This window comes from Tauraco erythrolophus, chromosome 18, assembly GCF_009769465.1.
Source record: "Tauraco erythrolophus isolate bTauEry1 chromosome 18, bTauEry1.pri, whole genome shotgun sequence".
NCBI lineage: Eukaryota > Metazoa > Chordata > Aves > Musophagiformes > Musophagidae > Tauraco > Tauraco erythrolophus.
In genome coordinates, this window is record NC_141482.1 from 3086353 (window position 1) to 3363091 (window position 276739).

Consider the following 276739-nt stretch of genomic DNA (forward strand, 5'->3'; position numbering starts at 1 on the left):
CCTGCCTGGGACAAGGTCCTGCTATCCCCATCGGATGCTGTGGTTTACGTAGCCAGCCCCCATGGTTTGTACAGCAACGTGCTCCTCAGAAATCAGCGTGCCGTTTGTCCCCTATTATCAATGCCCGGGGAGAAAGGAGGCCAGTGACAAATACATTATATAGACCTGTGTGAGTGCCATCAGGCTTTTATTATTATCTCCTTGCTAGGTTATTATTCTGCTCCCTTGACGATTTCTTATATTCCCTTTCTGTCAGCAGCTGTGTTTGTCAGCCTGCTGCATAAATACATTAATACAGGTGCTTTCGCCTCCTTGCCCCTTGTTAGCTACGGAGCTTGAGAAGAGAAGGTGGGTTTGGTGGTTTCACATCATGTTCAAGAAGCATGCAGCTTCTCCGCATTGCAGCACCCCGGCGAGACGAGGGTTTGTTGGCTGACCCAAGTCTAAAGGAAGTATGTGGCTGTAACAGAGGCAACCTGCTGAGCCCCTTGTTGGCTCTGTACACATGCCACAGGCTGTTTTCTGTGTTGCTGAACACATATAAGTCAGAAACAAAAGCGACCTGGGGAGATGAGATGCCTGGGGAGGTCTGCTCTGCAGGAAGTGCCAGCAGAAAGTGTTTAAAGACTCACACTGTCAGTAATTAGTGCTCCTGATAGATGCCCCTCTTTTTTGAGGATCTTAAACTACTTAATTGTTGAGATCCAGGCACCGAATCAGTTCACAATCTGTTTATTCTGTTATCCAGCCTCTGCACAGGGTGATCAGATACTTCCAGGAAAGTTGATGTGGACACTAAAAATCCACAGTTGCTTCTCACTGTGCCTCTGCTTCTCCATGTGGAAGTGAAGTTGAGGATGCTCACCATTTTTCACCCAGGCAGGGTATTTTAACGCCAGCAGTGAAAAACAGAGCAAAATTCCTAAAGTCTTCAGGGATTTAGGAATCTGGCCAAGCAAAAGCCACTTACGGAGCCCTTCTCAGCACTGCCTGTGAGGAGGCAGTAGTTAGTATTTGCGGGATGTCTGTATCCCACTGGCCTTCTGCCTGCCAGCCGTTTGTTTGACAGAGTCACGTCTCATCCCACCGCCTGATGGACCAGCTCCCGTCCTTCCAGGGGCTGGGCTGTGCCATGGAAAAAGAGAGATTTGTATTCAAGCCCAGCCGTCGCTGTGCACCGTGATGCGGTGGCAGCCATAAAGCTCCTCGATAGAGTTGTTACAAGATTAATAACAACAGCAGCAGCTTCATAGATAAAGCCATTTCCTTTACCTGGGATCTGTTCTGGGACTCACTGCTGTAGAGCTTGAATGAACTGAACAAGGATGTTATTGCTAATTAGTGTGCGTGACCGCAGCCCAATACTGGAATCTGCTGCTGCTCAATGGCCCGTCTCCCCGAGTGCCTCTCCCTGGAGTTTCGTCCTCCCTGGGAGCCGGCGTCAAACAGAGCCAGGGCAGTTGCCATCAAAGCCAGCCAGGGGAAGGTGGTGTCAGAACCCTCCTCGTTGTAAAAATCCAAAAATATAAGGCTGTGCGAGCTAATCTGGTGTAATTTGCCCTACTGGAAAAAGATAAATCGTTCTTTCATGAGCACGATGCACACAAACAACATCTCTCTCTTGAAATATCCGTGAGCCTGTATTTTAATACCCATTTTACCTCCCTTCAAAGAAAGAACAACAAAGCGCATCAATGATACATCTCCAATAAATCCTGACCTGTTGTTCAGCAGTCCTCAGGTTGGTGCATGCTGCTGCTGAACTGATGGAAGTTATTCTGCCTCTATGAAGAGGTGAATCAAAACAACCCAATAACATCCTGAAGCTCTTCCTGAGAAGCCTGCTCAGGGAATAGGGGCACATGACACTTCTCTTACTTTGTGGCTCATGCCTCAAACCACTTTACAAAGGTAGAAGTCTCACTTGATTCCAAATTGAGGCAGGAGAGCAGAGAGCATCAGTGCTGGGAGGTGGTGGGTGCCTGCCTCTGCCAGAGCAGCTGCAGGTCCCAGCATTTCTCACGTAGTAAAGTTTGTAAATGTCCATCCCTAGCTCCAAATGCTACACTTTTGCCACCTGAAAGACCATGTCCTATTTCTGACGCCTTCCCATGAGTGCCAAAATTCAAATAATCAGTTGTGTGCTCTGCAAAGTAAGCAGAGCCTCACTGCCAGAGGGACTCACAACCTGAACGTGGGATGGAGCGTTTTCCTATCTGACTTTTTCTCCTGTCTCATAAAGCATTGTCCATGGCTGTGCATGTCCCTGGTTCCCCAGCTGTGGTCTGCAGATGACTGGTGGCCCAGGAGGCTCTCGGAAGTGGCCAGCAGCTGGTGCACAGGCTCGTCACACATACACGGTGTTCTCTGGGACAAGCCAGGTAAGACGAGGACATTGTGGTCCAGGACAATGCTGGCAGCCAGCAGCACCCTGAGGTCCAAACAATTTAGGGGGGGTGAATTTTGAAGGATTAGAAGCAGCCTCTGCCGCACAGGATTTGTCTTACCTCAATATAGACAGTGATACCTGTGTTGGGACAAGAGGAACAAACTCAGTGTCCCAGTCACTGTAGACAGAGACCAGGCAACTACCTGAGAAAAAGCTCAGCTATTTCTAGGACGGAGCATGAAACCAACAGTTGATTCAAACAAAGGGTTGGAGGAGATAGCACTATTGTCCCATTTTGCAGACGAATCTGGACTAAGATGTGGGGCACAGAGAAAATGAAGGTCTTTGCCGTGGGCACCTGGCACCACCACCGTGCTGGCTTGTGGCTGGACCACTCTCCCCGCCTTTATGGAGCAGATGTCACCGTACTGTCTCCTTCGGCAGCCGGCCACCCTTTCTCCCTGCTGGCCCTGCTGTGTGGGAGGGACAGTCGTCTCCCAGCAGCTCTGCTCTGGCAGACACCATTTCTGAAGCTTTCTCCTCATTTCCAAGCAGCGCTGAGATGCATTAACTTCCTCCCCCCTTCTGTTGGAGCCGCTTATTTGGCTCTTGTTGTTGGATTATTTATAGTAATTCCACAAAGTGTTTGGGAACCAGTCGAAGGGCACGGTGCTAAATACAACAGCATCACCTCGTGAGAACTGACATTTAAAAACAGGGGATCTAATTACCGAAACCAAGGGAGACAGCAAATGTCAGGAAAAGCCAGGGGCTGTTGGCTTGATACCCTGACTCCTGAACGGCTGCCTGTGTCTGCAGCAGGCAGAGGAGTCCTCTGCAGCCCGTGTTCTCCCGTGGATCGCAGCCCGGAGGGCTCCAGCACCTCTTCAAAGGATGCAACATGTGCCTCTTTTTCCAGCACTGTCTGAAAACAACATGAGGTTGTGCACCTTCTTGACTGATGGATAAGCCTGCTACCGCCATCATTCCCACACCCCGACCCTTCTACTCAAGTTGGGAGGGTCCAATACATTTCTAGATCTGACCCCAGGTCTGATTTCCAGCCAGACCCAGTCTAAAGCAAAGAGCATCTTTGCAGCCCACTTTCTTCTCGATGAGGAATTCCAGTGCAGAGCATGTCCAAGCTGTCTGAAGTTGCTCAGCTGCCTAAAAGCCCAAGTTAATATTCATGTATCATGCAGAATTTCAAACACATCCACCTCTCATCGGCAACGTCAAACTGTCTTGACAGTTAATGAGCTAGGCACAGACTCTGAACCAGCAAGTTGTAACTGAATAAATATGATAAACAACCTGTTTCCAGATGGCTTTTTATGTAAAACTATTTATGCAGTGTTGATAGATGGCAAATTTTATGCCAATAAATCCTCGTATTTTAAAACATTTGCCTTCTTAATTGCCCAGTTTACATGTAAAATATGTTTATGTGCATTGCTAAGTTGGGAAGTGACATGGGAACATCTCTGGACTGAGTAAGCACTATTCCTGCAGTGGCCCATCTGTCTGGGCTCACGAGAAGAACCGTGTCACAGGAATGTCACCTGCAAAGTCTTGTACATAGTAGGAGTCAGACTCTGATCAAGGCTGGTGTGAGAATTAAGTGTTGCTGTTAAGCTCCTGCCACTTGCTAGATAGTGTTTGAAGGGAACTTGAAGCCCTGATCCCACAGACTGGTGGGACCTTGAACACTGCCAGGGGGATGAAGGTGGTGCCGGGAATGAGGGTGGTGGTGCTGCCACAATCATCGGTCACAGGGCTTCTGCTTCACATCTCTAAAATGGGACATCTGGTTCTCTGTCTTCTGGGATTGGCTTTGGGGCAGGCCCACTGATGGCTCTCAGATTGCCTGACCCTGCAGGCATTGACATCTGGGGGAGAAGCCAGCTGTATCCCAGCCCTAGAGAGTCTCTTGCAGTCTCCCAGGATTTCTTCCTCTCTGAGGGGTTCCAGTAGATCAGAGAGAGGACATGATGCTAAAGAAATGACACCCCAAACCATATAGATGAAAAGACTGGAGTGAGTTTATGTCTCGTAGGCTCCCTAGTGCCTTTCCCAGCTGGGTCCTCCTGAACCACCAGTTTTGCTCCCTACTGTCCCTGCACCTGCATACAGCATGGGCAGAATCAGGACCACACACAAGCTGGCTTGTCCCTCTGGCCAGTTGTGCAGTCAGGCCTCATCTTTGCATTTTGGCAAGAGGTTGTCTTCTGAGCACTTTGCACTGTCCTCTAGAAGACAACCCATCCTGCTCCTCTGTGCTTTACCAAACTTTCTCCAGGGCCAGCCAGACCCCCCCTTCGCCATCCCCACCACCCACTGGAAATTGGAATTGCACAGAGACATGCAAAACACAGCAGGAGACAATGAGCATCCTGCAGCTCCAGTGTTGAGCCTTGATCCCTAACCACCAAAGCACTTGGTGACTGCAAGATCTTCCATGGGATGCTGGCTTCATCCCAAGGAGCTCAGTGGTGGCAAGTGCAGGAGAGACAGAGCCCTATTAGACGCACAGCCTTCTAATGTAATTAGTTCATGGTTTATCTGCTTTCTTTTCGTTGGCTATTTGCTCTATTAGATTCAATCATGGAAAATATTAACATAATTTGACACTGAGCAGATTTATCCCTTTGAAAATGTTTACTCATTTAGGATTCCTGATAGTCATTGGGCTCAGCTCTACAGTATATGGGGTGTTTTATTTAGCCTTTAACTCATTTATTGGGTATTTATAGAAGAGGGCTTCCCTGAGCAGTAAAACCAGAGGGCTTCGTGCACAGCAGCTACATCCTTCTGACAGTTTTATTTTGTTTTATTTCTTTAAGGGATAGCTTTGCCTCACTCTGTTTTCACCTGAGCATCGCCACTGAAGTCATTAAAACCAAGCCTGCCCCGTTATGTCTTTGGTGACGTTCAGGCACTGTGGTCCTGGCTGGTCCTTGCAAGGCCAGGGCTGCAGAGAGGCCAAGGCAGGCTTCAGGGCTCGACATGCTCTCCCATGCGTCTGCACCAGACGTGTGTCCAACGTACTGAGCAGCACAGGCAAATCTGACACCACTCAGACTCCTGGCAGAGCTTCAAAAATCATAGAATCACAGAATGGTTTGGGTTGGAAGGGACCTTCAAGGCCATCTAGTTCCAACCCCCCTGCCATGGGCAGGGACACCTTCCACTACACCACGTTGCTCAAAGCCTCATCCAACCTGGCCTTGAACACTTCCAGGGATGGGGCAGCCACAGCTTCTCTGGGCAACCTGTTCCAGTGCCTCATCACCCTCAGTGTAAAAAATTTCTTCCTTATGTCTAATCGAAATCTCCCCTTGCAACACCCCAAAATAAAGTATGCACCCAGCCAGCTCCCATTAATGTAGGTGCACTTATCCCATCAAGAGAGCTAGAGTTTGAAAACTCTGCAAGGTGTATGATACTGAACTAACTTCTAAAACAGTTGCCTAACGCCTCTTCTTTAAAAGCAGCCTTTTCTCCACGAGAGGTGATGGGGTGTTCTCACATGTCTGCATGCCATGAGGGTCACTTTCTGTGTCCTGTGAGCATCATTAGAGCCTGTCATGAATTTTTCACAGAGATACAGGTTCAGACCAAACAAACCATCATAAATGAAGATTCGTTTTGATGAGGCTCAAAAAAAAACCCCAGAAAAAATAACTTTGGAGAACACTTGTCAAAATTTTCCATTTTTATTTTCAGGCATTTTTGGTCTCTGGGTTGAGAAAGGCTTTAGTTTCAAACGTGATTAATCTTGGACTAACCAGCAGGCAAAGAAAGAAGAAGAAAAGTGAAATATCATATTCTGATATTTCTGGAGTATGTGAATATGGGACATACGACAGTCCATAACTGTACTTTGTTGTGCAAAAATGCATCGTTTTCAAAACAAAGTATGCTTGGCAAAAAAAAAAAGGGAAAACAAAAAGCCGACAGAGATCTTGACTTTTCATCCTAATTTGACATGGGGATACTTTTTTTTCCTTTTTTGAAATATGAAGAATTTTTACCAGATGAGAAAACCATTTACGCTCCAGTTATCATCACTGTGATGGGCATTTTTAGGTATGATTTTGATGGGAGAAGGGGGTAGAGAGCAGTCCAGGACCTTCTGTGTTACCTTGTACGTTCTGTGCAGCTATCGGCTGACACACTGCATTAAAAACCTCGAAACATGAGGATCGTGAGGACAGTCACATTTGCCTGGGCCAACGCCGGACATGAAGCTCATGAGGAAGCCCACGGAGCAGGGGGACAAGATGCTCACACAGCTCCCGCGTCCGTCAGGAACTCCTGATCAAACTGAGATTGACACAGCAAAGGAAACACAGCCTCGCTTCACCTCATGGCCCCCAGAAGTGGCACTGCTCCTTTAGCACCAAAACACCTCATCTCCCACCTCCATCACTGTTTTCGACTGGTCCCATAAAGCCTGGCCAAAGGAGAAGGGGTGTGGAAAGATGACCACCCAGCCACCACCGCAGGCACGAGCCCATAAAGCAGCAGCTCAGCTACAGGTTCTCCCATCTCCTTTTTTCATTCCACGTTTCAGTGGCATTTGAGAGTCCTCTCGGATTTTAAAACATATAGATTTTGACATTTTATTAGTTGCCTGTCTCTGTTTTATGGTTATTAGGATGGGTGAAAAATTAAGGTTCCTGGAGGCTGCCGTGGAAACCTCTATTCAAAGGGCATGTAAAAAATGGCTGCATCCCCTGTAGGCGACATAATGAGATTTAGGATCATTTCAGGCTCTCAATTGCTTTGCATAACGGGCATGGTACTTCCAGTGACAGAAGCTGAACCCCAAGTCCTTTCTGCCCACCCAGGAACTCTCAGAGACCAGGGCACCCACCTGGCAGGGGCACAAGGTGATGTCCAAATCCCTTTGTGTTTTGTCACAAGTGTCCATGGTGTTGTGATTTGAAGGCAGGGCGGGTGGCTGATGTATGTCACCCCAGACAGCACCATCCATATGTGAACGGTCTGATAGCTGAAGTCTGCGTGATGCTCAGACCAGCTTTCAGCTTAGACTTGCTGAAGGCAATGCAGATAACAAGCCTGTAAGAGATCGTGTTTCCATTCTAGTTTATTTGATGGTCCAGATGCAGATCGACATAAATGGCTTTCATCAAACTATTATTGAAGGGACCATATTTTGGATTCCCACAGTTCCACACCAACTCTGTGGAGGAGCCGCTCCAAGCTAGGAAGGGTGTCGTGGTTTTTGGACAGAGGGTCGAGACAAGAACCGAGAGGGAGCACCCACCAACCATGGTCCCGGGCAAAACATGACTCAGGCTTTTTTTCTTAAAACAAAACAATTTATTAACAGTTACTTAACAAGAGACACAAGGGAACGAAACCGGTTACTTGAGAAAGAGAAAACAAGGCCAGATCTTAAAACAACACCTCCCCACCCCCTATTTCCTTTCGTTCCCGGCTCTACTTCCCCCGGCGGCGCAGGGGGACAGGGAATGGGGGGTGCAGGTCAGTTCATCCATGCTGTTACTGCCGCTCCTTTCTCAAAGGAGGAGGAGTCCTTACACCATTTTCCCTTGCTTCAGTGGATCCCCTACTCACGAGGAAAAAAATCCCCAAACTTTTCCAGCGTAAGCCCTGCCCGCAGGATTGCCATCCTTCCCCATGGATCGCACCAGTTCGGGCTTTACCAGTCTCGGCCCCTCGTGCATCCCCTGCCCATTATTAACAGCACCTCGTCGCGCATCCCCTGCTCCACGGCCTCTCCCGGGCTCGGGCATCGCCTCCCCGACGTGGGTTTCTCCACGGGCCGCGAGTGGGTCTCTGCCCCGCCGAGCGCACCCTGGCTGCAGGGGGCCGCCCGCCATCTCACACCGATTGCAAGGGAAACCTCAGCTCCAGCACCCCTCCTCCTGCTCCATCCTGACTGACCTGGTCGCTGTGGCTGTTTTCTCTTAGATCTTAATCCCCTCCGGGGGAGCTCGGCCCGGCGGGCACCCCGGGCGCGGGGCGCTTCCCGAGCCCCCCGTGCGGCTCCCCGGCGCCATCTTGAGCACGTGGCGCCGGCCCGGGCCGAGCGGCCGGGAGCCGGGAGCGAGGGCAGCGCCCCCCGCCCCGCTCCTCGCCCCTGGGCAAAAGCCCCTTTCCCGCCCCTTTGTCCCAGCTTAAATAGGGCCATTCGCAGAGGCGCCGATTTGGCGCAACCCCCCGCGGGGGATGGGACTCAGATCTGGCGGCACAGGGAGCAAATCCCCTCCCCTGCCGCCAGAACACCCCCCCCCCCCATCAAACTGTCACAAAGGGGAAGCCAAAAGACACCAGGAGGTACCCGCTGGGTTTCCCGGTGCGATCTGCACCCTGGCACAGACGGGCATGAAGTGCCCCCAGCATCAGACAGGATTTGCACCCCGGATAGGGAGCGTGGAAATGATCAGACACAGTCGCAGACCAGCACACGGTGGTTCCAGAGGCAGCAGGAGGTGGTCCGATGCCAGAGCACATCTGCCGACTGGCTGGCAGAGCTGTGTCCGTCCCACGGTCCATCCATCTGCACCCCGGGCTCTCCCACCACCCCACTCTGGTCTGAGCACATCTCGGGGACCACAGGCATCCTCAGAGCCTCCCTTGATGGCTTTCAAACTTTTTCTGTGTATTTCTTACAAAATTGTCTTTTCTTTGGAAATAGCCACTAAGACCGAAAGCAAACAGAAGAGAAGCCAAAGCGAACAAATCCTTCCGTTTTTAAAACAATTGCCTGAAAAGGCAAAATGCTTCATTTTGGCTTGAACATATTTCTATTCTGTCTTTCCTGTGAAAGTAAGAAAAGCAATAAACAGCCAACCAACCAAAGCAAAGGATGGCTCCCCAGCAAGAGCCTGGTGCCGTACCGCGTGCATCAGTTTTCTTCTTCACCGTTTTCAGTTCAAAACACAAAGACACACAGTGAAAAATGGGTTTCCAGGTGTTATCTGCCTTTCTCAGGCTCAGGTGTGTGGCCAAAGAGCAGGACCCCCCCATGGCAGGGGGGACAAGGACAGACTGGCGGGCGCTGGCAACTGCAGTGCGGCATGGAGCGGCCAAAGGCGGCTGCCTCGAAGGTACAGACGAGCGAAGCTCATCCCTGGTGCTCCCTCCTCATCCCATTTCTCAGTGCTGTGTGATTCCAGAGGCTCTCCCTCATGCTCCCCCAGCTGCTGCCAGGTTTCCAGGCAAGCTTTACTGCCACGTGTGTTTCCTTCTTGCCTGAATTTTAACTCCTTTTAACGTCTTACACAGAAATTGCCCAGAGAAAACGTTAGCACTCAAGTGCTTTCTCCCCCTCAAAACACGATGCTCTTGCTTAGCCCAGCCGTGGAGTCCCTCGTGCTTTTTTGAAGGATGCCCAACACAATTGCCCCTTCTCCTCCGAGCCCTTCGCCGAGTTCACATATTGAACATAAGAGTCTCTTCCCCTTCAATCCCGCCAGAATCCTATTAGCTACGACACTTTTACAATCCACGAGCCACACCAGGGCTTTGCTGAACACCCGTTTGCTGCTCTTTCTAGCTCACTGGCAAGGTGTCCAATTAGTCTAAACAGCTCTTAGCTTTAGTAGAGTTAATTGTTTCACGTTGCACGGCAGCGGCTGGGGAATGCCCTAAATTTCCCAAAAGGATTTTTAATTATTGCTGCCACGCTGCTGGTACTCACTCTCCTTCCCCTCCCCGCAGTCTCCCATCACCTCTCGCACACGTTTTCTTCCGTCGCAGCGTGAGCGCACCACCAGCATGGCTCACCCACAATTAACGTGCAGCTCTCATAGCCGCTCGTGGGGGATGAATTGCAAAAATTGTTTTCCCTCCATTCCTCTGTTTGTCTTTTCCAAAGAACCACTTGTGGATTCTGGCAGAAACACGACCGGCTCGTATTCCCAGCCTCTGCGATTATGGGCATCGTTAGCGAGCGGAGAAATGGGCACCAAAAACTAGAAGCACTTGGAATTTGGCTTGTAATGTTTTACTGAGAGCCTGAAACCAAGTTATTCAAGGCATGTAAAAAAGGGCTGTAGGCATAGGCATAACTGCAAAGCAGGCTTCCCTACGGGTCATGGTTTAGGTAGAGATCTATATCTAAACCCCAAGGTGTTCAGGCTCCATTTCCCCATCCCAGGTGGGAGCTCTGAACACAGCATTATTGTGTAAAAGGTGCTTTTACATCGCTCACAGAAAGTTGCTGGGGGCTGGTTCCACCTGTCTGCAGGGGTTGGGGCTCTGCCTGGCCTTTGGTGGGGCGCAGCATCGTGCTCACACCATGTCCTGCAGCAATGCTGAGTTTCCCATTTTGTCAATTCCGGATGTTTTTCCAGCAAACTGGGGGCTCTTACCCCACCCTCCCCATATGCGCTTTGGACTATGGGCAAATAACAGACTTTTACTTTGATGAATAAAGTCAGAAACTGGACACTTCTCCAGTGCCACTGTCCCCCCACATTATCTTCTCTCTCAGGGTTGGAGAAAGAAAGCCTTTCAGTTTAATCCAATCTATTTCTCGAGGTCCATTTAAGCCTCTAACATCTTTTCCTTCAGTTAAGCTGATTCTTAAATTTAAAAACTCTCCAGAAATTTTTTTAAAAACCACACCCTCTTTAGACACAAAAGGCTTTGCTACGAAAGCCTGTTAATGAAACACACTGCTGTTTCCAAAGCATTTCATCTTGGAAATTCCCAGATTACATTTTTTAATCATTTTTTTTCTAATCCCCCCTACCTATTTATGGCTGAAATTGCCATGGCTGTTTCAAGGCATTCTTGAATATTTGCTGTTATATACTCCTTTTCCTCTGAAGTGAATTTTAAGCTTGTGCATGGTATGGAGCAGCACAATAAAACCATATGGCAGCAGCCCCTTGTCGTTAGGGATTTGGATGGAGATAAGGAGCTGGAAGGGGCAGAGAGAGACTCGAGGGGCATCTTGGCACCACTGCAGAGGTGTCTATGAGAAGCTGCCTTCGTCACTCAAAAATGACATGAAAAGTGGCCATATTCTGTACCGTGATCCACGGGTAGGAAAGCCCTGGTGAGATCCAGACCTCAGCTGGAAAACTGTTACAGACCCAGAAATGGGAAAAGACGGAGCACAGGTGGACAGGCAGCCCTGCGGAGGGTACACTGTCCCGCTGGCGGAGATCCCATCCTGGGAACAGGAACCAGCGCTGGCTGGCGAAGGACAGACAGGGTGAGCGGTGCAAAAGCACCTTTCCGAGGGGGACTGGGATTCGGACACGACCAGTTTCCTCCAGACTCCCAAAACAGCCCTTCCTCTCCCTGCCCGTTCTGCAGCTTATGAGCAATGCTCCGGCAACGCAGTTCTGTCTCCTGCTTCTTCCCCCACTTTTTACAGGCTCTTCCCTCCCTCCTTTCATTCTTCCACTCTTTTTCTTCTCCTTTTTCTTTTCATTTTCTTCCTTTCTGCTGCTTGGCTTTTATCTTTGACTTTTAAAAATGGAACCTGGCTGTAAAATTCACTGTATAGATTATCCATTTTTCAAGAGAGTGCTCTTGACATTATGTGGGGAGAGAATTCAGGAGGAATATATATAACAGCAATCGAGCAAACAGCAAGAAAAAAACACTTCCTCCAGAGAGTTCCTCACAGTTCAGTAAGAAAAAAACAAAGCCTAGACACTGAATCATAAACCTCCAGCTTAATTATAGACACACGGCGGCACGGCATCACAGCGCTGATCCGAGCGCCGCGCCGCCGCTGCCTGTGCGCCTGCCCGGTGGAGGAAGGAGTTGATGGAGCGCTGAGCTAAGTAATTCTTCAAAAATACTCCATTTAGGAAAAGAAGCAGCAAGAGCTATTAGTAATTTCAGTGTGTCAAGGAAGCGGGCATTTCATCTGGAGGAGGGAGGTGGGGAATCAGTCAAAGTGTTTTCATCAATGAGGGGAGAAAAATGGGATGAAGAGAAGAAAAATAGTAGGAACTCGGAGGCAGAGAGAAGCTGGGAGAAAAAAATCGAATGAAATCTTCCTTCCCATGAGAGGGGCAGGGCAGAGGTAGGGGGTAACGGGTGGCAGCAATTTGGTGGAAGTTGTGTGAACTGACTCACTTTTAGAATAACTGGTAAATAAATTTTAAAATAGATTTTATAATTTAAATACATCTTATGAACTTGGAAAGGTTTTGTTCAGCCATTGAGAATCATTTCTCATTTAGGAAAAATCCATCCCTGTGGTGTCCTCTGGCCTGGGCTTTGGGGAGGTCAGCACTGCCATGATCCTGGGTGGACCCTTGGAGATGGAAGTAGGGGCTGAGCTCGGACGTCCCCACCCTCATTTTGGCCAGGGGTTGCCAGCGTTCCTGGCAAGTGTGGGCATTGTACACTTGTGCCTCAACCTCAGGTGGTCATAATTTGGCATCTCAGTGAGAGTCCACCTTCCCTGGCAGTTCGGGATGGAAGAGAGGATCCAGGGGAGCCGGGGTGGGTACAGACACAGGCTGCATCCTGCCATCCACAGCGGGCAGCTGGGGACCCCCAGGGAGGGGTTGGTCAGGCAGGAGCAGGGGGCCTCCGAGTGCTCTCAGACAAAACCCAGAAGGTTGTATGGGACACATACATATATATGTATGTGTGTGTCTATGTATATATATATACACCCATGCCGATAAACAAATATCAGCCAGCTTCCCAGGGCAAGCCTGTACACTTCATACCAGAAGTCAAACACAGTATGTTTTACCTCTTCACCCTGTTTTTAAGAGCTGAAGAGCAGCGTTGTTCTTCCCACAGCCCTCTCTGACACCTGCGTGGGAAGCTGTCGCTTTGCAATGCACATTTATTTTTTTTACTTAGTTGTGTAACTGATACAAAAGACACAGCCCCTGGTCAAATTTAAGGCCCAACCAGATACCATGCAGACAAATGGTGAAGGCTGTCCCTGCTCCAAAACATTTACATTTGTAGGACAGGTTAGACACAAGTGAGGAGGGAAAGAGACACGGAGGGACTTGCATCGCTGCAATGACATCTCCACAGGGCAGCGTGTTTAATAGCATGGCATTAGCATCCCAGGGAACCACTTACCTCCCACCAAGAGACAGTAGCTTGTGAGCATCCCGGCAGCTTCTGTCACAGCTGTGCTGAGGACTGGTGGAGGCTCTTGAAGGTAAAGAAGAGAAACCAGGCACTCACTTACAGCCCTTCTCTTTGGCATGGCCTGGCTGCAGGTCCATCCTGCTCCATCCCTTGTAGCCATGTTATCCTAAGGAGAGGGTCCCCAGATGGGTCAGGTTCTGGGCTTGGTTCTGGGGAAAAAAATCAGGCAAGTAACATGAATTGAGGCCAGCTGCCTTGGAGGTACCACTGGGAACCTCCTTTTTCCCATCTCTGAGCTCAGCTGGGGCCATGTCCTGCACCCAGGCGGAGCAGCTGGTGCCTACCAGAGCATCCTCAGGACCCAGAGCTGCCACTGGCAGGAGGCTGGGAAAGCATAAAGAAAGGTCTTAGGAAATCCTTACGTATCAGGCAGATCTTCTGGGTTCTGCCTGTAGATCATCTGCTGGGCTCCAGTCCCCCTCTCTGTAACCTGGCATCAGTTTTCATACAGCAGAGACCTGAATTCTTTCCCCTGTCCTCTTCTACCCCTCAATTTGAAGAGCATTTCATCTTAAATCCCAAATCTATGATCTCTGTCCCTATTACCTCTTTGATCATGTTGGCCCACTGTTTCTTTTCCTAATAAAGGAGCAAATTTAGCAGCTCAGGAGGAGATAACGGGCAGGTTCCTCCATCATCCTCAGAACCATTAGTGCTCACATCTTCCCTCTCAGTACAGCACATTTGTATGTTTAATTTAAGAAGGTTATCTGTCAAAAGTGATATCTCAAGGTAGCACTGAGCTGGATAAATATGTCAGAAACAATAGCTCCTGCTGTGAGAAACAAATGTTCAGAAAATTCATCGTTTGGAGGATCTCAAGACTGAGAAAATCAGGCCAGACTGACATCTCTGTTTCAGAGCCGCTCACCACACTCTCTCCATCCCCCTCTACTACTATGGCCCTAACAGCAGTGAGGGGCAGACACCAGCCTGGTTGCTCCCTCAGCTCAAGGAGGGAACAGTCCCTTGGGGAGGGGAGCAAGGGGGTGATCCCATTTGGCATATTAATTCAGTTCTCAGCATGGATGGGAAGTGACCAGAGTAAGTGGGACTTATACCCAGAAAGGAGTTGTCGTTGACTTTAGTTCTCAGGGGCTTGAGTCCTTGTAGCAATGGTTTCCTATCAAAGGAGCCCAGAGGTGTTTTCCCTTTTAGATACAGATGCAGGTAGAGGTACTAACTTCACTTCTCAAGTAAATGCCATAAATAATGTAATAAAATAATAAAAATCTCAAGTAATAAAAATGGAGGTGTTCCGGTCCAGGTTTGTGCCTAGCCAAGACTATTGTCTACTTGTCCAATATCTGCTGAAGTATAAGAGGACAAACAATAAATCACATGGTCTCCTCCCAAAGTGAGAAACTGGAAATTATGGCTGCCCCATGGCCATATACAGGCTGGAGTCACATGAAGGAAAGGAGGCTCAAAGAGGGTCCACAACAAGCGGCCGGTGGGGAGAAGGGCATGACCCACTCGCCACATTAGTGAGGAGCAGAAGCTCTTGTTCATCCTCAGTTTCCCCCAGTATCTGACTGTGGCAGGACTGGTTCACAGTGGCACAAGCCTGTGCTTTCTAGTAACGTTCCCACCAGCTGTTTCACTTCAGGGGCTGGCTGAGTGATCCATCTGCTCCGGTTTGTCTCAGACCCTCAAGCTCTTTGGGCCCAACTTGCCATCTGCAGAGCACCCAGCATAAGGTGGGTGCAGGCTGCCTTGACTCCTCTGGATTTCCAGGTGTTGCTGCAAGGAGAAAAGCAAGCCCTGGATTACAGAGGGCACAACTGCAGCACAAAACCCGGCTCTTCTGAAATACAAAGCAGCAAGGATGGTATCTTCTGAAATACAAAACAGCAACTCGAGTCCCCGCTAAACACTGAAAAAAAGTCATCTCTAAAGCTGGCAAGAGAAGGGGACACGTCCTCCTCTTTAATCCCACACTGAGACCAGTGGAATTAAACACCTCCGTAGCAAATAAAGTGAGGGACGATGAGGCTGGGGGAGATGCAGCCTCTCCAGCCCCTCCTGGTTTCCAGGGCAGAGCGTGACTCCTGTTGGCCAGTGCTGAGAAATGAATCCCATGCTGGGAAAAGCAGTGGCAGCCCCAGCCCCGGCATAAACAAAGCTGGTTTGGCTTTTGAAGATGAATATCTTAATCCCAGATGTTGGTAGGTTAATGACAAGAAATATCAAAGTTAAAGGAGGCAATTGCTTCAATCAGGTAAGTGATTAAAATCAGTCTTTGAAGCGCCCGAAGGTCCCCGCTACTGCTGTCTAAAAGGGAAAGAAAAAAAGCCAGCCTTGGGTAAAGCTCAGCTCTTCAAAGCGTTTCCAGCTGCTGGGGAGCAGGGCAGCCCCACCTCGGAGCAAGCACACCACTGCCCAACGGATGCCCAAACAGCCCGGGTCCCCCCTGCCTCCCACACAACACGGGGGACCTGGGCACTCCCCTGGAGGTGCTCCTGGCTGGAGCAAACTCGGGGTGGGGCAAACTCCCCTTGTTTTTGCCTTGTTTTCCCTTCCCTGAGTGCGTGGACTTCAAAAGTCCACATTCAACTGGTGGCAAGAGCTGAATTTGGAGGACCTAGTGCCAGATGACAGATGCCGCGGCTGCGTGACGACAGACTCTGCAGGTGTTTCCTGCTGGATCAAACGTGCTCCAAGAGCCACATGGGTCAGCTTTGTGCTGGCTTTGTCCCGGGTCAGTTGCTCCTCTGCATCGCCCTCACTCCACCCCAGTGCGGTCACTCTCTGTCCTTCTGGTGCCAGCAGAAAGCCAGCACGAGGGCCTGTTTTATCTTCCAACTCTACAGAAAGGAGGTCAGATGCTGGTAACAGATCTGCATCAAGCTGGTGCGGCAGGATGGTGCTCAGGTTTGGCTTTAATGACTGTGGAGAGAGGCTTGTCTCACTGCGTCCGTTGCAAGGCTCAGGAGGGGAACAGCCTAGCCTAAGCCAGGACCAGCGGTGGAGAAGACGAAGATGTCCTCTAGTGATAGCAGAATTCTCTTTCACTCCAGTGGGAGCTGTGATGACTAGCTAGGACTACTTACCCAGCTCTGAGATGGTAGCCACAACAGCTGAAGCCAATCCCAGCTCCAGCCAGTCAGCAGTGTAGGGTCTTCCTCACCTCTGCATCTTCTGCAGGCTACCTACAGTAGCTGCCACCCAGCACCATGCCCAGTGTGTCACCACCACCTCCAGTAACTGCTTCAGGTTGTTCCTCCCCATGCAGAGGCGTTTCACAGTCCGTGAAGGACAGGAGCCCTTCCAAGTGCAGGATTGCTTAGCTCAGATTTTGGATGGTCAAGTTTTCCCCCAGGCCCCAGCCACTTGACCTGCCTGATCTTTCAAATCCTCCAACTCCATCGTTTTATCCTGCAGATGCTCTGAGCCACCTGCACCAGCAGGTGACAAATAACCCCAGAGGAGAGAAACGGGCTGAGGCAGTGGTCAGAGGGACCACCAACTGCCCCGTAAAGTACGAGGGAAGCCATTCTTTGTGGGGTTTTTGGGGAAGTGCCCATCAAAACTACCACCTGTATGAGCCAAGGCTTGCGTCTTTATTTTGCAAACGTGAAACAGCGCTGAAGTGGAAAAATTTTGTTATTCTGCCTCTCCATGTCCCTGTTTTCTCGCATTGCTCAGCCTAATTTGTGGGCTGATACGGAAATGTTTTGCTGGTTCCAGTGCGATGCAGCTGTGAAAAGGGTAGTTTGTTTACTGCTGCTGCTACCAATAGCACTGCTGCGGATTGCTGGCAGCTAACGGAAAATTCACAGAATATCACTTCTGGAGAGATATCTTGTAAATATATGGGTCTTATTACAAAACTTACATCTCCCAGGAATACACATCACAGGAGAGCAGTGGTAACAAACAGACAGAATTAAAGTTACGGAATAATCAGGGCTTCTAACAATGGTCTTCAAAGTAGAAGATGGATTGGGATCTGTTAAAGCCTATCGAATGCAACTGGATTAAAATAATTATGAACTGCATTTAATGTCATGGGGCTGACTCGGTTTGGGGGCATTGCAATAGGAATGACAAGGATAACCTGTGATGGGGGAAGTCCTGGGTCAGCCCAAACCTTCCTCCGTATTCTCAGCCTCTTGCAGCGTGCATCGGGGGGAAATTCTTCCACGATCCCAAACCAGGTGAACACTCTGTGCAGAAATAAAGACCATCAGCACTTCACTGGGAGGACCCCACGCAGTGATCCTGAGCGGTACTGGAGTGGGTACGGATTTACAACCGCGTGCGCTTGTACATACAGCTGCATACGTGCCCCCGGGTACTTCTGTTGCTTTAACTGCGTTTGTTAGTAACACGAAGATACTCAGAGTAGTAAAGAAAGGAGCTGGCTGCAAAGAACCGCAGAAAGACCTGGGAGGATGGGTGACCAGGCAACCAAATGATGGATTAAATCTAATATGGATAAATGTAAAGTGATGCACGTGGGCTAATAAGCAATTCTGTATTTCCAATATTAGGCTCTGAGCACGCAGGACAGGGATCTCGAGGCTATAATGGATTGCTCCGTGGAAGTTCAGAAATGGTCAAAAAAGCAAATGAAACCGTAGGAAGTATTAGAGAACAAAATAGAGAACATCTATTTTGGTGCTTTGTGCCACTGCATAAATTCATGGCTTGCCTGCATCTCGAAAGCTGGGCACAGTCTGGTCTTTCTGTTTTGAAAAGAATAAAGTGGAAATGAGAAAAGTCCAGGAGAAAGCAGCGAAAGTCATCAAAGGAATGAAACAGCTTCCAAATGAGAAACAGCTAAACAAATTAGGACCTTTCGGGATGGGAAACAAAATCAGAATAGAGGCATAGAAGATGGAACGCAGCACAAAGACGGTAGAAAATTACTCTTTGTGGTCTATTCTAATGCAAGAATTTGGGATTGTTAAGTGAAACCAGTAATTGAAAGGTTCAAAACAGGCAAAAAGAGGCACTTTTCGCACATCACACAACTCAGCTGTGCAACGTGTCACTGCAGGGGCCTGCGGATACAGAATTTTAGACAGGTTCAAAGAGCAGCTGGGCAGGTTCATAAAGGAATGAAGGCCTCTAAATTCAACAAAAACCCGAGCCTCTGGCTCAGGGAGTGCATGAGCTGCATGTTCCTGGCTCTTGGGACAGTGATCAAAGGAGGTATCATTATATCTGCTCCCTCTCGCTTACTGTCAAAGGCAGATACTGAGCTCGGTGGATTTTTGCTCCAGTCTCATACAGTTGACCTTAACGGAGTACAGTCAAGGAACACACTTTCTGATGTCTAAAAGCATTTTAATACAAATTCTTCTCCTTTTGCTCAGGCTTTATGCTTGCAAGCATCCTATCTTGTGCTCTCCGTGGTGTATTTGGGCATAAGCCAGGGTGGATGGTAGGGACGCAGGTCAGTGGGATGAGGTGGGGGCAGAGCCCTGGGCATGGGGCAGCATCTCCCCCGCTGCTACTTGCAGCTTCCCCAACGCACCTCCAGACACCACAGGAAGCATCTTACACATCCTCCAACCCACTGAGTACTAACTACAGCTCGTGGCTGGTGACAATGCGGTATATAGTCGGCACCAAAGTGTGGCAGCGTTTTATTGTGCCGGGTAATAGGCTCATCATTTCTGTTTGAAGAAATCTAGCCTCGATGTAATGTTTTACATCCTTAGGGGGGGCTGAGGACAGGGGGAGGAGAAGAGGAGAGATGGTAAATGATAGTTCATTTAAATATATGTTTTAATCAAACCCCGTAAATTACTCTAAGTAATGTTTTAACAAGATACAATTGCAAGAGCTAAGCAATGTTTCTATCATTATGCTGTTGTGGTTGGTTTTTTTTTTTTTACTTAACAACCAAAATACAGAATTCAATTTACAGGACTTTAGCCATGGTAGATGAATTTTTATGGGATAAATTCACACTCCAGTTTTGCGATCAGGTTGCACTACGAGGAGCTGGGCCCTTTTATTATTATTAGACCGGGCTGTCAAAGCCAGTTATATTGCTCTCCTAAAACTAGATGCAAAATCGCTTGCCTCTGTGCAGCATCAATAAAATGGGGCTTTACTTACTGCAAAAATTCCTTTTTTTAATTCATGCAGAGGGAGTGAGATCATAATCCTAGCTCCTTCTTTCACCCAAACGAAGTCACTCCTACAGAAGCTCTTCCAGGCAGACAAAACTGCCACTCACTTGTGCAAGAACCAGAGGAACTACAGAAATGTCAGCTGCAGGGCGTCTCTGGAGGTCTCTGGCCCAAAGTCCTCCTCAAAGTAGGACACTAGACCAGGTCAGTCATGACTTTATCCAGCTGAGTCTTGTAAACCTCCAAGGGCAGTGATCCAGTGACCTCTGGGATTCCTTCCAGTGCTGCACCATCCTCCCAGCAAAGAAATACGGTGAAAGTGTGGCACTGCTCCCTGTGGGAAAGAAATGGGGATAAAAATGTCAGTGTCTTCTAATTAATACTTCTGCTCTTCCTAATAACTTCCCTGGTGCAAACGCCAGCTCACAGATGATGAGGACATGGTTGTTGGCTCAAGCCGCGTGCAGAAGCGATGGATGAAGAACGTCACCTTATTGCATCAGCCAGCAGAGCCGAGATGTTTGCAGCAGCTCTTTCAAGAGGTCTGAGCCACTGTTCGCATTTGAATTGCTGGGCTGCACACTAACACCTGCCCCCACAAGTAGAGTTCCAGAAGAAACCCTACTCTTCACCTGGTCCAGAGAATGAACATCACATCCAACGCAAACGCTTCCACCTCCCAGCTTCCACGGACACCAGCATTTGTCTTCTGCCTTCACCCCAAAAGCATGGAAAGTGTCTTCAAATCAATCATCTAGTTCCTTAGGTATAAGGAAGAAATTTTTTACATTGAGGGTGGTGAGGCACTGGAACAGGTTTCCCAGAGAAGTTGTGGCTGCCTCATCCCTGGAAGTGTTCAAGGCCAGGTTGGATGAGGCTTTGAGAAACCCGGTCTAGTGGAGGGTGTCCCTGCCCATGGCAGGGGGGTTGGAACTAAATGATCTTTGAGGTCCCTTCCAACCCAAACCGTTCTGTGATTCTAAGAATGTTAAAGGCCAGTTCCCAGTGTTTGCATTCTCTCTAAAGAGAACAGCACCAAAACTGATAAATCTTGTTCTCTTACACAAGATTCGCTGTGACCCTGTCAAAGTCATTATCGTTAATCAAATTAAGTGTAAGAATCTAAATTAAAAATGTGCATAATGATTTATGCAGATTGCTGTGTAAGCTTCTAAAAATGCTGGGCTGAGGGAAAAAACGCAACAAGCACATACACAAAATAAAACCTGCAGCTTTCTTTCCTCTAATTAAATCCATCCTGCTCTGCCTGCAGGTGCAAAGACCCTTTTGCTCATCTCATTCTGTGATCATATTCTGCACAACATGACAAATTAATAACTTGAATAACAACAGTTCAACAGAAACAGCCTGATCACAAATTTTGATAGAAGAAGGTATTGTTGCAGGAGTGGTTTCCATTTAAAATGCAGTAAATCAGATGTTTCTGAAGGAAGAAAAGTGCAGTTTAAAAACTTATTTATATGAAGAAATGGTAAATAGGAGAGGCAGTGCCCATTTCTCTTATTATATGGGTATGATTCAGCTACAGAAAAACCTCAGCAGAGGAGCTGGTTCAATTTACTGTTATCAGAGAGGATTAGAGCTGAAGATCCCCGATAGCCACAAGAGCTTTCCTGTGTTATTAACTAGGCTTGGCGGCACTTTTCCTCCTTTAGAACACAAACGAAAAACCTCTTCATTTGCAACGCACGTTGGATACTTCCTGCTCTAATGCAGCATTTCTCCTCTGCAGTGTCACCACCAACTTCTGCTTTGATTACACCGCTCAAGACCATACTTTGGCAAGCCAAGTCCCACAGTGCTTACCTTATACCACATTTTGCCCAAAGCCCTAGAAGCTCCTGTGAGAAGGAGGCAACAGGCAATGGAGGGAGGAATGAGCTCTTCCTCTTGCTCAGCGACTGAATCAGGCCCCGAGGCCATGCGACATGGCCCCAGCTCTCCCAGATTCATACCAGGGGCTTCCCAGCATGGGGAAAGGGGAAGGGGTTTCTCTGTTCTTTGCTTTGTTCTCCATGATGGGGTTAGCAGTATAGAACAGAGTCTGCCTCCTTTACCTGGCCAATGCTTTAACTATAGGATGGCTATTTTTATCGCCAGAGGCAAATGTTTTAATGGACACCAGTCCAGCAGCAGGAAGGAGCTCTCCATGTCAGGAACTGTCTCAATCCTGCAGATAAACTGGTGCTAAACCCTCCCGTCCCAGTTCATCAGCAGCATGAGCTGGTGAGACTGATCGAGCAAAGTTTCTGTGCTGTCACCCGAGGGTCCAACACTGCCCACTGCTGCTTTCACTTACCCGTCAAGGAAAGAGAGCCCAGGGTCCTTTCTGCCAGGGCAGCCCTTTCCTCGAGCCCACAGGTCACCTCCAGGAATGTCTCAGGTGTATCTCGCCCTCGTATTTAATGACAACTCTTGTATGACTGGAGATGCACATCTCAGTTTTCCCGAGGAGCAATGCAAACCTGCAACAGGAATCACCTCCTCAGGAGCTGTCCATCATACCAGTCCATGTTTATTGCTTTTATTTCTCCTCTCCTCGCCTCTTAACATTAAGCAGAAAGCACTTTCCTTAACCATGTCTAAATCATTCCCTGTCTAGAAGAAGAGCAAGGGAAGAGACTGACAGAAGAGGCAGAATTTCATGTCTGCAAAAGTGAAAGCAGAGAAGGGGAAAGTCAGCAACTGTTTTGCACAGGAGAGGTGGTATTAACAACTAATCAGCTCCCGAAAGGATCAGGACGCAACTGCTGCCCATGCATCTGTGGTCTGGAAGAGTGCACACACGCAGAACCACCACCCAGAGAAATGTCCAGAGCCAGCCAGGACAGACAGGGATGGCCAAGGAGCTGGAAGGATCTCTCCTTGCATAACCCACCCCAGCAGAAGCCCTGGCATGGCCGGTGCTGTAGCTACCACATGCAGGTGAAGTAACTGTCCTGAGGTCCACGGGCTGGGAAGCCCAACATGAGTCTCAGAGAGGGGACAAGATGGGGCAGCATGGGTGGACAGGGCACCCCCTCCCCCCATCACACCAGGAACCATCCCAGGCACCACAGCAACAGGTCCCCCTTTTAGGGAACAACCCCACCTCAGTCTCATTCAAGCTTCTTTTAAATAGCTCCTTCTTAAGAGGCTTCCCCGTTGAACATCCTCCATGTCCTCAGAACAAACACCGTGTTTATAATTAAGTGCTGATCAGTAGTGCCTGCATGCAGGGAAGGGGAGACACACGTGTGCTAAACCAGCCACCAAGATGCAGCCACCCGAGGAGGCCACTCAGGGCTGGGAGGGTTTGGTTTACACACACCTTAATTTGGGAGCTGTGTAACAAAATAGGAACACAAACAATTAGCTGATTTTCATTACAGCAAAAAGCAACATATGTTTGTTTTTTTTTTTCCTTATATGTCTCCATCCCTGTTCCCACAGTGGCTCTGTTAAAAAGTGATGATTTACTGCAGAACATGGCATAAAAGTGTTGCAGTTTGCCGGAAAGCTCTCACTCTCTTCCCCACCCCTGCAACTGCTGCCTGGGATTTCAAGATGCTCCTGGATCTGCCTTGCACTCTGGCACACGGTACACATCAATAAGCTCAGTTTGTGGGACTTGTCTACCTCCCCATGCTGGACAGTCACACATGTGACAGGACACTACTCTGCCATTTCATTTCCATTATATTTTTCTCACTGTGGTGAAGAGAAGGGCTTTGTCCATAGGAGTGAATGGAGGTGCTGGTGAGACCGCCATACGCCCCACGTTCCTCCTCCTAGTTGACTTTCTCACTCAGAAGAGTGAGTTGCAGCAGTCTGTATTCATAAAATCCTCAGGTCCTGGAGTCACGGGGTTGCAAACTGTCTGAGCTTCATTTTTCTCATAGAATCATAGAATGGTTAGGGCTGGAAGGGACCTTCAAAGGTCATCTAGTCCAACCCTCCTGCAAGGAACAGGGATATTTCCAACTAGATCAGGTTGCTCAGGGCCTCATGTAACTAAAATTGTCATATTGGGGTTTATGAGGGAAAGCCAACTTTTCACAGGGAAGCCAATGCTTATGGGGGTGAACGACGGCAGAAGGGGACCCAGCAGCCAGACACCAGGTCTCTCAGAGCCCAACCAGCGCACAGCCATCCATGGAAGTGGTGACATGAACTGCAAGATGCCTGTCTGGTCTCCATCACTGCAACATTATTCTCGCAATGCTTCTCTCAGGTACGGGAACAAGCTGGACCCTGAAGCCCAGCGAGGCGAAGAAGTAAATCGTGCAGATGACTGGAGGTTTTAAGCTGTAGCATAAAAAATGTATGTCTCTCAGATTAATGTTCTCCTGCAGTCCAGTCCTGAAGATGTCCAGCCCCTTGAGCATCTCAATTCTCTACTTTAAAGGTCAATTTTATCCACAAGCAGGTCTGGAAGCAGGGTATGTGCAGAGAGCCTGATTAGAGACTGCTGTAGCTACAGACGAGGTGAGAAAGAAACCTCATGATATCACTGTCCTCTTGTCTCAGGGGCTCCCAACCATCTTCCAGCCGGTCTCTCTCATCCAAGGGATGAATGTGTGAGGTGCCTGGTATGTGGGGAGGGATCCTTTGGTTCCCCTTTGCTGCAGGGGCTCCCACTCCACCAGCTTTAAGGGAGGAACTTCTCAGAACTCCTGAGGGACCACATGTCTCTTTTTAAGTCAACAGCAGACCCATGTGAAAGCTACACGGATGTTTAGGAAGCACTGCCTACACATCCCCAGTGAGGTGCTGGACCCTGTCCCACTTGGGAGAGGCCAGACCAGCCCCATCCCACCTGTCACATCCCTGCCTCAGCTGAGTAGGAGCACAGCTTTTCACTCCATCAAAATTAAGATGTCCTTAGGATGCGTGTTTAAATCTCCAATCAGAAACAGAACATGACCCCAACCTCCTCGCAGACCTGATGCCAAAAGCCTGGGTGGAGGGTGGAAAATGTTGCTCTTGCCATGTCATGATTTATGATGAAAAACTATTGACTTGGAAAGCTACCCACCGCGTTTACCTGCTCGCAGCTGTGAACCACCCAGCGATGCCCTGCATAAGCCAGCGACGTTAGCAGAGCAACGTTTTCTAGCTGATTTTTCATGTGATAAATGGGTGGTAATAAGGACAAGCATGCAAACAAGCAGCAAACCCTGCCAACGCATCGCAAAAATCCAGCCTGGAAGCACTCCCCAACTCCTTTGCCTCTGGCTGTCCTTTCTCTCTCCCGTGGGACTCCTCCAAGCCCTGGCCAGCACTCATTCCTCCTGTACCCCCAGCTTAGCCTGGCCCACAGCAGGAGAGCAGACGGGCATTGAGCAGCACTGCACCAGAGGATAACAGCCACCAGAAGGGCACCAGTCAGCCAAGTCTGGGTAGGCACAGAGGGTTTGGGCACGGGCTGCCGCCTGCTGCCCAGCCCCAGCAGCAGCACAGCGCCCAAGGGCCCCCAGAGCTCTGCGCCAAGCTTTCTGCTTAACTTTTCACCTTTATTGTGCCCTTGTTCTTGAATTTAATCATGTATTTGCGTAGCCGTCAGATGCTATAAAACTAGCGTTCCGTCCTTTTGTTTTGTTTTGTTTTAGAAACCAGCCTGAAATCTAATACAAGAGGAAAAATAATATTATAGACCCACAAAACCATAAATTGAGCAAGGACAGAAAGTCTTTCATCCCAACCCTTCCCAAGCACAGGCTCCTTCATTTACCCCAGGCTTACAGCACGTAGAAACAAACTCACGAGAGGTAAATCACGTCAGGTATCACAGCAAGCCTTGGAGAAAGAGGACAGGGAGCTATCACGTTGACTTTTTGTTTGTCTTTGCGAGCGCGCTGCCATCCCGACGATTTGTATCACCAGGGACACAGCCCACTTGATCATGTCCCCACGTCTGGTCCCATGGTAGTCATCAACTTCTGGAAGGTGTTGGTTGGACACATGTCCCCACTGACCTTCTCCATGCTCTTCTGTCTCTGTGTCCTCTAGCTTTGGTGGGTTTTCCCCCACTTTTCTTTAGATAACGCTGGAAGTTGCACTGTGATGAGCAGGTCCCCAGGGGTTGGAGGGAGGAAAAGCAGCATCAAAATGCAGCTCAACTCCTCTGTGCCGTGGCCCCCCGACTCCTCCAAAGGCAGCTGCGGTCCAGGGGCCACTGTCTCTGGAGAGAGGCATGTCCACGTGTGTGCTCAGCGTGGAGGACAAAAATGCTGCAGAAATGGGAATATTAGTTTATAGCTGTGAACATGCAGATATTTGCTCACTGAGCTTTTTTTACTTAGGGTCCAGGCTTGGGGTTTGTGTTTGTATTCACTGAAACGAGCAGGGAAAATGGCAGATTTTAAAGGAATATTAGGGGATATCAAACCAGTTGATCCATTTTGGGGATGCAGTTCTGGGGTCTTGGTACAAGACAGACATGGGCATATGGGAGCGAGACCAGCAAAGGGCCACAGAGGTGATTAAAGGCTTGGAGAGTCAGATGTACGAGGAGAGGCTGAGAGACCTGGGATGTTCAGCCTGGAGAAGGCTCAGGGGGATCTTATCCATGTGCCTCAGTACCTGAAGGGAGTACAGAAGACAGAGCCAGGCCCTTCTCAGCGGTGCCTGGGAGAGGACAGGACAAGCTGAAACTTTGGTCAAACATAATAAAAAAATATTTTTTCTCCAATGGCAGACAAACACATTGCCCAGAGAGCCTATGGGTCTCCATCCTTGGAGATACTCAACACCCAGCTAGACACAGCCTGGCTCTGCTTTGAGCAGCGGGGTGGACTAGACCGTCTGCAGAGCCCAGTCCCACCTCAGCCATTCTGCAGTGCTGGGGAGGTCTCTCTCCTCTTTGTGCCACCAAAGCCTGTGACTCTCGTGGCTACTCAAAGCCAACATTCCAGCTCAGTCTTTCCTCCCAAGCACTTGGAACAAACTGCTCACAAACAATTCGCAGAGCAGGAAGGAGCATTAACAATCCCCTGAGAAGTACTTTTTGAATAACAAATAAGCACAAGACATTCATACACTGCTGCTAACAGTTTATGAGCAGGAGAAGCAGCCAAATTCATTAAATAAATTATACATTATATTTTATTCCCCTCTCAGCTCTATTAAAGATTATAAAACAATATATATGCATCCATAGATAAGGCTAAATTATAAATATCTGTCAAAAATAAGTGAAAGGATGTAAACATCCCACGAGCAGTAAAGCAGTGGAAGTCATCTGTAAACATAGTATTGTATTCTATAATTACAATTATAACTTATATAACTTATACTTAACACAACGGTCTAATAGCAAACGCTCACAAGGTACTTAAAAATAAGCCAAGGATCAATAACCATTCGTGGAGCTCAATTGACAAAATATTCCAATTATTATTGCTGCATTTATTTCTTGTTTATTCCCTAAACTATGTTAAACATTTCCTTCATCTTTCCTTAATGCATGTGTTTGAGACAAGCCACAGTGTTTGTTCCCAAACAGTTTGCCAGAGGAAAAGTGATGGAGATCGAGCAAGTGAACCCTCATCAAGCTTTTGTCCTCACCCCCCATCATTTCCTTCCCTCCAAGATGCCGAGATGTGTATTTTGCTCTCACACATGCCGATGCAAACTCAGCGTACTGGCATCAGCGCTGTGCCGATATCATGGAATTTTTCCTGTCCCTGGGGCAGAAGGCTGATGCCTCAGCGTAAACGTACAACACTCCACCTCCTCTCAGGGCTGCACAGAACGGGAGATGAACACCCATGTCCCAGAGCCAAGGGACACGAGGACAGGTTTGGTCTGATCCTATCTCCAGTCCTGTCACCTAAGGCATCAGGCCAATCACAAGCGAGTGCAGGGCAAGGACAGCACAGGATGTCCCCGTGCTTTCTTTGGCTGCCAGGCTGTGCATGGGCTGCTCGGTGTGGTCAAAGGATCAGTCTTGGGTGGACAGGGCTGTGGCACCCTGAGCCCCACCTCTGCAATTCCTTCTGGCCAGACAACAAGAGCCTGGGCTTGCTGACCTTTACTTCTTCCTTCCAATGCCATTCCAAATACCTACCTCAGGTAAAGAGGAGTTTAAGACCAGGCAGCTGGCTCCTCAGGGGACCAGGTGGACACTGAGATGGAAAGCAACACCCTGAACTTGTGTAAGAACAGTCCAGATGGTTTACACCTGAGGTTCACATAGCCCACCACCCTCGGATTGAGAGTGACCACAGGTAGTACAACAGCAAATTCAGGTATTTCCTTATTGTATTTTCCAACCCTCCAGAGATCTGCAGCTTTGAGACAGAGGCGGTATTTTATATTTAGCAGCCTCCACGGGTTCTTCTCTCCACAAATTGGCTTAATTTTTGAAGCAAAGTAAACTTTCTGCATCTGCTGCTTGTGCAGCAGGGATTTCCACAGCCTACCTGCGCACCGAGCTGAGTGGAGCTGCCTTCACTCGGTCTTGAGCCTGTCACCTGCAGGTTTCATCAAGGAGCAGGAGATGTTATCCTGGAAGAGAAAGTAAAATTTATTCCCTATTCACCCTCTACACATCAATCAGGATTTTACAGCCGTTTGTAGATTTTTGAGACATGAATTTTCTCAAAAACAGTCACTGCTAGCAGATCATACTTAACCATGTGGCTACTCATTACAGTCTTCGAAACAGCTTCCACCAAGTTAGCTGTTGCAGATGGCAGACTTTCACATATAACTCCACGGGTCTTTCCAAACCTTCTTAAAAACAACGTCAAATCTGTCACTTTTCTGTCCTCTGGTATTGGGGCAGTCGAGAGCAAAAAATTACACCCTACAGTGAACAGGTCCTTTACCTCCCTCTTGATCTTGAGAGCATGTGGACGATACCATCTGGCCCTGGCAATCTCCTGCTGTTCATCTCGTTATTTTTTCCTGTAACCTCCTCTAGCAGTGCTTCAGATTGTGACAAGTCTACTGTAAAGAGCATCTCTGAGGTGCAGACCTCTCTGAGCCTTGGTGGGCACAGATGCAAAACAAGCCGTGTGTTTTCCTGCTATGGCCTTCCCTTCTCTGAGCACTCTTTTTACACCTGGGTTGTCAAAGGCCCTATGGACTGTCAAGCAATTTTCCAGCTCCTCAGGGTTGAACAAACCCTGATTACAAGTTTTAAGGTTTTTGTAAAATGCTTCTCCAACTTTTCACCTTTTCTTCCTGCTGTCTATTGTGTTTTTCTGTGCAACTTGTCAATGTTTGCGTTCTGTTCTCAATTCATCATCTGGACATTACTTCTATTTTTCTGAAGATGTTTTCATGTTCTCATAGTCTTCTGACTTGATGTTTATCCATGCTCTTTCTTTTTTGCTCTTTCTGAAGACCTTTATGGAGTTGAAGGTTGAGTATCCCAGTGGGAGCGAAAGGGCTGTGGCTGCTGGAGGGGAGCTTCTCTTCTAGGAGAGCTTGTCAAGAAAAGAGCAGGACCTGGAGCCCTTGCCTTTGCTCCACCTCCTTCAATCCCACTCACCATTGGCATGGCCTGATTATGATTTGGGCATCTTGCACATGTAGCCAGAGCACATGGTTGCCCAGATAGTTGCCCATGCAGCCAGCAGACCTCTGCAATCAGATCCTTGGACGAGCAGGAGAGGCAAGACGCTGCACTTATATTTCAGTCACTAGAGAGGTCAACTGGTCTTGTCTTTTCAGAGCCTTAACATTTCACAGCCACCATGGAAAGCAATGTTATTCTCCAAAGATCAGCTATGGAAGGAAAAAACCAACATACTCTCTTCATTGCGCAGATAAAATATTTGATGACTAATTTTTTGTGACATGTAGATCCAGTTATGACTTCTGCCTCTATTCCTAAAGTCATGAAGGCAAATGTCATAACAGAGATCAGCCATCATATATTTTAATGTACTTGGAGGCTCATGTCTCTACTGAAGAGTGTACATCCCAAGAATGTCTCAATTCTGAGGGTGCTTTATGTCAAGTGTTATTTCAGATGATCTCTCTGCAGCTGGGTTGGATGCCCTGTTGTTCCTTAGCAAGTACAGGCTCCCCAGGTCTTACGGTCCCAATGCTGACAGGCAGTAGGATGCATGTGCAGAGAATCGGAAGTGGCAACTCAACCACTCAACCACCTCCTTAAAACCAGACCTTTTCTTTCCTGAGATGCCACAATAATCACTGTTCTCCCGTTTGGTGCTCAGGAGTTTCCTTCTCTCCACAAAACCAAGGGGACAGTAACACCCTGAGCCACACGCCAGCCTCGTCCCTGGGTGCCCGGAGGCAGGTGAGACAGGGCAGGGGAGGGGTGAATGTGGGACTTGTGTTTTGTTGAGGGTGCAGCATGAGAGAAATACGTGGGTTTAGAAGCTTTCAGCGTGTCTCAGTTTGGAGGAAGAGTCAGGCTGGTTCATGCATCGTGAATTATCACGTTGTGTATCCTCTGAACACGAGTCCTCCCGTGCTTTCATCACCTGTGTTTTCCTGTTAAGCCAACTTAGCTCCTGCCAGATCTAAGCTGGCTGACACACCTTTACAGCAGATTAAGAGCCTGAGACACAGCAGCAGCCCCAGCTGAAGGGAAGGACTAATCTACTCCTGAAGTCTCATCAGCCTCCTCCCGAAGGGAAAAATCCCTGAAGCCCTCACTGATGGAGCAGAGACCGCGCTGGGTTAACCTCTCAGCCTCGAGGGTGGCTGCGTTACTTACTCAGCCTCCGTCTTCTTCAGTATGAAACCAATGAATTTTACGAAAAGGAAAGTGTTATTTTATAAAAAAAAACAGCATTCCAGAATATCACACATCATGTGCTTCTAAACAAATGTACGGGGCTGGGTTATTAAACCTGACAGGTCGGTAGTAAAACACGGTTAATCCACTGAGAGAAATGGGGTTGCAGAAGTGCAACCAGTGTGCTCATCCCGAAACTGAGACAGTCCTTCCACACCACTCCCTGCTGTCCTTATCGAGCGCCCTGCCCCAGGAGCCCTCTGGTTTGCTTACCGCAACGATCTGCTGAGATCCCCTGACCCCGCGCTTGAGCAGCCGCTTGCATTTGCGATGAGGGTTTCTGAGCAGCATCTCTATTTCTGGTCGTCCTGGCCTCCTTGCTGGGAAACAATGCCATTTATGGTACGGGGCAGATGAAATCAGCATCAGAAGTTTGACACTGTTTTACATCCTGCTATAAAACAGGCTGCAGGAGAAGAGCAATAAATCATCGTGGTCATCACCTCCTTCAGACCGAATCTGAAAGGTTTGAAAGAGAAGTGTTTGCCCCGGGATCCCTGCAGAGAAATAGCTGCTGGCCAGGAGGGGTGGGGAGGGGACAATGTCTCATCCAGAGCAATTCATCTTCCAATGCTCAAAACCTCCTGACATCGTCCCCCGTGGGGTCTGCCAGGAAATTACCCATGTCCTCCCTCCACCATGCAAGGCAGAGCACCCTGAGGCTTCAAAACACGTCGGTGGCACAGTCTCCTGGCAAACCCCTTCCCTGCCTGCCTACCTCTCTTCTCCGCAGCTTTCGTCCCGCTCTCCTTCCTGCCCATCCCAACATGGACTAGGTGGCAACAGGAATGAGGGCAAAAACTGGCCAGGGAAGGTCTTACTACATCCTCCCTCGGCCTCACGTGGCTTTTTTCCTTCTGAAAAGGCTGGACACAGCCCTGGCTGACAGGGTGGGCAGGGAGCTGGGGTCTGAGTCATCCCTTCCCGCTCTCCCACAGTGGGATGGAGGGAGGCAGTGGGACCGGGCTGGCACCGCATCCACTCGCACGCTCCTGAGACGTCTCGGGAGAAATTCCGGGGTTGGTAAGGGACCCAAGCAGGGATCATTTGTCGTTCGGGATGTAATGAAAGTGCTTTGGTTAAAAAAATAAAGCCAGCTTTAAAAAGAAGCATGAGATGGATTCATTCCAGGATTATTCAAATACCTCGCTTTGGGGAATATACTTCACTTCTCTTTTAACTTTAATATCACATTAGAGACTGTTTTCTGGGATGGTGGATACTGTATTCTGAATACTTTATCGCCTGACTCTGAGAGCTAGGGAAGTGTTTTGGATAGTAGGAATGAATAATGTATCATGCATTCATTGCCTACCAGACTGATTTGTTTACTAATAATTTAGTTTAAAGTACATTATTGTTTTACTACTCACACGCTGATTTACTTCCAAACACTAACTGAACAGATATCATTAAATTAGAATAATTTTTAACTCTAAAAATATATTGTTTACAATTTGCTCCTTAGCAAGGCGTTTGGTCTGAGCTGCATATATTTGTCTCTAGGATTATGGGTCCAAAGTGATCTTCAGGCTGATTATTTCTAGGATATTTCAAGACTTTCTTTTGCATCCGAGGTCTGTTCCAGCTGTCTTGTAACTTAGCTCTTCAGCAAAGGACCTCAGTAAGGACAAGAAGAGTCCCTCCTTAGCAGACCCTCTGGAGATACTTTGGCAGAAGCCAAGCCTGAGGCTCCACGATGAACTTTTCCTCCAGACTGACTCTCTAAATCCTGTGAAGAGCAGCATGTGCACCACTCGATATTTCTGCATATAGCTTTGCAGTGCAAAGCTAGCTACAGGTGGATCCTGGAGCTTATTTTGCAACCTGCAAAATTTTTGTGCTCATGAAATTCAGAAGCAGAATAACTCAATCTTTGAAACCATTAGACTGTAGTGGAATGAAGTCCATACGCTACAGCTGAAGAACGGTAGTTCGGTTCAGGCCGTGCTGCTAATAACCGCTGCACCTACTTGCAGCAATTTTCACCGAAGCTCAGCTAACTTCGTGGTGATACCATGAAGGCAAATATCTATTACACACAAGTTTCATTTTCTGCAGGACCAAGGCTGCTGAAAGGTATTCCTATTATTTGCATGTCATTCAGCAGTTTAGATAATAGGACCTGTGAAGAAATATGAACAAACCGGGGCTTTTCGGCATAAAACAGGAGAGAGGGGAAGGGAAGGATGCAGCTACATTCTTTAAAGGTGGAAAGGGCTGCTACAAGGAGAGAGACTGATCGTGTTCCTTGTATGTGGAAGGTAGGAAATCATGCATTTAAAATAAAGAGTGAAATATTCGCTTTACTCATTTAGGAACTTTTAAAATTGTGTATGTAGTAGAGGACTGGAGTAGATTGTCTGGTGCAAACGCAGTCTCTCCTTCGTGAGAGGCTGTAAGAAGTGGCTGGTCCCGCATCCATGGGGTAAGATGGGGCTGACCCTGCTGGGCTGGTGGAAAGCTAGCTCAGCTCCAACCTCTTCCACAGCCTTTTTTCCAGCTTCTGCATTTATGGCAGGAGAGCAGTGCTGGAGCTATGGGATGCACTGTGTGTACGTGTCAACGCCTTCAGGAACCTGACTTTAAAAAGAAACAAATGTATTCTGAATTATTCATATTTTCTGTACTTACATGTGAGATGATACTTAGAATGATGCTGGAAGGGAGTTCTGGATGGATTTGCTGCTGGACATGCTCAGCCTCCATCTGCTTTTAATGGAGATCTGAGAGTGGTTTGGAGGAAGAGGAAGGGTCACCTCTGTGCAGTCTGGACCGCCTTCATGCAAGATAAATGGGGTCAAAAGATGTTGGTTCTGGAGGTAGGAAATCACCTCCCACTGGTGCTACATCTGCTAAGTTGCCACAAGAAGAAACTGAGATTTCACAAAACCTCAGAACTGGCTCCCCAGCAGGACTGCTTGTGAATGCTCTGAAGAGAAAATCAATGCAAGCTGTTGCGATACAAAAAGCCCAATACAGGCAACTTTTTTTTATTATTTTCCTTCCCCTTCAGACTTAGAGAAGTTAACAATGTCAGAGAAGAGGAAAGCATCCTGACATTGCTCTCAGGGATAAGAGCTGGGAAAAGATTGCACAGCTTACAGGATGAGAAGGAAATTAAACCGCAGCATACAAAACCCCAATATCCCAGCTGCAGGCTCATCCACTAGGTGAAACCAATCTAATTTCTTGGACTCTTTATTCCCAAAGCCTCCTGAGACCTTGGAGTAAAAGAAAGAAGCTACCTGGAGAGAAAAGAAAGTTTCCAGCCCGCAGGAGCAAAAGGGATGTCACGGTTATTTAAAAAGCTAGAGGGGACAGTGGAATAGAAGGCAATCTTGGGTGCCTCCAAGCACTGCCGGGCAGATCCTGGGAGATAAGTGCTAGTGTTGTCAGAGCTTGAATTTTTCTGAAACCGCTCTGATAACATTGATGGAGGAGCCCTGCACGATGGCAGTGGCTTGAAAGCCTCCGAGCTATTGTTGATGCAAATGTAGAGCAAGAGCTACAACAGCGGTTCCCAACCTATCACTTACAGCCAACACAGGTCCCCAAAGACCTTCCTGCTTTGCCTCAGGCAACCATGGAGGAGAAACCTTCAGCCTGTGATTCTCACAGAGCTGTAGAGGGTAAAGGAGAGCAAATACATCGGTCAGTGGGGATGAGGTGGGCAGGAGGGAGCAGCCTGAAGGAGGTGGAGAGGTCACCCAGTCACCAGGTACCCAAAAGGTGGTCTGTGGGCCAGCTGGTGTGGAAAAGCACGGAGATAAAAGTGGTCTAGGCTATGAAAATTATTTCCTTAACACATTGAGAAAACAGACTTTCCATACATCACAGAGAAAGAGGGCTGGTTAGGCATCTGCAGTTGGCAACTCTTCACAAACACTTCTGCTCCTGCGAGCTGTCATGAATATTCCCTCAGTGCAGAGGGAGGATTCATGGTCTGCCCTGCAAACACGTGCGATTTTGTCTGACAAAGTGCTGCAGCTTTCATAGAACGGTCAAAACCTCAACAAGATTATTCAAGAACTGAGTCACTGTCCTTTGACTCAGAACTGGACTTGCTGACGCGCTGCTGATCGAAGGCGAATCACAGCATCATGTGTGCTGGAGGTCCACAGCCTAACCTCCTGCTCAAACCAGGGCCAGCCACAGCAACCTGTTCCAAGCTTTACCTTGTCGTTTTGAATGTCTCACCGCCTCTCTGCACCCCTGGTCCAGTGTTCAATCATCCTCTAGATGATTTTTTTTTTCCTTCTACCTAATGAGGATTCCCTTGTTCCAACTTGTTGACTCTCACCCTTCTGCCACTTACCTTGGTGAAGAACCTTCTCAACACCCTCCCATCAGGCCGTTGCAGACAGTGATGAGGTCTCAGTTTCCCCTTCTCCAGGCCGAGCAGACCCAGCTCACTCAGCCTCTCTTTGTATGTCCTGTTCTCCAGCCCCAATCATTTTAGTGGCCTTTTCTGGACCCACTGGACTTTCACTGGGAGCCAGTACTTGCTGGCTGTACTCTTGCTAATGCAGCTTTTGCAGGGGCACAGTGTTGATTCATGCTTGACTTGTCCACCAGCAGCCTCAGGACCTTTTTCTGCAAAACTGCCAGTGTGTTCAGTGGTGTTGGTTATTGCCTCCCAGGACAGGATTTTGCTTTGCCTTTGTTGAACTTTGTAAGGTTCCAAACAGCTTGTTGAGGTCCCTGTAGATAGCAGCCCTGTCTTCCAGTGTGCCAACTGTTCCCCCCAAATTATGCTGAAGGCACTCCAAAGCCTGTGCTGTCAAGGAAGGATGTTTTATTCTGCAACAGCTACAAGAACCTTGGTATGTTTCCATGCAATCTAAAATATAAATTAATAAGATTATTTTTAATTGAACTGGAGTGAAGTCTACATTCTGTGCTCCAAACTCTGCACAAACTAAAATTTCTGATGCCTGACCTGCTCATATATCTAAATCTCTCTTTCCTCATTCATATTAGAGCTGGTAGAATTAATACATTATTCAGTGATTTAGTCCTTCCGTCCATGATCCAAACCCATTTTCTGCAAATGTATTCATTGCTTCCTCATCTTTGTTGACTTGTTATGTGAAGGACATTCAGCCTATATAGAGTATTTGAGAATATTTTGCTTTGTTTGCAAAACGTTATCTGCGGTGGGAGGTCATTCGAGTCTCAAAGTATTGCTCCCACCACTCAAACCTTTTTAAATGAAGGATTAGTGAATTACAAATGCAGGTACGTAATAGCTATGAAATATTGAATAATAAGTAGTCAGGTCTACTCCCAGTTCAAGAAATCCTACTTGCCACAAAAATACCCTTATTTACTTTTGTTCTGGGGTGACGAAGAGCTTGTTTGCCAAAGGCTGGTGGAGGTGTGTATCTTGAATTCCCCTTAACATCTGTGGGTAAGGGCTAAGAAGAGGGCTCTGTGGGATTGCCCAAAACCCAGTATCAGTTGGAAACATACCTTCATGAGTGTGTTTGTTGTTCAGGTGACATTTGCATTGTATCTGGTGGAAAAAGCTCTCAAATTATGTTTGCAGGTATTCTAGGGATACCTTACAGAGGCGTCTAAGGGATACTTGAGAGAAGAGGGACAGGGGCAGAATTGCAGCTACTTTACTCAGGGCATCACTGAGATATGCTGAGCTCAGTCCCACCCTGACACGAACCTGGCCATGCCACTACCAGGTGGGATTGAACCCTCAGGAGCAATGAACTTGGCCTCAGACCTTGTTGTTCGTGTGCCTACATGCAAGGACTATCAGCAGGACTGGTCTGGAGACCTTGCTGGGTCCTCTGGGACCTCTACAGACTGACCTTTCTGGTACCCCCGAGGGCAATAGGGCAGCCCCCCGTCCCACAGGCTGGTTGGAGCTGTTCTCCCAAAAAACAGACAGATCCCACCTCCAGGAAGAAGGAGCACTCAGGTGTCAGAGATCTGCAAGTCCACAGCCCAGTCCACCTCACTAAAGAAATCCCAATCAATATTCCCCATTAGAGAGCTACTGAAGTGGAAGCAATTTGGCCATGAGTAGTTGCTGGAGATCTGATCTTCTTCCTGCTTCAGGCTGAGAAGGCTCTTAGGGTGAAAGATTTACAGCATTTTGGAGAGACAGGGTTATCCTTCATGAGACAGGAACATTGGCAAGCTGGGCTTTTTCATCTTCATTCCACTCCTGAAATCCCTCTTGATTCATTACAGTTTGTCCTTCTCGTTGGTGTAATGAAATATAAATGTTTATGTTGATATATAAAGATAGCAACATTGATTTTCTTTTCTGCAGGAGATTTGATTACTATCAAGCTTCCAAAGCCTTCCCGAGGTCTTTTTTTATTTTATTGCAACACCTTTTCAAACTCATAGCTTTTTCCTAATTGTATTTTCTGCTGAGAGAAGCATGTGGAAGAATTTGAAGAGGATGCAGGTGAGGTCTCAGAGGGGCCATTTCGATGCATTACAATTTGAAATGCTCTGATTTTACAAAGGCGGCACTCCGCAAATTACATATTTGCAAAAACTCGAGATGAAATTATAAATATTACACTGCAAGCAAAGTTCTTTCACATTTATTATTACTTCCTCTGGATTTTCATCTCACACCAGATCCCTGGGGTTTTGGAGGTTTGCTGATAGTTTGACACTATTTGTATTCCTGTTTCAGAGTATGATACCTTCAATATGCTTATAGGAACCAGAGAGTCATAGAATAGTTTAAATTGGAAGGGACCTTTACAGGTCATCTAGTCCAAACCCCCTGCCATGGGCAGGGACATCTTCAACTAGATCAGGTTGCTCAGAGCCCCGTCAGACCTGACCTTGAATGTTTCCAGGGATGGGGCATCTACCACCTCTCTGGGCAACCTGCACCAGTGTTTCACTACCCTCACCATAAATTTCTTCCTTATATCTAGTCTGAATCTGCCCTCTTTGGCTTTAAAACCATTACTCTTTGTCTTATCTCTACAGGCCCTGCTGAAAGGTTTGTCTCCATCTTCCTTATAAGCCCCCTTTAGGTACTGAAAGGCAGTGATAAGGTCTCCCTGGAGTCTTCTCCAGGCTGAATAACCCCAACTCTCTCAGCCTGTCTCCGTAGCAGAGGTGCTCCAGCCCTCGGATCATCTTCGTGGCCTCCTCTGGACCCGCTCCAACAGCTCCATGTCCTTCTGATACTGGGGACCCCAGAGCTGAATGCAGAACTGCAGGGGGGTCTCACAAGAGCAGAGCAGAGGGGCAGAATCCCCTCCCTCGACCTGCTGCCCACGCTGCTTTGGATGCAGCCCAGGATACAGTTGGCTTTCTGGATGAGAAGATGTAGGTAAAACGTACAAATGTCTTAAATATGTTGAAAAACAGAAGCATCTTTAATGATTATACAATATATTCATCTCTGTGTTAAATCTACACTAGTCTCACACCTGGAGAAGAAACTCCAGACTGGAAACCTTTAAGAGAACTGAAACATTTGGTATCTACAGCTAAATCTAACACCTCAGTCTAACTGAGGCCCCTTTTACATGCCTGTTCTGGACTGTAGAGTGGGGAAAAACGCAGAGGCTGAGGCTGTGGTATTGCAATATTTCAAATCCACAAGATGTAAAAAGCACTAGAAACATTAGAAATGCTCGTGCTGTTGCAGACCAAGACACAGAAATCGCCCAGAGGCTGCTGGGACAATCTCTTGCACAGCTGGTCTGTTCCAGGTGCTAAGCTGGTCCTACGGCAAACACTCCCTTGTTAAGCTGCTTGGAGTTATTGACTTACTTAGACAGAATGTTAATTATTATAGAATCCATGAAAAGGCTTGTTTTCTTTTTTCTTAATGAACAGTGTTCTCCAGTTAATCTTGGCTTTGTATGAATGCAGGAAAGATTCTTCGTAACTACCAAATAAATTGATTTTGCAGGTTTCAGTGTGTTTTCAGAACTTCATCGTTTCCTTGTTTGCTAAAAAAAAAAAAAAGAAAAAAAAAAAAGGGCTATAGATAAAGTTGGAGCAAGCTTTTCCCTAGAGGTGCTCACTTAGTGGTTTAAACATCAGCTTCCCAACAGTGCCTGGAATGACATGTTTGAATAAGGCTCGATTCAAAATGTTTAAGCAAAGTGAATTAGATTCAACAGTTTATTCAACGAGCCTTCCCTATCCAGCAGTCCAAGGACAGTAAATATGTATAGTCGTGGAAATGAAGGCCAGACGTCCCTCTTGGGTCTCCTACAATTCTTGTATGGCCCCACAATAGGAGTTTCAGGTTTCTATAACAGAGTTTCTCCTCCAATCCTTGTCTTTTCCGACAGCCAAGCACTGGAAATGCAGTCTCAGCAAGCAAGTAGAAGTTTCAGAACATTTCCATTCAAAGGAAACATCATTATTTTTAACAAAAAATGTGTACATTATTGCTTATCTTTATGTAAAAAAGCTAATTGTTGCTAATCCTGACTCAAAATTTTAAAAGTAGCATTTCAAATTCATCTAAAATTTTACTGTAAGATTCTCAAATCAGGTAAAAACGCTTCAACAGCTAAATGAAGGAATCTGATCCTAGTATACTGGAAACACAATCCAAGCTTTCTTCACCCCCAAGACCCATTGTGGGGGTGACAACCTAATATTTCAGCTCAGGACAAACGCCTGCACGCCTTCACCAATCTAACCCTAAAGCACATCTTCACTTCAGGTTTCTCCACAGTCTGTTCTAGGACTCATCTGAATCCTAGCTGAAAACTCATTCAGCACTAAACACTTTGTTAGCTGGATTAGCCCGGGGGGTGCTGGTAATTGCAGTCTTGTTAGGGCTGCTTTTCCTTCAAAATCATTCCGTCAAAGATGCTTTCGCATACAGAGCCCTATAATTTTCCTAGTAGTGAGCTGGGTGTAAACTCCTTGCTAAGCTGATAGATGTCTTTCTATAAAGTCAATTACTGTAGAAAATCCACTAATACAAAGGGCATAATGCAATTATTTGGAATTGATTTCTTATAAGCTTATGAATAGACACTTGGGCAAGTTCAAGTTTGCTGAGAGAGTTTATAATAATAGCTGTCACATTTTACATTAGCTTTCATCCCAGGAGACTTCAAAGCACGCTACAAATCCTGAACTCGCATCTCTAAAGAGGAAGCATGGCCCAATGCCCACTTGCTTTTTGCTCAGGAAATCTGCGTTTGATTCCCTCTTCCCCCACAGCCTTCCAGCACAATCCTTCACAAGTCTTCAAGCCACTGCTACAAAACAAGCAGAAAATGCACGCTCCTTCCGAAGGGTGGTGGGAGGAGAGACTCTGTGATGATTGGCAGGGGTAAGACAGTGCAAAACAATGTGGAAGAAGTCCATTTAGACCAAGATCAGCTCTTAGGATGGGAGCCAACCGTCCTGACTTACCTCCCTTGAAGTCAGATGCTGATTCAGCTGGTCATCTTGGCTGAAGCCCTTTGCCAAAACAATTGGGATGCCAGAGGAGGAGGTCAATATTTGCGTGCCTACTAGCACGATAGAGTGCCAACTTCTCTCCGTGGACTTTAGAAGAACCTGAGGGTGAAGAACATGGATTTTAACTTTTCACTCACTGAAGTTAAAAGACTTCTCCCCAGTATGCCATGGAAGTCCCAGCAGTTGATTCAGAGCTAGGGCTACTTTGTTTTTTTGTAGTAAAAGGCAAGTAGTGGTGATAATAGTAACAACAGTGACGATAACGAGCTGTGAATGTTTTCAGGAGGGTGCAGGCACCCACCAGTGAGCCGTGGAGGAAGGGAGCAAAAGGATGACAGCCAAGTATGAACCACAGCTCAGTGGCACTGACGGCTAGAAATACGACTCAATCTTTGTGATTCATTAATGGCTCTTGGTGTGTTTATGAGAAACTTCATGTGATCATTTTGCAAAGCTCTGGAGTTATCCAAAGGCAAAACCTTCACAAGGAAATGGAATGACGCTCTGCAGGAGGCTTTAATGAGGTTGTCACTGTTATTACTGGCCTTTCTTGGCCAGTATAACCTATAGCTAGAAGAGATTTCCTTAAAAGTCTAAATAAAGCTGAGGCTCTGAAGTAAAGTTGAGGCACATATTCCCCATACAATAAATATATTCTGCATGTCTGTAAGGAACAAGAAGGATTCATGGTTTTATTTATTTGTTCATCTGCCTCTCAGATGAGCTTCACTTCAGTGTATAGATCAGGAAGGGTGGCATAAGCACAGATGGCATTGTGCTGAAATAAATTCATTTTTCATCTAGTATCCCCTACATCTGGCATTCTGGTCTAGCCTTCTTTTTTTTCCCCCTCTCAAAGTGGCAGTGGACATAAAATAAACCCAACCTTTCTTAATTTCTATTTGCATCAGTTCATACCATTTGAAAAATAGTTTTCACATTCTAAGTAGGTCAGATAATAACTAACAGACTAGATAAATGCACCATCAGGCCTGCCACCTTGTAAGAATGAGGATGTACTACTTTAATATTTAAAAACTTTCAAAATCGTTTCAGATGTATGGGGGTTTCATAATATTTACCGTGCAGAACCTCAGAAGCCAGCCTGATGAAGTGCCAGGCTTAACTGAAGTTATTGTAATCACGCTACCATTTTTAAAAGGACCTGAAAAAATAGGCATTATAAAGAAACATTGACAGATTAAATAGATTCTGTGATGGGAACTGGGAAATTGCTCAATTAAAGCATGTGTGTATTACAACACTAGGCAATTATTAAATTAACAGATGGCAGAGACTTCTCAGAGGTCTGAAAATGGATCCTAGCAGCACGCAAGTGATAAAGGGAAAATCATATGATAATGCAGGCATGAATCTGAATACCCCTCTCAATCACTGGCACGTGGGAATTCGGAAGATGAAACCGGTGCCTGGATCTCACAGCAGCAATAACAGAGTAACTCACACGGTGATGAAAAATCTGTGCATTTCTCCCACTCCCCCAGTTAATAGTGAAATAGTCCTGAAAAGGTGATTTTCCTCGTTCCCCAACTAGCAGCAAATCTGCTAGAGGAAAAATAAGGGGGGAGGATAGGTGAACCAGGGAAGGCTAACTCATGAAATAGGATAATATATCACCTTTTTGGCCAGGATCTCAGAGACTGGGAATGCTCACCTGTGACATGGGAAGCCCAGGTCCACCTCCATCCCACAGGGATCCCAGTCATATCTGCACCTCCTGTTTGGGTCACATTCTGGACCTCCACAACAACCTGCTCCAAAGCACAGTGTGGAAGTGAGCACTTTGCATCTTTCTTCCTCAGACTGTTGCCCTTGCTTAATGGGTTAAATTTCACTGGAGCAAAGACTAACACTGGTGAACTATCACATCCTCTACAGAGCTCTTGACACCTGCTAAGCAGCACGATATCCCTGATGAGGGGAGGGGAATTGGAACCTCCTGGGAAGGAGTGGTGGGAAGAGCCCAGAGACAAGTGAGACACAAATCCTGTCCCTGTTCTGGGTATGGAAGAGATTGAGTATGATTTTGACCCTTGGATGAGCCCTGTCCCCTCCAGGAAAGAGGCTCTTCACTCCTTGCTGCTGGCGTTTTTCTCAGCTGCAAGGATCTTTTTAGGTCGTTATTAAATCCAAGAGCAAAAGCTTGAGAAAAGCTCATTAGCCTGGAGGTAAGAACAGTCACTTGGGAAGTAACTTTGCTTCAGGGAACAGTTAATTGTTTATACAAAGCTTCACAGTGTGGAAAAATTGAGATTTACCATCCAGGCTGTCTCCTTGGACTGCCAGTGGTCACAGCACTTTCCTGGGCAGGTGACTGATCCCTTAAATCCCGTCAAGTAGAGAGAAAATTCCGATGACACCAACTTCTTGAGCGGCTTGTAGCCCCAGGCCTCCATTTTTAGCACAAAAAGGTTTGCATTAAATGGAAAACTGTGCATCAAACCACAGGCAATGTTTAATATTTGCATTTTGTGGAAGATGGAGAGCGCGGTGTTGCTTCAGCTCTCCAAACTTCAACAGTTTTTTTAAAAAAAGTTTTGGTTTGGCTGTCAGATGGAAAAATAAATCAATCGTTCACACCATTTGAGCAAATACTCCCTTTTCAGAATTAATTTATCAAAATTAGAACCCTGGTGTTAAATCAAATCCAAGATAGCTATTCCATTCTTCTGGACCTCTTAGTATCTAACAGTTTCCAACACTATAAAATACAAGAAAAATTTCCCATTTTTGCAACCTTTTTCCCCACTGCTGGCAAGGTCTGTTCTGCACACAGAGCTCCCCTGGATGACAATGGGAAACATGTCATTTACCTCCAGTAATAATTTATTTTTAGGAATTAAATAGGCAATGGGTGGTTGATGGGTTTTGTACCCATACTCCGTGGGTGATGCAAAACTAAGTCAGAAACTGTCTAATGATTGTCAAACATCTCAAAAGGAGGTGGAAAGAAGTATTAATTTCAGAAGTATTTCCCACAGGTAACTAAGAATTCAGATATATTTGAAGACATCTTTGTAGGCACAGGAAGCTGCTACTTAACAGCAAGAACAGCTGAGCTGGAGCATATCGGAAACTACCAAAGAAAAATATTTTAACATCATTTCTGAGAATAGAACACACCCACGAAAATAGACATTAGACTTATATCTTCTGATTTAAAGACAAGCCACAGCTTGGCTTGAAATTCAGAACTGTTTCACCTTCCCAGACATGGGCTGGGGACATATTATCTGCAGAGGACTGCACGGAAAACTACCACATCACTTTGGTGACTTGGGAGCTGAAGTCCTGCTTTCGGTTGTGACACTGAAATTCAGGCACGCTGAGGGCCAGATCCTCCAAAGTATTTTGGGGGGTTAGAGATGCAAATAGAGTCAGGTTAGTCAGATGAGTAGTAGTCAGGGGAAAGGATCTCTTTTTAATCCAGATGCAATAGGTCTTCAAGAGCACAAACACAGGTCAGATTTCAACATGTGGTCTGAGAGCTTGGGAAGGAGAGAGAGCACAAGGGGGCTGTGAGCCAGTTCAAAGGAAACCAGAAGAAATTATTTAGAAAAAGACTTTCATCCACACCGTAGCACAATCCACAGCACTGACTTCCAAATCATCTCTACCCAAAGCAAAAGTAGAATCCACAGGTTGAAGATGTTTGAAAACTCCTGGTCCAGCCCATTTTGAAGACTAATATTACAGCAAGAAGGGCAAAACAACCGTAATGATCCTACTCTCCAAAGAAATCATTTATGCTTACAGAGAAAGCAAAAATTGAATTGGGCATTATGAAAAATTCTCCGTGTAGCTGAAACTATAACCTGGATAATTCATTTAGGCTAAATATATGGTTGTAATTGAAAATCCAAATAAGGTATGCATATGCATTGATCCATATGATTTAAATCAAGCTATAAAACATCAACATTATCCAGCAAAAGCTGCTGAAGAAATGGCAGCCAAGCAGAATATGAAATTCCAGGGAGACCATTGCACTGGCTGGGAGGAGGACTTAATTGATTTTGACAAAGAAACCTATTTGCTGTTTAATTGATTCCTACTCTAAATTCACAGTGCTTTCAGAGCTAGCAGGGAGAGGCAGCAGAATAGTGATTACCCACAGCAAATTACAGCTGGCCTGGTCCGGAATACTTCAGGTCCTGGTTATTCTCTATTTACTAAATTACTACTGTGGATTTGCAGAGAAACACTAAAGTCTGCTCATATGAACACACAAATCTGTCATCAAAGATTTACACGATGATTGAAAGAGCTATTCGGACCACCAGAAAGACCTTAGGAGAAGCAGTAAGGATCCTCACTTTATTCCAGAAGTATTCATGCTCTTCTGCACATCCTCTAGATCAGCAGGAGCTGTATTTGCTGGGTTGCAGGAAGTGGGGGGTCACATATTGTGTCAGTGCTGTAAAGTGGACTTGGAAAATCCCGTGAAAGTGATGGACTGCCCTTCTCAGCTTTGCTAGATGTCTGTGCCACGCTTCTCCAGGAAGTTCCACCAGCAGACTGACCTCCAGTCCATCTTCCCTGGTCCCAGAGAGAAACTGTCCAGTAGCCTCATGAGTCCCAGGAGCAGCACCACAGCCAAGGGCAGGCACGTAACCAGGTTACACTGGAGTCTACATAGGGCTGCTGCATTTAGTGTGTCTCTGATGCCTTCCACGGGACTTCACTGACATCACCAAGCTTTTACCTTCATGTCAGGGAATGGGTGAGAATGATTTTCTTTCCATCTTAAAACAGAGAAGCAACAAGTCAGGTAGTCCCTCATGTACTTGCCCTTTTAGACCACAGTGGTGTGGAGCTGGTATGTGCCCAGAGAAGTTGTGGCTGCCTCATCCCTGGAGGTGTTCAAGGCCAGGTTGGATGGGGCTTTGAGCAACCCGGTGTACTGGAGGGTGTCCCTGCCCATGGCAGGGGGGTTGGAACTAGATGATCTTTGAGGTCCCTTCCAACTCTAACCATTCTATGAGATGCACAACAGAAATTCTGTGCAAGTAGGAAGTGGACCTCAAAGTTTTTGAGCGGGCAAAGTCAATGAGACAACTACGTGCTGCTGCAAGCATTTACATAGCAACACCTTCGTGTGACCTGGAAGTTGGTAAGTATAGGGCCGTGCTTTGCCCTCACTGCTCCATGATCTCTCTACCAGGATCGCAGGGAGTGCACAGACAGACACTGACTCAGCTGCAAACCTGCCAGCACAGCTCACACGGCCCCTTTCAGGAAGTCTCGTTTACTGGGGCTGCATTAACCCCAGGAGAGGTTGCTCCAGGAGCAATGAGGATGCTTGATTTCATCCACCTGAACTCAGTACCAGAAGCACAAATGAGTGCCCACAAGGCATCACCTCACTGTTGTTTAAGCCACCGTTTCCCCAGCGTCTCCCTAACAATGACCGATGGACTCGTGGCAAAGATTTTTCAATTTGAAAAATCCATTCTCATTTCAGAAATCATCTTCCTCTGAGCTCATACATCTGTCATACATTGCAAGGCAGAGCTGGGATGCTGTCGGCACTGCTGGCACACTCCTCTCCAATGGGGAAGCAAAGGTCTGTGCAAAGCTAGAACAGAATGTATGGCAATTAGAGCCTGGACAAAGGAGAATAAATTATTGACTTTGTTTCAAAATAATTAAAGAATGCTTGAAAGTGTTAAGAAGCAGGTTGGAGCTAAGAAAATATTATCAGTACTTTAGGGTAGGTCTTACCACTTCAGGGTTTAGACACTTCTTCCCTCTCATGCTGAAATGCATCTTGCACGGAGGTCACCTGGGAGCAGAGGGACACGACTGGATGTGGAACAGGTATGTGAAGATGCTGGATCCATGGCTCCATGCCAAGGCCATCCTTGCAGATGCTGCAGAGACAGAAGTGGCACTGAGTACAACAGCTTGAAGAGCTGACCTCAAACCTCTGTCCAGAGGTGTGGCTTCTCCAGAAGCCAGAAAAGTTTTCTGTTCACCCCCAGGAAACACTGACCGTTCCTCCAGCTCTGTCAGTTCTCAACGTAGGGATGACAAATGACAGCTATCCAGATTGCCGTTTTGCAAGCTCTCCACTAATTAAAAGCAGGATGCTGAGAAATCACTTATCCCCATCACAGCTGTGGCCTGAGGGACCACATTAGGTAGCTGACGCTTTGGTGCATCCTCTCAGGAAGATGTTCGCAGCCCTGGAGTCCAAACAGAGGGAAGACAAAAAGGAAGGGAAAAAAAAAAAGCACCTTTGCAGTTTCTCTCTGAACTGAGGTGTGTTCCAGTGAGGTGACACCAAAAGCTTCTGTACTGTGTACGTGTCTCTGATAAAGCAGCAGCAAAGCTGCCCTGGGAACCAGGGAGTTTCTCTCTGGATCTGTCACATATATTGTCCCCGGTTAAATCCACAGCCATGATAAAACAAATCAGAGTTTTTCCTTGAGTAAAGGAAAAACTCTGTGTAAAGGTGGACAAACAGGACGAGAAGGGCTCAGGCTGACTTGCTGCAAGGAGCAGAGGGAGAAGCCATCCCTGGTCCTGCAGGGCTTCCTCTGCCACCACTTCACCAGGCACAAGGGACACATCTCCACCTGACAGCAGCAGCAGGGACCAGGGTAAACCTGGGCACCCAAGATATGAGGGGTGGGGGCACCTGCTGAGTCCTGTCTTCTCTCTCCAAATTCATATTTACTTGACTCTAGCTCAGGCTTCAACTCTCTCTCCTAACCACCCACACTTGGAGACCCTCCGGTGAACTTAAGGCTGTTATATACCGCTCATCCTTCAAAGCCTTGCTGATCCCACAGGAGAGTGTCATTGCAGGTGTAGATCCTGCTGTGTTCATCACCCGACAGCAGATCTTCTCTGGGCCTGTTTACATATGAGTGGAAAAGAAAGAAATTTTATAAGGCTTTGCAGCAAGACCTTGCAGTGGTTGGTGTGTCTACAACGAGAGAGGCAGCCCATTCAAAATCCTGCACGTGCCAAAAGGGAGGTGGGAATAATTTAACTGAGAGATCAGCCCTTACGTACCTTTTCTTGGAAAAAGCACAATGGGGTCGTCCATCTGCAGCAGCAATTCGCTTTCTGAATTGCACGTCCAGAGACCAGCGACTCCCTGCTGGGACTTCAGCTGAAGGATGCAACAGGTGCCTGCATCCAGATTTTGGGGCTGCCTGGAGCAAGGCTGCTCCTCTTCACCACACAGACATCTGACCCCTGTCCCAGGGCACGCGCATTGCACCGGGTAAAAAGGCAAATAGATCTAATTAAGCAAAACACTATGCTGGCAGAGAATAAATTTGGGTCCAGAGGCAGAAAATTCATACAGAACAAAAGTGTAGCGATCATTATCTGGACTGTGATGTTTTCAGGCTGCAAACCATTTGTGTGTGCCCATCACTCGGTACCACAGGCTTGTCGCTGGTGCATGTCTGGAAGGTCTGGCTGCCAGAGCATCCCAACCCTGGAGAAAAGAGAACACAACCTGCAAGGCAAAACGAGCAGCAGATGGACAGAAGCCCCAGCCTGGTGACTTTGCCAGTGCCCTGTGTCCCTCACCCACCCACTCCACCAGTCAGCAGCAGCAATGAGCAGGAGAAGGTGCAGCTGGAAGCAACATCCCTGTTTACAAGCTCTGCGTGTGGGGGTCTGCTGAGCTGCACCCGGGTTTGTACCTGCTGGTTTCCCCAACCCATCTCGCAGGAGGCAGAGCTGACTCAGCCAGCTCCTGTCTGCAGCAAAGATGCTGCTGCAGAGCTTGAAACATGTGCGTTTTGTTATGGTCCTCCCCCCTACCCCGGCAGGAAGACCAACCACTCTGGAATAGTGTTTCCTTTATCACTCTCTCGTTTTTGCTGTTAATAACTGCAACTGAGTCTTCAAAGCCCCACCATTCCCCCAAAGGCAGTGAAACAAAAAATTTCAAAGGGGAGCAGAGTGCTCACAGGAAGCATTAGAGAAGTCTCAGCCGTCCAGTTTCCAAATTTTGTGTCCGTTACCTGCAGGCAGCACTCGAAGGGCACAGGGACGCCAACATCGAATGTGGGGCTCTGGGGAAGGGCACAAGAAGGGAGATGCCATTACAGGATCAATCAGATCCCACTGTTTCCTGCACCTAAAAGCAGCTAAACCTTCACTTTATCTAAAAAACAACCTGGCTTAAGTACAACACCAACAACCAAGTGAAGTTTTGAACAAGCAACGGGGGTAAATCAGCAGCGTTTTGCACAGGGGATTATGTGATGGGACTGATGCATCCACCTTCCTCCCAGCACTGCAGCTGGGTGCTCTGCAGGGTCTGGCGCACAGGAGCAAAGGCTGCTCAGCTCCACCACCTTCTAAGGAAGGCATTTTGAGATGTAAATCTGGCGATTTGGTTCAATGGACAAAGCAGCTATTGATGGTAACTTCTACGAAGCGCAGTCCTCACTGGGCTGCGGTGCTTGATCCCTTACAAATAGGTTTCATGGATTTACATTCCCCACCCCCCCCCACATTAGCATTTCGATGTTCAGGAGCCAGCCAAACAGCAGGCTTTTTCTGGTAGCAAAACCTCATGGACAGTCACAAGGCATGATGATTTTGCAATCTGGCAATCAACCAAAAAATTCAAACAATATCTTGGAATTTGCTTTCTCTGCACTGTTTTCCCCCCCCCCCCCCCACGTAGATGCCCTGGCGAATGGGTTCCTCAGGAGAAAATGGAAACAGTCATCTCAGCCACAGGGAAGCAAAACCACCTTCTTGAGGCCTCTGTCCTTTACCTTCTTTATTCTGTAGAGTTTGCTGCAGTGTGTCTTTTGAGCCAAATTCTTCACAGCAATATTGACAACAGCAAGGGTGGAAAACCCTGCGCCAGGATCTGCAGAACCACCAGACTTGGAAGCAATATGTGTTGCCTGGAAAGGGCTCTCCCTTTCTTCTGTCTTCTTTCATTTTACAGCTTTTAAACCCGAGATGTAGAAGTGTACCAAATTTTCTTACCTGTGGTCGAGATTCTCCACTTGTGACTGTAAATCAGAGTGAGAAAAAGGAAAGCCTCTGAAATCCCGAGTTTCACAATATGAAAGTTTGTTTAGATTCACATAGAAATTTGAAAAAAGTAAAACAGAAAAAAGAAAGTCAAAAATTGCATTCGAAGTCTGCTTTTTTTTTTTTTTTAAATGAACCCCATTACTTGTTATTGTTTCTGGTTTTAAATTGCAAATGACGCAAAAATAAGGCCCCTTGCTTCTTCAGCCCGACTTTCCCAGCTTGAGCCTGGAGCTGGTGAGCAATGCCCACTAAGCATGAGATAAACCTCATATGTCCGTTCCAATACAGCATGTATGATGATACAGGTCTGCTGTGCAAAAAGTGAGTTTTTCATAATTTATCAGCCAGTGCAGTCCCTGGAGGAGGCACAACCCTACCCCAGCACAGTGCGAGGAACACATATGTGAGGATATCTACATGGGGAACATGAATTTGCAGCTCCTCAGCTCCTGAATGTCATCTTGTCCTCCCATTTCCACAGAGAAGCTGAAGAACTCCCAATTCACCCACCACACATGAGCCTGTTCACCTGCTCGTGCTGTCACTGCCTGTCATCATCCAGGAACGGCTCCATTGACACCTGTTCTACTCATGCAATGTACTGTGCTTTCAGTTGTGCTCATCAGGTTGTACTACTTGAACTACTCTGCCACAGACAATGCCTGAGAGATCCTCTGCTCCTCAACCCAGCACTGCCCAGCACCACCCTGAGCCATCCCTGGAAGATGATCAGGCAGCATAGACAACCAAGAGAGCACGGAGATGCTCAGGACCACCTGGAATCTGATCTTCCCTGCTCTACAACTGCTCCTCCAGTGACTGAACCATCGATGAAGCATAAAAGCCTTCGTGTGGTCTGCAGCTGAGGCCCATTTGCCTTCCTTGGTGCCATGGTTCAGTGTCGCTAGGAGGATGAGGGCATCCAGACCAGGGCACACCAGGGGGGAACAACCAACTGCAGCACCACACTGACTGCGTGTCATGCTGAGGGTCAGCGGGGTGGGACAGAGCAAGACACATGCAACAGGAGATATTACAAGTAAAAAATAAAATATTTCAAAGCCCTCAAATTGCTTTTTGCTGTTCCACAAAGTGGCAGGTGTTTCCAATCAGTTTTACAGGGTAAACACTGTGCTGGGTTTGTAATTTGTTTGGTAAATCTTTTATTTTCAGCTGTAATTACCCCACCAAGGCAGCTAAATGAAGATGACATTTAAAGTGACCTTCATCTCACAGCTGCAATAACCATCCCAGAGGAGAGGTGGAGCAGGGAGGGGTGGCAGAACGTTCCCCAGGCCAGAGGTGCCTGCAAGCACACCACACAGATGTTCCTCCAAAATCAGCCAACACAGGCAGAGCGGTGCTTTAGCGAGGACAGCAGGCACAAAAGCAAGGTGTTTGATTTCTCTGCTAGGGGAAGGGCCGATGTCAGATGTGGGCAGTCAGCATTTCCTCAAGTGGGAGAGCTCAGGATGCCTTTTGTCCCAGGGAATAACAACTCCTGCAAAACCGAGGTATGTGATGATGCTCCTTTATGGAATGGTCCATGCTAGAGTGGTTACATGCAGAGTACATCTCCTGGAGTCCCTCCTGCAAAGGAATATGTTTTTGTCCAACATTTACTTGGCAAAGGGCAGAGATTGTCTTGCCTTGCACTGAGACACCCAGCAAGACAACTTAAGGGACATACATATAGTGCCTTTAAACAAAGGACCCTCTAACTGAACTTACGTTCAAGGCCAGGTTGGACAAGGCCCTGAGCAACCTGATCTAGTTGGAGATATCCCTGTTCCTTGCAGGGGGGTTGGACTAGATGACCTTTGAAGGTCCCTTCCAGCCCTAACCATTCTATGATTCTATGATTCTAACTTCCTACCATCTGGTTCCTCTCCTGTCCTCCACCTTGCCCCAACTGAACCCCTCCCCTGATTTCCTTCTGCTCCAATCCTCCAGATGCTCAGTTTACCCCTTCTCCTCCACACTTACTGAATTCTCACCTTTAATCCCAACCCACTGTTGTTCCATCCAGCCTCTCACCTGCTCTCTAGCTGTCCTTAGCCCTCCTGGCATCTCCTCCTCCAGCTCTCTCCCACCCCTCTCATACTTTCCCATTCCACCTCTCCCCAGCCTTAGCCCCAAAATCCTCCACACCCTTCCCTTATTGCTGTTTCTTGCCCTCACTTAGCTTTCCCAGATAATTGCCTTTAACAACTCCCATGCCACCATGCCTTCCCCTCTAGGAAGGTAGGACAGGGTACATAGAAGGAAATGGGCAGGAATCCACCTGTCCACCAGCCTGGCCAGCCCACCTCCTGCACTAAGCTCCCAGAGTTTATGAAGCAAGCTTAGCACAGACAGAACACGTCGGTACTGAGGATGGCACAAAATCCAACCGTGTCAGCATTCAGCTTGTTAACTATCCTCCAGATCATCTCCCCTCCGAATCCACTGCTGGAGAACCTCAAGCCTTTGCTGAATCTAAATAAATATGAGAATCAGAGGGAGACTGGGAAGCCAATACTGCAAGCTAACTGCTGCTGCAAATGGATTTTCATTACCATAGGGGCAGGCACCAGTGCCCAGAAAGCACCACGACAAGGGTAATTATTTGCTGGCAGTGCTCTGTATTCACAGAAGGTCCTTTGCCTTGTTTGCAGCAGTAAAGGGCAGCTGAGCTATCGATCAGGTCAGACGCCTGTCGCTCCTGGAGGCATCAGGGGTTTTAACAAGCCACGCAAAGACCATATTGGTATTGTCACAAGTTCACGCTTGGTTTGTAAGGCAATTTGAAGCAGATTTATTGACACACACTCCCCTTCCCTCCTCTGCCATCCGCAGGGTACAGAGGGAAGGAAAGCTGTCCAGCACAGGAGTCCTGCCAGAAGAGCCTCTGAAAGAAGGAAGAGTTGAATGCTGACACCAGCAAAGATTTTAGCTGGAAAAGCATCGGTGTACTTCAGGTGGGAGCACAGGTCACTGCAGAGTGCTGCTACTCAAAGCACCTCTGTCCTTCTCCAGCAAACAAACGCCAGTTTTCAGCTGCTCCTAGACCCACACTGGTCTTACTTGACCCCATGTCCTGATCAGCTGGGCACAATCCAACTCAGAGCACAGGGAATTCCCTTCAGGTTTCTCTCCTGTGCTCTGAAACACTTGGTTTCCTTCTCTGATGCGAGGAAAGGAGGTGCAATAGGAAAAATGTGGAGATGGGGAGACTTACAAGAAAGCACAGGGCCAAGTGCTCACTAGCAAAATAAATTTCCTTCCTGCCCACATTAGACAGCAGCCAGAGGAGAACCTAGCAGAGCAGGTCCCACAATCTGACTCTGCTCCCACACCAGCCAGTCACAGCATCTTCGTTGTCCAGCACTAAGGGCAGAAACTTCATCCCATTTCCACTGCAAATTAATTGCAATAAGCTTTGAAGGTCTTAAAGATCCCCAACCACAGAGACTTAAGGTCATACAAAAATAGGAACTCAGTCCATGCCTGAGCAGAGCCCCAGCTACCCAAGCAGCTCTTCAGGGAGGTCACAAGCCTTTTTTAAACAGTGTTATTTTACAGCAGGCCACAGCACAGCTTTTGCAGAAGCGATGATGATGTTCAAGTGTGTCAAGAAGCACAGAAATGAAAAAGGGTAGTTAAGCTTCCAGCAGGCAACTAGAGAGCTTTTGCCTTTCTGCACTTGCAGAGAACTTCAGTTTCCCAATCCATTGCCTCCATGACAAAGCTGCTTGGAAAACCCTCCTTAAGCAGTTACCCTTGCCAGTTAGAGGGCACAGTAACATGTGGGCTAATGCCTCCTAACTCAACTCATGAAAGATGACAGCCTCTTGGAGTGATGCCCAAGGTAGACTTCACCCAGTGCCAGCCCATTCCCTGACCTAGAAGTCAAGAGTTTGAACAATGAACAGCAGGGACTGAATAAAGAAAGGCAGAAGTATATGAACATGAGAATTAAATAATTAAAATGTTAAGCAAACTAGCAGAGGGAGATGGGGTGGCATCTACCAGGAGGGAAACAAGGAGCAAGTGCCCCTGTGATTGCATTTAAAATTCAAATCAGCCTATAACTGAACTGTCACATGTGACCACAGCATAAGCAGGGAGGAACAGAAGTAGGAGAGGGTAAGATAATCACTTGGGCTATAATTATCAGAATCAAGGAACACTGCTTCACTCCCAAGGGCTACTGAGAGCCAGAACAGACACCTCAAAGCATGTCTTCCCTGCCGAGGTGTTTGTCTAGGGTTGCCATGTTACCAACACATTTCTAATTTCTATCCAAAATGATTCAAAAATAAGTATTGATAGACAAACAGGCTTGGATAAAAGGAAGAACAATCCAGATACTCTCCCAGAGCTCAGATCAGTTTCCGTTTTAAAGAGTACAGGAAGTCAGCTCATTTCTCATTCCCCATTTCTTTCCACCTTTATCCTCCTGCTGCCTCTGCAGCATGGATGAGACCAGAAAAGAAGGAACAAAGTCAAGCTATTCCTAGCCACAGCCAGTCTTGGCAAGAGTTTTGCCCTTCTTGCTTGGTCTAAAGATCTCCTTAGTCCCCTGAATCCTTGGAAATCAAACAAAAAATAACACATATACAGAGGCTCCTGCTCAGAGTTTTAGCAGCTGCTACAAGAAGCTCATTTTATCCTGTTGTAGGCCATGGGGACCTCAGCAGCAGCAGACCCACAGAAGCCTTGCAGGTGCTGGGCTGTCCTGCCACATGCAGGACAACTGGGTCAGCCCCAGCTACATGCAGCATTTATGCTCCCAGCCACAAATACGGAGGAATCTATGGGTTGTGCAGCAGGTTCCCAAGGTAAGAGCAGCCCACAATGTTTGCAGGAAATAATTTAATCAACAAGCAAGAATACGCCCCAGCGATCCACAGGCAGAAGCAGCAGGATCTGCTAGGCTAAGCACTTCATCAACACAGGTCAGACATGCTGCAGTGACAAATCACCATCAAGCAAAGGAATGTCTAGCTGTTTCTTAAAAAGCATTTTTATCCAGGTAAGTGTAAAACAGGATTCAGGCACTTTTCTATTAAGACAATAAGTAACATTTTTCCTATCAAGCAGCTCCAGTGCTGCTTGCAGTTAGTGCCCCACGTCCCAGTCTACGAGTTGAGCTATAAGAGGAGGCTCCGGGGTGACCTTATAGCAGTCTCCCAGTCCCTCAAGGGGGCCTACAAGAAAGATGGGGAGAGGCTGTTCAGGAGGGCCAGTTGTGATAGGACAAGGGGTAATGGTTTTAAAATAGAGGGAGGTAGATTCAGGTTGGATATTAGGAAAAAATTTTTTACCATGAGAGTTGCAGAACACTGGAACAAGTTGCCCAGAGAGGTGGTGGATGCTCCATCCCTGGAGACATTCAAGGCCAGGTTGAACGAGGCCCTGAGCAACCTGATCTAGTTGGAGATATCCCTGTTCCTTGCAGGGGGGTTGGACTGGATGACCTTTGAAGGTCCCTTCCAGCCCTAACCATTCTATGATTCTATAATAACATGAGGCAGACTGGATCTGCCTCTCCTGGAGCTCTTTGCTGGAGAGTAAATCAAAGAGCATGCAATGGAGACACAACCCCTGCAATTTCTCTCTCAGATCTCAACAATGGCTGGGCCTGGCTACTTAGATGGGCTTATTATTATTTTGTCTCCAACACAAACTAGTTGCTACACGAGGAACACAGGTTGGACAGCTGTCTGATAGTCTCCGACATGCTGAGCCCAGTGAAGTCAGATCCAAATCTTTACTACACATAGGGGGTTGTGTTGCATCAATGAAACAAGTGATGCAAAACCCAGGAATGGTGTGGTCCTGTCACAGCACAGCACCAAGCCATTACACATAGCAAGGCACGAATGAGTGTTGTTGGACCAGTATTCACTTCTCTTTGAGAGGGGGCAAGTTCTACCTCTCCAAGTCTGTATTTGCTCTCCCCAAGAAAACACTGTCCCCAGTCTGACTTCCAGGAAACAAGAATTTCAACTATCTTTTTAAAAAATTAAGTCTAGAAGAAGCAGTTCTCACATTGGAAGAAGATTCCACTTCTTTCCTTCAGGACAGAAGGATAAGAATCAAAGCTTTTCATTTAGAAGTTGAATAGGCATTTGGTCTGTCAGCCTCAGCTATATCAGTCTGGCAACTCAGAAAGCACTGACCTGTTCCAGCTGTTGGGAAGAGGGTCAGACATGGCAGCTGAAGAGCTCTTAGCTCAATCAAAACATCTCCTGGCCAGGAGAGGTGGGTGCTAGCAGTCACCTACACCCCAGTGACTCTCCATCAAGGAGTCCACGTCTCTCCCAGGCAGCAACTCCTGCAGCCCACTGCCCCACCACAGACTGAAGCCTTCACCACCAGGTCACAACAGAAAACTAAAGCAGGAGACTTAGACCTGGGAGGTCTAATGACAAGGGATGCCAGGATCCTGACAGCTCCCACAGCTTCTTCAAAGATGGGAAAGTGCCAGGAGAGCAAACACATGCCTCCAGGCTTGGGTGTGGTAAGGAATTGCAACTTGGTACTTCCCAGGATGGCAGCAAGGCTTACCAGCTGCAATCCTTACTGTTCCACTGGCTGCTCACCAGGTCCTGCATTCCTGACTGCACTGTCCCAGCACTGAAGACTAGATAGGAAGAGCACAGTTCACATCTCTTGATCAATACTCACTCTTGCAGCCTTTCTCCAAGAAAGACTAGAGAGAGTAAGTGTTTTTGCATGCAGTAGTTTTATTTTAAGCAGTTATGACCTGGTACAAGCAGCCTCCAGGAAGATAACTATTTACATTCCGGACTAGCTGAGGGTTTAAGACCAACAGCAGTCATTGCTTTGACTATAGGCAGTGTCTGGATACACTGATGAAGGACATACCATAGACAGCTTGCTAGGGAGGTGGGAGGATTGCAAAGCTTCAGCTCTGTTCCCCTGGTCCAGAGCTCAGCCACCATTCCTGAAGGCAGCTACAAACACTTAAGAGTGGCCCTGCTGCTTCCACCACCTTCCTTAGAAGCTCCTAATGACGTATTCACCAGTACCCATGAGTCATCCAAGATGTGACATCTCCATCCTCAGTTGGACAGTGAAGTAAAGCTAAGACCAAGACCTCAGAGTCATGCCAGGCAGGCCTGAGCTCATGGCCTTATCCTTTACATAAGGGTGGTGGAAGATTCACAACCCTCTGCTCCTGCTGTCTCTGCCTTCTTCTCCTGCAAGGGTTCTACCTTCTCCTCTCTGGGGCAGAAGGGTCCCACCAGCCAGGACAGAGGAGTGTTGTTTTTCAGGTAGTCCAGCAGCTCCTCCATGTACTCCTGGATCACAGCCAGCTTCCTCTGGCTCTGGGTCAAGACACTGCTGGACAAGTCCTGGAAGGAGTTTGCTGCTGAGAAAGAAGCATGAAGCTCCTCTATGGTACTGAGGGATTGTTTCACCTTGTCCTGAAGGCTTGAGGGAAGGCCTTGAATTGCAGACACTATTTTGCAGCAGGTGGTTTGCAGCTGCTGTGTGATACTGCATGCCATGAGCAGGGCCAGAGACTCCATCTCCTGGGAGAAGGCAGGAAGGACAAGATCAGGAATGAGTTACTTCCCCTCCCCCCTCAAAAAAACCAAACAAATAATTTTTTTTTTTTTTAAAAAAAGGACATGCTCAGAGCCCTTTTCTTCCCTCCCCAGGAGGTACCTCTGGCTCTGCAGAGCTTTCATCTCCCCTCTCTTCAGAAGACCTCCTGCTCCAGTCCAGCCACATCTGGTGTAGTTTCTCCCGCCCTTCCTGAAGCTTTTGATTAAATCCTTGCTTGAACACTTCAATCTGTGGCAGGGGAAGATCAGAGTGTCAAGACAGGTGGATCTGCTGGTGAACAGCACAGCTCTTCATCATAGCAATGAAGTAGAGACCAAGCCAACAGTTTGGTCTCCTCCTTCCGGAAGGCTGTGCTCTACCTACCAGTTCAATGATGCGGTGAAGCTGTGCGAGGGCCTCCTGCATGCCCCACCAGACCTGCTTCATTTTGTCTGTGGAGTGCAGGTAGGCAAATAGGCGAAGCTCTTCAGAGAGAGACCCCAACCGCACAAAGTACCTCCTCTTCTCCTGCTGCTGCTGCACAGACATCATACCTGCACCCTCCTCAGATGCTGCCAGTTTGGCTGAAGAAAGAGACAGTATCTGTAAGTGGTTGACCAGAAACACCACGCAGAGTAAACAAGTATTGGGAGATCTTGGACTAGGAGCCAGGTAGCCTCCAGCACAGCACATCCCATTAGCCCCATTCTGGAGCAGTGGGATGAGGAACAGGATTGACCATCCCGTTTAATGGTTCCCATTACAAATAGTCACACATACCATTTCCTTACCTAGTTCCTCATTTCCAATAGGGAGAGAGCTGTCTTCTGCTCCTCCCAGCACAGTCTCTGCTCCACTTACAGCTGTCTGGTCCACTCTAGAGTCCATGGCCATCCCCACACCACTGGTCATTGCAGATCTGGCAGCCTCCACACCACTCTGAAGAGTGTCCTTAGTTACATCCATCACCTCTGTCACTTTGCCACTCACAGCATCCTTTGCATCAGCCACTCTGGATGACACCAGCTCTTTTGTGTCAGAGATAATCTGTGAAAGAGGAGACTTATGTCAGATAAAGGATTGGGTCATATTACACTACAATTCCAAATTGCACAAGCTGACAGCACATCTGCTAATATTTACTCCTTTAGGAGCTTGCACTGTGCATCTATGGGTAGTTTGTGCCTCATAGGAGAGGCTACTTCACTCCCAAGGTTAGAAACCCTGCAAAACCAGGCTTCTCTACCAGGCAGGGACAGCACAGCCTTTGATTCTTACCTGTTCCACTGGCTTTTGAAGGAGTGGGAGCTTTTCCCCTAGTTTATCCAAACTCTTGGAGGCATACTCACTTGCTGCAGCAACTGAAAAGGAAAAAAGTGTCAAAAGTTGTTTTTCTGCAATTCCATCTCAAGTTCTACCTTCCTGAGCACAGTGCTCTGCAGGGAGCCTGGATGAAAGTCTCCATTCAGATCACCAGGCCAGATGTGCTGTAAGCTGAATTTGTAAGTCATCTTGTCTTGGTCTCCTCACTGATCTGTTCACTTTGAAAGCAGACAATTTCCACTTGTACAGACATAGCCACCTACAGAACCCCCTCCCGCAGCTTCTGGAGCTCTTGACCAAGTAGATGCATAGCCCTCACCTCTACCCAAGCCTCCAGGAACACACAGTAACTGGCAGGAGGGGGATGCCCATTTTGGGCTTAGAGTGAACTCAGGCCTGTCACAAACTGTTTTGTCAGACACTTGTCATTAGGAATAGCCCCTCTCTTGAAAAGAGTTTAGGGTTCCTTCTCAGGTGCCACTGTCATGTTCTTTAAGGGCCATGGCAAACGGGATCTTTAGATGTAACAGTCCTCCAAGAGGAAGCTTTTTCCTGTAGCCACTATGAGCCTATACAAATCTGACTATAAGCACCTGCTACCTAATACTTTGGACCTTGCAAGATCAGTTTCAGGGAAGAGGGAAGCCAACATCAGAGCCAGGTCCTGGTCCTCCATCACACTACTTGAACCAGGACTCAGCTTTTTAGCTTTATTTGTAAGCCAGGAGTTGCACCTCTCCATCACCATACTAAAAGGACATTTCCACATCCTAGGACTCCTTCCAGAGCTGGAAGGAGCCAGAGAGTCCCTCACAAGCAGACGCAAACCTGTCCTTCTACAGAGCCTTACCATGAGGCTCCAGCGTGGTCAGAACTGGCTGCACACAGCTGGCTGTGGCTTCAGTCACACTCTTCACCCCTTTCTCTGCTACATCACACACAGATCTGATGTAGGGGTGGCTCTCCTTAGTGGAGGCATAAGCTGTAGAGACAATGTCACAAGCAGAGCTGACCAAGGACAGGTTGGCCACCTGATTTACTGCATCCTAGAAGAGAAAAAAAAAGAAAAGCTATGAAATCTGCAAACATGACCCTGAGCTTCCTTTGTAGTTTTACCCCAAAACTTCTTCTGTTTGCCTATTCAAGTCATCTAGTCTGGTTAAGGAAGCAAGGTTTGCCTTGTTTGGACATTTGCTTTAAAATCCACAACTCAGTTGTGAAACAAGCTGTGGAGCATTGCTACTTATGGTTGGGCCATTCTAGAAAGCTCTTCGTCCAGCACTATGCTACCCAAGGGACAGCTGAGTTTGTGGGAAACCTCAACACTTCTGTACCCACATCCAGGTCTCATTCATTTGGTACAGCTTGTTAATAAGCTAATACCCCAGGAAAAGCTTCATCAGACAGAATCATGGTACTTTTAAGCTGACAGACTTTACATTAGTCTGCAAGAAGCATGCTGCTGGTCATGGAAGCAAAACAAGTGAAGCAGGTTTCAGGGCTGCTGAAACACAGAAGCCTTTCCATAGAAGTACTGCCCTCAGCAAGCCAGGATCTTGACTATGGAGTTAGAGAAACATCTTTCCCAGCCAAGAACCAGGCTATTTTGCTTAGCCTAGAAGGTTACTTGAGTAGTCCTGAAGACTCTTTGTGGCTTCTCATTTCCAGAGAAGCTGCAGGGCACTGCCTGAGCAGGGGGAACGCTCCTCCCTTGGTAGAGGCTTAGCTGCCCTCAGCCACAGCAGGGCCACCTCCTCGTACCCTCACCCAGGACTGGCCACACATTACATCTCACATGGAGCACCCACCTGCTGCTCCTCTTCCTTCACCTCCATGGAGCCCTTGGCAGCTTCCTCTTTGCCAGGCATAGCAGAGGCCATGACAGCTGAAATGCAAGCAGCACCACGGTTTTAGGAAGAGGAAAAGACAAAGCAGCCAGTGAGGGGTGCCCTTTCCCAGGGAACACTTCCCTGTGACCTCATTAAAGGGAAACGAAATAAAATTCCTTTACTATCCATTAATGGGAGATTCCCCAAAACACATAGCTTCCCATTACAGGAGGAAGGGATCTGTGCTACTTGCAAACCCACTCAGTATTTAAGTTTCACATGGCTTATGATAATCAGAGGAATTATGACAACAAAGTTTTTCTTCACCCAGCAGAGCTCTTGTCAGAGAGATCACAGTGCTTATCATCAATATATTTAGAAGAGGCACTGGGTATTTCCTTCCTCCCCACCAAGGCTTCAAAGAAGTCTTAGAGAAGTAGTAACAGTAGAACTTGGAGAGGGGAACAGCTCAAGAAGCTGCCCTACTCTGTTAGCACACCCCAACCAGAACCAGCTTTTCGCTCAAAACCAGCACAGGCTGTGTCTAACCTTTCAGGCAGGACCACAAGCAACCTGGTGTTAACTAAGACCAATTCCATCCCATAATAAAGCCAGGTAAGAAACATCTAAACACAAACTAGGAGTTCATAGAACAACTACAGCCTTAACACCCCAAAAATTGAGAACCATACCTTTGTGTTCTGCTGGAAGTGAACAGACAACCAGCAAGGAAGAACCAAACACCACACCATGCTCTGTCACTACTGCTCTGCCTTTTTATACTGGCTGGGGAAGTGGGGTAAGGAGGGACCCTCAGTGACTGACAGCTCTGGGAAGCAGCAGAAAGGATCTGGTCTCTGTCCTGGCCAATTAGAAGTGGAATGGGGCAGAGGTGGGCCCTGCTGTGGCTCGTTAATTACTCTGTAATCAGGCAGGTGCACCTTGCCCGGTGTAAAGGAGCTCCCTTTGGAGGTGGGTGCTCCTGCAAAACGAGAGGCACGGCTGGCATGGACCATGCACCCTCTATGATCTTGCCTCAGATCACACACCGTCTGGAAATGGCAATTACTTTCGTTTCTCTTTTTGGTGGGAAACAATAGCCAGAAAAGAAAAGCAACTATAATAAAACAAATCCAGAGAAGGACTTCACACCTAACGTGGGATTCCTACTGATTTTACCTCCTGGTGCTTAATGTTTAGTGACAGAAGTAGCTGCTCAGCTGCTGCCTAATCTTAGAAGCACTGGAACTCAAGTTTGTCATCTTGAAGTCCCCGGAGAGCCTGGTCTCTCTACATCTTCTCTGAAGGTGTGCAGGGTGAGCAACCTGTGCGTAAGACTGAGCAGTAGCCAGGTTAAACCCCTTCTGCTTGGCTTCAGAGTATGCTTCCAGGGCTCATGCCATCCCCCCCAGGCAATCTGCTTTCCTTCAAACACAATTGCACAACAGCCCATTCCTCTTTCCGTGCATTTTAGGAATTGCAGCTTCCATTCATCCCTGTGCTGGGGCGAGTTTGGACCCCCTGGCAGCTTGGGGTCTTTGCAGAAAGACCTTTCCTATTCATTGGGTCTCAGACCATGCAGGGACCTGCCTCATGGTGGTGGGCACCATTAACTGGAAGAGTGAAGCCAGCAGCATCTGAGTCCTGCAAGGACTCTCCCTGTGTGCGATTTAAAATGCAGCAGTCTTGGAAACAGCTCTTGTTTACTTTACAGAGGAGCAATTATACTGAACAAGCTGTTCCAGGAGCAATGGGTTTCCCACCGATCTGTGTCTTGGGGCTGCTCTTCTCCAGCTTCTCTGATGACTAATGAAGAGTGAGCCATACTGTATCCTTCTCTTCAGAGAAGGCATTGCCGTGGACTCCTCCTGAACCACCTCTTTGCCTGATTTTATTGGGAGCTTGAGGTCCCTGCTGTTCTATTAAAACTGAAATCAACGGAGCCGTTCATATATTATACGGCGGAAGGGAAAACCGATAGTCACAGGGATGCACACAGAACACGGCTCGGACACATCAGGAGAGAAAGAACTCAGGCACAGTGACAGGACCATCTGATCAGGGACAAATCACTGACTTTCCTTTGACAGCGGTGGAAATGACTGTTAGGAAAGAGCAACACCCCCTTCTCCAAAGCACAGCGCATGGACCAGTTTTCATGCCATGGCAATTTGGTGAGATCTCACAAAAAAAGTGCAGTTCTCTGTATAGTGCCAGGGCAGCCAGTCGGGGAAGACAGTGCTGTCCAAACAGTCCATGATCCAGGCAGTCACATGCAGTCCCACTGGAAAGCTCTGAGTGGGAGTGGGATGTTCCAGATGTCTTCTTAGTACCCTGACCCCATTAATAGTCACTGCTTTACTTCCCTGCATGCATTGCCCAAGGTTTCAGCAAGCCTGTCGTTGAGTGGGAGCTCAACACTGAAGCTTTGCAGGATCAGATCTGATGTGATTTTGTTTTGCTTGCAGGAGAACACATAAAGCATTTGTGCTACAGCCTCCATCCAAAGCTCCAGCTCCTCAAATACAGCATCTGTCATTGCCGTCATTTAAAAAGAAAATCAGAAGAAAAAACTAGGAGTAAGTGGCACCAGAGTAATGTCAGCTTGGATCTGCTCTGCTGTTACCTGCCAGAGGAACCCGGATCCCGGTGGCAGAGCAGACAGGACTGGCACCCACCCACACATGATGTGAACTAAATTACCTTCCTCCATTCCAGTATTCATGACCTTAGTCCCATCCAGAATCCATCAGGACACCACAGCAGCTACAGAGCTTTATCCTACCAGCCAGTTTCCATGTGCGAGGAGCAGCCTGTTCCCTGCTCCCGCAGCAGATCCGACACCCCAAGGCAGCCGGTGACCCACACCATCCTGTGCAAGCCCTGTCCCTCATGTGCACAGTGGGGGACAGTGTCCAGAGCCCCAGGGAACCCTCTGTATGAACAAAAAAGCACAGCCCTCCGAAACCACAGTTGGGAATTGTGAAATAGCCACAGAGAGTATGTTGGATGTCTTCCCTTCCTATGCATCTGGCAAGGAAAACAAAGCAAACGTGTTAGTCGTGGGCAGCATCCAGATATGACCTACACACTCCTGCCTCCCCAAACACCCCGCATCCCCCAGCCAGACCCTGCAGCTCGATATGACGCAGCAGAGACCTAGAGGCTGCTGTTTTGCTGGGCTCATGCTCTGGGCACAGCGTGCTGGGTTACTCATGCTGTCTCCACACTCCCTGCAAGCACATCTGGGAGTGAAGAGCCCCAACCTGCCCTAGGCACTGCCCAAGAGGGAGTTCACTGTTTGCTCAGAAGAAACTCTCACAAGCACTCAGTGTCGGTGCTGAGGTCTGAGGAGCAGAACAAGAAGTTGACCAACTTGACAGTGAAGACACATTTTCTACAGGAGATGGTTCAAAGCTTATGGATGTTTCACATAGGAGCAGCTTAAGAGAAGACAATGCTGTCCCTGAGCCATCCTCTCCTATGAAGACAGGCTGAGATAGTTGTGGTTGTTCAGCCTGGAGAAGAGAAGGCTCTGGGGAGACCTTCCAGCAGCCTTCCAGTACCTAAAGGGGCTACAAGAAAGCTGGAGAGGGGCTTTGGACAAGGGAGTGTAGTGACAGGACAAGGGGCAATGGCTTTAAACTGAAAGAGGGGAGATTTTGGTTAGATCCAAGGAAGAAATTTTTTACACTGAGGGTGGTGAGGCACTGGACCAGGTTGCCCAGAGAAGTTGTGGCTGCCCCATCCCTGGAAGTGTTCAAGGCCAGGTTGGATGAGGCTTTGAGCAACGTGGTGTAGTGGAGGATTTCCCTGCCCGTAGCAGGGGGGTTGGAACTAGGTGATCTTTGAGGTCCCTTCCAACGCAAACCATTCTATGATTCTATGATTCTTCCTTGGAGTGGCCTGCTGAGATACTATATGTATATAGTATCACCACTTGTATTTTTGCATGAGGGTAGAGTGGCTACTAGGTTTTGAGAGGAATAAATATGTGCTGAATATCTGCCAAATAAAACCTTAAAGATGTCTAGGAAAAAAAGTTTGACTGAATGGTCCCACACCGACACTGATTTGGTTATTTCTGTTTCTTCCACAGTAGTTATGGACATGTGTAAAAGCAGTTTCATGTTCCTTAATAACATTATTGATGAGCAACAAGATTTTGGGTTATTTAAGGGGCATTTAGTTTCTAAGTTTGTCTGACGTGCCACAGTCCTTTGCAGAGCAGGTCAGGTTCCATGTGTCTCTGTACCAGTTATCTACAGGTCTCCTTCTGTCCCTGGATTCTGAATATTACGAGTAATTCAGTTCCTCTGATCATAGACACTAAGTACTGAAAATACTGATTTTTACACTAAATATAAGACGTTTACTGTGGTTTCTCAGGCAGATTTAATGGTAAACTCGGTATAGAAAAAGGAAAAAACACTTTTGAATGATCCTGGCTGCACAAAGATCACAGTGTCATGCAGTTTTCTGGATGATGAGCTTGGGTGACTGTGAGGCTGCAAAACAAGCTTGTTGTAATGGCCATGAAACTGCTGGCAAGTGTGATGCTGGAGGCTAATCCAGTAAATCTGGAGGTTCTGACATATCGTCTCCCGTCAGAGCTCACTCTCACCATAACAGAGAACATGAGTGCAATCAGAGTCTAAATCCCTCTGTACGCTCCCTCGTATCTTTTCTGCAAAAGGGGAAAAAAATCTTTTGAGTACGAAGTGTCCTCCAGACAAGCCCTGAAGCAGAGGTAAAAGTCATGTTGGAGGATCCATCATCCCAGAATACCTTGAAGAAGGAGCAGTGTATGTGCTATTTGCCTTGAGGACTTTCACTTTCCATTTTGGACCGTGACAAGCAGCATCCCTGAACTACATCATGCTCCTGCATGACCAGCTATGCACCCACTGAGCTTTCCCTACCTGGGAAAGCTAGAACCTCTGAGAAGGAGATGGTATGGTCCGCTGGAGAGCCAAGTGTCCCTGCAAGGGCAGGGATGGTGAGTCAGGTTTGTCTGTGGGTTAACAGCCGAGTTCTCAACACTGCAGGTGGATGCTCATCTGTGCCTCTTTGGAGCTAAAACCTTCTTGAGGATGCATGTTTGGATGTTATGGCTGGGGAGGGGGGGTCTTTCTTCCTGTTCACTGCTGAGACCACCTATGGCAAAGGAAAGACACTACCCAAGGTGGGGACAGGGAGAACACAGGTCCTGTTGTGCTGTGAAGGGCACAGGTTGAGTGTAAATCCTGTGCGGAAGTTACCGGAGGCAACTGATCCAACAGATCCTGACAGTCTGCTCCAGTTGGTGCTACAGAAATCCATGAACCAACCAGCTCAGTTAATGTAAGAGGGTCACAGCTAACAGTTTATTCTGTCTTTGTATTACATGGCAAGTGTTTGCAAATGAACCGCTGCTTCTGGGCTCCTTCTCGCACTGACGATTGAAGACCACAGAGCTATTGTGGAAGAGAAGGGCTCCAACCACGGCAGGGGAGAGCCTGCAGATGCTGTATCCATGACAACAGCTCCTTCCACTTTCAAACATTCAACACCAATTAGAGGTAGTCTTCCCAGTGCTGATGATGGGAATGGGGAGGCCAGAGAATGGGACTCTGATGTCAGTTCTGACAGCTGCCTGCGGGGTGACTTTCTCTGAGGCTCTTGGGCTCTGTGTCTCAGCTGCCCCATCTTTAAAACGGCGATTGTGATTTTGACCTTTTTCCACAACACACTTTGTCATCTGCTGATGGATAGTGCCAGATGAGAGCTAGGGATCACTGATAATAAACTCCACACTTTCCATGAGAAAGGCAGTTCCCGCTCAAGCCAAGCCACAGTCTCCTTAACCAGAGAAACAGAGTTTCTCCGTGCAGATCTGGCCAGCACCAGTTTCCAAGTCCTTGGATTTGCTTCCCTCCAGGAGGAGGAGGAGGCACGTTCAGGCTCTGATGCGGCACCGTGCTCCCTTCAAGCATGTAAGCAGAGCTGTCAGGAGGACAAACGTGGCTCCGCTGCCTGTCCAATCTTGCTCCTTCTCCTGAGACCTGGGCATGCAGCGAGTGTATGAAACAAGTGCCTGTCCCTTGAGAAGGTGCCACCAGCTGCCTTCCACCAGCATCCCTTTTAGCTGGACCAGGGCTTCCAGGCAGGCTGGGCCACTGGGCAGCTCCTAGCTGAAGCAGGCAATAGTGGGTTACCCACAGGAGACCATCCAAGCACCTCCAACAGCATCCTTAGCTCAGAGACAGACACCTGGCTAACTGTGCTCTGCTTCAGTGTGGATAATGGACCTGCAGGACCTGCACGACACATGTGCACAGAGGGGGTTATTGCTCTCCACCAAAGTGAAACAGGAGGTCTGGATGCCCCTCTGGTCTACAGCACTTGCTTAGATTGCACTGGCCTCTCTCACTCGTCGCAATATCGTGCAACCAGCAGGTAACCTAGACCCAGTATTTGAACAGCTGCCCACTAAACTGCCAGAAACACCCTTCGGAAATACCATTTGAAGTCCCTTCTGTGAAAAGAAACTGGAGTTTGAAATATGTACAGAGCACAGAAGAATAGGCTCTAACAGCACATTCTGAAAATCAGTGCTTTAGGCAATCTCCTTAGCAGCTTGTTAGATGTTTTATAAGTGTCCTTCCCAGCTCCAGAAGAAATAATACTACTAATGATTGTGTCAGATACAAAATAATTTCACAGCCTTTTTTCTCTGCAAGCTTTCCCATTTCAATAAATCACGGGCTGTTCTGTGCAGCTGAAGGAATCCAAAACCCATTGTACAGACAGCTTGGCTGGCAGGAAAAAAAAAAAAGGACACCAGGGCCATCTTTTTCTGCATTAGTTCCACCCGATGCTCTGTTTGCCTTAGCTGCCTTAGCAAGTCAGACACTTGCTGAGCTGTGATACCTTCTCGTTAGCACGGCTGAGCGTTCCGCAGGATCCCGGGAGGAGGTGTTGGTATTAAGCATGGATAGGCACAGTAAGGGAATTGGCACCTACCTGCATGTTTCACTGGTCTGCGAAGTGGACTGGTGCCCTCAGGAGAGGTGGTGAAGATCCAGGCTCCCCAGGACCGGGGTGGTGATGTTGTCACCCTGGCAGCAGAAGCCGTGGCACGACAGATACCCCTTCCAGCAGAGAAGCAGTTTGCACATCTGATGTGTTGGGGGGATGTTTTAACCAGTGAACTGTAGGAACTAGTGAGCTCCTTGCATTCTCCTGTGCTCAGGACGGTTGTCCTTGTGCACATAACCACACCTGAATGATTGCATCAGTCTGCCAGAAAAAGCTTTCCTGCTAACAACATCCTTGGGATGTGCAAGGCAGAAAGGATACAAGTGCCTTTGTGCCTTCTACCCAACAACACACCTGTGCGAGGTTTACCTCTTTGATTTTAAAGGTGGAATAACGTATAGGGGCAGTGGCCAATTCATTTTGTGCTTCTGCTTTGAAATGGTTGGTTTATTTCTAACAAAATAGTTGCAACCCAGGCTAGAGTCATTCGACACACTCAGAAACGGCCAGTAAAAATTCACATTTCCAAGAGTCTTTTGAAACTCCCTGTTGAATTTTCACCGTGAGTGATGGGGGAAAGGTCCCAGAAATGATGTTAAAAAAAAAAAAAGAAAAGAAAGATGCACTCAAAAGAGCTGAGGATAATGCATCTTCAGTGCTCAATGCAGTTACAGACCACAAATAAATAACTTGCACTGCTATGTCGACTGCATTCATCTACTCTTTTTGTTCTGAATAATAGAAAACTTCACTCCAGCGTCTTGCAGAAAGTAGGCAAAGGCCAACAGCTCTCCAGCATCAAGGTTTGGGCCTCCATTGGTCTGCAGAGCACTTGAGTGGTGTGATGGCCTCCTCTTCTGCTCCTCCTCCCTTGCAGGTGCTCCCTCCTGTTCAATCCAGCTTGTTGCATATGCTATTTCAGTCTGGGGTAGTTAGAGCTGCTCTATCTACGTTGGTGGATGAGAGAGGACTTGCCCAAGCCTGCATAAGGAGAAACACAAGCATGTGTGTCCCTTGACCATACATGGTCCCCAAGCTGTGGAGCTGATGAGGCACGTTTACATCTCATGACTAATTGCAGATCCTGGCTGAGCTTTGTCTGGAATTTGCACATTCTTCATCCAATTCTCTGGTGTCTGCTGGAGTTTGAGCTCACACAATGATCTTTCCCTCAATTAGGATACTTACACTACCTTTTTTCTTATTCAATTGCCTATTTTTTCACATTTTGTAAGAGTTTAATTACCTTTGAAACCTCTTCCCTGTTCTGCAAGATCTGATTAAAATTTAGCCAATGGATTCAGAAACTACAGTGTGGGGACAATTTAAAAACCCGAAGGAGATAGTTACATGGCAATGTGAAATAATATATAATCCATTTGAGTTTAATTTATCCACAGCACTTACAATTTTTCCCTATATGTTAACTGATGTAATTTTGTGAAATTTATTCCAATTCTGTATGTCGCCTCTTTTTTCTTTGAACTGCCTGAAGTACCAGGCACCACTTGGTAGATGTTCTCCTTCAAGACCTGCCAGGGACCCCACGCAGGGAAGAGCAGCAGCCTCAGCTCACAACTTTTTCAGTGTGTTTACAGAGTAAAAAACACAATTCAAATGAGAGACAAAAGGCCAGAAACCAGAAAGCATGCAATTAACTAAATTTAAATTTTTGTGTATGAATATTTAATCTCTTAATTGTTAAAGTTGTACCTGAACTACTGGGCTTTGCCGCAGAGGTAAGCAGGCAACTCAAGTGTAACGATCTTCTTTGGGATACCTTCATCTTCCACTCGTGTTGTTTCCAGTGCACTGCTCTGTGTCTAAGCTTTGGGTCTCATCCTGCTTATTCCTCTGGCATGAGTTGTGATAAACCCCCAAAGGGTCACTATTGCCTTCACCCATGGCCACTGTCTCAGGGGATGGTGGGGAGCCGCCTGTCCCTCACATCAATCCATCATAGGCCATGGACAGTTCGAGCTTTTTCTTTCTGGTAGCAAAGACTCCCAGTAACTGCAGGCTGAGATTGATACGAATGACTGGTTGGGGCAATTTGGTGTTTTGGATCCTCTCATATATTGCCCTTTCTGGAAAGCACCTGACTTTTAATGTCCTCCTTCAAATTGTCTTCCTACCGCACCATTGACCGATCCCAAATGGACCTCCTTTTTCCACATAGCATGGCTTGAAGTTTTCATGGGAGAATGATGATGCAATATACAGTCTTTGAGGTCTGGAAACTTCATTTTATAAAGCAGGATCTGTGTCATACTCCTTGGCAGGGACAAGGTGCTATTGGGACCTTGTCCCAAGGACCCTCAGGGCAGGTGCTACTAAGTGCATAGATGGGTCTGAATGAAGGTTGCCCATGGCCAGCTGAATTCCAGCCGCCGCGCAAAACCGCTGAGGCTCTTGGACTGTTTGCAAAGCGTTGCTCCTGTTTAAGTGCCACTGATGGATTCATTTCGCTGCGGTTCAATTTGCAGTCTACTGGCATCAAGGTGGGACTGGATTACAGCCATTTCGTCTGGCCTCCAGCTTTAACACGGTATTTTTCCCTGAATTTCACAAATGTTTTAGGAATATCACTGGTATGTGCAAACAGCAGCCTGTGGACGCTCCCAAGTATTTTGCATTTGAATGTCAGAACTGGTGGCCTGAGGGGAAAAATAGTTAAAATGCTCAGTTTTGCAAGTAAACATCCATTCTTACATGGCTACGTGACGCCAGGCAATCAAGATGGCTTATATATGTAGAAATATTATGGGATAACACTGATGCAATGACAGGTTACTTGACTGTACCCTTTGCATATTATTTTCCCCATTTGCCAACAGCTTTTTTTTTTCTTTTTTTTTTCTTTTTTTTTTTTTTTGCTTGCAGAAGTTAATTGTAAAGATGTTACAGGAGAAACACATGTCTACACTGTGGGGTCACCTATCTTTAAACTGCTGCCCTCAACTACCAACACCAGTGCCCGTTCCAGCAGCCCGCTTTCATAGAATCATAGAATGGTTTGGGTTGGAAGGGACTTTAAAGATCATCTAGTTCCAACCGCCCTGCCATGGGCAGGGAAACCCTCCACTACACCAGATTACCCAAAGGCTCAACCAGCCTGTCCTTGAACACTTCCAGGGATGGGGCATCTACAATTTCTCTGGGAAACCTGTTCCAGTGCCTCACCACCCTCAGAGTGAAAAATTTCTTCCTTCTATCTAATCTAAATCTCCCCTCTTTCAATTTAAAGCCATTTCCCCTTGTCCTATCACTACATGCCCTTGTAAAAAGTCCCTCCCCAGCTTTCCTGTAGGCCCCCTTTAGGTACTGGAAGGCTGCTGTAAGATCACCCCAGAGCCAACGTCCATGCTGCCGTGGCTTCATGGCCACCACCAACTCCGGGGATGTCTGGCTCAGCTCTGCCTCTGGAGAAGAAGGTGCATTTTTCCTCCTTCTGCTGTAAATCTCCTTTCTGAGCCGTCTGTGGAGGCTCATAGCTTCAGTGATGGTCGTGGTGAGCCCTGGCCAGGAGCTCCTCTCCCTGCTTCTGCGGGATTGCTGGTTCTTATGGATGACTTTTCCAGAAATCTCTAAATTCCAGGGAGACATGTTGCAGCTCAGCTCAGAACTCACAGCTGGCTGGTGTTTTATTCGACCTCGTGCTCTCAAGCAGCCTTTGTTTGCATTGTTATCCGGAGCAGTGTGATGTGACTGTCCTACTTTGCCTCTCGTAAAAATAGCACAGAAATAAGGTTTGATCTCTTTCCAGCCACAGAGATAATTGTGAGCAGTTTGCTTCCACGATCTTCCCAGTCAGTTGTTACAGCTATTTTAAAATGACTCTTTCAGAGCTTTTTTTTTTTGCTGGGGTCACCAAGATTGGTGGTAAATCTTGATACACCTGTCAAAATACTCTCTGTTTTTCACTGACAGAACATTTTGTGTCAGATGTTGCAGCGTTAGTGTATTTTAATATGTATGCCTTTCTTTTGCCATTCTTTAAAGTAGTTTGGAAGATACAATTTTCAAATCTTTTATTGTACAGCCTTTTATAAAAGTGTCTCCATAGCTGCTTCTTTCTTTCCTTTTTTTTTTTTTAAATCAGGTTTCTTTCTGATAGGATCGGATCTGAAATAATTTGTTACATTCCTTGCATTTCTGAAGTCAGGCATTGCTTTTTACACAGTTTCTGAGGGTTTTTTTTGAGGCTTTTGTGCTTCTTTTCTCCCCTTTTAGTATCGATTCTAATGTTTGTGACAATTTTATTTCTGGTGTCTTTGTTCTCTGCTTTATGTGGTCTTTCCTGATCATTCTTTCCTACAAGTTTTCTAACTGAATTTCTTTAATTTCCAATCTATGTACTTTCTCTTACTGTTGATGTGGAAGAAAAGCAGAAAAAACATAGACTTCATGCTGGTTTGACAGTCTAATAAGAGATAGAAACAAACAGTATGCATTGAAAGGGGGAAAGCAGCTCCTTATAAATCTTATAGGTTTCTTCTAATGGAAAAATAACATATCTGACAAGTATAAGTAACTTCCAAAGGAGAATAGCACCAAGCTATGGATCCAGCCAAGCCAGCGTGGGAACATAAACTAGTTGCTTCATAAAGCGGATCTCCTTCAGAAGAAGAAATGAAGTGACTTCCACAGGTTCTGGCCATCAGTGGAAGGTGATATATGGAGTGTTGAGGTCGGAGTAGAGACGGATCTGTTCACTGTATTTCCACAAGAATTCAGAAAGAAGGTCTTGTCTTACACCGGGGTGAAAACCCAAATACGGTAATAGAGTCACTGAATGGTGATGTGAAAAATTAACTAGCAGTTTAGAAAAACTTATCCAGCTCCTGAGGAAGACGGGAGGGAATGGTGCTGGGCTGCTGCTGTTTGCATTTCTCATGCTCTGCTCGTTTCTTCAATTTCTTACAACCCTCTTTGTCTTGGCTGTATCTTTTCTTGACGCCTCTGAGCAGCCCAGCTGGGTTTCAGCTGTGCTGGGGTGGAGAGAGCAGCTGAGGATTCACAGGGGGGGGGCTCTCATAAGCTATTTCTGCTATGCTATTTAATTCATGAAATCTGTATTTATGGTGTTGAAGTCTAACCAAGAGTCAGGCAGTGGTGCGCATTGCTCACACGCAATCCAAAGCAAGGAGTGAGACTGATGCAAAAACCTTCAACCAGGACCAGGGGAGCAGCAAATGGGAGAAATATCAGCAAACCACTTGCTGACTCTAGAGTAGCAAAATCAAAAAAAAAACCCAAACAAAACTGCCCTCATTACAGTAATTACAGCCAGGAAAGGCATGCAACTTCTTTTGCAAAATACTGAACTGTCCCTCGGAAGGTATTAGCAAAGCCATCCCTCACCACCACCTCCCCAGAGCCCCCCTGGCTCCAAAGCTGCTCGTTTTAAATGATTCTCACCTCTGTCTGCAGAAAGGGGAAAGTCCCGTGGGCCCAACAGGAAAAACTGAGTAGCAATACAACCTTTTAAAAGGAATATGTTTTCTGCATAAAAAAACCAAGCTAGCCACTGAGAAATTGTTCCCCAAAGAGGAGGAATGTCATGAGGGCTTTCCTCCAAGTTTCCAAGAATCACTGCCACCAGGCAATGCTTGCTATTGATCGGGCACAGCCCAGAGCCATTTTTTACTTTCTCATTTATGAGTCTGTTTTAAGAACCTTATAACTCAGCTGTTGGGGATGGCACAAAGGAGGAAGTGACGGGAACATGTAACACTTGGGAATTCTGCTGAAAAATGCCACTTGCAAACAGTCTCCTCTTCTCTCAGATCAGGTACCTTGGTGAGTCTGGCCTGGCCCTCCCTGAGGTCGTATCTAAAAACCAAAATAAATGTTGCACTCAACGAGTCCAAGGCAGTAGATGTCTCCATCACCTTCTCCTGTGACCTTCCCGTTCTCTTTAGACATGCCAGAGATACAAGGGAGAAGGGTCCATCTGCCTGTGTGTGCTAAAACAACTGCTAGAGCTGCACAGCTCTTATCACGCGTGAAGCCACATGTAATTTATTCTCCCTTCTGTACAGAGCTAAACTAGCACAAAAGTGGTTTTATTGGCGCGGGTGTATCCACCAGCACACTCCCAGGCCTGCCATGATTAGTCTTCATGTGTACCTTTAAGGTTTGCTGGCTGTGTCTGTCCAAACTTGCTGGAAATCACATCCCTGTTGCTCTCCAGCTCCTGGCTGGTCCCCTGTGGGCACCAGCTCCCCGATCCTCCCCAAAGTGTTCAACCCACCCCAGGGCAAACATCCTCCTGCTCTTCCTGATGGACATCTCACTCCAGGGCTGCTCTGTCATGGGCAGTTGTGGCTGGCAGTGCTGGAAGCATCTGTCCTTTTCCCAGGCCACCTGTGAGCATCCCAGAGGAAGGACAGGCTCCAGCTGTTCTCCATTAATATATAGAGAGAAGTGGGGTGTCTTCTTCTGAAAATAAACCCCAATACCTGCTCATGAATGTTACCAGCTCTGTAGAAACCCAGTATGCGGCAGCAAGAGCCCTCGAGAGCATGACCTACCAGGAGAGTTGAGATAGCTGGTCAGTTTAGAGACGAGAAAAATCAACAACAGACATGGCTGCAGCTTTCAGGTAACAGATTCCTGTGCAAGAGCTAGAGCAAAAACCAAGGGGCTCAGCTTGAGACAAGCGAGGAAGAAGGCGGGTGGCAGAAGAAATCACCAACAGCGGGAGAATGACGCATAGAGGAAGGCATAGTCTCTACCTGTCAGAACCTGAAGCACAAGATAGAAGTTATCAGTCAGATACAACATTGTATGGGACTTTTTACAAGGGTGTGTGCTGATAGGACAAGGGGCAATGGCTTTAAACTGAAAGAGGGGAGATTTTGATTAGATAGAAGGAAGAAATTTTTTACACTGAGGGTGGTGAGGCACTGGACCAGGTTACCCAGAGAAGTTGTGGCTGCCCCATCCCTGGAAGTGTTCAAGGCCAGGCTGGATGAGGCTTTGAGCAACCTGGTGTAAGGGAAGGTGTCCCTGCCCATGGCAGGGGGGTTGGAACTGGATGATCTTTGAGGTCCCTCCCAACCCAAACCATTCTGTGATTCTACAGTTCTATGATCATGACCTGGAGCAGGGGTTAGACACCTTCCAGCCTCATTCTCAATGGTGCTGGAGTGGAACAGAGGGGAGGGAGGTGAAGAGGTAACTAGCCAGGGTTGAGTCTGGTGAGAAAAAAAAAAAAAGAAGGATTTTATAAAATCATAAGATTATGTAACTTGCTTGCTTAGGAGAGAATTTTAGATTTGGGTTCTTCTTTTGCACACCTGTTGCCTCGTTTCATTAATTATAAGTAACAAAATGTGGTTCATTTTACAAAGCCTGGATGTGTGGCACATGCCCCAGCTGTGCCAAACACCTCTACAGTTCATTCTTTAGCAGATGTGCCAGTACCCAACTAGTGGGCAGTGAACACACCCTAAGTCCGGCCGCGTGCTCACCTAGGGCAAACCTCTTCATCTTCCAGGAGTCCAAGAGTTTGGCTGAACCGATTTTAATGGTTTGGGTTCAGCTGAGAGGCTTCTGAGATCAAAAGCCCAAAGCCAAAATTGTCCGTGGTCTTCCTGTCCTCACTCTTTGCCGCATCGTGCTCAGAGTAATGATTTACTGAAGCACAGCTGGCACGAGGCCCCAGCTGTGCTCTCAGCTTCAGCAGAGCCCAGAAGAGCAAATATTGGCAGAAAATACATGTCCTAGAGGAGAAAGAAGCTGGTCAATAAGTTTCAACCCAGGAGCTGTTCTGCAAGGCCAGAGCCACGGAGATATTCAGCTTTGGGAAAACACTGCAGGAGGGAGTGCAGTTGTTCAGAGGTGTTCTTTGGGGGTTTTTTGTTGTTTTTTCTACAAACTCTTCACTGCTCATTATATGTCTGCAACACTCATGCACTGGTAGAGTGGCTCGTGGCACAGTTCAAGTGCTTATAGCCACCTGCAGAGAGCTGAACAGCTCTACCCCGTGACCACTGTCCATCTCCCGTGAGAGGCAGCATGGGGGAAAGAGGTGTCTGTATGGCCAATCTGGGCATTTCCTGCCCAGCAATGGGTTGCCTGGGCTGTATTATTAAAATAACTACAGTAATAATGCCACGTGTTGGCTGTGAGCTGGCACAGCCACTCAGCAGAGCGCATGTGGACGTGCATCTCTTCATTTACAAGAGCACTGTCCTGGCAAGGAGCAGCTTGAAAACGGGAGGGAGAAACTGTAAATTTTTTACAGAAAACTTCATTAATCTAAAACCACTTTGCCAGCAGGAAAACAAGCCAACTAACCATAAATCCAATCAAGTGCCGTGGCTGCCCAATGCCCCTCTCCCTGCATTTCAGGTGGGACAACACAAGCTACCAGCAGCTCGGAGATGTGCCAACAGCCTGCAGGAACCCCCCAGCTTCCTGGCACCCCTATGCTTAAACACCTTTAGAGCCTTATTTATGAGTCCAAGCCCCTGAAGTGCAGATAATCCCACAGGAACACTCCTAACCTACCATCAGCAGCGAGCAAGGACACATCTCCCACCTACAAAGCTCTCCATGCTTCCCTTTGTAGGCAGCTGCTGTGGCAACAGCCTCCAGAAATGATGGTGCAATGCAGGAAAAACGAGTTATATTTCAGGCTGCGTCTCATTGCAGAGTGGAGAGTGCACGTTGGGCTATTGGGACACGTATGTTTGCAGCCCCACTCCATCACCACCAAACTGAAGATCCCTGTGGCCAACACATCTCTTGGCTGTCAGCTACAGGCTGGTCATCACTACCAGGTTCATTAGGCTCTTTGTTCATTAGGCTCTTTCTAAATAGACTGGACACTCAAATGCAAGACACTCTACTCTTGACTCATTGATACTGGTTTGAGAGTGCTGTGCTCTGTCATTAGCTTTGTCTTTGTTGGTAAAAGGAAGAAAATTCCAGGCTGTTTCAGAGAAAGCTGTGTAAAGCATCTGTGACACTCAAACACACCCTGGGCAGGATGATCTGCAGCTGGTGTAAATCAGCAGGAGGGCAGGGTGGAGGCAAGGGTTCCCTGCTGCTGCAGAAATGGGAGCACAGGTCCCCAAAACCTGGGTTGGCATGGAATTGCCTGAACTTGGAGAACCAGCTTGGACCCTGAGAAGCACCTCCACCCCGGTGCTCACAGATATCTACAGACACATGTGGTGTTTGGACTCTCGGGGCTGCAGCTTCTTGTATTTTTCCCTTTGGCTGAAGTAAAAATTTTTATTCAAAATAGTAAAATTTAACAACAAAAAATCGTACACACCTCTTACCCAGAACTGTTCCCAGAAAATCCCTTAGAAAGACAATCAACACATGAACACAGATGGTCTTTCTCCCTCTAGACCTGTGTCTCCAAAGCTCCATCTACACCAACCATGAAAGCAAAAAAGAAGTAAAACATCAATGTTCACAAGGGTATCCAGAGCCTGCACTGAGGAGCATCCAATAGATTTTACCTTCAAGGCATAAATTGTGTAAATTTAAACCACTTTATGCTTCTGGCCTCTGCACTGCAGGGTGGTGAGAGACAAGTGGGTGAAAACTACCTTTGCAAAGCTGCAAACTTACCATTTCACAGGGCAGGCACGCCTGGAAGGGGTCTGTCTGGGCATTAGGTGACACAGTTGCCCGTCGTGGCAATATGTGGGGTGAAGCTGAGCAGCTACTGAGCCCTTCGTCACCTCCTGCAGCACATAGAGATGTCTACCCTTGCAAGGACTCCAGTCAGCTCAGACCAGCTCTGCTCATGGTAACTCCAGGACCCTTGGATCTTCCAAGGCTGCAGCAGCCTCTCCCCATCCTCCTTCCCCAGAGGTCCCTCACTTGGCTTATATTCTCCTGGCCATTTTCTCAAAATTAAACATCCCCAGATTTGGTGAGCTGATCAGGAGCATTTGTGCGGAGAAAGGCGCGGTGGTAACTCACATACTGAGAGCCGTTAGCACCACACTCAGCTTTTTTGTTTGGCTCTGACAGCTAAATGAGAGGTTTAGGGATTTCTCTGTCGTCTGGTTTACAGCTGAAGAAAGTGGCTTTATCGGAACTGCTTCACTTATTTAGAGAAGAAGGGAAGAAAAAAGAAAACTGCCTCGAGGCTGGGAATTAAATTCTCTTTTGTGTCTAATGCCCCTTGAGAAAAAGAGCAGCAGCATTTTGGCATTTGGGACATCCTCTTACAGCTCAAGGAGAAAGGTGGGATGCTGACCAAGGGACCATGAGGAACCCCTGAATCTCTGGCTAAGGCTACCAGAGCCCCTGTCAAAGGTGTTGAGGGACAGGTCCTCCATGGATGGTTGATTTTCTTCTTTCACAGGGAAGGGAGAGTTAAGGAAACCCAGTTGGGGTACCGCAAACAGGGCTGGATGAACCCTGCAAAGCCACAGTTCACTGGAGCACAAATCTCAGCTTCTCCATGGTAGTGGACCTCACCACAACATCAGGCACTTGCTGTGTCCCAGCTCCCCTGAAATTCATTAAAAGGAAGCAAATAAAGCTTCTAGTCCTCAGGAGTGAAAAACATATCTCTATTTCAGGTCATGTGGCGCTTTAGGTCTCTTTTTAACTCTCTTCCATTTATCATTTCCCTTTCACTTACTTCTTTTTTGAGTCAGACCCAATTTTAAAGCCAAAAATGTTTTTGAAAGAGCAAGACAGAAAAACTGCCTTTGAAAAGCTCAAAGGGAAAAGCCTCACTTAAAAACACTCAAAGTAATTTATGGCATTTTTCCTTTAATTCTTGTTTCTTGTTCAAAAGGCATTCACTGAACCTCACCCTGAGTCGTTTCACACCCCCAGAAATGTGATTTTGGGGGCAAACATCTGTTCATGAGAACATTTCACCCAACTCTTGTATTACAGTCAACTAAGCATCAGGCTTTGCCAATGCAAGAGCCACAAACGTGCCTCACCTTGGTGCCAGGAGCCGGGGGCAAGAGCCCTGGGCTCTGCAGTCAATGCTGTGAGCGCTCCTGCAATTAGAGCAATTAGTCCAGATTTTCAAGAAAAGGTTGGCAGGTGACACCCCCAGAAACCAGATTGGGGATACGCTGTAAATCTGGCCCTGGCCATGCATGATGCTGTTTTCTGAAACACACAGGTTTTGTTATCCCCCTCTGTGGCTTTTTGACACTGAAGATCTCAAGGAGATAAGGGTTCAGATGCTGCCGATGTTGGACACCAGCACCATCTGGCCCCTGTCCTTATTCACTCTACATTAAAGACTATAAAGCTTTTATGAAGTCGAAAGAAGAAAAAAGAAAAGTGGTATGTCATCTGGATTTCCTACTGTTTGCTGGTAATTAAGTTTGTCACAATCTTGACAGAGCTGGGAACAATGGAGGAAATCAGAAAGAAAAGACAGAGGGAGGGAAAATATAATAAGAGTCTCTCTGGAGCTTTTTCCTTCTGATTCTGTTACCAAAGAAAATGATTAAAAGAAATAATGATATTTCCATGGTGTTTGCTCCCCAGTTTCACTACAGATATAAATTAAGCCTAACAATTTGTCTTTTTTTTTTTTTTTAAGCTCAGGTAATGTCATTCCAATATTCACTGGGCTGCATGCCAGTTCCTGGGGTTTATATCAATTCAAATCTAGTCTCTCCCTCTTTGTCACTCCCTCTTTGTTGTTTCTTCTTAGTTTATACCCTTTCTTTTACTTGGAGAGAGAAAATAAAAATCACCCCAGCTCAGCGGCGGTGTCTCAGGCACCAGGCTGAAGGGCATCTCAACAAGAGGACCTGCCCATCTGTATCTTCCCTGCAGAAAAAATTAATCATTAGAGTTCGTTTTCGTCTTTTCCTCTGCTCACTGCGAACCAGGCTGCAGGGTAAAACCAAAACCACTTGGGGCTGTGATTGCTGCTGCAGGAACTAACCTCCCTGCTCAGCCTCCTGCAGAAAGCCCCAGCACATCACCAGGGCGTTATTTGGGCTTCCCTACTGCCACCAGCCCCTCTGCCAGACATCCCACCTACACCAAGCTGATGGAGATGAAGTTGTCTGTGAATTGTCCTTATCAGGAGCAGGGTTTCACACTCCTCTGGGACCATGGAATCATTTAGAATAGTAGAATGGTTTGGGTTTGAAGGGACCCTAAAGATCATCTAGTTCCAACCCCCCTGCCATGGGCGGGGACACCTTCCACTACACCACGTTGCTCAAAGCCTACTGGAGGTTGGAAGAGACTCTCAAGATTATCAGATACAGTGTGCAGGGATGCAGGCAGAGCAGGAGGTGTTGGTACAGCTTCTCTTGGATGGTGAACGAGCTGCAGAAACCCAAATCGAGGGGCCATGGGCTTCACCCATGCAGCACCCATGATGTGCGAGAAGGGCACTGCTGTTGGCAAAGGGGTGATCTGCACCATGGGACTGTCTCCAGTGGAGAGGCAGTTTCAGGACTGGAAAGGCACATTTCTAAAAAACAGAACAGTCTTTGTACTGGAAATGTTTTTAAAAGGAAAAAATTAATGTGGGGAAGTCATTGCAAGCAATTACCCTCGGCAGCTCTGGATTTGACCTCAGCTCTGCTCGATCAGTGCCCAGCTTGGGAGCTGTTGCTGGCCTCTGCATGTCCACAGAGCACCTGACAAGCAGGACTTCTGCCTATTTTCCTTTAGTTTCTTGGGCTGAATGATAACTATTTGCCCCTAAGGGGAAAACACAGTCCTTACCAAAACAACTGCAGTATTAAGGGACATCATGGGACCACTGCTCTGATGTAAATCTTGTGCTTTCCCACCTCTCTCCAAATTGTCAAATCTGCAGAGGGTTCTCAGACTGGACTTTGCAGAGGGGTGTGAGAATAGATTTATTTTGGAATATTTCCACTTGCCATTACAATTAATCACCAGAACCCAAGGAAAAGGAGCACAGTTTATGAAAACATCAAGCAAGAAATGTGACTACAGGAACCTGACAAATGGGACAGCAAGACAGAGAGATGGTTTAGAATAATCCATTTTCATGCCAGCTCCAGCAAAAAGAAAAGAGAAAGACTGAGCAGCATCCTTCCCCATGACAACCTCCAGAGCATAATCATGGCCCTCATCTGAAACCATGCAGTAGCTCCTCAGAACATTTTCGAAAGACAAGGCACCATATTTTTCAAACTCTGTCTCAAGCATGATACTCAAGAGAATCCCTCTGCTGTGAAAAATAAATGCTCCTCTATAAAAGAACTAAATCCACATTTTTCGAAACCAGCCTCCACTCTGGACATGAACTTGAATACACAGAATAATGTTGTCTAAAGTTTTGCTCTGAGGACACTGGCAAGATGGACTCCGTTTCTCCCTCTCTTTCCTTGAGAGTACTTCCACTCCCCGCCACCGTCTGCCATGAAGCAACAGGGCCCTCTGGGATTCATCTCTCAGCAAGGTTATCATCATTAATATGTAAGAGAAGCGAGGAGTGGCCTGTTTTCTAACTCAGTAGCTGAGACATAGACTTCAAAATGAGACACGTTGAGGCTGTAATAGCTGCACCCATGAAGCATTCACAAGTGACAGCTGGCCACAGGAGGATAATGCCCAGCCCCAGCATCTGGCTACGAAAGCCGGCAGGAATGAACCTGGCTTTCACTCCCCTGGTGAAGTGCCCTGACCTCCAAGTTACCTGGGGGAACGATGATGAAGAGGACAAGGAGGAAGAGGAGAGCCCCTTCCCGGCAGCCTTGTGACTCTCACCTTTGGCTCCATTTAGTATCAGACACTGGCAGAAGAACAGATGGTTGAGTCAAATGGGAATTTCTTCAGAGTTTCACCGCAACGAGAAATGTATTCCATGTCTATCCAAACCGATGTATTTTGTACAGCTGAGCTGTAAAGACAAAACAAACAAATTCCCAGACTGCAGCCCTGCCTTGGTCTTCATTGGGAGAGAAGCTCCTAAGACCCCTGAACACAGGCATTTGGGAAGGCTATGAGGGTTCTGGGTTTTGCCTCTCTGTAGGGCAGAGCCACAGAGTTCCCAGTCCCAGGCAGCCCAGGGAAGGGTGCCCCAGAGCCCCACGGCTCTCAGTCAGCCTCCATGAGAGGCAGGAGATCAGCCAGCTTTCCTCTGAAGACCTTCACACTGCAGGTCTTCCAGGAAACAGACCGTTCGTTTCTCCTAGCCTGCTTCCCAAAACCTTTGGTCTCCCTTCCTGTGATCGCCCCACCGAGTGCATGCATAGCCAGACCCAAAACGCCTCAGAGTGTTTTGTGGCTGTTAATGTGAGAACTATGAAAGCACACGAGCATCTTTTGTCAGGATGGGTTTGGTTGGAAAGACAGAGCGAGTTTTGGAAGGGTCTTTGTTCTCACAAGCCTTTCATCGTCTACCTGCTGATGACCAACTTGAACGAGTCTTCACACAGCAACATCACCATTTCCCATGGCAAGTCACAGCCAGCCAGAGCTCCTGCCAGGGCAGAAACCACCACCACAACCATGAAGCGAAGCATTTCTTTAATTCCACCCCACAACCAGCTACTCATTGACTGGAACTTCACAGGCTTCTTGACCAGCAGTAACCACGAGAAAGTTAATAGCCAGCTTTCACCATGAGTTTTGTTAGTAATTCATAGCCAGAAAAACACACACCTGGGATTCCTGAGATTAATTATGGCTCATGAATAGTTCATTATCACTATCCAAGACACAGTGCTTTCTGAATACATTCCTAGCTGTGAGGCTTTTGTGGGACACACATCTCTGTGGCTGTTATTTTAAGTGGACATACCAAAATCCTCTTCAGTATTCCCAGCAAGGAAGCCCTCAGCTGGAATATGCAGAATGAGGGAGGTCTTTGCTTCAAAAGCTGAAATTCTATTCAGGCTTAATAATTAAAACTCCAAATAACAGCTTTCATGTGTGAGCTGAACCTTTAAACTACAGAGGTGGATCTAAGTGGTTTTACACTGGGTGGAGTTTACCCATGTGGAAATTTCCTGGTGCATCTTCCAGTGGACTCATTAATGATGTAAAAGAGGTGAGCAGGCATCAGTGTTATGGCACTGATTGAAAATGTTTCTCTTCCATTCCAGACTACAAAAGAATTTGTGGGTTGTTTGGGTTTGTTTTTTTTTTTTTTTAACCCACTTGGCGTAAACAAATTCCTCATCGTTGGAGCTGTCTATCAGTGCTGATGCACACAACTCTTTCAAAGACACACTATTGGAACTGGAGTGACTTTACAGCAGTCTCGAGTGAGGCTGGTAGAAGGAGTCAATGACATCCCCAGGACCCCTCCAACAGTCTTCTCCAGGGCCTTGTCCTGGGCCTCAGCCAGCAGGCATGCATTAGCCAAAAAAATGCAACAGGACCACCATGCCCCTATAGTTCTCTCCATTTCAGGGAATTCAAGCAGAGTCTTAAGTATTGGATTTTCTCTTGCTCGTTGCTCTAGCTGAAACGTCAGTGATCGTACAACACAGCCAAACACCCATCTCTTACTTTGGCTGAAGAATCTCTGCAGCTTTTGATAAAACAAATTTCCCATCACTTGTGTAGGCCAGCAGAAAGGCTGCCCAGAAGCGGCTCTTCCCAGATCCCAGTCACAGAGTTCCTTGTCAAATTTAATTTAAGAGACACAAGCGAAATCTTTCCAGCTGTTCACACACCCAAATCCAAGCATCTTTACTGTTGATCAGACTAAAGAAAACATAATGTACATGTTAATTAATGTACATATTTTCTCAGTAAATTTTGCACGATATAAATGGTCAAATAAATAATGAATGCCAGGAATAATTTATGTGAGCTCTGTTTCTTACTTTACATGTTCTAATTACTGGTATGAACACACCCCAATGAATTATTGAAAGCCATAGAATAAATAATATGAAAATTAATTTGTCACCCATAAGTACACGAGAAGCCAAGTTCAAATAGATATTTAATTCTACTAACATGTCGCATTGTAATACTCACCCAATAATTGGCAGCAGGAGAGGAAGCGTTCCTCCTGGCCAGCTTGATGAGGAGCTCCATATCTTCAGGGTTTTGTTTGTGGCTTCCAGTGGTGAAATTCAGCAACGAGAGCTACAGAGATGATTTTCATTATTGGACCTTCAGAGGGAGCTGCGTGAGACCAGACTCGTTTATGAAGCCCTGTGTGTAAAACCAGCAGCCATCTTAAGGCGTTGTAAGCAGGTGGAGATCCAGCACAGCACATCGCGGCTGAGAATTTCACGGTCACTTGTACATTAATTAGTTAAGCTTTACAGTTTCCATGTGGAGCTACATATTGTCGCCCTACTCTTACACAGTTGTGATAGTTTGATGGGGGGGGGGAGTGTTGTGGTGGCAGGAGAGGGGATTTGCTCCCTGTGCCACCAGATCTGAGTCCCATCCCCCTCGGGGGGTTGAGCCAAATTGGAGCCTCTGCGAATTGCCCTGTTTAAGTTGGGACAAAGGGGGGGGAAAAGGTCTTTTGCCCAGGAGCGAGGAGGAGGGCTCTGCCCCGGCTGAGTCAGGCCATGTGCTCAAGATGGCACCGGGGAGCCGTTTGGGGAACTCGGGGAGTGCCCCGCTCCCAGGGTGCCCGCTGGGCTGAGTTTACCCAGAGAGGACTAAGATCTAAAAGAAACGGCCACACAGACACCAGGTCAGTGAAGACAGAGCAGGAGGAGGTGTGCTGGAGCTGAGTTTCCCTTGCAAACTGGTGGTGAGATTGCAAGTGGCCCCCTTGCAACCATGATGGTCCTCGGGGGAGCAGAGACCCACTCGTGGCCAGTGGAAATGACCACGTCGGGGAAGAGATGCCTGAGCCTGAGAGAGGTCATGGAGCGTGGGATGCACAACGAGTAACTTAATAGTGGAGCATGGGATGCACAACGAGGTCGTGAGGCATCTAGAGTCCGTGGGACGGCCCACGCCGGAGCGAGTGGCCACAACTCCCTAAGAATCAGAGACTGCAGTAAAGCGCGAACTGGAGCAATCCGTTGGGGAAGGATTGCATCCTGCGGGTAGGACTCACGTTGGAGAAGTTTGGGGATTTTCCTTGTGAGTAGGGGATCCATTGGAGCAAGGGAAAAATGGTGTAAGGACTCCTCCTCCCCTTTGAGAAAGGAGCGGCAGTAACATCATGGATGAACTGACCTGCACTCCCCCATTCCCTGTCCCCCTACACAAGTGGGGGGGAGGTAGAGCCAGGAACAAAAGGAGAGGGGGGTGGGGAGGTGTTTTTAACATCTGGCCTTGTTTTCTCTCTATCCTCTCAAGTAACTAGTTTTTGTTTCCCTTTGTCCTTGTTAAGCAACTATTAATAAATTGTTTTGTTTTAAGAAAAGTGGATTTTGTTTTGCCGGGGACCATAGTTGGTGGGTGCTCCCTCTCTGTTCTTGTCTCAACCCTCAGTTCCTTTTATTATAAAACCACGACAACAGTAAACAAAGGGATGGGGATGTCCTGGGCCTCTAAATGCAATTGTTGCACGATGTGAAGCGGTTTTGCAGCTCTGACCAAAGGTTAGAAGCAACTGAAGGAAATGGCCAGTGATTAACGTTGCTGGTTGTTGGCACGCTGGGTTGCTTCTTTCTCATACACATGCAGAGTAATTGTGTGCATCGTGTTAGAAATGCTAGATTAATCGGCAAGAAAATTCAGTCTAGGTCGGGATGTTCGTGGTGACGTTGCCTTCTCCACAATTCAGCCCGGAGATGTCCCATCAGACAGTGCAGCCAAGGGTCATTGCACTACGAGGAGCACCAGCATAACAGCCTGCAACCCTCCCTGCTCCAAGCAAAGGGGCATGGGCTGCTTCCAGGTGGCCACTGGCAAGAGCACAGCTCTCAAGAGCTCTGTTCTTTCTTATCAGAGGCTGAATAGTGATTAAATCATTTATTAAATTAATAACACATCTGGAAAATAGTTCAATGGTTCAGCCCACAGGCTTAGAAAACTCAAGTTCAAGTCCTTGCTCTGCACTTGTGTGTGCAACCCCATGGGGATCAGGAACTGCTCGCCCAGAAAGAGTTGGGGCATCTAGACCAGCCTGCTACGAGGGGTAACTGGATTCCTCCTCCTGCCTGTCCACAAAGCCATCCCACCCAGGCACACAATGGGTTGCCCAGGAGGCAAAAACCAGCTGAGTGAAACACACTGGAAGACACGTTGCTAAATGGTGTCACTTCAGATTAGTCTCTGTGCCTGCAAAATGAGAATAACGATTTTTAATTTATGTTGGAGATTTGTTTTCCAGTTTTTCCAAGGTATAGCAACCAGTTTCATTTGAGAGAGGTCATAGCTCATGCTTTTGATTCTTTTTATGACTTTCCTTTGTATTTCTTCATTTTTTCTTTCTCCTGTCACATCCCAAACGTTCATCAATTTTCCCCACAAAAACAGTATCCACTTGTGATTTTTTTAAAAAAGGTTTTTCTATGGAAATTCTCAGTGAACAATTCTTTGACCAGCTTTACAAATGGAAAATACTGAATGCTTGATAGAAGAGTAACAGCAGGCAACTCCATCCAACACAGACACACAAAATATCCTTAAGACAGCTTAGCTTGTGAACAAAGTTGCAAAAATAAGTTGCAATTTGCAAATACACTGAAGGTAAGACTCAGACACCATCCCACCCCATTAGGAACAAATGTGAGAATAACTACAATGAGAAAATTCTTTCCTGTACCCAGCCATGCCAAGAAGCAAAGTTAAAGCCTGGATTGTGAGAGGGACCAGGTCCCAGGGTAACAACCACCATCCTCAAGTTATTTGAAGAGTACATATGTAGTCAGAGCCTGAGCCAGGGTTCTTAACCCAGGGCATCACAGCATCAAACACAACATCTCCATCTAGTTCCACACAGGGCACAACCCATGGAGCTGCACAAGCTCAACTCGTAGACAAGACCTCAGCTCAACACGCTCCCAGCAGCGTGGGCCAGAACAACCCCAGGCACTGCAATCCAGATGGAAAATGCTCAGGATGGCAAGGCTGAGTGCGATCCCTGCAAAGCCCATGTCTCAGTCACTGATATTCATCATTTCATTACGGGATTTGTTCTCCATTGCTGGCATCCCATTTGCCAACTGTACATAGAGTGGGGCAAAACACTTCCCTCCTGGCTGCACACTGAGGTTTGCTCTGGCTTGCCTGGGTGTAAACGAGAGCAGAGGAGAAGAAGGATGGAGATCCAGCCCTTGGAGAAGAGGGAAGTAGGAAATCATCTCACTTCACCACCTGGAAGCGAAATTCGGTTGCTTCCAGCAACATCAAGGGCTGTCTCTGCTAACAAGGTGAAGGTGAACTCAGGGAGAGGCACTTCTTTCAGATCCAGACCAAAAATAGAGTCAAACAAGAAAAGGCACCATGCTTGCCAGGCTATCCTCCTGCACCCTGGCTAGTCAAGTGACTTACTATTCACTGAATATTTAATTAGTGCATCTAATATGAACTTTGCTTTATAAATGATAAATCAAGCAGCATTTTTTAAAGCTATACCTTGTCATAGTCTCTCCTCCAGCACTTTCATGGGCAGGAATAATTATTTAGTGCACACTGCATGTATAATGAATTTTCAGGCACACTTGTTTGATCTATAGCCTTGGAAATAAAAATCCCATTAGTCTAACAAGCTCACCAATTATTTCCTGAGATCATTCAGCCCATTCCAGTGAAGAAAGTTGCATAAAATTGAAAGTGAATGGAGAACAGTGCAATATGTTGTTTTACAAAGTAAAACATTTTAAAATAGTGTGTCACAACATGTTGAAGAGGGTAGGGGGAAGGTGGGTAGAAACAGCAGAGAACTTGGGTCTGCTTTAGCTAGGTCGACATAGCTCACTCACTGCTGCGGAGTGGAAGTTGAGTTAAAATTAGGGAAGAAATACAGCTGTCCAAATTTAGATGTTTACCACTCAGATGCCTCCATCCAAGTTAGTCACTCGGACTCCTTTTGAAAAGTTTCATGTTGGAAGAAATAGACTTCTCCAGGACATGTATTCTCACCTGTTGCAGGGAGGTGAATGGCACTACAGACAAATTTATTCGTCTTTCTCAGCTCCAAGGGAAGCCTAAGTTGTTCAGACACAGCTGTTTGCACTGGAGATATATAAAGTTGGATGATGCAGATCTCCCCTCTGTGTCTAGTCTCACCTAATCACCAGGAGCTTCTAGGTGCTGTGGAGACAACGTCCCCAAAAGCCACTCAGCCTACCTATCTTTAGGTATCAACCTCCAAATTAGATCAGCTGCCCTCTCGGATGACTACCTCTCTCCCATCTCCTGGCCAAAAGTTTAAAAACAAAATAAAAATCAACAAACAATTGCTCTAATAAGATGCCTCAACTTCAGATGGCTGAGAGTGATGAGCTGAATCCAGCACGCATCAGGGGGATTAATTAGCTGAAGGCAACAAAGGGCCAAGTCCAAGGCAAAGATTCCCAGTTAGGTCTGCAGCTTGGAACAAGCTGGTAGTGGGCACGGACAGGATACGACCTCAGTTTGACAGTCTACGACAAAGATGCTGCCATCAGTAAAACCCTCAAGAAGTCTTTTACTGTTGGCATTGCTGGGGGTTTTAATAAGGTTTACATCTAGATCTTGCTCCTACACACACTTCATCACTCAGAGATCAATACATTGAGGAAGGCATTAGAAAACAGACTCAACACCACTGCTTCTCCAACGGCAGAGATGGCTCCAGGGCTTTCATCAGTCCTTTCTCTGCCACTTAGTGGTTGAAAGGAGGAGGGAGCATCAGGCTCTGTCTGAAAATAAAGGAAAGTCAAAGTACAACCTAATTCTTGTTAGCTTTCCAAGGCTGTTGGGAGATGCTTTTTATGGGATTATAGAGCAGCAGAGGAGTCTGCAGCAGCAGCAAAGGAAGGTAGCAATTAGAGAAAATGCCTTCACATAAACACATACAACACTGGCATTTCTGACTTTCCAGCATTCCAGCCTGCACCTAAAAATGTGGTCTTTTACTGCTGAAACATCCATGAAAAATACAAATTAAATAGACCTTGAAAACAGAAATATTTTTTCCTATGGGATGGGGTCAGCAGCAAAAGCGGACCTTCATACACAGAGAGGATGATGTGAATTGATCTAACAGAATAACTGTAGCTCTGAAGAGCTATGGCCTTGTGCAGAGATGTGTTTTGAGGGTTACTTCCACACCTCCTTGCTGGCACCACAACCCCAGAGCTCATCTCCAAGAGGCCTGTCCAGCCTCCAGGAGGAGCAGGACTAGAGGGCGAAGGTCCCTGCCCCAACTCATCCTTCTTCCTTCTGCTTTTAACCCCGACACATCCCTTTACCCTATGCTTTGCTGCCATGGAGTATTCATTCTTGTTCTTGCTTCTCGCCCTGCGCCTCCAAGCATGTCACAGCTGGTTTTCTGTTCTTTGCAGCCTTGCCCTCTTTGTGAGGCTGAGAGAGACCATCCACCTTCTTGCAGTCCTGACGCATGGCACCCAGCAGGAGCAAGTGTGGTTGAAGGCTAGGTGTGCCCCAAGGCCTGAGGTGGAACATGCTGAATTGTTCTGGCTGAACAGACCACTCTCAAGTTCAGCCCTTGCGTGGGAAACGGGCGGGTGCAAAGCAAGGTCAACACAAATGGGCTCTTTGGAGGCTGGTGCAGTCCCTGCTCTCCTTTTGACAGTTAACAGACCCTTCTGTTGGGTTGATGCAGATGACCATGGTGCCATGTGCTCAGTTAGATAAGGTTATTTCTATTAAACCTAAAAAACCAACCCCAACCCAAAAAAAAAAAACCCAAAACACAGAAAAAAAAAAAAAATTTTTCCCCTATATATCCCTGGAATAAGATCTATAGCTGGAACTAGAACATAGGAGCATTAAAAACAACTGGGAACAAGAGAAAGGATATGAATGGGATAGTTGAGCCATGAAAATGGAGTCTTAGCTTGTCACATTCAGTACTGTCCACAGGACTCCAGAAATACTTTCCTCACTGAATCCCTTAATGTATATCTAAGAGTGCCTAAGCTTTAGAGACCCGTCCAAGAAGGGCCATGAGCCACTTCTGGTTAACTTCTAAGGTTTGTCAAGTACTCATCAGACACACAGCAGGATATTAATTAAGGGTTTGAACAGATGGGCATCTGCAGATCACATCTGACCGGGTTCAGAAATGAGTGCCCCCCACTCTTCCCAGGAGCTGCTAATTACCACCCATCAGCAGGAGATCACAGCTCCAGTGCTGAAACGTGCTGCACAGGGCAGGAAGGCTCCCGCTGCAGTTTAACACCGGTGAGCAGGGTTTGCACTAAGAACTCAATATTCCACCCAAAAAAAACATCTCTGCAGAACCAGTTTGGTTTGTTACACAGATGGCAGCTATTGGCACACATTGCCATGCACAGGCAGGTCCCAGTTGTCGTAAGCTTATCGTCTCCCAAGATGCTGGTAGCCTGGCCTGAAGGAAAAGATTCCTTGGTTACACAGGTCTGGGAGATGTCTCATCATCTTTTCCTTGTCCCATTGATTGAACAGGATTCACGCTCACAGCCACCCCTGCAGCTCCTGGCCTGTGTGCTGACCCCATTCCCCCCAGCTCAACAGCTACATCTCACCGGAGCCAACCGAGACGTGATGAAACCCACCGCTCAGGCAGTGCAAAGCCATGAGGCAGCACAGACACTGACAGCTCTGCTGCCCTGCACGTGTTGGCATCCTTTGCCCAATACAGATGCTCAAGGGAAACTCATTAGGGCAGATCAAGCCAACACACACACACGTCCACTTGTGTCTGACTGAGTTTGGCAGGGCAGACTCACCAGTGACAGTGTACAGAGAAGGACAACAGGAAGGGCTATACCACAGTCCTGCCCAGCAGCTCTCCTGGCACAGATGTTCCCAAGGAGCACCTTACCAAGCTGCAGTCAGCCTCCTCTTGCATTACGTACCTCAAACCTGACCCAGCTTTTGTTTCACCCAACTCACCATGCCTCCCAACACACCTCTGCTCTCTATAGGCCTCAGGGACATGCCTAAACTTCAGCAAAGAATGGGTGATAAACAGATCTTGGGCACCACAGAGGCAGCCTGAACAAATCTTGAAGTCCAGCACTCACACCCAGGTCTGCCTTGGCTCCAGCTGGTGTGATGGTCCCTCCTCGGCACACACCAGCCTGATGCCTCTCACCCATCAGTCCTACACAGAACATCAAATCTCTGGTGTCAAAGATCTTTCCTTGCCATTGCTAGAGGAAGAAAAAGCTGGGAGGAGGAACCAAACCCTCACACTTTCCTCATCCACATTGGAAAAACCAACCTGAGGAGTCCCAAATAAGAGGTGAGCTCCCTGGCCGAGGCTTAGGACACCCTTGTCCCCCACAATTGCTCCTAAGACCTGTTAAGCTTTGAAAAGACAACTGAAATAGGCTTAATTTTGTGCAAAAGACTCTCACAGTCTCCAAAGTACCAGCTTTTAATGGATCAGCTCTTGGGCTGAGTGAGGGCTCCTGCACACCCAGGAGGGGAGCAGGTACCTTGGGTGCCAGACCAGAGACAAACAGAAAACGAGCAGAAGACACTACCCTCCAGCACTGCTCTGCTCCCCACTCCTTTCCCTTCCCACACCCACCCGTCCCACACCGCTGGGCAAGATGAACAATTCCTGCTGAAATACATTTCTGAGTTCAAAAGGGCTCAAGGATTGATGTGTCCCCTGGACCAGAGAGCTGGCAAGAGGGGGGAAAAAAATTATATTAAAAAAAAAATCAATCACTCCACAAATTATACTCCAATACGTCCTTCAGGCTTGAAGGTCCCCTTCTTGCTGCCATATTTGCTTTTTTAGGATATGGGTGGTTTAGAGAGCTGAGTGGGCATTTAAGAGGACCCTGCCTATGACAGCCACAAAGCCCACACAGGGCATCGCTGCAGGGTACCCTGGCAGGGACAGGAGCCATGGGATGCCACACCAAGCAACACCGAGCAGATCCCTGCAGCCCCTCCAGCAGGGTCCAGCCGAGCAGCGCTGCTCGGGAGCGGGCAAAGCCAGCACAGGGCCAAGGAGGGTTGGGAAGCACTGAAGGAATCGCTGCCTGTGCCACCTGCCTGCGGAGGATGCTCTTCATCTGCTCAGTTACAGATTTTTGCCCTTCAGTTGTCATTTCTTCTCTCCTGCTGAACCTTGATGCTTATGTCTGTACTGGATCCCTCAGCTGAGGGCATCACGTTCGATGCCATGAATGGCAAATCAAAGCTCTACCTGAGCTTTTTGAGAGGGAAAAGTGTTTGAAGGAGGTTTTGTCTTTTTTTTTTTTTTTTTTTGAGTCACAGGAAAGCAATTGAAAGATGCTTTCCCCAGTGGTTTATAAAGAAAATAACCATAGACACACTTTTCAGAACCGGTATGAAGTAAAAAAAGCAAAAATTTGGAACTCGAAACTGGCTCAGTCACCAGGCTGTGGCACAACATAACACTTGTAAATCAGCTGAACAAATGTCCCTTCGGAGCAGCAGATATCGGCTGTGTCTGGCCCTTCAACCAGCTTTGTGTGATGGTTTTCTTTGCTTCTTTCTTTAGAGGAGCAAAATGAAGTCCTCTCCCCCTCACTCTGCCGGAATCACTGGAAAGTCTTTCTATATCCCTGTTGCTGGAGTGTTTTGAAGAGGTGGCTGCTAGGAAGGAGCCAAGTCCCAAGCCTGCCTAGCACCAGCCCTTCAATCAGAAAGCTGAAGAAAAAATAAAACCTTCTGGCTTCCCTCGACTACTCACTGGCCTGTTTAGGTGATGGAGCTAAAAAGGAAGATACTGAAGGTCTGCTCCTATAGAGTTTGCCACCCTTGACCCCTACAGACCTGACACTGGTGACCAGTCTTGGTGGCCCATTGTTCATGATATCCCACCAGCACCATGCCAAAGAGCGTGCTGGCACAGCTTTGTCAGGGGCAAAAGCAGCCTGAGGAAACCGCAAAGTGGGAACCTGGGAAGGGAAGGACTACAGCCTCAGACTCATGTTATGTCTAAAACCACAAAAGCTGCTATAAAGACCAATAATCCACCTCTTCACTGTCCCTGGACTCCAGTACACCACGTGCCTTTGAGGAATTGCAGTCTCCAAAAGCATGCATGCCTATTTTCTGTAGCCATGACCAGGCCAAAGGGCACAACTCATCAGCCATCCAGGGTGGCATCCTTAACCTGTGATTTCTGAGAAGAAGTAGCCCAAAGCTACAAGTAGCCCCAACATATCTGATCCTCAAATTCTTAACTTCCTCTGATATGGGAGCAGGAGAACGTGGCTTTGTCCACATCACCTGGGGACTCCCACTACTTGACCTGTGCAGGATGACATGTGTGTTAGAACAGCCTCCAATATCAGCCAGAACTTTGTCATTGGTTTCAATAAAGCAGATTTAGCCCTTAACCCATCTCTAATCTGTCTGTTTCTTGTAGCCAGATGAATAATGAACAAATATAAATCACAAAGAATTTATCTGATGATGGCAAGGAGAGAAAAAGATGAATAATTTATTTGATGGATATTATTCATCCATCCATGGAGCCAGCCAAGTAATGAAGACATTTATTCACAAATCACTGTTGACAGTCTAAACCTTTGTACAATGAATTGTTCACAAATACGATTTGACTCCCTAAAAAAACCCAAAACACATATCTGACCTTGGAGAGGGGGAAGAAGTGTTAGTGCTACACCTATCTTAGGCCTACCTTGTACCTGCCATCTCTGGGGTAGCTCTGGACTGTGGAAAAACAAGACCTTCACTCGCAAGACAATCTCAGAATTGGACAGTCATGTGCTGTATGGCCATGCTTGGAGGCCCAGCCTGAGCCTGTGGACTCCAAATGTCCTTGCTGGGACCATGCACCAGGCACATAGTCAGCTGGCAGCACACCTGAGGTTCTCCAGGTCTGCACTCTACCTTAGAGACTCCCCCCAAGCACCACAGTTATCTCCTGTCTGTAGAGACTATTGCTCCTTGATGTTTCAAATGGGCTTCCAGCTCATCCCAGCTAAAGGCCAGTAATAAAACGTGGCATACTGCTTTCTGATGAAGGCAAGAAGACGGCTCTGCCACCAGCCCTGTGCTATTCCAAAGAGGGCAGGAGCATGCATTCCTCCATAAATAAACCTCTAGAAGGGCCTAAAACCAACACTTTTGCTGTCAGAGGACATTCAGCTGCCATTCCAAATCTTGTGTACAGCTTATTCCGTTATCAGAACTACTGCCTCCATCCTGTCTTGCAACTTTCAGATAGATTAAATCAGCCAAATGGATCCATATCCCCTTTAAATACCACGAACAATATTCAAGCAAGGTTATAGCTGCCACAGATGAAAATATGATATTTATGTCCCCCTGAATTCCAGTCACTATTTTATGACCCCAGCTCCTCTAAAGAGGGTCACAAATCTACGTGAAGTCCTCAAGTGCAGGGCTGTGCATTTGGATCCTCTAAGATATTTAAGATTACATAAAGATGGACTGCTCCCTACCGACCGCCCATATACAGAGGCACAGAAATGCACATTATTCCAACATGACTGCAGAATAAATTGCCATCTGCTTTCAAGTAGCAGAAGAGGAAGAATTTCTATGACCAGACCTCTGGAGCTGGTGAACCAGAAAAACTTATCGCGGTCCAATTCATCTCACAAGAAGTATCAAAATCACTGCTGCCTCTCTGAAATAGATGCAAACCATCCATTTCCCTTTGGTGAATGAAACTGGGCTGGTAATCACGTTAAACCAGGTTGCTTATGAGATTTTAGTGCTTCTGAGGAACTACAATGAGAACAACTCTGGGCATATGGCATTTGCAAGGTACTCTCTCTTCCCAACTGAGATTGTTATTGCAGAGGACGTGGAAATCAGAATTAAAATAAAAGTTTGTGCAGGCTGAAGAGATGGCCACTGTTTCTTTGCAACAAAGACCCTGAAGTAGACCGATGCTTGGGGGGAGAAAGGTAGAAGGGAGTAGAGCAGCCTGGGATGACGTAGGACACAAGGATGGACTTGACCTCACAGACCTTCACATCCACTTTCCTGCAAAAGCTCAATAGTCACAGGTGACCACAGAAATGGTCACCGAAGTGTCCACAGGTAAGAAACTGCTCTTCATCCTTCTCTCCACCTGCAGCAGGGCAGATCCAAGCAGCAGATCCTCAGCCATACCCCCAACCCAGCCACAAGCAACCAGCTGCTCACCCAAACTGAAAAACCTGGCTGGTTTCTACTCAGTGGCACCCAGAAGGAGATGACACAGTGAGGTTGTCCCCAGCCCTGCTCAGAGCTGGGCACTAGGCAGTGGTCCGCCTTCGCCCTGAGGAGCAGCTCTCTCATCCCCCATGCATGGCCAAGGCATGTCCCTCATTAAAAGTTTCATCAGCCAACACATTTCTACAAAAACTTTCAGTGGCCCACAACAATGGCAACAAAATTAGCAACGTTTCATGAAAATAATAACAACAAACAGTTGGAACTTTGTGCCATTGAACCTTACCTGGAGGCAGAGCCTGGGCTGAGGCACAAGCGCAGCTCCACAGTTAAGCTCAGTGCATCCACACGTGGGCTCGGCCGCATGAGCACAGCGAGCCAGCCAGAGCCTCACCAAGAGTCATTTTCCCCATTCAAGAAGCAGCAGTCTCTTTTTGGAGGCTTCCCAGAAGCTCTAGTACCATTTCTAACTGGATCTTTAAGTAAAACTCTTCCTGGGAGCATACCTGCTTGGACAGCAGGATCTTACTGAGCACCAAAGAACTGCAGAACTGTTGAAAAACTCCATCATCTGATGCATTTTCGTTCCTTTCCCCTTAATTAACAGACCCAGTACTTCCAATTAGCTACCATTGAACCTTCACAGGTGTCTACCAAGGTAGAGATTTAAGGAGAATTGGAACTCCTTGAACCTGCTGGCAAGTTTTATTGAAAGAAACAGTGAAATCTCCACCTTCAAGTAAATTCCTCCAGATTAATTTTTTACTGCTTTCTCCCCACTGCTTCCAGGTATTTCCATATTTTCAGACCTGAAGTGAGCTCCCCTTCATTCAATTTTAATCTATGATCTGCAAAACCTCTTCAGCAGCTGTGACCTCCCCCACACCCATTTTGCTCGGACAGACAGACATCCCCTTTGCAAAGACACAGCTGATGCTAATGGCAAGTGAGCTGAGGGCAAGATCTACCAGCACTTCCCTGTCCTAATGCTGAGGAGGATGGGCTCCTGTCTCCAACATGAGGCTGACCAGTTGTTGGTGGAAGAGGGAAGGAGGAGCTGGTATGTCAGGTAGCATCTCTAGCCCAGAAGATGGTCCTTGACTCATCCAGCAACGTTTCACCGAGATGGTGGCACAAGACAAGAGCGGTCAATGGAGCAGGTGGGCAGTGAGTGCTCCTGCAGCAAAGGCACTGACCCAGCCTCACCCACTGCTGGTGCAAAGAGCTAACACGGACCTTGCTGAGTCCCAGCTGGGCAAGCGAGAACAGTCGTACCTTCCCAGGAAAGAAGTCTCAGAGGCCAGATAAATCCAGAGGAGTCAAATGTCTTCACATCCGCCACTGATTCTTGCTAAAATGAAAAAAAAAAAAAAAAAAAAAGCGAGTTGCCTTAAAGTACCTGCAAAATTATTTCCATAGTTTGGAAAACTTTTTTTGCAGGGAGCAAAACCAGTAAGCAGGCATCAAATGAGATCAGCCTAAGGTATCTTGGGGGCTTTGCTGGGGTTGACCAGTTGGCCACCAATGTCCCTGTGGAGGTCACCTACGTTAGCTCCCTGTGTCCGGCCACCTTCCTCTGCTGGGTTGTGAGCGGGTGGGCAGGCAGCCTGGGCAGCCAGTTATCCTGTAGCTCCATGTAGTGCACTGTACCCATGGCATGGCCAGCACCCAGGTTTTATCTCTGTCTCCACATTTCAGGAAGCACCAGCTCCTGGAGTCCTGGGACTCCTGGAGACTCATACTTTACAGTTCTCCAATTCGATGTATCATTTTCAGCTGTTGGTGCAGCAAAGGACACCATAAAAACACAATTCAGGTGCATTAACAACCAGAGAGAAAGTGAAAGGACAATAAGTCTCTATTTTTTTAAATCTTCTGGTTGGTTTTCCATTTGATAGTATATGGGGTTGGCCACGCTGCAAAAGCCTGTGCTGCTCACTGGTGCTCCAACCTCCGCCTCTGCAAGCACCAAGCAGAGCCAGGTGTCAGGGCATGGCTGCCTGAAACACAGCCCGGATTTTTCAAAAGGATTCAGATTTTTAAGGTTTTGGCACCTGCCTGATTGTCCTCAAAAGCATCCACCGTGCTGGAGTTGCTGAGGACTCTAGAATAAGATGGTTTCCCCTTAAACAAGCTGTTGCTGTGAGCTGTTGGCAAACAGGGAGCCTGCACCAGGAGCACGATGGAGCTGTGAGTTCCTGGGTGTGCTTTAACCATCAGTATCAAAAAGGGGGGGAAAAAAAGAAAAAAGAAGCTTTTCTGGAAAAAGTGTAGCATTCATTCCAGAAGGAATGAAGAAAAAACTCGTGAGACCTCACTTGGAATATTGCGTCCAGTTCTGGAGTCCCCAACATAAGAAGGACATGGACCAATTGGAGAGGGTCCAGAGGAGGGCCACGAAGATGATAAGAGGGCTGGAGCACCTGTCCTATGAGGACAGGCTGAAAGAGTTGGGGCTGTTCAGCCTGGAGAAGAGGAGGCTCCGGGGTGACCTTATAGCGGTCTTCCAGTACCTCAAGGGGGCCTACAAGAAAGATGGGGAGAGGCTGTTCAGGAGGGCCTGTTGTGATAGGACAAGGGGTAATGGTTTTAAAATAGAAGGAGGTAGATTCAGATTGGATATTAGGAAAAAATTTTTTACCATGAGAGTTGTAGAACACTGGAACAGGTTGCCCAGAGAGGTGGTGGATGCTCCATCCCTGGAGACGTTCAAGGCCAGGTTGGACGAGGCCCTGAGCAACCTGATCTAGTTGGAGATATCCCTGTTCCTTGCAGGGGGGCTGGACTAGATGACCTTCGAAGGTCCCTTCCAGCCCTAACCATTCTATGATTCTATGAAAAAGCGGTATGAGATCCTTCTGGCTGCTTTTTCCCAGAATACACTCCACTTGGCATGGAGTATCCCTCTCCCCAGTGCTCCCTGCAAACCCGTTTTCTAAAGACCCTCCTCTGTCCATGCCCACCCCACCAGCCACAGACCCCAGCGCCTCCCCCTCCTCCCGCACGGCTGCTCCTCGGGGAAGCCGAGTGAGACTTGGTGCATTATTTTACATTTTTAACCATACCCAATAACCGAAGAGTTTCAACAGCAAACACATCTCTGTCTCTTCAGCCGTTCGCCCCAGCCACGGCAGCCAGGGCCTAATTAATTGCCTCGCTGGGCTGACGAACTTGTTGGTTTGTCACCCGCCTTAGCGCCGGTTCACAGCCCGGCTGCCGCGCTCCCCAGTTCAGCGGCACGACTGGGCTTGGGCTCTCCCCTCTGCTGAGAGGGGAGGGAGCTTTAAACCCAGAAAAACCTCTAAATACTTAAAGAAAGACACGAATGATTAACAGAAATAATTGTTTTTATTTTTTCCACGCCGATTGCCGGGATGCATTATAGAAGGCTACAAATTATTGCCAGCGATTAACGGGTGAGGCGTCAGCGTTAAACGAAGGTCGCGGAGTGATTTATACAACACGCTGCAACACATTTGATCAATCTTTTATTAAATGTCTCCGCAGTGCTTTCGGCTGCTAACTCCTCGTCCAACACGTGCTTCGCGCAGCCTACAGCCGCTCGGCTTTTCCGAGCCATCTGCTTCGGTCCCTGCGCGGAGAAGGGGAAATGGCCCTAAAGAAATAGGTGATAAATTCCCAAAAGGCCAGTGCCCCAGAGCATCAGAGCAGCCCCAGGGCTGTTCTACACTCCCCGGCTGCTGCTGCATCCCGTCAGTCCCATCCCGCGGGATGCGCTGCCGGCTCTGCCGCCTGCCTGCTGCCCCCTGCCACGCCAGGGCGCCCACCAGAAACGCCGGTGAACGTCATGGTTTGATGGAGGAGACAAAACCTGTGGCCAAACCGTGGGGGTTTTGCTGTGATTTACAGCCAGCAGCGGCACCTCCCGCCATGCCCAGCTCCGGCGGGAGAAATACCGGGGAAACTCCGCGCTGTCGGGATTGAGATGTCGAAAACTCTCAAAAAGACACCAAAGAGCAAACATGTCTCTTCCTTGGAAGAAAACAACTGTGATTTTGCACGCTGGCCCTGGGGCCGGGTGCTGCCCTGCGGGGATGTGCTCCAGCTGCCCGCGGCCCCCCATCACGGGGGCAAAGGATGAGGGTATCTTTGTGTGAACCCATGAGCTGCTGCTTTAATTTGGCCTTGAATCCCATAAGTCTTGCAAAACCCTTTTAAAACAACTTCCATAAATGCTTTTATTCTGAGGATGTTCTGCCTCAAATGCACCTGATTCATCTCCCCGGGATAAATGACCCTTTTACAACACAGACTGAGCAGCCAGGAGAAAGCAGAGTTGTTTTCTCCCTGCTCTCACAATCAAGTCGTTTGGTGTAAAATGTGGCTTAAAAGTGAATCCATAATGTTCCTGGCAAGGCAAGGAAACTGCTATTACCAGGAGTAAAATGCAGGTAGTAACTCTGTGGGTTTTTCTCCACTGAAACTGTAATTAATGTGGATCCTGTGTACTAAGTGCGGGGAGAAATACAGTCTGCACAGCAGTTAAAATGCATCTCATTAGCACCGAAACGACTGTGTCGTCAAAATGCATTATGCTCAGCGAGGAAAAAATTATGTAATTGAATTCCCACCAAAGCACAGTTCATCTGCATCACATCGCGTTGTGCTCATCGTGGCGCTCGTTTCGGCTGCTGGGGGAAAGGAGGATTAATTAGGATACCTGCTTGTTATCTGGGGGAGCTGTGGTCAGGCCGGGGGCTGCAGTGGGATGCTGCGTGCCCGAACCTCGGCGAGGCACAGAGGGGCTGCAAAGGTCTGGCCACTCCTGAAGTCAGCTCGTCTCATTAGCAGGATGCATCAGATGCTCAAAAATTTTCTGTCAATGCAGCAAATGCTGGTAAAAAAAAGGCCGACAATTCAAATGAAGGCGTCCCTTTGCTGCGTAAATACTTCAGTAATAATTAATAAATGATTTATGCAATTGCTTTTGAATTATTCTAGGCTGAATTGGTACAAGTGGCAGTGATCTGTGTAAATCATTTCGTGTACATCGTCTAACAAGCACGTTGCAAGAGGTGCAAATAAATTCTCCGAAGCCGTACATGCGGGGCTCTTCACCCCCTTCCAGAAACACTCACTGATCTGCAGCACTTTCATAGGTAAATGATTATTAATTTAAATAAATAGATCAAAAGCTTCCTAAGACAGTACAATGCGAGGGAGAGATGGGGAGCAGGTAGGAGACACGCAGACAGAGCAGCAGGGACATTTCAGAGTCTGACCATCCGTGCTGTCAGTCCGTAGTCTTTCCGTGAGATCAGAGTGGATCTGCTCCGTGCCTTCACTACAGCCCCTCCGATCCACCAGCCCAGGCCCTGGGGTGTGCACGGGCACAAGAGCTGATTCAATGCATTTATATCCTCAAGATATATTTTCCCATTTTTCCCACAGTCACCCACAGCAGCTCCAGCCCCCCGGCAGCCCCCTTAGACCCTGCTCTGGGCTGCGAGGGAGGCCGTGGGAGCAACCCATCATCTTCAAACTCTGCAAAACCAGGAGCTGCTCTGATATCGTTTGAAGCTGCCACTGGAGTGAATTTTGCTTACTGGAGGTGCGAGGGATGCTGAGCTCTGGCTCGCTCCGGCTCCCCAAACACGTGGGGCACAGTCCCACAGCTCCTGGGCTCTCACTCTGCTCACCTGTGCCTCGGTCCCATCTGACGTGGCTAGGTACATCCCGTTACTTTCATTCTTCGAATCCCATTATTCAGATCTAACGAGGAAATAATTTTAATTAAGGAAATTAAAAATTTATTTGCAATTGAATTTTAAGTAGGTGTTAACTTGAAGGCACTGAAAGGAGCCCTCCAGCAGCATCAGGAGGAGCAGGGGATGGGGCTGGGGGATGGAGGGGATGAGCCCACTCCGTCACCGGGGGACAGCGATGCCTGTGCAGAGGAGGGACCTGGTCCCTGGGGAGCAGGGGCAGCGCTGGCAGCAGTACGGTGCCAGCCCAGCTCCGGGCCATTATGCAGCAATTGCCAAAATGTTGCCTGAGGACACTGAGCAGGACACAACCGTTGATGTGACAGTGGCATGGACTGAGTGAGACGCTCCCAGCTACGGCAGGTGATCGCCTCACCCCCACCTGGTCTTTGCTCTGGTTTGAAATGGGATGCCCTGATAATTATCAAGGCTGCCAACAGATCCCAGGTCTACTTGACAACAGGGGATGACTTTTATAAGGGGAGAAAAGGGTCTCAAAGATGCCTTGGCTTTCCTAAGGTGAGACCAGCATCCCCAGGATCCTGGTGACCAGTGCAGCATCAATGTTTTGGGCATTTTCAACTCACCTGTCTCCTTTCAGCTCCTGTTCCAACCTGGTTTGTCCACTAAGAGGGTACCACTCTCTTGGTGAAGCTCAATACACAGCCAGTCATCAGGATTTCCCAGCATGGACATGCCAACCAGCAATGGGCAAAGCAAAACCCAGCTAAGGAGGTGTCCTGCTAATTGCATTTCTGTAGTAGGTGGGAAAAGCAGCAAAAAAAGGTGTTGGAAAATCCTTCAGAAGAGCCCTGAAGCCATGAGGCTGCAAGGAGGGATGAGCAAGCTCCCAAGCTGGCCCAGGTCCCCATGGTCTGCAGTGACCTCTTGGGTCCCCTGCAAGGGCAGCCCTGGAAGGCTGAGGACCACCTGGAGATGCCAGGTTGTGGTTCCACTTCCTCCTTCAGTTGCTGCTGATGTCTGATACCACAATTCTCTCCGCCACCACACGATCTCCCACAACATCCTTCTCTCTAAATTGAAGAGATATGGATTTGATGGGTGGACTGTTCGGTGGATGAGTCACATCCGGAGAGCAGTGGTCAATGGCTCAATGTCCAGACGGAGATTGGTGACAAGTGGTGTACCTCAGGGGTGTGTATTGGAACCAATACAGTTTAATATCTTCATCGATGACATAGACAGCAGGATCGAGTGCATCCTCAGCATGTTTGATGACAACATCAAGCTGAGTGGTGTGGTTGACATGCCTGAGGGACGAATCCACCCAAGAAGCGGGCCCGTATGAACCTCATGAGGTTCAACAAGACCAAGTACAAGGTCCTCTACCCAGGTCAGGGCAACCTTCGATATCAATACAGGCTGGGGGATGAAGGGATTGAGAGTAGCCCTGAGAAGAAGGACTTGGGGGTACTCATGAATGAAAAGCTGGACATGATCCAGCAATGTGCACTTGCAGCTCAGAAAGCCATCTGTATCCTGGGCTGCATCCAAAGCAGCGTGGGCAGCAGGTCGAGGGAGGGGATTCTGCCCCTCTGCTCTGCTCTTGTGAGACCCCTCCTGCAGTGCTGCGTTCAGCTCTGGGGCCCCCAACATCAGAAGGACATGGAGCTGTTGGAGCGGGTCCAGAGGAGGCCACGAAGATGATGTGAGGGCTGGAGCACCTCTGCTATGGAGACAGGCTGAGAGAGTTGAGGCTGTTCAGGCTGGAGAAAAGAAGGCTCTGCGGAGACCTTCTAGCAGCCTTCCAGTACCTAAAGGGCCTACAAAAAAGACGAGGACACACTTTTTAGCAGGGCCTGTTATGATAGGTCAAGGAATCATGGTTTTAAACTGAAAGATGGTAGATTTAGACTAGATATAAGAATTTTTTTACTATGAGGATGGTGAAACACTGGCATAGGTTGCCTGTAGAGGTGGTAGATGCCCCATCCCTGGTGACATTCAAGGTCAGGTTGGACAGGGCTCTAAGCCAGTTGAAGATGTCCCTGCTTATTGTAGGGAGTTGGACTCGATGACCTTTGAAGGTCCCTTCATGGAACCAAACTATTCCATGGCTCTATGATTCCACAGCTGCCACCAACCAGTGGGCAGCTCAGCTGGATGACGGTGCCACAAGGAGATGGCTTTTGGCCAAAAAGAAGGAGAAGTTTCTCATTTCATCTCCTTGCAGCAAAGGCAGCCCAGAGGACAATGCGATGTATGGCTCCGTTTAACGCAGCTGGATCACAGTCCTGTTGAAAACAGCAGCTAATTAGTTAAGTAATAGCCAGTGTTATTAATTCTGCAGCTCTGCCATCGTCAATGTGTTTGTAATAACAGGGTTTCCTCTGTAATAGCATTAATCATAATGGATTTATTATGAAATTAAGGGGGAAGGGGTATTATCTCCCTCGGGAACACCATTTGACAGCAGCTCCACTTACTGCACAGATTTTTATTGGTTTAATGTTTAATGTCTTGCTCATTATTGTGCCTTCTAACATCCCCCAGCAAACACTCTGAGGGGCAGCCCCCATCCGCGCTGGGCACGAGGGGCTTCAAGCGGAGCTGCCCCAGAGAACCCCACGGAGCCCTTTCCGAGGGTCAGCACAGCCATCAGCATTTTCTCCCGGCGTGCAAGGGTGGGAGTGCACGATCCTGCCCCACCCCGGTGGACAACGTCCATGTCTGGGCAATATCTACTTCTGGGCAACATCCTCATCTCCAACCAGTTTGCTCCTTCTCAACTCCATGCTGGAAAGCCTCTTTGGTATTTCCAGGGGTGCAAGAACTATTCAGCATCGCTTCCCGACATTTATACCAAGCATGGAAAGGTTTCATTGACACTTGTTTCCCCATAATCCCTTCTCCTCCCAGCAGGCTTCTGGTTCAGGACACTTCCACCAGACCAGGCTGTAGACCAACAGCAGCTTGTCTGAGCCAAGCAATCAAATGTGACACCCGCCAGGGACCCCTGCTCAGCTCATGGCTGCCCAGGAGAGGCACCGGGCTCAGTTGTGCCGGTGCAGGAGCACCCACATATTTCCACACACCATGAGAGTTGTAGAACACTGGAACAGGTTGCCCAGAGAGGTGGTGGATGCTCCATCCCTGGAGATGTTCAAGGCCAGGTTGGACGAGGCCCTGAGCAACCTGATCTAGTTGGAGATATCCCTGTTCCTTGCAGGGGGGTTGGACTAGATGACCTTCGAAGGTCCCTTCCAGCCCTAACCATTCTATGATTCTATGATTCTATGTTGACCATGGTCACGTCCCCATGGGAAACTTCAGCAGCTCAGTCCCACCATCCTCGCCAGCACCCACCTATGATCAGTGCATTAAGCTTTCACCAGCAGCTCCTTTCTGAGCAAAATTAAAGCCTGAGTTATCTGCTAAAAACCAGATGATCCGATAAAAATTAAAGCCTGAACAAAAATTAAAGCCTGAAGTCTAAACCGCTCCAGCTCAGGATTTTTACCCAGAGCTCAGCTTTCCTTGATTAGTTTACGGCCGCACGTAAAGACGATGAGGATTTTTAACACAGCTGGCATTAAACTCTGCCGATGCCTTGCCCAGGAGCCCAGCGATGCCACGAAGACCATCCACGTGCCAGCAAGAGAACGAGCTGGAGGCGAACGGCGCAGCAGGGAGCAGACAGCCCCGCGATCCCGCAGCTGAGAACGTGGATTTGTTGTCCCTGTCCTTCGCTCCGTGCAAAGGACCCAGGGACGCTTGGTTCATTTTCTCACCCCGAGTTCTCGATACACAAACGCTTTTTTTTTTCTTTTTCTTTGCCTCTTTAATCTTTTTTCTTGTCGTTTTCGCCCCTCTAATTTGCAGCAGTGACTTTCCAGGAGAGTCACTGACTTGAGACCGTGCCCCGGCTCTGCGCTTCCCGAAGCCGTGAGCCTGTTTTTCCTCCCCCTTCCTGTTTGCCATGTTTTGCTTCGAATTTGTTAAGCATGAGCTGCAGCCTGGGTAATTACATTTGTCTTAATTAGTATGTATTACCACATGCCACCGCGCTGAAGAGACTTTTTCTTCCACGGCCAGCTCCTCGCCACGGCTCTAACCCCACGTTTCCCGTCAGGCTGCGGGCAGTGGGCTGATTAAAACCAGAAATGCCTTTTTTGCCCATGTGCCCATAAATAAGTGATAAAGTTAACGTGAAGCACCATGCCCTTCTTACTGTTTTATCCTGGTTTTTGGGTTTTTTTGGACCTCGCCGGGAGGGAGCATCACCTGTGGGAGAAGCTGTGATGCTTTGTGGGGTGCGGGAGCAGCAGGGGACACCTGGAATGGTGGGGAGTGGGGCAGGGGCAGGTTGAAGGGAGCTTTTAAAGGTATTTAACGTGAAGATTTCAAATGAGACCTTAAAGTCAGAGCGTACAGCTGGAGACGAAGCCCCAGCTGCAGGGTCAGCTTTCTGCCCGTGCTGAGAAGCCACCACGGATTGTGGATCAGGGGCTGGAGAGGGCGGGGGTGAAGTGATGAGCGAGATAATTAAATGAGCAGAGATCAGGAAGATTAGTGGTAATACCCAGCATTTCGCCAAGCCACGCCGCGGGATATGGAAAAGATTAAATTACATTACGAGTGTTTCGAGACATGCGCCATAGATAAGCGATGAGGGAAACGATCCGTCTTAATCCAGGGGACAGGACGGGAGGCTGGGGAGGGAATAACTGAGGGTGAGGATGGCTCTGTCTTCTGCCTCCCACGGAGGGGCCGGATCCACCCCTCTGGCTGGACAGGATGTGAAAGCGCCCGGATTCGGAAAGAAAATGAACACTGAGTGCAGGGCAAACCACAGATGTCACTGGTCCCCAGCTCTTTGGGCTATGGAACAGGTCAACTTTGGTGCCAGGTTATGATTGATACGCGTGGGAGAGCGCGGTCCCTCCGTCAGGACCAGGGCATGGCAAGCGTGCAGCACGCGGAGCGCGGGCGGGATGCAGGGAAGGCGGGATTGGATTCAAACCGAGCTTATTTTCACCTTATTGAGGTTTGAATTTCCGAGGCAGCTGGCTGTGGGGCTGAGCGCTGGAGTCCTCCTGTTAAAAATGAACTGCCAGGTGCTGCCAACAAGCTGCTGACTTTATGAAGTCATTAACCAGTCGATTGAAATCAGCTTTCTCTTCCGTCGCCGTCCTCCCGCCAGGCGCCCGCCCATCCGTCACTCCTGCCTCCGCACATCCATCCCGGTGCCCCAGCACCGTTCCCTTGGGATCGCGCTGCAGCAGGATTCAGGCAGGATGAAGACGCAGCGAATGATGTGGGTGAGAAATTCAGTTGCCTGGCTGCATAAAAAGCACCTTTTTTGATGGAGTTGGACCATTTTAGCACTCGTGATGCTGACAAATGAGAAACACTGGCTGGGGACTGGGGGGGTTCAGGCTGGGGCACTGCGGTTCCCCAAATCTCGCTCCTCCCCCCATGGCTCATCCTGACACTGCATTGCTTCTGCGATGGCACCAGCAGCATCTCCCCTCCATGTACTGGCCCAGCACCAGCCACAAAGAGACAGAGTTGCCCTGAGCTGGGCAAGGTACAGTGAGCTGATCAGGGAATTAACAGCCCCGGGGACAAAATCACAGCCGAGGTCTGAAAGTGGGGACAGGGATGTTTGGAGATGGGTCCTGCCCCCTTTGCAGCCCCTGCAGAGCCACACAGCTGTGAAGGCAGCTCCTGCCATGGCGCGGTCACCTTTGGCTGTGGTGGGAGGTGCTGGCCCAGAGCAGCAGTGGTGTGGGATGGGAGATCACCCCCAGAATAGGGTACCTGCATCGGGCAGCGAGGCAGTGGGTGACACCACAGCAGCCACCCTGGGAAAGAAGGTCCCTTTTCTTGCAGCTTTGTCACGGCACCCTGGGGGCCAGCTTTGCCATGGGACCCCAGCATTGCCGCAGCACCCCAGGGACCCCAGCTTCATCATGGCACCCAGCAGACTCCAGATGTCCTACAAGCAGAGCTGGGGCAGGTCTTTCCCATTCAAGCACTGAGATTTTACCTCCAGGATTCAAGCACTGGCCCAGTTCTGCCCATCAGGTGCAGCCTGTTGGGGTGCAGAGCAATCCCCAAAAAGGGCTCAGCCATTCGTGGCACCCGTTGTGCCCCAGGAAGAAGGAGCACAGCGTTTTGAGCTTTGAAACTGAGCTTTGCTGAACCAGATATCAGCTCAGCACAAACACTGAGCACTCACGGCCACCTCCACAGGGATAAGCAGAAGAAAGAGAAGACCTTCCTCCTGCCTCGGCCCCAGTTCAAGGCAACAGACTTGAGCCAGTTCATGCCCCCGACGTCACTCTGCTCACCGAGCCCCAGGGCCAGAGCAAGGACCATTCCCAGCTCCTCGCTGGCCACCGCGGGAGTGATGGGCACCCTGACAGCACGTGTTCAGGAGAAACCGCAGCGATCGCTGGGTCTTTATCCCGATGCACCCATCTCTCTCCCTGACCCAGAATTGGTTTTTGATGGATTGGTAAAACAAAAGAGCTCCAAACCTTCAAAGCAATAACAGGAGCCGTGGGGCTGAGAAGGGGCTGATTTAGCACCTCCCGGCCTCGCTGCAAGATGGTTTGTGGGGGGAGAATAACCCACAGGTGAGTGATGAAAGCGACGGGCACGGGAAGATTTGTCACGCTCTGCGAAAGCGAACACTAGAAACTGTCCCAGCAGGAATATCCAAGCAAAACTCTCCCCGCTCACCCCACCCCAGCAATGCCTCCTCCCGTCGTGCTTTGCCGCGGCACCGCTCAGCCCCAGCCAGGCTCCAGCGACGAGACATGGTGCCCAGCCCGGGGTGACCCTTCTGGCCTGGGGTCTGGGAGCCGTGGCTTATCCCCATGTGCTGGGTACCCACCATTCCCCCACGGACAGTCAGCACCGTACCTGTGCTCCAGGAAACATCATACAGAGACATTTTCCTTTTGGATGTTCCTGGAAGATTCTGCAGAAGAACCGGAGCCCCTGCGCGCAGGGGGATGCCCCCGAGGGGATGCGCCCACAGCCACCAGGTCCTGGCAGCCCCAGGCTGGGCAGACACATGTCCCCAAAAAAATGCTCCCAGCAAACTGTGTGCACTCACAGCCTCTTTGCTCTCCCATCCTTTCGCTCTTCCGATTTAACTTTGTGCTTGTGTCCCTTGGCTTCAGTCCAGGGCATACGGACAGTACCAAGCGTGCTGCAAACAAAATAAAGTTCTCCGGTGCTGTACCGGCAGGATTATATGAGATTGGTCAATATTTGCTCAGGATTGAGGTGAAACTGAACTGAGGGAGAGTAAGAAATAACGTCAGATACCGGGTTGTGAAGTGCCGTTGATAGCCCACGGTGGCAGCTACTGAGGCATCACCAGCTGCTAAACTGAAAAGGCTCTTTTATTTTTTTTGCTTTTTCTTCCCCTTCTTTGAGTGCGAATTACACGTTGTACAGCCTCCGAGTCGTCCGGTGCGGAAAACCAGCAACCCATAATATGCTCAGCAGGGTGAGCTGAACCACACACATGCTTCATACTAATGAAGGGAAAAGCAAGAGCTGGAACCGAGGGTGCCACAGGCTGCAGCTCGTGCCCCCCATCCTGCACCCCAACAGTCGGGCGCAGGGTCCTGCCCACCCCAGCAGCTCCCCCGCATCCCCTGGCTGCCCCCCAGCACTCAGCTCTGCAGCTCCATCATCTGCCTCTCCAGCAGCACGGAAAGAGTCACATGAGCCACGGAAGCGGCAAGTGAGAACCACATTTTTAAAATTTATACGTTGCTTACCCAAAATTTGCCCTGGGTGGAGGAAAACGTACTTAAAACATCTGCCACAGCTGCTCCGCACGGCTTTTAACCGCTGGTTCTGAGCTGCTCCCGCTCCCCTCGTGCCAGGGATGGGAGCTGGCAGCAGCCAAGGCTGATGGAGGCACCGGCAGTGCGGCTGGTCCTGCGCGGATCCGGCACAGCCACCACTCCGCACTCACCAGAGCTTTACTGGGGAGAGTGGAGTCAGACCCTTCCTCCCACAAATGGGCTGGAGGAGCTGGTGAAACGCACGAGGACGGGAAGTGCTGGGAAAGCATGGATGCTTCGTCAGGGCTGGGAGACCACGGTGCCCTCCCCAGCCTCTCGCACAATGCAGAGCTGCTCCCTGCCGAGGCTCTCTGACAAATCTCAATGCAGATGCCTGTAAAAATAAAAGAAGTGGAGCACGTCCCTCCAGGGAGCTGCTGGGCGGCCAGCAGCCTCCTGCGGTGCTTCCCTCCGCAGCAGGAGGAGGCTGAACCAACTCAGGTCCTTCCTGGGGATGAGATCTCCGGCATGGAGCTCTTGGGCTGACGTGGTGGGACTCCTCACGGCTCTTCCGCTGACACCAGCTCCCGTTCTCGCAGCTCGTTCGAGCTCCGGTGCTTTGAAATGCCAGGAAGCTCCTTTGCAGGTGCCATTTCAGGAGCGCCGGGCACGGCTGCTCCTGGGCACCCAGAGGATGGGGCAAACGCTGCCTCACCTCGAGGCGTCGGTGGGCTGTGAAGGTCGGGGTGCCCAGAGCACAGCTCCTCTGGGGCCACTGGCATTGCACGAAACCCTGATTCCCAGCACTGTTCTCCTCCTGGCCTGCACGGCTGCTGCCACGGGGCTGCTTTTCTGCCCAGGTCTGGGCAGAGCATCCCCCAGCCCCCATGGCATACCCCAGTGAGTGAGGATATCCGTGCAGCCATGGGGGCCGCCCACACGGGCGATGCGGCCACAGGACCTGGTGGCAATGCCGAGCACAGGTTTGACTTTACATGGGGATGAGCCTCCGGAGCTCCAAATGATGTGGTCAGAGCTGTGAAACGTTGGTGGGAGCAGCCAGTGCTCATCAGCAGATGCTGGAAATCAAGTCATTCATTAGACCCCAGCAGAGCAGCAGCCATGCTGCTGTCCCTCACCTCCCCTCCAGCCCCTGGATGCACCCCCGAACCCCTCCATCACGCTCACCAGAGGCCTGGATGTCCCATGGGGGTCACCCAGTGGTCCTCCTTCCCCCAGCCCTGCACGTGAAGCACATGGCACCAGGACAGGCGGGGCGAAGGAGAGCCGCTGCCAACCCCCATCCCAGCACCACAGGACGTGCAGCTTCCCAGAAAGCCCCCACTGCTGTGGTGGACCTGGAGCCACCAGCTCTCCAGCACCTTCAGCCCCACGGCCAAGCGCACTGATGGGCCCATCATCACCCTCAGACCCCGTGCCCACCAGCTGGCAGCTGGATGTCACTTCTGCACAGCACAATGACAGCTATCCAAAACATTTTTGTAGATAATTAGCAAAAAAATAATGCAAAAGTCAGATTTAATTACCATATCAAACCCAGCATTAATTAGAAAGCAGTGACAGATGGCTTTGCCCCCCTCCCTGCACCACACATCCTCCCACAGACACGTCTTGGGTCTGCAGGACACGTGTCGGCGTTTTCTGCCGGGAACACACACCCCATGGCAGAGCTTTGGCGCTCGCTGCCCAGCCCGTGCCCGCGGGCAGCAGGCTGCTACTGCAGAGGCTGAAAGACCACGGCCCCGGGTGCTCCCTCTGTCCCGGCGCACAGGGCGATGGGCACGGAACCCTGCCTCTGCGCGCGGCTGACCTGGGGCTGGGAGGTTTCCGATTCCTCCTTGTGCCCACAAATGCCAACAGGCCCCTGTGAAGGTCGCTACAAGTGTTTGTGTTCTGCACGTCTGCAGCTGGGGAGGAGCAGACCGGGGCGAGGACAAGGATGGGCACACGCTGCCACCACTCGTGGGGCACTCAGACCTGGCAGAAGGGCTGTTTGGGGCAACAGGCAGAAAAAACGGGTACGGGTCTCGCAGGGCTGCAGGAAGCCCCAGCACAGCCACAACCACCAGCCCAGCAATCCCTCCTTCTCCCCCATTGCACACAACAGCCCCGGAGCCGGGACACCTTGAAGATGCCCAGAGGGAACAGCTCCATCGCTGCAAGGGGTCCTCAGGGACACGCAGCAGAGATGCTCCCCTCCATTTTGGGGGATGGTCAGCACAACGTTTACTGCCTCCAACACTCCACCTAACCAGTACAAGGTGATTTATCTCTCTCCAAGCAAAGCAAAGTCTTCCCGTTCCAGTGGTGCCTCCATGCTGAGCATCCCAACCCCGCCGTGACCTGTCCCGCCATGCCAGACCCACCACCCGGGCACACGGCTGCACAGGCTTCTGCCGAAGGAAAGTGTCACAGAGGCGAAGAGCGTCCCGTTGCCATTAGGTTTCACATTCACAGCTTAAAATTGTTCATTTGCATCTGTAACAGCTCCACTTACAGCACACGCTGCCAAGAAACCATATGGCAAACTTCCTCCTCCTCATCTTCCAGCAGAGGTGACGGAGAGGGAGGTCTGGGAGCGTTAACGGGGGAACAGCAGCGACCCGTACACAACAGGGACGTGCTGCCGGTCAGGATGCTGACACGGAACAAGACAGCTCTGTCCAAAGACAGTGGCCATGCTTCCCGAGGGATTGTCCCACGAGCTGCGCTGCCACTCTGTGCCTCAGTTTCCCCACCTATAAACCAGTTTCATCACTTGTGCCATTGATCAGCAGCTGATGGTTTTCTTGCTAGAAGTGAGATCCACAACCCAGCCCCAAGTCCAGCTGGGGCGAAAGCTGGGCAGATATGTAAGACGTGCTGGGCAGAGCACAGCCCGGCTTCACGAAGCCTCCAGCTCACAAGGGCGAGGAGAGGTGGGAGAGGTTCCCTGTGTCCCCAAATCGCAGCCGGATCCACCCAGCTCATAACGAACCTGCCCAGGATTTATTCCACAGAGCAGAGTTTGCACCATGGGACTGTTTGCACCACAGCCCTCCTACCTTCAGTACTGCCACCGCCAGCACGGAGAGAAAAGCCTTGGATTGTGTCTTCCCTGCAATAAATAAGCACATTTTACATTTTTTCTTCACCTTGGAGGTGATGAAGCCAACAGGGTGAAGGGCAGGAGGAGGAACTTGGTCACTCTTAGCCAAACACCGGCCCTGCCTGGCCAGGAGAGGTCCCAGACAAGACTGCAGAGACTTCAGACCAGTGGCCATGTGGCCATCAGGCAAGTTCGTTCCAACACCCGCAATTCAGAACCAGAGTCATTGGTAAATGGTGACATCTCCCACCCGCAGCAGATCTCACTGGACCTTTCAGCATTGCAGGGGCTGAGCACGGCGCTGGGGACCTGCCCTGGGCTTTGCTCCCAAAGGGCCAAGGCAGAGGGCTCAGAACAGTTTACACCAGCTGTTTTCGTACCAGTGAGCACATTTCTGACTCCAGCCCCCAACGTCGGGGCCAATAACACTCTTTCTCCATAATTGATGCCAGAGCAGGTGTACATAGAATAATGAAGATGGGATATATTTTATGACTAAACTGGCCTCCTCTTGATATATTTCAGAAGAATGAGGCAAACTTCTTCCCTGGAAGCCAAACAAGTGTGATCTTGGAAAACACAGAACAGGAGCCCAGCCAGGGTCTCCTGGGTTTGGGGACAGGGCTGTGCTTACAGCAGCTTTAGGAGCAGCAGCTTTCCTGGAGGATGAAATAAAAGGTGTAAGCACAGAGAGCTGAGCTGCTGAGCAGATCCGTGGTTCTGCAGGGAACCCTCACGGGATGACGAGTGCCTCGGCGGTGTCCGGAGCAGCATCGCTCTCTAGCTGCAGGCACGGATCGCCTCCCTCCGCTCAGCACTTCAGCTGCCTACAAACATTCCCTGCATCTTGGTCTGACGTGATGCTAGAAAGTTACTGGTGCGGGAGAGGAAGGCATTTGTGCTCCCTGAATCCGATGCTGCTGTCGCTGGATGTGACCTCTGTCACCTCCGGAGGTGGCCAGAGCAGGAAAACACAAGTGGCTTTTCCAGCAATGCTTTGGTGGGAGAGACGGAGATGGCTGGTGCTGGAGAGGACGCTGCGACCTGCGCAGGGCAGGGGCAGCCGGTGAGCTGCGGGGCAGAGTTACTTGAAAAAGAGCATTTTAACTTTTTTTCAGGATCCGATGCATCCCTGCATGGCCAAGCTGCCACGTCCCTGCCCCTCAGCTGAGCCACGCGACCAGCCAGGCACCCTGAGATTTCTCAGGTTCTTGTACTGATTTTCCACCCTTGGAGTCCCTGCTTTCAGCTTATTAAATACAGCTGCTGATTTTTAAGGTCTTTTGTCCAAAAGTGTGTGCTTTTCTGTGCTCTGCACCACGTGTATCTGGTGTGACCCCACTGCGTTTTGCCACCTGCAAACAGATGTTCCCCCTTCCCCATCACATTCACAACCAACCGAGCTCCCACCAGCCCCACACGTGTCCCATGGGTGCTCCTCCCCTCCCTGGATGGCATGGCCAAGGGCAGCGGGGTTTGTTGCTGCCTGATGGAGGGACACCCTTGTCTCTGCTGATGCCAAAGGTGCACAAACCCCATTAGGATGCTCGCAGCCTTGAAAAGCCAAAGACAATGTTCCTCCCTGTTCTGCGGAGGGTTTGGAGAGCGGGGTGGGCGCTTCTCCTGCCTCCCAACACTCTGCCTTGCCCTCAGGGGAACGGGCCAGCAGCCAAGCCCAAGCCTTCATCTTTGAGAGCAGTCAAAACACTCAGCATCATCCAGGATTCGGCCCAACCTGATGTGGGATCCCCTGATCCCGCAGCCACTTCCCTGGAGCTGCCCACCATGGCAGCGGGCAGGCAGCTCCCAGCCGTCACCTCCAGCCGTCACCGGTGGGACAGGGAAGTGCTGGGCAGGCATGAGACACCTGCCCTGGCAAGAAGGTGCCGACCTGCCTGCTCCTGCCCGCTGAGAAAGCTTGGAAGGGCCAGGGAGACTGCAGCCCAGCAGGTCTCCTTCCCCCTCCCAATCTGGACCAGCTCTGGTTGAAGATCTACTGAGCTGCACAGAGGTGGAAATCCATCACGGCATTGCCCTCTGCTGGTAATCCCTCCCAGATAAGCCTTTCCCCCACCTCATCTCCCCGAAATACCCCTGGGAGCAGCTCCGCTGCCTCTGGCTGCTCCTCTGGGCACCCACAGCACTCCCAGGACCAAATCCCACTGGTGACAGCTGGAGGAACTGGGTGAGGATGACCTTCCTCCGAGGCTCGGCTGCAGGCTCCGGCAGGCTGCTGTGTGCCCAGGAGAGCAACTGGACAAGGGGACTGGAGCCTTTCAGGGGCTGGGCTTCACCCCAGGGAGCTGAGAATTACTGGGGAAAACATGGTTTTCCTTAACAGTTGGCAGCCAGCAGCCCTGGCACCTCCTTAAAACATCGGCCTCTAATTTACAGCAGATTAACACAGTTCAGGTGAGAGACACAGAAATGGTTTTGTGGTTGCAAACCTCGTTGGGAGATGCTTTCCAGAGCAGGAGGGTGCCTGGCCAAGGGGCCACCGCTGCTTTTGGTGACCCGGGCAGGGTGCCCTCAGCAGCACCCCCAGCACGTGGGGTTGTGCCTTCCCCGAACCTCACGGGAGGAGCCAGGAGGGTCTGCAGGAGCCCCGGCCCGAGCAGGGGGGCAGGAGGCAGCGGCCCCATCACCGTGTCAGCCTGTTTCTGTCCAGAAATGCAGTTTTGCCTCCAAGTGTTCAAGCAGGTTCACTGCACGGACGCGCTGGCTGGGCTCGTGCCCCCCCACACCGCAGCACAGCTGCAAGTCGTGTCTGCGTGGCCGCTGCAGCGGGTTGATCCGACACGGAGAAGGGGTCGGGTGTGCACACACGCGTGTGTGTGCGTGTGCGCAGGCATGTGCGAGCACAGCAGAGAGGGTGGGACAGTCCCCGGCAGCAGGACGAGCGTTTTGGTTGTGCCTCTGCGCTTGATAACCCAGTCTAAACCCCACTGGTGGGGTTTGGGATCCTCACGCTGGGGTGCTGCCTACCCAGGACCCCAAAAAGCTCCCAAAGTCTCAGTTCCACCTAATCCCAAAGCCATCTTGTCCCTCGTGTCCATAGGTGCTGTCCCCAGCCAGGGACAGGAGCTGCGAAGGCGGCTGATTTTAGAGAACTCACCGAGGACAGGGAAGCTCTGTCCCTGCGTGTCGTGTCCATCCTTCCTTCTGACTGTTCTCCGGATCCCTCTGCCAAACCTCCTCACATCACATGCATGGAGCCGGTCGCAGAGGATGATGTGGAACATCCCCCCCCTCAGCACAGCGGGTAATGAGAACAGGAGCAGGAGTGCAGGGGAACAGCTACGCAAACAGCAAAGGGCAGGAGAAACCCAAGAACAGCAGAAGGGTGACGTGCTGGCTCCAGACCCAGGTGGATCTGGGCAACCACCCCTGCTTCGCTCCCACAGGACAGCCAACAAGGGATGCTCGTGGATCACAGAATGGTTTGGGTTGGAAGGGACCTCAAAGATCATCTAGTTCCAGCCCCCTGCCATGGGCAGGGACACCTTCCACTACACCAGGTTGCCCAAAGCCTCATCCAACCTGGCCTTGAACACTTCCAGGGATGGGGCAGCCACAGCTTCTCTGGGCAACCTGTCCCAGTGCCTCACCACCCTCAGAGGGAAGAATTTCTTCCTTAGATCTAACCTAAATCTCCCCTCTTTCAGTTTAAAGCCATTGCCCTTGTCCTATCACTACACGTCCTTGTAAAAAGCCCCTCTCCAGCTTTCCTGTAGGCCCCCTTTAGGTACTGGAAGGCTGCAATAAGATCACCCTGGAGCCTTCTCTCTTCTCCAGGCTGAACAGCCCCAACTCTCTCAGCCTGTCTCCATAGCAGAGGTGCTCTAGTCCTCGGATCATTTTCATGGCCTCCTCTGGACCCGCTCCCACAGCTCCATGTAAGAGGACATCCCCAGGTTCCCATAACACAGGCAAGACAAGAGGAAACCTCCAAGAGTCCCCTAAAATGTGGCCTGAAAATCCTACCAGCTGACCAGCTCAGGAGACGTCCAGCAGAGCCGAAACACCCGGAGCCAGAGCAGGGAGGGGTGGGGATGGGCTGCTGAGAGCCGCAAGATCTGGAAAGCATCACTTTGACTTAATGGACCTTGATGTTTGAAAATTAAGTCGAGAGCGCTCTTTTATTTGCCACAGGGCTGAGCACAAGCCGGACGCGAGCAGGGTTTAGAGGGGGACGAGCTTTCCAGACGAGCAGAGTGCAATTCTGTCGTAAGAACCAAAATAGTGATAAAAATAACTAGCAGGGGAGAAAGGGAGCGCTGAGCGCGGCATACAAATGTCCAACTCCAGATGCTCTCAGCAGAGGGATTGGAGAGACCAGTGATGGTATCTCCGGGGATGAAGCCACATTGCCACAGTAACCCAAGAGGCTGTCACACGCTGGGGGTACCCACAGAGGTGCGGAGAAGCCCCTGGTGCTTCCCAGGGGAGCCATGGAGGGACGGGCCGCCCGGGGAGGGACCCCGCAGCCGGGCAGCACTGCGGCCCCGGGGCTCCCCGACCCGCTCCACTCTCCGGCCACCCAGTGCTGTTGGACACTCACCTGGCCAGCGATGCGCAGGATGATGGAGGCGGTCCCGGGAGCTGATGTGCCACTGGGGTTGTGCCTGGGGATGGAGGAGCTGCAGCATCACAGCAGCATCCGATGGGTTTCTGTGGAGGGGTTTAAGGGGGGATATGGGCAGGGGAGGTCCAAGGCAGAGAAGAGGAGAAAGAAGCACAAGCAGCTTAGCCCAGGCTGTGACCTCCAGGGCCAGGCTGGCCAAAGGTTCTTCAGTGCCAAAACACACAATCATGGCCTCAATGTTCCCAACAGCACGGGGGGGCAGGGAGCAAGGGGGTCCAGGTCCAGCAGAGGCACATCCTGGCACACATTCTGCAGCACCCACATTGGCAGTTCCCGAGGCACCCAACCTGGTGGCACCCACCCGTCCTGCAAGGAAGCCAACAGTGAGACACTTCCAGGAGTCCAGAGCCTGAGAGGGCAATTTAGGGTTGGGACAACTGGGGATGGAAACAGCCAGACAGTAACATGCATCAGACATGGGGGCAAAGACAGAGGCAGGGAGCGGTAACATGCTGCTGGGAGAGGGACCCAGGGTTCACCTGGCAGGGAAATGAGGTCAGCTGTGCCCCAAATCAGGACCAGGTCCCAACGAGGGATGCAGGAGCTCTAGGGGTAAGATGCCATGGGAAGGGGGAGAGTGACAGAGGTGGGGTGGCAGCCAGCATTTCAGACAGGGAAAAGGAAGTCCCCAGGGCAAGAGCAGCAGCTGATTTATGCCACTAAGTGACAGCCACGAGCTCTCACTCCCAAATGAAACTCCACGTCCTGTGTGTGTGCAGGGTGCAGCAGCTCCTGAAGAGCTGGGAAAGCATTCCCGCTCCCTCCCATCACAGCACTGACAAACACAACTGCAGGAACCAGCTCCCAAACTTTCTCTCCCCAGAGCCATAAGCCCCTTTTCTGCCACCACAGCTGGTGCTGAAGCTGCATCTGACCCCACCAGTGTGGCCAGTGGCCATGCAAAGGAGGGGACTTCCCCAGACACAGCCTTGCCAGTCGATGCGTGCTGGATGCGAAACGCTCCGATGGAAGCAGGTGTAGACAAACAGCTCTTCCTTCTCTCAGCACTGGAGCTCTTGTCGCTGACACCAAGCGGGCTGTTCAGCCACACGCAGCAAGGGCAGAGCTACGAAGGCAAGAACAGTGGCAGCACGTCTGGCAGCAAAGCCTGTGGCCCACGGGAGGTCCGTTCCAGACAGGCAGCCAGGGCCCAGCGCTTGTTCGTGAAGAGATGGGCAGCACTTCCCCGCAGGCGAAGCAGAGACAAAGGTCCAATGACTTTTTGTGGAGAAGCCACGCTTTCCCTCAAACGCTTCTAGTACCAAAAAGATTATACATTTTAGGGAGAATGGTATGTGCCCTCCATGGCAGCTTGAGATGGCTCCTGGTGGGCTACAGCACTCCCCCCACGACACATTGCTTTGCTCCTGCCGCACCAGGACCCGCGTGCAAGGCCAGCTGCTCCACAGCTACATCTCTCATCGCTCCCACCAGGGAAGGCCCATGAAGCACCTCCCGAGAGCCCATTACTTACACGCGTTAACTAACACGCAAACTTGCTTACAACTCATTAGTTAAGCACCTAGAGAGAGATTTGCCACCAGTGGCTAATGGAGCCCCTCTTATTTCCTGCCTATTTAACGTTACACTGAAGGTTCTTGCAGTTAAATGTCTTAAAACAGTCCCAGAAAGAGCATCCGTCGGAGAGAAGACCAGGAAAGGCACACAGAAAAGCCATTTATACCTCTGGGAAGGTAAAGATTCAACGACACTAAAGATCGGTTTCATATAAAGCAGTATTGGGCAGAGCTATGGATTTCCATTATTCCTGGGAGGGAACAGCCCCTCCACCTGCTGTACAGCACAATTGCCCTCCCGTCCCAGGGGAGGACATGTGCTGAGGTTTACGACCAGCAGTGCTGAAAGCAAAGGCAGCTCAGCCACTGTCTGGCCCGGCTTTTCCAAGTGCTCTCCTTGCATGGTCACCCTGTTCTGAAGGTCGAAAAGCAGAAACCTGGTGCGAGTGAAACCCCGAGCCTCTGAGCAGCCACCACACAGCGATCCCTTTGCCGACTCTCCCAACCCAAACAAGCAGCATCAACACAAAATACTTCCCTGCCACTCCTGGCGAGAGCGCTGAGCTTCCCCAGGGTCAAAGTACAAACGCAACGTCCTGGTTTCTCCACCTGCACAGCAGAGACAACAGCCGTCCCCTCTGCGAAAGGCTGAAAGTGCTATGGGGGAAAAGCAGGAACGAGGTCCATCAGCCCAGACTACATTTTTGTCCTGCTTTAAATATGTCAGTATCACACACACACATGCAACAGCAACAATGCTTTTCACCTTTCCCATTAGAAAACCCAAGGGTGAATCACAAACAGAAAATACCTGGATCCCAGTTTTCTGCGTGCCTCCTTCAACATGCAACTTCAGCTCTACAAGAAAACACCGACGCAGCTGCAAATTGTGTGATGAGGACAAGTTAATCAAGAACAGTTTCCCAGCAGGAACCAGGCTGCCTTTCCCAGGAAGGGGAAACCCTGGGCATTGAGCACACAGGTGCTGGCCCTTGATAGCAGCTTCCTTTCACACTGCATCTTGGTGCTCTTTACAGGTAAGTTTTGGCCACAGAATGAGTCTGAGCAAGGCATGAGAATGTTTTACTGGAAGCATTTTAGCTGTTCACTGACACGATGCAATATATCGAGGAATTCAGTGATATTCAAAGCAGAAAGGTGAGCAGTCCTCAGACATCCTAATAAATCGTAGGATTAAGAAACCACCCCAGCATTTATTAAAGCAATCAAGAAAAAACAGGTCATAAGAAAAACAAAGTTGTCCTTGCTGTCTGGCTAAAAGTAAGCAGGAATGATGACATACACTCGTTATTGCATTTTCTTCTTGCTGTGAAGATCAGGTTCTTCCTTTTGTCAAAGCAATTGGCTAAATGAACAGGAAAGAAAACACAACCCAGGAAACAGCTGGGTTGCCAGGTGGTGCCTCTGTCACTTAGAGTTCCTGGGCTTCTACATCAGTAACCTTAAGAGCATGAACAGTGCTACAGGATTTCTTCTTCCTCTCCCAGCTACACCTGAACGCTTCTGTCAAGACATTTCCCTGCACTTGAGATGCTCACCCATTACTCGTGCTTTATAACACAACATTTTGTTAGCACAGTGTACAACAGGTATCATTTCTATCACAAAATATATAAAGCCAAGGCTCCTAGCTCTGTCCCTAAACCTGTTGCTTCCAGTATTAATGCAGCTTTGACTTCTCCTTAGTGTGGAGGTTTTGACATGGTGGAACAGAATACTATACCGTAAGAAAACGGCCGCGGCAGCCCTCTGGCAATTTTGCTCTGCTAAGATTGTAGTTTTATGCAACCACACAACCAAAGTTCAGCTTTAAAAAGCTAAGTCACTCATGCAGAAAGAGGCCAAACTGGATGTAAGTTATAGTCAGATTACTTAAACATCACAAAGAACTGACAACAGCAGCCACAGATGAAAATTAATCAAGATATTTAATACAGTGCAATCCATAGTAGTTTCTTAATTAAAATAATTGTGTGCATGTATCTGAATGGGTTATCAATTATCACAAAAAAAGCAATAAACATTGTAGTGCTATGTAGAAAAATGTACAACTGAAATTTAAATCTCCCCTACTTCCAAGGTAGCATTTGTCAATTGCAAATCATTATGACCAATTAAAACGGGAACAGTGACTACGTTGTTGCGGTGACAAACACGGGCTGGCCACACATCAGTCCAGGGATATAAATAGAACTTGCAAAGAACTGAAAACCTAAAGCATTCCTGCACCTAAACACAATAAGAAGCCAATGGTGGCTTATGACTTTTCCTGATTTTTAAATGCTTTACAAGACTTCTAAACACACTAAAACTGACTTAAAATTACAGAGTGTTTTTCAGCTTATTTCAATTCAATATGGCCCAAACTTTTGAAGATGAAGATCCAGCAGTGGCAGCAGCACAGTCCAAAAGCTGAACGTTTGATTTTGCAAATACCTTTTTACAGAAACTCAACCGTACGAACCGCAGGCAATTCCCCCTGCTCCCCCTTCTTTCCTTTGTGCAGACCATGCTATGCAGAAAACAGCAATGCACTTCCCACTGCTTTGGGTTAAAATTAAAGATAAAAGACATTTCGCTTATGCTTTCTCCTCAACACACACATTTGCACCCAGAATAGGTCATCAAAGTCTTTTTCCAGCCAGTTACTGCTGTGGTTACATGGTTCCTGCCCAAGCTTCCAGCTCTTTCATGTCATCATCCTCCTCTTCTTCTTTCTTCTTCGCTGTAAAATATTAAAAGAAAACAAATGAGCAGGAATCTTAATAGAACCTTGTCTCAACTCTTTGCAGGAGAGGAGCCTCCGTGCCACTGACCTACCCAACAAATGAAGCAACGAATGCCAGTAGAGGAAAAAAAAGACCTTTTTGAAATAAAAGGCACCTTCTGAAAAAGCCAGCATGGGCTAAACTTCCTGACATGACCACTTTAAGTGGAGAAAGACACCAGCACACGAGTAGAACACAAACATGTATGAAGGTTGAGATGTGCACAGCAGCCCACGTTGTTTTCCATAGTCACTAAGCCTCCAAGCAGAAGACCCCGAGCCTTCAGCTTCTGAGCCCCTTCCAGAGGGATACAGCTTCTTACACAAATTTGTCTGCCATCTCCAGTATTATGGTCTCTCCCCAGTAAAAAATAACTTCCTCATTCCACCATTAAGTCCTGGAAGCACAACAAATGAGGCAACTGTGTTTTGGTCTAGCTAGGTACCGAATTTGGAGACCTCCAGCTCCTGCTTCAGTTCAAGCTGGCCACGCTCACCAGAGCTGGCTGGACGTGACTGTCCAGCAGCAGCCTACAGGCTGCCCTGTTAGCAGTTTTGGTCCTTCAGGGGAGCAAATGCTGCTATTTGTCATAACGTGACAAGCCCAGTTTCTGGAGATGAAAACCATTAACTCAGCAAAAAGGTTCTAACCCAGAAATAGCTGCAATAATTTTGGAAAATACAAAAAAAAAAAAAAGATGTCATTTTCCTCAGACAGTGTTTTTGCTTCAAAAGGGGGAAAATAGAGTCAAATAATTCATACTCAAAATGGTTTGTGTCATGCCAAATGAAAGATTTACATAAGAGAATTGAGTCAGCTCTAAGTCAAACTCAAGATCTATCATTTGTACAAGTTTGGAATTTGTTTTTCTGCGTTAAGCTCTTCCAGTCTCCATTAAACAAAACCAGCTTTTGCCTGAAATTTCTTCTGACATCAACTCAGCTGACAGGCAACAGCAAAAAATTTCTCATTCAGGCTGATTAAGTCAAAATGCAGAAAGCTCCTGAGAACTGGAAAAGCAGGAAAGCTCACGCTCATTTTCCACTCAATGAATAAAAAGGAGGCAATAAGAGTCAGCTCTCCTGCAGAAGACACATGACTTATTTCCGAAAGACAAATGAAGCATGTACCTGTGTTGTCAGCTAAAGCAGTCCCTTTGGAAGTCTGACCCACGATGACAACAAGTAAATTTATAATCCCAGTGCATATTAAGTCAATTTTAAGTGAAAAACAATTTAGGTTAAAAAAAAAAAAGCCCCCACAAAATCCCCACCCACCACCACGGCAGAATCCCAAGGTTTCTCAAATGCCTATCTTGGAGGCAGTTTTATTTAAGTAAAAAGTAGCATGCTATTTAAATACATTAATGGAATTCTGATTTCCTTCCAAAAGCAGCTTAACATAAATCCTAGAAACCACTGAGTTTTATACTCAGTTTTTACTACAAAAAACACTCATAATCTTTATTATTTTTATGATTTCAGGAAGTGCTGTATCTACACAAGCCTTATGCTGTATAGTTACTTAAACACATGCACAATTGCAATGCCTCTTACTAGTGTGCAGTCACTACTACCTAATATAAAGCAAAAAAGTATATTTAGGTTCAAGTCAGAACGTTTAAATGGCCACATCCAAAGAACATTTAGAGAACAAACCTCATCAAACCAGCCAGGAAATCAAAACGTAACGCACACGTTAGTTTAAACTATTTCTCCCGCTGTTGGATCTGAATCTAGATAAAGTCTCAGATTTAAAGTATTTTGATGCAACTCACTCCTCTCTCATCGACACTTGTCGGCAAGTCTGCCTAGCAGAACAGAGCTAGAAAAACACAAAACAAGTTATGGCAAAATAAAAGAACTATAATGCACAAGGAGCAAACTTCATAGCACGCCACCTAAAACAGAACCTTGTTGTTTGGCAGTGTCTGCTGCTTCCCAGGTCCTTTTAAGCCTGGAAAGGCAGCGAGATAATTACAGATACACTGGCCAGCTGGGACTACTTTCATCCACTAGTACTGGACCTTTTTTTCCTAGGTAAGCCCATGAAACAGAGCCGCAAAGTCCACAAATTATTCATAATACATTAAGGCAGATTCAGCAAAATAGGGCAGTAAAGCTTCACACCCCTTTAATGCACGCCAGAGGTGTTCCACCTCAACTGTATTTCATAAGGTATCACTTCTAGTTCATAGAAGATCAAATTTAACAGCAGCTTTGAACTGTCTGTGTAAATATGAACGTTTCTCGCCTGTACTCCACGTAGAATCACACCAACTAAAATTTCCTGGATACGTGTGCTCTAAGACTGCGATGATCCTAAGTTTGGTAACATCTGGCTTGAGTATCTGCAAACCTCAGAGGAGGTAACAGCTGTCCCCAAAGAGGGGACTCTGAGGTTAGCTCCTCCCAAAAGCCAGAAAAGCAGGGATCAAATTAAAAACAAAGCAGCACCAGGGAAGCATGGTTCAATGTGGGAATCTGAACCAGCCTGGGATTAATTCCAAGAGCTAACATACTCTCCACTCCCTTTCACAGCCCTGGTATGTTTGTCAAGATTACTTCCCCGTTGGGCCAGCAGCAAATGGTAGAAGGCTTCCTTCCTCCACATCTCCACTCTCCCCTGAGCATCGTCCAACGCTGTAGACATGCTGGTGGCACTAGAATAGATAACTGTTCCTGTGATAACTATTAATTGTCACAGTTCTTATGAAAAGCAGGTCACTCCCACGGAGAAATGGCACTAGATGTAATTTCTGATTCATGAAGCAATTTCCAGCAAAACGTCTGCGTTGCCTGCAGCCGGATCTCTAAAACCTGAGGAGCTGCCAGTTCAATAAGCATACTTTTTAACAACCCAAGATGTTTCCGGTGAAGGTCCATACATACCTGGCTTTGATGGTATTGATATTGAGGGCACATTTGGTAGTGGTACTGTCTCGGGACCACTTATTTCCAGCAAGTTTTTGTCTAGTTCTTCTTGTTCTAGTTCCTCTAGTTCTGCCATGAGTTCATCCTAGTTTTTGAAAGGTGAAAAAAAAAAAAAGGAAGAAACTTTAAGTCATATTTATTAGCAAGTAGATTTAGCTGGTCATATTATTAAAGAAAGCAGCTTAAACACACAGGATCAGAGCAAACTGAGGAGATGAGTCTGATTCTTCATCTGAATTCCTGTACATGATCTCTTGGAGGGTGGGGAGGGTGGAGAAAGCAGTGAAGAGAAGAGGAAATAAGTCCAAATATTCTCAGATCAGGCCATTCAGACCATTCTCAGCATAAAGTCAGGGCCACAGCTGCTGTATGCACTGATAGGAACAGCCAGTAACAAGCTCTAGGAGAGACTTTATATCCTATTACTACACCTAGATACACAAAAATATGTAGATCTTAAAAAGAAAGACCTTGTAAGAGTCAGCATCCCTGGTGGTATTTAAAAAATGTGTAGATGTGGCACTTAGGGACACAGTTTGTTTAGTTGTGGATTCGGCAGCGTTAGGTTTAACAGTTGGACTCAATGATCTTAAGGGTCTCTTCCAACCTAAATGATCCCGTGTTTCTGTGATATAAACAGAGGAAAATTTAAAGCATACCTCATCAAATTCTTCCCCAAATCCTACTGGCTTCGAGATGGCTGTTGAAATCTCATCTGCCAGCTCTTGCTGTTCTGCAATGTCCTGCATTAATTCATCTACTTTATCAATATCCCTGTAAAAGAAAGGGAAGAGTTCAATATAATCAGACACTTTCCCAATCAACCCTTAAGACCGTATTCCTCAGTTTTCGTAGAAATGCCACACCACGATGACATTTACGAGATCCTTTCCCAAAACATACTTTGCATGCAAGTCTGAATTTTGTCCTCCCTGTCACGAGAAAATTATGCATGTATTTTTCACTTTTCCCTAGAAGCTTAGCTCACAGCAGTTATATACAGAGACTTCATGTGAAGAGGTTTTGTTCTGCATTACTGGTATTAATAATAATTTGCTTTGTTCCCTGATCCAGCATTATTACATTATATCTACAATATTTGCTTTTGGAGCAAGTACAACAGGCCCATAACGCAGTTAACCTTTAGTTATTGCGACATACACAAACTCCACTGCACAGAAAGAAGTTTAAGTCTCCCCTTGAGGCTTAAAATTAATGCTGCTACTGGGTGGATCCCTAGGTGGTGCACCTTCCCATTCGCTTTAGACTGGTGCTAGCCTTCTGTTGGACAAAGGCAACAGCTTTGTGCCATATAAAACGGTGTCAAACTCAGAAAGCATTGACACTTGCATCTTTTGTTCAACGTGAAAGTAAATCTAGTATTTTAATTTCACTCAAGTTATAGCCTTTTAACAGATTTTGTTACTCCAGCTCTACCTTTGGTTATGAAATACCTGGCATTTAGCAGATCAAACAAATGACAAACTAAAGGTCCTATAGAAAGATGCAGAAGGGAATAACTCACATGTTGTCATGAGCGGCTTTCATAGCTTTCGCAGCAAAACCCATATTCTTAAGCACTTCAGTGTTAGTGTTGGCATTCTCAAGGGCTTCCCTCTGAAATTCAATCGTTGATAACGTGCCATCTATCTGTGCAAGCTGCTTCTCGTACCTCTTCTTACGCTTTAGGGCCTGCAGAGCAGCTGAACAACAAAAAGGGGGTAAGATTTGTGAGATTTATACCCAAAACAGCCATTCACATTTTATACCAAATGCCACGTGGTACAGAGCAACGTTTAACATTTTCTATTATTTGCCATCTACTTTTCTTCCTAGACAAACTAAGCTGCCTAACCCTTGTGTTTGCCTCCTTCAACAAACTTGTTTCAAGGTGGCCAGCTGCCTGCTGTCCATCCCCTGCCACACGAAGGATGCAAGCCAAGAAGCAACTCAAGGATCAGTAGCCCAGTTACTCGTAACGCACCACAAACCAGGGACTACGCTACAACAAACAGCAGGCTTCAGCACACAAGCTGATCCCCTTAAAAACGTCTTTGTTCACCATCACCCCCAACACACGAAGGCACAGCTGCTGTTGTAGCTCCCATCAGATGAGGTTACAACGCTGCTGCAGGGTCCCTACCAGCCAGATGAACTTCTGGGCAGCTGCTGGGAGAAGAAACTCATTCAAATACAAAGACAAATGTTTCTTCAGCTTTGCTACCTAATGCTGTGAATATTTGTACACACACAGAAATATTTTTATATAAATAAACATTGTGCACGTTTCATATTACTCCTACAACAAGGTACTGTCCACGCAACAGTCTCTACTGATAGACATGAGGTGATGCCATCACTTAAACTGGTTTCAGCAATTTGCACAATGCCTGCTCTTGCAAGAGAAGTCCACCCCACCACCAGCACCAACACAGACATCCACACCCACGGGGATCTCCTCGTGTGGGAGGACTGGTCCAACTCGCTGCACAGCTAGGCTTCTCCAGCTCCTTCTGCAACGCTCAGCTCCACCCCACCCAGACAGGTATGCATCCAATGGATGGAAACAGTCAACAGCTTGCTTTGCCCGAGACACCAGACTGAGAACAGACCACTGCACGTTCGTTCCCGAGACACTGGCAGTGAACACAAACTAGATTTATGTATAATCTTGCCCGTAAATGGCTAAAAGTTTTGGTAGGAGCTGCAGCGAGGGCAAGACCCATGGAGCACTGCTGGCTGATGAACAAACACCAAGTATCACATGGAGTAAGACAAAAGCACAGCTTCCCTTCATGGCATTTCTACTTCCCCTCCTGATATGAACAGACTTGTCCACTGTGTGACAGTCTTGGTCATGTAATACACCCACCTACTTCAAAAACTCAACTTAGGCACGAGCTGCTGTCCTCACAGCCTTGCTCTCGGTTTCCGAACTCAGCCAAGTGCACACTTCATTTCTTCAATGCTCTAATCTCCAGGAAACTCATAGCAGAAAACAGTTAACACGATACAGGATAAGCTCTGCTAAAAATCAACGTCCTAAAAGCTCAGTCACGTGCACCAGGAATGATGGCAAATAAAGGCTTTAAATCTTGAAACCTCTAAAAGACGTTATTTCAAACCTTTAGCAGATTTTTTGGAGAGGAGTAGAAAATGATGAGTTGGAAATCCTGACAGCAGACACCTTCCTTTATCTCCCCTCCTAGAGGGATGATAATTTTGTGACACAACGAGTATGTTCCTGCAACAGGCGTAAAACAGCTCCTCTCCTAAAAGCAGACAAAGCCTGCAGGCACCCTGCGTGTTTTGTCAGATGCCATGTGGAGAAGCTTGACAGTCCTTCAAGATAACGTCCTGGCACCCAAAAGCCCTTCACATACCTTCAGTTCTACCACTGGTTAGGAATATACTGTGTTTGATGACTTTCAGATGACATTACCGTATCAGAGAATGAAAAAAGTCCTTTGTGAAGGTACAGCTAAGGCTGCCAAGCACACTAAGTAGCACAGGTTGATTTAGTAGAAGCGATCGAAAACACAGAAGCACAGGTCACCTCGACTGTTCCAACAGAAGCTCCCAAAAGAAGCCCCTTCACTGACTTTCACTCCAACGACAAGGAAATCCGCCCGCTATCCTGGGGCCAGTCCAACATCCATTCTCGTTTGACGAGAGCAGGAACAGGACTGGGGTTTCATGTGACACAAAGGACAATGTTTGCTCTGCAGAATCAAGCACAACACAGATATCATCTGAAACATTCCAGCTTTAAAGCGAGGAGCAACACATTACTGGTATATTTAGTCTGGTTAATTTTGCGCTGATGGTTTAATTAAGGATATATAAAGTTTTCTTACTTGGAAAGATAAAACTGTTAATAGGCTGTGTTTATGTAGTGACAGATGCTGTGAAAGTGTCAGACAGTGATAGGACATTCTTTATTGAGGATTTTGTGCATCATGGAGAATTATTGGCAAAACCAGAGATTTTATAACCGTTGTACAAACCCAAGTACTATAATTTACATGCAGTTCCCCACTACAGCTTTCTCTGAGAATAGCTGCAGTTTATCTACATTTCATGCTTATGTACTTTTAAAACAAGCTGCTCAGACACCAAACATTGCAAGCATCATTGTAAAAGATCTTAGGATGGAAAGTGCTTATCAGGACTGCTGGGTAACCCTACCCCTCCTATTCCCACGCACACCAGCTCAGCGTACCAGAACCGCACTCCCCAGCCTTCGCTCTGTTTTGTAAATCCTTTCTTTGATTAGTTTCTCACTTGTACGTACAGATCAAGGCTCCCACTTCTACAAAAGCATGGTACATAATCTTCAAGCTTGCAAAACTGAGCAGGGATCCCCACAACAAGAACTGGAAGATGGCACACGTCTCCCACCCAGGTCCAGGGTGCAGCACTGCTGCCTGCCGAGTTCCTGCTAAACCTCCTTGAGCTCCTGCTGAACCTCCTTGAGATCCTGCTGGTCTCTCAGCCAAGCACCAACCACGCTCAGATCTGCTACAGTCGGAGGCTTGGCACACAGACCCCTGCACAGCAACAGGAATATAAACACACTTGGTTTAAAACTTGCCTTGTTTAAAGTGAAAACTTAAAAAGGATCTGTGGTATTTTCTAGAAACATTTCCAACTCCTTCGGACCAAGAACTACCAAAGATATTTATATTTCCCCCTCTCCTCTGCAAGGCCAACGCAAGGACAAAGCTTCCCATGGCCACAGTGCCCACCTGTACCTACTTGAAGACCAACTGGTAGAAATGCCTCTTCCAGTAGCCTAAAAGGAGCACAAACCCATACACAGCCCCAGCACCAAACGTGCATAAAGCTGCAGTGCCTGGACAGTTCAGCATAAATATTTAGCACAGGTCGATTAACATCAAAGTGATAAATGAGTTTCTGCAACGGAAAAAATCTTGCACAGGAGATGGCTATTTCTTGCAGCTAGAAGCACTAAGGAATGTAAAACGAGGTATTCAGTGCCTCAAATTAGATGATCACAACTTCTTGCAATTTATTTCACCTGTGTTTTCTTGCTTAACTATTTTTTAATAGTCCTTGTTTATAACTAGAAGATTTTATTAAACTGAAAAGATAAGAAAATACCAAGTTAATTTAGGTCACTTGCATTCATTTCATCCTTCATTTCCCCTATTCCTCCCCCCACAGAAGGGGATTTACACGCAATATTCAGGATTCCCCTTGTTGCAATTAGTGGTGCAGCCCTTTGGCAGTGCCCCTTTCACAGACGCTCCAGGCACCCGCATCCGGATGCAAATGCAACTCAGGACCATGCTCTGTGCCACATTCCCACGTGCCGGCTCTCCGCACAGGGTGGTGGAGACTGCTAGGACCTGGGGCAGACCTTTCTAACCGGTATTTGTCTCAGCTAGAAAAACAGATCACCAAACGATCGTTTCTCTGCATCTACTTTCATGAAAAGGTTAATAAAAAGGCATTTTGTTTGAGAAACACCTACAATCATGTTTGTTTGTTTCAGACCATTACAGTTAAGTCTTTTTCCATCTCTCAGCTCTGATTTCCCAATTTTCAGATATCTGTGGACGAGCACACCGCATCAATACCCACAGCTCAGAGGTCACAAGGAATTTCTAGAGTAAGGGTCCATCTGGAAGCAAAATCGAGAGCCACGCCAACGGCGGTGCAGGGGCCAAGGGGTTTACCCAAACAGGCACAGGCAAGGGGGAAAAGCCACCAACTCCTGCTGGAAACACAGGACCAGCAACAGTCTTTGCCAGCACAAATAACGGGGCTGTAGATTTTCCATATATTGCTATCATACTGGACTTGCTTTAGAGAGCAGTGCTATCTGACGGAGATATAGATATGAGGGAGTGACTCCGTTCTGATCTGCAGCTACTTTATCTCTACTCTCCTATTCATGCATCAATTTTGAAAACTGATGAGCAGTTGTGCTGCTTTTTTCCTCCAAAATAGTCTTTACCACCTGCATAAATACCTACTGAAATTTTATGTACTACTGTCAGAGTAATATATTTTTATTAAGTTTTCATTGAAGTCAAAGCAATAAATACTTATTCTGAAGGGAATGACAGTGGCTTTTTCCTCAAAAAGAAAAAAATCGGTTTCCAGAATTTTAAATAAATAGGAAAAAGAGACAGTAGGCTACAAATATGTGCTCTAGCACTATACAGATGGAAGAAACGGATGTGTGTTTGAAGTCAAAGGGCAACATGGCCCATCTTTGCTCTTCATGAAGACTGCTGTGGCATTAGGCAGCCGTGGAAAAGGCAGTCCTCAGGACCCACACCCCTAATTATGCCTTCACCGCTTCCAAGACAGTAATTACACAGGCAGGCAATGTAATTTAATACCCAGCTTTAATTGCTGTGGAACTGCTTCAGCAGGAACTATAACCATATATTAAGTTTAAAGCATTTTTTCCTCTAACATCGCCAGAGAGACTTCACTCACGACCCAGAACCTGTTGCTAGAGAGATCACCAGCACTTCCTTCTAGAAATGGCTGATCTAAGTTCTCCAACAGTGCAACAATTTCCTTATCTGAGAGTAAAAAAAGCTACACGAGATTACAAGATCGCTGGGACCAGACTCACAGGAGCTTCTGCAAAGCGCCTCATACTGAGAGGCTCGAAATAAGTAAGGATTGATGCTTGTTCTCACCATGCTGTGGTTTTATGATGGAAACATCTGCCTTGACACAGAATAAAGCACAGGAAGAACCCAGCTACAATCTCTACCTGTTCCTAACTACAGCTGGAGGCAACCCTGTGCATAAAACCCTCCCCAGCTCCCCCTGGGCACGGCACGTTGCCATGAAGGACACCAGGAACAGGCGGTGTCCCTGGTCAGCACTCGCTGTCCCACCAGCAGCCCTCCCTCCACCAGAAGTGACTTACCACTGGAGTCGCTCAGTGACAAGTTTATCCTTCCAGAGCATCCTGCCTTTGGCTGGGGGTTAACTTACCCTTGAAATAGCCCTGCTGTTACATATAAAAACAGTAATACCAGTTCAAATCACTGGCTGGTTTAGGGGGGATTGTTTTCTTCCCCCTCCTTTTTTCTTTTTCTTTTCCCCCCTTTTCTTTTTTTTAGCTCAGATCTCCCGTCAGTTGCACACCAGGACAGTCGCTGTTGAGACCTTCTACATGAACAAACTGACAGATTACCCTCCCGACCAGTCACAGATTAGACAAATTGATGCAAGCAGAGAAAACTGTTGGTAAACTTTTCGGTTGGTAAACTGAAAAAAAAAAAACTTTTTTGTTGGTAAAAACTTTTTTGTTGGTAAACCAAAAAAAAAGTTTAACATTTAAGATAACTTTCACTTAACGAATTAATACAGACCCAGCGACAGCAAAAATACTGGATCAGTACATGGGAAGTTAGTTGGCACAAAACGACAGCAAGAACCTGCTAATAAATGAGTATTTTAGACAACTTTTACAACCCGTACCTTATCCTTAACAGGCACAGTGTGTGTTCTTAGCTTGTAAATCCAATGCACATGATGAATTCCATGCACTTAAAATACCCTCTAAAGAAGTAACAGCAGATAACAAGACTTAGCTGTACTTTATTTGAATTTTAGTAAAGTTTTCAGCAGAATACATGAAGAAGTACGCATTGGGGAAAAAGCAGTTATACATCTATTATTACAATTAAATTAAAGGTAATAAATCTAAAACTAACCTAGTGACTCCTGTCATCCATTAGGAGATGGTGAGCAGCCTCAAAATTATCTTCTCCATATGACATTCTGACATATTCATTGTCTTTATTATCAGCTATGGCTGGGATGTTGCAGCCAATTTTTATTCATAAAAATTTCACTATAGAGCTATGACCCATTAAAATTGATATAAATAGTTTATGACCTCTTTTTCACTGGCAAAGCAATATAAAACGTCTCAGTGTTAATAAGCATCAGCCTCTCATCTCTGCAGTTCCTTTTTAGAGAGAAATTCTCCCAAAGAAAACATCAGCTTCCAGAGAGGAGGGCAAGGCCAGTCAAACAGCAGCTGAGTCAAAAGCAGTCAGATCTGGACTGGCTGCTTCAACTACTTGAACTTAAAAACATGTATAAAAATACATTTGGAGAACAATTTACAGCCTTTTTCAGAACTCAAACTTTTTAATACATAAAAAGCTATTCCTTCCTGGTTTTTGTTGTTGTTTTGGGTTTTTGGGGGAGGTTTGGTTGGTTGGTTTTGGGAGGGCAGTGTTCCTTGTTGCAGGGCTTTTTTTTTTATTTATTTACAGTCTTCAGTTGATGAACTGCAAAATACTATTTTTCATTTCCTATTTATTTGAATGTCTGTGATAGCCTCCCCCTGGAAATTCCAGCAGCAGTTTTACATGTACCATCTGACCACGGTGAACAACAAGAAGCCAAGGGTTTCATTATAATGCCTACCACGGCAGCACCCAGCCCTCCAACACAACTGATAAGCAGGAGCGTGTTATGGCTTTCAGTCACTACTCCTTGACTAATGAACACTCAAAAGTGAAAAGTGCCAAGTCATTTAGCCAGACTATCCTCCTCTGTGCACTCACCGTCTGAAAAGCATGACTGCTCACCCAAATAATTTCACTTTGTTCTCAAAAAATGCTATCTGTAAGAGTTTATGTAAAGTATTTCAACCTGTATATAAATAAATGATCATTAACAGAGCTGTTGTAAGTCTTCCTATTTTCCTTGCAATATTTACAGTAGTTTGCTAATGAAATAAAAAACGTTCACTGTGATATGAAGTTAGCAGGATAATAAAAATACAATACTGCGTTCAGAGAGGAGAAATTGACTGTGAACGTGTCAGTGATTTCATTACAAATCAACAGCTCTCCTGCAAATAAGTACTGCTCACACGCTTGTAGGACAAGTAACGTTACAGGATATTTATGCATACAGCAATTCTACTGAATTAATGCCTTTAAATATCATCAGCAGAGAAGTATAGATTAGGAGACAAAAAACAAGGAAGAACTTAAGATAACTTCTTTTTTTACATACTTGTAGCTCCAAATTTTGCTAGCAAAAACACGTCTCAACTTGAGAGGAGCAGGAGGACCAGCTACTTCAAAGAGCATTGGAAACACCTGAAAATATAATTCTGGAGTTTCACTGAATTCAAAACCACACTTGTATCAAGTGTATCACTTGTTTGTGATCCAGGGAATTTGTGGCTCACAACACACACGCTTCCTGCCTATCCAACTCCTGTCTCTGCAAAAACCTGCTGAAAATCACACTGATACCTAAAATAGAACAGCTTCTCATCCAGAGAAAGAAACACAGGTTAACAGCTCTGATTACTCCAATCGAGGGGAAAATGATTTAATGTCACACCTTACATTCTCTCTAGCAAATGAGAAGAAATGGCAGCAGCAGAGATACCACTGCAAAAGGACATCAGCTCTATTAATATGGGATGAAGAAGTTGCACAGTAGCTTCCAAAACAATGTACGCCAAACGTCAGCCACATCAAAACAAGCAGTGCCAGACAGCTGCGGAGGAGCTTCCCAAATGGGAGACTTTGGGCCCCTCCAGCAGAAAGCCCAGCCACTGGAGATAACTGAGATAATCAACTTCATACTGGGCGACTGTCTTGCATGTTATATGGCATATCCAGCTACTGTTCGCTCAACAGAAGCGTCATTACTTTTGCTGCTTTTAAAAATACCGTTCCATCTTCCCGGCACTTGCCTCAGCAGCAAATTTAATCACCAGCAACATTCTCACCGTCCTTGAAATGGGATAAACAAGAGGCATCAGTGAGTGTAAGAAATAATTGGCTGCCTTGCCTGCAGTAGAGTAGCTGAATCTTAGGCAGCAGCTGCTCATCTCTCATTCCATTGAGAATTAGCAAACTGCCTGCAACATCTCAAAAAAATTCCTAAGCAGCAAAAAGGTAATTTAAAGCAATTCAGAAAATATCCCCCAATGTTAAAAGCAGATAAAAAGGTAGATATAAATCCCACTACAGCCTTGCCAGACTCCTTTCACACCATTGAATTTAGCCTTGAATAAATATCCTTCTGCAGGGATTCACTAGCTCCAGAAACTGTTAACCATCTGAAGAACATTCAGGTCGGCTCAAACCAAACGCAGTGTAGAAGCACCCAGGCAGTGTCTCACCACAACAGACCTGCAGCACGTACCACTCCTCCCAGATCAGGTGAGTCTCACCAGATGCAAAAGCTGGTGATGCTTAATTCCCTGTTCATGGTCCTAGAGGTCAGACCTTTTCAGGGTGTTTCCAAAACCTTTCAAGGTATTTCCAAACCCATGTACCTACCCTAGATATACCAGCTAGAGAACACCCTCGTCCTGCAAGCTTCTGCCTGAGCATTTTTATCTTGGTGCCATTTCCAGTTCTGGAGAATGCGTGCTACCCTTCCTTTGCTCCAGCAGAGCCTTGCCCACATCCTGCGCGTTGGTGAGATGTCTCTACATGAAAAGAATCATAAAGCCTTTCCTGGACAGTGACATACAGGCTTTGTACAAGGGACTGGAAGAGGAAGAAAGCAAGCATGGCCTGTAAGAATACGCATAAGCGTAATCCTAACTAGTTGCCCATTAAACACCGAGTCACATCGAGCCAAGTTGATGGCACAGCACAACATGTCAGACATCCAAGAAGTCAGGTTTGATCTTAAGCATCACGGTGTGAAAGCGGCTGGGAGACCGAGGTACCGAAGCATGGTTCAGAATAAACTCACATCAACTCCAGGGCTGATACAGTGTGAAGCAGCATGATCTCCTTTCCCATGAGGATCACCTGCTGAGACCTATGATGTCTAGATGATATACACGGGCCTAAAAGTCACTTGATGCTGAATGTCTGAAGCCATTACCACACGTTTCCCCACAATGCCAGAGCCTAATGTCTGCAATACAGTTCCCAGAGAGCAGCTCACGAGAGCCGACAGCATCATCCCGTGCCTTTCCTTTGGGAGATGCTGTACTTTTAGCAGGGAATCATGAACACAGTTCAGTCTTCATCCTCCACTTATCTTCCTGCGTCTGTCTACCAAACACCTAATAACGTTCCCAAACCCTTTTGTCAAAAGAAGGCAACTATTCCCAGCTCAGAGATGAACTGACTGATTAAAACTACTTCAATGAAGCATCCAAATCCGGGCAGAGAATAAAAGGTTTCTGCCCTATCCGTATTGAAAACAACAAGATGACAACTTCCTCTTGAGTAAAGTAGTGCCGGAACATTTAGTCTATTGTGCAAGAGAGTAAACTAAACAGTAAGCTCTGCTGGTCTAAAAATCTATAAATACACAAAGGCAAAAAAAAAAAAAGATAAAAAGCATCCTGGACAACAGCAAAGCTTTGACACATGCAGGACCTGAACACCACAGTAACCTGAAGAACCACCTTCACGCCGTTACCCTCTGCATCGACTCAACTTTTGCACCAGCAGTTGTTGATGATGTTCCCGTAGCCGAGACGTAAGGCAGTGACACACTTCCTCGTCATGCTTCCTTGATCCAAATGAGTCACAAGCAGTCATTTTCATACGGAGAATTCATGATTACTACGCTATTTCTTCCTGAAGCAGCCAGTAGTTCACTCAGGCTGAAAGTTACAGATGGAAACGTACTGCGCTTGTCACCCTCCTCCTGGCCTGGCCTTCTTCATGCAACAGGTGGATGGTGTGGAAAGCAAGCCAGCCTTCGGCCTTGGAAGTACATTCCTCTGCCCCCTGGACATCAAGGCAACGGTCCTCCGGTCCATAACCCTCTGTAAAATAATCTCTAGGTGAGTCTGGGACAGTTTTGTCCAAAAGAAGGAAAAAACATCAACTGCAGGGAGATTTGTAGCCCAGATGAGAAAACTGGGAAAGACAGATCCCAATTACAGAGAAACAGCCAACGGGTTTGTTCCACCCAGGAGCTGGAATGAGCCTAAGAAACACCAGACCAGCCAAGACCATCTAGGCCCAATGCTTCCAACTATTACACTGAATCTGATCCACCCTCTGGAAGGAAAGCAAATACCATATTTCCCATTTTTCAGTGTTTCACTTCTTGTGGTCCTGCATGTCACTGGACGACGGCAGGGAATGAGCAAGGCACCTCCAAAACTGATTTACCCAAAACACGTTCCTTCTTTCCAAATAAAACTAGATATTTCCTACGACTGCTGCGGTAAATCATCCTCCCTTACACTTTTAAAACACCCAGTAACTTTGCAGTTAAAAATCTGCACCTTACTTCACATCAGAATTAAAGGAGATAATTACTCACAATGCAACAAATGTCTAAACTTTTAGGATGAGAAAAGTATGTTCCTTAAAGACGCCTTGGGATTCTCACAGCCTGCAAATACCCTTCAGGGGTTTTCTTCTTTATTTTGTGATTCCTGAAGATACCTTATTAAAGAGAATTCCAGTGAAAAACTACAATCTTCCTCTGAACCCCTGCCAGGAATGCATCAGGTAGAGGTTCAGCTTTACAAGAACAGAAGTAGCTCTTCTTAAGTATCTCAAAATGTTCTTTTTCTCACAGGGAAAAAACCCAACCAACCAAATTCCCTATGGTTAACAATATTTTTGTGACTAAGTCACAAAACTCGGAAGATCCCAGCTTAAGTGGCCCACTTTGAGATCTTCTGTTCCTGGGGAAAATAACAAGTGGCTGCCTGGGTAATCCACCACGCATTTTCCAGCTTTGGGCAATTATTATTAGAATGCTGGCAAGTCCACGAATTTTCTTGAGGCTGTCATAATATTTAGCATTTCTCCTAACACCTCATCTGCTGAAGTTATGCTATTTTGAGATGCCAAAATTTAAAGATTTTTCACAGAAGCTCAGATTCCAACACTAATGACTAAGGGCGAAAAAGCTGAAAACACAAACCTTTAGAAACCCAGAAGCTGTAAACATGGTTATTTGGACAACCCCGAACTTCCATCGTTTGCTGCCAGTCACTTGAGAGCTGCAAGATAACAGTTGTCTGTATAATTACCCTATACTTGTACCAGCCCCTATAGAAATGGTTATTGGCAAGGCTTCCTTTAAACGATGAACCTGGAGGAAGCCATAGCAGACCTTTTCCAGCTGAGCTTCCAACGGCAAGGACACTACGGGCAGAACTATTATTGCCTTCTCCCGTGTTCCCACCTGTGAGAGGCCACTGTGGCCACTTCACTGCCCTCGGTACCTGCCACCAGGAAGGTTCACAGTGCCCTGAGGTTCCTCACCTGCAACCTGGCCACAGCCTTGCGAGCAGACCTGCCTGCATCCACCAGCATCTTCATAGATTCATAGATTTCTAGGTTGGAAAAGACCTTAGAGATCATCGAGTCCAACCATCCCTAATCCCCATTAAACCATATCCTCAAGTAGATCATCCACCCTATTCTTAAACACATCCAGGGATGGGGACTCAACCACCTCCCTGGGCAGCCTATTCCAGTGGCTGACAACCCTTTCAGAGAAGAAATACTTCCTAACATCCAACCTGAATCTCCCCTGACTAAGCTTATGCCCATTTCCTCTTGTTCTATCACCCATCACTAATGTAAAGAGTCCTTCCCCCACCTCCCCACCATCTTTTCTCAAGTATTTATAGGCCGTAATCAGGTCTCCCCTCAGCCTCCTCTTCTCCAGGATAAACAGCCCCAACTCCCTCAGCCTCTCTTCATAAGTTTTATTTTCCAGCCCCTTGACCAGTTTAGTCGCCCTTCTTTGGACTCGATCCAGGAGCTCAATATCTCTCTTGAAGCGAGGGGCCCAAAACTGGACACAATATTCCAGGTGCGGCCTCACCAGTGCCGAGTACAGGGGCAGGATCACTTCCCTGCTCCTGCTGGTCACACTATTCAGCAACTGTAACACCGCTTCCGCTCAAAGACTCAACCAGGATGATTATGAGCAGAACTAACCTTCTCTTATCATCAGTTACGTGCTGCGGCCTTGGGTTGTCTGAGGGAAAGGCAAAGGTCTATCAATATCTGATGCACGGCCTATTTAGCATTATTCAACTGCATCCATTTTGTTTCAGGCACCTCGTGCCTGGAGCTCCACTTTGCTGGACACCTGACTTCAAGCTTCATGGAAAGCACGCTAAAGCATGTGAGCTGCTCCAACTTCTAGTTTTGAAAAAAATCACCTATTTTTAAGTAGCATGAGTAAACTGCAAGATTCTACTTTACACTCCACTCCCCCCCCACACACACTCTTGCAGGGCCTTGCTGGCTGCAGAAGGTCAGGCCACATCCTCCCCGCTCACACCACATCCCATGCAAAGTCTCTGGAGCAAACAGCACGTACTATTCCAAAAAACAGAAAGGGCAATATTAAAACTTTGTTTTTTTCCAAAACAGAGGGGATTTCATAGGGGAGAGTAAGAAGTGCCAAAACCATCACAGTGGTCTTTTCCCAGCTGGACTCAGCACGTGCCAGTGGTGCATCCCGAGCCCGCTGCTGCTCCCAGCAAGCACAAGCACCCAGCAGCACCGCAGAGCGCCGTGCGCGGGCCGGAGGGGCTGGGCTATCAGAAAAAGAGACCAGAGGCACGTGGGCACACACAGCGGCAGCAGACCTCTTGCAAGGGTGTCTGCTCAGCCCAGCAATACGGGCAACACAGTCTGCACGAGCCCTTCAAGAGCTTAAAGGTGGTGGTACCCTCCTAATTCACGAATGCCAAAGAGCAAATGCAAAACAGTTTGGGTAACGAAAATATCCTTCTCCTGGACAGCACTGGCTGCAGTCTCCTCTTGATGTGACACCTTCCCTCCCTTCGTCATTTTAAATTAATCCCCTGCTCAGCAATGAGCCACGTCCTTCACCATCACTTCAGGCCTGGAAGCACCGAGATTTCCTAGGTAAGCAGCAGTGACCATTTTTATTTCCAAGCTCCAGTACAGCACCTTTCCTACACTGATCTGTCTGCCGTGCAACTGTAGATTGCACCACAGCGTGTCTCTGAGCACATGGTGCCTGGCCATCCCCAGCGTCCCAGGAGGTCCAGCTGGAACCCTGCTGCAGGGCCCAGATGGACGACGTTCAAGTACGAGCACACATTTCTTAACACAATCCAGTCAGAACAAGCAAGAAGGGATTGACAAAGAGGCCTGAAGGATACAAGTGCAAATGGTTTGGGTTGGAAGGGACCTTAAAGATCATCTAGTTCAAGCCTTAAAGATCATCAAGATCATAAAGGACCTTAAAGCTCATCTAGCAAAGCCTAACAACATCTCAGTACAGATAAACATTGCACAACTCAGCACAAATTCTGCCAGTGAGAAACCACCCGGTAGTTTTCTGCACAAGTCTGAGTAAGTACAATAGGGTTAAACCAAACTAACAATTCCCATCACCTGCAAATTACAGTTTTGAACTAGCACTAGGAGCCCTTATGTAGAATCCAGCAACTAGGGCTGAAGCTTAGTGAGATACTAGAATCCAACATCTAATACATTTGGAGAGAAAAAGCAATAAACCCCAAGTCACTGGTGGCAAACACACCAGGTTTCCCTTCTAACAGGCTTGACACAGGACAGGAGCAGAGGAAGGACGGATTGCATCAAGTACAGTCACCAAAACACATCTGAGAACACCACAAGTTTTTTTTTGTTTTATTTACACCACTTTCTAAAGCTGTTTTAAAGGGTGTTTGTGAATCCCCCCATTCCTCCCAAACCGTTCTATACTACAGCAATCTGCCTCCAAAAGCTTCTGTTAAACACAGGTAGGATAAAACTATAAACTAGAAGTTCCTCATTTTTAAACACCTATTTAAAAAGAGTAATTATCAAACTTCTCCCAAGCCAGGCAGTTAATGCTCAACTCATTAGCCTCAGGGGAGATGAAGGACTCGGGCCAGCACTGCTATCAGCAGCACCCTTGCACCGAAGCCGTGGTTTCCAGTTAAGCACCTGGAACTCAAAAACGTGTTTTACATTAGGCTATGACTTACAACAGAAAAGGAGGACTGAAGTACCACAAGAAGGGCTGGATAGTGTTTGCTGCAGGACTCCTGCTTCCCCTACATCAGCATCTTATGATTCATGGAAACAAAACCAGGCTCACGTTATTCGATTCTGGGAGCAGAGATCCCTTCTCTTGCCAAGTGGCAAGCAGGACCTTAAAAACACATTCACAAGCAACACATCAACGTCTAAGACCTTACATACATGGTCACAGGTCATTTGAGTCTCTGCCCACACCCAGGCCTGAGGTTGCAGCTTTCTCTTCCTTGAATTCCACATCATTGCAACATTTTGAACCACTCAAACACCTAAATAAAGAAAGTCCACATCACCATGCAGGCTTGCTTCCATTTTTTAATTAATGATCAGCTGATCCCATTGCTGGGAGATTGCACGTCACACTCAGATTTTATCACAACTAATACATCTAAGCTGACCAAGCAGGGATCTGTTGCCAGGAGAGACAGAATTGCCCTCCTCCTCCCAGTCACATTCCCGACTCCCGCTCCCTGCCAGCTCCAGCATTTGTGCGGTTAAGCGCAGAAAACATTTATTTTGTTTATTTTTTTGATGAAGAGCTGGGTTTTGGCTGGATCAGCAAACCAATCCAACTCATGCACTGCCCACACAAATGCTAACACCAGCACAAGAGAAGCAAGCGGGACGAGGCACTACCGCTCCTGGCAGCCAGGTCACTGGGGACCAGCCAGTGGCAGATCCACAGCCACACCACCACACACCAGTTGTACATCTCAACCAGGTTAACCGAGCTGCTACAGAGAAGAGCAGTTCTGTCTCCTCTCTGGTGCCAGACACAATAACCCTCCAGCAACAGGCAAACCACACCGGCAGACTGACATGACAGACTGGAAACGCAGCGGGATGGTAAATAGTTAATTTTCCATCAGATCAACTGGCTGAACTGACTTACCCGTGGCAGCACTGTGACGTATTGTGAGATGGAGCTGGGCATAAAATTAAGACTTTTGGCTTCAGCCTACGCCCAACTTTCTTGTTTGTTGGGGTTTTTGTGTGGGGTGGAGCACAGGAGTGTTCTCTTTCCAGGAAAAGCCTGAATTATACAGCAAGAATCCCGCAGTGGTTTTGCACCTATTTTTACTCAGTCACCAGTGCTAAAAAACCAGCATTATATTTATCTACAGTGAAAAAGAAACTTTGACACCAGAGGAGAAAAAAATGCTAACTAGCAGAAGCCAGAGCTGACAGAAAATCCATGAAATGTCAGTCTCCTGCTAAAGCCTGAATATTTGTACTGCCTATTAGCACAACGTTAGCTTTTCACCCGTTCCGGTGCCTGTGCACCTAGTGTTCATTAATAAAAATGTAAAATCCAGAGGCAGGCAGGAACAGAACTGCATCGATTCACCTGGATCTAAACTCTAGAGCGGATTACTTATAAAAGCAGCATCTGGCAGAGCATCAGGTTTCTCTCCCTGTTGTAATTTTCACATTGAGACATAACTTGAGCTTTGGGTTTCCATCAGAAAAGATAATGCAGAAACAGAATCTGGAATCATTATACTCAAAGTAGTCAGATCAAGGAATCAACCCGTTGTTTGTTTTTTTTTTTTTTCTGCTTGTATGCTGTTTCTCTGGCAGCTTGGCTTTGTGAGCTAGCTCTTGTAGGATCTGGCGATAGCCACAAGGAAAGGAGCAAAACTGGAGCAGCAGTCATTAGGATCAGCTTGAGCCAACCTGAAACTGAACACTGGGCACCAGAATTCCACAACCCTTGGCAAGATCTAGCAGTTTGGTTTGTTTCAGGAAGTCTGAGTGCCTGACAAAGTATTCCAGATTGGATGCAACAACACCGTATCAACAAACTGGAGCGGAATAAAAGGATGCAGCAGCAGCACAGTACTTCCAAACCATCAAGCTCACAGCTGCACACTTCTTTTGTTAAAGCAAAAGTTATTTTCAGGACAGATCTAAAGTCTAGTAGACACTGGCTGACTGGTGTTCAAACCATGCTGTACTATTCCTACTTCCATTAACTTCACTGAGAGGAGTAAGTCTGCTACTCAGGAGTTACAGCAAAAGTGTTGAAGAGCCTCTTGAGAAAAAAGAAAAAAACAAAACATAAACACCAGAACACATGCTGTTTCCAAAAGATTAGGCTGAACATTTCCATGAGATAACACAAAACAAGACCCAAGCATAACCGAACTTCTTCCCAGAAGAGGGAACATTAACTTGGATCTTTTCAAGAAACCCTTCTAAACATGATCAGTCTTCTCCTCAGTAGTTTTTCATCCCATGGACAAAAAAAACCCAAAAATCACATGCACATTAAAGCTGTAACTGCTGGGTCTCCCCAACACACTCTGGAAGTGGCACAGGTGCCTTCACGCCAGCACTTGGAGACTGTTGCCCTCTCCCTCCCCCAGGAGCTATTCTGATATTGTGGACTAATGAGAAGGAATTTGTAGAGTGAAGGAAAAAAAATTACTTCTTATTAAAATGACTGGAGCTCCTTTGGAAGGCACGGTGATCACAGAATTGCCACATCTATGCAGTCAGAAAAGAACAGAAAGACCCTGAAAAAAAGGAGCTTTTTATTAAAAGTTGAAAGCCTCCCATGCCAAGAAACAACACAGACTAAGGAAATTTATACTAGTTAGTTACTCCTTTTAACTTCAGAATTTCGTGAGGAGTTACACAGTCTGGATATCCTACACTTACATTATGAAAAACATACATGTAAAGTAAGTTCACAAATTAATAAAAACGTGCACGTGCTTGGGGCGGGCGCAAGAACCAGAAGGCCTGTAAGTTTCTGTGCTTTCGTTAGACTCCAGAAGTGCCGCAGGAATTAGTCAATGAGCCTTTGGAATCCCCGCTCCCTTGGCACCCGAACAATGGCGCAGTGTGCTGGAGAGCAGAGAACGCCTCCTTTTGTCACCCCAAGTGTGCCAGACACCCATCTTTCCTCTGAGAAAACAAAAATGTCATTCCAGGTTTTCCAAGGCAAGCCCCCTGCCCCCACTGGTGCAGACACGAATGTTCTTCTGCTGGCTTTGCCACAGCAGCTCCTGTTAATGTCAGCACGATTGTCCAGCTAAGCATCACTTGTACACACCATCCACAGTTAAACAGCAGGGATACACAGAAATCCCCAGAGCAAAATGCTTCAGTCTTTGAGAACTAAGAAAGCTTAAGGATTCTTAAAGTTGTATTTTTTTAAAAGTTGATTCAACGGTTTTAAAAAAATAAATCTCTAGTTAATTAGCTTTTGTTCAGTTTTACTTAAAACAGTCAACTATATCCAAATATTTCCATTAAAAAGACAGGCTTACACATATAAAACCAACATATTTTTATTTTCACTTAAATTATGGATTTAATTTCTGGAGTATAAAACAGCCTGAAGTCAGAGGAGAAAAAAAATCCAAACGACTGCGTATAAAAAGATGCAATTTGTTGGAGCTCAGCTGATGACTGACATCTTTAACCCAGAATAAATGAGCAGTCCCTTCGTCTGTCCTGGGGGGAACTCACTTCCCAGCAAGCTATCGGATAACCAGCTGTCTCTTTCCTAGCAGCCCAATAATAAAAGTTGGCCTCCTGGTTTCAGAAGTCCTCTGGAAAACAGAGGGTTTGTTTTCCACCAGAAAACCATCCCTAGCCCTTCTCCTTTTCACAGCTCCTTAATTACTCATCAGGATCCTGTCCTCCCGTGAGACCTCAATTAGTCTGACCCAGAATCCCGCTAGTGAATGGGCAGGTTCTTCTCCTTCCTCCACCTCCAAAGATATTTAATCCCTCCACTAACCAAAGTGCTCCAGAGCACGCTGCCAGAGCAGCACGCACAGAAAAGCATGGAGAGAGATGGCACTACAGTAAAGCAAGACCAAAACCTCAACAACCAGCCACAGAAAGAGTTTAGGAGAAGTTAAACAGGATTGGTGTAAGACAGAGGATGCAGAAATTGCAGAAGAAGAGGAAGACTACGAAGAGGTGTATTTTAGTTCTCCTTTTAAGCTCATTACCAAACTAGGCCAAAAACTGCACGAGAAACTCAGACTTAATAAAACTGTTGCAACAAATTTGATTTAGAAACTAACTTAGCCAAGCCTGCAGCCAGGCTCTGCTGAGGTCCTTCAGAAGACACCTGGGGCAGCAAGTGAGGCCTCTGCCACACTGGCACCACCTCAAGCCCAGAAGGTGCCCGTGAGCTTGCTCCACTCGTGCTACCCTCCAGCGCAGCGCAAGCGAGAAGCCCCGATGCAGCGCAACTGTTCTGAGGCTTGAAAGGAGGCTTAAAACGCTGACTGAAGCACTGATGTGAAGCAGAACCTGTTATTGGTAATTACTGTAAATTAACGCTTGCTACTCAGCCAACAGTTCTGTGTTACCCTCTCTCGGTGCTGCAGACAGAGTCACACGTCCTGCTTCAAACCGTTGTTTTCTGTAACCCAGCTCAAAAAGGGCAACACAAAAACCTACATACACTTTCCTGAAAACACCGCTTTTAGTGAGACTGTTGTAAAACAAGAAAGAAGCTCATCAGAACACCAAAATACAGACGCTGACAGCCCGCTTCTTATCTTCAGGCTGACAGACCATTAATGAATATCAAACACTGCTCGCACATACACAGCGGGACCTCCTCTGGAAGGCTGTGTTCCACCTGGTGAACACCAATTTCCAATATCTATTTATAAGCCACCGACAGCTTTTATTAGAAACAAATATACAACACAAGAAGGACACGGAGCTGCTGGAGCAGGTCCAGAGGAGGCCACGAAGATGATGCGAGGGCTGGAGCACCTCTGCTATGGAGACAGGCTGAGAGAGTTGGGGCTGTTCAGCCCGCAGAAGAGAAGGCTGTGGGGTGATTTTATAGCAGCCTTCCAGTACTTAAAGGGGGCCTACAGGAAAGCTGGAGAGGGACTTTTTACAAGGGTGTGTAGTGATGGGACAAGGGGCAATGGATTTAAACTGAAAGAGGGCAGATTTAGATTGGATATAAAGAAGAAATTCTTCCCTCTGAGGGTGGTGAGGCACTGGAACAGGTTGCCCAGAGAAGCTGTAAATGTCCCATCCCTGGAAGTGTTCAAGGCCAGGTTGGACGAGGCTTTGGGCAACCTGGTGTAGTGGAGGGTATCCCTGTCCATGGCAGGGGGGCTTGAACTAGATGGTCTTTGAGGTCCCTTCCAACTCAAACCATTCTATGATTCTATATTTAACCAAATCCTCAAATTAAGCAGAGTTTTAGCAAAAAGCTGTGTTTGTGAGAAGCAAAAAAACGAGACAGTACACCAGGGCCTCATTCCACGCCGATGCACCACTTTTCCAGCCACTCCTGGACGCCACCAGCAACGCACCCGCTTCCGCTTCGCGATGTTTTCCATAACCTCTCCCAAAGCCACGCGCACGCGGAACAGCAAGCACACGTCGCGCAGCAGAGCCGAGCAGCAGCGTGACATCATTATCACGCGGGCGTGACGCGGCGCCCACGTCAGCCAGGTAAAGGCCGCCCTTCCCCGGCGGGGAGAAGGCTGCTCCGGGGTGGGCGCCGCTGGGGAGGGGCTGCCGCGGCTCCCGGGCAGCGCGCTATGGAATAAAGGCGGTGATCCATAAACCAGCGCCGCACGGTCGTGTCTGCGGCACGCCGAGCGCGGCCCGCAGCCCGACCGGCCGCCCCGCTCTCGGCAGACCTGTTGCCAGAGGAAGGGGCCCGGCCCGGCGCCCCCCAGCCCCGCCGCTCACCGCGCTTGTTCTTGGTGCCGTGCTTGCGGGCGGCCGCCAGCTCCTGCTCGATCTTCTTCTCCAGGAACTCCTGCTTCTTGCTGAGCATCTCCTCCGTGTCTCGCAGCCGCTGGATCGCCTCCTGTGGGGACGGGCCCTTCCCGGCGCCCTTCCCGCCGGCGCCCGTCCCGAACAGCTTCCCTAAGAGCCCCGACATGGCTGCGCCGGGCCGGGCCGCCGAGGCCGCGGTTTGAGGCGAGGACGGCCGCGGAGCACCGCTACTCGCTCCCTTCGCTCCGCGCCCCCCTCACAGACCGACCGGCCGTCAGTCCGCCCGCACAGCCCGGGCCGCCGCCGCCGCTCGCTCGCAGGACTCCCCGGGCCCCGCCCTGCCGCCCCCGCGCCGCATCCGACTCCCGGCGTGCCCCGCGGCGCCGCCCCGCGCCGGCAGACGGCGGCCACCCGCGAGGGCTTCTGGGAGATGTAGGCGGCCGGAGCGGGGCGCGGGGCATGACGGGAAGAGCGGGGGGGAGCGGTCTCCCGAGCGGAACCTGGGAGCGGCGTCATGGGGCGCGCTGACGTCACGGCTCAGGGAGGCAGGAGGAGCCGGCGCCATGGCGGGCGCAGCCCGGCCCTCGGCGCCGCCGCTGGGTTCCCTCCGGGCCGCCCCGCCCCGCGCCGCGGCGGCCTCCTCGGGGCGGGGGGAGGCGTCGGGCCGGGCCAGCGGGCCGGGGGGGAGGCGGGCGCGGGGAGAGGCCGCCACCTCTGCCTTCCCGCGGCGGGATCCGGCCTGCGGCGGCGAACCGCGGAAGGAGCGGGGATAGATGAGGGAGGCGGGCCTGAAGCACAAGGGCCGGCACAAGGCTCAGGCGGTGGCTGGGGAGAAACGCGCACACGGCCGCAGAGGAACGAGCGAGGGTGCAGCCCTTTCCAGTCAGCGCGCCGCCGGGGCGGGGAGTTACACGCTGCTGCCCGTGACAGCCCCTACCGCGGCGCTCAGGCCCGCTGAGGTGTCAGGATAACGCGTGGTGAAATACCCTTTTTTTAAAACTTCCCCAGCTTGCCAGCTTTACGAACTCAAGTACCGAAATACAAAGTCACGGCTGCTTAATTGGCGTTGAGTAATTGCGAACTCCATTTCCTGGACGCTTGAGTCACAGGTTCGGGTTTGCGCAGGCAGTGGGGACGTAATTCCCTGCTGTGGGAGCACAGTGCCCACGGAGAGGCCAAAGTCCAACAAGAAGGCAAGTCTGAAGTGCCTCAGGCTGGTATCAACCTTTACTGGATACTTGTGTTTCTTTGTGCTTGGTCTCTATCTCTGGAAAAGTAGTTCGCCCCCTTCTCCACTCCCAGGGGTGGTATGAAAACAAGTTAATTAATAACAGACCCGGATAATGATAGCGTTTACCACTGGAAATCACCCACGAAAATTATTCACTGCTTTTGAGCACGGCTGGACTAGTGAGTGCTCTGGAAAACAGGCCGGGATATACACACCAAAGAGGAAAAATGAACCAAATAAGTGCTTGGTGGGCGAGAGCCTTTTGGTGCCCTCAGCAAGTGGGAAAAGCACTGCGCTGGGTGACGTGATTAGACAACCGCCTTATGCACCAGGTGGGAATTCAGCAACAAAGCTGCGTAACGGATCCTGCCTCGTTCTGCCTTGTTAACATTGTACTGGCAGATAGGGAAAAAAGACAAAATAATGCACAGGAAAAATCCCTGGAGGCTTATAGAATCATAGAACGGCTTGGGTTGGAAGGGACCTCAAAGATCATCTAGTTCCAACCCCCCTGCCATGGGCAGGGAAATCCTCCACTACACCAGGTTGCTCAAAGTTAGGCACATGTTTCTGTGCTTCTGTGAAATGTCTTGTCTGCTTCGAAGGACCAAGTTTATTTGCTCACGATGTTTGTTTTAAATACGCAGCTCTCACAGGAGGGGAACAGTATCAGGAAATAGTTTGCTAAATACACTCCTGTTCCCTCCCGTGTACCCACACCATACAGTGCCATTGTGTGGTCTCTGGCACTTGCTGTGGTGCTGCAGGCGGGTCTGTTTGGAGAGGAAGATGTGTGGGTGCAGCACTCCTTCAGCTCAGAGGCACCCATCCCTTCCAACCCAAACCATTCTATGATTCTATAAGTAGGAAGGGCCATGTGGAGGTCTCCAGCCCAGCCACCTCCTCCCAAGCACGTCCATTCTGTCGAAATTGGAGTATCACTAGGTACTGAGATGTCACAGCCCCTCTTCAGCTTCCTTCCTGTGACCACCCTCTTGGCAGAACTTTCTTTTCTTTGTATCCAGTCAGAAGTTGCCATGTTCCAACACGTCCCTGTTGCCTCTTGTCCCATCTCTGTGCACCTCTGAGGAGCCTGGCTCCACCTTCTCCACCCAGCCCCATTAGGCAGCTGCAGGCAGCAGCAAGACCACTCCTTAACCTCTTCTAAAGCCTGAACAACCCCCCTTCTCCCAGCCTCCCCCTGTAAGCCCTGTGCTCCATTTCCTAACACCCGCCGACAGCAGGAGGTACAAAAGCATCACAAAAAAAGTGAAACGGGCAAAAAAGTAAGTTAGGAAAGTGAATGAGCAAAGCGAACTGGTGGCAGGACTCATCCTGACAGGGACAATGTGACAGTCTTCCAGGGGTGACAGCGTAACCCCTTGTTAGATTGGGTGCAATCTGGGAGCATGTGCCACCAGGAGGAGATACCGCGATGGGCACGGCACCAGCATGCCGTCTCTGCAAGCAGCTGGTTTTAAGATTTGAGCAAAACACACTGCAAGGAGACAGGAAGAGCACCTTGAGGTCAAACGACGGGCTGGCGCTCAGGCAGGCTGCAGGCAAGCACCAGGGTCAGGCCGGTCAGACCAGTAATGCTGGTGGGTTTTGTGTCTACAGACAACTTAGCAGCTCATCACACAAATTTCCCAGGGAAAGCTCAGCTCAGCTGGCCTACACATGGAGCAGCAAGAAAGGACGGGAGAGCTGAGCAAACATTGCACAATGGCAATTTTCAGTTCCAAGGTTTGGTGCTCTCGTGCTGGCTTTGGGACTCCTACTTGGGAAATCAGAGAAGAGAAGCCAAGCAGATAAAAGAAATTGTCCCAGTCACACTGGATTTTCTTGCTGCCTAACCACACCAGCTCTCCACCTGCCAGTGACCCACTGAAACTACTAACCACTGGCCCACAGAACTGAGCCAATGCTAGGAAACTGGCTTGTGGATGCACCACAGGTTCCCTGCATGACCCTGGACAGGTCACTTCACCCAGGCCTTAGTCTCCCCCGCTGTACGCAGAAGGTGTCACGTTTAACTGTCACAAGGATTCACTCACGGATGTCTAAGGCACTTGGAGATCCTTGGATGTGGAGAAAAACCATGAAAAGAATGAACTCTGTAGAGGGAATACCAACCAGAGAGAAGAGCCAACACACATGTGCTCCCACCCACCGACTCCACATGGCACATGAGGTCCACGGTGTTTATAACACATGTAGTACAGACAAGGTTATCTTTCTACTGATAGAGACAGAGAGGAGAAAGATACCAGAGATAAGTCTATCAGGGTATTTCTGAAATCTGTGTTCCCAAAGGATCTCAGGATGAACTTGCTTCCACTAGGAAGGATCAATTGTTTGCTCTCGGAAAGGCCACCCAAATACTGGGCAATACAGCTTTTAGGCCAGAAAAACCACAGGTGGAACAGGCTGTGATTTGCGAAGCCGCCTGATTTCAGCAGCTCTGTTTGTTGCAAGTTTGCACGCTCCTTCGTCTTACCCTGATTCAGGGATCTCAGTCTTTCTTGCCCTGACCAGTGATGCAGAGGGACAAGAAATAACGGAGCCATTCTCTTCAGTGCCTTGTAGCCGTTGGTGGCTTCCAAGCAGTCCTCTGCCCAAGGATGGGAAGAATAAGTGGAGATGAAAGCCAATTCTCTCCCATATCCATCTACCTCCCCGCAAGACCTTTGGTCTTTTTCACTGGGTTGAATTTCAGCACCGAGTCTGACAGCCCCAGCGGCAGCCCTCAGCCACACAGTGGCTCTACACATTATCACTCCGTTGTCTGGATGTAAACAGGGACAGCCAGCATGGTGCAGGGGCTGTCTGAGGCACTCTGCAGTTCTGCCAGGGCCAAATTGGATGTGATGCTGTTGGGCTGCCCAGGAACAAGGTCCGAGTCAGCAGCACCTGACCCACCCACCACGATGGACAGGACAGCGTCCGACTCCTGGAACGGTTCTTTGTTAGGGATACCTTGCGGGGGGCTTTCCCCAGCGGCACCGTCCTTCAGCTCTGCCAGACCCAGCGGGTTGGGGAGGGAAAGGCCCGCCTTGCGCCCCCGCGCCACCCGCTTCTTCTGGGGCTTCCTGAGCTGCAGGTCTTTGTCCTTGGGTGAGCCCAGCCGACACTTGTGGTCCTTCATGTACTTGTGGCGCGTGAAGCCTTTGCTGCAGGTGGGGCAGCGGTATTTGTAGTTGCCGGTGTGCGAGCGCTGATGCTCTATCATGTGGGCTCGTCGGCTGAAGGATTTGTTACAGTACTGGCACTTGTGGATCTTCATCCCTGCACAAAGCATCAGAGGAGAGAGAGAGCTCAGTTAGAGACCCCGCATCCTAATGCAGATCCTCAGGAAAATCCACACCGCGTCAAGGCAGCGCACAACAGCTTTATCTCCGCTTCCAAGGAGATGTTCCCTGATAAAAGATTGAAACAGCCACCTCCTTGCCCAGGATGCCCTATTCTTTTTCAGCTTTCTAATTAAAACAAACCAAAAACCCCACAGCCTGAGGAGACACTGTGCCAGGCAAATTTGCAGTCGGAAAAACGGTGAGCATCTACACCTTGAATATCTGTGTTTAGGAAGGGCTAAAACAATAGTTCTTGCCTCAAGTAAGAGGATTAAAATGTCACCAGAAAAAAAAGTCAGGCGATTGAGATGAAAATGCAAAACAGTCTTAAACTCTGATTTTTTTCAAGTGTGTTTGGTAAGTAAAAAAAGTTTCACTTTTTTTTTTTTTCCTCCCAAGTATGGGAACGTACAGTCTGAAAAAAACATCCACATCACTGTCAGCACAATCCCATCTGATCACACGCTGCAGAGCTTTGGACGTGACAGGCGCAAGAAAAGACTTTCAGTTTTACCCCAAGAGACAAGAGTCAGAGCATTCCCTAGGGCATGGGAAAAAATTATTTGTCTTTATTAGGAGTGGGAGCATCAGTTATGGAACACAGAGAGAAGGGAATCAAATTCCAAGAGATCTCCTTTTGAATGCGAGATGGTATCGTGGAGGAGTGGACAGAGCACTCTGGATATTCCTTTGATAGCAAACACACCAAGTAATCCAGCTCTGCTTCTGAGTCTTGCCAGCAGGCCCTGTCTACAGATTTACACTGCCTTAGAAACCAGCCCGAAGCTCCTCACAGCTGTAAAATGCAAGCTCACTTAAACAGGGCTGCAGCAACAGAGATTAAAAAAAAATCTAAAGCTAAGAAATGGTACTAAGAATTTAGGCCTATATCCAGGAAACACGCTAACACACATGGTGGAAAATTCTCCCACAGAAAACGACACAGGAGCTGTGTTAGCTGGGTGCAGGGACGCTGCAGAGAAAACACCAGTAAGAAACATCCTGCACTTCTGGGGGTATAAAGCAGAAGCACCTCTAGAGTTTGCTATCTCTTGTTTCTCGGGCTTACTCCTTCCGTAACACGCTCCTGCAGCACCACAGCAAATCCCAGACACTTGGTTCCCAACCACCAGCAGCATGGGCAGAGCTGCACTCACCGGAATGGGACAGTATGTGAGCCTTCAGCTTGTCCGGTCTGTTGAACTCTTTATTGCAGCCCGTGTGGCTTCTGTAAGAACATCAACAAAGGCTGGTAAGCAGCATGAATCAACTAAGGATCAATGTATAAACAGATCCTGGACCATAAAGAGATCCACAACCCTTCTCCTTAGACCCAGATGGGTCCTGCTGGAGAGGGGGGGCAAGAAATAAACAGGCTGCTACACGGACACCTGGCTTCTGCTAGACTACACGTGGTCTGTGTCTCACTAGGAACGCTCCTAAAAGCAGCAGGTTCAAGATTGCGCCTACAGGCAGAAGTACTTCGGAAAGAGCTACAAGGTGGTTGGAGCAGGGAGAAGTCAGTCAGTCTTGGCTATCTCAGAAGGCCCAGGGCTGTGCCATGGATTTAGGGATGCACCTTCTAAACCTGGCTTTCTTTGGTTTGTACATTAGCTGCCCTGTTGCCAAGTGCTTGTTGAGACAGAGCAGTCGGGGAGAGCCCATCATTCAGGCAACCTTGTGCTTTGTGCTCTTCCCCAGTGCTCCCCAGTACGACCCCCCAAGCCTCCCATGAAGGCAGACATTTTACAGGCTTGATGAACTAAGAAGAAACAATCTGGCCTCACATGACAGAAACTGGGACTTCTGGGTTCCCAATTCAACAGCAGACAGCATTCCTGCCTTCCCAAGAAGTAGTGGATTGGCAGATGCGAGACAGGTACCCTAGGCTACCTACAAGAGACACTCCTTCCTTCCCAAACCCCATCCAGACATGCCGCCATGCTGAAGACACACTACGTACGAGAAGGGACATTTGTATTTCTTAAAAGGCTCGTGGATCAGCATATGTCGCTTGAGCTTGTCTTTCCGATTGAAAGCTGCATCACACACGGAACACTTAAAGGGCTTTTCACCTGGATAAAAAAAAAGAGACCAAGAGTCAGGGAGAGTCCAGTCACACAGGGCTGTTCTAGTGAAGAACAGGACTCACTACGGCAGTTGTGCCACTCTGCTTCTCCATAAACTTCCCCAAGTTCCCCTATCCTGCCTCATGAGTAAATGGATAGATATAATTCCACACTGCTTGTGCTCTTGCTCTCCAGGGCCAGCTTCCTTAGCTTCTGCAACCCTGAGCAGTGGGGAAGCCACCTCTGCGTCCCACTTCTAAGTGGTGCAGTACTGGGCATGAGGCTGAACCAAGCCCACACATTTCCTAAAACCCATGTTACAACAAATAACTCGTACAGCAACTCAGTTACTCTGGTTATCAGGAAAACAGCCAGAGCATTTCAGAGGGCAGCAAGGACTGTGATACGGAGACAGTGAGCACTGTGGTGCCAGGGGAGCCCGTACCCGAGTGGATGTGGGCGTGCAGCTTGAGGTAGTGCTCCCGGCGAAAGAACTTCTTGCAGATCTGGCACTTGAACTTGCTGCCCCCGCCATGCGTGGGGATGTGGCGGCGCAGGTACCTCTCGCAGGGGAACACCTGTCAACACACAAAAACGAGCCTAAGAGCCAGCAGCATACAGGGGGCATCACTGAGCCTGCACGGGCATGGCAGGTGTGGCCTGTAGAGAAAGCTTAAGAAGCTCATGGTGACTTTTCTTGGAAACCTTCAGTTTTGTACAAGGAAAACACAGACAGAGCTTTAAATGCCTGCCCCCCCCAAAAAAAAAGAACACCCAAACCCAAACACCCCTCCCTAAAACCTTTTTATCCTTAAGAAACACATAAGCTGAAACCTTGCTGCTAAATTTTGTAACACCAGACTGCTGAGGACCAGCACCCCAGGTGGATGCCTGGTCTCTCACCAGAACCAGCAGCAGGATGGGCTGGGCAAGGACTCCCAGTAGTTACTACCTTCCCACGGCGTTAACTTCAGCTTGTGCTTCCCGATCATCTGTGACCAAAGGCTCCCATTCATGGTCTTTATAAAACCAGTATGAATGGTTCCTTTGGCTAATGAGGATACTGGAAATACCCAAGGTAAGTGAATTCCTAATGAAGATGCTGCAAGCACACATCTGACGGGTGCACAGGAGAGCGAGGAGCTCTGATACCCAGGACTGTCCTCTCACATCTCCAGAAAACAGCAATATTACTAAGAATACAAAGAGAAGTAAAAAATATTGCTGTAGATAATGGGCTTTCAAACCCCTTCGCTGCATGCTGAGACCCACCCGGGCTCAAAAGGGCATCTGTCACCTGGTGGGGGAAGTGGAGAAGACAGGTAAAGAAAGTCGGGTTACTAACCATGGCAGGAGTGTGTTTCCCCTTCCTGAGCTACCTCAGTACAGAGTGGTCACTCCTTTGAGACTGTCCCTGCCCCCACTGCAGGATTTTCATTTCCTTTGCTATAAACAGAGGAGCAAGGGTCCAAATTTTAGTCCGGATTTCAAAAACTATTAGAATTCAAATCCCACAAAATTCTGTCCCTCAAACCCCCTCAGGGGCTGTGCTGAAAAGAGTATTTCCAGCCAAAACCTACCCGGGCATCATTCCAGTCCCATCCACATCACTTAGGCAGGTTTCTCTTGGCCAAGGACACAGAGCACTCATCCAAAAGAGAAGAAGAAGGGGGAACCCAGAGACTTCTGTTGCGACAGGAGATGAGGACAGCAATGGAGGTGTATGAGCTCCCCCAGGACATAGGGCTTTTCACGTCCAACCCTTCCAGCCATAAGTAGCCAGACACAGCAGGTAAAGGGCACTCAGGCTGCCCAAAACCAGCCTCACTCCTCCTGTTACATTTGCTTTTAAGAAATAAGGACAGTAGCCCAGAGTGTGCAGCCCCATGCTGTCACGGGAGTAGAGGAGCCCCCCTGACAAACTCTGCTCAGCAAAGAGGACCCAGGAGAAAAGCCAGCACTGCAGGGAGGAACGTGCTCTGCTTGAGGCCAGAGAGCTGGAGGCCAGGGGTGCAACCACCTCTTGTCTCTCTGAAAAGCACCTCATGAGCCTGCCAGTCCGTACTGAGGTAGGAAGGGAGAGGAAAGAGAGCCGAGGGTTCCTGCCCCCCTCGGAGCCCTGGCTTGGTGTCCAGGAGGTTCAGGCAGCAGTCACCCACCCACCTTCTGGCAGTGAGGGCAGGGAAAGTTGTGCGTTGCTGTCTGCAGATGGTGCTCCAGGGCTTCCGGGGTGGAGTACTTATTTACACACTTCACACATCTGAAAACAGAGGGAAAGGACAGAGCCTGTGAACGAGGCTACTGCCAGCAAATCCCGCACCGGCCCCCGATCCCATATCCACAGACTCCAGGCAGGGCTGCCCAGCCTGTTCACCAGCCACCTTCCAGGCTGGTTTTCGACAGGGTCAGTGTGGTACAGACAGTAACACCACCACCCGGTTGCTCTGAAACCTCAGCAACCCACATGGCCAGATCACACTCACACTTGGCATCCTTCACGAGGGGAACATGCTGGGAAACCAGGTGGAGAAGTCTTTAAATTGCTAATGCTCTTCCACACAGACACCCACGGGAGCACCCAGGGACCCAAACACATATTCCACGTTGCTTCCTCATGGAGACAAGCCCTAAGTAATGACTGCACCTTACGTAAAACATCTCCTTCCATCTTCATTGCACAAAGACAGCAGCTCCCAGTGAAGGAGCTGAGAGATGAGTTAGGGCACAGCAGCAGCGTTACCCACGGCTGGGCAGCCACAAGGCGACACACTCCCATGCGGAGTCTCCAGCATCTCACAAAGCTTCGGCTCATGCCACCACCTGTCCCACACCACCTGGGCCCTCTCCTGACTCACCTGTTCCCATGCATCCTGGCAGTATTTCTGCCGAGACCTCTGCCAAAGCCGACTGATAATGGGCAATGGGGATGTGCACCATGGACAATGAATACAGAAGCACTCACGCTGTTTATCTGCTGTGAAACCTTTTTCTTACATCAGACTAAGCAAGGCTCTCATCTCAAAGATTCCCACTAGCTGAAGGATGAAGCTCCACAATGCAAGGATAACTAGAAATTATGGTCTATGAAGAAGCAGCAGATTATTTATTCTATGAAGCTCCCAGGTGAACTCAGTATCCTCTGGGCTTCCTTCTCTTCCTGTATATCTCCATAGGCATTTCAAAAGCTCCAGAGAGCTCTTTGTGGAACTCCTCACCCTTTCCCTCTACACTAATAGAAAGGTTTTCCAAGGTAATAGACCCCTTTGCAGCAAAGCAACAGGAGAAAAATTTTTTTTTACCTGGGCACAGCTTCTACAACCCACATTCCCTTTGCTGCAGTGTTTAAGAATCACAGAAAACAGGCTGGGAAGGGGCTTCCCTGGGTCTCCTGCCCAGCCCAGCGCAGGTTCAGCTGTGCCCATCTCATTCTTGACTGGTGACAAGAAGACTTGTAGTGATGGGATCGTCTCACATAACTGATCCCAGACTTTCACTGTCTTTCTGGAAGGTTCCTTGCATTCAAAGCACTTTGCCCTGGCAGCCCGGTGGAGGGGTTGCCACCTGGGTGCCCAGAAGAACCACGGCTGCTCAACACACAGTCCCCTCTTCCCTCTAATGTCCCCACCGTTCTCAGCCAAACACGCTCTGCACCCACTCACTCCTACAAGCCTTGTGAGCACCGATTGCTACTGTACTTGTACACGGCCACATCCTTCTTGGGGCTGTGCTGGGGCAGCAGGCTGTGGGAGTACTGGTGGACGCCCAGCTCGTACAGGGAGGGGAAGTCCTTGCTGCAGAGGTGGCAGCGATAACTCAGCTCCTCCTGGTGGCTCTTGATGTGCTCGAGGAAGGACTCCAGCTTCTGGAAGGTCTGAGCACAGGTCTTCACCACACACTTGTACACCTGGGTGAAGGAGGGAGAGCAACTGGAGTGGCACATCATGGAAACAAACAGGGAAAATCCTCTGCCCACAGACAGAATGGCCTTCCTTTTTGGAAATTGTTGCCACTGGGCGATTTACAGAAAGGGACCGCTGCCCCTTGACCCTCTGTGCCAGAGAATAGCTGAGCTGATGTTATGAACCAAGCAGCACTGCAATTCCCAGAGCATCCCTCCGTGCCCACAGCCATATTAAGTGCTCAGTAAGGGCACAGAAGTGAAACCCTGCCCTGCACTGCAGCAGGACACAACGTGGTGGTAAAACATCCCCTTCCTCTGCTGCCTTCCTCAGAGGAAGGGTCTTTGAAGAACAGTGCAGAGCACCTCAGCATCAAAATGTGGCTGAAAGCTCCAGGGGAAGACAACAGAACCTGGTGGGAGTCAAACAATCTGCAAAAGCAGATTGTCAGGGCATGCCCCTAAGAAAGCAAAGTGGGAAAAAGTGGTGTTGGTGTGAGCACCCGAAACCACTCCAGCACCCCAGTGGTGCTGTCCCATTACCTGAGCGCTGCCACCTACACTGAAAACTTTGGACTTCACTTCTTTGCTTTTTCTCTAGCCACCAAAACCTGCTTGGCTGACTCAGCAGGGTGGAGGCAGCAGAGCTTTTCAACCACCCGGAGCACACAGCTGCAACCCAGACACGCAGAGACCCGGGCTGCGTGCGAAGTGCTGACAGCTCTACGGAGAAAGCAGCAGGCTCAGGACAGACCCTGGGAGTCAGGGCACTATACGGAGCCCATCTCCATCTCGCCACCGACACAGGACTCCCTCTGTCCCTACCTGCTCGTTCTTGTGCTGTGTCATGTGCGATTTGAGCTGGAAATAGGTGTTGAATTTGCTGGGGCAGAACTGGCACTGGTAAGAGCTATCGATCAAGACAACCTGCTTGGCTTCCAGTTTGCCTGCCTCGCTCTCGTCCAAGGGGCTCAAGTCTTGTGGTGGTTGTGCAGCGTCTCTTGAGGGCTGAGTTAAACCTGGGCAAAGGAAGAGAGAAAGTCACAGCCTGCCATGAGACAGCTCTGAAAGCTGCTCTGCAAGCACCATGCTGCTGAGACACACTAGGCCTGGCTCTGGGTCCAGGCTCTGCCTTCCTTTCAAAGACAGATTCTTTAGATCAGACAAATCTCACTCTCCAACAGGGTAGTTTTAAGTTTGTCTACAGATTATTAAGGGCTCTGACCTCTCCATCTTCCTCTGCTCGAACCATTCTCTGTTTCCACGGACATAACTGTGCCCTGCAGAGCAGTCAGCAGGGCAGGCCTCTGCCAGGGAACCAGAGCCAGATTTACTCCCATCTCTGGAAGGAGACAGGAGGTAAGATCCAGCCAGTAGCTTGTGAGCTTGTGTCCAGGATGTCTGCAGAGAACAGCTCCACCGGGTCCTTGTCCTAGATATTGTCACAGTGTTCCCTCCCACCGGGACTGAGGCCGCCAGCTGAAAGAGTGTCCAGACACAGCCTGCCAACAAGGAGCTCTTCTCTGCCTGAAGTATTTTCAGTTGGCCATCAGGGCCAGACCAAGCCCAGACATGACTTGCACATTGCAAACAAGTCGGAGCACTCGGCTACGCTAAACCACCAGCTCGTCCGGCCACTAGACCAGAACTGCCAAGCGTGGCTCATGCATGGCTCATGCACTGCCAAAGCTGCATCTGCCACGGAGTGAGAAGGGGGAAGACACCTTGCCCTGTCCACATGCACATCCTGGCACAGTGTTTGGAGCCTCTGTCTCCACCAGCACCTGAATCCACCACGGCTGGGGGTACCCAAGGATGCACCTGCCAGCTGGAGTTAAGCAAATGTGACTCACTTCTGTAGCACGTGCTGCTAAACCCCACAGGAGGAATGCAAACAGCACACACAGCTCCTGTCTCCCCTGCCTCCCTGTGTGGAGGTGCAGGGACGTGCAGACTCCTCACGTCACTGCTCTACCTCTAGCACGTGCCATCCCCAAGCAGCAAACCTGTGTTCTCCTCGTCGTCTGGCTGGTTGGGGTTCAAGGCCATGACCTGCACTGTGATGGAGTTGCGGGAGATGGTACACCCCAGCCCTGGAGGCCACACTTTATGGGTCTGCATGTGCTTCTTCACGTTCGACTTCTGGGCAAAGGCTCGGCCACACACGATGCACTGGAAGGGCTTCTCGCCTGTGTGACTGAAGGCAGAAGGCACCATATCAGCAGCCAGCAGAGAGAGGAGGCAGCTCCCAGGCATGGACGGTGGTGGGGTGGCTGCTGCAGGACTGCACTAAGCATTCCACTTGGCAGATCAGCACCTGGACAAGCCAAACAGAGCCTTGAGACCTGATTAACTGGAGTAAGTGGATTGTGAGAGGCCCAGGGAAAAAAGCCTACTGCACAGACAACACACTTGTGGTCTGGGGATGACAAGGGATCAAAGGAAGAGGCGGGAAAGGAAAAGCTCTGCAGCAACATCAGGGTATTCGCTGTCAGTTTCTCTGCGTGGACCCTGAGGACCCCATTACTTTCTCAAGGGTACAACCCTTTTCTTCCCTGTCACTCCTCCCTCCCCTGCACACATGTGCCTTCTAGCTTGCAGCCCCTGGTCTCCTTGAATTTGCTCTCCCTTGTCCACAGCAGAAAGGTGCTTCTACCCTGCCCTTCTGCTGCAGAAGAAAGAGCCGGCTCTGACACATAGAGGAAGTCATGTGAAGAGTCCAGGCCAGGAAGGGGAGCAAAACCACCAGTGGTTCCTTCTCATCTGTCCTGAGTCCAGCAGACTCCACTGGGGGAAACTCTGAAGATTTCATCTGCCTCCCACCAGAGACCTGGCTCTTACAGGAGCTCCCCATACAGACACTGAGCTTGGCTTATGGTCTGCTAACACCAGCCCTCCTGCAAACATGAAGGCTGCAGCTTGCTGTGGAGGGAGAGTAGAGGAAAGGGCAGGGGCAAGCAGTGGAGATGCTGCTGCTCCAGTGATCAGGTGACAACAGGTTTGGCTTTCAAGGTGCCATCAACAAGGAAAACCAATCTCCAGTCCCAGCCCATAATCAGCAAGACGATTACATCCATGATGCAGCCTTCACTCCAGTCACCAAACTGCTGTCTGGGAGAAGTGTCCTGAAGTGAAAGGGATAAAGGATCACCTCCCAGCACAGCACATATTCTGGGACATGACAAACGCAAGGTCTACTGGACAGTGCAGGTTGCCTCTGCAGGGCTGTGCTCATCTCCACCCCAGCCACTCTGCTGTGCTCAGGCTAGTGGCACCATTACCTTCTGATGTGCTGCTGCAGGTCAAAGTTCTTGGTAAAGGCCTTGTCACAGTAGGTGCATTTCAGCTTGGGAGACTTGGGTTTGCCTGGAAAAGCAACAATGCACACAGGAATGAGATGACATGGCACAGCCCCTTGCCCCCTGCACCAGAAGACCCTCATCCCAATACACATCTATTCAGGACCAAGAATAAAGGGCTCATGAAAAGATAAGATCTGCCTGGCCATATCAGGGAGAGGTTATGGGCACAAGCATATATTTAACATAGCCTGAGCTAACACTAGAATTGCTGAGGAGAGCAGTGGAGGGGTCAGGGCACCACCTTCAGACATTAACCACTCCAGGGACCCTTCCAGCTGTGCTACAAAGCACGCTGGGCATTGGGAAAAGACACAGGATTGGTGAGAGGAAGGGCCCCAGTTCTGTCTCTCTCCTATGAACTCACCAAGGTCAGCCATCAGCCAGAGCATAGGCATATTTCTCCCATCCAGATCAGGCAGTCACATCTTCTACTATGACAGGGTATAAACCAATGGAAAACAGTAGAACCGTGGACTGCTCTAGGAAATTCTGAACTGAGAACCGCAGCCTGCATGATCATTCACACCTCTGCAAACGCCAAAGCCTAGCATCTGTGTGGTTTTAACTTCATGGGCCCAACCTTCCTGGGGAAGAAGGCCACGTGGCTTTCTGCCACCTCACGCCTGGGACCTCCCTTGTCACTCAGCCAGCTGTGTGTGCACCACATCAGCAATGGGCAGGCCCAGCCAGTGAGGGATCTGACGCTCCTCCATCCTGTAACAGGGCACACCCCTGTCCTGCCTCACCTGGGGACAGGCGTGTTTTCTTCACAGGAACTGAAACACACGGCAGCGACAGGTCTACTGAGCCCTTGGGAAGAGAGTCTTCAGGACCAGCCATCTAATCTCGCCCACAAGCCCTGTGGCTAGGCAATCTTCCTTGGGTGAAAACCTCGAATGCCTTACTTTGAAGGATCTCCCCAGTTCAGGAGTGATCCAATAAGCATGTAGCTGCAGAGATTTAGCACAAGCTTGCCCAAGCAGTAGCACAGTGACACTCCTTCACACGTGCTCAGGTGACAGACAAGAAGCACGTCCATGCTTTCACCTGCTCTTGACAGCTTCGTGCAGGGCATCGTGTTCCTCCTCCGGAGGTGCATGCACAGCCAGTGCCGCCCCTCAGGGCCTGGAGAGCCCATGGCTCGACAGTCCCCTACAGGATAAGCACAGTGGCCTACAGGTTAGTTCAGGGCAAATGCTCTAAGGACACGTACCTTCCTGCAGCCCACTCTCGTTTTTGCAGCGCCGACTTTTGGCAGCGGAGGTGGAATCAAAACCAACCACGCCGCCTCCTCCTGCGCCGGTCAAAGGTGTAGGAGTGCTGGTGCTCTTGGACTTGAACCCCTGCTTCCCAGGGCTGTACACAGGAGGAGAAGGGTACACGGCACTTTCCACACACTGACTCGGTACCTGCAAGAGTGCAATTTATCAGTGGAAGCAGGTTGGCTACACAGTTATACTGTGCCCTAACCTCCGTCTCCAGCAACATTTGCCATATCAGGCTATTAGTCTGGCTGAGTTTTCTGCCTCCTGCCAAACTGGATCAAATTTCTGGTTCACCAGTCCAACAGTGTGTCTCAAACTAAAACTAATACCCTGCACAGTGTGAAACTCTCCTGCTGAACATCACAAAGCATGCAGCACTTATTACAGCAGGAACAGGACAGCAAAGAAACACTCTGAAGGAGCCGTCTAGTCCCTCATCTCTGTCTCATGCCTAGAAGAGTTCCTTATTCCTCCAGAGCAGGTTTCCAGAACAATCACCACTGACCCTGTGGGTTCACATCAGCCCTGAAGGCAGGGATCTCCAGGCCCTGCTGCCTGTCCTGGCAGGACTGCAGAAGGGAAGGAAAGCACAATAAAACTTCAGGTGGCAAGGCACAACTGTTTACAATAGCACCAACATTAGAAAAGGATGCTTAGAGAAAAAGACAGAGGCATCAGTTTGTGAGGACATGGTTTGAGGGTGTTTCTGTTGCCCACCCTGACAAATTAACATAGAACACTAAGTATCCAACATCCCTATCCATTTCTGACCACTGGCACTTCCAGATCAGGCAGCAGCTACAAAGATAAGGCCAACAAACCTCTGTCACACCCAGTAGTTTCTGTTGTGAATGGCAATGCTAACGTAGAGGTTGTGAACAGCTGACCCACCGGTAAATCCACCCCTGCCTGTGCCTCTCTTCAGGAAAAGCTGCCTTGTCCAGCTCACTGATATTTAGACTGAGCTTTTCTCGCCACTTAAGCCTGCAGTGTGCAGGGTGCTGCTCTGCACTCCTCTGGGAGGTGAGCCCCTCACCTCAGCTTCCTCTCACTCTCAACACCTGCAGGCACCCCTCGACCACAGCAGACATTCAGGTTTCCTAAACCTGTGCCAGCCAAGCCCTCCATCCCTCTGAACCGTTTCTCTTGTTCTCCAAACCCCCGTCATCTTGCTGACATCCTTCTGTCTGGTACCTCTCCCAGAGGAAATAATCACTGTCAAATAATCTCACACGTCTTCCCAGATTCTAATTCTACATTTCTAGTCCAGGCGATTCCCAAGCAGCCTGGCTTGTCAGAAGAGGCCAAGGAGGCCAGCGACCCTGCGGACAGCCCCTGGCCTTACCTCCATGGGTGGATAGGGCTGCATCCCCAGCGTCTGGATCTCCACCGTGCTGTTTGGTGCCATAGGAGCAGGCGCACTGTACACTTCAACCACCCCACTGCCACCAGCACTGGGCTGCCCCGGAGCCCCCAGGCTCGGAGGGGGAGGTGGTGGGGGCTGAGGAGGGGGTGGCGGCGGGGGAGGCGGAGGCGGGGGGGGCTGGGAGAGGTAGCCAGCCCCAGCGTGCATACTCAAGCTGCTCTAAAACCAGAACAGGGAGAGACAGACAGACAAGACGTTGAAAATGCAGCAGCGATGATTTGGAGGGGCTGCTCCCTCATACACGTTCCCCATCCCAATTCAAAATGGCACCTGCAGGAACAGCGACAATGTCTGGACACAATGCAGCACTGTCCAACTACCAGGTTGGACCAGACTGTGCTGGCTTACAGAGGGTTGGCATATCGGTAGACAGCATCTCCTCCACAACCCAAGTGCTCAAGCCCCACTGCTTTTTTTGCTTTGTTTTTAAAGCTTCTAATCCTTCTGGTTACAAAGAACATCTTCAGAGCAGGAAGAGCGTATACAGCCTGGCTAGCCCTGGGGAGAGTCCAAAACAACCATCCCAGGTAGAGAGGGATCCATGGAGCAAACTGACAAGGGTTCTGGAAGCCAGTCGTTATATGGGGGCTCAACAAAAAGCTGCAGAGACCACATTACAAAGATTGGGGCACCCAGCAACAAGGACACCAGGAGAGAGCATGCCTTAGAGCTAACCTGTCATTCACCCATCACTCCTTTCCAAGCCTGGCTGGCACGTTGGGAAGGTGCCAAAGACTCAGCATTGAAGCAGATCTCTCGAGTCTGATCAACTGACAGGCCTCTCCTGCTGTGCAAGCACAGCCCCGTGCAGTGGGACTCCTCGGGCCCACACGTGCCCCTTACCTGTGCCGGGGGCTGCACTGTTGGCATGGGCTGGTCCAAGGATGTAAAAGCAGACATGGCCGACATCAGCACCTCATCGCTAACTAAGATGTTCCCCTGCACCAGGGTCTGAATCAGAGGGGATGGGGGAACAGTGATGTACGTAGAAATTTGCTGAAAGAAAAGAAGAAAAGGACGCTTTGTTGACCAGCAACAAGACAAAACAATTATCAAAAAACGATGACACTGCTTTTTACTGAACCTCAGAGTCTCTGCTCTCACAGCCTCTGGTCAGCAGATGAGCCACAGTAATTATCTACAGCTTCCTGCTGAGTCCACGGTAGCTTCTAACCGTAACAGTAAGGCAGCTCCAGAAACATTCTTCAGAAAAAAAGGTAAAAAATACCACAGTGGCTCAGGAAAGTGGCCACCGGCTGCAATTCACATCAGGTGTTATTAAACAAGATCTGCAGGACAAACTGGTCGCAGAGAAGTTCAGGCCTTTCCTGAGTGCTTCCTCCAGCTAAGAAAGGTGGAGAACAGAGGGAGGCTTCTCTGGCTGCAGATGGTGAATGTCAGGCTCATCTCTTCAGACTGGAGTCGGATTATGGGAGAGGAGGAAGGCTCTCCCATTTTCCAGGTGGAAACAATTCGTGTTTGCAGCCCTGGGCAGCACCATCTACCAGCACTACATTAACTTGAAAAAAGCAGGAGTTTGGAAGCACTTCAGAAACCATCATGACTGCAGGCACGGTACATGTCATGCACAAGGGACTTGCTCCTGAGAAGTTTGTTGAGAAGGAGAGTTACTCCAGGGAGAACATTCCCTTAATGCTCAGCACACCACATTACATGGGCTTATCTGCAGGAGACTGAGCAGAGAGATGCAGGGATGAAGCTGCCAGACATTGCCCTCCTCTTCTGCTCACAAGCCAGACCACAGCCCAGAGGACAGCAAGATCCATTCCACCCTGAGCACTGCACAGCATGCAACCAGCCACGTGGCCAGCCCACCAGGCACTGGGGGTGGCACTGGGGCTCCTCAGTAGAACCAAAGTCTGGCTGTAGAACAGATAAGATAGAAAACTTCTCCTGTCCTGAAAAAAGGGCTATCAGACACTTGTGCTGGAGGACCAGGCAGCTTTAACCATGAGGTCAAAAGCCAAAAGGACCACAACTGAGCCTTCTAGAAGATGGGTCCATCATGAGGCACCAGTGGATCTGAAAGCATCACCCAGACGTCCTCCCCACTCCCAAAACCACAGCGACAGAGCAGCAGAGCCTTTGCCCGCAGCACGGTACCTGCCGGCTGGCACTCGGAGCCTGCTGGACCGATGTGATGGAGGGGGTGTACACGCTGTTGGCGGCCAGCGAGACCGTGGAGAGGGAAGGGGCATTTCCCTGGCACTGCTCTCTCTTGTGGGTCATGAAGGCAGGCAGTGAGTTGAACTGCTTCTTACACTTCCCACAGAGGAACACGTCTTCGTCATCTGCAATTAAGAGGACCAGATCACTGCTCCAGGCTTTCTTCTGCATTCCCCAGTGCTACACGTAACAACCACAGCCGTAGGAAAACAGACACCTTTTGGATCTTAGCACCTCAAGGACATCACCATCAGGAGAGATCAGCTGAAAGGGCCAAACTGTCCCTCCTCCCCAATCCCAACCTCTCCAAAGTCAACGGATGCAATTGAGCCCACCTCAGACAAACCCACCATCTCCCTGTGACAAACTGAACCCTGTTGTCCGTCTTCTCATCCCAAAGACATGAACAACCAACCCAGCCTTGCTCCTGTAGCACCCTCTGCTTTTAGTCAAAATAGCTTCTTCCAAGGCACCTGCATTATGTGGGCTGAGGCAGGTTTTATTGCTCAGGTTGCACAAAGCAAGAGAAGTAACTCAGATCAGGGCACAGAGTCAACGGCAGCTCGTGTCTGAAAGCCACCCCCCTACAAGACTGCTGGTCTCTGGTGCCTCCGCTGGACGTTAGAAGCAGAAAGAAGACAACCCAGCCACCACGTCCTAGATGAAATTTGCAGTGTTAGCAAATCACACGAGCGCACACCATTTTGCACGTAAGCCAGTCGTGCTCACTGTACCTCCTGCCTGATTCCCAGCCTGAAGCAGAACGCTTTTGGGGACACAGACTCTAACTTCTCCAGGGGACAACTCAGTATCTACCCAGCAAGTCCTGGTCAAGTATTATGGGTTTTATGTGCACATGAACGACCAGTTCCTGTATTTATTCACACAGAAGAGATACTCAATGACTGGAGTAGTTGTACATCCCCAGAAAATAGGAAATGTTTCACTAAACAAAAAATATGAACAGTAACAAACACTAGTGGCAGGGAGAGTGGCTGCTCCCTCCCTTCATGCCTTTATTGGAAACGCACGGTCAAGTCTATTGTCATGGCCATCTCCAAAAGCATCTCTGCTCACCTGGGCACTTGTCTCCTCCTTCCTGCTCTGCCTAGTCCTACTGAGGGCTTACAACACCCATAGCAGCACCCTACATGTACAGCTGCTCTGCTGGCTGTTCCAACAGCCAGGAGTGTGTGCTGTAGGAAGAAATGTGCAATCCCTGCCCCTCTTCCCTCTATCCCAGTGCTACCAAGACTCACCCATTGACTGGATGGCAGTGGAGTTGACATTTTGAGCAGATGGATCCGTCACACCTCCTTGACCATCCAGTAAAGACTGCACAGCCAGCACTGTCTGATTATCCATTCCTGAAAGGAGACATAAGCACGGGTGGCAAATCGAGCGCAGCCCGAACGCGGAGCACGCAGGCACTGGGAGCTTGTTGAGGGAAACCGCTCACCGGCTGCTGCTGTCTTCTCCCACAGAGCCACTCTCACCTCATCCCCCTCCACTTCACAGCATTAACTATCAACTAAAGCAACACTCCCACCTGCCTCCGTACACTCCTTCGATATAAGAAAAAAAGGGAAGAAGGGCAAGGAAAGCCAAAAGAGGGCTTGATTTCAGGCATTTGCTACAGAAAGGAATGATGCTTACAAAAGTGGAGATGAAAAGAGCTAACAAGTAGATATTTGGGATGTCACGGGCCAGTCAGGGAAGGAGCCTGGATGGATCTCTCCTGGGACACAGTGTGATACAGCACAGACAAGCACTGAGCTCACGGAAGACAAAATCTTTGGTATAAAGCGACTCCATCTCGGCACCAGTGTCAGAAATGCCTCCCTGTTTTCAAGACCAGCGTTCCCGGATCTGAGCGGACACAGGGCTATGAACTACAGGAGGATTTCAAGACAGCTTTAAGAAGGAAATATTGAGCGTGGGTTCCTAGGAGAGAGGCTTCGGAGGGGAGTTGCTCATCTACCAGCTGCCACTGCGGTTCTGGGACATGCGGGAGAGCGGGATCGTGGCTGCCCCCACTCCCAGGACTGTGCTCCTCCATGGGCCCCTCTCAAGCAAGAGCTGCTGGTCGCTCGCTCTCATTTCCATTTCCCTCAGGACTCCATGAGAGCACATGCACAGAGCCAGATTTGTTGTCAGAATCAGCTCACTTGTGTTGGCACAAATATTTTCCACTACAGCTAAAACGTTCTAAAATATTCCAGATAAATACAGAAGATGGGGACTGCTCATCTAGGGGGGCAACCTGGCCAGCAGCATGCGACCGGTAGATTAAGCCCAACACAACACACTCTTTTTTGAAATCAGATGTAAAGACACGTAGAACAACCTGTTTATGGAAAAAGAAATAGTGAAAAAAGAGTGATTTTTATGCACTGCTCCTCCCTACCATTCCTTTATGACAAGGAACCCATAAATAAAACAAATGGCATGCCAGGGTCGTATGTTTTACTTTGAAAAGTGGGGGGTTCCGAGGTTGCTTACCACTTTTCTTCAAAGTTTTTGCAAAACAAAACTGTAAAGCTCTGAACTCAGAATTACGTGCCACAGCAAAAAGGAAATCTATCGGTCCGATTGTTCCCAAGCAGCGAGGTGAGGACAGCTCCTGACAAACAGAGCAGGAAGGACAGCAAAACGCCGCAACAGATCACAGCATGAAGGAACAGCACGACAGAAGCACCACCTCATCTTCCCACCGCAAGTTCCTCTTGCCATTTAAATTTCTCCTGGACAACTGGGACGTTACCTTCCTGATGGGGAACACCCACATAACCCATGGCATTAAAGACACTAAATACTCATTTCTGCTGCACGTCCAGTGTGAAGTGAGTAACACTTTGACTCCATGAACAACTTTTTCATCAACCACCTTTCATCAAGAAGAGGTCGCAAACGCTGCACAGGCCTTGGGAGAGATGAGAGCACCATTCCCCAGCTGCTGGGGAGCAGAGGGCACAAGCAGCTACTGGAAAGCAGCAGATCACACTACTTTACACGCTGCCATAAAATTACCACCGTGCCTGCAGGAACCCTTTCACATAAATCACACGGAGGCACAACAAAGCTGCAGGTCCAGTTCTGCAAGCCTTTGCTCGCATGGAGAACTGCAACCAGTCCCGTAGGACAGCCCCGCCAGCAGAACGCCGCTGGAGCACTCCTAGGTGGATCTTCTCATAATGATCAAAGCCCTGCTTTAAAATACACCTCCTCTTCTACAAATAACCTCCTGATCAACTGCAAAGGCAGCACTGCATGCTCCTGTTGGAACATCTGAACTGGAGAGTGAAACGGAGCAGCCGTTCTTCAGTGGAAGAAAGCTAGCAGGATACAAAAGAAAAAGGAGGATCAGAAATTCAGGTTTACTGTATTATGGGGATAATCAAGAACAGCTTGCATCAAGAATCAATGATGATGATCCGAGGGCTGGAACACCTCTCCTATGGAGACAGGCTGAGAGAGTTGGGGCTGTTCAGCCTGGAGAAGAGAAGGCTCCGGGGTGATCATATTGCAGCCTTCCAGTACCTAAGGGGGCTACAGGAAAGCTGGAGAGGGGCTTTGGACAAGGGCATGTAGTGATAGGACAAGGGGCAATGGCTTTACACTGAAAGAGGGGAGATTTAGATTAGATCTAAGGAAGAAATTTTTAACTCAGAGGGTGGTGAGGCACTGGAACAGGTTGTCCAGAGAAGCTGTGGCTGCCCCATCCCTGGAAGTGTTCAAGGCCAGGTTGGATGAGGCTTTGGGCAACCTGGTGTAGTGGAAGGTGTCCCTGACCATGGCAGGGGATTTGGAACTAGATGGTCTTTGAGGTCCCTTCCAACCCAAACCATTCTATGACAACTGGGTTTCCTTCTGGCACATAGCCAGATCTTCCAAGTAAAAAAGCCAGATGATCGCCTTGATCCCACTAGCAGGAAGAAGCTTGAGGAGAGGCTGAGGTATGAAGACAGGTGACAAGGATGCAGCAGCACTGTTGGTGTTGCATTCAGCCTTCTGCCAGAGAAAAGCAGCCCAGGACAACAGAAATATGTTGCTCCTCATTCATTTGGCATTTCACGCGAATGCCCACAGAGTCCCCCGGGTTTCACCAGGTAAATGAACAACACCACACGTAACACACGGCCCTCCCCGGACTCCAGGAGAAAGCTTTGGATCACCCCTGCACTGATTATAGCCAGCACCAGTCTGCAAGACGTTCTTCACAGTCATGAAACCTAAAAAAATAAAGACGCCTCTCCTCTCCTGGCAGCAGCAGGCTTTCCCCAGAACCTGACAAAAACAAGGTGATTTGGGGAAGCCAGAATAAAAGTACAAGACTACTGATTTGTGCTTTTTTTTTTTTCCCCTTCAAAATTTCTCAGTTTAGAGAGGGAAAGAAGACTGTCCGTTTCATCCAGGTGCTACTTTTCCCCACACACCTTGAATTTCATGCACTGAGTCTTTTTTTTTCTGCTGACACGAGCACCAGGTGCTTTAGTGACGGGCGAACATGCACCTCTGCTCCACAGCACCCACTAGGACACGGCCGCTCTCCGCTCCGCACACGACCGCCAAGTCACCATCGACTTGTCATCGAACCAACAAGGCAAAACAAACAAGCTCAGCTACTAAAAGCTGCCAATTATCGTGGGCTTGAAAAAAACAACCCACATGCTTTTTTTCTTAATTTGCTAAAACGTTTTGCTCTCCTGAATTCTGCTACAAAACCCACACAATGAGGAGCTGATTGCAAAGAGGAAACGGGGAACCTGATCGTACATGGAGCGCTGTCAAATGCACCTCAGAACCTGACAAAATAGAGAGAAACATTTCTTCTTTGCTCTTCTTTCTGCCCCTGCAATCACAGGTGGTGTTTACAGGGCACAGAGCGACGGTCCCGAGGCAAGGCCTTGCAGCCAGCGGTGTCCCCCTCATGGAAAGGAAAATATGTCTGTAATCCAATTTAGGAAATAAAAGCCTTGTGAAACAGGTTTTTTCCAAACGGGCTGACTCTGAGCACGGTGTCAAACTGCCACAGCTTAGGACACCCAAGAGCCCCCTGTGGATGGCACCTGCCTGTAACGCAGTGTCCCAACGCTAAATTGGGACGGAAGCAACCGGTTCGCCTGCCCAGTGGACAGGAGCTGGGCACCATCCTGGCTGTGCCGGAAAGCACGGACCCCTCACATTAACACACGCATGCAGGGGCCAGCACCCACCCGGGGACCATCCCTGGGGCATGCGGGGAGTGTGGCACATCGGCCGCATCTGTGCCCTGGGGACTGGGGATCCCGTTTACTGGGCACAGAGACAGAGGTGACGGGAGTGCCATCACCAGTACCCCTCCACCCCAGGAGGTGACGGGGCAGCCCGGGGAGCGAGCCAATGGGGCAGGGAGGCGATGGCATGCCGTGGGGTAGGGGGCACAGGGGCTGGGAGGTGATGGTGCACCCCAGGACGCCGGGCACAGGTCTAACGGGGGCTGCCCGGTGCGCAGGGCGCCGGGATGGGCGGTGCGGGGATGCCTCGACGCCCAGGGAGGGGGTGGCAGGGGTGCCGCGGGGCACAGGGCCGGCGGACGGGAGGTGACAGGGGTGCCCCAGCGAACCGCGGACGGCTCGCCCAGCCCCGCGCTGCTGGCGGGGGGTGGCCGCTGCGGTCCGGTCCCGCCCCGCCCCCGCCGCGCGGGGCCGCTCGCCCGCCCCGGGGCCGCGCCGTTGCGCGCCGCCGCCGTCGGGGGAGTGAAGGGGGGAGCGGGGCGCGGCCCCGCGCTGCCGGGAGCCCCCCCCGCGCCGCACCGGGCCAGGCCTCGAGGGGCGGCCCCGCCGCGGCCCCTCGTCCTGCGCGGCGGCGGCGGCGGCGCCGTGCGGCGACCGGCGGGCGCTGGGAGTGAGGAGAGGCGCATCCCCGCTGCCGGCCTGGCGCGGCCCGGCGGGGCCCGGCGCGGCGGCCCCCGTTACCTTCCAGCGCCTCGAAGATCGCCTGCGCCATCTTGGAGCCGGGGCGGCCGCGACCCGCCAGCCGGAGCGGGCACCGGGAGCAGCGCCGCCGCCCGCCGCCAGGGGGCGCCCTCCGCCCGCGGCGGGGCGCGGGGAGGGCGGGGCGGGGCGGGGGGGCGGCCCGGAGGCCGGCCCGGGCGCGGGTCTCGCATTCAACTCGGGCCGCGGCGGAGGGGCGCCGCGGGGCTCCGTAAAGGCCGGGCCCCGCCGAGAAGGGCGGGAACCGCCCCGCCGGCGCACCTGCCCTGCTCGGGCTCCCGGCGCGGCGCTTTCGAGGGCGCACGGAGCCCCCGCCCCGCGCCCCCGCCGCGGGAGGGCCGCGCCCCCGGCGCCATGCCCCGGGCCGAGCCGGGCGGCCCCGCGGGGCCCACAGCGGCGAGCGCGGCCCCGCCGCCGCCCACCTCAGCGGGAGGGGAGGGGCGGGGCGCTCCCCGCGTCTCCTATTGGCTGCAGGGCGGGCGCTCCCCGCCAATGAGCAACGGCTGTTGTGCACCGCCTATTGGTTAAGAGCGCTGACGGACAGCTGCTTCCCGGAAGCGCGAGGGCTGCCGGCACCCGCCGCCGGTTCCGGCGGGACGGTCGCTATGGCGGGCGGCGGGGACGCGCTGCGCGCCCTGCTCCGCGCCGCCAACGCTCTCCTGCAGCAGCGCCGCTACCGCGCCGCGCTCGCTGTCATCAAGGGCTTCCGCAATGGGGCCGTGTGAGTGCGGCGGCGGCGGCTGCGGGGAGGGAGGGAGGGGGCGCCGGGTCCGCGGGGAGCGGGGCACGGAGCGGCTCGGTTCCCGCGGCGCTCAGTCGCTCCCAGGGCCGCGGGAAAGCCGCTGTCTGCCCTCCTTTCCCGTAAGGAGGCCGGGAGTGTGGTGGTGGAGGTTCGGGAGAGGCGTTTCCATCTCCCTCGCCGGTAAGCGGATGTTGGCCGGTTTGGGGTCCCGGCTCGTTGGGGCGCACGTTCTTGTGGCCTCGGCGCCTCCGGGTTCGGTGTCCTGCTGCTACTGGGCGGGCTTAAAACTACGGTGTAGTTGCTTAAGTAGCGTCTTTTGGCTGTCAATAGGATAGAAATACAATCATTCGAGAGCGTCATACAAAAAAATCTGAAATATCGATTGACTTTTGCAGTTACGGAGCAAAAATTCGGGCCCCCCATGCCCTGGTGATGACTTTCCTGTTCAAGAGTGGAAGGTATGAGCTCTAGTGCTTTACTTCTGTGTTACTGCTTAGCATGCTTTCATGCAAGCATTCAATCTTTCATGTTTCCAGAGGGCTTAAAAAGCAGAGGGATACGTGAGCCCTGGTCATAGCCCGTCATTCTCATAGCTCCACAGGACAGCTCGTATGTACATGTGTACACAAACATACATACTCATGGAGGTGAACCACTCATGCAGTGGTTGATGAGAACCAGTGGGGAGAGGAGAAATTAGCAGATGCAAGCAGCAGCACTCTGCTCTCCGTTCAAATAAGGGAAACCAAACTATAGCAATGCACGTTGTGGCTTTCCCCACTTATGCCAGAGGTTTATGCTTATGCAAAAAAATAAAAATAGAAAAAAAGCCTCCTTGACTATTTATACAATTAGATAAAAGCATGGTCCACAGTCTAAGTAGAGCTGTTGAATGTGTTCTGATGAGTGAGCCAGAGGTGGAGGGATTTGTCCTCCCTCACAACGTAGATGGTTTGTGGGGTGCCTGAGCTGCCAGTCTAGATGGGCAGGCCAGAGAGGCGTAGTGTCCAGGCTGAGTGACTGCGGGGGTACTGCCTTTTTGCTCTTCTAATTGTCTGTTTCTTTTCTTCAGTTTAAGAGAGAAATTGGAATCAATTGCTCAGGCCACGTACACTCATTCCCGGAACTTGGCGTATTTCGTGTTCACCTACAAGGGGCTGATGGCGTTGCAGTCCCGACTACAGGGGAAAAAAATTCCATTTCATTCTTTCTTTGCAGCCTGCATTGGAGCTTGGCTAGTGTTCGGTGAGAACAATCCCATCAACAGTCAGGTAAATGTTTTTGTTGAAAGCTTCCGTGACAAAAAATGCAACGGGTAGATGATCGTGTGCCAGGAAGTGGTTGGTACAGACTGGCATGTTTCTGGTGGTTCTTACCGGGTAGCGTTATTCTGTTATCATATTTCTTTTTGCACAAGTTCTGGTTTTGGCTGCACTGCTGTTGTGGTTTAGGCTGGCCGGCAACTAAATGCTACACAGCCACTCGCTCACCTTCCTCCATCCCCGAGGGATGGGGAAGAGAATTAAAGAGAAATAGGGAAAGAGACCCGGGGGTTGAGATAAGAAAAACTGAATGCTACTACTGCTAATATATGAATATATGCCTACATATAATGATAATAATATATACAAACAAGTGATGCACAGTGTCATTGCTCACAACCTATCCCATCTCGGACTAACAATCCCAAAACAGATAAATCCTGACACCGCAATCCCGGATGAGCGAGAGACTTGAAAAGAGAGAGAGAGGCAGCACTCCAAGAGTCCTGAGAGTGAGGGCCTGTGGAAGAGCAAAGGCCCTTCTTTCCGGTTAACCCTCATCTTTATACTGGGCATGAAGCTGCATGATATGGACTGCTTCATTGGCCAATTCAGCCCTCAATCCGAGGTCTACGTTCAAATCATAAGGGAAGTTGTGGCCCCTCTGTCCCGGCCATGCTCCCCCCTTTTCCTGTTGTGTTCCTGCACACTGGCAAGAACATGGCAAGATGAAAAGTCCTTGAGGCCTCAGTGCCAACTATAAACATCAGTGCACTGTCAATGTTGTTCTCATAATGAGTCCCAAACTAAAACCAAAATGCAGAGCTCTTCTAGCTGCTAAAAAGAACTAACTCTGTCCCAGCTGGAACCAGGACAGCTGCAGTCAAATCCTAGAGGTAGTTGTGTGCCTCTGTGAACAGTGTGTGCAGTTTGAGAGCTAAACGCCCAGGTTTGCCTCCAGAGCTGCCCTTAGGAAGGCATGCAGGCAGTCATGCAATCCAAAGCCTTTGGGTTACCCCACCTGTCATCTGAGCTGTGGTAACTGGCTGCATGTGCTCCTACTCTGCCCGCTTGCGGGGCTAAACCCTGTAGCTTGAACGTTGTGAGCCTCAAGCGCAGTCAGTTACTGAGCTACGCTTGACTAAACTGGTTAAACTGACAAAAGCTGCCGTGGGGAGGTTTGGTTGTTAACACTCAGTCACAGATGAATCGGTCAGGTTAATGCAGATTAATCAAAATTGTTTTACTTAAGCAATCCCCTGCAAGAGCATAATTTCAGTCTGGTTTTAGGATGCATCCAGTCTATCGAGTTTGTGTCTGCTTGGCAGGTTAGCAGGGCTGCTCCGTGACTATTGTACCAGCAGCTGAGGTAGCGTTAATTGAGCAAAGGTAAGAGTTGTGCAACTGCAAAGATATGTTGCGTCAAGTGTAACTTGTTGGTTTCTGAATTAGAGTACCAGGAGAGAAGTGGGACTTTGAGGGTATAGGGGAGACACAAGCATCTCCAGTTATAAACACCACTTACTATGTGAACAGCCTGTTTGCTGTCAAGTTGGGTAAATTGTTTCCACCCCTCTTGCTTGGTTTATTGCTTCTGAATCACTTAACCTGGCTAGTATGTCTGGTCAGGTTATTTACCTAATGTTCTTTGGGTTTTCTCTTCATGCAGATCACTATGTACGTGCTGTCTCGTGTCCTGTTCGGCTTGTCTCGGCTGGCGGTGGAAAAGGGCTACATCCCCCAGCCAAAGCAGGATCCCTTCCCGCTTTTCACTGCTCTGATATGGGGGACAGTTCTCTGGCTCTTTGAATACCACCGGCAAACCTTGCAGCCTTCTCTTCAGTCCTCCATGACCTACCTGTACGACGACAGTAATGAGTGGCATGACATTTCTGATTTTCTTATTTATAACAAAAGGGCAGACAGCAAGTAGGTGGTTCATTGTAAAACACTTTTGAATGAGACGGCACCTTCCAGCAGCTAAGAGGAAAGTTTATTTTGTTGCTCTTGACTGGTGATTTTTTTAAATTAGCATCTGTCAAGCACAGTTGCTTCTTGCGTCCTGGCCAAAATGTTCTGGTTAGTCTTCTCTTGGCTCTGTTTAGAGCAAGCAAATACCCCACAGAAACTTGTTGCAGTCCTCAGCGAGAGAAAACTGCCGTGGGAATCTTGAGTTAAAATAAGTTTTTTTTTTTAAAAGAGGCCTTATTTTCCCTGCAAGTATGCGGTTTTATTTATAAAGAAACTAAATATACTTACAAAATGACAGCCTGGCAGTAAGTGGGGAGTATGTCTAATCATGAAAAAAACTGTTTTAGGGATTGTCTGACTGCCTTCAAGACAGAAGCATTTTTCTGTGCTGCTGTGCTTGCTGTAGTGTGATGGGAGTGGGGGACATAATTTCTTGATTTCTGTGGATGACTGGACATCTTGTTTAAACTATATACAAGGATAATTGTGCGCTCCTTAAGAGAGTTCCTCTGCAGTTTATCCTCAGGGAGACAGTAAGATGTTTGAGAATAAAACTGTTAAGATTGTCTGGTACGAGCCTTGTAAATCAGGCTCAGAAGGACTATATTTACTCAGTTTTTTCATGCACTTGGGCTGAATCTATCCCTCTGCAGAGTGCACTAATTAGTACCCTGTAATTAATTTACACTTGTTTGTAAAGTTTTTAAAAACTGCTTGAACTAAATATGGAAAACAGTTACACAACTCAGACTCCTTGGAAAACAGGCTGAGGCGTGTTGCACGCCCTCGGATATCACACTGGGTACTTCATACGCAGAAGCAAGCAACACTTTCAACAAGCACTTTTATTTCAGTGGAAGATAAGCACATGGGTTTCTCTTGGGTCCAGAATCTACCCTGCACAGCAGTGGCATGTGTTAGCTGTAATCAAACTCGAATGTACCTGTGGTTAGTGCTGGCTTGTTGCTGAGCCGGGTTTGAGGCCGCGGATGAATATGTGAGTGAATCTTCCTCTTAAAAATACACTGCTGAGCCCCAGGAATAGTGTAGCACGCGCTGGGCTTTAACAGAAGACTGACCTGATAGCTGAGAAAGAACAAAAGCTGCTGTAAAATTAGTAAAATCAAACTGTTAGTAGGACAAAGCACTTATGCTGCTGTATAACACTGATGTACACTAGAATAATTCCTGGCACACTGTTTTTATATGGTGATAGAGCAAGAGAGTCATTAGGCACCCTGTGCTAACTAACTATTCCCTTTTGTGTCAATCAGGACGATTTTATTTGCTCCTTTTATACCTCTTGTTTTTAAAAAAGTTAATTCTCCTGTACCCATCTGCTTTTCCATCCTGATCTGACCTTGTCATTTCATAATCCCTCTGCTGCTGTTCTTCATCGTCTCTTGCAGTCTCATGACACTCCAGGCTCCAGCAGTTTGTCGTGTTTAAGGGTGCAACCAAAGCAGTATATTTAAGTTCAAGTAGCTTCTGAGTAGAAAAAAGTTCTTGATTTCTTCTGCAGTCATTTTTCCTTGTCCTCCTAAGCTCTTTTATTACTATTGTGCATCTTCAGAGTGCTGCCTTGCTCTTTATTTTTCCATTCTCTGTGTCAGCAAGAGGAAGAGTTAAATGTTCCCTTCCCCATAGTCTGACTGGTGCTGTGATGTTTGGGATTGAATCACATCCCAGCGTCTCAGGTCAAGTAAGAACAGAGTCTTCTGGCTCTTGAACCGAATCTAACGCTGAATCTAACTGCTTTCCCTGTGAGATCTTACAGTGTAGAGGTGGAAGCTTCTTCTTGCTCATCCCATGCCAACCCATGCCGTACTCAGCTCTGGTGCCCAAAAGGCAAGGTACTGCTTTGCCATAATAACTGCCCATGATAGCTTCAGCTTTTAGCATCACCTGTTATGATCTGTACTGGATACTTAAATTTGAACATGGATCAGTATTTAATCAGATAAACTACAGGAAAGCTATAGGAGTTAGGAGTTGGTTTTGTTTCTTTGTAGTTAAATACTTTGGTGTAGATAAGCCTAAAAGATTCAAGTACAGAAAAAAAACACTGAAGCTACAGGTGAGGTCTGATTTCTTCATAAACACCATGTCTTTTTGTGCACCACTGCTGGGTATTTGAAGCAGAGTGAGTGCAGCACTCTTTTGTGTGTGTGTGTGTTAAAAGCCTCAATGTTGTTCCAGATCAGAATGTTAATATTCTGCTACTATTGCTGAATTCCTGCAAGCTTTGATGGGACTTCAGAAATCCAGAGTCTGACAGCCATGGCTTGAGAATTTCTCCCTAGAAGACTTGCAGATCCTTGACTCTGTGTAGTTATTGTTGCAAAAGATGGTGCAGGGTGGTTGTGAGCTGTGCGTCTAAGAAGTTTTTAAACTTTTTCATTTATAGCTGGCATTCCTTTCTCTGAGAAAGGCTTGTGATTCCCTTAGAGGCAAACTCATTTTCTTCTGCTAGTAGTTCTGCCACTGCAACCATGTGGCTGCTTGTGGAGCAATTCTCTGGCCATTGTGAAGGACGAGTGACATGCCCTGTCCTTTTTACACTACCACGGTATCTCCGTCCTCTCTAGATGGCAAAAACAAGCCAAGTTTCTGGTGTCAACCTGGCAGCAGTGACCATCAGTCGTCCTTGGTTCAAAATTCTCTTTTTCTCTTGGGAATCTATCACTTTCAGAGCAAATTATGCCCGAGCCTCAAACCATCTGTACTTCTGCCCCAGGAACCAGCTGCCATCCCTGGAAGCCAAACTGCAGCTCGTCCCAGGAGCGGGTCCCGTGCAGCAGCAGCTATTAGCCGGGCGTTTGCAGACGGTTGGTGTTCCTGCTGCGGTGGGGCAGGACGTTAAGCTGCAAGTCACTTCTTTCCCCAGGGAAGTAATTGGAACAGTTCTTTAACGGCACCAGTCTGCATTGCTGTTTCTGTGACCAGATAGCTGGGGATGAGCCCCTTATGCTACCGAGGTGTTGGAACAATGCGGGCGTGTAGTAAGGAAGTGAACTAGAAGTAATTTGTCTGAGTCAGACCTTTCTGATACATAAGTTACACTCCCTGCCCTCCCCCAGCGCATTGTGTGGGGAACTGAGTCCCCTGTTTGTGTTCCTTTTTTATTAGCATTAAAACCCCAAGAAATAAAGAGACAGTTGGGAAGCCACCTGCGAATCAGCCAAATGCCTAAGAATCACAAAGAAGTGATTTTCCCCGTTTTCTCCCCCCAGCTCTGATCGGTTTTGAATTTTAAGATGAATGTGGGTTTGTTTCTCTACATCAACTTTATTTCCCTTGTTATTTCTTCTTTGAAGCCTGGTTGTGACATGCTGAGGGCCTCTAAAGAGGAGCGGAGTGTCTCAACACTTAGCTCAGTTTGTCAAAAATTAGGATTTCTGAATAAAATTGAAGTGTTCGTTTAAAAATTATGCTCCTCCTTTGGATTTTAAGCCTCTTTTAGAGGCAGTTTTAAAGGTTAATGAATCAAACTGATCAAAAGTTTTCAGCAAGCAAGCCTTGAATAGCAGACTGACTATACTGAGCTATTAATCATTTATTTTATGAAGGAACAAAGCAAGCTCGGGGTTATTTACTGCCGCTGCATGCTGCCCTGGCATACCCACTGTGCCTCACTTCTCTTTGGAGGACAGCTTGCATGTTAGTGCTGGCTGTCAGGATTGTTGGAGAACCGTTTCCGGGACAATTGCATTATTTAACAAAGGTGAAAATTAAATGGGTACGTGACATTTGGTTTAGCTGAGGTTTTCTGTACCGTGTTTGATCCTGTCTGTTAAGGGCAGGGACATTTCTGAAAGAAAAACTTGAGCTTGTGCAATTAGTGCCGCAGAGAAGCGCTTAACGGCGGTTGGGGCTGCTGTGGGGTGTGAACCCACGCTCGCACCGTGACGATGTGCTTTGTCATAGAATCATAGAATGGTTAGAGTTGGAAGGGATCTCAAAGATCATCTAGTTCCAACCCCCCTGCCATGGGTGGGGAAACCTTCCACTACACCAGGCTGCCCAAAGCCTCATCCAACCTGGCCTTGAACACCTCCAGGTGTCCTGGTTACTGTCCATGCGTCTGGGCAATAACCACCCCTGCTCCTGGCAGCTGGGTCAGGAGGGAGAGAGAGGCTGCAGAAGAGCTTTGTGGTGTCCCTGCCCATGGCAGGGGGGTTGGAACTAGATGATCTTTGAGGTCCCTTCCAACCCAAACCATTCTGTGATACTGTATTGGTGCTGTGAGACTTTCTTGCCCTGGTAGAGTAGCTCAAGCTCTGCTTTAAACTGAGCTGGGTGGGAGGTGGAAGTGAGGGGGTGATCTCTGGCTGCTGAAGTAGACCAAAACCAGGTGTCCCTCAGGACCTCCTGTGACTGCAGAGGGTCCCCTGTGCACGCTAAGCTCTGCAGCCGGTTGGGAGCCGTCGTGGATGGCTGGTGCGAGTGGAGTAACCAGGACCCCGTGCAGATACCCTCACGCAGGAGAAACTGCTGTCACTCGAACTCATTTTCACTGCAGCAGCACAAATACGACCTTTGGATAATACCCCGAGCCGCACGCGGTGTCCTATTTGTCAGGTTGTGTTTGTCTTCCTGGATCATGCCAACCTGAGCAGAATGCGTTCGGTTTTCTGATGTTGTTTTTGAAATCCAGCTGATACGGGAGGAGAGAAAAGAAGGCATAATGCTCTCCAGTGTAATGTCTGTCTGCCACTGTTAATTTTGGAGGGGTGCTAATCCTGAATTTCCAACCTGTGTGTTCTTACCAGATGGTTGGAGGAGGTAACTTTTTGACTTTACTTAGAAGAATTTTCCTGTATCTTGTTTCCTTATGAGAGTGGTGATGAGGAAGGGGAAAAAACAAATTAAATGCTCTGTAATACAAGTATTATTACCTCTGCTTTTGGTATATATTTTGTGTTCATAATTGCTGCGTAATCCAGGTCCTGAATTTCTGATAGCGTAAAGTCAAGAATATAAACTCAGGTAACTTGTAATTACACTGATGAGAACGCTTGTAGGAATATCTCAGTTTTTGGTTTTAAAACGTGCAAAAGAGGGGGCAGTGTGTTGTTAAAGTGGTTCTTTCCACTATGAATTGACTTCTTGTGCGGTCGGTGTAGTACATCAGTCTGAGATTTTCTGCCAAACTGATTTGCAGATTATTTCTGTATAATCACTCCTTGAATGGTATAATACTGTACTTTCTACAATAATAATAAAAACCTAATTTTTTGTCTTTTTTTTTACTGTAATCATTATTAAGCTAACATACATGAAGTAATGCTTAATTATTGCATGTCACTAGTCCTGTATGTAGAGAAATCATGCACGGAGTGCGTTTTGTGCATCGGTTACGCTCTCGTGTTACCAGCTACTTTGGCCACACCATTAGATTTTAACCACGGCAGCACTGGCTAGCTTGGGTAAGGGTCCTAGCTGCAAAGAACTGGGGTGCCTGTCATGCTTTTTTTTTTTGAAGCATGAACTTTCCTAATGGCATAGCTGTTTGGATCGCTTTGCATCGCTGTATCTTCAGACCAAGTGAGTGTAATTGGGGCTAGGCTGGGAGGTTCATGGCACGTACAAACTGGACACGTAAATGGGAGCGTGAGCAGCTCTTGCATTGCATCTAGCAAAGAGTCCATCTGTCCCGTTGGGTGTTCTGCATGACACGGTTACAGGGCAGGCTGCTCCTTGGTGCCTTGCAGTCTGGCAGCAACGCATGCAGGCAGTTGCAGAGAGCGTGCAACTGTTCAGAGAGAAGTCAGCTGGAGGAAGCTCTGCTGGTGACTGCTCTGCTCGCATGCGGAGACCTGGCTTCAGTCTGTGTGCCTGGTCCTTGCCCAGATACTCTTTAGGGCAGACAGCTTGTGGCAGGGCCATCTGCCAGAGCAGGACGCAGGTACGAGGCACTGGACATGAGTCTGAACCTGCTTCACCTGTTCCTTAAATGAAATGAGGACATAGACAAAATGAGGATGTGTATATATAGATGGTTTTGCTGCCTCCTCCAAGCTAAGACCTACAGAGAGAATATGCTGTAGAGGTAGGAGCTGTGGTAGTGGAGATAAAGCAATCCCTGCGTGAGGAGCTCCCTACAGCACGAGCAGGTGAGGGAGGTCCTGATCCCCAGCAGAAGGTTGTCCCTCTGCGAGGGGAGCACTGAGTAGCTGTAATACAAAACCACCTGCTTTGTAGCTGCTGTAACACTGGAGTGTCCAGCCCAGGCCCATGAGAAGCCAAATTAACACCTCCAAACTGATGTCAGTCCTGTCTTGAAGTGTTTTTTTCCCCTCTCTCAAAGCGTCACAGTGTACCGGAGCCCTTCGAAGCTCTGAGCGACAGGTTTTGCTCTGACCCTTTTACCTGCCTTTTGGGCTCGCGGTGCCAATGACCACGCTCTGAACCTGCTGTGAAGTGAACTCGGACCAGCCAGAGTTACTAAGTCTAGGTAAGAGCCAAAGCACAGAAGGCAACATCAAGGGGCTTATTCCCAAACGTTCTCCTTGATGACTCCCAGGCTATTTGAACAACATGCCACTGTGCAAGGGGAGAAACACTTGAGCCTCTCCTCTCTTCTGCAGGCCTTGAGCAAAGGAAGGGGAAGAGCCTTGTCGATCAGAGTGGCTTTTAGCAGCTGGTGTGGGAAGCAGGCGTTGGCACTGCTCTGCCTCACAGAGGCTGGAACAAGATTGCCCTGTTTGGGCGTGAAGAGCAGAGCAGGAGACAAGTGGGCTCCGTGCCCCTGTCGCTTCTACTGAAAGGCTACGGGTGATGTGAGCTCTAGTGGCAGATGCCATCTTACAAGAGAAGGAAATAACACTGCCGAATCCAAGTTCGGATTGTGCCCAGCATCGTTGTGCCCAGCATCCAAGAGAGTGGCTGACCTGATGTCTTGGGAGGAGAACCGCTGGTGTAATCTGCTGTAACAAGATGCAAGGGAACAGGCAGTTCCTAGCTTTTGGGACCGAGATCTGAGAAAAGATGCCTAAACCAGTGGTGCTCTCCTGCCGCAAGCAATCTTCACTTATTCTATTTGTGCTGTGAGAAAATCACTTCAGTTCACGTAGAAAAAGGTGATGGCTAAGGTGGTGGAGGCGGAGGGCAGTAAGGTCAGGAGAGCAGGACTGTGGGGGCTCTGGGCTTCCCCAGCTGCCTGTCCCCTCCGCAGGTCCTTCTGCAGCGAGACCATGGCACACTTGGCTCACCATCATCTGAACCAACATACTGGGAACAGGAGCATTGACAGGAGCCCCCGGGGGAAGTCGTGCTTCCGTTCATGCAACGCAGCCATTGCAGCGCGACAGCTCAGCACTGTTGGACCAGGAACGGCCGAAAGCAGGACCACACCATGCATGACAAGGACAGTACATGTGCTTCTGGGACACCTGTGTGCTACGGTTCAGTGAGTGCAGGAACGCAGGTTTGTGTCCTGCCAGCTCTCCTGTCTGCTCCCACTGCCAGGAGATGATTTTGCAGCGTAGATACCGGCTCCGGCTGCAGCCCAGTCTGTGCTTTTCCTTCAGTGCAGGGCCCAGCAGATACCCCTTGGCCTGAGCCTGTCATAGAATCACAGAATGGTTTGGCTTGGAAGGGACCTCAAAGATCATCTCGTTCCAACTCCCCTGCCATGGGCAGGGATACCTTTCACTACACCAGGTTGCCCAAAGCCTCATCCAGCCTGGCCTTGAACACTTCCAGGGATGGGGCAGCCACAACTTCTCTGGGCAACCTGTTCCAGTGCCTCACCACCCTCAGAGGGAAGAATTTCTTCCTTATATCCAATCTAAATCTCCCCTCTTTCAGTGTAAAGCCATCACCCCTTGTCTTCTGTCCTGATGTGCAAGGCAGCCGAAACCCACCCGAACTCAGTGGCTGCTGTGGGGTAAATCCAGCTGGGGTACAAAGCATATGAACAGCCTTCCTGATCCTCCCTGTGACCAAGTGGGGCTGTGGAGACACGACTTAATCTTCGTGCAGCACCCGCCAGACAGCTAATCCTGGGAGCACGTCTCCGCTCCTTAGCAGGGCTGACGAGGCCAGGAGGAGGCTGCAGCTGTGCAGGAGACAGGATCGTCTGCTTCCCCTCATCCGCATGCAAGAAAAGCCCCTGCGCTTCCTTCTCCCACCAGCATGAGCCTTTCATTTGTCTTCACAACTGCCCTTTTTCAGCACTGCCAGCGCTAAAAACCTCGGAGAAGCTGTAGTGCAGCCAGGCAGCGCGGCGGAAAGGGGCACAGAGCACAGCCTGCTCCTCTCAAATAAGCTCCCGCATTAACTGGGGGGGGAGAACCCCAGCCTTTGTGAGTGGAGTGGGAGCAGCTGGTGCAGCAGCTGTGTCCCAAACTCTGCACCACCCCAGGAAGCGCCTGGCCGAGGCTCCCCAGGGACAGGGAGAGCACCGCCAGCCATTCGCTCCCGCCTGGCTCTTGGGGTTGCCTTTCTCCCCCCTCCCCAGATGGAAGAAACATCAACTATGTGCAAACATCTGGTCTAACTGTTGCTTATGCTTCACAGTAATGATGATATTGCAGTGCAAGCGCTCTGGAGAGCGGGCCCTTGAATATTAGAAGGACTAAGCGTTAATTAACTATACTAATTTCCCTTAAGCAATGCAGCATTTGTATTTGCTCTTTGCTGATGAAGAAATGAGGCACGGAGAGGTGGGATGACTGGTCACAGCCATGCAATAAGTTACTGGTGTATTTAAGGATGCAGGGATCCAGAGAAATCTGAACTTAAACTGAAAGAGGGGAGATTTCGATTAGATCCAAGGAAGAAATTTTTTACATTGAGGGTGGTGAGGCACAGGAGCAGGTTGCCCAGAGAAGCTGTGGCTGCCCCATCCCTGGAAGTGTTCAAGGCCAGGCTGGATGAGGCTTTGAGCAACCTGGTGTAGCGGAAGGTGTCCCTGCCCATGGCAGGGGGGTTGGAACTGGATGGTCTTTGAGGTCCCTTCCAACCCAAACCATTCCATGATTCTATGAAATCATGGCACTGCTCCGCACTGGCTGTCCTGCATGGGAACTGCAGCCGCTGCCAAAGCATCCAGCATAAAATCCTTTAAAGCCTGAAACCTGTTGGGCCAGCGCAGGGGCACTGCGTGTCAGGATCTGCTCTGTGTCAGGATCTGCTCCGCAGCAGCAGAATTAACTCATCGCTGCAAATACCTCCTGCATCCCACGCACTGGTAGAAAAAACACCCTGTCTCCTGCATCCCAGGCAGGTTGGGGTTGGCAGCGGAGCTGGGCTGGGTGATGCAAGGTGATGGCAAGGGGCTGGGGACCACCATGCTCAACCATGGCACACCCCAGGGGTGCCTGGGGCAGCTTGTGGGGGGCACAGAGGGGTTAAACTCAAGCTCAAGGAGTTTTGTGTGCCTGGCCCGAGGCTCCCGCTCCACGCTTTGTCCATGAGCTTCAACATCCCTGGGTCCTGTGGAAGGTTTAATCTTTAAATGCGGAGCTTTTATTAGAAAGTATATATTTATTTTTTATTTTCCTTTCTAATTTCGCCCTCTCATGCAGCGGGGGGGGGTTATCAGCGTCGTGCAGGCGGGAGATGCCCGCGGTGGGAGCCGCACTATCGTCTCTCCCGACACGGCAGGGCCGCTCCTCCCGGCTGCCATCCCCTCTCCCCCCCCGCCCCGCCTCGCCCTTGGCCGCACAGCCCCGTCACCGGAGATAAGCACCGGCACGGTCAAGGGCGGATTTTGCTTCCAGCAGAGCTTTTCCATCCGGGATCAACGAGATCCAGGGATGCTTCGGAGCGGGAACCGCGGGGGCGGCGGCGGGACGGCGGAGGGAGGGGGGGGACGGCGGCTGCCGCCGCCGTCCCCCCCCTCCCTCCGCCGCCCCGCCCCGCGATTGGCTCCGGCCTCGGCGCTGCGCCGCCGATTGGTCGCCTGTCAGCGCCGCCGCCCGCTAACCAATAAGCGAGCGGCACCGCCCGCCGTTTCGGCGGCGCTGACCAATAGGGAGGTTCTTCCTCGCCCCCCGCCTCGGCGCCAGGCGGGCGGGCGCAGCCAATGGGCGGGCGGCGGGGAGGCTCGCGCCGCTTTCGCGGCAAAAAGGATTTGGCGCGCAAAGGCGAGCGCGGGGCCGGCGCGCCGAACAATACGGCGGCGGGCGCGGAGCCGAGCGGAGCGGAGCGGCCCCGCGCCCGGCCATGGGCCGTGCCCCTGCCCGCTCCCTGCCCGCCGCGCCGCCCGCCGCCCCGGCGGCCATGTGAGCCATGGCGGCGGCGGCGGGCGGCGCGGCGGGGCTGGCGGCGCTGCTGGGCAGCGCCTCCCCGCACCTCCTCATCGTCTCCGCCGCCGAGGAGCCCGCGGGCGGCGGCCACCCCGACGCCGACCTCCTGCTCTTCGCCACGCCGCAGCCCGCCCGCCCCGGCGCCGCGCCCAGACGGCCCGCGCTGGGCCGCCCGCCGGTAACCCCCCGGGACCGGGACGGGGAGGGGGCGGCGCGGGGGCGGGGGCTGCGAAGCCCGGGACCCTGCCGGGCTCCGGCGGGGCCGTGCAATATACCGGGCCGTGTTGTATATCGAGCTGTGCAGTATCGGGCTATATGTACCGGGCCGGGCTATACCGTACCGTGACCTGCTACGCCCTGCCGGGCTGTGCCGCGCTCCGTGCCGTGCCGTGCCACGCAGCACACCTGCCGAGCGCGGCCCTTCCCCAGCTGCTGCTCCGGAAGCCGCACGCCCGGGCGCTGGGCCGTGCCTGCTTTGGGGCGCTCCCCGCAGCGCGGTGGGGCCCCCCCTCCCCCCGGCTGAGGCCAGCCCCCTGCCCCGCTGGAGTGCGTGGGAGTCGCTCCCGTCGACCCATTCCTGCCGGGAGTGGGAGCTTCCGTGCCCTGTGGCGCCCCTGGGGAGGATCCCTCTGGGGTTCCCACGCTGGCGCTGTGGGGGCAGTGGGGCTGTGGCACGGTGGTTGCCCCTCTGGTGAGCCCCATCCCTTGCAGGTGAAGAGGAAGCTGAACTTGGAGACGGATCACCAGTACATAGCAGAGAGCCTGCCAGTGGGCCGGGGCAAGGCCCGGAACCCTGCTAAAGGTACTGGTTCTGCTCCTCCTGACACCCCCCGAGCCAGCCCAGCCTAGAGCGGTGTGTCTGGCAGCCCCGCTCTGTTGCCCATGGGCTCGGCTGTGCCTCCAGGCTTGTCCCTGGCAGCTTGTCCCCATCCCTTTGTGTCAGTTGGGAGAGGCTGTTCCTGGCTGCTCTGTCCAGCCTGTGCTGCTGTCCCCTGGCTGGTGGCACAGTTGTCCTGCCCGTCTGCTGGGCACCACACCAGCTCCGTCCCTCCCTGTGGGATGGAGCTGTAGCTGCTAGCACGGTGTGGGTGCTGTGTCCCAGGTGGACCCTCCATCTTCTCCTCCCTGAGCCCTGCTTGCACCTGGGTGTCACAACTGAGCTTGTGGTCACGACTGAGTGCGGGTGTCAGAGCCCGTGCCAGGTCCTGCAGCATCCTTCCCGTGGAGGATGTGGGGAGCTCATCCCATTGCCCTGATGCCATATGGATTTCAGGGTGCCGGTCCTGGTCTATAGTCCATAAGCCACCTGCGAGTGTGGGGGGATGATTTGGGTCCTCTCAGCTCCAGCACTGAGTTTCCTTTGTGGCTAAATCATGCTTGTCCTCGGTGGCTGGCAGGGGCAAAGTCTCCTGGGGAGAAGTCCCGCTATGAAACCTCGCTGAACCTCACCACCAAGCGCTTCCTGGAGCTGCTGAGCCAGTCGCCTGATGGTGTGGTGGACCTCAACTGGGCGGCCGAGGTCCTGAAGGTGCAGAAGAGGCGCATCTACGACATCACCAATGTCCTGGAGGGCATCCAGCTCATCACCAAGAAGTCCAAGAACAACATCCAGTGGCTGTATGTCCCTGGGCCAGGCTCGTGGGGCTCAACCTGGCTGTCCCCTGTGATGGGGAGCTACCTGGACCAGGCTTGGGGTGGAACAGGGTCTTGCTAGGTTAGAGAATCTCAGAGTGATGTCACTGGAGCATCTACTTGGGGGTCAAGTGGTAGCTCCCCATTCATGTAGGCCACAGCCCTGGGTGAGGGCTGTGCTGGACCATGGGTGGCTCCTGAGCGTTGGTATCCCTGTGTCAACTGCAAGTCCTCCTTGGGCTCCCTGAGCCAGCCTGGGGAGCAGGATCTGCATCCGGATTTGGGATGGGGAACCCAGGGCTGTTCCCTACTGGGAAATGCCCACGGAACTGATTGCCTGGGTATGGGGTGGGATTTAACCTGGCCCAGGTGGGGACAGTCATGGTGTGGGGCAGAGGGAGCTGTGGGGTTTGGTTCCTGATGGCCATGGCGTTCCTCAGGGGCAGCCAGGCCACCGTGGGGGCCCCCAGCCGGCACCGGCTGCTGGAGAAGGAGCTGCGGGAGCTGCAGGTGGCCGAGCGGCAGCTGGATGACCTCATCCAGACGTGCACGGTGCAGCTGCGCCTGCTCACTGAGGACCCCGCCAACCAGCAATATCCTTCGGTGCGGGGACGGGATGGGGCTGGCTGGGTTGGGGGGACGCAGTCGAGCCCCGAGGTGAGCCCGGCCGTGTTGCAGGCAGGGTGTTTCACTGCCTGCCCTGCTGCTGTGTGAAAACAGCCCCGTTACCTGCTCCTTGACTCGTCACACTGCAGCCTACGTGACCTGCCAGGACCTCCGGAGCATTGTGGACCCCTCAGAGCAAATGGTGATGGTTATCAAAGCCCCTCCAGAGACCCAGCTGCAGGTCTCGGACCCCACAGAGGTGAGCTGGGGCCACCCTCTGCTCCCCACATCTCACTGAGCATCCTTGCACCTCCTCGTCTCACTCCTGTCTCCTTCCCTAGGCTTTCCAGGTCTCTGTGCGAAGCACTCAGGGCCCCATCGACGTCTTCCTCTGCCCCGAGGACAGCTCGGGGGTCTGTAGCCCCGTCAAGAGCCCCTTCAAAGGCCCCGCAGAGGAGTCATCTCCCAGCGATTCGCAGCCCAGAGCCTCCCCGCTCCTGCATCCCACCCAGGATGTGAACATGCCACTGCTGCCTGGAGAGCAAGGTGGGCTGGGGCTGGGGACCGGGGCACTGGTGTGATGGCACGGGGGGCTCTGGCCGGGGGCTCTTGCTGTGTTTTAGCTGTGACTCCCTCTGCGGTTGGCACAAGCAGGGAGCTGGGATGATGCTTGGGCACTTCAGCAAGGCAGGGAGGGGGGAAGGTGGGTTCAGCATAGCCAAAAGCTGCTTTTTTGGGGTTTTTGGCAAGTATTGTGGGCTTTATGACTGCTTCCCATCCCCACAGAGACACTGCTGCCGGGGACGAGCACGCTGCCCAGCAAGTGCCCGGTAGAGGAGGTGAGCCTCTCGCCGCTGGCCTCCATGGATGCCCTCCTGGAGCCGAGCAGGGAGGATTTTTCGGGTTTCTTGGCGGACGAGTTCATCAACCTGTCGCCGCCGCAGGCGCAGGACTACCACTTTGGCCTGGAGGAGGGCGAGGGCATCAGCGAGCTCTTTGACTGCGACTTTGGGGACTTCACACCCTTGGACTTCTGAGGCTCTGCCTGGATGCTCATGGGGGAACTGCCAGATGGGGGGGGCCACCCCCGGGCTCCTGCCCCCTCGCGGGCAGGGCAGGCAGCCCCTCTGGCTGCAGTGCCCGCAGCTCCTCTCCCCGTCCGTTTTTGCAATATTTTCTTCTTACCCCTCCATCATCCCCAGCCCGGGGGGGGCTGGTGGCATCCCTGGCTCCAGCCCCACGAGGGGGATGCCAGGGTGGGGGTCCCATCTTGGGGGACCATCCCACAGGGCCCTGAACACAGTGGAGGGAGCTGCCCAGGGCAGAGCTGCTGCCCCCCCCAGGTGCCCGTTACAGAGCTTTAAGCAGTCCTGTGTATAGATTTGATTAATTTATTATTGTCCCCTGGGGACAGCGTTTAATTTCCCGGGGGGCTGAGGGGGCCGTGCAGCAGAGTAGGGGTACCGAGAGGTTTTGTCGTGCTGGGAAGCGGGTGGTGGAGGCGTGGGGGGTGCTGGGTCAGGGCTGTCCCCCCCCAGCATGGGGGGCTGTCTGCAGTCCAGCTGAGCGTGGGGTATTTATTTATTATTTATGGTGTGTGGGAGCTCTCCCAGGACATGGGGGAGCGGGAGGGAGTTGGGGGGACGGTGTTGGCGGAGGGGGATGCACGGAGGGTCCTGCCAGGGACTCCACCAGCATGTCCCGGCTTTGCTCGTAGCCAAAACGGGGCTGCTGGTGAGGCCACCGCGGTGGCACGTGGCTGTGGGAGCGGGGACGGGGCTGGCAGCCCCGGGACCATGTGCGTGTCCCCTCGGGAGGGCACATGGGTGTCCGGGGGGGGGGTGCATACCTGCGGACAAGAACCCAACGCTGTCTCCAGGCTTTTCTTCCCCTCCCCACGCAGCCGTTCAGCCTTTTGGCTCCATCTCCCCCTCTCTGGCCCACTGGGGCTGGGAGAGGTGGAGGGGAGGAGAGGAGGGGGGTCCTGGGGCATCCTGGGGCCAGGCTGGAGACGCACTTTCACTTTTACTGCCTTTTAACAAGCTTGTGTTCCTCTGAGCTTCGTGTTTAATAAAGGTTTCTACTGACTCTGGCCTTCAGCACAGGGTTGTACTCAGGTGGCGGGGGACACTGGGAGTGGTGGGGACCCCAACCTGAGAAACTAAGGGGGTTTGGGGTTATTCTGTGGGCCTTTTTTTTTTCCATTTTGAACTTGAAAAGCATGAGCTGGTACCTCACTGCCTGGGGTTGCAGGAAGTGCTTTGGTCCTTAGTTTCTTTTCCTCTCCCCCAGCTGCAGCTCCAGCCACTCCCAGGTGTGGGATGGGAGCTGGGGCTGATCCTGCCACCCTCTGCTCCTCCAAAGAGGCTGTGCCCCACTGGAACGGGGCGATGGCTCTGGATGGGGATCGCTTCTTTTGGCATCCACTGGCCCCTCCCCCCTGATTTGGGGGCAGCATTTGCACAGGGGTACCCATGGCTGCAACTCCTGTATGAGGAGGAAGGCAGTGTGGGGCTGTGAGGCCAGTCCATGCATCTACTGCACCAGCAGGCTCCCAGTGACTTCCCAGCTCCCTCATTCACCCCAGTGCCTCTTGGTCCTGCCTGAGGGCAGCTGCTGGCACCAGTTTGTGGCCAAAAGTTCAAGGTCCCCATGTCCCTGCACACCAGGGATGAGCTGGCTGCAAGTGGCAGCCTTGACCCTGAGAGCCCCAACCCTATCTGCGGCACACCATGCCCTTCCCTGGGAGTGAGGGACATCAGGGACCCCTGGAGAGGGATGCTTGGAGGCTCCAGGGACCCCCTGGCAGCCTGGAGCGGGCCCAGGGGGGCCATGGCCCCCACCTCAGTGGCAGGCAGGGACGTGCCACTTCCTTCCTGTCTCCGTGCGCTCGCTCCCCTCCTCTTTCTGTCTGGCCTCCTGCCTGTTCCTCCTTTGAACAGCCTGATAAATATTTCACCCTGGACTGCGTTGCATAAGCTCATCCTGCTCCTGCACCAGTGTTTGCAGGGAATGAGAGCCCGGGTTTGGGCAGGGGCTGGCAGCGGGTGCTGGGGTGGCACAGCGAGCCCATCACCACCACCTGGCCTCCCACCTTGGTCCTTGTGCCTCCATCCCCACACCCAAGTGCAGTCCGCAGCTCGTTGTGCTGCCACAGGGTTGTTGGTACTGCAGGGCACACGTGGGCGGTGGTGTGCCGGTGTAGGGTAACAAACCCCATGGCTCAGCATCATCCGTGGTGCCAGCTCCTCGCACTGTCCCCGCTCCCAGCCCTCCTCCCTGCAGCCCCCTGGGACTGGCCAGGGCTCGGGAGTGGGGCCAGCCAAGGCGCTGGCAAGGAGGGGAACGTGCCATGCCAGCTCAAAACTCAGCAGCCGGGAGGGCGATGACACACACAGCCTGTCTGTCCCCTGTGCTCGAGTGGGGTGAGCCGGTGGCTTGCTGTCACACTGTTGCCCCATGAAATGGGGCTTTTTCAGGCAATTAAACTGAAAGAGCCCTCCTGCTGCTCCGGTCCACGGGGCTCCTGCCCACAGAGCCATGGGCAGGAGGATGGGGAGACCGGGATGGGTGGGCATGGCCCGCGGTCCCCTGCCTGCTGCATCCTTCTTTACAAGGTCGATGTTGTCACCTGAGATGACAAAGGTGCTGAAGCTTTTATAATTTACTGCGGGGCGCCCAGCCCAGCCATATGCCAACACACCCTCATGCCCGCGCTCAGGAGAAGGCCCTCCTTCTCCTCTCCCCCTTTCAGTTTCGTTTTCGTGGAAGGTGCTGGTGATCTGTGGTACTGCCCAAAGGGCTGAGACCCCAGCGAGGGGAAAGTGGCCATCGACTTTCACGGGAGCCAGCGGGCACAGGGAGAGGGGAGAGGACTCAATGCCAATGTCCTGAGCTCTGCAGGGCTGTTCCTGCGAGCGAGCTAACCCTCAGTAGCAGCACAGCTTTTCCCTTTTCCCCTGAGCAAAGGTGAACCTCTCTGATGGCGTTCACTGTCACATTCCCCTAATAGGGAACCTCACGGGATGTTAAGCCCTTGAGACTCCTGGTCCCCATGAAAGCAGGTCCCCTGGCAGGGACAGGACCACATCCCCCGCTGCGGCAGTGCAGCTCATCTCGGGGGGAAAATGCGTTGGCAGCTCCACGTGAGCCAGGGCACCGTAAAAATAACCGCTTTGCCTCCCAGGGATGATTCATGATGCAGCTGAAGGGCTTCCCTCCTGCTATTTCAGATCGCTGGAGAAAGGGCTAATGATAGCTCATGTAGGGGCTCTCGTTTCCGAAGAGCACATGGCGGATTTGGGAAGTGGCCCTGGGCACTGCCTGGTTTTATGAGCTATCTGCACCGCGGATGCTCTTCTTTGTTGGGAGAAGCAGGCATGGTGCAGGAGACGGGCACCGTGCACTTGTCCTTTGTGCCCTATAGGTCCTCGGCTCCTGTTTGCTCCTATCTCCCACTCCCTGGCAGTAATCCTGCAGGGACCATGCCAGCTCTGGGGATGCCCGGTGCCCTCGGGCTGCGGTGGCAGCTCCATTGACACGGGCAAACGCTGCAGCAGGCGAGCGGGCACCTAGAGGCTGAGCTGTGCTGGATGTGGACGTGGTGCTGAGCCCAGTCAGTCATGGGGTCTCCTGTCCCCGTGCTGTGAGGTTTGGACTCGGAGGAGTCAGGAGAGCCCAACAGTGGGATGGGCTCCGGGACAGGCTGGCAGTGACTGGTGGGCAGCATTAGATGCTGACACAGCATAAAGTCTGCCAGAATTTATACCTTTAATCTAATCCCCCTTGGAGGGTCTGGGCAGGTTTTGGGGTCTCTATAGGCCCCTGCGGTACGCCTGCCCTGGGGTGCTGTGCCCCTGCCAGCGCCGCGCTGCCTGCCTTGCTTCTGCATCCCACCCCACTTCCAAAAACCACTCGTGTTTCTTCTGCAAGGACGTAACTCAGGGAGGTGAAGCGCAGCATCGTTTATTCACCAGATGCCAGTAAGTGGGTGCTTCGTTTAATTCCTGCTCAGTTGTGGTCCTGTGCCCCCCAAACCTGGGGAGCAGAGCAGAGCCCTGGCGTCCCCCCACAGCTGGGGCTGAGGCCATGTCCTCCTTCCCTCCCGGTGGCTTTTGGGGTGCGCTTCTGAAGTGCCCATGGAAGGAGCTGGGGACACCTGCTGCCTCCTGCCGCTGGCAGAAGTTTTTCCCTGGACTTCGCCCTCACTTTCCAGCTGTACCTTCCCACATTGAAACTCATGCTGACCCTGAGGCGTCCCGATAGGGACCGAGCATGGATTTTCGTAACACTGGAGTGTGGAAAGGCCCCTCCAGGGCTTTGCTGTGATGCACAGCAGAGCCCCGCCATTGCCCAAGCCCCTTCCCATGCTCCCTGGCAAGGTGATCTTCTGTTCCTGCTGCCGTAGAGCCTCCCCTGCCTGTTTCTCTAGTACCTGCCTCCATTTTAGTTTGATTTGGTGAGAGCCATGCTTGACAACTCCAGCTCTTGGACCTCTTTCTGCCTCTCCAGGGGCAAGGGACAGCCCTGTGCTGCGTGGGCTGGGTGCACGTGCTCCCCGGAGCCCTTGGATATCCCCACCAGGTCCCAGGTGCACTTTTTCCACCTCTTTTCCCTTGCATACACCCGGAGCAGCTGGGAGATGGTAAAAATAACTGTGATGCATCCTTACAACTGCTCTGGGCTCAGCTTGCAGCGGGTTGTCCTCGGGGAAGGAGGAGAGCGAGCAAACTACACGTGCCATGGCTTGGTCACGTTGGGCTAGGGAAGTGTCTTGGCTTTGAGACATGAGTTAAGAGAAGCTGAGCTCAGCCAGATGGGTTGGGCTCGTGACGTCCACGTGAAGGGAGAGGTGGTGCAGATGGAAGAAAGCTTGGCTGGGATTTTGCATCCAAGTGAAACTGGTGCATGCCCGTTTCTGTAAGTAAAATCCTGGGATACTGTGAGAGGGATGGGAAGAAGCCCACCAACCCAAGAAGTCACTGCACTGCACATACCCTGGGAGTGGTGTGAAGGTCTGCCCAGGCATGGCTTTATCTTTATTTATCTAATTATCTGCTTCTTGTTTGTGAAAACCTTTGAGGATAGCTTGGGTACGGACATGGATGTCCGTCCTATTCCTCTCCACATGCACAGGCCTCTGGGTGCCTGTGCTGCGCAGGGATAGAGACAGCTCCCACCGCCTCCTCCTCCTCCTCTTGCCCCCCAGCCACCCTGTCTCCCACTCCTGCAGCCCCCGCTTGGTGTAGGAAGGGGGTCCCAGCACCATTGGTATGACCCCTTCACCCCCAGCATCTGCACGAGAGGGAAGCAGCACTGAGCAAAGGCTGCCTGGCATGGTGGGCACAGAGGAGTTGGCATGACTGAAAAGTCATTTGAAGCCACTCTGGCTGGCAGGGCAACCACCTCAGGGCCATTCGCAACCACAGTGGGACCCCCCCATGGCCAAACCAGGGCCACCCCAGGGCTATCCAGGGGCCAACACAACCGCACTGAGACCACCCATGGCCACAATCAGACCAACTGGGGCAACCAGGGGTACTGTGGGCCAACAGCAACCACACTGAGACTACTCATGGCCAAAGTGGGACCAACTGGGGCCACACTGAGGCAACCAGGGCTGCTTCGGGACCATCTGTGGCCAAAACGGGGTCAACCGTGGCAAACAGATCTACCCTGGGCTCAACAGCGACCACTCTGGAACCACCCATGGCCAAACTGGGACCAACTGGGGCAACCAGGGCTACCCTGGGGCCAACAGCGTCCTCACTGGGTCCACCCATGGCCAAACTGGGACCAGTTGGGGCAACCAGCGATGACCACACCACAGTGTGACCACCCACAGCTGCACAGGGACCAGCGTGGGCCGCACTGGAGCCAACTGGGAGCACAGTGGGGTGCACTGGATCCAACCGGGACCAGCCTGGGGCTACCCCACAGCTGACCGGGCCACGAGATCAACGAACACCCCCGGCCGAGCGGCACCCACCACAGCCCGGCCACCGCCGCGCCCCCGCCACCACCGCCGCGTCGCTCCCAGCGCCGCCCCGCCCCTCTCCCCTCTGCCAACGACAGGCACGGCCCTGAGGTGCCAATCAGCGGCCGCGGCCAACCGGATCGCCGCGGGGGCGGGCCCTCAGCAGAGGCAAAGTTGCCTGGCGGCTGCGGAGCCGCTCGGGTGAGTTCAGCTCTGCGCTGCGCTCCCTACGGCAGCGTACCGCGGGGCGCCGCACCGCGCCCTACGGCAGAGTACCGCGGGGCACTGCACCGCGCCCTACGGCACCGCACCCTACGGCAGCGTACCGCGGGGCACCGCACCGCACCCTACGGCAGCGTACCGCGGGGCACCGCACCGCGCCCTACGGCAGCGTACCGCGGGGCACCGCACCGCGCCCTACGGCAGCGTACCGCGGGGCACCGCACCGCGCCCTACGGCAGCGTACCGCGGGGCACCGCACTGCGCCCTACGGCACCGCAGCGCTCCCTACGGCACCGCACCCTACGGCACCGCAGCGCCCGCGCCCGGCGGGGCCATGATGGCGTGCGCAGAGCTGCTGGCCGTGTGTCTGCTGTCAGCCGACCGCGGCCCCGCGCCCCGCCGCCAGCCGCTCCCCATCTTCCACGACGTGAGTACCGCGGGGCAGCGCCGCCAGCGAGCCCCTGTCTCGGCCCTGGGGGTAGCACGGGCGCGGTGGGCTGCGGTGCCTCCTCGCAGGGAGCCATGGCATGTGTAGGTGTCAGGGCGAGGCCCTTTCCCGCCTGCCCCGGCTGAGGGACCGAACCCGAGGGACAAGCGAGTGGGCCCTGCTGCTGCTCTAGGCCTGAAGCTGTGAATCAAGGCGTGGGTCGTGATGTCTTAAATAATACTCAGTGTTGTGTTGTTTTTCTGAATTATGGGCCTCTGAGTGGCTAGAAATAGCCCAGCCCTTATCAGGAGCTGGCTGTCGTGACTCCTGGAGCGGGAGCGCTGTGTGTCTGGCAGGAAAGCTGCAGAAGGCACTGTGGAGCTGTTGGAAGCGGTAGGATCCCACAGGCAGAGTGTGTCTGTTGCCCGCTGCAGCCCCCGTCCCTGCCCGCTCCTAACGCACCAGGAGTTGTGGAGGAAGATGCTCTTTGTGCAGGCTGGAGGTTGTCGAGGCATCCCAGCAGCTGTGGGTGGCTTGGGGGAGTTGAAGATGTGGGTAGTGGCCGTCTTCGTTTTCATAATACAGGTCCTGGTGTGATGCCTCCCATCAGACTGTGTCCCCTCAAGCCCCGTGTTGAGGGTGCTCCTGTCGAGAGGGAGCTGTGCACCCTGAGGCCAGGGCCTCTAGGGGAGGCAGTGCCTCTCCCCCTGTGGCACCCGGCAGGGTGGGAAGGCAGCTGCGTGCCCGCTGTCTCCGGAGCAAGCGGCACAGCCTGGGTCAGAGCCCACCTCCACTGTTGGAGCACATCAGAGGTGCTCAACCCCTCCGCTTCTGACCGTCTTTCATGGGCTGCAGGGTGCCTGGGTCTGGCGGGCAGCACCCGAATCTCCCTGGTGGGCCACCAGCTCTTGCATTCCCCTGTGTCCAGCACCACTGGGGTCTAAGTCACCCTGTGTAGCTAAGGAGATGTGTGAGCAGAGGTGCTGCCTCTGGTCTGCCACAGGGACTGGAAAGGAGAAAGCAAGTGAGAATTAAGGGTGAGGGTTGGTGTGGTGCCAGGTGTCATCTCTGTCCTGTCCCAGTCTGGGTGGTGCCACCCCCTGTGTACCAGTTCATCCTGGAGGAGGGGAGCAGGAGATCTTGGGCAGCGCTTTGGGAAGGTGAATGCCATGCCTGCTCTGGTCCTCCATCTGGGAGACCTCCTGGCATCACCAGGGAGCAGCTGCAAAGTGCATCTCCCTTGGCTGCGGTGGGGCTCGCAGCTTCCAGTGGAGGGTAAGGGTCTCTCTCCTGCTGCGGGGGGATTTCAGACTGCAGGGCTCTCCAGCCAGCATCATTAACCGCGCTAATTACTTGGCTCATGGAAGATGGGCTGGAGGGGGGTTGGTGGTGACAGCTGTGTTCCAGCTCCGCTCCTCCAGGCGCTTGCAGAGTCCCACATCTATCCCTCAGGGCGTCATTAAGGCAATTAAAATGGGAAGTGTTAGTGCTAGCGACTGCTTTCTGGGTTCTGGCGGCTTCCCTTCCTCCTCCCATGCCCTCCCTTTGCTCCTGCCTCGGCTCTGGAGCTTGGCAGGGTGAGTTTAATCTCTCTACTTTTGGGTCTGGGCAGTTGGCAGGTCTCCAGCTGCTGCCCCCGAGGCTCGTCAGGGAGAGCTGCCCCTCACCGCAGCGGGGCAGGATCCCAGCCTGCCCCTCAGGCAGCGGGAAGACAGGGCTGCCCGCGACAGATCCCAGATCTCACCTGCCTGCCTCCGGAAGAGGTGAGGAGGAGGAGAGCTTTGCCTGCGATGCTTTGCTGCAGGTGCAGTATGAACTGCAGTGCTGCCATCACAGTCGTTTCTCTGCGCAGAAGACAATCTCAAACCTCTGGGAGATTTGTCCCCCAGGCTGGTGCTCAGGACTTGCTTCCTGCCCTCTCGGTGTAGGAGAGGCTCAGAGAAGTCGCTCGGACAGCCCGCCGTTCACTGCCGGTGCCTGGCCACAGCCGCATTAGCCTGCGGTGGGTCCATGAGCACAGTGTCCCCAGGGCAGCCATCCCTCCCCAGCAGCCGACGCGTCCCTGGCTGCGTGTCCAGCAGCCCTGCAGGCAGGGAGAAGCCCTGTGATGTCCCTCCTTCCCGGATTGTGGGGGGTCCATCCCCACGTAAGTGCCGGTTCAGTGCTTCCTCCATCGGTCTCTGCATGCCTGCTGTTGCAGGCACTGAGTGTGGCTGCAGCCACTTGGATGCAATCCCACGAGCTGGGGCTAAGGGAAGTGCCTCTCCCAGGCTTGAGGCAGTGTCCCTGCGTTTGAGACTGCCAGCCCCGCCGAGTGCAGGTGAGGTGTTGCCTGTAGGGTCTCTCCAGCAGCCAGTGCAGACCTGATCCCATTCCCTGTCTGACTTTGTGTCCCTTTTCCCTGACTTTGTCCCATGGCTGTGGTTCACACGGGGCTCTTGCACCAGGAGCAGTGCTTGCCTGCGATTGCCATGCGTGTGCCTGCACCCCAGGGCGGCCGGGGTCACCCGTGGAGTGTGGCTCTGCACTGTTTTTGCTTGGCTGGCGTTGGATCCTGGCTCATGCCCAGGAGCCATTGGTGCGTTCCGGTGTGTGCAGTGCTCACTGAGGCACCCCTCTGCAGCCAGGGTCGGCCGAGGATGAGCTCGCTGGAGGCAGCGAGGAGCTCACCATCCCTGGGGGACGTGGAGCAGACATGGCCTCACCTCGCAGGGCTCTTGCATCTCTGCTGCTCGTGCCACGTTTATTTATTTTGAGCTTCAGGCAGCGGGTGTGTGCACTGGCAGGGCTTTTCTAATGCACTGCTGGAGTGGAGGGTCCCATGTGCGAGGGAGAAGTGTCAGCTCTGTTCGCTGAGGTTCCTGCCCATGCCAGGATGGGCTCACTGTGGATTAGAGACCTTCTTAGCCCCATGGGATCCCCCCCCTGAAATTGTGCTCTCCCTCTTAGCCTGCAGAGAGACCCTGCTGAGCAAGGCCAGCCTGTGAGTGGGAAATGATTTGCCTCACTTTGATCTGCATCTGTTAAATGCCTGGGTGACACTCAACTTTTTGGGATGGCTAGCTGGCCTCAGTGACGTTTGGAGTAATAGAGATGTCATTGCGTGAGCCGTGTGTCCCTCCAGTGACAGAGAGCTCTGCAAGATTGAGTTTTTGCCTTGATGGAAAGTGGCATGCCCGAGACAGGGAGGTGGCAGGGTGGCACAGGCAGGTGGGACCCACTGGTGCTGCCCCTGCCTGCAGGCAGAGCTGCCCCTGCAGCCAGGGAGCCCTGACGTGCAAGAGAACCCTTTAGCTGGGAGAAAGTTTTGCTTTAAAGTCCAGAGAAGTCCCCAGTGTGTGGGAGCTGCGGGTTCCAGTCTCAGCTGGTAGTGGTAAAGCTCCAAAGCTCACCAGCAAGTCCTACGGGGCGTTCAGGGAGCGCCTGCCCTGCTTTCCTGCAAGGGAAGCAGCCTGGCTGGCTGGAAACCCGTGTCCCAGAGGGATGGTTACCTAACACTGGTTGGCTCAGGGCAGCCTCCGTTTCCTGCAGGGCTCGGGAGACGCTTGCCTTGCTCAGAAGAGCATCTTTCGAGGAGGTGGCCCGGCTCCTGACTTCAGCCATGGGAAAGGACCAGAGAACTCCATGCTGGGACCAGCATCAGAAAAGCCTCTGTCCAGTTGCAAGCCAGTGGCTTCCTTAGGCGTGAACAGCGGAGGTTTCTCTGGACAGTTGTTTCTTTACCTCACAGCAATTTTTCAGGGACATTTCAGCGGCTGGATATGGCTCGTGCCCTGAAAACGCACAGCAAAGCTGTCGGGAAGTGGTGCAGAGGGAGCTGGGGGCAGAGGGGGCAGCTGGCAGCGACGCGTCTTTCCGTGGCAGGGAGCGGAGCTGGTCCGGGGCTGGTTTTATCAGCAGTCTCTGCAGGTGTGTGGAAAAGAACATAACAAAGTCTATTTTTCCCTTTTCCTGCTCTTTTTCATTCCTGATCTTTCTTTAGACCTTCAGGTTTCTTCATCAACAAGGATGATTAAAAAGAAGAAAGTCGTCACATACACAACTTTGTTGTTGGCTCTGTTAGGATGTGCTGGCCAATACCTCATACTGTTTGGTCTGGCGAGATGTTCCCAGGCTTTGGAAATGATGCCGTTCCTCACTGGAGTCAGCCCCAGACCTTCCAGTAATTACTGGTGAAACAGGAGCCAGGCAGGGATGAGAAGCCCCAGCTTTCTTCTGGGTCACGGGCAGAAGCCTCGTGGTTGGGAACCTGCATGGAGACCCTGAACTGGAGCAGCTCTCCAACTGTGCTCTGTGACAGAATTAGTTACGGATTAATGAATTCATTAGTTATTAATTACAGTGTGTATGCACGTTGAGGTGTCGTGGGAAGGGTGGTTGTGAAGGGTGATGGTGATGACGAAGTGCAGGACGAGCTGCTCCTCGGTGCAGACACGACTGTCAGCGGTGATGCACAAAGTGCTCCTGTTACGGCGCGGTTTTGTGCTTAATGTTCTCTCGTTTAAAGGCACTGAAAAATTAAACACTTTCCATCATGAGGGTGTGGCAAAGCCCTTTCTCCTCTGTCTCCCTCTGTGTTCTCTGAAAGATGCTTGGTGTGAGTGCTGGGCTTGCCTGGGCAGCAGTGTCCGTGCTGAGAGCTTTGTGCACTGGAGGCAAAAAATGGTTTTAATCATTGGCAAAGGGGAATTTCCCCGGAGCAGCCTGTGCAGCCCTGGCAGCGGGGGCTTTTCTGCCACTCCCCGTGCTCTGGAAGGTGGTTTTCCCACAGTGGCAGGGCTGGATGCTGCCTGGCTTGCTGTTCTGCTGTGCTGCTCTCCCTGCTGCCTCACTAAACCCTGTCGTGTTTTCTCTTGCAGATTTTCCGGCGAGCTGACAAGAACGGTGAGTGCTTTGTTGCTCCTGCTGCCCCCCTCTTCCTGCCCGGGTCTGGATGCAGACCGTCCCTGCTGGGAGGTTCGGATGAAAGAGTGAAGGAGGAGGATAAGGGCAAGCTGCTCTCTGGCTGCAAGAAAAATGCTTTTCTGCTTCGCCTGGAGGAAAAGGCACTGGAGCAAAGAGCCTGGCAGGGACTGGGGAGGTGTGCTCCCCCAGTTCACCATCCATGCACCAGGCAGGATAGAGCCTCTCCTGAGCCCTTCTCCTGCCTGCAGATCCAGGGTGTCCCTGCTGCACTGCTAGCAGCAAGAAGGGAAAGGGAAGGCAAGTCAAGCCATGCAGCCCAGGGACCATAAGACTCTGTCTGTCCCTTGCAAGATTGATTCAGCCTCTGCGCTCAGTCTGGGGTTTACACGTGTCCCCTGGTTGGGTGATCCTGTTCCTGTGTGCCTGCTGGAGCCCCTGACATTTGAGAGTTGGGCTCTGCTACCTGGGTTTTAATTTGACTCCCATAAACCAACAAGTCCAAAATCATAAATTGTTTATCTGAGCCTTCCTACCTCATCTTGGGCTCTTCTCCTTCATGGTAAATTGCAGGCTCCAGGAGCCACTTTTGTTGCAGATCAAAATGCAACCGAAGAGCTAAGTCCTCCAGAGAGAGGAAGGAAAAAGATCTTGAGTCAGTGGAGAGATTTTCTTTCCATAGAAGCCTGATACTGTCCTCGTTGTGCTGTTTGTGCTGGGCCCTGTACTTCGACAGTCAGCTGGGACAGTCATCTAAGTACAGGGTGTCCGCATGTGTTTGTGAAAACATTGCAGTGGGGTCTTTTGAAGGGGCTGAAATTCCCACCTGAAGTTCCGGCTGCAGTGGCCCTGCTTGCCAGCAGTCCTGGGTTTTTGATGGGGACTGGTGGGATATGCTTTCAATGGGATATCTGCTCTGATTATTATGCACAACACGCCCAACCGTCCCACGCTGCTGGTAGAGAGGCTGCTGGGAGGATCGCTGGGGCCTGTGTGCTTCTTTCTGCAGATATATAATTATTCTCCCCTTTTATTTAAATGCAGATGATGGGAAGCTGTCGTTTGAGGAGTTCAAGAACTATTTCGCTGATGGGATCCTGAGCTCGGAGGAGCTGTGGGAGTTGTTCAGTGGCATTGACAGGCGTCATTCCGAGTAAGTACCGTGGTGGCACAGAGGAGAGGAGACGAAGGAGGGTATAAAACTGCTTGGCTGTAGATGGAGGACATTTGGAGGCGGGTGCGATAAATAGTCAGGGTGAGATAAACCTACCCCTTGTAACACGCAGATGTTAAAACCCATTGAACACCAGCTACAAGCATGGGTGATGAGAGAAGCCAGACATTTTGAGAACAGCCATTATCAGATTTACTGTAGTTCTGTAAAAGCAAGCATCCATTTAACATTACATTATGTTGGTTTGAAAAATGTGTTCCAGAAACATTCAGCTCTATAGAGCAGGTTGGTTGTCTGCAGGAGGAGCATGTGGTGGTGTGAGGACGATGCACAGATTGTGCAAAGTCACAGACTTTGCCACTGCTGACACCGGGAGTCACTTTTCACTTACATAAGAGCTGCTTTCCACCAGCAGTGGGCCTTAGGAATGTAACTGTGAATTTAGGCCAGCTACTTAAAAAAAAAACCCAAAGAACAGGAGAAGTAATTGCACTTAGCCCTGGTGTCCTCTTGACTGGTGCTTTCTAGAGGAGTCTGTTAGGCTCGGCTGGGTTTCTTATCCCAGTCTTTCAGATACCAGCGTGGCCTCACTGGCATCCCTCTGCGCTGCTGGCCACTGTGAACGAGTGTGTTTTGGCACTGGGAGAAACTGGCCATTGATAAATTGCACGTCTGGGGGCTGCCTGCTCAAATGGAGGGATGCTGCTGGGGCAGAAGGTGGCTGCAGCTTTCTCCTGGTCTCAGACAGCAGGCTCAGCTCTGGCTTGTGCCACTTCCCTGGCACCCCAGGAAGCATCTCCTGCACCTCTCTCATGCCCTCAACTAGGGCAGTGCCTGAGCAGGTCCCTGCTGGGGACAGGTAACTCAGAGCAGCCTTAGCTGCACACGCTGGTCCCAGGGCTTTGCAGGGAGCCAGTGCAGCGACGTGGAGGGCCCGTGCCATGCCAAGAGGCCAACAGCCGCTGAATGCCACCGAAGCACTGACAGCGGATACCTGGCAGTCCCTGGCTGCAAGTTCCCACATCATCCACCCAGGGCTGGGGTAGTGGGGATGGTTGACTCCAACTGAGTGTCGAGGCGGTGGGTTTAGGTGATGCCCCTGTTTTAGTGATGGAGCAGAGAAGTGGGCTGGTGTGTGCAGCCTGTGGTGCCACTTTCTTTTAAGCCTGGCTGCCTGTTTATGCCTGTCCTGCCAGTTGGGCTTCTTGGATGTGGGCAGCAGGAGATGTCCTCTGAAAATACATCTGTCTCTTTGGAATGTGATCCTAGGGAGTTAGCAGTGAGCTGTTCCCTTCCGTCTGCACATGCTTCTTTCCTCTTGCTCCATTTTGGGGTGACCTTGGAGCCACCCCCCACAGAACAGCACAGGTTGCAGCAAAGCAGAGAGTTTTAACCGTGAAGATCTCCTGGTTTGCCATCGCTTTCAGGTGGGGTTTCTTCCGTCTGTCCGGAGCAGATAAACAGGACTGACCGACGGGCCCCACTTGAGCGGGCTGGCTCTGAGAGCCGCAGCGGTGCTCTCTGGAACTCGTTACCCATGATGCGGTAGCTATGACAACGTGGCAGTTGGAGCGTTGAGCTAGTGACATCTATTAGCAGGGCATGACCATCAGGTCTTTGATCTCTTTCTGCCATGAAGAGCAGGAGAGACCCTGCAGACAGAGCTGGTTTCCAAATTCCTGCATTCAGTGATTTCAAGCAAACGTAGGAGACGCTGTCCCTCCAGCCCTGCTGGGATGCCCTCGTTTCTGCAGGAGCAGAAGGGAAAGTCCAACCCTGAGGTCGCTGCAGGTGCAGTACTTGTTTCTGTCCCTGGCTGGGACGTGGTCCATGTGCGCAGGGTCAGTACATGGGACAGCTTCAGTGGGAGCAGGACGGGACGTGGGAGGTGGCAGCAGGGAACTGTACATGATTTCTTCGGCTTCATCCCCAGCTCATGGAAGAGGAGGAGGTGGGACCTCCCAGGGAAGGAGCCTGGTGCTCAGCTTATGTTCTGGTAAGAGGCATCCTGCACCCTGCAAACAATGTGGGGCAGTGCTGTGTCTGCCACAGTGCTCTGATCCTGACCCAGAGCCGTGTGCCTGCTGGGATGAGGGATTTGGAGAGACAGGCCTGTCCCCAGGAAGGCGCGACCCAGTCTGTCCCCAGGGGCTGTCCAGGGGCTGCTTGTCCACTGCACAGTGGCAGGTAATGAAAATCAAGCAGCATTCAGTGTGCTGCGCCTCGCAGAGGTCTCTGTGTGCAGAGCTGGGCTTTCTGGTGTTTGTTTTTGGGGTGAGCAGGGGGATTTGGTCCTTTGTACAATCTCTGGTGTCTTGTAAGGGCTGTACTGGTGCCCTGCTGTCCCCTCGATGGTGGGGCTGGGTAGCCTCTCTCCTCCAGGCTCCCTGCTTGCCTTGCGTTTGCGGGAACTTAATCTTTTTGAGGACTGGCTGAAATTTGCTGCCAGATTCAAGAGTTATTACCCAAGGTAATACTCAAAGTATTACAAAGCTGGAAAACAAGAACTACAGACAGATCTTGCGTGCATCTTGCATGTCCTGTAGCTTTGCTGATGATGGGCAAGTTTTACCCTTAACCCAGTGGGTGGATTTGGCCACAGGGGTGCTGTGCTCTTCAGGGCTAGGCTGAAACTTGTGTTTGTTTGTCAGTGCCAGCCTGACCCAAGAAGAGGCAGTATCAGAGACCTTTATATCCAGGCACTCTCCGTGTCTGGAGAACTGGAGAAGCACTGCCCAGACACGTCCTGACCCTCACCCATCACTGCGAACCTGGGTCCCAGAGCTGACATCTGGGAAGATGAGTAATTCAAAGGTCTCATACCTCTCTTGTTCTCCTGTCAGAGAGCTCATGGCACCACGCTCTCCTTTTCTCCCCATCCTTCCTATCCAATCTTTGCTCCACCTTCCATTCACCTGACACCCGGGTGGGATACTGTGGCCTGTGCGTCAGGCACCTCTGTTCGGTTCAGATTTTACATTTCCCCACAAGGCTTGTTTTGTTCTGCATTTCTGAAAATTGTTCCATTTTGGCTTGAAAAATATCTCCTTGCTCTTGTTCTTTGACATTTAAATAATTGTGTTGAAACTGAATTCTACTCTTTATTGCACAACAGCTAGGTCCGTCGTTTCATTTAGCTTATCAGAAAGCTCCACACCAGCTCTGGCACTGGCACAGAACAGAAAGACTCATCTTCCTGGAAAAGGGCACTTTCATCCACTGAAATGTCTGGCTGAGGAGAGACAAATGTTTTGGAAGAGATGAAAAAGCTTCAGTCCTGCAGAAGCGTCTTGGGAGCCGCCCGGTGCGATTTGCACTCTGAGCAGCTGTGCGTCCGTCTGCAGCCCAGCCAGGCGGGATGGCAGCACATCCCAGGGTCTCACGGGGACGGCTCAGCGGAGAGTCAGTTACAAAGAGCTTTGGACTGAATGTTCACAGAATCCCAGAATGTCAGGGATTGGAAGGGACCTCAGAGGATCATCTAGTCCAATCCCCCTGCCGGAGCAGGACCACCTAGATCAGATCACACAAGAACGCATCCAGGCAGGTTTGGAACATCTCCAGAGAAGGAGACTCCACAACCTCTCTGGGCAGCCTGTTCCAGTAATGTTGTAGTGTTGCATACCTACTGCTCTGTGCAGGGGACTAGGAAACCTGCCCAGGGAAGTGTTGCGTGGGTGTTGTGTGTCTTTCTGTCCTGCGACTATTGGGAGAATTTAGAAAAATAAGGTCTGGCAAATCCTCCCTTGCATGAGAGTGGTTGGATGGTGGTGGCAGGAATTAGGTACAGACTGCCCAGAGCCTGTGTCTCCGACATTGAGCTACAAGTGAAAGAAGTGGGAGTGCGGACCGGGTGTCTTCTAAAAACTCTCAGTGGAGATAACTTCAGGCCTCTGGTTCTGTGGGAGAAGGGACTTGTGTGAACTTTCCTCCTCCTCTTTAGTCGGAGACTCAGAACCACAGCATCTGCCGGTCTTGGGATGGTGGAGAGTGACTGCAATGCTCTGAGTCACACTGGAGAGGTTTGGAAACCAAACCCAGATCTGTGATGGCAGCAGAGGTTCTCAACATGATAAATGATAAAAATATAAAAAATTCCCATCTGCTTTGCTGAAGCTGATTGCTGTTTTCTTGCATAAATTCCAGACGCGTTCTGACAAAATCCCAACAGCATAATGATGGTGAGATCCTTCATCATCAGCTCAAGCTTAATTACAGTTAATCAGTGGTTTGAGCACAGTCAAAATACAGCTCTGTGCACATGTGGAGAGTCTCGGGATGAGTGTTTTGGAAGCAGAGAGTGGCTTTTCCCTTGGAGTGGGACAGCAGAGAGCAGCGGAGCAAAGCCTGCTGCCGTGTGGCAGCCCTGCAGAATGGGTTGGGATTTGATGTGCAGGTTCTTTACGTGAGTTCCTCCAGGTTTGTGGAATGAAGTAGCTTCTGGTAGCACGAAAATGGCAACATCGGTCCTGTGATTTGCTTGCCATGCTCTGTCCTGCCCCTAACTGTGCCCTGGGGCTGCCGCAGGGTGTGGAACATGGGAAGAGGTGCCATGCATGGTTGGTGACGGAGCAGGCTGCGTTGGGAAGGGAGTGGATCTTCCACTGGACAACTTCCAGAGGGCTGATTTTTGCCACGAGATCTTGGTGACTGGTTCAATGTTCAGCCGTTCAGTGTTTTAGTGATTGATTAGTTTTGGTTTTAAGCAGCGAACAGACAAGATGATAGAATTAGTTATTAATAATCTCTGGCATCTCTGTAGAAGCCATAGGGTTGGTGTTGACCCTTTGTCACACGGATGCCTGCTCGCTAGAGCTGAGGTGGGGAACTGGGCAGTGGGTTGAGCTGGTGGCCCCTTCCTCTTCCTGGTGAAACCAGTCCCAGCCCCAGGTTCTCACTGGGGACAGGTGCAAAAGCCTGGGTAACATGTGCATTACATGTTTCACTGTGTATTTTGTTATCTCATATCCAGATCCCCTGTTTTGTGATTTTTACCCATCTTTTGGATGGGAACCAGTGGCTGCAGTTACTACTCTGGGGCACGGGTCTGAGAAGCAATGCCACGGAGGCTGCGGTGCCACGTCTCTTGTGGCAGTGCAGCAGCAGTGGCCCTGCGGGCTCTAGGCAGCTTTCAGAAATGAGTGGAAAAATTAAAAAGGAGCAAGACATTTTTCCAGCTGAAATTTGTACTTCAAACCCCAGTCACTCTATCTGGCAGAGCTGTGGTCAGATGCAAGGAGCTGCTCAGAGACGGGATCAGCAAAGTTTGATGGAGTGGAGTCGACAGAAGAAGGGGCTGTGGTTTTGCTCATTATCTGTATTGTGTCTCAAGGGAAGCTCTATTTTTTTTATCCATTTTCAAAACTGTCCGCAGTGCCAGGATAGTGCGCCAGAGCCATGCCTTAATCAGCTCCTGCCGTAGGTGTTTAAAATAGATGAGCCAAATCCCATCCCAAAACTGCCCGTCTCCGTGGCGTAAGGAGCAATGATGCAATTAGCTGAACAGAGGGGCCTGCAGTCCCTCTGCCGTGGATCTGGGATGATCTCACACCAAAATATTTTCATTGTTTGAAGAACTGCCTGTTATTAAAGTACACTGAGTGGAAGCCCAGCAGAAAGAGACACAGAAACCAGCTTTTGGTGTTTGGGGGAAAAGTTGTAGGAAGATTTTCCTTACAGTATAACGCCTGTTCCTGATGTGGCATTTTGGACACTTTGCACACTCTCCTCTGATTTTACCTCGGGTTTTTTTGTCCCTTTGCCTCGTGAGCAGTGTCAGAGAGAGGACGGGGTGATGCGGCTGTGGTTTGGCTTCTCCTGGGCAGCGATCCTTACGCTTGGAGGAGACTCCAGGTATCACTGGTTCTTCCATGAGTGACAGCACTTAAACACTTAAAGAACTCTCTTTTGTGCTCCTTCCACTTTCCCAATCAGGATTAAAAATGGTTATAATCATTTAGGGGATTTTGAGACAGCAGAATTTCTTGAGCGGAGGCTGATGTGAATAGATGATATCCTGGGGTGTTTCATTGCAGACTCCACAGGTGATGCTGGACATCCCGAGCACCTCTGCCTCCGAGGCTGTGGCCGTCTGAGCGGATCTGACAGCTTCATGCGAACCCACGGTTCTGCTTGACATCCCGTCCTGAAAACATATGGCTATTTCTGGGTGTTTCCAGCACTGCCTTTATTAGCAACAGGAGGGACCTGTCCAAGCCCTGCAGGGATGCCAGCGTTGATTCTCCAGTACAGTGCTCTCTATTACTGAAAAGGGGCAGGGGCTGGCCCCTGCCTCCAGATTTTTGGACCCAGATCCCTGCTTTAATGGCCTTCATGGCAGAAGCAACCTCTCTCGTGGGCCATGAAGCCATCCAGCCTCCTGCCCTGGGAGCCTGGAGGCAGCCCCCCATCATCTGGGCTCTGAAGGCAGTGAAGAGGAGGAGCAGCTGGGGACACCCATGGGGCAGATGGGAGAGGAGAAGGCCTGGTGCCATGGGGCAGCACAAGGGAGGACCTGGGCTGAGGTCAAGGGAGACACGACAAGGGAGCCCTGGGTGAACGCTTCGCACGTTTGGGGGAAGAGTTTGGGTTGAAGAAGCAGCTTCTGGAGCTTATCAGCTCCAGGGCTCAGAAATGGAGCTGCCAACCCAGCTGGCCAGCCCAGGAGCTCAGGGCACTGCCTGACCTCCATCCCAGCCCCATCCTGCTCTTACAGACAGTTTCCCAGCACACTCCAGCTCCAGGAGATACTGGTGGAGCAGCTTTGCTTGTTCCTTCAGCCTCTGAAGCAGAGGTGATGCTCTACAGCCCTTCCTGGGTGCTGCAGGTGCTGGGCATGGCTCCTCAGCTGCTAACTCTAAACTTGTGCAGCTTTTTATTTTTCTAGTACAGCTTTTAAAAATACATGGGAGGAACAGTAAATCCACTGGGGGCTCAAGACAAGCTCTCAAGACCCTCTCACCACAGCTGTTTCTCCCAAACCAGCTCCACCATCTAACAAGAGCTTGTTTTTCTGTTTCTTGCAGTAACGTGGACACGGAGAAATTGTGCGGTAAGTAGGGTGATATATCCTGATATTCCTCGGAAGGCTTCCTCTCTTGAGAGTCTGTGGTGGGGTTGTGTGCACGTCTGACCTGGGCAGGACTGGGCAGTCAAGTGGCATTGACAATCTCCATGTCTGAACGTCAGCACAGAGGGCACCTGTGCTTTTCCCAGGGGAATGAGATGTTTTGTCCCTGGGGATAGGAAAGGACTCTTTATTTCAGTCCAGGTGGGAGCTTGACTCTGGAGAGGGACGTGAATGTCCCCCTGCAGCACTGGGCTGTGTGTGGGCGCAGGGCAGGCAGAGATGGAGGTGCTTGGGAAGCTCACTATGGTCTTCTCCCCTTCTTCAGATTATTTCTCAGCATATCTTGGAGAATACAGAAATGTGCTTTCTGCCCTGGAAACCCTCAACTCTGCGGTCCTGGCAGCCATGGACAAAACCAAGCTGGTAAGGATGGGACCGTGGGAGGGTGGCAGGACAGGTGGGTGCATAACAGAAGGTGTGGTGATCTTAGCTGCTTGCTTAGCGTTAAACTGAGGTGTCGGATGTGGCAAGGGTGGTACCTCCAGACCAGTGGAGTTGCCCGTTTGTGCTTCAGTTGTCTCCATGTGCATAAGTGCTGCAGCAGCACAACCTGCAGCATGCCTGGAGGAGGGCGAGCTGTGTGGAGAAGGAGAAGGGTAGAGCTCATGTTTTTGTACTCTGGAGCTGTCTTCTTCGTCACAGGGCTCTGGCAGTGGCTGCTTCAACAGCTCCTTAACAGACAGCTTGCAGGGTCCTGCTTGGGGACACTGTTCCTGGGGGAACGTCGCTGATAATCTGTGTTGTGTCTCTGAGCCAAAGCGAGGTCTTTTCCACACATCAGTGTGGTGCGAAATGGGAACTCCAGGGTTGAGCCTGCTCTGGACTGGTCCCAGCAGCTTGTGCTCAGCACAGCCTGTGCTCACAGCAACAAAAACTGGCTGCTGGAGACGGGGCAGGAGCCGCTGCGGCAGGAGGGCCGCTTTGGGAAACAGCGAGGGAGAAGGTAGGAAGTGGTGAAATTCTTTGACTTCCAGCCTTGTGCCGAGTTCAGCCCTGCAGTGAATGCTCTCTCTCTCTGCAGCTTGTGCCGATGGGAGGCAGATTGGAGGCTGCTAATTAGGGCAAGCAGCCTCCTGCTTCCTGAGCCCCCTGCCTCTGCGCCGGAGAGCAGAGGTCTGCGCTGCACAGCCTCGCGGGCCAAATACAGCCACGAAAAAGCAGTGGCCAGCGCTGGAAGGGGCCCTTCTCAGGGACCAGCAGCCCCCTTTGCATCTGAAATGCATTAAATGGTTTAGCCATGGGGCCAATGCTGGTGTACAGCCGTGGGAAGGGCCGGCCCTTTCTTTCCCTTTGGTGCTTGGTGGGAAGCAGATGAAGGGCGTCATCCCCTGTCCACCGACCTATTGATCAGATGGAGAATTGAAGGGGGACCGGTCCCACTGTCAGCTCTGCAGAGTCATGGAAGTGGTGTTTGTGCCTCTCTAGTGTCAGTCACAGTCTTGCCCGCTCTGAGTTTTCCTCTGGCCAGATCCATCCTCAGCAGCGGCTTCCTGTACATTGGGAAAGTGCACTCCGGGAGAGGGAATCACTTGAGAATGCATTTTCTCTTTGGTTCAGCTGCCTGGCCCCCTTCACAGTTATTAAATTGAAGTCCAGAAGGAGAGAATGAATCCTCTTCAGAGAACTATGCTTTATTTCAGTTCTTTTCTGTTTTGTTTTGGGTTTTTTTTGTAATGAATTTGTATATTCATATATTTATCCAAAGGCCAGTGCAATTACTGTCTGCTTCACAGTATTGGCATAATGCATTCATTCACTTGATAGTATCTGGTGCCACAACAGATATTTCCTGGAAGAGAGAAGCAGGTTTTCCCTGTTAAAACTGATTTTTGTGGACTTGCTTTTCCACCCCTGTTTGGATCCACCCAGAGCCAAGGAGCCGGAGCAGCCTGATGTTCACAGTGCTGCTCTCACTCGGGCGAGGTCTCTGCTGGTCAGATGCTCCTGGGTGCCCTGATGCAGGTACTGACCCTCCCAGGAGGCATCTCCCTGCCCTTCCCTGGTCCACTGGGCTCCGAGCTGGGAGAGCGCAGGAGAGGGCAATGCTCCAACCCTGTGGTGAGGGCTCTTGCAGAGCTGTGGGAAATCTGCTGCTGCTAGAGGCTGGCAGAGATGATAAATGCTGCATTCTTACCTGGTATGGCCTGAATATATTCCCATGTTTGTATTTCCAGAATGGGACTTGATCTTGGGTTATTACAGGATTAGTGGGTTTATTAGGTTGGATTTTAGCCAAAGCTCATACCTCTCTGAGCCAGGGGAGGAGGCAGAGAACAGAGATTTCCCATATTATACGTCTGTCTCTTGTTTCTGTTGATTCAAACATCCCTCATACCATCATGGCTGAGGCCTGAGAGCCCCAGTTTGGCAGAGAGACCACCCTCCTGGAAGAGCTGAATGAAACTTCATCCTGGGGAGCTGCTTTTGCTGGAGATGGAGCCGTGCTGTGTATTGAGCAAACGGGAAGAGACCTGCCTGCTCCAACGGCCCTCACCATAAAGCTCTGCCCCCAGAGCAGGGGTATAGAGTCAGCAGATGTTGAAGGATCTGCTGTCCCTGCCCGTTTTTCCCAGGCTTTATTTCAGGGAGCTTCATGTGACTCCCAAGGAGGCAGTGATTCCTGGGCTAGCTAGGAGAAGGGGATCTCTGACTTTAGCTGGGTCTCACCAGTTGAACCACAGCATCTCTTGGTTAGGGCTTGATCCATCTGCAGTAGTGCCTTCCTTCTGTTGCTGCAGGATTGCTCACCTCTGCATCCTCCAGGTACTTAACCCACAGCTGTAAATAGGCTCATGTCGATAGGAGCCCACTTTACAAGCAGGAAAACAGACGGAGAGCATGGGCTGCTTTGTTAGCACAACAAAAGCAGAGCCTGGGAGATGCACTTGGCTTGCTCAGACCATGCCAGGGTGATGAGCTGCAGGGAGGGGAGAGAGGGAAATAAGGAAACCAAAGCTCAGGGGAAATATGCTGTGGCTCTGGGTTTGGGAGCTGTGTTTTGAAGCAGTGCTGCTGAAAGCCTTTTTGGTGTCGAGGATTCCCACCTCTGTGCATGCCATCGCGGTTGCTGTGTGCCAGGGTACCTGGCATGGATCAATGGTGTGTCTCAGCGGCTGTCTCCTCGATCTGCTGCCTGCCGTGCACGTTGTCGACTGCAGGATAAGCACTGCGATAAAACGTGGGGCATACGAGCCAGGCTCATCCTTCTCCTGGTGTAAGTGACTGCAGTTACTGTAGGAAATAGCAGCAAACCTGCTCCTGGTCTTTTTTATGGATCCACAGGTTGGCAGGAGGAAACCACATCATGAGGGCTTCCTGTGCTCCCATCTTTCCTCAGTGAGTTGGTAGAACCATGGTAAGGAAAAGATGTCTTGTCTTGAAAAGAGGTTTTTTCTCCAAATTCCATCATTCCTGCTTACGTTTGTAGCTCTGTGGCAGTCTACTAGTTAAAGCTTATCTGGTGGGTAACTTTGCGTTTGCGATATAACAGCATCAGAGTACGAGGTGAACTGTGGGAATGCTTTAGGAAATGGCCTGATATTTCTCACAGGGAATCTCTGTGCTAAAATCTTTCCATTCTGCAGTTTGTTTGCAGACACTGCAAACTAGCCCATAAATACCTCTCCAAGTCAGGTGCTCTTCATTCTCCTTTGGCAGGAATTACATGATCACCTATTCCATTCTGTCCTGAGTTTAACTATCATCACAGGAAACTAATAAAACGTCTCAAGAGCAGAATTGTAGCAACTCTTGGCGACGTTGAGATTTTCATCTGGGTCAACGGAGCTGAAATACTGGTCCATGACCAAAAGCTTTGTCTCGTGCTTGCTGAGTTATTTCCTCCGCAACTCCTTTCCATGAGTCTTTGCTCTGAGCAGGAAAAGCTGTGCTCGGTGAGACAGCACGTTTTTATTGAGCCTCTTTTTACAGAGGGGTTTGAACTGCGTGGTGCTACACCTGGCAAAGAGGGTTTTGCCTGTTTGCCCCAAAGTGAGGAGCGTGAAGGTGGCTGGGCAGCTGAACTGAAGGGAAGGTGCATTTTTCATTTGATTCCCTTCCCTGGCATGAAATTTTCCAAGTGGATGCAGAAGGGTGAAATGAGGTTTGAGGCTCTCTTGAGAGGTGGTTATTTCCATCCGTCTCTTCGGCACGTTCCCTTGGGCATGCTGCATCTGATGAGGCGAGAGACAGGAGGCAGCTGGCTCGTCGTGTGCGATGCTCACCCGGAATACTGGCGTGTCCGTGTGGGATCCTGCTTTGCCCTTCACAGTGGGCTGGGGTGTGCTGGCACCAGGAGGATGGGCAGCCCTCTGCATGACGAGCTTCAGAGCTGAGTCCTCTCCGAGCATTGCATGCCCTGGGCTGGTGGTTGGGTTTTGGGGTGTAAGGACTGTGCTGGGGCGGGCTGCTGGGCTCAGGGCAGGCTGAACGTGTCCCCTGCCGCTGGAACGCGATGTTGGTGGGAGCAGCTGCCTGCTCCTGTGGTAAAACTCCATCCACCGACATCACCCACAGAGGACATCAGGATAAGGCCATCCTCAGGATGAAAGTTGAGAGGATGAGGAATGCTGGGAGGCTGGCCTGATGCCGGGACTTCTCCCAGCACCTGGCCCTTTGAAGGGGAGTGATGCAGTTGGGGAGAAGCATCCGGCCCCTGTGCAAGGGGAAACGTCCATATGCCAAGGCTGTGGGGGCCGCAGCCGGCCCCGGTGGGGAGCTGGGGAGGATGCATCGGAGATGGGAGCGCACCTCCTGAAGCGGATCCTCATGGCTGCGGAGGCTGCTTGCTGTGGGAAGTACCCTCTGTGCAGAAAGAGGGGTGACAGCTTTTGGATTTGGACCAGCTCTCGAAATGAAACGGACTGTGCCCGGCCATGTGGTGGATGAATAATGTATCCATCTCTTCCACTGTGCCCCAGGGGGGACTCAGTCAATTAATATCCTTCAGCTTTCTTTCTCAGGCTTGTCCTGGGGAGTTGTGAGTGTCAGTTGTTCCCTTGTAAGCAGGAGATGCATGTCTGGGCTGGCAGGAGCTGAGCAAGCACAGAGGAGCAGTGCTGGGGGGTATTGCGGTGCCCGCACCCCTTGGGAGTCAGGAAGTGAAGGAGTGGGCAGGGGGACTGGCAGGGTCCCTGCCTGGGATCCCCAGCCCTGTGCTCTCTGTCTTCTGGGGCCGTGAGGAAGGAAGGCTTGTGGGAGCAGGTGGGTTGCTTGGCTGGGGAAAGCTCAGAGATGCAAAGCTGGAGCTCAGCTTGCCAAGGCCACAGCGGATCGACTTTGCTGGTGTCCTCTTCCTCTGGCAGAAAAATGAGATTTTCATGCACGGAAGAAAACCCACTGGCAGCACGGCCGCTGGGTGAAGGGCTCTGCTCGCCCAGGTGGTAGGGCGGTGTGGGGAGTGGCTGTGGCCATCCTTCGCCTACTCCAGCACGAGCCCAGGGCAGTGCTCGGTGGATGAGCATCCTCTCACAGATGAACATCTGCACAGCTGTGCCAGCAGCCCCAGGTGGATGTAGCTCCGGGACTGTGATGTGGACTCAGCTGTGGTGCAAAGGAACCAGAAAACCAAGTGGGGCTCAAGACCTTCCCCGCTGTTCCCCCTCCTCAACGGATTTTTGACACCAACATCAGAAGGGTTACAGCCACGTGCTTTTGCGGAGAGCATCTGTAATTCATGATCCTCAGTTCTCCCATGTGTTGGAGAGAAACGCAGCAGGAATTGGAAATATTTGACCTGAGTAATGTGGTTGCATTGCTGGACTCTTATTTTGGACATGAACGAGGGAGTTCATGGTGCTTGGGGGAATGAAGGCAGCCTGGCTCCTGGTCTGTACTGTGGCCTTGGGGTTACATGAGGGCACCATAGGGAAGGCAGAGGTGACTATGGTCCAGTCTGTCTCCTTGTCTTGTCAGGGAGAGGGGTTGACCTTTCTTGGTGGATGCTCCTGTGGAGCAACCAGCCCTCCTGCATTGTGTGGAGATTTCTTCCTTGACCTCCCACTACCAGTCCTGTCTCCCTTAATGCTCACAGTGATGTCCTGTGGTTTCTGTGTTCCTTGAGGAGCTGGGCACGGAGGCTGGCTGTGGGGAAAGGAGTCTGCTGTGACAGCTGGGCAGTGCTGCCCAGCTGCTTCCCCCATGCAACCTCTGATCCTTTTCTAATCATCTGCTGAGCTAATTCAGTTCACTAGAGCAGCAGCAGAGCCCCGTGGATGCTTTTCTGCCCGGTCAGTGAACTGAATCTGCTCCCTGAAGCACCAAATGGCCTTTTTACCAAAATTGCAAAGGGCGGATTTGGTTCCCTGGTTTTCACCAGCTCACCCTCTGTACCCAGAGCTGAGCTGCTTCAGTGCCAAGATCAGAAATCACCTCCCATAGGGAACTTGCTGCAATGCAGGTGCAATGTGGACCTTCTTCTCCTCACCCTGTGGACCTTGGGTGTCCTGCTGCACTGACTGCTGGAAGGAGCTTTCCTGCTTGTTGGAGCAGCCCCCTTCCCAGTGCTGGCAGCTGCAGGCAGTGCTTTTGAAAAGGACAGCTTTGCTGCAGGGCTCTAGATGTGCACAGCCTCCAGCCTGGAGAGTCAGGTCTCGGCTGTGGACCAGCTATACCCAGACAGTTGGCATCGCCTGGGTTCACAGCGTGATCCGTGTTTGTGTTGGCAGCCTGAGTGGACACGTGCGTATTAGAGTGATGGTGGATAGGCAGAGAAAGAACTCGGAGCGTAAATGAAAAGCAATTTACTTCTTTTGGAGTGTTTGGATTGACTTTGCACTCCGGCAGCAGCACAGGAGTCGGCCCTTGGTCTCCACCACCGCCGCAGGAGCATGGCAGAGTTTGGGAGATCCTCCTCCTGCAGCAGGAGCTATGCCCTGCTGGTGGGATGTGTTGGATGCATGGTTGTCACCTGCCTCCTGGGATATCTTGTGCATGTGCTCAGCACTGTGTTCCTGGTACTCACCCTTTGTCATCTACATGTGCTGGAAGGATGTGAGCGATGCTGCCATATCAAGCCCCCGGCCCAGGCTGCTGTGCCCCTCTCTGGGATCACCAGGACCTGGATCTGGAAGCCTGTACTGTGGAACAGGGTGTTCAACTCTAAGCACACCCTCTCGGGAAAGCCAGGAAACATCAAGGAGCCCACTGACAGCATGATGTTACCCACCGTGTCCTTCCTGGCGTGGCTGGATACCTTCTGGAGGCTCTGCAAGGCCAAGTGGTGAAGCCATGGGGAGTAGCCTCGGTTGGAATAGTGGCTCTGGGCAGCAGAACCATTCTGTGTCCAAGGTTATCCAGTGCCCACTGGGGGCCTGAAATCTGGCTGAAAGATGGTAGCCTTGGTCCTGGAGGTCTCCTGCTTAGTCCATGGAGACATAGCAGCATTTCTTCTTCAGCTGGATCACTGTCGTCTGCTTCAAGGCCTTCATCACTGAGAGGTCATTGGGGTTCTCCATCAGCAGGCTGTGCAGGTAGCTGGAGAGAAGGCCACCAGCCACCCCGAGGTGGTACCTGGCCTCCCTCCAGGTCTGGCCCAGGCAAACAGGCGTCATGGGGCACTCCTGACCCAGCCTCCACAGCCAGACTGGTGACTGCAGTAGGTGCAGAGGGAGAGGAACCTGGTGTTACCCATGTGCAGGGCTGGCACCCCAATGCTCTTGAAAAGCATCTCTGCCACCTTTTGCTTGTTGGTGGAAGGGCAAGATGAGGAGTTGGCCATGAGCACCAGCTGTTCCTCTGGGAGAGCTTTCAGGCTGCAGAAGAAGAGGTGGCTTCACAGATTTTCCATGCAGTCCCAGTCCTCAGTGATGCCATACTTGAGTGAGCAAATCCTGAGTGCTACAGCAAAGCCTGCCGTGCTTTCAGCAGTAGTGGGAAGCTGCTGGGTCTCCCACGTTGTGCTTGCGCTGCCAGGATGCAGCAACATGGTCCTTGGCACAAACTTGGCCGCCTTCTGGCCTGCAGAGTCTGCCCGGGTGAAGCTGCTACTGTTGTCTGACGACTGCAGGCTTTGGCATGAGTGGCACTCCTGAGGGATGCCAGGGAGGGAGGAAGAGCCTCACCCTGCCGTGGAACAAGAGGAGTCTCACGGGGGCAAACCAGGCATGTTCACCTGCTCTGCGAGGAAGGCTGGCTCAGCCCCAGTGGCGGACAGCGGTGCCTGCTCTGGAAGCGTCTGCTTCTGGGTACCTGCCTCAGCCTTTCCTCCTGTCTCCTTGCTCCCTGCTTTGCTGAGCATCCCTTTTTGGGTACCTTGTCTCCCTCCCTGGGGCCTTGGAGATATTCCCCATGCCCTTGGGATGTCTAACAGTGCAAGGACAAAACTCCAGGTGGTTTTAAGGAAGGAGGTGAAAGCTGGACAGGAAGGTAGAGTGGTTGGACCAGGCTGCACGGAATGGTGCTGCAAGCAGAACCCGTAGCGTATGGAAAGGAGCCATGCTCCAGGCTGTGGCTGTTCATCACACCCAGATTTTTGCCCAGGAGGATCTGTGCTCACAGCTGACAGAGGGAGGAAGGAGTTTGGGGTGCCTGTGTGTGTCCAGTTACTTCTCCAGCTCTCTGTGCTTCTCAGGCATGTTCCTGGGGCATGACAAGCATCCTGACCCACTGTTTGGGTGCCTTCTGCACCAGCTTGCCTTCTTGCCAGGATGCATGGTGACCCCTTCCTTCTCCCCAGCACTTCTTGCGTGCCCCCCTGGACCCACCTTTACGTGCCCCCAGCACTAATGCCCGTGGTGCACAGATTGCATGGCAGACCAGGGAGGAGATTGGTGAGGCAAGGGCACCCAGCCCCATGTTCCTGCTGGGCACCCCTCTGGTGCCATAGGGCAGATGGGCTGGGGCTCACAGGGGCTGTTACTCACACTCAGTGGGTGACATGGGGACAGACTGTGGGGTGGCCCCAAACACAAGTGCATGTCACAAATTCAGCAAGGATCTCTTTCCGTTGGAGCAGAGAGGCTTGGTGCTATCTTCCTGGGGAGAGAGGGCATGAAACCAGCCTGCTGCCCTGTCCTGCCAGTGGTGGGATGCTCCCTGGAAGGGGCTGCTTGTGCCCGGGGGGCTGCTGCAGGCTCTCAGCCCCACCGACCTTGGCCCAAGAGCCCCAGTGCAAGCAGAGAGCAGTGTGTGAACCATTGGGTGCAGCAAAGGTGTTCTGCCTGCCCCGGAGCTGGGGGCTGTTTCTGCAAGCAGCCTTTTCCTTGTGGCTTCGAGGTGTTCATCTGTGGTCCTCCACGGCTCCCAGGAGCTGGGGGTGCTGAGGCTGGGATGGGGGAACACGCTGTGCATTCCCTGTGGTGACCTCACAGGCACGCACCCAGAGGATGCTTTTGTCCTACAGTATCATCATTTACTACCATAACTAAAAATTTGATTGGAATCCACCCAGTTGGGTTTATTTAAGGGTCAACCCCTTCCAGGTGCAGCTCTGCTTCCCCTGTACAGAGCCATCTGACAGTTCCTCTCCCCTTCCCTGCAGAGGTACGAGACTTCCTCGAAGATGGAGCAGTTCCTGACCCGTTTCCTTCTGCGGGAAACCATGCACCAGCTGCAGTCCCTGCAGGCCTCGCTCGAGTGTGCTGTGGACACCGTGGAGGAGCAGGCGGGACGGGAGAGGTAATGGGGTGGGACATGGCAGTCCTCACCCTCTCCCCACCACCACTCATGGTCATTGCAGCATGGGGCAGGACTCATGGATCTCCCTGGGCGGGACATCTGGGAGCGGGATCTGCCCTTTCCAAGCCCTCTGTGAAGCTGACTTGTACAGTGAAGGACTTCAACCCCTCCTTTTGCATTTTATTCTTTCAGAAAGGACGTAAAGAAATCTGAGACCTTGGTTGGCTTGAGGTCAGAGAGACGATGTGGGCGCAGAGGACAGAAGAACGTCTGTCTGTCTCCGACGGACCCCTATTCCGGCATGCTAACGACAGGTAACTGCAGCCTGGCCATCCCTTGGGCTGGTGCCTCTGCCTCACTGGAGCCTGGAGTGGGTGTGGGAGCAGCAGCACGGGGCAGCAGGGGCTTGTCCAGGACAGAGCCTGGACCATCGCACCCACGTGCCAGCTGGAGCTTCTCTGGGATGTTGTATCTCTTGAGCAGTGGGACAAGTTTCAGGAGAAAAACAAAGGAGTTTTTTTGTTTCAATTGGAGGTTTGGAAGCTTTTTGCCCAGAAAACTGGGTCTTGAGCAAGCTTTTGCAATGACAAAAGCTAACTTTTTTGGTGACATCTCTCTGCCCTTCCCCATGCAGGCGTTTGTGTTGAAGACAACAGCCAGTGGATGGCCCAGATCAATAGGCTCCAGCAGCTCATCGAGAAGCTGGAGTGCAAGGTGTGTGACAGGGGAGGCGGGCGGGGGCTGCTCCGCACCTTGGTGCCAGCCAGGTTGGTGGTGGGACCTTTCCCTGTGCTGATGGCCCTGGTGTTTGGTCCTGACATCGTTACAGAGCTGTACCCATTCACCAGAGCCGGACTTGCAAAGCTGCTCGTCCCTTGCTGTCTCCAAAGGCCCCTTTCTCCCTCAGCTCTGCTGACCCTCCCTTGGCTTCTCCGTAGTCCGTGCTGATCCGACAAGTCAGTCTGGACCCACCGAGCCCCACAGATGTGCAGGTCACATCCCTGTTCTCCCCCAGGTAGCCAAAGGAATGTCCCCAGAGTGGTACCTCTCTGTCACACTGACCTGGGCTGGGCTGTGGGTTACTGCTGCGTTTTATCTTGCTGCAAAGTTCTCCCAGCAGCGATGGTTTTTCCTGTGGTGTTAAATGCAGAGCCCGCGCCTGGAGCCGCTGAAGGAGGAAGCAATGTGCAAAGGAAGAGATGCAGTAAGTCCCTGTCCTCCTGCTTGTTTGCAGGTAACCCTGTAGTGTGCACAGATGCCCTCTCTCGCACACACATGCGTTCTCACACAGCCCCTGTGCCCAGAGACTGGAGGCACCTGGGTGAGCTGCTGGCTGGCACAGGGTCTACTGCCTGGTGATTCAGCGGGATGGGAGTCAGAGCTGTGAGCTGGGCATGGGACCTTCCACAGGACAAACACAGCTCCATCAGGTCCATGAAAGCCCTGGGCAGTGCCCACGGCCAGCCCAGAGGAAGGCAACGCTCCGCTTGCGAGTGCCCAAATCCCCCAGGTTTGTTCCGAGTGCCCACAGACCGTGCAGAGCCCCAGTGGAGGGGTCCCGAGGCCCCTTTCTGCTGGGGGAAGGACACGGGGAGCTGCAGCAGCCCCAGAGCAGGACCCTGCCACCAGGGGATGGAGCATCTCCTGTTGGTGCGGTCCTCGTGGTAAAGGCAACCTGCCCAGATATGAAGAAGCCACTTTACGTTGGCATTGTCCCCAGCATTGTGGTGCCAGCCCCTTCGTGCGGCTTCCGCTGCAGTGCTGTGCTTGCTTGGCACCGCCTTGTCCTGCAGCAGGGTGGGAGCAGGGAGGGCAGGAGGGGACAGGTTGGTCCCTGATGCCACTTGTCCCCTGTCCCTTTGCAGCACATCCTGGTGGCGAAGAGGCAGATCTCGGTGTCGACGAGCGGCATCGAGGAGTTTCGCCAGGCGTTCAGGTCCTACACGGAGGTCACCGCCGGGCAGAGCAGCTGCCTGCAGTAAGTGTGGCAGGCAGCGGGGTTGTTCGTCACGTGGCTTGCCCAGAAACAGGGGCTTTTAAATGCCCCCCTTGGGGACTAAAAGGGCTTTTTGTGGAGTGTTTTGTGTGCTGGTCAGTGCAGGGGCACAGAGGTTTGACCTTGCAGAGAGGACGAGGCAGTGTCTCTGCCCGCGGTATTGTCCCATCTCCTGCTGCAGGTACTCCCAGCAAGAACCACTTGGCAAGCAGGGGGGTGGTTTTAATGGCAGCAGGAATGGCTGTGGCACGCGCGTGTGAGTGAATGCACGCAGTCCTCCAGCACTGAAGGGCTTGAATAGTCAAGGGCATTGCTGTAATGTGGTGCTGGTGGCACGCAGCCGGGCACACCTGAAGCTAACCCTGCGGGAGGGCAAGGCTCTGCCCCCCCGTGCCACTCTGCAGGGGATGGGGCCATGTCTGCCTTCAGCAACACACCGCTGCCAGTGTGTCCCTGGAGGCTGCACAGCTGCTCTTTGAGGGGCTCTTTCCTTCTCCCGTGGGAGATTCCAAGCCACTTTCGATGGGAAATGTTCGTGCTGTTCCCTTTGAAGTGTTGTTTTTCAGCTCTTCAGTTCCGACAGCACAAAATTGCGTTTTCAGTCCAAACAAAAGGAAGATACTTGTCTTGACACGTGGCAGAGAGAATGGGATTTTTTTTTTTCCTTCGGAATTGATGGGCTTTTCTGTCGTGAGAGCTATTAGGGTAGACAACTGGGTAGCGTTGCATGGGCAGGCTCCCCACGTGAGTGGAAAGCTGGAGCAAAGCCCAGGGAGACTCCGCTGCCCTGGTTCACGCCAGGGAATTGCGAAGCACATTGCAGCCCCCGCGCAGGGGGACGCAGCCTCCAAGCTGCCAGGCGACTTGCTTTGCTCTTCCCCCCAGGACTTGGTCCCTTCCTGCAGTCCTTAGCAGCAGCTGGAGCAAACATTCCTCCTCAGCTGGAATTAATGATGCTGCAGCCCAGTGCAGATAGTTCCCCCGGCCCTGCACCCTGAGCCTTGCTCTCTCACCTCACTACTGCTTCCCCTCCAACTTCCCATGGACTGGAGAAAGCCCTAGCCTGTTCCACTGGCAGGAAGGAGCGTGGAAAGCATCACCTGGCAAAACAGCATCACTTTCGGGGGGCAGCGAGCTGTGGTTTTATGCTGTGATCTCAGCTCCTCGCACTCGTGGTCGCTTTCTCTCCATGTGAAGGATGACACACACCTAACCCCGAAGGGTGGAAGGATGAGCTCCTTCATCAGGTTGGGTGCCACAGTGCTCGGGATGTGCTGAGACATAATAAACCACTTCACGTGCTGGTTTCTGGGCAGCAGCAAGGACCAGTTTAATAGCTGTAGAGCTCCTCTGCTCCCTGGCTGCAGGAACTGCGAAGTATGAAGGATTTGGGTTTGGGATCCCCTGGATCCGTGTGCTGGCCCCAGCAGCCACAAATTGTGGATGCATCCAGTCTGTTCTCTGAAAGCCTTGTGGTGAGGCTCATGTGCAGAGCTGTGCCCCTTGCTCCTGGGCTGGCAGGACTGATGTGGCCGTGCCGTGCCAGCTTGCCAGGCCCCATCTCAGGGTGGCTCCTGTCCCCACAGTGTGTCCGCCTGCAAGCTGACGGACGAGGCCTGCTTCATCCTTTACGAGTTCTGGCAGGACGTGACTTCGTGGAGAAGGTTGGATGCTTTCCTGGTGCGGGGCTGGTCTGGATGCTCTGGGTGGGGGATGCTGAAAGGGGTTTCTTGGGGCTCCACCAGGACCCCACTGCTCCCCCTCCTTGTGCAGCCTGTCCTGCTGCTGACTGCTCAGCCCAGCGCGCCCCTGGGGCTCTTTGCAGTGGAAGGGGGTGGTAAAGGATTTGGGGAACAGGGCAGGAGCAAATGTCCTGCTTTGGGTGGTGCCGAAGCAGCTCTATCCCCCGTGCGTGGGCAGGGATCCTGGCACACAGCCACTCTCCTACAGCCCCACGGCACGCACGAGCCCTGCGCCCTCCTGACCCTGCATGCTGTTTTACAGCCACTTGCAGTCCAGCTGCAGCAAGACTTTCCAGCGGGCCATCATCAGCTTGCTGGAGTCCCCAGAGCTGCTGACCACCATGCTCTTCCCAGGTGAGGGGGGCCGTGGGGCTGGCTTGGGGGGCTGCGGGACCCCCACAGTCCCACGCTCTGGCACTAAGTGTTCTGCAGAGCGCGGGAGCAGTGCGGGGAACAGGCGCCTTGGCTCCCTCAGAGCAGGAGATTGGCTTGGGGGTGACCTAAATGATGGTTTTCAAACATCCAGACGGACAGTGAGACCCGTTTCCCCTGGCAGGTTTGGTTGTGTGTGCTGGCAGCGCTCCAGGGCCTCTCTCCTGCCTGGGGGATGCTCTCCAGGGACAGCCAAGCACCTGGGGACACTTCCCGAGTAGCAGATAAGCTGAGCCCTGTCTTGACTACACCTGATGCCTCATTTTTTAATTTTTTTTTTTTCCTGGAGCACTGAACCTGATTTGCAAAGCGCTGGGCTTCCCGGGTCAGTCCCAGTGGCTGCGTCCAGGTTGACAGCTCGGTGATGCTGAGGCAGGGGAGGGACCAGCTCGGGAAAAATGCACGTCCCTCATGGTAGCAACAGAAGAAATCTGACCGAGATGTGAGGAACTGGGGAAGCTTGGTGACAGATAAGACCAAATTAAGCCCCAGTTTGCCATGACTTTCAGATCTTGTGTAAAATAACATGAAACATGGATTGATTTGGACTAAATCCCACGCTGGCAGTGCTCCTGCTGGTCCCACTGACCACATTCCCAGTTCTCCCCTGCAGAAGTCACTGCAGCTGGAGCAGATCACCCATCCCCAGGCCATGCTCTTGCCGAGCTCCCTGCCCTGGGGTGGTGGGTGCTTTAGAGCCAGGTGCCTCCAGCAAAGCCTCAGCTGTCCCTGAGCAGGGCCAGGTCCCTTGGCTCTGCCACCCCTCAGCCCCCTCCCCATGTAACGCTGACTGCCCATCCCTGACCCATCTCCTCTCTCTCTCTCCAGCCTCCTGGTGGATCATGAACAACAACTGACCCTGGGCCGCTGCTTCCAGGATGCCATCAGCATGCGGAAGGATGTGGAGCCCTCGGCAGGGCTGTCGCCTTCCCTCGTGTTCGTCACCTCCCTGTCCCTTGTGCCCTCCTGCGGCCTGGCGGGGGCTGCCTGCCCATCGTTCCTGGCAGTGTTTTACCCTTTTGCTCTTTTCATGTTAATTTATTTATTACCCCACCCAAACAGGCTCAGTGCTGCCGGGGCGGGGAGCAGGGCCCTCCTGGCAGCACTCATGGGAGCTGTGTTGTGGGGTGGCAGCTGAGCCCGGGGGGGGGAGCAGGGGTCTGGTTGCTGCATTCTGGCAGCTCTCAGCCCATTTCCCACCCCAGCTCCTTTTCCTCCCCATGCTCCTCTTCCTCCTGGCTCTGAGGAGAGGCAGAGGCTCCACAGCATGCTGGGACAGGCTGGGGCCCATGGTTCTGGCTAGCTGTGGCATCTCCACGCCCAGCGTGCCAGAGCCACCCCGGGCCAGAGTGCTGAGCTGCTTCATAGGGATTGTGAATAGTATTTTATAGAACAAAAGAAATTTAATTATTTCTGGCAAATCGTGCCACGCTGGCAGCCTGTGCTGCCATTGCCATGGCTTTGAGACTGGACTCATGCCCCCCCCCAGCTGTGCCCATGGCTGTGCACGTCCCCCCAATAAACTACTGCACACCTCCTGGGGAAGGCGAGTGTGGCTAACAGCTCTGTTGCTTCATCCTGTGGCTCAGTTAGCATAAACCAGTTAGCACCAGTTTCAGTGCTGCCAGCAGGAGGTTGTAGCTGAATTAATGGCTGATGGGGGTCAGTGGCGGGGGCACAAGATGAGCAGAAAAGCCCCCTTGGCTGCAGTGCAGCAAAGCCCACCCGGTCTGTGGGTTGCAAGCTCACCGTTTCCTTGTTGGTGCTGCAGAAGCAGCATTAATTTAACTGTTTCTTCCCCAATCCCCAGGTGCAGCAAGTAAAATGCAGTTCATCTGTGGAGAAGGGGCCATGGGTACAGCATGTCTGGCAGGGTGGCACATCTCCTCATCCCCCCTGCCCCAGTTACTGTGGGGGGTGGGCTGGGTTTGGGGTGCTCGCTTTGCCCCAGCAGGAGCTTCTCGGGGGCTCCCTGGGTTTGGGGTGCTGGGAAGGTGACCTGGCTGATGCCAGAAGCGATCTGCAGAGATGGGATCAGGAAACCTCGTTGGGCATGGGGTGGTGGTGGGGGGAGTAGCAGCCACTGCTGCCAGCTCCGATGGGCACCATCAAACCCCATTCTGTGGCAGGCTCAGGGAACCAAACATTCCCCCTCCCAGGGATGGAGTGAGCACACAGCCTGACCCGGTTCCAGGGGGAACCCATCCTCCCAGCACCCAATTATATACCTAATTACTGATAACTGCTAATTTCTCTGGCCAAAGCTACAATTTGCTGTGATCACGAGGCGGCTCCAGCCCACTGCTCAGGCAGCTGTGAGACCCCAGCTCTGCGGGGCTGAGGGCTGCAACCCCCCACCAGCACAAGACCAGGGAAGCGCTGGGGCCAGCGTTGTGCCATGGGCCATCGGTAAGGGATGAGCTGTGCCACGGCACAGCCAGGGCTGGGCTAGAGATGGGCACCCAGGGCAGCCACAAATGGCACCGGCTTCAGGCTTCCAGCTCGGCTAGCTGCAGGGGACACCAGTGGCCTCCGCAGAGGAGTGTGGGGTTTTACTCCTAATTTTGGAATTCTTAACCACTGGAGGAGTGGTTGCAGCAGCCCGGAGCCCGAAATGCTCAGACAGGCAAAGGTACATGCCGGGGGGATGTCCCTGAGTGGCTCGGGGGCACCAAGGGCTGGTGCTGGAAGCCAGCTGCAACAGCACCTCACATGCTGTTCCGTGCTCAAATGAAAAAAAAAAAAGCTCAGAAAGGAACATACCTAACCGTGGGGAGCTGGATGATGAATATAGTCTTTTTATTGACTACTTTTGAGTAGAACAAACTAAATACATCTGTAACAGTTTGGGTTCCTTTATACAGTACATTAAATAAGTTATGCACAGGAATGAAGTAACAAATTTCTATTACAGAATTAAATGTCAAAAAAAAAAAAAAAATAGAAACCTCAACCCAATGTCTTCCCATGCCTGAATTTCACATTTATCATTCCATGTTTAAACCAAAAAAGAAGCGCTCGTTCTAATCATGACTGTTAGTATTTCATTCCTTTACACAGGGTTAATTCCAGTACACGGCCACCAAAGTTGCATGAGAATTACGGAAGACAAATCTATTTACAAGCCATTTCTTCCTGCCCCGCTCTTCTTTCCGCGTCCGACCCGCTCCGGGCTGCACTGAGGGATCGGGCCGTGCTTACCTGAGGCAGCTCGGAATGTGCCCGTCTCCCATCGGGGCAGGGAAGCCCTTCTGCCCTCCCGGCTCCTGGGAGAGGAGAGGGGGGTGCAAGGGCAGCCCCCCCCACCCTGGTGCTCCCGCAAGCCCAAAGCGTTTGCTGCTCTTCCCCACTCGCCGTGGCACGCTCCGTGCTGCACACCTGGGCACAGTGGAAATTGGGAAGCTTTGCCGCAGCGGCACGGACAGTGCCGCTTCCCAGGGCCTTTGTGCTGGGGGCAGCTGGCGGGGCAGCAGGGGGCTGCTGCGGTTTGGGGCTGAGCCCACTGCCCCGTCTCTCCTGGGGTAACACCACTGGGCTGGCTGGCACCTTCCCAGGGACGCACTGCTGCAGGTCAGGGCGGCTCCGGTGCCGCTCTGACTCAGGGCACAGCACAGGCATGCTCGGCTCCCAGGAGCCGTGTCCGTGCCAGGGCTCTGCCGCAGCCAGGAGCGCTGGCACCGTCTCCTGGGGTACACGGGAGACTCTCCAACTCAAGCAGTCTTGAACACCAGGTGACTTTGGGGCTTTTTTTGCATAATAAAACCTTGCAGACACAGGAGTCACCTGCTCTATCCCACCACAGCCGCTTCCCAAACTGCTTTCCCTGAGGGACAAAGCTGGTTCAGCGAGTCGCTCGTTTATCCCCGGGCAGCCAGCAGCCAGCTCCACCGCTGCAAACTCACTGACAATTCATCACGTCTCTATTATTCGCCTCCCACTGAAAAAGTGATCAAAAATAATTTGGGAATTACTCGCCTCATTGGGCTCCAGCCCAGCAATCCTACAAAAACAGTCACGGGAACACGGCTTTGCTGAATAGGTGGTTTTCTGGAGCCCGTTTGCGCGCAGCGTGGGAAAGCGGTGCCGCTCCCCAGAGGGCACGTGCCCATCCCTCCGACGGGCTGCGACTCCACAACCCCCAGGAAGCACCGGGATGAGCCCCACTGCACCCTGAAACAGCCCCGCTGCGGCTCGGTGTCGGTTACAGGGACCACCCTGCCCCCGATCCCTCCTTCCATGGCAGCAGGGACTCCCGAGCGATGGATCCCGTGGCATCCCGGCGGGACCTCGCGCTCAGCCTGCGTTTTTGGGATGGTCTCCGCAGGCTGGACGAGGCAGCGGTGGCTGCGCATCCCTGGGCATCTCCAGGGAGAGGAGCAGAGCCGGCGTCGGAGCAGCACTGCAAGAGCCCACCAAGTCCTGCGTTAATTTTCATAGTTGGGCCAGCGCGGGTGGAGAACAGGCTACCAATAACCCGTGGCAATCCCGGGAGGATCTCTGTGGTTCAAAATAACGGCAGTAACTCTCAAACCAACAACTTCCATGCAGCAAAAACCACTTTCTGTGTAGCAAAGTAACGGTACCCAGGTGGAAAGGGCAATAACTGTCCCCAACCAATCCAGGTTTGCGCTGCGCTTTCTCCCAGCAAAGGTCCCACCCGGGGCAACACCGCAACTGTCTGTCCCGCCACAGAACGGGATTCAAACCAGCATCCAGAAGTGACACTTCCCCAGTACTGACATTTGGTTTAGAGCAGACGAATCGTCTCCTCCCTCTCTGCAATCAGCAGCTGCCGACCTGCGGGCAGGAGAAGGGAGGAGGGCTCGGCTTTTGCCATTGCACTAGAGGACGAGATGCTCCTGCTGGGAAATCAGCTCCAGTCTGTTCACAGCACCAACTGGCCAGTACGGCCATCTGAGACACCACTGGGAGCGAGGGGAAAAAATCAGAGGCATATTATGGAAGAAATGTCGCTGAAGGAGGAGACGGCTCAGAGACCTCAGGAAAGGAGCTTGAGCATGTCTGACCCATGAGGACGGGGCTCAGCGTCTCCTGTGCTCTCCACCGAGTCCAGGTCCCCCCAAGCGAGTGCCCGGCCTCCTCCAGGTCCCGAACGATGCTCCGGTGCCCCCTGGCAGAGAGAGGAGCACAGAGCCGCTGCGGGCAAGGCCGGCCCCAGTTCTTCAGGTGCCACAAAAGAAAAAAGGCAGAGTGAGACGGCGAAGCCCGAGTGCCGGTGCTCTGAGGAGGTGGCGCGATGCGTCAAACGTGTCAAGTGATACAAGTTGCTGTGGGGCTTTTTTCGGCTTAAAAAAAAAAAAAAAAAATCCAAGGAAACTAATCAAATGGACTGAACCAAAACTTCCCTTTTAGAGTCCATTCGTGTCTATTGCTGTCACGGATGCCGGGGTGGAGGACCGGGAGGTGGTGGCCGAAGTCTTCTCGAGGACCGGGCTGGGGACGCCGTCGAGGCTCTTGGCGGCGGCCGATCGGCCCGTGGGCAGAGCCAGCGGCTTGCTCTGGCCGTGCAGGCTTTGGCCGCAGATCCGGTGGTGCCTCTCCCAGTCCTTGTGCTGGCAGAAGGAGCCGCAGTACCGGGCGATGTTGCAGCCACTGCACGTCTCGCTGGCTTTGCGACCGCAGTTCCAGCAACTCTGCAAGACCAAAGACACGACGCTTTAAAATGGGTTTAGTTCCCAAGAGCTGCGGGAATACGCTGACTCAACAGCTCTGGAGGGGACTTTTCATTCCCTCTCGCCTAGATTTAGTAATATTAGAACGAGCAATCCATTCATTCCTGCTATTTCACAGCCCTTTGCCAAGGGTACTAACCCCTACCCTGCCCAAAACCGCCTGCCAGTCTGCACCGGTCACATCCTCTCCCCTAGATCTGCCCCAACGCACAGAGGAAACAGCAGGCAGGGACTGAAAAACACGCTGCAGATGCTGCTATTTGGTCCTTTTTATTTCCTGTTTTAAGCGGCTCTGTTTTGGTATCGCTCCCAGCCCAGTGCTCTCCGCAGGGATTACAGCGTGCTGCACAGGCACCATTTGCTTTGCACCCTGCTCAGCTGCACATGAGGTCGGAGCAGGCTAATTTGGAAAAGAAAAAGCTCATTTTAAAGCCTCCCAGCCAGGTGGAAGCACTGCCAGAGCCCGAGCTTCAATCTGGAAGCGGAGCAAAGCCCCTCTGGGCCACGGGAAGAGGCGTCAGCTGGTGGGCTTACGGCGTGCCACCGCTGCCACGTGAGCGTGGGGGCAAAGGGCCAGCGCCGGGAGCTGCGGCCGCAGCTGCTCCGAGGAGGGGAGCGGGTGGATTAGCCTTCCTGCAGCTGGACTCGCGCGTGAGCCATGGCATACTGGGGAGGGCAAGTTCAGCCACGGAAAAGCAGCGTCCGGCGGAGCCTGCCTGCCTCCAGCCCTGCCTAACAGGGCACCTTTCGCTGGCACCGCTTCTGCGACCGCGGGCACACAGCTGTGGAAGCAGGGAAGTCCGGGAGATGCTGACCTGTATGGCACGGCCCTTCTGCAGGAGAGGGCAGCGAGATTCCCCGCTCCCAGGGTCTGCACCGGAGCCGCCAGCTCCTGGCAGTGATTTAGGGGCTGGCAGCGACACGCCAAAGCGAGCTGGTCAGGAGCGAGCTGCTCCAGAGCCAGCACGTCCCTGAGGCTCCTTGGTCTCCTGAAAGAAGTCGGACTCGTGACCAAAAAGAGCCACCGCCGAAGCCTGCGGTAACTCTTGGAAAACTGGGTCACTGCTTCACAGCTGTTTACGTTTCAAGTGGTGTTTTTAAACTGTATTTCAAAGTTTCCACAGTGCGTCACAATATGGGACAACTTTTTAACGTGGGCTTTAAAGAAAAGCTCTGGGTGCTGGGGAGATGGGGCTCGTGCTGGTCGGGGATGCTCGGCTGCTCCCGAGGTCCTACGCTGCTCCCTGGGACAGCTGGAGGAGGAGGACGCTCCTCTGGTATTCCCCTATGGAGAAATCATTGCTTGTCTCACTTCTTCCATGGCTTCTTGAGCTGTTCCGCCCACTCCCATCACGTGTTTACGGACTGGTGCATTCGTCCTTCAGTGATTTGGTCAGGAAATAGTATGGACATACTCCTCTGTAATACCACCCAATATTTACATGGCTCCTGCTGTGCACAGGGACCCCAGCGCCAGACCTTCCCGAGCCCTGGTCAGCAGGGTGGGCAGAAACCCCCCAGGAGGAGGGAAAACGGACCTGCTGCCCACACAGTCCCAGCAGACGTCAAGTTCATGTTCCCTTCAGATTTTTGCTGGCAGAAACAAAGCCTCTGCTCTTGCACTCGTGCAGAGAAACTATCACAAGTAGCAAACCCCAGGTGGATGGGACGTGGCGGCGCAGGAATCAGCCATGCGATTCTCCTTGCCCAATCCTGCTGAGATCTCCAAAGCTTAACGAAGTGAGCTTCCAGCTAAGCCACAGTGAAGGTAATTAACGCTTGAGGAGGTGTCTCCAAGAGACCGGACATACGGGAGCGGCGTAGCGAGAGACGTGGGGAGCCTGCTCCTGGAGATGGGGTGACCACACCGTGCCCAGGCCCGTCTTTGGCAGCCAGTTGGAACAACAACGTGCAAGACAACGTGTGTGCACCAGGCTGGCCTGCACCGACACCGGTGCAGTACAGACCATCAGGCACGTGTAGCTTCACCTGCAGCCTAGTTTCTACCCTGTGCCAGTTTAAAGCCACAAACAGCAATTCCTTTTCTGCACAGATCAAGTACACCACAACAGCAGATTTCTGAGCTAGACACACAGCTGTGTCCACCAACATCCCTTTTCCTTCGCTTCCACATCTCCCTCAATCCCAAGAAATCCCTGGTCATCAAACTGGGCCCAGCTGACGGTGCCCAGTGGTGCCTTTGTGTGGCTGTTGTGCACACACGAGTGCCGCAGACACCATTACGGCTGATTCCCCTGCCAGAAAAAGCAAAAGCAAAAGGATTTTTTAATGGTAGGATCTTATCATAAAATCATAGAATGGTTTGAGTTGGAAGGGACCTCAAAGATCATCTAGGTCCAACTCCCCTGCCATGGGCAGGGACACCTTCCACTACACCAGGTTGCCCAAAGCCTCATCCAACCTGGCCTTGAACACTTCCAGGGATGGGGCAGCCACAGCTTCTCTGGGCAACCTGTGCCAGTGCCTCACCACCCTCTGAGTGAAAAATTTCTTCCTTCTATCTAATCTAAATACCCTCTTTCACCCTCTTTCAGTTCAAAGCCATTTCCCCTTGTCCTGTCACTACACCCCTTGTAAAAAGTCCCTCTCCAGCTTTCTTGTAGCCCCTTTAGGTACTGGAAGGCTGCAATAAGATCAGCCCGGAGCCTTCTCTTCTCCAGGCTGAACAGCCCCAACTCTCTCAGCCTGTCCTCACAGGAGAGGTGCTCCAGCCCTCGGATCATCTTCGTGGCCCTCCATGAGTGTCAGTGTCAGTGCATCCCTTCAGTTATTGATTGGAGAGAGACTTCGAAAAGGAAAAGGGATGGGGGACCTGCAGGCTCCAAGTCACTGCCGGGCAGGACCTGGAGACTTTGTGTGAGTTTTTGGCAGTCCCCTCCTAGGACGTCCCCTGGCACCTTACCTCTGTAGACTCCTCCTGCTCGTTTATCACTAAGAAAGCATCCTCGGTTGCCTGGCGCTTGGCGTCTGCGATGGTCTGCTCCATGCGAGCCCTCTCGGAGGCAATCATCTCAAACGCCTTCTGCTCGGCCTCTGCCACCGCTTTCTGCACCTCCGACATGGCCTGGCGCTTCACCTCGTTCACGGCTTCTTCTGGAAGAAAAGAGCAGCGTCACCCACCCGCCCGAGGAGCGGGGTGAGCCTCTGAGACACGTCGAGATGCAGCGGCATGTTCCCCGTGGCCGGAACACCTGTGGGTTACGGTCAGCACCAGCATCACAACCGCTCCTGGGAACAGTGGGGCTGGACTCAGCCCCACGGGATCCCCCCTGGCATCATACAGAAGGAGCAGAGCCCTTTGGAAAACCCAGGCTGGGGGCGTTGGTAGCCAGATGTGCACATCCTGGGGCGTTCCTGCAGCTGGGCTGCTCCTGGTTCTGCAGAGCAAATCTGCAGCATCTGTGTTTACCCCAACCGAGCTGGCAGAACCCCTCGCCGAGGTTACGAGCAAACACTTACCAGCTTTTTTCCATATCTCTTCAGTGACGTAGCCCGTTCCCGACCTGCTGCTGAACTCCCGCAATGAATCTGTTGGAATAAGGGACACGGGAAAAGGTTGGCAAAGCCTTGTCTCACCCAACAGCTGCTCAAGTGCCCAGCGGTACATCGTGGGGCAGGGTAGAATTAACCAGCTAAAACTCAAAGCAGAGGATTCCTACAGTTAAAGCCATTCATCAACCACTCAGATGATAAATTACAACATTTAATTAGTGCCTTGCATAATTTATGACACTGTATAACCCGTTTCCATCTCCTGGTACTCTAGAACAACAGGCAACGCTTACAAATATACGCCATCCAACATTGGCACTGCCCAGCGACTTTGAGCATCAATCCATACGACCAGCAGTGCACATTAAACGCAGAACTTCCCGCTCCCAGGGGCAATCCAAAGGCTTGAATTGACGGACACACTGTCCTGCAAGACCTCTTACAGCGAGAGGCGTGGACGTTCCCCAGCACCCATCAGGCTGCTAAGAGCCTACGTGGCAGATGGGTCACGCCAGGACCTAAAAACAGACTGCGGTGACACAGGAAGCTTCATCCTGCCTTCTGCCTCCATCTCTTTTTTTTTTTTTTTCAGGCTTCAGGGTAACTTTCCAAAAGGTCAAACCAAAAACTGATTCATGTCAACAGCTGGTGGGAGAACCACAGCACCCCAGGAAGGCGCTGAGGTTATTTCAGCCTGCGGCACACCCGGGGATGCTTCCCGGTGCTTAACTGCACCTTCTCACAAAAGCAACGGAGCTTGAAAATTAGCTCTAGGTCCCACGAGGGGAGAAAGCATCGACAATATTCCGAATTTATTTATAAAAAAATAAAGAAATTACATCACCTTTAACACGGGGCTGTACACGTAAACAGAGAAGGGCTGTGCCACGCGTGCCCGGCCGCCCCGCCGGCTCACCACGTGTGACCCTGCGGGTACGGCTGGAGCCACGGGCACTCCGTTTCCCAGAAACTCGGATTAATATATTCTGGTTTGGTTCCTTCTGCTCCTGTACTTGTTATTGTTTTCCCAGGAAATAGTTGTTGTTGCTGTCTGGGAACTACTGAAACTTGTTCAATTGCGGCTAAACCTGAGCTGGGCTCTGATTTGGGTGGTTCTTTTTCACACGCAGGAGGATTTGCTCTTTATTTTGTACACAAACGAGCTGAATATACGTAAAATTGAGATTTTTAGTTTGACATTTATTCATCTTAGAAAACATCCATTTTTTAATTATCCAATGATATGGGTTGTTTTTTTTTTTTTTTTCAGGATTTCATTTGTTTGGATGGAAATTAGAATTACACCCCAATACATAAAATCAGCATTTTAGACTTGTTTTTTGTATAGGGTCAAACCCCTGCATACTGGAGGGGAAAACCAGTCAGCTTTAATAAAGTTAAGTTGACTCATGATACAAAAATAGAATTAATAACTCGGGTAGTAGCTCTTACACTTAGAGCAGTCTTGGGTGTTGTTAGAATTAGTAACCTTGACAAAATCCTTTAGGCAAGATAGACTGGAAGAGGAAGAGGGGTGGAACCAACCACCTCTCCTGCCTTTTCACCCTCTGGTTTCTCAGCTTTGGATGAACTTGGCTCGCTTTGGTCAGCACCTACGGCTCGGTGACAAGGAAGATGCTCTTCTCCTGGCGCCAGCAGAAGGTGCTGCTGCCGCCCGAAGGTGCCTTCAGACTCCAGCAAACGCCGCTTCCAGGAGCTCAGCCAGGAGCTTCCACGTGTCCAACGACTTTATTCTCTTCAAAGCTTTGAAGAGTGGTTATACACACTGCTGAAGCATTTCATTTCTATTATAATTTGAATATATTATCACCACTTTATGCCTAAGAGAACTTTGTCCCAGTTAGACACTCCTTACCAAGGCGCTGGCACGGCATGCCCGCCCCTCGCTTACCGCTGCCGATGGAGTCGGAGCTGCTGGGGCTGTGCTGCCTGGAGATGAGCTCGCCGCCCGCCTTCCGCGGCTCCGCCGTCTCACTGCATCGCCGCTTCCAGTAGTTGAGCTCCTCCCGGTCGGCCTCCTGGCAGCGCCGCAGCACAGCCATGGAGCGCCGGGTCTTCTCCACCATCTCCATGATGCAGTTCAGCGCCTGCAGGGAGCAACGCGTTTTCAGTCTCGCTGCCCGCTCACGAGGTCACCTCCCGAGTTTCTCGTCGGAGGTACCACAGGGACCATCCCAGGAAGATGAAAGGCGAGGTCATTTCACAGGAACGGGCTCTGAGCACAGTATTTCGGATGATGCAGTGTTCAAACAGGCAGGTAACGTTGGGGCCCAGACTCAGGTATGCAGCAGTGATGCTGAGCAGCACCAGCTGGGAAGGAGGTGATCACACCTGCACCATGGGGCTTTGCTCACCGTAGGAGGTTTAAGGCCATTGCTTCTAAAGGTGGAGGTGAAAAAAAGTCCACTTTCCTACGGGAATGGGATGTCCATGCAAGGGCTGGCTGTCATCCTGCTGCCAGCTCCCCAGAGCCACATCACAGCCTGCAAACATCCAGCTGTGGGGCCTCTACTCCACCCCCTCAAAACATCAGCTTTAGAGCACGAGCAAGCATGGGGTCACTCTGCATTTGTGACCAAAGTTGAATTTCAATCCCATCTCTCGGAGGGAAACACTCCAGTGAAGTGCTTGGATGAGCAGCCTCGCTCAGAGGGAAAAACCAGCCTGCAGAAAGCCTGCCAGAAGTACCAAGTCTTGCTGTTGGTACCTAGTTGAGGCCCACAAAAGCCTGGCAGGCCAGGAAAAGAAATCTTTAAAAAAATAATCACGGGTTTACTTATTCTGTAAACTCCACATCCTTTGCTGCACATAGCACATGTCGGTACAGCGCTGGCATGGGCTGCTGCAAAAACGACCTGTGTGGGGACAAGGTGGGGTTTGGTTGCTCAGGCAGCCAGGGCAGCTCGTGGCCCTGCTCTGCAGGAGAAGCTCTCCAGCTCCAGACACTTCGTCCACAGTCATTTTGGCTTCCACTGACCATGGCCAGAGAAAACCAGCCAGGAAAGTGCTACTGCTTCTATGTGCCCTCCTCATCATCCACCTTCTTGTGGTGGCTTGTTCCTCTACAAGGCACTAGGAGAGCCTGGATACGGTATCAACAACAAGGAAATAACAAATTGGAGCAGGTGGAGCACTGGATTGCTGTGTCCCACAGAGCTTCCCACACCTCCTGCCCTTCCTTACGTGATCAAGATGCTTCCACTCGTCCGCCCACTCTCTCTCCGTTAAGCGGTGGTCCACCAGCTCGTCCTGGTATCCTCCATTCAGACCTGCAACAAACCACAGCCAGAAGAGTCATGAGATGAACTGAGTGATTTCAGTGCTGGAGAGGGAAGGTGGCCGCAAGGCGATAATAGAGACCTGTATTTCCAGCTACACATAGCTGGGATTTTAAAACACATCTCAAGGAGGTGGCTCTACAGGGACAGTTCCACGCCGGTGCTTTTATCCTTGTCTGTGTCTCGGAAGTGCTACCATCCACTCGTGGGTCTGATCTGACCTGAGGAGCTGGCTCCCTTAGTACAAACCCACCGGAGCTCAGAGCTTGTGACTGAGGGTGCCCTGTTGGAAACACAGCGTGCACCTCCCACACACCCCCGGGGAGAAACAGGGCAGGGGGTCAGGCTCTGCTCTCCTGCTTTAGTCACCTCACAAAAATTCCCTTCTACTTCCCTGCCCTCCATTCTTGCCTGCTGGGTTGGCTACGCTCAGCTCACACACTGGGCCCTTCATCCTCATCCTCAGTGGCTCCAGCCTTTCCATCTATACAGGGAAACACAAATCCTTAATCTTCCCATTTTTAACCTCTCATGGTCAGTTGTTTTCTCTGAATTCCCTGAAAAATCTCTGCTGAGGACATGCCCAGCATTGCACAGCTCCGGGTGCAAGTGGCTGAGCAGGGTCCGACGCTGAAGCTCAGAGACTGCTGGATAACTCCTACAAGGAAAAGCCCTCCAGGCTTCCTCACCGAGACCACCGTGCCTGTCCCGGATCTCTCTGTGCTCCAACATCTTGCTGGGGTCCCTGTAGAGGTGGGAAGTCGCGATATCTTCCAAGGTGTAGTGCTGGAGGGGTGGCGGGGTGGGGTGGAACTGCCCGCCGGGGTTCATCAGGGGGATGGTCAGGGCAGGGCTGTGCCGGGGCGCGGGGCTGATGGTGCACACCCGCTTGGCTGGAGGCTCCGTCGGCAGCGGCTCCCTCTCAAAGCTGCTGTCTTCCCTCCTGCAATCACACCAGCAGACAGAGGTATCCGTTAGTACTGGATAAACGCACGTGGAAAGGGAAAGATGAACATTTGGAAGCGGCAGAGTTTGGGCAGTGATGGTTTTACCACGGGGTAAACGCAGGGAGCTAAACCAAACATGCTCAACTTGTGAACTAATCCACGAAATGACCCTGTCAAAGAAAAAGTTCAAGATGCCTGAGTGTCGTGATTCATCTTTCTGAGCATGACCAAATTAAAATTTCACAGTTTTTATAAATTTGAGGCATGCTCCACATAATTACATAACAACTTTTAACTCAGAATAAAAAGTGGTGAAAACGAACCGCATCCTTCCCAGCCCCGGCACTGCCTCCGCTCGCTGCCCGGGGAGGCGGAGAGCTGCTCCACTCTCCAGCTCAGGCTTCTCAGTGCTACCCAACAAGTCCCTCTAGGGCAGAACCTGCCTGAAAGAGGGTCCCAACCTGAATTCACAGTGCAGGAGGAGCAATCATCGGTGTCTTATTAACACCCAGAATAAAGTTGTTGGGGATGCTGGTGGATGAGAAGCTCAACATGAGCTGGCAATGTGCACTGGCAGCCCAGAAAGCCAACCGTGTCCTGGGCTGCATCCAAAGCAACGTGGGCAGCAGGTTGAGGGAGGGGATTCTGTCCCTCTGCTCTGCTCTTGGAACCCCCCGCTGCAGTGCTGCATTCAGCTCTGGGGTCCCCAACACAAGAAGGACATGGAGCTGCTGGAGCAGGTCCAGAAGAGGTCACGAAGATGACCCGAGGGCTGGAGCACCTCTGCTATGGAGACAGACTGAGAGAGTTGGGGCTGTTCAGCCTGGAGAAGAGAAGGCTCCAGGGTGATCTTATAGCAGCCTTCCAGTACTTAAAGGGGGCCTGCAGAAAAGCTGGAGAGGGGCTTTGGACAAGTGCATGTAGTGACAGGACAAGGGGCAATGGCTTTGAACCAAAAGAGGGAAGATTTAGATTACATATAAGGAAGAAATTCTTCCCTCTGGGGGTGGTGAGGCACTGGAACAGGTTGCCCAGAGAAGCTGTGGCTGCCCCATCCCTGGAAGTGTTCAAGGCCAGGTTGGATGAGGCTTTGAGCAACCTGGTGTAGTGGAAGGTGTCCCTGCCCATGGCAGGGGGGTTGGAACTGGATGGTCTTTGAGGTCCCTTCCAACCCAAACCGTTCGATGATTCTATGATAAGATCCTACGGTTTAGCCCTGGATGCTGCTCGAAGCTTTGACAGCAGCAAAGCTGAAACAAAAGTCATCACTTCATGAACTTGGCAGAGCGATGAAAGCTGGTTTTACCTGTCCGGACTGTGCCTCTTCCCATTCCCGTTCACCTCGATGAGCAGCTCGGAGGAGTCCGCGGGGGACGCGGTGTTTGTGTTCAGCAGGATGTGCTCGTGCTGCGCCAGGTACTGGGAGGGCGTCTGCTTGGCAGCCCGGGCGCAGTGCAGCAGCTCTCTCTGCAGCAGCGGGAGGTTGGCCTGGAAAGCGAGCGTGGCTCTGGTTAACGCAGGCTGCGGGCAGATGTTTCCAGCTGTTGGCAGCAGGTTTGCTCTCCCTGTGATCCCTCAGAGCAATAACACCCAGAGCCTGCGGCCTCCAACTCAGGATCCTCCAGCTCCTGGTGTCGGCACTGTCACATTTACCTGCGTTTTCTCAAAAGCTGAGGATGACCTGATGTCAGTGCCCTCAAAAGCCACTCTGGGCTTCCAGCATCGAACCACCCCAGACATGCTCCGTTTGCCAATATTTCAAATATTCTAGATCTGAACATTTGCAAGTAAGATTATAGGATCAGAAGCTGCCGAGTGGAGCTTGGTTTGTCTCCTTTATCCCTAACACACAGCAGACATATGTGCCACTCGTTATAACGTTCACTTTCTGCAAGCCAGTCCCACATGGCCACAGCTACGATCTGTGCAGTCTGTCCTGGACTTCAACAAAACTGCCGTGGTGCTTGAAACGAGAGCTTTCCCAGCAATGACACGCTGCCAAGTGGCACAGACTGGCACATGGAGCATCAGCGAGCCCCACCAGCTCCCTCTCACCTTTAGAAAGGGGATGACAAACGGCCGGAGGGGGAAGTTCGTCGCCTCTTGCAGCTTGCAGTGAAATTCCTCGATTGTCACTGTTGAGTTCTGGGAAAAGAAATTAAGAAATGAAATGATAATTTGTTCTTATTTTTAGACACGTGGGAAACGGCTCCAAATGAACAGAACTGGAAGGGAGACTGCATCTGCCACTACAGGACTGAATGTTTGCATCAGATCCTGCCCAACGCAGCCAAAAAGACTCAGGCCAATGGAGTAGGAATGCTGCACTAGACGAGGGATGAGTGCCACGTGCAGCCGGGTGCTCCCCAGCCCAGCATCCTCCCAGTTCTGGGGCTGGGAGGCAGGGACCGGCTCCAGGGAGTCAGCAGGACTCACCAGCATCTCCTGCACTCTGGCCAGGTGGCCTCAGGCAGGCTGCAGCGAGCCAGCCAGCAGTTCCAGCTGCTCAGAGCTGCACACCTTCCACTCAGTCTCCACTAGCTCACCCCACTGGCATGGGGTGAGCTATCACCCATCCTCATCCCCCGTGGCTGTTTAGGCTGGGTGCTCCCTGGGACAAGCAGCATTTGATAATTTGCACATACAAAGTTCATCCCTGCAGCAATTACCACAATCAGCGGTGGGAACGAGTCAGAGGAACCTGGACAGCTTATTTCCTTTCCAAAAGGATAAGTTAAGGTACTACCCTACACCCATGGAAATATTTACATCTGCCTTCAGCAGCAGCAGCAGCATTTTGCATCCAGTGCAGAAGCGCTATGAAAGCCCTCAAGGCCACAGAGAGACCCACGTTTTCTCTGCCCACGCCAACCTTGGAAGCAGAAATACTCCGAGCCGCTGCAGTCTAGCTACCTGCTCTGGGTGCTGAGCCTCGAAAGAAACCTGCCAAAAAGCAGAGATCAGCTGGGGAGCTGCACCGGACCGCAGCCAGGCGGGCACCGTGGTGCTATGCTCCAGGGTCTGGGTCTGGGGTATGGGCCTGGCCAGCACTTCTACCAGACCGTTTGCATATCTGCAAATATTAGTCACAATTCCTCAGCAAGACCTGTTCATTTGTTTTTTAAAGGGTGTTTTCCGCTGTCCATAGCTGCAAAAGGACATGAGGGCATACAGGCATTGTTCATGTATGCACGCACTGCCACCAAGCCCAGCTCTTGCAAATCCAAGGGCAGGAGTGCAGAAGATGCATACAAGTTATTTACCAAGCCTTTTCCTGTACCTGCACCTTCAGACTGTCACAAGCAAAGAACCAACGCCTCTGGTAACGTGGGCAAACATGCAATCAGCAAAGCAGCAGCACACCAGAAGCCCAGACCTCCTCTTTTGCAAGAGCAGCCTTCCCATCCTCTGCAGACCTCGGAATAGTCAACCTCGCTGTGCTAATGGGCTTACTGAAGACATGCAGGAGCAGCCCACAAAGAGGAAAAAAGCCCATTAAATATATCACTGCGTATCATAAATGAAATCTTTGAAGTGTCATGACATTCTCTAGGCACTTAAGAGCACAGAAGCACTACCAGCTTTCCGGAGCAAGTCCCTGCTAGCGACAGGACCCGGCCTTTTCCGTTACACCCGGCTGCCTTGCCGAGCAAAACAGTGCTGAGTTCGAGCACTCAGAAGTCAGAGCAGCACTAACGAAGCAGTGGCTGGAACTGGCATTTCTTTGCATGGAAGCAGATCAGAGGTAAATTGATCCACAGGCAGGCCGGGCAACCACAAATCTGCATGAGTAAGAAAACGCTTTTCCCCTACAAAACTACGGGCTCCTTGGAATTGTGTGAAAAGTTTCATTTACGAGGGGAAATGGAGAAGCCCAGCACAGCCCGTGGCTTCCAGCGAGCCCATGGACCAGACCCGTGGCCTTTATAGAAAAGCTTAGTCCAAATCCTTCCAAGTTTTCCCAAGTTCGGCTGCACCCAAGCTCATGCCAAAGCCACTGGACAAACAGCTTTTTGCAACCCACTGAGGACAAAAACAAAGAGTCAGCAAGTTGAGCAGAAAGCATTAAACATTGCAGAGCCTTGCTCAGCCAACAGCTCTACTTCTAAAGACATAAACAGCTCGTGTTGTGTAACACGGGCACGCGCTGGCTGCCAGGATCCCGTCGCCAAAGCGGTTTGGCAAAAGCCAAGCGGCGCGGGCCGGTGCGTGGGGCTCACCACTAACGCCAGGACGAGGGTCCGGACCTTCTCCCCGATCTCTGGCGAGATGTCGTTGCCGAACTGCTGCAGGGTAGTGAGGAAACGCTTCAGCTTGCTGAGCTGCCGGGCGCCGCACGTAGCCGGGAGCTGCTGGTTCGTCAGCGAGGAGGAGGAGGAGGAGGAAGGACCGTTGCTAAACCTCTGAGGTGGGGATGGTGCCCCATTCAGCGTTGGGGGAGAATGGTTTATTCCGTTGGGCACTGCAAATGGGAGACAGAAGCATTACTGAGCATCAGATGGGCACGTCTCTGTGGTCCATGGTTAAGAGGATCCATCTTCCACCCAGGAGCCTGCTGCTGATGGCTAATCGCTGCTGGCAACAGGGCAAGAGCCAGAAGAGGGGACATGGCCAGAGCAGAGCCCACAGGCAGTGCCAGAGGGCACCCAGCGATGGAACTGGTCAGGGCAACGCGTGCCCTCTTCTCAACCTTCCTCTGAGCAGCCCCCAGCACACGGGAACTGCTTGCCCAGCCAAGGCGTCCGCAGTTTTCCCTATGGGATCGCTCAGACGTGATTTACACCACAGCCAGTGACTGCCCTGGCGTTTCTCTCCTCTGCCTGTGAGCTTCATTTCCAGGGCCAAACATGGGCAGAATCAGGGCTCAGCAGAGCAGGCAGCCCGGGAGGACATGGAGTCAGGCTGCACAGCAAAAAATTACACCAGATGATCCAAGGATCCTTCCCAGCCCCATCGTTTACAGTAAGTCCTCAGTGCTCGTAACAGCCGGGGTCCCACGAGCAGATACTGCAGCTCAGGTGCCTCCACCTCGTCCCGAGGAGGGCTGACAGCATCCTGCCCCGCGGCACGTCACACCTCCCCGGGGATTTACAGGGAGTTTCACAAACACAGTTGTTTTTTTCCAACCTGGTCCCATCTGCAACTTTGCTGCCTTTAAGCAGCGAGCGTGTCAAAACAGACTGAAGGGCTGGAAGTTTGGGAACTTGGCAAGGGGAATAAATTGTTGACATCCCCGCGCCGCCGTTGTGCAATCTAAAGCCCTGTCTGAAGAGCAGCTGTGCGCTGGGGGCCCCAACTCAGTGTAAACCCAGAATTTTAGGGATGAAAAGTACATCATTGTAAATGCAGTTTTAGCTGAACCACTGGGTTATCGTTAAAAGCCCAGCCCTGAATCCCTTCGGGATCTAAGTGCTGAAGAGAAGGCCACATGCTATAAAAACCATTTCAAACGATGGCATTCAGAGGAGAAGCACTGAAACCACCCGGCAGAGCTGCTGCTCACACGCGGGGCCGGGGAAGGTGCGTGCCGTGACGGAGCAGCAACTTGCAAAAGAAGATGCCAAAATTTCCGCTGCGGCTTTGCGAGGATCATACTAAATCCTCGTGACCCCAGTGAGGGTTTTTCGGAGAAGAAGGCAGGAGGTTCTTGAACAGTTAAACCGCTCTGGGGTATGCCAGGGTCAGAGGCTGGAAAGGCTCCACACACCTGGACCTGCTGTGGTGAGCACAGGAGGGAACTCGAGAAGATTAACCAGAGTCAGTTAAGATGCAAGGGAAAGATAAGGCCAAGGAGACCATTGAAGGTGGTTCCTGCTAAGCAAGGGGTGACAGGTTCTCTGGGGCATAACAAAGATGTGTCCTTTTTGTAGACAGAGAGATGATAAAATGAAGGTGAAGGCTGGGATTGAGAGGATGGAGGTGCAAAGGCAACGCCAGCTCATGCCTTTTGTTACAGAGCAACACAACTGGAAAAACTCCTGTCCACAGCGGCTTCCCCAAAGCAGCGCAGGAAAAGAGGGTGTCCTGCAGAGACCTTGTACACACAAGGTTAGCTACCACGGAGCACCAGCAAACGCAGAGCTACGTGAAAGGCAAGGCTTCTGGGAATTACTCCCAAAGAGCATTTCTTTCACAACACAAGTGTTATAAATAGGGGCAAAGCCACCCAGAGAAGCTCCTCTCCAACTGCGCAGCTCTGCGCTCCCCGGTGGCTGCGACCGAGGTGCTTTACCCCCTCCTCTGTTTCGCTTCCTCTTCTTCTTTCAAACGAAAGATTGGGGAGATCAACGAGCTCTATTTATGCCCCGGGAGAAGCAGGGGCTGTGCTCAGGGGAGGCTGCCGAGGACGCCGATGGACTCGGGCGATGCCACGGAAGCGGAGCGAGCTGGGTGGGGGCTGCCGTTAGACACAGCCCCCGTAACCGCTCTCTGCGTTTTCGGGCTTCCCCTGCCTGACCCTCCTGCAAACGGCGCTACCGCAGGGCGGCTGGCAGTTATCTGATCCTGCACATCGCCGGGATCGGCTCCGCCGCAGACCACAGAGCCGGGCTGGCACCTCTGTTTCCAGGTGAGAAGACGGTGCTGCAGCGAGTGAGGTGGTGTACCAAGACCGGTGGGATTACAGCTGTGGGGAGCGGAGGACGCTAAATTCCTCGGAACATAACAGCCATCATCTAGAGCCACTCTGTTAAATTCTGCCTTAGGTTGTCAACACTCAAAGGTTTTCCCCATTTCTCTGACTCTTTTGTTGCAAATCTGCAGGAAGGCATGGCCTTCCTCCAGTGCACTCCTCCTCCCCTCACCTGCTCAAGCCATGGGCTTTTACAGGGCAGGACACACCTGCTGGCTCTGACCAAGACCCTTTGGAGGAACTGAGAAGTAAAAAGCAAGAATAAACTTCACCAGAGGTTGCATCTCTCGTCTGTCTTGGAAAGAAGCAATTAACTCATCGGCAATCAGCGGATTCAGGCTCCTTGGCCCTTTGCAGCGTGCCAAGCAACCTCATTGGAAAAATTAATTTCTGTCACTTTGCTAATGGTCTTTTTCTGCCTGAGCAAAAGGAGTCATTAAAAACCCCTCAGTGCATAAAGACGGGGACAACGTGTCTGGCGGGATAACCCAGCGATTAGTGCTGTTGCCAGCATCACGCAATACATCAGTGTGTGTCCTGAAAGGGGCTGGATTGTAAATCTCCGAAACCCACTGCCAGTGTGAAACTGCCAGATATCCCAGACACTGTCGTGGACAGCAAAGCAATGCAGAACCAGCTGGGGAGACACCCAACCTGGGGGAAAAGGGGTGAGGGGAGCCTGGAAAATACGTACGTGCCACGTGCAGGGGTCAGATAACTCACTGCCCAACAAAGTAAAGCAGCTTTGCTCCAGAATGATGCTTTTCAAAAGACATTAAATGGCTGAAACGCTGGCTAAGGGAGGAAAAAAAAGAGTCTTTCTAGGCTGTAAGGAAAGACTGTACATCCATCCTGTCCGTGGAGGCACTTCTGAGCAACACCTGGCTAGAAGCAGTGGGTGCAAGGTTGTGCTGCGGTCGGGCAGGGCCAAGATCTACTGTGGCTTAATAGTAAAGACTAGAAAGTGAGGATGGAGAGAAGAGAAGCTGGATGGATAGCAGGAATTTCTGAGGCTGGGAAATTAAAAAAAGGAAATCTTTCTAATCTCAGCTGCAGAAACGCTGTCTGCAAAGTGAGATAGAGCAGAGCAGGAATTAACTCCTCCAAAAGATAGAGTGAAAAGCCTGGCTCTTGGCTTGTTTGAAGCCAGCTTGATAAAAGACTTCAATTTCTTAAGGAGTTTATGGCGGAAACCAAGGCTGCACCTGGAAGGAGAGGGACTCAAGGCATCACCAGGAGCAATGTAAGAGCAGGCAGGAGGGTAGGGAGAGATTACAGACCCTGTTACACATCCTGCATGTGTAGCAGAACAGCGGGAAAGCCCCAGTCTCCCCTTCCTGACAGCAGTGCAGTGTTGCTAACGCTTGCCACGCTGGCGGGCAGCCCTGGCCAACAGCCGGGACACCCTCGGTGACTTCTACAAGCAGAGCCTTTCCTCCTGGCTGGAGCTGGTCCCAGGGAAAAGCAGCGTTACTGGGGTCTTACGTGCAGTTGGGGTGAAGGACACTGGCCGGGGGCCGCCGGGATTGACGGGAGGCAGTGGTGGCATGTTGGGAGGAGAGGACCTGGACTGTATCTTCACTTCCACGGGCGATCCGGGCATCACTGGCACCCTCTTCTCACCAGCAACTGTATGAAGAGAAGGTGGTAACACTTAGTGACTGTCACGGACAAGCGTTTCCCTTCCCACCAGAAGATGAGAGGCGGGGGGGAAGCCACACAAGGCTCCCACACCGCTCTGCACAGCCCTGAGCCACTGCGGGGAAGAGGCAGGATACAGCCCCAAGCGGGGGCAGGCACCCAGGGTGCAGCAGCTGTCCCCAGATGCTGCTGGGCAGGCTCAGGATGCCCGTGTTCACCGTCCCAGTCTCGCAACTGCATCTTCTTCTCACCTCTCATGCCCAAAGATGCTTCCTCAAAGTATTTCTGCCTGTTTGCTTCCCCCCCAGCTTCAGATCCCCTCAGCATCCCCAGGTGTGCCCACACGTGCCTTGCCAGCACGCATGGGATGGCACTGGTGAGGGGTGTCAAGGTCTCATCCCCAGCCCTGCAGCCCAACCAGCAAAAACATGCTCCGAAGCAGCCACTTTGGCAAACATCTCTCTGACCAACTTTGCATGGGTGCTTTTTAAAAAAACCCTCAAGAATTCAACATTCCTGCACCTCCTCCCCCTCGCACTGGGGCTGTCCTCGCTGCCCAGGGCAGCCTCCCCACGGCTGCATCCATGCAGCCCTGCACACACCCTGTGTTCACAGCCCTGGCTCCGAGACGGCTTCTCCCAAGGAACTGCCAGCTCGGAGCCATGCAACAGGCAACCCATTTTTTGGGTTGGTGCCAGCCCGGTGTGCAGGGAGCATCGGTGCACCGTTGGTGGCAGCTGCACCAGCAAGCAACAAAATGGTCACAGCGTTGGAAAAATGAGCCGACACCGGCTATTCACACTCTTTCCCCTGCCTGGAGTCTCCAGTGTCTAACACAGCACCAGCTCACACTGCAGCTTCTTTTTCAGCCTCCGAGGGTCCCTCCTGAGGACCAGGCTCTGGTGGGACATCCCAGCTCAGCCAAATGCCGTGGCCGTGCTCCTGGCTCCACTGTGGCTGAAAACAGCCTCAAAAGGCATCCTTGGGCGGGGGGAATGAGGGAAAAGAAGGAAACACATGCTTATGCAAGCCTTGGGGGTTTGGGGGATTTTTTTCATGGGTTTGATTTTGGTTTTTTTGTTTTTTAAAAGCAGACAGCTCAGCAGACAAAGCCCAAGCATCTCCCAAAGTGCAGCTCCCACGGGAGCCATCGCCACCTCCCAGGAGTTCTGCACATCCTGCTGCCGGTGACTCCGGCACCTGCCGGGCTGCCGAGCCCGCGACCCTGGCTGATCCGAGCGACGCGAGGCCAATCGCCCACCCGAGGCCACGCTCGCCTCCATCGATTAGCTCGCTAACGAGCTGTGACCGCGCTCCACGTGTCCCCGCGCAGGAACGCCGACGGGTTCCCATCTGTGCCCCGGCTCAGGGGGCGAGGGATGTGCAGACACTCGTCCTTCACCTCTCTCCGGTGCACGCAAGCCGGATTCCGGACCAGCGAGTTTTCTCAGGCATTTGTTGGCTTTTGGCGAGCGGAAAAGTCTGCCGGAGCTCCAGGGCGGCAGCCAAGGGTGCCGCTTTGGATGCGGGAGCTGGCACACGCGTCGCTGCACGGCGAGGCAGCCGAAGGGGAATGGCCCAAAAACGACACGTGGGCAGGGGCTCCGCGCCCACCGGGATCGGTCCTGACGCCTCTTTAAGCCACAGAGGAAAAGTATTAAAGCGCCCGCTGAAACGTCATCAAATTAGGCTCTATAATCTAATCAGATTAGGCCACAATCTAATTCGTAATCCGCAGTTTTTACGACTGTCTATCAGCTGTAGGAAATTCAGCTTCCGAGTTCTGACAAAGGGATGAACCGCTGCATCCCCGTAAAGCAGAGCAGCGCTGAACAGACAGCAAAGTTTTGCACGGAAAACACAACCACAAAACCTGCTGCTTCCCAACTCCCAACAAAAGACGCTGCTTTCGAGAGCGGAGAACACGCGAACTGGCAGCCGAGCCCTTCGTGCCGCTGGCCCGGAATCTGCTCCACGAGCCACCAGCACCTGCTCTGCCCCCGCGTTCCGGGCGTGAGCTGGCTCATTTATTTTCCGTACGGCAAGTCAGCGTTAACGCCAGCAAGGTAACAAATGAAGCTCATTATTCCTAGCGGGTGCTTTTGCTGTTTGCAGGATGATCGGCGGGGTGGGGAGCAGAGATGAATACAAGCTGAAAATCCATGTTTTCCTGGCCTTTCAGTACAGCTGGAATAACTGGGGTGGTGGGGCTGGAATTGCTAGAAAACCTACCTGCACAATACTTCCATGGCAGCAGGTCTGTGTCTTTATTTAAGCCTGCTTTCAAAAAAAAACCCCAATAAAATTCTAGTCTTTGCTTTCGTGAGCAAAGTGGGGAGATACCAAAGCCATGGGAAACTGCTATTAATTTTAAAATATAATAACCATATTAATAGAATATTGCAAACTCCTGTTCACATACATTTGGTCTGACTTCCATACGATTTGACAGTGATGTGCAGACTCTCCCTGCTGTATCCGTGCATGAATATGACATTCAGATGAATAACAATATATTGACGTAGGAACGGGACATCATCCGTGCATGTGGGTACCTGCTCCAGCAGGTGAGTTTACTGGCAGGAGGAGACAAACCTCTGCCTTTCCACCCACTCAAAATAAACGCAGCAAAATAGTCAGAGAGCAGGTTTTGTGCATTAAATTAGGGGGTGTTGTGGTTTAACCCAACTGGCCACTAAACACCAGGCAGCTGCTCGCTCATCCTCCCCCACCCCGTCAGGGATGGGGAAGAGAATTGAAGGGGAAAAGGGAAGGAGACTCGTGGGTGGAGATAAGAACAATTTAATAATAATAATAAAACTAAAGTAATAATAATAATACATGATAATACATTAAAATGGTAATAATGTATACAAATAAGCGATGCAGTGTAATTGCTCACCACCCACTGATCAACACCCGTCCCATCCCGGCAAACGATCCCAAAACAGAGAAGTCTCAAAATCGCAATCCTGGAAGAGCGAGAGGCCCAAAAGGAGAGACCTGAAGAGAGTTCGAGAGAGTGAGGGAGACAGAGTCCCCCCCAGCTTCCCAGCCGACCATGACGTTGCTTGATATGGACTATTCCACTGGTCAATTTGGGTCTCAATCCTAAACCTAAGCTCAAATTCCAAACTAGGAGCTGTGTGTCCTTTGCTCTGGTCATGCTCCCCCCAGCCCGCCATGCCATACACCCACACACTGGCAAAACAGGGGAAGCTGGAAAGTCCTTGATGTCTCAGCACCAACTATAACCATTGGTGTGTTGATACACATTCTTCTCTTCCCAAATCCCACACTAAACCCAAACCACAGCACTATTCCACCTACTAAAAAGAAAACCAACTCTGTCCCAGCCGAAACCAGGACAGGGCGTTTCTGCCACGAAATGTCTGAGTTCACTCACCCAGTCAGGGAAGGGAAATGTTGCTGCGTGACCCAAATTTTTCAATCAAACCAGCACTAATTGTGCTCATCCAGCCCTTGGTGCCAGCTGCCTGATGGCCATCAGGGGACGGAAACCTGTTTGCTCAGAATATGGGAATAATTGCAAAACCCAGAGCTCATACCCAACAACCACGACCTGTTTGCACATCATCCAGGGACAGAGACATGAGATGTGGTTCCTGCTCTTCTCTGCAAGTTCTCTGCCCACCTCTACGCCTGCCCTGCTGCAGGCATGCCAAGGAGAGCGTGGCATCACTCGCTGCCTGCAGCCAGCCCTCTCCTACTGCACACCCCAAATATCAACATGGTGCGACCCACCTTCCCCAGTTGGTCTTTTTCCTCCCTTCCTATGAAACACTCTTCCCCAGGCGTATATGGACAGCCCGATATTGCCGTGCTCTGGAGAGAAACAGAGCGTGAAACCAATCCTTAAGGTTTCTCCTCTTTCCTCCTAAAATGCTCCTAGGGCATATTAAGAAAGCAGAGTTAATTTTGTTAATTTACAAGAGGGGGAAAAAAAAACCAACTCACATGGAATTTATAACCCCAAAATAAAACCCACTACTGCTGGGCTACTGCACGAGACACCAAAACCAAAGCCCACGAGATGCCAACACCTTCTTTACCGAGCTCACTCTGTCAGACAAGAAGCAAAATGGGATTGTTAAATTTAAAAGCTTCCTGTTAATGACCTGGGGCATCTATAAACGCAGATAAAAAACATCTTTCTAAAACTGTCATTTTTAGCCTGAACACATCCACCTAATGAGAATCATGTGAGCGAATCAGACTGCGAACGAGGACTTGAGTCAGCCCCAAGTTGTCCCGGGTCTGAAAACAAGCCAGTGAGATGGTCCCTGGAGAAACACCGCCTTCCCCATCTCTTTCTTCCACGTTTCATGGCACAGAAATATTTACTGGCTCACCAATGGCAACATTTCGGTGCTGCCTCCAAATGCACTGAGAGGATGCCGAGATGCTCCCCAAAATGCCTGCAAGTCACTCCACCGTAATCAGTCATCCCAAATCATGCTAAATAGTCAAATACCATAATGGATTTTTGGATGATGCTCTAAGAAGAATAATCTCTTGTCAATGACTCAATACTCCAAGTGTCAGAGCAGGACATCTGTCTAAGCTGGAAACATTGGGCTGTTTTCCTTCAAAAACACCTCCTTTCAAACCCTACCTGGGCTTAGAAACATTTACAAATGTTGTGTTGTTATTTTTCAAGCCATGCCTGCAGGACACAGACTGAACATGTTTATGGCACAACACTTTTGCTGTCAAGCTGCCAAACGTCAAAACTTTGCAGTGACAAGCGCTCAACTTTGTACCCAGGACCTGCAAAGCGTATGCAGGGAAAGAGGCGTCAGCGCCGCGGCCACCCAGCCGGTGGGAGAGCTGCCTTCCCGGCCTTGAACGTACAGGAGTTTCACATGGGAAGACAATTCCCTTGGAGTAAAATGAAACCCGATGATGGAGATGCTGTTCTAGTCTTGGCTTGATGCAAGAATTTATTCTTCTCCAAAAGCTGAAGAAGCCTGAAGACCAGATTTCACAGCAGAGTTACGCGTTTCAGATGCTGCAAAGCTGCCGTCGGGGTAAGGACAGCTGTAGGCACGTCTCCGTTGATGCAGCGTGCCCTATATATTCACGTGTCCCATTTAAGCAGCCCAGGTGTGCAAGAGACTAGAAAGCCCCAGAGCTTTGAATACACCTGAAACCCTTCATCCCTCCGAAAGGCGCCGGCTGTATCTGACGCTCCGCAGCGACTGTCGGTACGCACTGTATTGCCTTTGCTGCTCCAGCCCTCATCCTGGCGTAACAAATTAAAAAGCAGCCTATGCTAAGATGAAGCACAGCTGATGATTTTCCCCTTTCTGGAGAGGAGAAAGAGCTAGGTGAGACAACAGGACAGCACGCCAGGAGAAAACCTGGGGTCTCAACTGGTCCTCAGAGAGGTCCCACTCCTCCGCTCCCAGGGGACCGAGGCTCCAGCTCTCCAACACAGCAGCACGTTTTAGAGGAAGCAGTTTCCACACCCACTCGAGACGCATTTCATCATATTTATTTTCTTTAAAGAAGTCTTCCACCTATGGTGCTCAGTACAAAGAGAGTATTGCTGTGATAGGTCACCTCTGAAGAATGGCTAGCATTTACTCACTTTGTAAATTGTATAAAGAAGCTGCTTTATTAATCTCTTCATGCCTGTGGGTTTGAGAAAAGAGAAAAGGCACAAGAAAAAAAAAAATAGTGACAAGTTAGGCGGTATCTCAAGTACACTGGAATTTAAATTATCCTTAAATGCCTTCAGCAATTAGAGAATAAACTAAGTGATGAAAAAGAAACAAAAACACCGCATGAGGAGAACTGGATGTTTCCTTCACCCAAAAAGCAAGACAAGGAACCAGAGAGGAGAGCCAAGAAAAACCCTGGGGGGTAGACAAACGGTCTCCTCCTCATCCACTTCCCAAAGTTCAAAATATAGTTCCGACAGACGGCAGAATAATATAAAGATGGGAGATTCGTATTTATTGACAAAAAGCGGATCACGGACCTGTCTTGCATCCTTGCTGGAGCCACGACTCCTGGGCTGTGTCTCCCATACACATGGCTGTGTTTCCAAGAGGTGACGGGCAGCTATCGAGTGCCCAAGGCCGGTGGTGCTCCGCTCTGCCGAATGATGCTCAAGAGGAAGCCTCGATCCAGCTCCAAAGGCAGAGCTGGGGTTGCCAAGAGCAAGGGAAAAGACAAAGAGCCACTGCTACGGTGCAGAAAACGTGGATGCTTTATACACTGTAGCGTCGGCATGGGCACAATTTACCACCACCCAACAACCTCTACGAGTGAGCACCTGGAGTATGTGCAGGCTCTTAAACTCTACTGTCAGCTCAAGACAGTAAAGCCTTTCCTCCTCCCTCATGGGAAATGGATTGAAAGCCTGTGGCTGCGCGTTTGAAGCGCACATACGGCATGAACATTAATATCTCCACGCCATTCTTGACATGGGTGTAAGATTCTCCTTGATTCACTGTTGTGCGAGTTCAGAAGGAAGGAGGAACCTGCCTGGCCTGGGACTGATATTGTAGATCCCATTTATAAATAAGCAGCAGAGTCAGACCTGCTTCTCACAAACCCGTTTGCCAGACTGGAGCACTCCACCTTTCTGTAGAAGTCAAAATATTAAACATATTGGAAGAAATAAGAGAAAAAAAACACATTAAACAGCAGGTATGCACAGGTACGGGTTTGCTTTTTCCTTCTGCAGTTTGCAGGACAGAGAGGGCAGATGCAAAATCAGACCTTGCCAACAAGGCTTTGACCACTAAGTGGTTAGATTGAAAGTCTGTAAATTAACAGAGTTTTGGGTTTAGTTGATGTCTTTTGAACAAGAGACTGCACACAAGGGTTTGCCCAGTGGTTCACAGTCTCAGGAGTGAAAGCACGTAACGGTTTCATACAGAAAGAAGAAGTTTAATCAGAGCAGATGTTCTCGACTTTCATCTAGAACAGGCAAAATATGCTCATAACCTAAAAAACCACTCCTCACCTCAAAAAGCTAAGTACTCAAAATTCATACCTGCCTCTTGAGAGCAAGGGACTGCAGAACAGTCCCAGCAGCAGCAGCCAAGGTTAAGTCGGGCAGGAGAAATTCTTTGGTCACCCAGAAGCCGGGTCCGAGTTTGTTCTGGAGCCAACGGACAGACAGACGCCCTCAACGGCAACCCACCCCATCCCAAAACATTCATCAAAGCAAGGGAGATAAGCCCCACTCGAGTCGCACCTCTCTTTCCACTGGCCCTCCCATCTCAGGTGACCACTTGGACTAGAGGCATGAATTATAGATTGCCTACAAGGCACCGAGACGAACCCTTCCTAGAAACAACCCTTTGAACCAGAAGCTTGTTTCCCCACCGTTTGCATGGGTGAGAGTCTCTGGTCTAACATGAAGCAACGCAAAGCTTCTCTAAACGGATAGAGAGACAATTTGAAAGAGGGAAACAAAGGATGGACACCCCTCGGTGCCCTCTCTGGGGGCTGGCAGGACCCTGCCCACAGCCTAGGAGAGCTGTTGTAAGAGAACTACCTTGATATACCATCCTGGAGAAGAAGCCAGGAAAAGGGTGCCGAAGGCATCCGTTCCAGCCCAAAGGCGCCTCTGGTGACAAGGACACGCCGCAGTTGGCTCGCGTCGCAGGGCTCCCTGTCGACAGTCAGAACGTGAACGAGAGGCAGCATCAGTGTAACCTGACCCGACAATGTAAATAGGGTGAAATGAAATATGGTTCGCCACCTCCCCAGCTTTGGCGAATGTTTATTTTGAATAACATGCTTATCTGCTCCAACTGCTCACCATCTGTTTTCAGTCTCCACCGAGCTAATATTTTTCACATTTAGGAACTGAGAAATGGGAAGAATTACATTTAAATTTTATTAACATCTTTCCTCTGCTGTAAGGTTGCCTCTCCCTCCCCTTGACGGCTCCAAGCCATCTGTAGAGCACCTTGCAGTTCTCCAAGGCATGCAGATGAGAGGTTATCTACATGCAAAGCAAGAGTATCATTACTCAGACTTCCAGAAGACGCCGTTTACTGCTACTCCGCTGCAATCCCTCCATCACCTGCTTCCAGACAGCTTCCCCCAAGCTCAAACTGAAATCACATTGTCACGGAAAGAGCCAATATTTTATCTTTTTGCAGCATCACTGCATCAAAAAGTGATGGAGGAGGAAGACTGAAGATAAGCATCAGAAACAAGGCAGCTGATACAGCAACCTTAGGAAAAAAAAAAGGATGACTGGGTTAGTCCCAATTTTGTGGAGGGGGAGACGTTAAGAGGTTTGCTGTCAAGACTACATTTCTGTACAAATATTGACATTTATTTGCACATCGGGTAGTTTCCAGAGGTTTCCCTTTGCTTGAGTCAATAAATGATAAATTATAACCAGAACTGGGGAACATGAGTGTGTCACATAAACAGGTCACATCGGCAGCAGACGTTGGTCAAGTGAGGTCCTTCTCCATCCTCCTCCCTCCACGCCAAAGCAGGGGGTCAGCCAAGATGATACTATAGCATCTGTCGCAGTGGGTACCTTATGTTACTGCGCGGATACTTCCTCCACTAAACGCAATCAGCCTATTTTTACCCTGTTTAGCTCGGTTTTATAGCACATCCAGGCTCCTGAGCTGCAAGATGCTGTGGGAGTGGAGAGGACTCGGCACCTCGCAGGAGTGCCTCGCATCACACAGGAGGGAGCTGCTGAGCCTGGGACAGGCATTTTTATAAATCAAAAATAAACGCGTGTATCTCCATTGCCATCTATTCCTCTCCCACACACAGCTGTTTCGCTTTAAATCTCAATTCAATGTGAAACTCAGATAGAAGAACTTGAAAGAGCAAAGTATGTTATCACTCGCAACCAGTCCAGAAAGCAGTTAATAAGGGAAATAAGATTAATAATTTATTCCTGAAGGCAGACTGCAGATCTTTATCCAGCTTGCCCTTCAGTGATTTTTACAGAAACCTATTAATGTGCCTGGCTCTACAAACTCATCAGTAGCACAGGGTGGACTTCACAGCAGTTCTCCTCTGTTACATTCTCATCCAGACGAGATGGTTGCAGCTCCAGCTCTGCCCTTGCCTTGGCCATGTCAGACCCACCAGCACAAACCCACCTGCACGGCATCCCTGCCTCCTTAGCCCTGGTTTCCTCTTGGTCCACAGACTCGTACCATGGCCAGAGGTGCAAATCCATGGATATAGGAGCCATCCCACAAACTATGGCATCCAACAGCCCCCAGAGTGGGGTATACCTCAAGCCCCCCAAATTCTGGTTGTCTACAAGAACACAAACTACTTTGGCACAGTACCCCCCATTCTCCTGCTCTCTTTTCCATGAAGGAGCAAGAGAATAGTTACTCAGACCGTGAAAGCTGCCCTAAAAACCATTTACACACAGTGTGGCAGCCACCTGGGAGCTGTTGCTGCTCTAACCAACACACCATAACAATTCCCTTCCCACGCTGCTAGTACCCACAGAAAATAAGTTTTGGGGACCCAAGTTCATCTCTTGATGTCTCTGCCAACAGTTTTTGCTCATCGGCTACCTCAAAGGGATGCAGCAAGCACTGTCAGGGAACCCTCTCCATCCTCACCAGCTGCTTGCTCTGCCCCCATCAGAGAGAGCCACCCCAAAGGGAAGCAGAATATATTCCGGGAAACCAAGCCAAGAGAGCTGACAGTGTTTCAGTTTTAGGACAGGAAGTGCTTTGGGAATCAGCAGGAGCGCTCCTCCCTCCCCAAAACCACCCCTCTGGTTACTCAGACCGCCTTGGCCAGGGTCATAACCTGGACACGGGCAGGACAGCTGCGTCCGAGCAACGCCAGAGATGTTTGCTAATTCCTTTGCTTAGCTGCTGCTAAAGTATTTTAGTAATTTTTCATTATTGCACTGTTCCATTTAAAGTTTGTCGTGGTTTAACTGCATTTAATGTTGTCATTACCCTGTTACAGAATCAAGCCTTTTTTTTTTTTTTAAATCACCCACCACTATTACAATATTAAGAAATATTTACTCCTCCGCACTATTTACTTATTAGGCTAAAGCACTCTGAATGAAAAATGAAAGCAGTTAGAGATATCAAACAGGCAATTATCACAATCATGGAAAAATTAGATCTTAAAAGTCTCAGCCTGCTGCACTGCTCTCCAAATCCTCCGACTCCAAGCGAGATGACGGTGGCGGGAGCAAACTTTCCAGATGGGAACATCTGTCTCTCATTTGCCGCAGGGAAGAAAACACCAGGACGATTAACAGCTCCCGAGTCCGGTGGAGCCCAGACACAACACGTACAAAAGGGATCCCGTTTAGAAAGAGACTCGGAGCAACAGCTCGGTATCAAAGATTTTTTTTTTTTTTTTAATGATTATTTTATGGGACTTATCCATACAGAGAAATGTTATGTCAGGGAAAAAAAGGGCCTGAGTTCCACTTACAGTAAATGCTATGTACAGCGAAAGCAAGAATTGAGTGAACCATGCTTGTATGAATGATGCACAGCACTTTTACCATCTCAGCTCCTTTCATTAAGAAAAGGCATTAAAAAGGTTGGCTTCAAGTGGTTACCCCCAAAAGGTCTGAAATCGCTCCTGCCCAGAGCAGCAAGGCCATGGACGGGGCAACTTGCCCCTTTGGGCTCCACAGAGTAAACACCAAGCTTACTCCAGAGAGTAAGGAGTGACCTAACATGGGCAGCTCACAGCTGAAGGCCACGCTAGCCCAGCCTCCCCGCAACGCCGAAAGTCCATTCCTCTTATTATCATTCTTCAACCTGCGCCGCAGTTCAGGGATGGCATTTGGGAAGGCAGGTGGGCATTTCGGCCAGGCTCCCTCCTCCCCAGCCCCAGTGCACAGGCGATGCTGCCCAAATCCAAGCCTCGGACAGCAACACTCACCTCTGCCATGGCTCAGCAGCACAGCCAACGAGCAGATGCCCCAGGCCACCCCCTGCACTTCAGCACCCAAAGCCACCAGCTTTGCCACCGCTCCACACCCAGCATCGGCGTATCACAGCTTTCCTCCCCGTCTTTGATGTTCCTCAGGAGCACTTTTTGGTTGTAGAGGTACCCACTATAGCAACTCAAACCCTTATTTCTAATTAGCAGCCTAGTTCTTGATGTCTACTCAATACTCACCAGTTTCAGCTGGCATGAGCCCTCTCTGGAAGAGCACCAGCCTGTTGTATTGGGTAAAAAACATCATTAAATGCAGTTAATTCTGAAACAGGACCCAAGTGTTGAAAAAAAGAAAACTTCAGAATGGATGCAACTACCTTTAAAACTTTAGACTTTTGCAAGCACTGGTTTTAAACCAAAGTTATGCTGAGATATAAAAGAAAATAATTTGTTACCAAAAATCCCATAGCTTATGTAGAAGAACAACTGAGCACTGTAATTTTGGGAGTGGAAATCTTTTTTCCTCCGGCTTAGGCTAAATGCTGTAGTGTAAATAAAGCTGCAACTTTTGTACCTGTAAAGTTTTGGGCGACCTTAAAGGAGGAAAACAGCGAAACGAGCTCTAACTTTTGAAAGCTTTTTCCACCTTAACAGAGGCTTCAAGACAGCCTTTAGGATATGATTTTATCTAGCACTCATAAATCCTTTTCAAACTTGGACTGCTGGCCATTTAACAAGCAGCTCCACCCTTCTCCTGCTCTCCAGATGAAACACATACGTGCTACGCTCCATTTTGTTACCTTCCTCTGCAGCCCAGCAGTACCAGAGAAGCGGTGGCAGAGCCCAGGGAGCGGTGTTTAATTGGCATCCTCTTATTACTAATTAGCTCCGAGGGGCTCTCCACAGCTCATAATGGTCAATAGAAATGCATCCACTGATTTAAATGGGCTTCGGAGCAGCAGAGATGCTGGAGCAGACTCCTCGGAGCGACCACCGCAGCTCCCCGTGGAAGGGCCGGAGCGAGGCCATCACCGCTGCAGCCCTCGCTGGGCTTCTCCTGTCGCAGGGACGGGTTTGGAGGAGCCTCGGGGAGGCTGTAGGGTTGACTCCTCCAAGGGAAGTGTCCACGGAGGGGTTTGGCTGCTATGCAGCTTCTCCGCAGCGCATCCTGCACAAGAGCCTCTTCATGGAGGCTGCAATTAGACGTGTCTGAGCAGATAGATACAACATCAGCAGTGCTCGATGCTTAAAATTCATCAGCAAGACCTCGACAGAAGAGATTTAAGCCACAAATTAATCTCACCACTGCTCAACAAACTCCATTTGAAAGCCTGAGACCCCACGCCTCCTGGGCTGCCCTACTTCCTTTCTTTAACAAAGCAGTTCGGAAAGGGGAATCCGCAGAAAGCTCTTCAGCAGCAGCAGTGCTGCCATTTTGCAGCATGGTCCTGCTCAGAGCTGGTGGAGCCACCGAGCCGCCAGTGCTGCATGGCAAGGCCGCAGCTTTGGCACTGCAGCACGGGCAACGCAGCCCCCTTCTCCTGCCAGGCTGCTGCAGAAAGCTCAAGCGAGCGCCATGAGTCCGGCATTCCCATGGCTTCCCCAGGGGAACTGTATTTCCCACCCAAGCCCCTTCCTGCAGGATTTTTGGTGGGTCCTGCAGCTTCCACACTGCAAGTCTTGTTCAGTCCTGGAAGCTGGGAAAAAAGAAAACCAGTGATGGTCTATTCTGAGATACCAGGCTACCGACCCTTCTTTTGCACCGCCTGGTGTTTTAGATCCCAGCTCTTAGCTTCAGCAGGAAAAATAAAGTTGTGGAAGAGGAAGTAATTTTCCATCCAATTCTGTAAGAAATTTAGCAGGTGTGAAGAATGATGCTGTTTCTGGGTCAGCATAGCGAGCCTGTTTGCTCAAAGGCTTCCCACCAGCCATCCCTCCATCCCTCCCTGCGGGATCAAACCGTGTCCACTCCGGAGCAATCATTTAGGGAATTTCCTCTGAGAAAAGCACCACATCAAGCTGGGGCTGTTTCACTTCCTGGTGTATTTGTAACCTCTGACTCCAAGCAGCAAAGTGATGGCATGAAGCCTCGTGCCACAGTGCCGGGGGAGTTCGGATCCCAGCGCCGCGGCTCCTGGGGCTCCGAGTCCTGCCCAGCGCTGCACTTCTGCTCCCTGTTAGCTGCTGGGAACCAGTTTGGTCAAACTTGCTGGCAGCAAGGTTTGCTGGAGTTTTGTGTCATCAGAGAACCCAGAAACACTTCAACCACATCAGCAAGAGGACAACCTAAGCCTCCTTCGGGAGAGACAGCCCTTGTCTACACTAGCTTCTCCCTACCTGAGCATCCCTGAGATTCGATTGCACCTTCACGGTGATCCTGCCTCACTGGGTACACGAAACATGGGCATTGTCTATGATTTGGACAAGTTCTCAGCCCGGCACTACTCAGCTTGACTGGAGAGGCAAGTACAGACACATCTCACAGAAAAAAATATAGCCTACACATAGGGCAGAGCCATCCTGGAGCACCTCAGAAGTTCATACAACACAAAATAAAAGGGGAACAGCCTGAAAGTCATGACAGGAGGAAACAGTTTCATTTAGAATAAGAGGACGGATTAAAAAATCATCACAATTTCCCCTTAAAATCATGCAGTAATTGAAGGTTTAAGAACTTTAAACCTGGTTACTCAAGACGTACAGAAGAAAGTTTAAGTCAGAAGCTTTAAACCAACAATTGAAGAACGCATCCCTCTCAGTACTCCATCTTCCAAGCTCTGCTGCTCGAGGATTTGGTTCCCACCACTATAAATCAACCTACAAACCCACCACTGACCTCAAAAAATAGCCAGTACTGAGCAAATCTGGATTTCTTATAGCATCACGAATGCTGCGGAGCATGCAGGGATCTGGAGCTAAATGAGAACTCGTTCAGCAGATCTGGCATCTAAGGGGTGAGGTACCCAGTCAGTAGAAAATACTCAAACTGAGTAACACAGGAACTAAGATGAAAAGGTCTATGAGTACAAGACAGATTCAGCCCTAGCACCACGACCAAATACTACTAAATAACGCCGCTTAAAAACAGCGAGGCCATTTCTTAAAGAAGTGAGAAGATCTCAAGGCAGAACATCACATTTATTCCATAACAATCAATTACACCACAGAGAGGCATAAATAATACCAAGGACACCTCAAGCTATTACCAAAAGCCTAAATTAAACTAGAAAAACCCAAACCTGTTTGTTAAGCACAGAAGAGGTACAAGCCCTGACCACCTAAGGAGGGAAGAGGTCCAGAAGCTGACAGTCAGAAGGGCCAGTTTAGGTGAAAGCAACGGTCATTTCTGCAAAAACGAAACAAAACAAAAAAAATCCGATCCAAAAAAACCACCATCCAAGTTCTACCACAAACCCGAAATGAAGCAATCAAGGAAGGACACAGAAAACCAATCCCCCTTGGGTCCCTGAAGTCACACCATTTGCTCTCTTTTCCAAATACAAAGCAGAGTCCAACAGGGAGTCCTTCTTCTCTGGATGGAGGCTGAAGAGCAGGAGCTCATCCACCACCAGCCAGTTCCAGGGCTGAAGTTCCACCAAACTTTACCCAAAACTGGGCAAGTTGTCCAAGGAATCAAGGAGGAACGTGGAGAAGTCTTTTTCACCCCCATTATTTACAACTTTTGACAAGTGCCCAAGTCCGAACCGAGGACCACAAGTGTTCCTCACCCCACACTGACACACATCTTGCTACCCCGTCAACGTACCGAAGGGAGCCAAGACTCGCTAATCGCGCCGTAGCTCAGCTGGCTCTCTTTAGCGAGCATGCCTCATTCCCTTGGGCGCTAAGTGCATGAGCTGCTGCCCAGCTAATGTTCACTCCCGAACAATGACACACACAGGAGCCCTGCCAAGATGACAATTCTGCCTCTTAAAAACACTCCTCAGGTCGTTACACAAATCGCTCTTCCCCTTCACCGCAATCCCCATCAGCATATGGGAAGCTTTCCACCGTCCCACGGAGCTGGAAGCACAGGAGCAACATGTTTAGAGATGGGGTTTAGAGGTGCTTAGGAGCCTGATGATGTAGATGGGCACCTACATGCCTTTAGGTGCAGTGCTGGCCCACCACGAGTCAGCATCTCCTGCAGAGGCCAGGCATGGAGAGATGGGGGTGGACAGCAGAGCCATTAAAGCTTATGACTTCTTGGTCTCTTCAACAAATGAGCCCAGCAGAGATGGATGAGCAGCAGTGACTGTCTCTGCTGTGCCTGCTTCCCTTCTCTCCCACGGGTAGCAGAGGTGGAGATGTTGCATGGATAACCTCTGGAGACTCAGTGATGCACAGGCACCACAGAGCGAAAGTGTTGGCTCAGCTGCTGAAGCACTTTTCAAGCATCGTACCGCAACACAGCAAAGACTTTCCAACTCATCGTTCTTAGGGTTGTCCTATCCTAGTTTCTAGTAACCTGCCTGAGCCTGCTCACCATCACCTGGAGCACACGGGAAAGACAAGGACGATGTTAACCAAGAAGTGCAACCACCAAAACCCAGGAAACAGAGAGCCCACCCCATGAACAAAAAAACCCAGCAAAACACCAAGTTTGGTTTTAACTGCTATTTTCCTCTCCGGATCACAGCAAAGCCTGCGACACAGTGCCTGTAAATTCCCTCTAATGATGCAGCAGCGAGGCAGAGACCCATCTGTGCTCGGGCACAGGTGAGACTTTTCACCACCGTGTAAGTGCAGGCCGCCCTTCAATTACATCCACCAGCCCATTAGGCAAATTAGGTTTGCATACGAGAGGATAACTGGAAAGTCAAGAAGTAAGCCCTGAAGTAAAACATGTTTTATAACCTACACATCCCTGGGAAGATGTGGACAGCAGGTTTGCTCTTCAACCCAGGGCTGTGTTTCATGTTCATGTTCTCCAGGTTTCCGCTCTTGGCGCTGGCGTATTTTTGAGGACGGTCTCTCCACCACGCAGAACGGAAGCCAGACAGAGATGTCTGCGTGCCTTGCATCCCTGTCTCCCTAAAAATATGCCCATTTCTGCCAGGCTTTGCATCATTTTCAGGTTCTGCCTTGCAGTATGCTTGATAGGAGATTAAAATATTACTGGCCCCAGGGAATTTAAATTGATTCCACCTGGGTTTCAATAAATAAAAATGTATTTCCAGCACTCTAAGAAGGTGCACCAGCACATGCTGCCCAGTGGTATGGGATTACACTGGTGTCCCATGTCACTAAAGACATTTGTTGGACTAGATGGTCCTACTCAGGTGCTCCTGAAGAATTAATATCCGCCTGCACGTACTTTTTTTTTTTTTTCTCCCTGGTGAGTGTATGTAAAACAGAGACAACCTAGCTCATCTCCCAGAATCCAGATGGCACTTGCAAACCTTGTCTGTGTATCAAATGTTGTTTTTTAGATCAAGTGTCCCTGGTTGACAACACAGAACTTCACGATGCTATCTTTAGAGAGGCTTCTCTGCAAAGAAACACCCTTTGAGCATACGTTACAGGGAATATGCTAATGTGGCAGGGTGTTTTCAGCGGACGCAAATGTATCTTGTTTCTGGGAGCTCAGACACCCCGAAAAAAGCTGAGCCTGGCTGAAGAAGAAGGGTCATCCGACTCCCCTTTTAACACCAAACCCCTACAGAAAAGATGTGTCAACAAGTTAAGATTGCAGAGAAAAGTTAACGTCCGCCACTGGAGAGATGCAGGATGAGCTCACAGCAAAGTCCACTCACACACAAGAATTAGGCTTACCAAAAAACCTTACTAAATGAGTTAGAGTAGCTGAAAAGAGACAGCAAACTCCAAGATTTTTCATTCCTCCGTTTCTCCTACAGGTTTAGAGTCTTACTCTCCTTTCCTGTTCATCTACATGCAAGAGTCTGATAATAAACCAATGGTTTTCTGCCTCAAAGTCTTCATTTCCTCCTCCAGATTTCAGGTAAAGATAAAAGCAGCACATGTAAAATAACTTTTTTTTTTAAAAAAAAAAAAAATCAAACCGAGCCCATTACTAAAGAACAAAACTCTACCAAACTTTCAGTTTCACACATTCCTGAGATGGCAATGTTACCCTTGACAAAAATATCAGTAGCAGTTGTTAAAAATAACACCATCATCCCCCAAAAACCCACCACCATCCCCCCAAAACCCACCACCCTGAGTTGTCCTCTGTGGTCCTCAGCTCCAAGAACAAGAATTATTACCTGCATGTGAAAACACATGGAAACCCCCTGACCTGTACACACTCCCACGAAGCAAAAGGGCGTTTCAGAAGCCAGAAGAAGACAAATGCGGCTGCAGAAGCAGAAGAGGTTATGATACAGCTCATCCCCAGGATCAGAAGGTGACACCAAGAGCAGCGAGGTGGCTGCAATAACCCCTCACGCCCGCTGCTGAAAAGAACATTTCAGAACAGCGACATCAGGTAAAGCAGCTTCTTTTGAAAAAAGAAAGTGATCCAGGAGGTAGCAACTTCCCTATCGCAGGCACTCACAGTAAACACCATATGGCCTGTTAATTTAATTAGGGAGAAGAAACCCCCGAAGTTTGAGATTTGACTTTGAAGGGTTTAAAACAAGTATGAGGAAAATCACTCAAGATACTCCATTAGGTTGTCTTGCCAGCTTCATCCATCCTTCTGACCTCATTTCGCTGGTGGGTCTCCCCATGCCACACAGCACCTCTAAGGGGCTGATTGTTTTTTGGTTTTTTTTTTTTTTTAGAAGCCCACTACCAGATGTGCAAAACCTACATTGTTGCACCTGCACAGCTGCTTCCTAGGAAGATCTGGGTGGTCCATGCTGGGCAGCCAAGCCAGGATGGGTCTGTGTTAGGAAGAAGGTACATGCAGTAGATAACCAGAGTACTTCAGTTAAACCCATCTCCTCAGATGCCAACCAGAATTTTTATTTCAAACGTCTCTCACAAACTACATTGGTGGGTTCCAGCCGTCAAGGCAGGATGGACCTCAAGGTGGAGGTCAACCTGACAAATGCCAAAGAACCAACACTGAGACAAAAAGTCTCAGGACAGGTTCATTCCCCACCTATAAGTAAGCTTGCGTTTATGAATCTTGAGGTCAACCAACCAAGCCCCAGCTGTTGCCAAGGACTTCTGTATCTGAGCAAAGACTCACTGCAGCATCTACTTCCAGAGTAGTAACAGAGACTCTTTGCCCAAAGGGGCTGCGTTATCAGAATAAAAAGTCCTAGTCTGTTTTGAACATATCTTCCATGTGAAAGACACGAAGAGAGGAAACGGAAATTCCCTTCTTTGACTTAGGGAGAAAGTAAGTCTAGTGACTTGACCATCCCAAGCATCCTAATGCAGTTCCTCTGCTGGTAGGAGCTATTTTCTAACGACCCATCATAACTTGAAAAAAAAGTGGAGAAGTAAAGCAAAAAAAAGTCTCTACTGATCTCCCTCTTTTTTTCTTCATTCTGGACAATTCACAGTTGTTAACTGGTTGCTCTGAGGAGACAAGAGAACATCTAGGCTCTTTTCTAGACAGAGGTTTGCATCCGTATATCTGTACTGCAACAGGAGACTGTGGCACCACTGTCACACCGGAGCACCCTGCCAGGTCTCAGCACGAGCTGCCCAGGGTTACCCAGTGCATCACCGGCAGGGAACAAGGCACATGCCATGGAAGTGGCTGCTGAGGCACCACCAAGAATGCAAAGACACAAAACCTACTGATGATCTATGAAATTCCCTTATAAGCTGCAACGGCTGAGGCTTATGGAGCTCTGATGGGCTTTAGTCTTCAAGCAGCCTGCTCAGGCCCAGGCAGTAGCATGCAACACCTTGGTCATGGTGCTCTGAGGACCTTCATCCCCAGCAAGCCGCTCTGTCAGGAGCCACCAGCACAAACTTCATCAGCTGCAATGCTGCAGCATAACCAGACTCCTAAGGGAAACCCAATGTTTTTCCATAGTCATATATACCCCGACCAACCGACTGATCTCCAGACTCGGACAGGGCTTCATCACCCAAGTTGTTCAGACAGAAGCACAGAGGAAAGAGGTGCCTGATGCCTCCAGCACAGAGACGAGCTGCTGCTCTTCTCCATTCCTGCCTGGCACACAGCAGGTCAGGGTTGCGTGGGCTGGTCCCCTCATTACGGGGCACGACCCACCTGTACTCCTCGCTGGAGATGCTCCATTCCTCTGCAGAACAGGTTCATTTTCAAGTCCCAGGGAGGGCACCAAGAGATGCCCTCCCTCCTTCTCTCCTGTTACTAACTGCAGCACATCTCACCTCAAGGCAAACCCCAAAGAAATTTCGTGGGATTTTGAGGTTTCATGCAACCTGCTGCCCTGCAGATGAATCACACCAGGAGAAGATCATGTCGTTCCTAGAATTCTGTAACCTCAACTGGCACGTAGTTTCTCTTTGGCTCCTCTCACCAGTTGACTACACTCACAAATTAACAACCTCCTTGTTCAATTATTTTTCCCTTTCTATCCAGACCCAGGCTGGGATCCGTGCGTCCCTTTCATAGGTGTGCCACAGCAATATGCCAGAGATCAGAGTTTCCCATTTTCTAGTAAAAAAAAAACAAATAACCAAATATCTAAAGCCCAGCAGACCACTTCTTGCTAGCAAGAAAACCTCCTCTCAGGACACTGCAGAGATTTAATTTATTACCAGTCACCCTCTGGTTATTTTACATTTATGGGGTGGGGGCTGAAGAAAGGAAGAAAGCAGGCAGAGGGTGTAATTAGCTTTGCTTGTAAAATGTTCATCCCAGTTGTAACAGCGACTGGAGCCGATTGGGGGCTTAATAGATTTCAGGGTTTTGTTCTTTGCGAGTGCTGAAGTGTCTGGGTGGGGAATGAAAAAGGGGGGTAAAAAAAAAAATACAAAAAAATCAATAAGTGGATCCTACTTCTTGCCACAACCCCATATGGAAGTAATCAAGCACAAGGGTGGCAGCTGGGGCCAATAACAGTCACCTGCAGTTGAGGGACGTGGGGGTTTCGGATGGGTTTTTAATGCTAATTTCCTGGAGGAACAATGAGGGAGCGGGCACGGAGCGGCAGCCGAGGGCGGATGAATAGGGACCAGCCGGAACAATGGCTGCACCTGGTGCCGGGAGCAGCGGCACAGAGCCGGCACGCGGCAACAGCGCACGGCACATCTGTTCCCCGCACAATAACCCGCTCCCCCCGACGCTCCACCAGCATCCTAAGTAATACCCGGGCTTTAAACATTCACAGCTTGCCACGGAGCAACAGGTCTGAGCTGTTTCGGGGCTGCAGTGCGCTCCTCCTCCTCCTTTGGGGTGAGCTCGGTGATGGTTATCAATACTTTGGGGGCTTTCTTGGGTTTCTTTGGTGAAGGAGATGCCTTTGAAAGGGATGGGTGTGGTGTCCTGCTGCTGGAAGGAAAACTGACTCTTGGCTTTCAAGTTTTCCATAGGACTGGAGAGTAACCAAACAGCAGATCTGCAACAGTCCTGGTTCTTCTAAGTGGTCTTCTGGCCACCTGTGACCATCCTCCTTCAACAGCACAGATCCTGCCACGGACACGAAACACAGGAGTCTTGCAGCCGGGAGCGCGCCAAGGAAATTCAATACACATTATTCTAAAACCTTAAGCTTGGCTTATAAAAATGCCACTGCCCAGCCCAATAAAAGGCACGATAGTTACACTTTAAAATGCTTTGAAACCTCTGAAATCGCTATTGTCCTTCCGGCCGTAAGCCGCCGACACACAAAGCGGTGCTGAGGTCAAGGTCCTGCCTGAGAAAATTGCTTGCAGACCCGGGAACTGAACCCAAGCCTCTCCGTGCCGCACTGCAACTGTGGGATCATCGCTCACCAATTCTTCCCGGCTTCTGCTCTTGCTCTAAACAAAGCTTTTTCCAGCCGTTCCCCGAACGCTGCATGAATTAAGACAGTCTCCATCATCAAAATAAAAAGTTGAACAGGCTCCCAGAGACCTGCAGTGATGCTGCCCTCAGGGACTGCTCCGGAGTGTCTGTCGAAACACATTTCATACCTAGCTTCTAACAAGCAATCGGATATGGAAACAGTCACTAGATGCTGGGATAAAGGCGAGCTTACAGTCTAGCCCACGACAAGGAGAGATAAGCCAGCTCTTATTATGGGAAAAAACCCAAAAGGCAACAGATTACGACCATCTCCTGCTCAGATTTAAGAGCTAGCCGGCGTTGCCTTAAATCTGCTACATATGCCCAAGTCCTCAAATGACTTTATTCAGCTATCCAGCTACACTATAAACATCGCACATGCACGTCAAATCTTGTTTTTTGTCCAAAACCCTCAAAAAAGAGAGCTGGAAAAACCAAGGGGCCACCTGGTTTGCCCATCCCAGTGCATAACCATGGAAGAGCGCTGATGGTTACTGTGTTTATGGGTCCATCTGGGGACTGAGGAGCTGGTGGCCTTGAAAACTCAGCTCCTGAAGTCAAACCACGCTCTTTCTCTCTTTCCTACTGTCCCCCAATGACAACTGCTACAAGCCAAAATCCACCATGAGCACCATGCAACCAAGCCCTGTAAAGCAGCAGTAAAATAATCTGGGACTCGCACTCAATCCGATAGACAAGACAGTATTAAGAAGCGAAACCCCATTCTCTCGGGGACACTGGTCCTGTAAGACTAAGAGAAATAAAACAGAAGTTAAAAAAAAAAAAAAAAACCCACAAACCAAACCCAGGAGCCTGACCCACGTGAGAAAAGATCCCTTTGCTTTTGGCTTCAGCATGTTTAAACAAGCCTCTGCAAAAACCAGCAGATGCAACTTGCAAAAATAGCAGCATCTTGGAAGTAAGCAGGGGCCGTGGCTCCAGGCCCCCGGGCAGAGCAGAACCCGACTTGGCAGCACTGTTTTGGCCTTTTCACTATTAAATGGAGTTTCTGCTCTTTTCCTCGGGGCATTCCCTGTGTAATAGACTTTTCAGATTAATGATTTATTCTCCTTGCCTTTAGCAATTCTGCTCCTTCCTCAGACCCTTCAAATCTTGGCATACTGCACTTTCCTGTTGGCAAGATTTGCTCAAACTGCCTTTCCCTCACCCCCTTTTACCCTGTTTCTTACACTGGGGTCACTTAGTTTTGCATTATTTGCAGGTTTCTCTAACCAGTGGACATGCTGGGGTAGAGGTACCTGGTTGGGGAGGACCCACAGGCATTTAGTTGAAGCCTAACTAGTCCCAAAAATCAGACTACCATATTAATAGTGAAAATCATGTAATCCAGCAGACAATTCTAAGGGGGAGAAAAAAAAAGTCTTTACTTGGATGTGCTATCCCATTTTTATAAAAAGATTACAACTGGCCACCAAGTTTCAAGCCATCCTCTTCCCCAAAATACAACCACCTCTCTCACCAAAGCAGTCAGCTTGTCAGGCACCCCAAATAATAGAGGAATCTGAGAAGAAAAAAGGTTTCCTGCAGGGCTTGAGCAAGACACGGGCAAATTAGTTGTTTAATGGCCAAATCATGCTGCCCTGATGCCGGCAAAACTTCCGTTTGCTTAATCAGAGCCCGACGCGCAAAGAGACCACAGGAGCAGATGCTCCAACACGCTGTGCTGCATTCACAAATTTGGGAAGTCTTCGGGAGAGGCGCAGCAGAGGAGCACGGCTCTTTGCTTTCCGATACGGTCGCACTCTGTACGGCTTTGCTGGAGTTTTTTGGTTTTCACCCGTCCTTTGTGCTGGTGCCCTCGGAGGCGTTGAAGTCGCAGAGCACCAGGCAGCACGCGCTCCTTCTGCCGCCTCTCCGGGGACAGCGAGGGACACATCGGAGGTGTTTGGCGTGTCTGTAGAAGCAGACTTATAATATACATATTTTTTTAAAAGCCTATACCCAACTGCTTGCAGGCTGCAAGAGAAGGAAAACCTGAAGGTGGCACACGCAGTGGCCGAACCGGACGAACGCGGAGCTGCAGCCCAGCACCCTGCCAGGGAGCCCGGCCAGGCTGCACCGCGTTCTCCCCGGGGGAAACCCTGTCATTTGGCAAGCTTAAAACTAACCCGGACAATGCAACAGCAAAGTGCCCCAAAGGGGATCATCCTGCACCACACAGCCTAGCAAATATTCCTCTCTCTTTTTTTCCAGCTCAATAGCAAGCGATCCTCAGCTGTATTTCAGCTCCCCAAACTTTGAGTGCTCATTTTGGTGCATCTCCCGCGGCTGGGCAGGATTTCTCCGGCACATAAAATGGACCGTGAGTATTGTTGCACAGTAGCTGAGTGCTGCAGGGGGGCAGAAAAAGACAGTAATATTTTGCAGAGCGCACACCCGGGGCAGCAGCTCAGCAAACGTGCAACAGAGGGATCTTTACAACAAGCTACTCCGGAGGGTTGGAGGAGCAATTTCAACTGCTGAACCTTTGCAAAAAACAAGGAGAGCGGGGAAAGGGTAGGTTTAAAATATATATGCAAGATCAGGAGATTGCAATGGAATAAAATAAAATACAACAGTCTGCAGCCCGACAGCAAAGCTATAGAGGGCAGGGAGGTCTGTTCTGGTATCATAAAATTGATCCGAGAGATTTAGATGCTGGTAGCATCAGTTGCTGCTCAAGGAGCGCAAAGACAAAAAGGGAGCAGCCGCTGCCACAATGCAGAGAAACACTGAAAACACAAGAGAAAATTAAGGAAATTTGGGAGCCGACGGAAGAAATCTGCCTCTGCAGATTTACCCCCCCGGCTTCAATATCAGCATGCACATACGAGAGTAAAGCTAGGCACAGCGGAAAACCACATTCTGCTAAAATACACAAAAACCTTCCTGCTTCTCCATTTCCCCAGAAAATGCTGAATCCCAGCCTTCTGCTAACAGGGGGGCAAGGGAGAGGGGAATAAAAATAAGGAAAAAAAAAAAACCAAAACTATTCCATAGCAACATAGAGCGAGCTGTACCGCAGCTCTCCTTAGAGAGAGTTTAGTATTTTTTCAGCTGCAGAATCCACGCACGCAGCCCGTTCCCCTAGTGAAGTTTCCCCCGGCAGAGCCACTGCAGCCGGCTGAACGCTGCGGACGGTGCCGTTCCCACCCTCTCCTTCTACCTGGGCTCAAGGTTGAGGCTCTTCCCAGACCGCCAGCGAAACCCACGCCGCTCCTCGACCCTACTGAGCAGCACGGCAGCCAAGCATCCCCCCCGAGCATCCCCCACCGCCCCGAGATACGCTGCGCCCGACCCAGTCCCGTTTAAAAATAGCCCAGTCTATTGCTTACCCTAACCAGCAAGGTTGCAACGATCCAGCTGCTGTTGAATACACCTCGTTTCTTTGAAATATAAATAAAAGCGCTCTTCCTCCTCCTCCGCTCGCGGTCTTCGAGCGCAGCCGGAGCCCAGCCTGCCTTCTCCTTTCATTAGCTGGACATGTGTCAGGTCCCGCACATCTGCGATTTCTCACTGCCTGGAGCCGCCTGTCCGATTCCAGGGAAACACAGATGGATCCCAGATGGGAAGGTCCTGCCAAACAGACCAGCTCTCCACCTTGCCAGAATACCCAGCTCAGAGGCACACACCCCGGGCTCCCCGCCTGCTCCCTGCCTGCGCCGCGCTGCTGCCAGGCTGCTCGCCAGCTGATGTCACCACGCACACACCTACCAGCGCCTCGCAGCCCGGCTGACATTAACTTGTTAAATACACGTAATTTTGTTTATGGCCGGCAATAAGAGCGAGACGGCGGCGAGAGGAGAGGGAGGCTTCGCTGGCACAGGCGCTGCGGGTCGTTTCCACCGGAGCCACCCTCCTGAAATCGGCTCTGCCTTCCGCCCAGCGCTGTATAAATCAGCCCTCGATTCTAAAATCTGGATAAGCTGTTGGGTAAACCAGCAAATTAAATTTTCTGAAGGTTTCCCCACGCGCTTAAGTCTTCCCTGTAAACTCCCCTCCGAGCCCCAGCAGTGCTGGAAAGCTGGCATGTGTTAGCAATTAGAAGCAACAACAAGATAACAAGATACTGATGTTGCAAGGGTACCCAAGGAGGACTGGAAAATTCAAAGGAAGAGCAATTAAATGTGTAACATATTACTCGGATCGAAGAGGAAGTGTTAAAGGAAAATGTAAATCTGCAATGTTTTATACGGGGAGTTAACGCCACCAGGGATCTCACAGCAGCGAGGGAGGGTCGTAACGGAAACCCACCGGACACAACTACATTTGATCATTTCTCTTACACAGACGTGGCCGCTCTGCCACCTACAAACCTCCTGGCACTTGTGAACAGCCACTCCCCGACGTGCAGCATGAACAACAGATATTAACTGGAGGCCCCTGACTAATCCCATCAGCGCAGCACCGTTCGCCCCAACCCAGGTGCTGGGCAAACACAGATTTACACAACGGCATTCCCTGCCACGCAGACGGGCATCCCCGGCTGCCTGCACCACTGCCCCAGAGAAGAGGCAACCACCCCTCCAGGGACTGCCCCAACACTGCCGTCCTCCTCCCGGCTCCCCTAAAAACGTCCAAGGAGAAGCGATGTCTGCATCTCGCTTGCAGAAGCAGCAAGCAAAAGCGGAGCACGCTTTTAAGATCTCGGGAGGGATCCACCACTCCAGTTCATATTTCTCGGAGCTGAGTGGGTTCAAGTCTCAATATAATCCTTTCCAAATCTGCCGGCAACAGCAGCTCTCCCTCCAGCTACGTTTTTGTGAACCAGAGACCCAGGTACCTTGCCAGGCCAGCAAACTAAAAGCCTGCCATCGCCCAGGCTGAGGGATGCTGGTTTTTTAAAAGCCCAGAAATCACATGAGCTGAATTCTCCACAGTTGGCGTAAGCATGGTGGGATATTTACTCCCTCAGACAGCAAAATACTTCTTTTTATGAAATTTCCAATGCTTTGGTAGGCTATTGCTAACTGCCAAGCCATGGCCATAAACATCCTAGAAGTATTGCCTCCCGGCATCCCACCCAACCCTCCACCCCCGGCTTCTCTGCCTCTTACTCCTAATTAGTTTAAGGTACCTCTGCTTCCTTTTGGGAGGGGAAAAGGCCATAAAGAGAAGAAAAAAAAAAAGTGCTTTAAAGGAAGTATTAACAAGGACTCTGCGCAGAGGCAAAGCATGCATTCATGAAGACATGGGGCATGTTCTCCTCCTATAGAGGACAGGCAGGATGCTGGATGGTAACAGGGGGGCGGCACTTGGGCAGGAGATTTTCAGCTGTTGTAGGAGCACATGAAGCTGCTGCAGCCTTGGCTGGGCGAGCACATTGCTCCAGGAAGGGCCAGCTGGGCTGCAGGCAGAGGGGGCACAGATTTACAGCTACCCTCCCACCTCCAAACCTCAATTAAGAGCAGGGATTTCACACATTCCAGCTAAAAAAAAAAAAAAAAGGAAAAAACAAAAGTGAATCACAACGACGTATCAGCACATGGATACCTGGAGCACCCTGCGAAGTGATGCTTGGGCAGCAAAGCGGGTTGGGAACAGGCAGGCACTGCGGGCAGATCTGCCAGTGCCTCCTGGTATCCACTTCTTTCTGCACCCCAGTCCCCACTGGTAGGGCTGCTGGCCAGGCACCTCAATAAACATTTAATTCCAGAAAGTTTAGCTCACTGGGGCTTCTGACACTTCTGATGAAGGTTGCGCAAAATACTAAAGCTCTCAATATTTCATAAGCTGAGATGGAAAAATCATCTCTAAATTATACAGACAATGGAGGGAGACAAAAAACAAGTGGCTCCATGAACACCAGAATTTATAATAAAGTTATTTTCATATGGACTTGCGTCTCATGATTCGCTCCCCGGAGCCTCGCGCTGTGAGATCCCCAACAGGAGCCCTCCCTGGTTGGGGCCATCCCGACCGCAGTGGCTCTCATGTGGATTCTCTGATGTCTTATAAGGAGCGAGCTCATGTTGAGGTTTTGCCCACCGTGAAGATGGTACCAGGCAGACGGATGCAGCCCTATGCTTAAGGCATTAAGCATTTAGCATCAGACACTGCTGTTCCCTGTCCAGCCCTGCCCCGACATCACCCAACCAGCCTGAAACCAGCCAGTGAACTCAAAAGCTGATCTCGGTCTGAGCATGAGAGGAGGGAGATGCTGTACGACGCACAGAAGATGCTCAAGAGATGCAGCCTGGGAGCTGCCAGATCTTTGGGTCAAAGTCATCAGAGAAAGCCCTCTTACAAGGTACATGGCATGGCCTGGGGTTTTGGGGATTTCATTTGAAATAGGGAACTAGCACTAGATGATCCCCACCTTCTTTTTTAATCATATTTTAACTTAAGGACCTCAACAGGTTGTAAACTTTGCACTTTACATATACAAAAGCTGTCCCCAACTATGATGACTGGGTTGTAACTATTATTTGTCATCCCATGGCCAAATAAGTCTCTTCCCTATTTTTACTACCTAAAGTAGTTTGAAATGTCAAAAACTCAGTCCACTCCAAGTATAGTTACAATGATTTGACTTTATAACTTTATAACAACATACATGCTCTTTGCCATGGTGTCCACAGGCCAACTTCTACCAAAAACCCCAAAACCTCAGGAAAGACATCTCCACTGTGGCTAGAGAGGCAGGAATATGCCAGACCTCATGGCTCAGCCTCAGAGTAAGATGCATGTGTGGGTTTGGGCTCTCAGGGCATAAAAACTAAAGGTGGGGGCACCTGGGCACCCTGAGTAGAAGCCATTGCAAAGCCTCCTTTGAAAGACCTGTGGGTTGTATCTTAAATATGATCCATGTGCCTAAGCTCACCCAGACCATGCCCCATCCCTAAGCTCACCCGGACCATGCCCCATCCCTAAGCTCACCCGGACCATGCCCCATCCGTAAGCTCACCACCGGCAGAGGCAGGTCCGTGGAGCCTCAGGCAAGCACGCCGCCACCAACCAATCTCTCCAGCAACACCGACGCCGCAATTCCCATTACTGCAAAGTGAGCCAGGAGGAAGCATCCTGCACACCATGCCCTGCTCAGCACCACCTTTGCAAATGGAGCAGGGCAAGCAGAGGCAACGCACAAGTAGAAGACACTGAGATACGTCATCCACCGACCTCGAGCAGCACCTCTACATAACCACGAGGCTAGCCTGCTCCCCGGTTATGCGTTAACAGAGATTTTGTAACCCAGACATCAACATTACAGTGGAAGGAAGAGGACTGCAGGCAGCACGGGGGAAAACTGCTTTCCCCGGCTCGCCACGTTAATCTGCTTCTGCTTTCTTCTCATGGGAATGTGCCATGGAAAGAAAGATGCAAACAAAGTTTGAACACTGGGAGCTATTGATACCTGCTGCTCAGCGTGGTTTCTGAGGAACGCGAGGAAATCTGAAGAATTTTTCCAGTTTCCAGTGGAATTTTTATGCCTATCACAGCCCGTTGCCACGGCAAGCACAAGAGACCCGAACTACTTCTGATTTTTCTTCTATATTTCAGGACATGCTGTGGCTTTATTTTTTTTGCCTGCCGTGTTCTCACCTCGGAAAGACGCTTCGCTTGTGTTCACGGCAACCCTGGAAAACCTTTGCTTTCTTAAGCTGACCACTTTCCATCGCACAGAAAAATAAACCCAAATGCACCAAGGCAGCCAAAGCCATTTATCAGGCTAAGTGGAAACTGTAAATTCATGCTAACTGGAATCTGATGGAAACCAATTGGGATCCTCCTCCTCCTCCAGGCTCAGGTCTGGCAGGAAAGTCAAACATTTTATTGCCTTCTTTATGCCTTCCTTACAAATCAGCGGAGTCAAGAAGGGACTGCTCCCTTTGAAGGGATGCTGGTGGGGTTGCAGGGGAGGCTCGCTGCCTCGAGTTCAAGCTCAGCAGAGAGACACCCACCCCCCAAATGGAGATTACACCTCTCCATTCCTAGGAAATTTATCGCATTTAACAAACATCCTCTTTTCAATACATCCGTTATTTAAATTAGCACATGGCAGATTATGTTAAACGAGCTTAATTTGTCAAGTAAATGTAATCATGTTGCCTCTTTCAGGAGTGAACGTGACATTTCAATACTGCCCAGAGAGGAGAAAAAATGCGTTAAAAGTTGGTCTCGACTGAGCTCACAGAATTTACACCCAGAGCAACTACAATCGGACACTGCGAAGAAACAGTGGGAACAAAGGTGTATCAAGGAATTAAGTACAAGCTAAAGAAGTTACTGAAACTTTACTGATTTAGGCCACTGATTTAGGACTGGGAGGTGGGGGGCACCTAAGCAAAAGTTATATAGCAGCTATATTCCTGCTATATAACCACATATGTAAAGAAAAAACACCCAGGAACTGATGTTCTATCCAAAAAATCCCTCAAAAAACAATGCACCAATTCCTAAATCTAACACCCTTGTTCTGATTAGAAATCCAAGCCTCTGTAGCTGTCACGGGTATTTAAACCAAACACAGAAATATGGAAAAAATGAGTAATCCTATTTGGAGAGAGTAAACCCAGCCTGCAGAGGATTAAGTCTAGTCCAACAGCTCTGCAGCTTGACAATATTTTCCAGATCAATAGCAGCACCATTCGATTACAGAGATTTGTTAAAACACATACGTTCACTCCCCTCCAATTGTAATTTTGGAGACTCTCGTCTTTGATTGCCCAACATCCCAGACAGGAGGATCAGAAGCATTTTTGGCTTGGGAAGCTGCGCTGACGGAGCTCTCTGCTGAAGCTCACTTGGGCATCTCCCTCCTATTTCAGAAAACCCAGTTACCCGCCTAGATGTGACATTTTTGCCCAAGTCCTTACAGGGCCATTCCCTTTAGCATGTGTTTATGGCACAGACAAGCTTTGCAGGCCGAAATCCTCCCTTTTCCAGGTGAGATGATGTGCTTTGAGAGCCGTGTCCCGGATCAGACACCCCGCTCTGGGCTCCCAGTGCTCCCCACCACCTCCCCTGTGGAAGATGTTTAACAATTAAGAAAGCACACGTTAAAGCTTATCAAAGCAAGACTTGTCAGTGTTTCCTCTCATACTATAAAGGGCACCGTTTACAATCTAAAATACAAGCAATAAAAAGCATGTGATGGGTCCCAAGCCCCTTCCCCACAGCAGGGTCATTCCGCCCCAGCTTGCTTCCTCCACTTCCCTCCACCAGTGACTTCCCTCCTGCAAACTGTGGCTTTCCCCCTGATAATGGCTTTTCTTTCTTTATCTTGAGCTCCTTTAATAGAACTCTCTTCCTCTTTGTCCTGAGCTTCCCTCCCCTCCAGTCCCTGGGATGGTGCTGTTGGGTCTCTGGTCCTTGCCTGGTCCTTCAAAGGAGGTGGTAACATCCAATTTAATTGCCTCACAATGTCCTGGCATCAGGCAGGCATCAAAGGAGGGTTATTTTCTTGGTAATTAGTTGTCACTAACCTGGTAACCTTTAATTATAAAAAAAGTAAATAAATAAAATCTAAATTTCTTACACAAACCACAGCTTCCTTTTAAGATGCTTTAAAAAAAAAAAAAACGAAACAAAATAAAAATCTTCAGCTGTTATGTTCATTTTACCCAGTAAAACCACCAGTTCAGGATTTTAAGCAGGGCTTTCCAGTAGCATCCCAGTTAGTTGGCTTTGCAGGTTTAGCACTCAACAGGGCTTCCCCTCTTCCCACTTTGGCAAACAAAAATAACAAAAATTATGTTTTAAATAGGGTTTTTTAGGGGGTTTCATTTTTATTTTGGGGGGATTTATTTTTTAAACATTTTTCTTTGCAAAGTCCATCCTTGCCAGCTCCCTCTCCTGCTGACAGTTGGCCCTTTGGACCTAACAAATGGTGGGTTTGGGGAAAGAAAAAAAAAAAAAAAAAGAGAAACAACCCCGCACAGCCCTTTGCGCCTGGCCCGGCATTCCAACCCTCCGCTCCCGGCTCCACCAAGTCTGATTTAGTAGCACTGCTGGGAGCTATTAGTTTACGAAAGAACCAGCACGCCCACCCAAGCACAGCCGACTGCGAGAGGCTCCTCTTACACCGCTGCCATGTGCCTTTCATTCCGCCCGGAGAAGTCGGAAAGGTTGCGGTTTCGCTCGGGGCGGGAAGCCAAGGAGAAACCAGGACGGTGGCGAGCGAGGAGAGCGCGGAGGTCAGGCTGAGAAGGGCTGGATTTCATCCACACCCCGGTGCTGCTGCATGAAAAAGTATTAATTAATGGGATCCTTATTAAGAGAGTTCAGCCGCCATCCAGATCTTCCTTTTATCCTGCCTGTTGCTCCTTGTTTCCATTTCCTGTAACCACCCCTCCTTCCCTTCTATATTGTTTTTCCTTTTCCACTACCATGCTTTTAATCTCTTTTTTCACCTTATTTCTGCTTCCCTTGTCCACTCTGCTTCCACCATCTCCCAGCCTTCTGCCTGCCTCTCATCGCTTCCCTAATCACATGGAGAAGCCCCAGCATCTCCAACAGCTGATCCTGAAGACCAACATGGTCATGCCCAACGTGCTTGGACACGGTACGAGCAGGAACAGGCACAGTGAACAAGGACCTGCAATTTTATTACCTTCATCTTTTGTCAGAAGAAAAACCTATTTGCAGATTTACAGCCCGTGTCAACAGGAAGTTCATGTTTACAAGTTTCCAGGAAAAAAAAGCCAGCATTCCTGTCCTATGCGATACCTTGGTGGGGATCCCGTCTCACGTGGGAGTTCTCAGATTGGTATGCTAGACAGGAACGAGTTTTAGCCATGTAAAACATCCAGACAAAAAGATAAAGCTATGAAAAGAATTGAAGGCCAGAAGGAAAACAATAATTCAGGAATTTGGTGGAAAATACACAGCAAGACAGCATAGCCATGTCTGGAAAAATACTTTTGTAGCATCTGGGATTCACACTTCAAAGCAACAGAATTTTAAGAGGATGAAAAACTATATTCAGGCGCTAACACGAACTTTTCTCCTCTAGTCCAAATCCCTTGTCATTCCCATTACACTCTTCCTCCAAGGGTCAACAGCCAAGCTCAGCCCACAGTCACACCGGTTGGCCCCTTCCCTCCCAACAACGCATGGGACCACAGTGGTGTCTGGTGGTGCTGCTGGATCCACCAGCACCTGCCAGGATCCATCCTCCCCTCCAAGCTCAACCCCAGCTCAAGCCTCCTCCCCTCCGCAGCCACCGGAGAGGTTTCAGTGATGGTGAAACCACAGCCCAGAACCAGAAAGCATAGATGGCAGCGGCTCACTTTAACTGAAGCAGGGCCATGCCAGCTGCAGAGCAGATCCCTGGCAGCAGTGCCACCTCGAAGCCTTCCTGAAAGGGAAGCACAGAAAGCTGGTAGCGTGCGGAAATGCGCTCCAGCACCCTGCGCATCTCCGCAGACGGTGTTAGTGCAGCAGCTGGTACGCTGCTAATTCACACCCGGATTTCGCAGCCACTTCCTCGTGCAGAAAAGCCACGTTGTCAGAGTGAAACTTCGAACGCTAAACCTCGAGCTGAGGTTACCTTTTATCGCCTTTAGCAAGCAGGAGGCCTGGGCAGAAACAGCCTCACCCTGTGAAACCCAGACTTCAAAATCTTCTCCTTCCATGTTGTTGTTAAAAAACCCCAAACCAAACAAAAAACCCAAGCCTCTTTCAAAAATTACACAAAACAAGGAGACATCAGGACAGCCAAAGGTCAAGCAGCCAGTGCTCTACCAGGATGCCAAAGAACCAAATTCAAATCAGTAAATATTTATTTAGGCCAAGCTGGACAGTTTAGTAAATACAATTACAGAGCGCCTAGGGTGGTTTCTGATCTCCTGAGCACGTATTGGTCCCAGAGAAAGTTTCTGTCTTGACAAACGGACATTTTCCAACAGAAGAATGATTCCATCAGAAGATTTTTCTGAAACAAACTCATTCAACAAAACACAACAGGTACAGGAAACCAAGCCTCAAAAAAAAAAAAAAAAATAGCTAGCTTCTCCCTAGAGAAACAGCTGAAGAAAACGAGGCGGACAAAGCACACAATCCACTCACCCTTAAAAACTTTCAGGATTTAACGTTAACAGAAGTGAGACCAACGCAGCTGAAGAGGAAGCCCACAACTGCTGGAGGCATCAGCTCCCTCCAACACCATCATGTCTCTACCCAACACTTTCAGCCGCAGCTGCAGCACAGATTTAGGGTGACCCACCTCACCCAGAGACACACATCTCTGCTCACTCCCGGGGCATCTGAGCTCTTTCCGTACCAACCCACCAGCACTAACAACAGAATTCCCAACGGAGTCAGAGAGATGGGGAGGAAAGAGTCATGCAAAGTTCCCCAAACTTATTTTTCCATCCTAAGGGCTTAGGAGGAAGCACATCGTTACCGAGGAGCTGCCTGCCCTGGATCAGAGCATTTTACACCCAGGTGACACAGTCTCTATTCATGGTGACAAGAGTCACCAGATCCCACATTATTTCTACGTAGGAGAAAGGGGGACCCTTTGTGCTCCTCCTGGCAAGCTCCCTGCAGCAGCGGAGCGAGCAGAGCGAGCTTCGTGCTCTGCTTCGTGCATGCCCAGCACCACCTGCCTCTGCGGGCTCCCACCACCCTGGCAAGGAACACGGTGAAAAACGCTTGAGATGGTACAAAGAGAAGATTTTTCAATAGATTGAACGGAGCATTTGGCGATTTGACTTACATCAAATAAGTCAGAGGTGTTTCACCCCCCGCGCTGGATGTACACATTCAGATGAATGCCAAAAGTCAGAAGAAGTCAAATGTCTGTATGTTGAAGGTAATTAACACGCATATGAGGGAAAGAGGAAGAAGCCAAAAATTACCTTCAATCTAAAACTCAGATGTACTAAACATGAAAGTTCCAACAGCTGTCAAAAGCTTGATTTTCTACACCACAAGTTATTTAAAAAAATCTCAAAAAAATCTCAGAGAAAAGAATAAGAAGGAAACCTCTTAATCAAAAAATAAAAACCTGGAGCAGAAGATGAAAAAGAGACGTTCATCAGCAAAGCTTCTCCCAGGTGGGGCTGGATTTGATGGCACGGGCGGTTAGAAGGCAGCATTCTGGAAAGAGCAGATTTGATTTGGCTGTGCTACTACTGAGAAAAAAAAAAAAAAAAACCAACATAAAAAACACAAACCAAAAATGAGCTCAAGCATAAATTTACTTCCTCTTCATCTCATGAATCCCACCCAGCGGGGGCACCGAGATGAAGCCCTGTTTAGGGCAGGCGATGGCGAGCCGGGTGCGCTCTGCCCAGGTGAAATGGCACGTTGTGGGCTGGCTCAGCTTTTCCCAGCTGTGCTGTGCTGACGGTCCTGAGCGTCTCCACCTGCTCCTGCAGACGGAGCAGCTGCAGCTAAAGGCAAACACCTGGCCGGCCGCAGCCCTGCCCCGCGTCGCAGGGGGAGATCCGAGTTACAGCAGCTCCTGCCCTGCTTGAGGCCACCTCGGGATTCGGATTGTTGTCGTGGTGTGAACCCAGCTGGCAACTCAACACCAGGCAGCCGCTCGCCCACCCTCCCTCACAGCCAGGGGCTGGGGAAGAGAACCGAAGGGGAAAAGGGAAAGAGATTTGGGGGTTGAGATAAGAACAATTTAATAACTGGAATAAAATAAAAGTAATCATGATATAATAAAAATGATAATATATTATAAAATATAAAATGATAATATATATACGAACAAGCAAGGCACAGTGTAATTGCTCACCACTCACTGACCAACACCCAGCCTGGCCCTGCCTGGCGATCCCAGAGAAGAAAGATCCCAAAATCACAATCCTGGAAGAGTGAAAGCCCCAAAGAGCTCTGAAGAGAAAAAGAACTTCCTGGCCAACCCTCATCTATATACTGAGCATGACGTTTCATGATACGGAATATTCCATTGGCCCATTTGGGTCTCAATCCTAAACCTAAGCTCAAATCCTAAGCTAGACGTTGTGAGTCCTTTGCTCCGGCCGTGCTCCCTCCCAGCCTGTTGTGCACCTGCACACTGGCAAAACATGGGAAGCTGGAAAGTCCTTGATGTCTTAGCAACAACTATAAACATCAGTGTGCTATCAGCATTCTTCTCATGCCAAATCCCACACTAAATCCAAACCACAGTGCTATTCTAGCTAGTGAGAAGAAAACTAACTCTATCCCAGCCAAAACCAGGATGATTATAAACGCTGTGTTTGTGGTTAATGACCTGGCTGCTTTGAACCCAAGCAACCTGAAACGCTGCACACTGAGTTTTGAGTTCAGCATGACCCATTTACACACAGTTAATGATGACCATGGTCAGCCTTCCACTCACCAGCCACCAAAATAAACCTGAAGCAGGGTGGAAGAGATGAGAGACAGAT

The 276739-nt window shown here is 50.3% G+C and overlaps 8 protein-coding genes across 15 annotated transcripts; 3 read left to right on the plus strand and 5 right to left on the minus strand.

Annotated features, from left to right (window-relative positions):
- Positions 1–56037: 56037 nt before the first annotated feature.
- On the minus strand, positions 56038–59658 carry LOC104373243 (perilipin-3). The gene is made up of 7 exons (XM_009979114.2): positions 59581–59658; positions 58623–58818; positions 57728–57810; positions 57241–57496; positions 56834–57033; positions 56570–56698; positions 56038–56433 (listed from the first exon to the last, which is right to left on the minus strand). The coding sequence occupies exons 1-7, from the start codon at positions 59650–59652 to the stop codon at positions 56038–56040; spliced, it is 1332 nt and encodes a 443-aa protein (XP_009977416.2). The 5' UTR covers positions 59653–59658.
- Positions 59659–118500: 58842 nt separating this feature from the next.
- On the minus strand, positions 118501–144192 carry CHMP4B (charged multivesicular body protein 4B). Its single transcript, XM_086622772.1, has 5 exons — positions 143997–144192; positions 123818–123995; positions 122952–123066; positions 122251–122377; positions 118501–119316 (listed from the first exon to the last, which is right to left on the minus strand). The coding sequence occupies exons 1-5, from the start codon at positions 144190–144192 to the stop codon at positions 119249–119251; spliced, it is 684 nt and encodes a 227-aa protein (XP_086478898.1). The 3' UTR covers positions 118501–119248.
- A 3268-nt stretch (positions 144193–147460) lies between these two features.
- On the minus strand, positions 147461–168811 carry ZNF341 (zinc finger protein 341). 3 transcript variants are annotated; one of them, XM_086623020.1, is made up of 15 exons: positions 168775–168811; positions 164077–164184; positions 162755–162942; positions 161474–161626; positions 160550–160789; positions 159168–159348; positions 157859–157943; positions 156584–156774; positions 155403–155596; positions 154375–154583; positions 152843–152939; positions 151125–151257; positions 150574–150685; positions 149768–149838; positions 147461–148545 (listed from the first exon to the last, which is right to left on the minus strand). In XM_086623020.1, exons 1-15 carry the CDS (start codon positions 168803–168805, stop codon positions 148034–148036), a joined length of 2505 nt encoding a protein of 834 aa, XP_086479146.1. In that variant the 5' UTR covers positions 168806–168811; the 3' UTR covers positions 147461–148033. The 3 variants fall into 3 exon arrangements, with proteins under 3 accessions (XP_086479146.1, XP_086479144.1, XP_086479145.1); XM_086623018.1 differs by having other exon boundaries at positions 159153–159348; XM_086623019.1 differs by having other exon boundaries at positions 159147–159348.
- Positions 168812–169382: 571 nt separating this feature from the next.
- PXMP4 (peroxisomal membrane protein 4) lies at positions 169383–175303 on the plus strand. Its single transcript, XM_086622802.1, has 4 exons — positions 169383–169513; positions 169930–169992; positions 170607–170805; positions 172466–175303. The coding sequence occupies exons 1-4, from the start codon at positions 169398–169400 to the stop codon at positions 172727–172729; spliced, it is 642 nt and encodes a 213-aa protein (XP_086478928.1). The 5' UTR covers positions 169383–169397; the 3' UTR covers positions 172730–175303.
- A 7703-nt stretch (positions 175304–183006) lies between these two features.
- On the plus strand, positions 183007–186333 carry E2F1 (E2F transcription factor 1). The gene is made up of 7 exons (XM_086622801.1): positions 183007–183201; positions 183735–183825; positions 184421–184640; positions 185096–185248; positions 185406–185520; positions 185603–185807; positions 186048–186333. Exons 1-7 carry the CDS (start codon positions 183007–183009, stop codon positions 186296–186298), a joined length of 1230 nt encoding a protein of 409 aa, XP_086478927.1. The 3' UTR covers positions 186299–186333.
- A 6460-nt stretch (positions 186334–192793) lies between these two features.
- Positions 192794–222784, plus strand: NECAB3 (N-terminal EF-hand calcium binding protein 3). 5 transcript variants are annotated; one of them, XM_086622853.1, is made up of 13 exons: positions 192794–192886; positions 197746–197770; positions 198833–198941; positions 205988–206013; positions 206357–206454; positions 215570–215706; positions 215899–216020; positions 216341–216420; positions 216857–216940; positions 217572–217684; positions 219289–219366; positions 219707–219798; positions 220705–220775. In XM_086622853.1, the coding sequence occupies exons 1-13, from the start codon at positions 192794–192796 to the stop codon at positions 220731–220733; spliced, it is 1086 nt and encodes a 361-aa protein (XP_086478979.1). In that variant the 3' UTR covers positions 220734–220775. The 5 variants fall into 5 exon arrangements, 4 of the variants coding, with proteins under 4 accessions (XP_086478979.1, XP_086478980.1, XP_086478978.1 ...); XM_086622854.1 differs by having other exon boundaries at positions 216857–216910; XM_086622852.1 differs by lacking the exon at positions 217572–217684 and having other exon boundaries at positions 216857–216910; positions 220705–222784.
- ACTL10 (actin like 10) lies at positions 212832–214379 on the minus strand. The gene is given in 6 exon segments (XM_086622981.1): positions 212832–213101; positions 213104–213323; positions 213325–213639; positions 213641–213685; positions 213687–213842; positions 214342–214379. Coding segments are annotated over 6 exon segments (1044 nt in total).
- A 2461-nt stretch (positions 222785–225245) lies between the features above and the next one.
- Positions 225246–241580, minus strand: CBFA2T2 (CBFA2/RUNX1 partner transcriptional co-repressor 2). Of its 2 annotated transcripts, XM_086622744.1 has the most exons (11): positions 241445–241580; positions 237549–237790; positions 235384–235473; positions 234635–234816; positions 233071–233324; positions 232287–232372; positions 230995–231190; positions 229220–229222; positions 229050–229118; positions 228493–228683; positions 225246–225530 (listed from the first exon to the last, which is right to left on the minus strand). In XM_086622744.1, the coding sequence occupies exons 1-11, from the start codon at positions 241560–241562 to the stop codon at positions 225246–225248; spliced, it is 1716 nt and encodes a 571-aa protein (XP_086478870.1). In that variant the 5' UTR covers positions 241563–241580. The 2 variants fall into 2 exon arrangements, with proteins under 2 accessions (XP_086478870.1, XP_086478869.1); XM_086622743.1 differs by lacking the exon at positions 229220–229222 and having other exon boundaries at positions 241445–241562.
- Between the last annotated feature and the right edge of the window lie 35159 nt (positions 241581–276739).

Bases quoted from the DNA above. Each gene is read 5' to 3' on its own strand.
- CBFA2T2 (XM_086622744.1), bottom strand. From the start codon at position 241,562: ATGCCCGGATCGCCCGTGGAAGTGAAGATACAGTCCAGGTCCTCTCCT. The intron at 234,817-235,383 runs GTGAGAGGGAGC...CTCGCTTTCCAG, and splicing joins TTGTCATCCCCTTTCTAAAG to GCCAACCTCCCGCTGCTGCA. The intron at 228,684-229,049 runs GTAAGTGTTTGC...CTTTTCTTCCAG, and splicing joins AGAGATATGGAAAAAAGCTG to AAGAAGCCGTGAACGAGGTG.
- CHMP4B (XM_086622772.1), bottom strand. From the start codon at position 144,192: ATGTCGGGGCTCTTAGGGAAGCTGTTCGGGACGGGCGCCGGCGGGAAG. The intron at 123,996-143,996 runs GTGAGCGGCGGG...TTTGTTGTTCAG, and splicing joins CGGCACCAAGAACAAGCGCG to CTGCTCTGCAGGCCCTAAAG. The intron at 122,378-122,951 runs GTATGCTTTAAA...TTCAAAAACTAG, and splicing joins TTGGGGAAGAATTTGATGAG to GATGAACTCATGGCAGAACT.
- LOC104373243 (XM_009979114.2), bottom strand. From the start codon at position 59,652: ATGGCCTCTGCTATGCCTGGCAAAGAGGAAGCTGCCAAGGGCTCCATG. The intron at 57,497-57,727 runs GTAAGAATCAAA...CCTCTTTCACAG, and splicing joins TTCAAAAGCCAGTGGAACAG to ATTATCTCTGACACAAAAGA. The intron at 56,434-56,569 runs GTACCTCCTGGG...GCCTTCTCCCAG, and splicing joins AAAGCTCTGCAGAGCCAGAG to GAGATGGAGTCTCTGGCCCT.
- NECAB3 (XM_086622852.1), top strand. From the start codon at position 192,794: ATGATGGCGTGCGCAGAGCTGCTGGCCGTGTGTCTGCTGTCAGCCGAC. The intron at 192,887-197,745 runs GTGAGTACCGCG...TTTCTCTTGCAG, and splicing joins CGCTCCCCATCTTCCACGAC to ATTTTCCGGCGAGCTGACAA. The intron at 216,421-216,856 runs GTGTGTGACAGG...TGTTAAATGCAG, and splicing joins TCGAGAAGCTGGAGTGCAAG to AGCCCGCGCCTGGAGCCGCT.
- ZNF341 (XM_086623019.1), bottom strand. From the start codon at position 168,805: ATGGCGCAGGCGATCTTCGAGGCGCTGGAAG. The intron at 157,944-159,146 runs GTCCTTAGAGCA...TTGCTTTTCCAG, and splicing joins TGGGCTGCAGGAAGGTACGT to GCAAACCCAAGTCTCCCAAG. The intron at 155,597-156,583 runs GTTTGCTGCTTG...TCCTTTGCCCAG, and splicing joins AGACGACGAGGAGAACACAG to GTTTAACTCAGCCCTCAAGA.
- PXMP4 (XM_086622802.1), top strand. From the start codon at position 169,398: ATGGCGGGCGGCGGGGACGCGCTGCGCGCCCTGCTCCGCGCCGCCAAC. The intron at 169,514-169,929 runs GTGAGTGCGGCG...TGACTTTTGCAG, and splicing joins GGCTTCCGCAATGGGGCCGT to TTACGGAGCAAAAATTCGGG. The intron at 170,806-172,465 runs GTAAATGTTTTT...CTCTTCATGCAG, and splicing joins ACAATCCCATCAACAGTCAG to ATCACTATGTACGTGCTGTC.
- E2F1 (XM_086622801.1), top strand. From the start codon at position 183,007: ATGGCGGCGGCGGCGGGCGGCGCGGCGGGGCTGGCGGCGCTGCTGGGC. The intron at 183,202-183,734 runs GTAACCCCCCGG...CATCCCTTGCAG, and splicing joins CCGCGCTGGGCCGCCCGCCG to GTGAAGAGGAAGCTGAACTT. The intron at 185,808-186,047 runs GTGGGCTGGGGC...CCATCCCCACAG, and splicing joins ACTGCTGCCTGGAGAGCAAG to AGACACTGCTGCCGGGGACG.